This window comes from Staurois parvus, unplaced genomic scaffold (genome assembly GCF_062004578.1).
Source record: "Staurois parvus isolate SC_StPar_1 unplaced genomic scaffold, SC_StPar_1.0 ptg000010l, whole genome shotgun sequence".
NCBI lineage: Eukaryota > Metazoa > Chordata > Amphibia > Anura > Ranidae > Staurois > Staurois parvus.
This window is the reverse complement of record NW_028317806.1, coordinates 1,986,260-2,274,617: the sequence shown is the minus strand read 5'-3', so window position 1 is coordinate 2,274,617 and position 288,358 is coordinate 1,986,260. Positions and strand designations below refer to the sequence as shown.

General features: G+C 41.5%; 1 protein-coding gene across 1 annotated transcript; it reads left to right on the top strand.

Annotated features, from left to right (window-relative positions):
- The first annotated feature begins 66,659 nt into the window (after positions 1–66,659).
- VWF (von Willebrand factor) lies at positions 66,660–286,498 on the top strand. The gene is made up of 52 exons (XM_089669873.1): positions 66,660–66,774; positions 68,415–68,466; positions 70,289–70,456; positions 70,724–70,826; positions 73,828–74,036; positions 81,304–81,428; positions 91,771–91,987; positions 102,126–102,248; positions 104,156–104,267; positions 108,501–108,547; positions 113,240–113,376; positions 119,374–119,512; positions 121,330–121,430; positions 121,902–122,097; positions 123,337–123,552; positions 129,912–130,152; positions 132,474–132,562; positions 143,538–143,698; positions 150,561–150,664; positions 161,103–161,241; positions 161,948–162,082; positions 164,414–164,560; positions 168,343–168,483; positions 170,207–170,320; positions 170,414–170,570; positions 171,483–171,641; positions 178,497–178,632; positions 179,493–180,832; positions 181,863–181,982; positions 183,179–183,322; positions 187,830–187,973; positions 188,210–188,374; positions 189,221–189,264; positions 192,377–192,554; positions 202,745–202,965; positions 208,000–208,192; positions 210,476–210,820; positions 221,633–221,838; positions 226,963–227,065; positions 227,154–227,228; positions 237,906–238,010; positions 250,919–251,118; positions 255,508–255,657; positions 268,223–268,357; positions 270,049–270,232; positions 272,092–272,132; positions 277,321–277,437; positions 279,879–279,977; positions 281,734–281,862; positions 282,424–282,463; positions 282,640–282,737; positions 285,229–286,498. The coding sequence occupies exons 1-52, from the start codon at positions 66,763–66,765 to the stop codon at positions 285,430–285,432; spliced, it is 8,460 nt and encodes a 2,819-aa protein (XP_089525999.1). The 5' UTR covers positions 66,660–66,762; the 3' UTR covers positions 285,433–286,498.
- Positions 286,499–288,358: the final 1,860 nt, after the last annotated feature.

Genomic DNA, 288,358 nt, shown 5'->3' with positions numbered 1-288,358 from the left:
CTAGTGACGGTGTTAAAATCACCACAGAAGACAACTTGCTGGGCTATAAAAAGAAAAGGCTTGATCTTCATGAAGAGGCATTTCCTGTCCCACTTTGGGGACCATAGATGTTAATCAGGCACAGGGCCTGCCCCCCTATGGAGACATCTAAGACCATGCATCTCTCCATTTCTACCTCAGTAATCTGCCAACAGCTTACCTGTCAATTGTCCCCTTTTGCTGGAGCTCTGCTTTAAAGTGGAACTTCACTCTCTCAATCAACAGTGACTATTTGTACTCCTTATGCTGCTAGCCTTAGTAAATAGATAGGAAAGTATATTATATTTACTTGTTTTAAACTTTTTTTTTTTTTCAGTTATTTCCTGGTTTCCATGCCTAGGCATATGATGTCATACATCCCAGGAGCCTTCAGGAGGGGAGGAGGGGCTTTCACAGCTAAGGCAGATGGATTGCAGATTCCAGGGAGTGAACTCATCTGCCCGTGGCCAGAAATGCTAGAGGGGTGGTTCTCAAAGTGATTTCTCAGCAAAATAAAGCATGTAGCCATGGATGGATGTGGAAATTTGCTTTGAATATTAAAAATGAATTAAATAGCGCTTTTGGTTTGTGATGTTTAGATGCAGTGTAGTTCAACCCATAGATTATGAAATGTTCTTTCCTTCCAATAGCTCGATTCCCCCATCAACACAGTCAGTGCTGAAGTGGTCAAGATTTGATCCATCTATGTCTGGCTTAAATCTAGGTTTACACTGTATTCAAAACGCTCTGCAGTTGCGATCTGCAGCAGGTGTCAATTTTAACCACTTCAAGTCCGGATACTTTCACCCCCTTCGAGTCCAGGCCAATTTTCAGCTTTCGGTGCTATCATACTTTGAATAAAAATTTGCACGGTCATGCAACACTGTACCCTTATGAATCTTTTAGCATTTTTTGAGACATAAAACTTTATTTTGGTGGTATCTATTCACCACTGGGATTTTTTTTTTTTTTGCTATATAAATGAAAAAGTCCAAAACATTTTGAAAAAAAAGTGTTTTTCTCATAACATTTTGCAAATAAATAATCTTTCTTCATAAATATTGGCCAAAATGTATTCAGCTATCTTTTTAGTAAAAACAAAGTAACCCAAATTAGTTTATAACCAAAAATTATAAGTTTTTTAAAAACAATTTCACATTTTTATTTTATTTTTTTTAACTATTTATTTTTCTTTTTTACCATACTGTCACCCTAGCAGTACAGTGTCACCATATTGACACTGTACTACTTGTAGGGGGGTGATGAAGATTTTTTTTTTTTTACACTGATTGCTTTTACACCCATAAAGGCTGTAAAAGCAATCATTTCTCCTTCTCTCTGGCTGCATTCTTGCAGCCATTGAGAAATACCATGAGAGCTGTGATTGGTCACAGCTTGTTACATGGTACAAGTCTGTTGTGAATAGCCTTGTACCATGTGACCTCTGTGATCATTCACAGATTTCACACGTAGTAAGCAATGATGTCAGGAGTGACATCTTGCTTACTACTATTCATGTGATCACTGATTGGCCAATCAGTGATCACATCATCGGGACCTCACACAGAGGTCCCGTACAGCGATCGGTGTGCCGCGCGCTTCCAGGGAGCATGCACAGGCTGTAAATGTGGGCGCCGTTTATGAACAGCAACCCGCTCCTGCACTGCTCCCGTCTGGCCGTTTATGTACATGGGCCAGACGGGAAGTGGTTGTGTTATAAACCCAGGACCTTGCATTCACTATATCTGGTTTCCCACAATACACAAAACATGGAAATGCAATTTTAGTAAATATAAACTGCTAAATACCTTTTCTCATCAGCAGTTAGAGCAGGCAGGGAAGCAGGAGGACGTTTATAAATGGCCACCCGCTCCTGCACTGCTGCTGTCCGTCCGTTTAACTACATGGGCTGGACGCTAAGTGGTTAAGTTAACGACACCCCAAACACAAGTCGAAAATGCAGTGTGTTTGCCTGCACCAAATGGCAGGGTACAAAAGTATCCTGCCGTTTGGTTGCAGTGCATTTCCAAAAGCAGTGCATGTATTTCTTTTGGTGCAATGCAGTGCAATTTGAGCTCATTCCAAACTCCCAGCGTGTTTCTGTGCGATTTATAGTGTGAACCAGGGCTAAGCAGAGGTCTCCTTCAAATTATTACCTCTTCTGGTCAATTGTTCTTAGCCTGTATTGTAAGGCAAACTTTAATTTTCCTTAAGTGAGGCTTATAACCCCCGTAAGGTTTTTTTTGCCATCTGTGGTATCTCTGGTAAATTTTTCTTCACTTTCAGGCCCATAGCCCAAACAGGAAGCAGGAAGAAATGCCTCTAAAGGGACGGAATCCCTGGTTGTCACCAGGGTCACCTAAACTAGTGTCCCCAATGGACGATTTTCCTTCTATTACTGTTTTGGGGACAACCTAAAATTGGGATTTTCTTTCAGTGGCAACAGTAAACATAACAAATAGAGAGGGAAAGAGAGAGGGAAAATATCCCTAACAGGCATCACAGACAGGAATATTAACCCGACAGGTGTTCTGATCCCTCTCCAATCTTTAAAAAAAAATAAAAAAAATTTCCTTTAGTTTGCCTTTAGCTATACTTTAAACTATGCTAATGGAAAATTAATAGGAGCTCTGAAAAAAAGCCAGGAGGAGAGCTTGATCACTTTAATACACAGGTCTCAAACAGAAAGCCCGCCTGCCGAATCCAGCCTTCCAGGCCATTTCCAAGGCCCTTGCACCTCTCCTGCAGGTACCCCCTGCACTCCTCCTCTGGTCCTCCTCCAGACCCTGCACTTTCTGCTTTCCAGCTCTGGCCCCAAAGGGGTGCACAATGAAGTTAGGGAGGGTGTGGGATTCTTGACATCTGATGTAATGGGGGGTGGGGTGCTCTGGACATCTAGTCTTACAGATACAACCGGCCATTTGAGGGTAACCGCAATGCTGATACGGCATGCGATGAAATGAAGTTTGACACCCCTGCTTTAATACATCCTGTCAAAGTCACAAGACCAGCTGTTCTCCAATAAATCCGCTGCATTAAGTACCGCACAATACTGTAAACATTTTATGAATGGGCTTCAAAATAGTGAGTATTTAGGGAGAATGGTTAGCAAAATACATTCTCTGTTATAAATTGGCCTGAGTCTTCATTTATAAGGTTATATGATAGTTACAGGTGTGCTTTAGAAAAAAAAAAGAACAAACTTTGCACAAGATAACTGGATAATGCTTTTATTCACAATGATACCTGAACAAAAAGTGTCATACTATAAGCTGAATAGTTGCAATGGACAGTATTTGCCTTCCTAAAGTCAACCAAGTAATGGAGTTTTTACACCCTCTGTCAGTCTTCTATGGATCTATGTAAGTCAAGGATTGCATGTACATAGTCTTTTGATTACTGCATTCAATTATATTTCTATGTTCTATCTAACTTCCCCACAAAATGTATTGTTCTCATTGTTATCTTAGAACGCTACTTACACGGAACATTCTTCCAAAGGAATGCTGAGAGGCAGCTTTCTTTATAAACTACTATACTTTTAGGTCACTCAAAGTTTTCGGTCTGTCTATAAAGAACAACATTTCCTATAACAACTCCTTCACTAGCCAATGGCATGCTGGGGGAAAGGAATTGATCAGGTTGATCTGCATACTTGATATGATCTGTGGACTTGTTCCAGGCAGCAGTTCATAAAAGTATTGTGGTCACGTAGTTTGCATGGCGGTCAGGCACAGTATTTTCTGAAGCACACTCTTTATATTCTCTCAGTACAAAGAAATGGACAGTGGTTTACATATTTTCTTTATTATGATTCATATAATTAATTAATAAAATTATTTTAACGTTTTCTGTTCTCCTTTTGACCAGCAGGTGGAACTCTAGTCTCCCTTTAAAGTGTTCGAGTAATAAACTGCTTTTCTTATAATGAAAAAAAGCTTTTATTGTTTCTTGCAACATCATCACCAGGCATGCACAGTTATTTGCAGGGACAGCTGCTGAGAGCTCAGTTCCTACTGACAAAGACCTGTCTCCAGAACTATATCTCTCAGGAGCCCTTTATGTTTTCTTAGGGGTCTATTTATAAAACATTCATTAGATGAATATCACAAACATTTCTGTAGACTGGAGGAATTTTCCCTGTAGTTTGTGTAATAGATTAATTCCTATGATCATCATCTCCATCTAGTGGTCAAATGCAGTATAGATTTCTGAATTACTTTAAGCACTTGTCCCCTGAAGATTTACCCCCCCACCTTCCTGACCAGGCCATTTTGTATGTTACGGTGCTGCGTTACTTTAACTGGCAATTGCGTGGTCATATAATGGTGCACCCAAATGAAACTTACATCTTTTTTTCCCCACAAATTGAGCTTTCTTTCAGTGGTATTTGATCTCCTGGGCATTTTTATTTTTTGTGCTATAAAAAAAAAGCGACAATTTTGAGAAAAAAATAATATTTGTGACTTTTTGCTGTTAAACATGTCCAGTAAAAAAATTAAAAAAATCAAATTTCATCATAAATTTAGGCCAAAATGTATTCTGCCACATGCCTTTGCTAAAAAAATCCCAATACGTGTAAATTAATTGGTTTACGTGAAAGTTATAGTGTTTACAAATGGCGGTATGTATACTGAGATTTTTTTTAATTTTTACTAGTAATGGCAGCGATCAGCGACTTATAGCTGGACTGCGGCTGGCATTCTGACACTGGAGGGGAACTGACTTGGTGTCACTGACTTTCCCAGTGACACCAATACAGTGATCAGTGCTAATTAAAAGCACTGACACTGTACTAATGGCACTGGGCAGGAAGGGGTTAACATAAGGGGCGATCAAAGGGTTAACTGTGAGCTGTGAGTGTTTTACTAGGGGTTTGTGTCTGTGCACTTCACTGTAAGCACATTGCTTTGCATGGCTGTGCTGTGCACAGCCATCCAAAGCAGTGTGCACAAGCTGACAGAGAGAACTGTTTTGTTTACTAACAGTTCTCCTCCCCTGTCGAAGATCCTTAGCAATCACCGGGCACTGGCGAGTAACCACAGGCTGGGACCCGGTGATTGACAGCTGTGGCCGCGAATGGCAGAGCGGGTAGGGCGCACGCGCCCCCTACCATGAAATGAAAAATCACGTATATATACGTGATTTTGCGCACCCATGCCGCCCTGTAGCAGTATAGCTGCTATAGGGCAGACGGGAAGTGGTTAATGAGAAAATATACTGCATTTTGGCTAATAGATGGTGCTCACGATAAAAGGAATGAATCTATTACAAAAATACGGGCAAAATTCGTCCAGCCAGCAGGATTGTGTGTGACAATCTTTCAACAAACATTTTATAAATAAAAAGAGTGCTTGGGCAAAATTTTGCTATTCTGGGAAAGAGATCAATGTGTATATGTGGAGTGGGACAGAGAGGGAAGGGGGTACAGGTGCTGTTCTGTAGTCCAGCAGGAGAGGTTGACCATTTTGAGTGAGAATGCAGAGCAACAAGGACTCAAGCAGGAAGTCAGGACAACGCTGGATTTATGTCAGATCAGTATATTTCTGTACTTGTAGTGTTTTTAAAGATATAAAACATGGAAAAATGTACATTTATGGTAAAGATATTCTGAACTTCTTTTTGTCCTGGCATATATTTAACTCCTTGCTAGCAAGGTACTCCTGAAAATGTTCCCAGTACTGGAAACCGATACTTTGCGGTGAGATTTGCATCAATACAAATTGAACGCAAAGATTAGCATGCGATTTGAACAAGAATGAGATTCCTGTCCAAATCGTATGCGGTTTCCCCACTGCTCCTGTGTGAACCCAGGCTTGTCATAGCACTTGCTCACACAGGAGCGGTGCGGGAAACCTCCTTGCAGGCATCCTATGCTGAGTGGAGAGTGGGCATGTGGGGATGTATACTATGGAAGCAGATTCTCCATATTCTCAGTGGTAGGAGAGGAGAGAAAGTGGTGGGGATTTGAAAGATTTGAAATCCCAGCCAATTTTTCTTCTCTCCTTGCAGGGGTGACAGTTCAGGCTAGAGGGTTTTGATTGGTCAGCACTGTCACATGGACAGTGCTGACCAATCAGAAGCCGTCTAGCTCATACTGTCATCGCTGCAAGGAGAAGAAAGTTGCGGGGATTTCATATCTCCAGACCAGACCAGTGAAGAGGCTTTCTCTGTCAATCAACACAAGTGAATGAGAGCGGGGGGGGGGGGGGGGGGCAAGTCTCACTGTTTGTGTCAATGGACGCCGCAGTGGGACTCACAAGCACCTCTGCACAAGTGCCCCCATGGGAATCCGCTTCCTATTGGGGGAACTGGCAAGAGAGGAGGAGCCAGAAGTGCCGGTGTGGGACCCGAGAAAAGAAAGGAGGAACGGGCCGCTCTGTTCAATTCTCTTTCACAGAGCAGGTAAGTATAGACATGTTTGTGTGGGGTTTCTTTACTTCTTCTTTCCAACCACTTTAAGTTCTAAAGTTGGGAGGTATGTATTTTTGTTTTTGGGTTTAGATGTGTTTTAAAGGAGTCAATGTTTACAAATCCTGTTGAGTCTTTGAAAGAATGTTCATTCCATATCAGACGGTTCTGTCCAAAGCTTCATTTTGAGAAACTCCATCCTCCTAGCAGGCAGCAACTGCCATTCTGTCTCTTTAGATAACCCATAGTGCTCTGAGAGTCTTTATTATGTGTTAAATGTTTATTGGTAAAACGAGGATTATAAATACAGTAAAAAAGATATATAACAACAGCTACATATAAATGTAAACTACTAGCCGTCCACCAGTTGGACTGCACACTCACACAATGTTCACACAATGTTTTCCTATGGGGCTGTGTAAAGATTTCCCATTGTGACTAAACGTCCTTTTAATTTTTGCCAGATATACATATGCCAAGGTTTTGGAAATATTTCCGTTTGAAGAGCATATTTTGGCATCTGTCTGTTGTGCTGATTGCTGCGTTTCAAGGATTCTGACTTCATATCCTTCATAAACAAAGCAATATACACTTTTGTAGCTTTCATCACTATGATATTGTCCAGAGCTTGTTTTATGTCAATGCAAACCTGTGCTTTGCCTTCGTAGAGAAAAGCAAGGTTTGTTTTAATCCCTCACCTGCTGCACATACTTACCTTTTCTTTACTCCCCTGCTGTTCTGTTTATCCACAGGGATAAAGGAAAGGAAGCCATGTGTAAGCTTCAAGTTGCTTCACTTTGAACTTGCACAGCAATGAAGAATTCCTCACCACCCCTGTATGACAACATCACCAATCACCAAGCACCAGCACTGTCACGTGAAGAAGTGGAGTGAGCCATATGCTACTTCATACTATACAAGCATAGCACTCTCTTAGTTAGGCTGGTAAAGTAATAGGGAAATGTAGTTTTTGGCTGGGTGGTAGTCAGCCCAGTTTGACTTGTATTGGTGTGCATTTGGTTTCTCCTTAGGTTCAGTGGAGTGGTGGTCTGTCACTGTTGCCAGTAGGGATCGCTGTATTACTGGCTATAGTATGAGGGTTTCCTGCCAGGCTGAATATGTATATTCATATTTTCCCCAGTCATCCCAGTAGGAGGTTCATGCCGCTGGGGCGTGATGGGGGAGAGTATAAATATTTATCTCTCTTGCCTCAGGCTGAGGCCTGAGAATGTGCTGCTGGACTGTCTATGCTACTGGGCCCAGGAGCCTTACTGGGGCCTAGCACACACTGAGTGTACAACTCTACACATCTGTCCTAGGAGGTTCACGAGCTGGGAAAGCTGCCATCTCCGAAGGCCTTGCTATTGATCAATTTTTCTGTTTATTGGGGTCCTGGCTGTGGTAGAGCCAGGGGGCCAATACCTTCAGAGACACCTTTGAGGCTTCATCCTTGAGGATCCAGTCTATTATCACTTCAGCAGAAGGCATCAGGAAGCCAAGTCTGGGCAGGTATTCCCTGGCCTTATGAGTAAAAGACTGTTTGCTGATGTTTAGTGCTACAAAGATATAACACCCAGTGTAGCTTTACCTGGTGCAGCTCACACAGTGTCCCATAATCTGGCCTTCCTTCCAGTTTAAGGGGCCAAGGAGTGCTACTTACAGACAGGGAATTTTGTGATATCTTCTTTGAAACTTTATCGGAGTATCTCACGTCCTATATCCCTCACAATTTCAAGTTTATTCCGTGTTAAAATCTAAAAAGACATCTCCTAGACTGGTTACTTGGTCAGCGTGTATGGAGTCACTAATGTGTGTGTGCTGGCAGCCTCTGTACAATCAAGAGAACTCTGGTCATCATCATCATCTGTGTGACATTTTTATCACATTCTATTGCCATCAATCAGTGGCCCCTATGGGGGTACAGCAACACAAATATCAGGGTTTTCTCCACTCTGGCTTCTTACGGGAGTGACTGTGAGTGAAGCAAAAGTAAGTATGTTCTCCTGTGGAGTGGTGGTAATAAAGAAAACCTGTTGCTTCCATAACAGTGCACTCTATAATATATAAAAACAAATTACACAAAACTAAAATCCAGTCAGTGCAATCCAGTGATTGTTTAAAATGAATAATATTCAGACCTAGAAAAATTTCCCTGTTTATCAAATGACCCGTTCTTTTTTCTACAAATCTACATTGCCTCTATTCTTAAAAAAAAATTCTTGCAGAGGTAGGGAAATTCTTTTGATATGCTTTTGGGTTATCCTAATACAGGTATAAAAGCAATTTCTACACTATACAATTTCTTCAGACAGCCACTGGACTACTACTCTCCAATGGCTTGGTCTTAACAAATGGATCATGAATTTTCCCCAGCTTACAGTTGATACCCTTCTAAAATTACAGCGTTTTTCCTGGGGTACAATCAAAGCCACAATGTACCACGAAATTATGCTCTTTTTCATCATTCTTATACATTTCCGTATCACTCTTACCTTTTAGACCTAAGCTCTTGCTGCTTGAAATGTGGACTAGATGTGAACCTGTTCCACGCTTTTTGCGAGTGCCTCAGGATTCAATGTTTTTGGAACTAGTGCATTATGCTACCACATACTTAGCAAACTACCTACTGCTAACCCCTGAATGGGTGCTTTCCGGACTACTCCATATTCAAGGAGTTGCAAACAATTCCTCATTATCATATCACTCAGAAAATTGTTCTACATAAGTGGATCTACCCAGAACGCCCTACTATTTCTTTATTCCTAGATAAATTATCATATGTTTTTTGCATGGAATGGGTGGAGGCCTCTTTGCATAAGGAATTACGGGTTCAAAAAGTATTCAATTTGTGGGAATCGTTCATCCAAACCTTACCAGCAGAAACCTAACAATCAAGGGTGCATTGCTTTCAACACGCTCAATGGTACCATCTCAGACTCTTAACCAATGATCTCTAACTGATTCTGAACGTTCCACTTTAACCAAATTACAATTTTTAGTCTAATAATTTTAGTCTAATAATTGAGGCCTCCCCTCCATCTCTTTGCCTGCTCCTTGTTAGACCTTGTTAGACCGACTGCCATAAATTTAAGTGGAGTGCAGTGGTGAAGAGGATTTCTTTACCAATAAACACAGATAAAAAACTTACACAGAGTATGTGCAACAAGCACTGTTGATATAAAAGTATCAACAGCCAAATAGTCCCTGCCATAGACCGTTAGCTAAATTCAATCCCTCTCTGTGCTGGTGGGGTGGCTTCCTACAGGTCTAATGTGTATAATGGCATCTCCTTATCTGTGCCGACACGTATAATTTCACCATCAACATCATCTGAGTCGCCTCTGCTGGTGGAACGGCTTTCCAAAGGTCCAACATGCATAATTGCATCTCTTCAGCTATGCCTGATATGTTTTTTCTCAAAAACTGCTTCAGGGACTACATAATGCTTCAGCTTCACTTAGCACATTCCACCACAATGACTTTATCAGAGACACCTCTTATGCAGTTACAGTTAGAGAGATGAAACACATCAGACGGAATGTCATTACGTACTTTGGATTCACATTATTTGTTTTTTTTTCAACAAAATTTATTTTTAGAAACTTGTTGCTTCTATGTCACTGCTTGCTAGTTTCCAAGAATACTGACATTTAGACCCCGGTGCAACTTGAAATGCGATTTGCTTGCCATGCAACATGAAAATTGCATGCTAAGTCGCACCCTATTGTCTGCAATTACAGAGGTCATATTGGTGTGGTTCCGACTTGGTAGAGACAGGGCCAACCACAGCCCATCTGTACCATGTGATTAGCTTTGGCTAATCAGAGCTAATCACAACAAAAGACATTGAATGAATCAGTTTCATTCAGTAAAAATGTTTTTTATATCAATGAAATACAGTAGTATAAGCAATCATAATGTTAAAAAATCCTGGTCACTTCCCCAGAGTAGTATAGTGTTACTATGGAAACACTGTATTGCTCTGGTCACACTGTGTTAAACAAAATTCGTAACAAATAGAAAAAAAGTAATTAAAAAAAAAAACACGCCAGTTATATAACACTGTGTTGGACTGGTGACAATATGTTAAAAAAAGTTCTTGAAAAAAAATCTTTTTCATTTCTTCATTTTCCAAAAAATCGTGACCAAAAAAATTACAACTTCAAAAAACTCACCATGTTTCTTACTAAATACCTTGGACTGTCTGTTTTCCAAAACGGGGTAGTTTGGGGGTATTTGTACTATCCTGGTATTTACGGGCCTCAAGAAATGAGATTGGTCGTTGGTACATCAGGAATGATTGATTTTCAGATATGTACCATAGTTTGTGGACTCTATAACTTTCCTACAGACTAAATAATATACACTAATTTGGGTTTTTTTCACCAAAGAAATGTAGCAGAATACATTTTGACCTAAATTTATGAAGAAAGGTTATTTATTTGCAAAATTTTATAACAGAATGAAGAATGACACAGCATCACGGCGGTCACATGATCGGGAAAGGCCCCGATCAAAAGAGGAGATAGGGACCTTTCTGTGTGTACCAGACATGTGTGCTGGGAGCGCACAGGGTGCGCGCTCTCAGCACATATGTCTTTTTTTAATAGAATGCAAATGTGCGGCCGCTCGGCATCTAGGCCCAGATGCCGGGAGGCTGCACATTTGCGTCCGGCCGGCGCCAAGAGGTTAAACATACACTTAAGTTCTAAAATCTTGACTAACAGCATATAGGAGCTGAGGCAAGAATGCAGGCATCAGATGGACAACAAATGAGTGCAGCCAAGCAGGACCTACAACAGTGTGAACATCCAGCACAGCCAGGGATTGGCGAACAAGCCGGCGGGCATAGGGCTGCAATGAAAGAGAGTGCAGCTGTCAAGTCCAACCTGTGATGTCGGGGATGGGCGGGGACAATATGTGTTTCAGGGCCTCCGCCCCCTTTTAAAAACAACCCATTCATAGGGAAATAGCCGGCATATATTTCAGGTTTATTATACACAGCTCTGGGTGCACATGCAGTAGTTCCAATTGGTCCTGACCCTTGTCACAGTCTTCCCTGGCCAGCAGAGTATAAATGCCGGCTGTTTGTCTATGCAGTGCTTTCTTGACAAAGAAGGCGGAGCCCCTGAAATGCATATTGGCCCCGCCTATCCCTGACATCACAGGTTGGAGTTGACAGCTGCACGCTCGCTCTCATTGTGACTGCAAGCTCCGCTGACTTGCCCACCAATCCCTGGCTGTGCTAGATGTGCAAACTGTTCACAATGCTGCAGGTCCTACTCGGCTGGAAGTTAACAAAGAATAGATAGAGCAAAGCAAGACAAAGCCCCTGTACACCAGGACCGCGGGACAAAGGTGAAAATGCGGAAAAGTCCAGCCCAATCCGGGACTGTTGGGAGGTATGGTATAACTATATCATTTATCTAAATCAATATTTTAGCTTCAGTCACATGAATCTGCCTAAACATAACCAAGGTCTGCATTAGAGGGAGTACACAGGGATGTTGATGTCATCAGCCTGCTGCAGACAGGAGGAAACTTAACTTTAGTCTCCCCTCCTTCAACCATCACTCACTCAGACTGTACACTGTAACATGAAAGGTCATAGAGTCAGATGCAGCAGCTGGAGGCTGAGCTGTGTGGGACTTAGGCTAGGTTCACATCTGTGAGGGTGGTGCCGCTGCACCACCTGCACAGAGGAATGTGGACCCGCGGGTGGGTGCCATTAGTTCTAATGGCACGTCGCCCGCACTGGAAAACACAACCGTACTGGGGACCAAAGTTCCCATGCGGGCTGCTTTCTCCAAAGAAGTGCAGGGACTTCTTCCCTGCATGTCACGGGGCACATGAGTCCAACTGCATCATCCATTGGGCAGCAGTCTAGTACAGAAAGAAGATGGCCCTGGATGATGCCTGAACAGAGATAAATCCTTATTTCTGCAGAGCAAAAAAGATCAAAGCTCTGAGAGGAGGGGTACTGTGGTCTGTCTGCAAGATAATAAATACCTGTAAATATTACACATTATACACATTAATAAGCATTGACACATTTGATGCGAAAAAATAAATCTGACCCTAGGACCAATTAAAAATTAAACTGTCAGATCACATGGAGCTATTTCCTGGTCGTTGGTCTAGATTGCAGGTTGGTGGTTCATATCAAGTTTGGTCATGAAGATTAGACCTGCGCAGGTTTCCTGCACCTTCCAGCCTTGTCAAATGTCAAAAAACCAGCACCAAAATGTGATAAAGTCTGTTTAAATGTCACATTACATAATTGTTTTTGGGGCACAATTCTCAGCCAGAACGTTATGTAGTTAGGGTGTTTGTACTACTACAAACAAATCATTCACACTGCTCAGCTCACTTTATCTGGTTGTTAATTGCGATATAGGATCGCCAGAAACAATATGAAGGGGAGATGTAGGGCAGCCATGTATCCTGCAGATAGTCCTAATGAAGGAATTTGACACAGCCAAGTTTTCTCATGAACCCAGAGGTCACCAGCAGCCAATATAACTGCTCAACGTCTGCAATAATTGTCATTGCATTCAACCAGGGTATGGACAATTTTAAATGCTATATATATGTTACATTACCCCCTTAGGAGTTGCTGAGTTTTGGGTCCTATAGTCCTGCACAGCCAGGCAACACACATTTTCTTCACACTTGCACACTGGAGTCAGTAAACAGTCCTTGAGCTTGTTTTTTTTAGGTTTTGTTAAGGGGTTTTGAACTTGGATAGAGTTTGAGGAGTGTATGGGATGCCCAAGGAAACTTCAACTTGTGGACAACTCCTTAGCAACTACACTATATTGTCAAAAGTATTGGGACACCCCTCCAATTCATTGAATTCAGGTGTTCCAATCACCTCCATGGCCACAGGTGTATAAAATCAAGTACCTAAGTATGCAGACTACTTCTACAAACATTTGTGAAATAATGGGTCGCTCTTAGGCTGGCCATACATTATACAATTTTCTTGAGAATTTTGCTTTAGATTTACCAAAAACCATATAATATGAGGTCAAACCTAAACAACACTTTCAATTGTGTCCAATTAGGCAGGCCCTTGCACTACATAGTTGAAGGTAAATCTAAAGAAAATTGGACAGAAAATTGCAAGAAAATTGTGTAGTGTATGGCCAGCTTTAGGCTACGTTCACACTAGCGTTGTGTGCAGGCGGCAGAGAGGCGTTTGGGAAGTGTTTTAACCGCTTCCTAAATGCCTCCGACAATTCTGCACATTGCAGCACATGGTGCTGTTCTAACGGGAGCGTTAGCGTCACGTCGTGGCAAAACAGACACCTCTGGTCGAGTCAGGAGGCGTTGAAGCCTCCTATTCTAGTCTATGGTGCCGCTCTGCAAACGCCCGGCCGGCATGTGCGGCGCGGTTGCGGGGCGTTTGCGGAGCGGTAACACCATTTAAACTTCATTATAGGAGTTTGTGCTTGGCAAACGCCTAGCAACCGCCGCTAAACCGCGTGCGCAGCGTTTGCGGAGCATTTGGCAAACGTTAAAAAACGCTCCACAAATGCCAGATCAATGCTTGCCAAACGCTATAGGGGCATTTGGCAAGCGTTGGTGTGAACGAGCCCTTAGGAGCTCAGTGAATTCAAGTGTGGTACCATAATAGGTTGCCACCTGTGCAATAAGTTCATCCATGACATTTCCTTGCAACTAAATATTCCACGGTCAACTGTTAGTGGGATTATAACAAAGTGGAAGCAACTGGGAACAACAGCAACACAGCCATGAAGAGGTAGGTCATGTAAAATGACAGAGCGGGGTCAGTGCATGACAGTGCTCAAAAAGTCGGCAACTGTCTGCCGAGACATATAGCTAAAGACCTCAAACTTCATGTGGAGGACCCTTCAGATTAGCACAACAACAGTGCGTAGAGAGCTTCGTGGAATGGGTTTCCATGGCCGAGCAGCTGCATCCTAACCAAGTGTAATGCAGTGGTGTAAAGCACGCTGCCACTGTAGTGGAGACGCGTTTTCTGGAGTGACAAATCACTTTTCTTTGTCTGGCAATCCGACGGATGTGTCTGGGTTTGGCGGTTGCCAGGAGAACAATACTTGCCTGACTGCATTGTGCCAAGTGTAATGTTTGGTGAAGGGGGGATTATGGTGTGGGGCTGTTTTTGAGGGGTTGGCTTTGCCCCTTAGTTCCAGTGAAGGGAACTCTTAAGGCGTCAGCATACCAAGACATTTTGGACAATTTCATGCTCCCAACTTTGTGGGTAGAGTTTGGGGATGGCCCCTTCCTGTTCCAACATGACTGCACACCAGTGCACAAAACAAGGCCCATAAAGACATGGATGAGCGAGTTTGGGGTGGAGGAACTTGACTGGCCTGCACAGAGTCCTGACCTCAACCCGATAGAACACCTTTGGAATGAATTAGAGTGGCCTTCTCGTCCAACATCAGTGCCTGACCTCACAAATGCGCTTTTGGAAGAATGGTCAAACATTCCCATAGACACACCTCTAAACCTTGTGGACAGCCTTCCCAGAAGAGTTGAAGCTGTTATAGCTGCAAAGGGTGGGCCAACTCAATATTGAACCCTACGGACTAAGACTGGGATGACATTAAAGTTTATGTGTGTGTAAAGGCAGGCGCCCCAATACTTTTGGCAATATAGTGTGTGTGTATGTATATATATATATATATATATATATATATATATATATATATAAATATATACTGTATGATATAACTGGGTGTATGTATAGCACACCCTCCTGATGCGAACCTGAGCTAAGGGCAGGTGGATTTCAGGAAGTAAATGCTACATGAATCATCTGCCTTTACTCAAAATGCCTGTTGGTAGAAATGCTAGGGGGTGTTTTCTAAAGTGATTTCTCAACAAAATAAAGCCTTGAAGATGGATGGGTGAATTTTCCCTGAATATTAATCTAGCACCCTCCAAGGCAGGTGGGGGATCTCTAGCCCTAATATCTAGTCAGGAGGGCTGAGTAGCAGCCAGGGTGTGATAGCTAGCAGAGTCAAATTTGGGTCAGAGCTGAGAGGCTCTGAAGAACAGCTTTCTGGGATTTCCCCTTGCTCTAGAACTTTGTAGAAAGATCTAGAAGCAGTGGGCAGAGGTGAGGAGTGGCTGATCTGTACTCTTCGAGGATCCTGGCCAATCCCCAACAGTAGGCTTGGCAAGGGGCCAGGACAGCCTTTAAGAGTAACTGAGCCTGCTCAGCAGCAGGAGAGTTCGGGTAGAAGATGAGAAAGTGAGGCTGGAGAGCAGGAGCCTCGGGGGGGGGGGGGGTTGGGGGCAGATGGAGAGGGGTTCACCTCCAGGTAGGAAGCTTAGAAGGAGGAAAGGTTGGGACTTCACTGGCCCTCAGAGAGAGGACTGCCTGTGTGGCAGGGAAGGAGTGGCCCAGCTGGAAGGCCTGGTAGTAGCCACCAACCCACCAGCAACACAGGAGAAGGACTAAGCGAGTAGACCTGCACCCCCTGGTCCAGATAGGGGAAGGAGCACTCTGGTGGGAATCCAGATTAGTTTTCTACCTGTCTTCTTATAAAGTGACACACACTGGATCTCCTGCTCAAGGATTTACACAGATCAGTTGGATTACGAGATTCTAGGGTCTGTGGTGGTACACCTGGAGACGCTGGCTAGCGCTCCAAGAAGAGGATTTTTGTCTGTAAGAAAATGTGTGTACAATTCCAGGAAGTTGTCCTTATCCCATCAAAGTTCAATCCCCTAATAAAACTTCAAAACAAAACTCAAGGATTGGTTACTGCCTCCTGGATATATGTCTGAGTGAGGGAAATGTGTGTTGGCTGTGCAGGACTATAGCGGGACCCAAACTTCTGCAACTCCTAAGGGGGTAGTGCTACATCAAAATTAATTAAATAGTGTTTTCAGTTTGTGGTGCTCAGATAAAGTTTAGTTTTGCATTAAAGCAGTATTAAAGCCAAAACAAAAATGTATTATATTGCAGTTTACCAATTATTACATGTGGTGGCTGCATTTGTTTTCTTTTCTTTATTTTTTTCTGTACTAGTGAGACACTACTCTGAACGAATGAGCACAGAAGGCAAAGCAGACATAAGCATTGTCAGTCTGAGGGGAGGGGAGTGTTAAATGTATTAACAGATTTGAATACAATAAACAAATTGAACTCAAACTCCAATTCAAACTTTATAATCAGTTACAGCAAACAGTTTTTTTTTCCTTTTGGGATAAAGATTTTACATGAATAAATAAAAGCTGATAATTTTAATCACCCCTGCTAGTTTTAAATGGTTTGTCTCACCCATGTAAACTGATTCATTCTGCTGGAGAGCTTGTGCTTTTGAAAGACAATAGACTTGCTGGCTGGATAACCAGATGAAAATAGAAGAAAATGGATACAGCCATCACATCTTAGAACCAGTAAGCTGAAATATAATAAATGTTTGCTTTTAGGTTTAATACTGTTTTAAAGAGGAGATTCGGCCCCCTCTCAAAAATTTAAAGTCAGCAGCTACAAATACTGTAGCTGTTGACTTTTAATATTAGGACACTTACCTGTCCAGGGATCCAGTCCTGTCCTTACCCTGAGCTGATTCTACAATCGGCTGTCAGGTGCTGGCGCTGCCATCTTGACTAAGGGAAACCGGCAGTGAAGCCTTGCGGCTTCACAGCTGGTTTACTACTGCACATGTGCAATTTGTGCTACGCTTTGTGAATGGGAATGAAATGTCCCAGAGGGCTGCGGCGCGAAGGAAGGAAGCCCCCCCCACCCCAAAGGTGCCAAAAGTGGCAGCGGGGGGAGGCAGATAAGCGTAGCTTCGACTTTTGGAAGGAACTCCGTTTTAAGTATTCTGTGCGGCTTATCCTGTAATACATTTTATTTCAACATTTATTCAGAAAGATTACAGACTGTAGTGTCAGCCTCTGGATGAGAAATTTACAGTTCTGCCTCTGCAAATAAAATGTAAAATTTACATTAAAAAAAATATTTCCAGGGGAAACAGTAGTGTATGAGCTGACTACATATTATACTCTCCTCTCAAGGCAGGCCATTGATGCAATCAGTCATGCTAACCAAACCTGTTTCTAGGTCTAAAGTGCCTGTTTAGAAAATAACATCAACCATGCAGGACAAGTATATTCCAGTATTCCAGTATGGTGTTTGCATCCAAACTTTTCAACTATATGAAAGATTGTTTAGATATAAACAGAGCCAGAGCTGCCTATTCACATGTAGATGATACATCAGGGACAGAGCTGGTGAGATCACATCTATTTATAGGAAAACAATGTTATATTTGACAGAGTGGTGACTTGGAAGGCAGATTAAACCATCATGTAACTGGAGCCTCCCGCTGGATCCTTTCATACATTATCTGTTATTTTATATTTACACACTGGAGGGTTTGTACATAGGAGAAACAGAGAGATGGCTCGAAATACAGACAAGCCCATTATAATGGCACAAGCAACTGTAGTGATCAGAGACATTAGAGATATATTGCCTGATTTGCTTGTTGCTGATTTACCTATCTGCAGTACCTCTATATAAACATATTTGGCCAATTGTTTAGACTCCTGGATGTCTGGAATTTGTACATATGCTATATTGCCAAATCATTGGATTCAGGTGTTCCAATCACCTCCATGGCCACAGGTATATAAAATCAAGCACCTAGGCAGGCAGACTGCTTCTACAAACATTTGTGAAAGAATGGGTCGCTCTCTGGAGCTCAGTGAATTCATGCATAGTACTATGATAGGTTGTCACCTGTGCAATAAGTCCATCTGTGAAATTTCCTTGCTACTAAATATTCCACAGTCAACTGTTAGTGGTATTATAACAAAGTGGAAGCAACTGGAACAACAGCAACTCAGCCACCAAGTGGTAGGCCACATATATTGACAGAACGGGGTCAGCGTATGCTGGAGCTCAGAGTGCACAGAAGTTGCCAACTGTCTGCAGAGTCAGGAGCTAAAGACCTCAAAACTTCGGGTGGCCATCAGATTAGCACAACAACAGTGAGTAGAGAGCTTCATGGAATGGGTTTCCGAGCAGCTGCATCCAAGCCTTACATCACCAAGTGCAATGCAAAGTGTTGGATGCAGTGATGTAAAGCACACCGCCACTGGACTCTAGAGCAGTGGAAATGTGTTCTCTGGAGTAACAAATCACACTTCTCTGTCCAGCAATCCAGTCCACGTGTCTGGGTTTGGCAGTTGCCAGAAGAACGGTACTTGTCTGACTGCACTGTGCCAAGTGTAAAGTTTGGTGGAGGGGGGAATATGGTGTGGGGTTGTTTTTCAGGGGTTGGGATTGGCCCCTTAGTTCCAGCGAAGGGAACTCTTAAGGTGTCAGCATGCCAAGGCATTTTGGACAATTTCATGCTCCCAACTTTGTGGGAACAGTTTGAGGATGGCCCCTTCCTGTTCCAACATGACTGCACACCAGTGCACAAAGCAAGGTCCATAAAGTCATGGATAAGTGAGTTTGGGGTGGAGGAACTTGGCTGGGCTGTACAATCAACCCGATAGAACACCTTTGGGATGAATTAGAGTGGAGACTGCAAGCCAGGCCTTCTCGTCTGACATCAGTGCCTGACTTGACAAATGTGCTTCTGGAAGAATGGTCAAACATTCCCATAGACAAACTCCTAAACCTTGAAGACAGTCTGGCCAGAAGAGTTGAAGCTGTTATAGCTACAAAGGGTGGGCCAACTGAACCCTATGGACTAAGACTGGGATGCCATTAAAGTTCATGTGTGTGTAAAGGCAGGCGTCCCAATACTTTTGGCAATATAGTGTATTTATCTATATCTATTTGAGTACTGTCCGTGATACTTTTTTTGTTTGCACTAACATACAATTTTGAGGACAAGCTTTCGGGGTATGTCCCCTTCTTCAAAGTCCAAACAGTACTATTACAAATCACAAAGTTTAAGCAGAATCTATATCTATTTTAAACTGAATTCCAGGTATAGATATGTTTGCATAGTTACATTGGTCCAGCTTGGGCCAATGTAAGTATGCATATGCTATACCTGCGTGGTCCCTGTGGAAGTGCAGAACCAGTGTAGTAGTGTTGCTACTACAGTGGTCCTCACTGTGTTCCGGGGCCCTGCTGCATAGTAACCACAGGAGGATGCTTGTTTGGCACGGAGGCCATTTACAGAATGCTTTGTATTTTTCTTAATGAATACAAGGCATTCTGTAATCGGACGAAGAAGAGATTGGACAAAGGAAATGAGTGAGAAAATACAAGGGGTTCTCTGAATTCACCCATGCCAAGCAAGCGTCTCCCCCATCATGGTTACTATGCAGCACAGCAGTTGGTACGGGATCGGGAGGACACTAAGTATCACTGTAGTAGTGGTGAATACTACAGTGATTTTCCACTTTCATACCTCACAGAGTTGAGCCAAGTATAGAAGCTGGACCAATGTGAATATGCAAACATATCCATACCTGGAGTTCAGCTTTAATCACTTGCCTTCCCGGGCACTTTTACCCCCTTCATGCCCAGGCCAATTTTCAGCTTTCAGCGCTGTCACACTTTGAATGACAATTGCCTTTTGAATGACTTTTGGTGGTATTTAACCGCTTCCATATCGGGAACTTTTACCCCCTTCCTGCCCAGGCCATTTTTCAGGTTTCAGCGCTCTCACACTTTGAATGACAATTGCGCGGTCGTACAACACTGTACCCAAACTAAAATGTTATCATTTTCTTCACACAACTAGAGCTTTCTTTTGATGGTATTTATTCAACACTGGGGTTTTTATTTTTTGCTAAATTAACAAAAAAAGACCAAAAATTTTGAAAAAAAACCCCACGTGCTTCTTTGTTTCTGTTATAAAAGTTTGCAAATAAATAATTGTTCTTCATAAATTTAGGCCAAGATGTATTCTGCTACATTTATTTGGTGAAAATAACCCAAATTAGGATGTATTATTTACTTTGTAGGAAAGTTATAGAGTTCACAAACTATGGTATATATCTGAATATTGATCAATCCTGAAGTACTGACAGCCAATCTAATTTCTTGAGGTCCAAAAATGTCAGAACAGTACAGATATTCCCCAAATTACCACTTTTTACAAAGCAGACAGTCCGACGTATTTCATAGGAGGCATGGCGAGTTTTTTGAAGTTGTAATTTTTTTTCATAATTTTTCGGAAAAAAATTATTTTCACTATTTTTTTTTTACATACTGTCACCAGTGCAGTACAGCGTCATCATATAACTTGCATGGTGGTGATCAGGGACACTGACTAGTGACAGTATATAAAAAAAAAATTATAATTTTTTTATTAGTTTTAATTTTTTAGTACATTTTTTTTCTTTTTTTTAAGATTTTGTTTTCTTATTTCCCTATGACCAAAGTAGTACAATGTTACCATAGTAACATTGTACTACTTTGGGGAAGTGATCAGTATTTTTTTTTACACAATTTGCTTATAGCAAAGAATTACTTTGCTATAAGCAAGCATTTACCTGAATTACATCATTCAGGGTTTTTTTTTGTGCTTAGCTATGATTTGGCCACGGCTAATCACATGATACAGCTGGGCTGTGATTGGCCCAGCTTGTGCATGCCATCGCTGTGATCATTCACAGCTAGACACTAGTATACAATGGATGGCATGAAAGGAAGCCATCCATTGTATACAACTGTCATGTGACCTGCTGTGATTGGTCACAGCAGGTCACATGGTACCGGCAACGGGGCCTCAGATCTGTCATCGGCTGTGTCCGAGGTACACGGCCGGTGACAGATCGTGCCGCTGCATACTGCGCATGCCCGAAAGGACGCCATATGGCATCCACCCGGAGGGACGAGGGGTTTTGCAGGCCACCATCTTGCTATAGGCCAGGCGGGAACCGGTTAATCGCCACTGGGTGTTTTATTTTTTGCTCAATAAACAAAAAAAGAGCACTGATGGGTGACACTGATAGGCAGCACTGACTGGTGGCACTGACTGACAACACTGACAGGTGGCACTGACTGATGGCACTGACTGGCAGCACTGCTGGGCGGCACTGTTGGGTGGCACTGTTGGACACTGATGGGTGGCATTGCTGGGCACTGATGGGTGGCACTGATGAGTACTGGTGGGTGGCTCTGCTGGATACTGGTGGGAGGCACTGCTGGGTGGCATTGCTGGGCACTGATGGGCACTGGTGGGTGGCTCTGCTGGATACTGGTGGGAGGCACTGCTGGGCACTGGTGGGTGGTACTGCTGGGCATCACTGCTGGGCACTGATCAAAAGTGCCCTAATTATCAGTGCCGATCTGCTCTGTGACAGTTGCCGGGTTATCGGCAGTACCACTGTGACAACGTGAGGAAACAGCAGCCGATAACTGGCAACTTTATTTACTCGGTGATCTGCTGTGTCATTGGACACAGCTGATCACGTGGTAGAAGGCAATTATGATTTGCCTTTTACCTCATCGCGTGATCGCTGGGTGCGCGTTGCAGGGGGCACACGGGAGGGCCCGTTCTGGGAGGACATCATATGACACCCTCCCAGAACTGGACAACTGCACTGTAGCCATCATTCGGCTATAGCGTGGTTGCCAAGTGGTTAAAGCAAATCTAAACCCAAGAACAAAAATGTAATATATGACAGCTTACCAGTCCTTAGATGTGGTGGCTGCATTCGTTTTGTATTTTTTTCCCTATTTTCATCTGGTGATGCTGTCTGTAATAGACTTACTGCCCTATGGTGACAACAATCACAGGACTGTATCTACAGAGGAGCAGCGCTGTCACCTTAAAACAAAACTACAGAACCAGCTTTTCTCCATCGTGGAGCCACAAGAATTTTCAAGAACACTTTTTGATTATGCTCATTTAGAATAAGAAGCCTGGTCATTAGAAATACCAAAAGTGCAGTTTTTCTCAATGAATGGGGAAGTTAGGGACAATGGAGAATAATCGTCATTATCTGCTGTTACTAATTTATGCATTTGTTAAATTGCAGGAAACCACTGAGGTGTTAGAGAAAACTGAACAAAAAATGTAATATAACTATTTGAAGAATGCAATACGTATATAAACGTTGTGGATTTGAAATAGCTTACCGCAGTTATGGCTGAAGAAATCGTCCATAACCCCGGTATTCTTTTTTTCACCTGGCGGATGGCTTTCTATTGAAGCCACTGGATCGCTTTTCGTAGAGGCAGGAGGGGACACCCCCCCCCTCCCGCCGCTCGCCGGTGTTTGTAGGGCTTACCTGGTGTACTGGTGGGCCCAAGAAATGATCTGATGGTCTGTCCTGCTGATGGAGGCAATCAAACACTCTATGGATTTTGATCACCTCTATCATGATAGAGGACCAGAAGAGAAGTCATGACATAAGTACAAACAATTTTTTTTCTTTTTTAAAGCAAAAGTTCAAAAATGTTTTGGGACCTTTTGCTTTTAAGAGTAAAGAAGAGATCTGGGGTCTTTTTGACCCTGGATTGCTTCTTAAAGAGGACCTGTCATGCATATTTCTATTACAAGGGATGTTTACATTCCTTGCAATAGAATTAAAAGTGCTAAAAAAATAAGGGGACAGTGTATTTAAAAAAAAATTATTAAAAAAAAATGTAACAGCACTCCCATCCCTCTGTGCTTGTGAGCAGATGCGAATGCATAAATCAGGTACGCATATGTAAATGGTGTTCGCAGCACACGTGTGAGGTATCAATGCGAACATTAGAGCAAGAGCAATAATTCTAGTGCCAGATCTCTCTGTAACTCTAAACAGGTAACCTGTAAAAAATTTGAAAGCTTCCTCTATAGAGATTTTCAAATCCTATAGTTTGTCACCATACCAGAAGCATGCACAATTTTAAAGTGTCCTATGTTAGGTATTTATTTACTTGCTGTAACATCCTCTTTCATATTTAAAAAATAGGGTATATATTATGTTTTTTTTTCTTTTTAATTTACTAAAGTGTATTATTTAAAAAAATTTGCGTTTGAAAAACCGCTTTGCAAATACCATGCAACATAAAAAATTGCAATAATCTCCATTTCATTCTCTAGGGTCTTTGAAAAAAAAATAGATAATGTTTGGGGGTTATAACTAATTGTCTAGCAAAAAATACAGATTTAAACTTGTAAAGAAAACGTCCCAGAAGATGCTTGGCCTTAAAAACACCAACAAGGTACTAGTTTAGAAAGTCCTTGAAATGCCCTCTGGTGGTTGTCATGGGTACAGGTACATAAATGTATAGATTCTTTCTCTTTACATTTGGGAAACATTTATAGCAAGAGACTTATGCGGCCTGTACACAGGATAAGACAATGTTCGGAAAATTTCCGTACGAGGAAAGATCAGCTGATTATCTGACCATTAGTATAGTGCTTTTGACAGCCCGTTGGTGCAAGCTAGAAAAATGTGATTGTATGGAAACACAACATACGATTTTCGTTTAATGTTTAAAGTAATCATGCATAAATAATCAAATACAGAAAAATTTGCATAATCAGAAGCATAGAAGGACCCTACACTTCCTCTTCTACCACCCTAGAATGTAGCTACGTTTGCCTTTGTTGGCCGAGAATATTCTTACAAGTCAATACTATTCTGACTACATCATGATATGCACATTGATGGAACATTGGATGATTGGTCTTCCGGTTTTCTCATAGTGTGTACTAGGCTTCAACGAAAAGACTAAGAGAAATACAGTGGATATAAGAAGTCTACACACCCCTGTTAAAATGTCAGGTTTCTGTCATGTAAAAAAATGAGACAAAGATAAATATTTCAGAACTTTTTCCACCTTTAATGTAACCTATAAAATGTACTACTCAATTGAACAACAAACTGAAATAGTTTAGGGGGGAAGTAAAAATAAAAAACTAAAATAATATGGTTGCATAAGTGTGCACACCCTAAAACTATACTTTGTTGATGCACCTTTTGATTTATTCCAGCACTCAGTCTTTTTGGGTATGAGTCTATCAGCATGGCATATCTTGACTTGGCAATATTTGCCCACTCTGCCTTGTAAAAACACTTCAAATCTGTCAGATTGTGGGGGCATCTCCTGTGCAAAGCCCTCTTCAGATCACGCAACAGATTTTCCATCAGATATAGGTCTGGGCTCTGGCTGGGCCATTCCAAAACTTTAATCTTTTTCCGGTGAAGCCATTCCTTTGTTGATTTGGATGTATGCTTTGGGTCGTTGCCATGCTGGAAGATGATGTTCCTCTTCATGTTCAGCTTTCTAGTAGAAGCCTGAAGGTTTTGTGCCAATACTGACTGGTATTTGGAACTGTTCAGAATTCCCTCTACCTTGACTAAGGCCCCAGTTAGAGCTGAAGAAAACCAGCCCCAAAGCATGATGCTGCCACCACCATGCTTCACAGTGGGTATGGTGTTCTTTTGGTGATGTGCAGTGTTGTTTTTGCACCAAACATATCTTTTGAACTTATGGCCAAAAAGTCCAACCTTGGTTTCATCAGACCATAACACATTTTCCCACATGCTTTTGGGAGACTGCAGACTTGTTTTTGCAAAATTTACCTTGGATGTTTTTCTTCATAAGAAAAGTCTTCCATCTCACCACTCTACCCCATAGTCCAGACATACATTGGATATAAAACGTCTACACACCCCTGTTATAATGTCAGGTTTCTGCAATGTAAACAAATGAGACAAAGATAAATAATTTCAGAACTTTTTCCACCTGTAATGTGACCTATAAACTGTGCTGCTCAATTGAAAAATGAACTGAAATCTTTTAGGGGGGAGGGAAGAGTGAACATAAAAAACTAAAATAATGTGGTTGCATAAGTGTGCACATCCTCTTATAACTGGGGATGTAGCTGTGTTCAGAATTAAGCAATCACATTCAAAATCATGTTAAACAGGAGTCAGTACACACCTGCCATCATTTAAAGTGCCATCATTTATAGAGAAAAAAACAATATTTGTGACTTTTTGCTATTAAACATGTCCAGTAAAAAAATTTAAAAAATCAAATTTCATCATAAAATTAGGCCAAAATATATTCTGCCACATGCCTTTGCTAAAAAAAAATCCCAATACGTGTAAATTAATTGGTTTACGTGAAAGTTATAGCGTTTACAAATGGAGGTATATATACACTGGAATTATTATTTTTTTTACTAGTAATGGCAGCAAACAGCTACTTATAGCGGGACTGCGGGACTGCAACAGGCAATCTGACACTGGGAGGAAACAGACATCTTCAGTGACACCAATACAGTGATCAGTGCTAATAAAAAGCACTGACACTGTACTAATGACACTTGGCAGGAAGGGGTTAATATCTGGGGCGATCAAAGAGTTAACTGTGTGCTGTTTTACTGTGTGCAGTGTGTGTGCTTTACACTGTAAGCACACTGCTTTGTATGGCTCTGCTATGTCTCTCCCCCATTAGTGATACTCGGCGATCGAGGGGTAGGTTAAAAAACGTCTGTTTAGCCACGTTTGCATACCGCATTTATGTGCGTTTATGAGCGTTTGCGTTTAGAAGAGTTTTTTTAAAGATAACCTCAGGAGACCTTCCAAAATGCCCAGAATGCACTGAAAAATAGTACAAAATTAACTGTTTCAGACATTTTGAGAGAAATAGAGAGAGCAGAAGCAGAGAGAGCAGTATGTGTTGAGATTAGCTGTCTTCTTTTTTTTTGTGGTGTTTGGATGTGTTCCAGCTCATTCTGTGCAGAAATTATTGCAGCAGTGTCTAATATATTTTCTTTCATGCGAAACCTCAAAGTATGGCGTACCAGGTCCATTTGAGTATCGGTAAAACGGTTTGCATGCATTTTTCATGATGAAAAAAGCCTCTGGACAGCATCTGGAAATGGAAAAGTTAAAAAAAAAAATCCTCTGCATTGTGTAAAAAGAATGTTTGATCTTCTCTTCTCTGATCCTCCCCTTCTTCCAGTGTCTCCTAAATATCTCTTGATAGAACAGAGGCTAGGAACAAGCTGCACATGCTCAGTTTGGTGTGTATTGCCGGTTTTTTGTTTCTCGGGAGAATGCATGTGATCAGCACAGGGCCAATCAGCACTCTCCAGACAGAGGTCAGGTCTCCTACAAACTATGACCAGTGCTCACAAGACTGCTCTAACTTCCGATGTAAAAAAGGTATTTAACAGTTTATATTTACTAAAATAATTGCATTTCCATGTTGTGTGTACTGTGGGAGACCAGATATAGTGATGCAGGTCCTGGGTTTAGTAACACTTTAACCACTTCCTGTCCAGCCCATGTACATAAACAGCCGGACAGGAGCAATGCAGAGGCGGGTTGCCATTCCTAAACGGCGCCTGCATTTACAGCCTGTGCGCGCTCCCTGGGAGCTCGTGTCACCACGATCCAGTGCGGAACACCAATCACTGCATGGGACCTCTGTGCGAGATCCCGATCATGTGATCACTGATTGGCCAATCAGTGATCACATGAATAGTAGTGAGCAAGATGTCACTTCCTGACATCATTGCTTACTACTAGTGAAATCTGTGAATGATCACAGAGGTCACATGGTACAAAGCTATTCACAACAGCCTTGTACCATGTGACAAGCTGTGACCAATCACAGCTCTCACAGTATTTCTCAATGGCTGCAAGAATGCAGCTAGAGAGAAGGAGAAATGATTGCTTTTACAGCCTTTATGGGTGTAAAAGCAATCAGTGTAAAAAAAATCTTCATCACCCCCCACAAGTAGTAAAGTGTCACTATGGTGACACTGTACTGCTAGGGTGACAGTATGTAAAAAAAAACAAAAACATAAATAATAATATAAAAAAAATAAATAAAAATGTAAAACAATGTAGAAAAATTATAATTTTTGGTTATAAACTAATTTTGGTTATTTTGTTTTACTAAAAAGATAACTGAATACATTTTGGCCAAGATTTATGAAGAAAGACTCTTTATTTGCAAAATTTATTTTAAAACTTTTTGGACATTTTCGTTTATATAGAAAAAAAATAAAAATCCCACTGGTGAAAAAATACCACCAAAATAAAGTTTTATCTGTCTCAAAAAAATGCTAAAAAATGAATATGGGTACAGTGTTGCATGACCGCGCAATTGTCATTCAAAGTATGATGGCACTGAAAGCTGAAAATTGGCCTGGACTAGAAGGGGGTAAAAGTGTCCGGACTTGAAGTGGATAACAACAGATAGGTTTTTATATCAATACTGCCATTCTTTGGAATGATCAAGTGAGACTGAACAAAATAGAAAATCCAATTTGTCTACGACTGCATTAGTGTACGTCGGACTGCCAGGGATCACTGCTACATTATTGACAGATTCATGGCTGATATAATGTTACTTTAGGCAGAGTTAAAACAATACCATTTAATGCAGTAATGTTGTCATTCAAATATTAAATGCACGTCTAAATGCATATCACAACATCAGCTTCCTGCAGTCTCCTAAAAAAGTAGAGTTCATACTGAGAGAGAGAGAGAGATTGGCAACAGAGGATGAACATGTGCTGACAAGGAGCATATTGACATAGGTAGGAGCAGAGAGCTTACTTCATCTCTCTGTTAATGTTCTTTCATTATCTAATTGCAGGCTGGGGACAGGGAGATGACTTTGCTGCGCTCATCAACTGCATTACAGAAACACAACTGGATATTTAACAGTTTTCCAGCAGGAAAACGTTACTAAACCCACAACAGTAAAATCAGTCTGTATATGCAGTGAAGCATGCTTGTTATACTCACTGTGGAACTGAAGGGGTTAAGGCTGTTTGCTCCCATCTTCTCTGATGCTCCCCTTCTTTTACTGTCCCAAATCCATCTCCTGACAGCACAAAGGCACTCTGCACATGCTCAGTATAGTGTTTAATGCTACACACTTTATTTTTTGGGAGAGTGCATGTGATCAGCACAGGGCCAATCAGCGCTGTCCAGTCAGAGGGTCAGAGGTTATGAAGCCTCATAGGACAGTCAGAGAAGAATGGAAAGTCCTCCTACAAGCTTTAGCTAGTGACCTGCTGGACACGGATAGAAGTCATAAGACTGCTATATACTGCTGATGAAAAGGTATTTAGCAGTTCAAATTTACTAAAATAATTGCATTTCCATGTTCGGTGTACTATGGGAGACTAGTGAGTTCATGGGTTTAGGCTCCATTCACACTTTTGCGCCTTGTAATGCAACTTTACTGTCCAAAGTCACATGACAAGCCGCCCTACATGTTTCCCAATGGTTACCATTCATACTTTGGACTTTTATGCGACTTGTTATGCAGCCTCATAGAACAGTCAGAGCAGAATGAAAACTCCTCCTACAAGCTTTAACCAGTGCTCTGCTGGACAGTGATAGAAGTCACAAGACTGCTCTAACTGCTGATGAGAAAGGTATTTAGCAGTTTATATTTATTAAAATAATTGTATTTCCATGTTGTGTGTACTGTGGGAGACCAGTGAATTTGTGGGTTTAGGCTTCATTCACACTTATACGACTTGTCATGTGACTTTGGGGTCCAAAGTCACATGACAAGCTGGCCCCCCCCCCATGTTTCCCAATGGGTACCATTCATATCTGTGCAGCTTCAGATTGCAGCGACTTCAAAGTAGTTCCTGCACTACTTTGGTCCGACTTTTATGCGACTTCAGGGTCATAGACTTCAATGTAAACCCTCCAAAGTCACATGAAAGTCGCACCTGAATGTTGTACATGCAACTTGTGTGCGACTTTGTACAGCAGTCAAAGCCAAACTAGCACTCATCCAAAGTCACATCAAGTCACACTGTAAAGTCGCAATGAAAATTGCACAATTTCGAAGTTGCGCAAGTGTGGATGGAGCCTTAGTAACACTTTAAATTTAACAGATTGTTGTAGGGATCTGCTGCCCTCTACTGTTAGCTGTTAATATCACAGTGTTATGTACGTATGATTATGTATTGACACGTCCTGGCTGCAGGAGAGGCTTTGAAAACCTCAGAAGGAGGAAGTGAAGAGAGAGACAGAGAACTGAGCCACATGGCCTTTTACTGCAGCTTTTGTATTTTCACTCAGGCCAGAACAGACTATTATTCAAGTATACCTATGTTCCAATAGTTTAACTGCAGCTGTCCTTAGCGTCTTGAGTGTGTTTCTGAATCCTTGTGACAGTCTCAGACAGACGTATCTCTGTTCTACTGTTATTATCTCACATACACAGTGCCAGATACCTAGGTCTGTGCTACTGTATGTAGTGGGTCACATTCCTGTATATTAGTACTTGAAGAATTAGAACCCGTGTATTGCAATATAGTTTATAGTAGCTTGAATTATTCTAGTTAACCCTGTTCCTTCTGGCCTGGGATTCTATAGCTATTTTTAGCATAGGGCTCGATAACCAGCATAGGCTAGAGCCAGGTCAGGCATCCGATGGCCACTTCTGGTAGTTAGATGTTTAACTGCACATTGGATTAGAAACTACTAGGAAGGGACTGCAAGGCATAGTAGACAGGCTGACTCTGAGTTCCAATACCACACCACAGTTCCTGCCAGTGAGAAGCTCCATTCCAAGCTGATTGGACAACAGTTGGAGGATATCCCCCACACCTCATGATCTTGTCTTCAGGTCTCCGACACAAAGACAGATGCTGCATGATCCTCAGGGGTCTTTGCAACTGGACTTTGCTGCAACATTCATCTGAAAGTTCCCTTAGTAGCTTCCCTAGCGGTATGATTATGTCAATATTTCTGTGTTCAAAGCGGTACATTTTTTTGCATGGAAATATGTATTTTTTTATTGTAGGCCTGTAATTTTTAGGAATAACTCACTGAAATCTGTCCGAACAAGAGTCTAGTAAACATCCCGGGTATGTTAAAATTTGAAACACAAAATCATAAATTATAATTTAATAAGTAATCATACAAAATAATAATATAATAATAAATTGAATTCAATAATATAATCAAATCAAAAACACTGAAATTTGCAATATAGCGCCAAGTTCGCACATCACTGAGCAAAGTCGCTAAATCGTTTTCAGTGTCTGATGACGAATTTCCCCACAAATCATTATCACTCAATTCTGCAAGTGGTTCTGATTTACTATCGCTGTTCTCTAGCTGGTCTAAAACCACTTTTGACATAAAGGGACACTTTTTGGACACCATGGACGTTTCTCAGTTTCCAGGCAGAAAGAACAGTAAAAATGCAGGCAGGGAACAGGACAAAGCACTCGGGACAAAATGTATGTGAAATGGTTTGTTACAGTAATGTAATACTATGTGATTTTAATGAATTCAGTGAATGTCACTTTTACAATTTTCAAATTTCCCGCCAGTTCCGTCCTGACGTTGCAGGGAATGGAACCCGGAAGCCAGATGCCGGCATTGGCCAGAGGACATTGCAGGGGACACTGCAGGAAGGACATCGTGGGTACGCAGGACAAGATAAGTGAAGAAAAGATCCCGGAGCAACGCGGGTATTCCCGAGTGTAGCTCGGGGTTACCGCTTGTGGTGCTGAAATTTTAACCCGAGCTACACTCGGGAATACCTCCAGGGAGGTTAATACTATCTATACCAGGGGTGGGCAAACTTTTTGACTTGAGGGCCGCAATGGGTTCATATATTGGACCCGGGGGCCGGACCAAGAGTAGATGAATGATGTGTATGTGTCATCCATAGTAAGTATAGTAATATTCCCCCATAGTAAGCATAGTAATTAATCCCCCATAGTAATTAATCCCCCATATAGTAATTAATCCCCCATATAGTAATTCATCCCCCATAGTAATTCATCCCCCATATAGTAATTCATCCCCCATAGTAATTCATCCCCCATATAGTAATTCGTCCCCCATATAGTAATTCGTCCCCCATATAGTAATTCGTCCCCCATAGTAATTCATCCCCCATAGTAATTCATCCCCCATATAGTAATTCATCCCCCATAGTAATTCATCCCCCATATAGTAATTCATCCCCCACATAGTAATTCATCCCCCATATTAATTCATCCCCCATATAGTAATTCATCCCCCATATAGTAAGTCCCCCATATAGTAATTCATTCCCCATATAGTAAGTCCTCCATATAGTAATTCATTCCCCATATAGTAAGTCCCCCATATAGTAATTCATTCCCCATATAGTAAGTCCTCCATATAGTAATTCATTCCCCATATAGTAAGTCCTCCATATAGTAATTCATCCCCCATATAGTAAGTCCTCCATATAGTAATTCATTCCCCATATAGTAAGTCCCCCATATAGTAATTCATTCCCCATATAGTAAGTCCCCCATATAGTAATTCATCCCCCATATAGTAAGTCCCCCCCCTGTGTCAATTCACTTACCTTTGGTCCGCGCGTTCCTCTCGTATTCCCGCGCCGTTCTGGTCTTCAGGGAGGACTGTGAGAGGAGTTCGTCACGCTGCCCCGCCTACATCCTGACAGCTGCAGAGTCCTGACGTCCGAGAGGAGGGAGGGGGGCGGCCATCCGAGAGGGGGGGCGGCCATCCGAGAGGAGAGGAGGGGAGGGGAGAGGAGGGAGGGGAGAGGAGGAGAGGAGGGAGGGGAGCGGGCGCCCGGCACACAGGAGAGCCGCATCTAAATTTGTAAAGAGCCGCGGCTTGCCGACCACTGGCCTTGCGGGAGCCTAGCTCCGCGGGCCGGATTAAAAGGTCCGCCGGGCCGTATACGGCCCGCGGGCCGTAGTTTGCCCATTGCTGATCTATACCCAGGTATCTGTACACAATTGTGCCAGAACTCATATTGGCCCCTTTGCTGATAATACCTGTTTGTGCATTGGATGTACTGTATGTACTGTCATTAATCTCTTCTTATATAAACATTGTATTATTTCTATAGTGGTTAATGTTATATGCTGGTTGCAGTGGTTCCTCTACCCCCAATTACTTTTTTTTAGATTAGTGAGTGATTTCCGAGGAAGAGAATCCCTCATTCAGAGAGGCCTTGTCCTGGGTGAAGACACTGCTAGCTATATTATCATGAGCAATTCTTCCACTTAGCAAAGGTTCTGATTCTCTTATTTACATGCACTTTTATAGCCCCCCACCCCCAAAAAAAAGAGGACCACACTGCAAAATATTTGTGTATAATCCTTTACATTAGATTACCTGGCAGACAGCAGGTCAGTCATCCACACAGAGGTGTTTTTCCAGCATGATACAGTCTGGAGAAATTATTAGAAATGAACAGCGTGGGAATTTTCTGCCCCTAATGACAGGAACCCTTTTAATACATCCTCACATTGATCTGTGCTTAGATGTATATCAAAGAATTGTAGTAGCTGCACTGCTTAATCTGCTATTTGTGCAGTTATGTTTACTGAAGAGGAAATACCCATAGGAATTGTATCCTAGTTATTGTTTAATAAGTAATTTTTCATTGTTGTTTAGTCTGTATATATTCTAGGTAGTCTGACTCATTTGCATCACTTAAATGAAAACCAACAGTATATTGGGTTGTTCTTGTCTTTTGGCTTCTCTAATGTCTTCATACCTTATATATTATTATCTTATATATTATTAAAGCTACTGTATGTGTTATTCTAGCCTTTTGACCATTGGTCACTCAGCTCTTGGTCTTCTCGGTGTGAAGACCAGCGACTGTCAATCATCGCTCTCCACTCTTCTACTGTGTCCTAAACATAACTGTACAAATAGCAGATTTGTGCCTCTGTGAATGAGGGATTAGACCCCAGATGTCTCCTCTGGCCTCCAAAGCAGCCGATTAGACACAGATCAGTCTGATCATCTGCTCTACTGGCTGGCACCTGCCGGCCAAATCACTGGCCAAAAAAAAAGATACCAGTATGATGCCAGGCATCATTCTGATATAACCACTGCAAAGCAAGGATGTACAGGGACGTCCTTGGGTGGCAAACATCTCTCTTTTCCTAGGTTTTTCTTTCTTTATTTCCACCTTTTAGGAAAGCTCCTTAATTCCTATAAGGTGAAATCTCCCAACCAGGACACAAACAGCTATAAATACTTAAAGTGCTCCTAAACCCAGGTCCCTGCATTCACTATACAGTATCTGGTCTCCCACAGTACACAGAGCATGGAAATGCAATTATTTTAGTAAATATAAACTGCTGAATACCTTTTGTCATTAGCATTATATAGCAGTCTTGTGACTTCTATTAGTGTCCAGCAGAACACTGGTTAAAGCTTGTAGGAGGAGTTTTCACTGCTCTAATTGTCTTATGAGGCTGCATAGTCCCTGACCCTGTGCCTGGACAGAGCTGATTGGCTCCATGCTGATCACATGCATCCTTCCAAGGGAAAAAAAAAACACACCAAACCGAGCATGCGCAGAGTGACTCCTAGAGCAGCAGCAGATAGATGGGGACAGTAGAAGAAGAGGAGGATCAGATAAGACAGGATCAACAGCCTTTTTACACAATGCGGAGGATTAACCTTAGGTTCCACAATGAGTATAACATGCTTTACTACATATACAGACTGATTTTACTGTTGTGGGTTTAGTAACACTTTAACAGAAGTCCTAACACTACTTCGCTCCCTTGACCTCACTACTAGCGAAGAGGTCACTAAGGTTTTCTCCGAAGCCCGCCTCACCACCTGCCCCCTGGACCCTGTCCCCTCACAACTCCTGCGGTCCCCCTCCTCTTCCATCCTATGCTCCCTCACTCACATCTTCAATCTTTCCCTCTCCACCGGTACCTTCCTCTCCCCTCTAAAGCTCACGCACATCACTCCCATACTTAAGAAACCCTCCCTGGACCCCACCCACCTGAACAACTTAAGACCCATCTCCCTGCCTCCATTTACCTCTAAACTCCTAGAACGCTTAGTCTACAATCGCCTGAGCTCCCATCTCACCGACAACAACCTTCTCGACCCTTTACAGTCCGGCTTCCGCCCCCTACACTACACTGAAACTGCCCTACTCAAACTCACCAATGTCCTACTAACCGCCAAAACCAATGGCCAATATACTATACTCCTACTACTTGACCTCTCTGCGGCTTTTGACATGGTTGACCACCCCTCCTCCTCAAAAACTACACTCTCCTGGCCTCAGAGACTCCGCTCTCTCCTGCTTCTCCTCCTATCTATCGCAGCGCTCCTTCAGTGTTACCTATAATGCTGCCACCTCCCCTTCACTCCCTCTCTCTGTTGGGGTCCCTCAAGGTTCTGTCCTCGGACCCCTCCTCTTCTCCATCTACACCTCCTCCTTTGGCCAATTGATAAACTCCCATGGCTTCAACTACCATCTCTATGCCGACGACACACAAATCTATCTCTCTACCCCTCACCTCACCCCCTCAGTCTCCAATCACATCACCAGCCTACTAAGTGACATATCGGACTGGATGTCACTCCACTTCCTCAAACTCAACCTTTCCAAAACTGAGCTCCTAGTATTCCCCCCAGCCCGTACCCCCCCCTGACTTCTCCATCAAGATCAACAACACTATCATCAGTCCCTCCCCTCACACCAGGGTACTAGGTGTAATTCTAGACTCCAATCTGTCCTTTCAGTCCCAGGTCCAATCACTGACAAACTCATGTAGACTTCACCTTCGCAACATCTCCAAGATACGCCCGTTGCTAACCTCGGAAACCACTAAGCAACTCATTCACTCCCTTATCATATCACGACTTGTCTACTGTAACTCCCTCCTCACTGGCCAACCTCATCGCAGGCTATCCCCACTCCAGTCCATCATGAATGCTGCCGCCAGACTCATTCACCTTACTAACTGCTCTGTATCTGCCACCCTTCTCTGTCAACCCCTCCACTAGCTTCCAATTGCCCAACGGATAAAATTCAAAACACTAACACTGACGTATAAAGCCGTTCATAACACTGCCCCAAATTACATCACTGACCTTGTCTCTAAATACCACCCAAACCCTACTCTCCGCTCCTCGCAAGACCTCCTACTCTCTCACTCCCTTGTCTCCTCCTCCCATGCTCGTCTCCAGGATTTCTCAAGGTTTTCACCCATCCTCTGGAACTCCCTACCCCAATCTATCAGACTATCGCCTACTCTGCTCACTTTTAGGCGAACTCTGAAAACTCATCTCTTCAGGGAAGCCTACCCCGACCCCAGCTAGTACTGGAATCCTCTACTCTTCCTACCACTCCATCCCCCACAACTAATTACCTTTTGTACCACTATCTCATCCCTCCTAGATTGTAAGCTCCAAGGAGCAGGGCCCTCTAATCCCTCTTGTATTGAACTGTATTGTTACTGTACTGTCTCCCTCCATAATGTAAAGCACTGAGCAAAGTGTCGGCGCTATAGAAGTCCTGTATAATAATAATAACCAAAGCAATAAAATACATACAGTTGTGTCCACCCAACCACAAGTTAGCTTTGACTTAGCGACCCAAATTGGAACATTTTATAATTCATCTGTGGTTTATGGGCTCAGACCCCACCAAGAAAAATGTCTTTCATCTCTTCCCAGATTTGTAAAGCCTTCCTCTGGGTGCTCCATTTTTATTCTATAATCTATGAGCATACTGCTAGGCTAACTACCATCCACCCAACTTAGACCTAACTTGTGGTCATCTGTGTGACTATGGTGGGAAATCTATAAGCTTCCTCAGGGGAAGGAACTGATGTGAATGGTTTTCTATTCTATGTACAGGTGAAAATTTGAATATGCAAAAGTTCATTTATTTCAGTAATGCAACTTAAAAGGTGAAACTAATATATGAGATAGACTCATTACATGCAAAGCAAGATAGTTCAAGCCATGATTTGTCATAATTGTGATGATTATGGCTTACAGCTCATGAAAACCCCAAATCCACAATCTCAGAAAATTAGAATATTACATGCAATCAATAAAACAAGGATTGTACATAGAACAATATCAGACCTCTGAAAAGTATAAGTATGCATATGTACTCAGTACTTGGTTTGGGCCCCTTTTGCAGCAATTACTGCCTCAATGCAGCGTGGCATGGAAGCTAGCAGCCTGTGGCACTGCTGAGGTGTTATGGAAGACCAGGATGCTTCAATAGCGGCCTTCAGCTCTTCTGCATTGTTCGGTCTCATGTCTCTCATCTTTCTCTTGGCAATGCCCCATAGATTCTCTATGGGGTTCAGGTCAGGTGAGTTTGCTGGCCAATCAAGCACAGTAATCCCACGGTCACTGAACCAGGTTTTGGTGCTTTTGGCAGTGTGGGCAGGTGCCAAATCCTGCTGGAAAATGAAGTCAGCATCCCCATAAAGCTCATCTGTGGAAGGAAGCATGAAGTGCTCCAAAATCTCCTGGTAGACGGTTGTGTTGACCCTGGACTTAATGAAGCACAGTGGACCAACACCAGCAGATGACATGGCTCCCCAAATCAACACAGACTGTGGAAACTTCACACTGGACTTCAAGCATCTTGCAGTGTGCCTCTCCATTCTTCCTCCATACTCTGGGTCCTTGGTTTCCAAATGAGATGCAAAAGTTGCTCTTATCAGAAAAGAGGACTTTGGACCACTGAGCATCAGACCAGGTCTGTTTTTCTTTAGCCCAGGTGAGACGCTTCTGATGATGTTTGTTGTTCAGGAGCGGCTTGACAAGAGCAATACGACATTTGAAGCCCATGTCCAGGATCTATCTGTGTGTGGTGACTCTTGATGCACTGACTCCAGCCTCAGTCCACTCCTTGTGAAAGTCCCCAACACTTTTGAATGGCCTTTTCCTGACAATCGTCTCCAGGCTGCGGTCATCCCTGCTGCTTGTGCACCTTTTTCTTCCACACTTTTCCCTTCCACATAACTTTCTATTAATGTGCTTTGATACAGCACTCTGGGAACATCCAACTTCCTTTGCAATTACCTTTTGAGGCTTTCCCTCCTTATGGAGGGTGTCAATGATGGTTTTCTGCACAACTGTCAGGTCAGCAGTCTTTCCCATGATTGTGATTCCTACTGAACCGACTGAGAGACCATTTAAAGGCTCAGGAACCCTTTGCAGGTGTTATGGCATAATTAGCAGATTAGAGTGGGACACTTTGAGCTCAGAATATTGCACCTTTTCACAATATTCTAATTTTCTGAGATTGTGGATTTGGGGTTTTCATGAGCTGTTAGCCATAATCATCACAGTTATGACAAATCATGGCTTGAACTATCTTGCTTTGCATGTGATGAGTCTATCTCATATATTAGTTTCACCTTTTAAGTTGCATTACTGAAATAAATGAACTTTTGCACGATATTCTAATTTTTTGAGTTTCACCTGCAGACTTGCAAATTTTGTTGCAGCTTTAGAATTTATTATAGATCCACATAAAAATGTAGGGATTTAGGTTCTAAGTAAGAGACACTAATATTTTGATTATTATGACGTCACAGGAAACAGTGGATGTAGATCCAGGTGGAAAATTGATCACTCTAATTGGATGAACATATCAGGAAACAATCACACTATAATTAAAATGTTATTGTTTGAAAAATGAATAGCAGGAAATCATTGGTATGTTATTCTGAACGGTTTAAACGGCAGGTGATAAGAATTTGACAACTACTATAAATGTGTTGGTTAAAATAGAAGTGCTTGGACCCGGGTGACTCAACCATCATGTCTAAGTATGTCGGCTGTATTTACTATAACAAAAAAGTATTCTATTAGGCTATCTGACAACATCAAAGTGTACTGACATTCCAAATGAAATGTTTAAACACATGCAAAATCATTTTGTGGGATTTTTTAGACACATATTGAAAATATATGCATTTTGATGAATTTTTTATTCATAAGAAATGTGTGTGTTCACCTTGCTTTTCTCTGCTACACTTAGTCTGGCGCCCTCTGCTGTCCTCTTGACCTTATACAGTAGGTGTACCCAGCTGGCAGCACGCACACCTTTACCCTGGACTGGAATCTGTCTCACCCCTGTGCTGAGATTTACACCACTTAAGACTTACGTTTATAAGGGAGTTCTTACAGGCTACATGTGAATTGCCAATATGTTGTTTTTTTATAATAAAAGCACTATAAAAAAGCACTATAAAACAGGGAGGCACAGTGACTTAGTGGTTAGCACTTCTGCCTGCCAGCACTAGGGTCGTTGGTTTGAATCCCAGCCATGGCACCGCCTCCCTGGAGTTTGCAGGTTCTCCCTGTGCCTGTGTGGGTTTCCTCCGGGTACTGCAGTTTCCTCCCACACTCCAAAGACATGCAGGTAAGTTAATTGGTTCCTGTCTAAATTGGCCCTAGTATGTGTATGTGTGAATGTTAGGGACCTTAGATTGTGCACCCCTTGAGGGTTAGGGACTGATGTGAATGTACAATATATATGTAAAGTGCTGCATAAATTGACAGCGCTATATAAGTACCTGAAATAAATAAATAATAAATATTTACTGGACTCAAATATTGCCCTCTGCTATTTTTATTTGTAATCTTAGAGCTTCATCAGTCTCCTAGAAATGCTACACAGAGTGTTTGGAGATTAAGAAGAACTTACCCTGGAGTTTCAAATTGAGGACTTTTTTTTCCTACATAGATATGGGCATCAGTTTATTCTATATTTGTGCACCATACCTGCCATGTATTATCTCTTCAGGAGAGAATGATGTGTAAAAAACTGTATAAACAATTTATTAATATTTGATGCCACAAAACATGCCTAAGCATTACATATCTCTTTCCATCATATAGAATTTATATATACCTTCATTTATCACATTCAAAATAGACAAATGTAAGCTTTTCCAGCAGTATGACCTGCGGAATGTAAGTAGGATACAGGAAGGAAAATACCCTAAATGCTCTGTCCAGGTGCCTTTAAATGTATAAACATTTGTATAGAAGATTCCGACGCATTAAGATCCTGCAATTTAATACCCTGACATTAGATTACATGTTTATCCACCTGTAAAACATTTTTACATACTTTAATAGGATTGTAGGAAGTTCAGATTGCCTAGGTCAGTGATGACGATCCTTTTAACCACTACCCTACAGGGCACTTATACCCCCTTCCTGCCCAGGCCAATTTCCAGCTTTCAGCGCTGTCACACTTTGAATGACAATTGCACGGTCATGCAACACTGTACCCATATAAAATTTTTATCATTTTTTTGTGACAGATAGAGCTTTCTTTTGGTCATATTTAATCACCTCTGGGTTTTTTATTTTTTCTTAAACAAACCAAAAACCGCTGAAACTTTTGAAAGAAAAAGTTTTTTCTTAGTTTTTGTTGAACAATTTTGTAATTGTAATTGTAAGTGTATTGAACGGCCATGGGAAAGCTCGGAGGAGTCGCGGCTAATGAGTCATGGCTCATTATGTCATTTCCAGCAGACTGGGTACCTAAGAAGTCCCACAAACTGTATGTACATGTACATAAACAGTATACAATCTATATACCAACTGACAACTCATGGGGCCTCCGGGCAATAGGGGATCATGGGGCCCCTGTGTCCTTTCCCAAACTCAAAAAAACCTATGAAAAAGGTACCAGGGGCATCTCATGGGGCCCCCTACTAACCCCGGGCCCTCGGGCAGTGCCCGAGTTTCTAAATGGTCAGTCCGCCCCTGATACCAACAGATAACATAAGGCCCCTTTCACAGGGGCTGTTAGATTTCAGCTTTTAGCTAGGTTTAGAGGAACTTATTAACCACAGCTAAATGCAGACAATGCAGACAATGCATCCCTATGGCTCCATTCACATACTGTGTTTAGCAATGTTTTCACAACATACGGTTTAATATGTTTAGGAAATATAAAGTTGACAGTGTCCAGGAGTGATGTACCACAGCTATCTGTACATAAACACAGTTAATTGCAGTATAAAGAAAAAGTAAGTAAACAGTTGCTATAGAAAATGCAAGAATTTACTACCACAGCTAAATGCAGCCGCATGTAAACGCACGTAATCGTAATCACAGATAAATGCAATGTACAAATGTGAGTGTTCTCTGTGCCAGGAGTGCTGGAATTTCAAATAAAAAATCATTTACATTTACAAGCAGCCCATGTGAAAGAGGCCTAATTGAGAAGGTTTCCTATCCAATCACTTTCTGAGAATGCAGACTTTCCGGTAACTAGAAAGCTCTTACATTAGTGAGAACGTACCCAATTAATTTGCCAGTGACCAGTGATATAACTGAAAATCTAGGTGAACCATATATTGGAGGGCAATCATATCCACATAATGGAGGTCAGGGCAGCCTATCCCTTCACTAGAGACAAATTACATGACTGAGAATGCTGCTTATCCACTCATGAAAGACAGTGACATTGGCAAGAAGTCAAACTATTTTCTAGAGACCAATGCCATCATTGAGAATGTAGCCTATCCATTCACTAGGAAGCAATGGCATCAGTGAAAATCTAGCTTATCCTTTCACTTGAAACCAGTGGCATCCAGGGGCGGACTGATCATTCGAGCACTCGAGCACTGCCTGAGGGCCCGGGGTCAGTAGGGGACCCCATGAGATGCCCTTGGTACCTTTCATTGGCTTTTTCCTAGGCTTTTTTGGGTGTGGGCGAGGACACAGGGCCCCTTGATCCCCTATTGCCCGGGGGCCCCATGAATTGTCAGTCCGCTCCTGGTGGCATCACTGAGAATGTAGCCTATCCATTCACTAAAAGCTGGCAGTGTGGACTATCCATTCACTAGAGACAAGTTACATCAATGGGTAGGCAGTTTTCCACTAATTTAAGACAAATATTGACAAGAAGTCAAACTATTCAACAAGGACCAGTGTCATAACTGAAAATGCAGCCTATCCATCCAATAGAGACTGGGCACTAGAAATGCAGCATATCCATTTACTCAACACCAGTGACATCACTGAGAATGCAGCTTATTAATTATTTAGAGACTAGTAACATCACACTGAGAATACAGCCTATGCATTCACTAGAGACCAGTGACATCACACTGAAAAAGCAGCCTATCATTTTGTAATGCCCTCCAGGTTAGTTAGGTAGTTTCTTTTGTTAGATGGAGGCTAAGTAGCAGCCCGGGGATGAGTCAGCCTGGGAGTGAGGTCATCTCAGGACAGGCTAGGAGGCTGTAACATGTCAGGGCTTCTGGACCCCCCTCCCCCCCCCCACACACACACCTTTCCAGAAACCTGAGAGCTTTCTGGAGCAGGGGAGAGGAGGGAAGGAGGCCCAGATCTGCATGTTTGAGGGACCTTGGCCAATCCCTTGGCAGGAGGCTGGGCATGGTGACTAGGGCAACCCTCACATGTGGCAGAGCCTGGGGGAAGAAGGGCAGTGTTGGGTGGAGTATGGATTGAAGAAGGCTGGAGTGGAGCCTGGGAGGGGAGTCTACCTACAGGAAGGTCATTGGAGAGGAGGATCTCTACTGCCTCAATGTCTCCTGGGGAGGACAGCCTGTGCAGCTGGGAAGGAGGCAGCCCAGCGTAAGGCCTGAAGGCAGCCACCAACCCACTGAGCTAACATGAGGGGACAGTGTGAGTACTCCAACACATCCTGGGCCGGATAAGGGGAGAGGGCAGTCAGGTGTAACACCCAACTAGCTTCCCATCTGGGACTGTTCATTTGGCAGCTTTTGGGCCCCCTTGCTCAGGGATGCCCTCAGGCAGCTGGGTGGAGAAAAGGAATCATCCGGGGTCTGAGCAGGTACACCTAAAAGCCTTTAGTGCTCTTCAGGAAGAGACTGTTGCTGATCTGAATCTTTGTACATAGTTGCTAAGGAGTTGCCCTTGAGTTATACAGTTCCTTGGGCATCCTATATACCCCTAGACCTTATCCAAGTTTACCCCTAAATAATGTCACGAAGCCAAGTTCAAGGACTGTTTACTGACTCCAGTGTGCAAAGTATGGGAAATGCATGTTGCCTGGCTGTGCTGAGCTTAGAGGGACCCAAAACAAATCAAGCGGCCCTCACTAAAATGCTACTCATCCATTCAGTAGACACCAGTGACAGCACTGGAAATGCAGACTATCCATCTTATAGAGACCAGTGAAATCAATGAGAATGCATTCTACTTCTTCACTGGAGTCCATTGACATCACTGAAGATGCAGCCCATCCACTCAATAGAGATCGGTGACATCGACGAGTCTGCATCTGGTGAAAAATGACATCACCGAGAATATATGCAATACAACAATTCAAGAATGCCACAATCAACAGCAAAAGCATATCGCTCTACTTAAATGTAGAAAATAAAATCCCTGTTTATCTCACATACAGAGCACAGAAGCACTGAAAATTCAGGATAAAAGATAGCATCCTTGTACTGTATAGGAAGAGATGTGGAACAAGAAAGATAATAGAAGTGATATGTTTACCTTGAGTCACTGCCAAGTACACCCTTGTGATTTCATTCTGTCTCTGTTCTGTGCTTAATTGTCTATATTATCCCTGCTGAAAAGCTAATCAGACAAATATTAGCTGTGTACACTGAAATATATTTCAAGGTGTTAGGTAATTGCTTGTATGTCAGCAAGACGCTAATATTCTTCTACAGTTCAATTACATTTTTTATTATTCTTTTTCTTTGCAGCTATTTTCAATTTATTTATTTGTTTACTTCTTACATCCATATACACAAACTATGCTGATCACAATATCTTTACAAATGATTGTAATTCAATATTGCAATTATTATGTACTTGTATTGCAATATTAACCCAAAAGCAAACATTTATTATATTGCAGCTTAACAATAATTAGATACAGTGGCTACATTAGTCTTTTTTAGCTGTTCTAGTCTTTCTTAGCTGTTCTTTCCTTTGTTTTCACCTGGTGATACAGCCAGGAAGTCTGTTGTTTTTCAAAATAACAGGCTTTCCTGCAGATCTAGCAGTTTCAGGGTTGAGACAAACCATTTACTACTGAAAGGGATGCTGACAATATTCAGCTTTTATTTATTTAGAGTATGTAAAACGTATCCCAAAACTGCTGTAACTGCTTATAAAGTGTTAGCTGGAGTTCAGATTAAGTTTTCTAGTGTGTGTAAATTTGCTAATAAATCTATCACTTTCCTCCCCCAAGACTGACAATACTGCTATCCAAAGCTGCCCCTATGCTCCTGTACCCCTCTGCTGCATCTTCATCCAGAGTGGAGACACTCTAATACAGGAGGTGTGTTACTTGCCAGATCGCCAGGTATGGGTGGATGGACCCTTTAAAGCAGAATTCCAGCCTAACACTAACTAGTTTAAAAAATATTTCCTCCCCTATCCTGCCTACCCTGCATAAAACAAACTGTGTATAGTTACCTTTTTTAAGTCTGCTCCTGTCTGATCACATGATCCCCTGGGTCAGTAAGTGGTGGCTGCAGGGGAGAGGAGGGAGCGCTTGACAACAGCTGGGAATTCTGGAAGCCATGATGTCATTCACAGGTTCCCAAGTTTTCACTCATTGTTTGCACTCCCTCTTCTTACAGGCCCGGGAGCTGCAGATCATGTGACCGGGGCATACTGAAAAATAGGTAAGTATACATTTTTTACATAGGTTAGGCAACGGGGGGGGGGGGGGGGGGGGGATGGGGGGCATTTTTAATTAATGTAAGTTTTAAAATGAAATTCTTCCTTAAAGTGGTTGTAAACCCTCACATATACCCAGTGTAGTGTTTGGCCACAGGTAATAGACAGAGGTGAAACAAATTCTCATCCTCCTACATAAGTTGTACCTGTTTACCTGCAGTGTCTCTTCTCTACATCTGTTTAAAGTGCTGAGTTTATAAAACGTGTCTGAGGTGCCAGAAAGCAGGGGGCAGAAAGCTGAAATTGCATACCGCTTTCAAGGCACAAGGTTTTTTACCTTCATGCAGGGCTGCTTTTAGAAATCATGGGGCCCTGTACAGCCTACCTCATGGGGCCCCCAAACCCCACCCCTGACCCCACACCCTGAGGAGAGAAAGAGGTGGGGGAAGGAGATGAGAAAGGGGGGAGGTGAGAGAGGATGAGAGGAAGAGATGAGAGTAAGAGGGGGTTTAGAGAAAGAGGAGGAAGAGATGGGAGAGAGGAGGGGGAAAGGGGAAGTGAGAGAGGGAGGGGTGTGAGAGAAAGAGGGGGGGGTGAGAGAGAGGGGGCGGGGGAAGAGGGGGGAGGTAAAAGAAAGGGGTGAGAGAGAGAGGGGGTAAGAGAGAGAGAGGGGGGTTGAGGTGAGAAAGAGGGGGGGGGGGTGAACATAGAGGGGGGTGAGAGAAAGGGGGTGTGAGAGAGAGGGAGGTAAGAGAGAGAGAGAGCGAGGGTGAGAGAGTGAGAGAGAGAGAGGGGGGGGGGGTGAGAAAGAGAGAGGGAGGGTTAGAGAGAGAGAGGGGTGAAAGAGGGGGGTGAGAGAGAGAGGGTGAAAGGGAGGGTGAGAGAGAGGGGGGTGAGAGATAGAGCAGGTTAGAGAGAGAGAGGGGGTGAAAGAGGGGGGTGAGAGAAAGGGAGGGTTAGAGAGAGGGGGGGGGTTGAGGTGATAAAGAGGTGGTGAGAGAGAGAGAGGGGGGTTGAGGTGATAAAGAGGGGGTGAGCAAGGGGGGGTGAGAGAGAGAAGATGCGGTGAGAGAGAGAGAGGGGGTGAGGGTGATGAGAGTGAGGGGGGGGGGTGAGAGAGAGAGGGGGTTGAAAGAGGAGGGTGAGAGAGGGAGGGTGAGAGGGAGGATAAGAAAAAGAGGGAGGGTGAGAGGGATGATGAGAGAGAGAGCGGGGTGAGAGAGATGGGGTGAGAGGGGGAGAGAGAGAGGGAGGTGAGAGAGGGAGGTGAGAGAGGGAGGTGAGAGAGAGGGGGTGAGAGAGAGGGGGTGAGAGGGAGGTGAGAGAGGGGGTGAGAGAGAGGGGGTGAGAGGGGGGTGAGAGAGGGGGGTGAGAGAGAGAGAGAGAGGATGAGAGAGAGGGAGGATGAGAGAGAGATGGGGTGAGAGAGATGGGGTGAGAGAGGGAGGGAGGGTGAAAGAGAGAGAGGGGAGTGAGACTGGGGGGGGGGGGGGTGGAAGAGAGAGAGGGGAGTCAGAGGGGGTGGAAGAGAGAGAGGGGAGTCAGAGGGGGTGAAATAGGGGGTGAGAGAGGGAGTGTTAGAGAGAGAGGGGGGTGAAAGTGGGGGTAAGAGAGAGGGAGTGTGAGAGGGGGAGAGAGAAAGAGGGGGGTGAGAGAGAAAGGGAGGGTGAAAGAGAGAGGGGGGGGGAAAGAGAGAGGGGTGAAAGAGGGGGTGAGAGAGGGAGGGTTAGAGAGGGGGGTGAAAGAGGGGGCAAAAGAGAGGGAGGGTGAGACAGAGAGAGGGTTAGAGAGAGGGCGGTCAAGGAAGGGAGTGAGAGACGGGGTGAGGGAGGGAGGGTGAGAGAGAGTTGGATCAGTATGTCTGCTACTCACAATTCTGGCCCCAGGATGTTGTTTTGTAGGCTCAGGCAGTCAGGATCTAGAGCTGCTGCTGTGTTCTGTCTATTTAAATCTGCCGCCTCCATAGCCCCTATCACAGGAATGGGGGAAGATCACCCTCCATTCACACACAGGATCATCTCTGGATCTTCCCAGCTGGGGACGCAGTAGAATGAATGGGAGATCAGGACTGCAAAGCCTCGGCAGTGATCCTGGTGAGCGGAGGGGCGGGGCAGTGATCCCGGTGAACAGAGGGGCGGGGCAGTGATCCCAGTGAGCGGAGGGGCGGGGCAGTGATCCTGGTGAGCAGAGGGATGGGGCAGTGGTCCCGGTAACTGGTGAGCTGAGGGGCGGGGCAATGGTCCCAGTGAGCAGAGGGGCGGGGCAGTGATCCCGGTGAGCAGTGAACAGAGGCTGCTTTGCAGAAACATTTGATGGAGTATGAACAGTGCCCCGCAATGGGCAGAGTGACAGAGCCTCTCATGGGGCCCCCTGACAGTCCACCCCTGTATGGAACATGTACTGGCCGGGCCCCCTTTATTATTGATGGGGCCCGGGCCCCCTACAGAAGGCCCAGTGGTGTCTCCTTATCGGCAGCCCTGCCTTCCTGCATTCTATGCAGGATGGTAAAAAAACCTTCTGCGTGCAGCAGTGCCCCCAGCCCCCTCAATACTTATCTGGGCCCCATTGAGATCCAGCGATGTGCACGACAGCCTCGTCTGCCCAGGTCTTTGCCTCTTCATTGGCTGAGACAGCAAGCGGGAGCCATTGTCAATCACAGTCAGTCAGCCAATGAGAGAGTGGGGTGGGGCCAAAATGCGTGTGAATGGACAAGCTGCTTGCTATGGGGGCACCTGACAGAAAGGAGGAGCCAGGAGAGCCTGTGGGGGACCCGAGAAGAGGAGGATACAGGCTGCTCTGTGCACAACCACTACACAGAGTAGGTAAGTATAGACATGTTTGTTTTTTACAAAAAATAAAGAACCTTTAGTATCGCTTGAAGCTGTCAATCTCAAAATGTGTGCTGGAGCTCCTTTCCCTGTCACCTCTTTTCTCTTGGTGTCAGGAAAACTTGTCAGAAGTGACTCATGCTGATTGCAGGGGATCAAAGCAGCAGACAGAAATAACACTTGGTGACATGTAAAAGCTACAGAGGCATATGCTCTGTTCAGATTTCATGTCTGAGGTTTAGGAACACTTTATGATAAAAAAGCATCAGAGGTTGCAAGGCTCATTAAATCATTTCATGCTGGTTGCTGGTCATAGTTTAACCAAGCTAAACTGATTAACATTACTGAGATCCAGTAAATGCAAGAACACTAATAATAGGCTATTAACCATTAACCAGAAGCAGCTCTTGAAATGTTGTTGCAATGACAACTGAAATAACAGCAATGTTATTACAAAAACATACATTGTTATTATTGTTATACAGGATTTATATAGCACCAACAGTTTATGCAGTGCTTTACAACATAAATGTTTAAACATTTATAAGCAAAACTCGTAAAATAGTCCTAGTCCTAAATATATGGGTATCAGGGGACTTTAAAAAATTGCAGGTTTTTTTATGTATTATTTTTCATGTTCTAAATCAGTGGTCTCCAAACTGGGGCTGGATATGGCCCTTTGCCTGCCTTTATCTGGCTCTTGGGGCACTATTCGTCCCACTTATACGACACACTATTCTGTCAACTGATACCAACAGTGGGGTACCATTCTCCCAGTAACACCAATGATGGGGCACTATTCCTCCCAATGATACCAATGATGGGGCACTATTCCTCCCAATGATACCAATGATGGGGCACTATTCCTCCCACTGATACCAATGATGGGGCACTATTCCTCCCAATGATACCAATGATGGGGCACTATTCTTCCCAATCAGGGGCGGACTGACCATTTGGAAACTCGGGCACTGCCCGAGGGCCCGGGGTCAGTAGGGGGCCCCATGAGATGCCCCTGGTACCTTTTTCATATGCATTTTTGAGTTTGGGCAAGGACACAGGGGCCCCATGATCCCCTATTGCCTGGGGGCCCCATGAGTTGTCAGTCCGCCCCTGCTCCCAATGATGGGGCATTATTCCTCCCAATGATACCAATGATGGCGCACTATTCCTCCCACTGATACCAATGATGGGGCACTATTCCTCCCACTGATACCAATGATGGCGCACTATTCCTCCCAATGATACCAATGATGGGGCACAATTCCTCCCCCTATTGCCAAACGTGGCGATGCTTACGCCCACTGTTACCAGGAAAATTTCCACTATTGTTGGCCACAGTCCACCCCCCCCCCCTAAAGTTTGTAATACAATAAACTGGCCCTTTATTTAGAAAGTTTGGATACCCCTGTTCTAGTGTAAAATAATATTAAAAGAATCTCCAACCAAAGGTGGAACTGCTTGGCTGGACTTATACATGTATTAAATGTTTACTAATAAAATAAAGATTTTTTTAAACAAACACAGTTTACAACAAATTTGTAAATGTATAGCCTAAATAAATGGAATAATAATAATACATTAATTGAAAATACAGAATAGGGAATGTCCTATTTAATAACTGAACATTTTGTCCAAGCTGATAGTTCCAGTAAGCCACATGTAAGCAGGTGCAGTTAGCCTGCCTGCCAGTAGGTGGCTCTGTTGTCATTATGGAATGGTAAAAGGAAGATCATAAGCAGGTGTTAGCTTCCCCCTTATAGAAACCCCTTCTCTAGTGATGTCATGGGTTGAGTTAGTGCCCATATATTAGCAGCTATGAGTGAGGCCCAGATCAGTTCCCTATGGGAACAGTTCACCCCTGTGCAGCACCATGAAATTCAGCTAATATGGAGAGAGTGGAGGCAATAAGTGTAGCAGATGGACACTTTCTCAGAAGTGAGTGGAGTCACCTTGCACCTCTAACCTTCAGCTGTGCATCCTGTAACTTGGTGCACTGAGGCATTGTGGCCTGGGACTAAGGATCATTGTGGTGAGTGTATTATTGCAAAGGGCTTTTTATGGAAGATAGCTAACCTGATGAGTATTATTCTACACTGGTGTGAATACACTGTCCAGATGTCACTTGTAAATTGCTGGTGTTCTACACTAAAGACTCATGATTCTGTGAGAATGTGATGCTGTGTTGGAAAATAAATGTGAGAAAAGTAGCAGTAAAGTGTTAAAATGCATTTAGTAGACATTCATTAATTTATTTAACAATGAGCCTCTGGTCAGAGATGCCTGTGGCCGGGAATGGTGTCCAAAATGATGGATCCAAAGACAGGTATGTGGTGGCTCTATCCAAGAAGAAGCGAGGCAGGACCCAGAGACAGAATGGCACCAATTGCTGTCAAATCTAGGTCCCCTACACACATTTGTACCCAGCATCTGGGATGCAGAAACATCATGAGGACTGATTTATGTTCTAATACATTTCAAACCTTTTATTATCCAAGATGGGCTTCCCCAAGCTACATCTATGTGACAACAATGTACATGTGTACATTTCTATACATGCTATGTTTTTGTCATGAGCAATATTTTAAATATTTTCACTGTTGTGTAAACACATGTGTTCAACTTCCCATAATAAAATTAGTGTCTGTGCCACAGGATTTGTCCCGTTATTTGGATTGTGTTGACCTGGCGTCTCTCTCTGTGGTTCAGAGGGAGCGGCTGGAGGCACCGATTTCCTTGGAGGAGCTCCAGCAGGCGATTGGCGCTCTCCAATCTGTCAAAGCGCTGGGCCCAGATGGCTTTCCAATTGAATTCTATAAAACATATATTGAGCAAATACCTCCCCATTTTCAAACACTTTTTAATGCACTACTAGAGACAGGAACTCTGCCCTCTGACATGCTTTAGGCGGTGATAGTGATGATTTTGAAGCCTGGGAAAGACCCAACCCACTGCTCCTCCTATCAGCCGAACTCCCTGTTAAACACTGATGCAAAAGTACTCACTAAGGTGCTTGCTAGGAGACTGGGTTCTGTTATTTCGGAGGTGGTGCACCATGACCAGATGGGTTTTATGCTGGGGAAGGGTACTGATATTAACATACGGAGATTGTTCACTCATATTTCTGTGGCTCATGACAGGGATGACCCTGGTGTGGTGCTGTCCCTGGATGCCGAGAAGGCCTTCAATTTGGTAGAGTGGGAGTATCTATGGGAAACTGCCTCGTTTCGGGTTTGGTCCTCATTTCATTTCTTGGATTCTATGCCTGTACAGTGCGCCGCTTGCGAGAGTACGTACTTCTAACATCCTTTCCTCTCCTTTTGCTCTCCACAGGGGCACTCGGCAAGGCTTTCCGCTTTCCCTGGGCTTGATTGAACTGGCGATTAAGCCTTTGGCCTGCCTGATCCGCTCTTCCAATTCCCTACATGGATTACTGGTGGACGACTGGGAGGATAGGGTTTCCTTGTATGCGGACGATACTCTCTTATACTTGAGGGACTGTAATTTATCTCTTAAGGAGGTGCTGAGTCTTATCGATTGCTTCGGAATTTGCACTAATTGGGAAAGTCATCACTGTTTCCTCTTGCGCCAGGACCCTTGACTGACATTTCCTTCGCTCCTTTCAGATCGGTCTTTCAATTTAAATACTTGGGTGTAACGGTGCAACATGACTTGACAAAGTATTTAGCGGACAATGTTCATCCCCTCATGCAACAGCTGCAGACTAAATGTACTGCTTGGTCTTCTCTTCCTATTAGCACCATAGGCTGGGTCAGTCTTTTTAAAATGATATTTCTACCTCAGTTTATCTATTTTATTCGGCATACGCCAGTGCAGGTCCCGCAATCCTTTTTCCGTCATGTGGATGATGTTTTCTCTGGGTTTATTTGGGCTGGAAGGACCCCTAGACTTTGCCGATCTACTTTGCACCTACCTATTGATTGGAGTGGACTAGCACTTCCTAAACTGCTTTTATATTACTGGACATCTGTTCTGACTCTCCCGGCCTAGGGATAATGCTGCGGTGATACTGGAGGTGGCAATATTGGGCTCATATGCAGAACTTCGTAACCTAATTCATAGAGGTCCAAAGTCTAACTCGACCATCACTCTTCCTATGCGGACGACCCTGAGGGTGTGGAGTCAGGCTAGAGTTCAATTTAGTGTACATAGTTCATACTCCCCTCACACGCCGCTCTGGGGCAACCCTGCCCTCCCCCATCTGCATATGATACTGGATCCTGTGGTGTGGGCTCGACATGGTATTAAAACACTGCACCATATTATGCCTCGTGGCATCCTGCTTCTATTTGACGAACTTAAACGTAAGCATGGCCTGCCTAACCGGATGTTTTTCTGGTTTTTACAATTGCATCATGCGGTGGCTGCTCAATTTCCTTTTACACCTACAATCAGACTGACCCTCTAAGCATAATAGATTGTTCCTCTTCTGTGCTGTCTATTATGCTAGAAGAGAAATTTTGTTGAAATGGAAACAGTCTGCCCCGCCAACAGTCTCGGGCTGGAAATCGGCAATCAACAGTGCGCTTCCAGTGTATAAACTTACTTATATGAGTCATAATTGTCTGGCTAAATTTGATAGAATATGGGCTGGGTGGGTGGAGGCTCAGGGCCTTAAGGTCTAACGTTTGGGTTTTTATCTTGCAGGTATGTCCAGTTGTATTGTGTATCTGATTGGCTATTGTTTATGGTTATGGTTTGCTTTTCCTATTTGCCCCCTCCTTTCCCTCCCCCCTCTTCCCCCCTTTTCTCTCCCCTCCCCTTTTTTTCCCTTATTCTTTTCTTTTCCGCTCCAGCTCATCCCATTAGCTCTTTTTCCCACATGTTATTTGGTGGGAGATGACTATTTACAGTGTAATATATCTGTTTCTCCCGATCTGACTCAGGATGACCGGTTGACTCTGTGGGATCTTTAGCATTGGAATCTCATGTGTATTGTATATCTACTGACTACCGTAAGCTTGCTTGTTCTTATGTACCTTGATTTGTTATACTTTTGTACGATTTCAATAAACGCAACTGTTAAAAAAATAATAGAGTCTGTACCCATCTGTAGCGCATTTAAAAAATATATCCCATGTTCTTTTTTACTGTTCATTGGGAGGTCCAAGGATATGAATGGCAATGCTTTAAAATGCATGTAAAATTTTGAGGCGTTTGCTACAGGTATTAACAAGCCTTGGTCAATAGCTGTTAATTCTATCCACTCCAAATCCTGAATTCAAAAACACATGTCAACTCACAAAGGAAACATATGTTGAGCATGACAACACACCTGCCTATTGCAAAATAAATAAATCTTTACACACATAGATCTAAATGGGCCCTGTAGGACGTGAACACAAAAACCCTGTAGAAAGAACCAAAAAGTGAAATAGCTGTGGGCACTAGAAGCCATTTTTAGGCAGCTGGCCTACTCATTACAATTAAATCAGGCTAAATTGTTGCCTACATATAGCATTTCCTAGTTCTTCTTCCATGGTATGGATATCTACATAATGTAGAGCACCAAGTCACTAAGGCATCTTTGTGTGAGGCCAGCACACATTGAAATTACTTACCAAGTAACATTTTCACTGTATTGATTTACAGCTACAGTACATGAGCCTTGACCAGATCTTTGTAATAAGAAGAGAGGTCCCAGCACCCATCGGACCCACACATAGCAAGTAACTAAGTCCCACGGGGCCCTTGTGTAGCTGCACATTCTGCACAGATGGTATGTCCCCCAATCCTTGTTACATGTGTAGTGCCCCTCTAGTTAGCCAGGGTTAGCTAGCTAGGTTTTTCAGTTAGAGCCTGAATACCAGCTTGGTATGAATCAGCCTGGGATGAAGGCTCTGCAGGTCAGTTCCATGATAGGGAATCAAGGGATTCTAACCAATACCCAAGCAGGCTTGGCATGGGGTCAGAGTAGCCCTTAAGTATAAGAGAGCCTGACCAGGAAATGGTCAGTGTCGGGTGGAATATGATGTGAGAAGGCTGGAGCGTGGGATCCTGGGAGGGGGCTCAGGGAGAGGCCAACCTGCAGGCAGGATCTTGGAAGGAGGATCTCACAGCCTCAACCAACCCCTGAGAGGACAGCCTGGGAAGAAGGGAAGGAGCCAGGCCAGTGTAAGGCCTGAAGGCAGCTACCAACCCACATGTTTGCAGGAGAAAACTGAGTGAGTAATCCTGCACCCCCTGGGCCGGATAACAGGAGAGGGCAGTCAGTTGGCAAACCCCACTAGCTCCTCATCTGGGGCTGCTCTACTACAGTGGCAGCCTCTGGCTCCCCTTGCGCAGGAATTCCCTCAGGCAGCTGGGTAAAGAGGAGGATTCATCTGGAGTCTGAGGAGGTACACCAGAAGGGCTGGAGAGCTCTTCAAGGAGAGACTATCTGTCTATGGACTTGTACATAGTTGCTAAGGAGATTTGTCCTCAAGTTCACAGTTCCGTGGGCATCCCATACACCCGTCAACCCCGTCCAAATTCAATACTCCTTAATAAAACTACAAAAAACAAGCTCAGGGACTGTTTAATGTTCCCAATAAGCAACTGTGAAGAAAATGTGTATTGCCTGGCTGTGCAGGACTATAGGGGGACCCAAAAACTCAGCGACTCCTAAGGTGGTAGAGCTACGCATGCCATCCATCCAGTTAGTGTCTGGCGCCCATTCTTGTCAATGAAAGATGGTGTTACTATGTGGTGGGATACGAATCACAAAGCACATTTCCACTTTTTTTTCCTGGAAATCGCTTTCAATGTCTAGAGCTGTGTTGTCCAAACATTTAAATCTCTAAATCTCAAAATTCCCCAGTGACCTAAAAGCATTTATATTTTATATTTGTTCAGAGTACTCTATTAGCTGGAGAGCTGTTATCGCTAATTCTGCAATTTAGTTGCTATCAGATCCAGCTAAAAGCTTATCTTCATCACTTATGTAAGACACAACAGGGTGTTAATTACATTGCATTAGCTCAATTGACAAGACTCAGATAGATCCATATATTTATTATGTTTTATGGTAGTTTAGAAAAGGGTAATGGAACAAAGACTAGAAGACAACACAATGAAGAAGATGTAGTATGTTTGAATATTCCTGAAAGAAGAAGGCCTGGATTCTGTGAAGCAGAAAGCTTGAGGCCTTAATCCTTCCTCCTGGCAGCAGCGTTTTTGCAGAACGCCTGATGCTTGTAAAAGTAACGCTTTTAAAAGTGTATAGGCGCATTTACAAGCATCAAGCGCTTGGGTGTTAATTTATTTAATCGGCCAGAATAATAGTTTATTCTGGCCAATGAAATGAAATAATGCTCAAGCGCTAAATGTGCCTGGCGTTAACATGCATTTAGGAGCATTTAGACACATTTACACGGATCAAGCTTTTTTTCGGCCAAAACGCTCCAGCTCCTGGATGCACTGGCCCTGGGTTTTTTTTCCTGCCTGTAAACGCTTCTGCTACTAAAAGCTCCTAAAAGTCTATGGAGTTGATTTATGAAAGGTGAATATACTGTGGACTGAAAATTCACTGCAAGTGCAGTTGCAAGAGGGGAAGCTCTGAAATGAGGTGAAGCTCTGCTGATTTTTTTCATTCAATCATGTGCAAGCAAAAATCCTTTTTTTTTTTTTTTTTTTAATATTCCTTGCATGTTCCTCTCAGATCTAGAGCAACCACACTTTCAGTGCACTTGCAGTGCACAGCCTATTTTCCTGTAGTAAATCAACTCCATAGGATAACATGGAGGACCAATTACAAACAGTAAAAAAAGAAAATGCCTGACGCCCCTAAAAGTGGCTACAAAAATGCCCTGTGTGCATGAGACCTGATACAAAGCAATTCTTCTATCCTGAAAGAATGCTTTTGGTTAATGTGGATTAAACTGGAGCTACAGGAGTTATGAAATTTTATGGGTTTTTTTTAACAAATTATATGTAGTACCCTCCTAAGTAGATTGCTAGGATGTAGATAGCTTAGTTGAGTATAGTGTTGTCTCCTGCTTAACAGGAGACTGATAGGCAAAACAGCAACTTTTCTGCTTAACAGAAAGGCTACAATTGTTTAGTGAGGATATCCTGTGTAGCTCACAGTGCTGCTGCTGTGATTGGCTCCTCTGTATCCAGGTGACCTTGGAAGGTTTTGGGTGAACAAGAGTGACCTGTGCAGATCAGCAGCATGCATATGGATGCAGTTCCAGCCAGTTACAAGGAGTGGTGGTGCCCCTGAGAATGCTGGGTACTAGTATTCATATTCAGTGAGCACATGGGATGTGGGTTCTTCCTCTTACCCTGAAAGGGGAGTTCTAGCCAGGGATGCGGTCACCTCCCCTGACTTATGCTGCCAGGAGGCCTCGGGTGGGGAACCCGAGGGTCAGAATTCTGAAACCCAGGGTGCTTCCAAGAGGTGACTGACGGGGATGTCTACAGATCCTGTCTGATATCACGGAGGAAGGTGACCTTCCGATGTGGTAAGGGCCTTGTGAGTACAGACTGTTCTACAGGAATTCCGGGACTTGTGCTGTTTAACCCCCTTGGGACCTACATAGTCAGCTGCTGGGTGTAAGCTAGAGGGGACACTGGCTGGTGTCCAGAAGAGCAAATGTCAACTAAGTTCTGCATTTCTACAGAGGGACTTTGCTCCATTCTTTGTACAGTCTGCTAAACAGATTAACTCAAACAAATGGCAACCACCCCAACCTATAACTAGCCTTTGCAGTACAGAGCAACGTAAAACAAAAACAAACAAGAATTCCCAGCTCACTTACCAGCCAGCCTGCAGCAAAACCAAATTGACCCTGTCTAACTTATCAACAAAAAACAAGGGGTAGTTGCACACAATTGCAAATATATGTGTAAGCTACAGTGGCCACATCAAGGTATCTCAGTGAACTGCAGTCCTAACTCTATAATTTTGAGAGTCTCCCAAACTGGAGCACATACAGCAGTGGATAGAATAAGGGCAGGTGTAGCTGGAGGAAGCCCAGCCCTCCTTGAAGGTACAGGGACACATGGGACACCCAGCAAGAGTAATAAGGCAGCTGAAGGCATCCCCGTGCCATTTCACCAACTATACAAAAAAATGTCAACCACACCAACCTATAACTAGCCTTTGCAGCAAAGAGCACATGGAAGTTCCCCTTGGTAAGGTGGCAGGTTTGTTTGGCTCCATCCTGAGTGGTCTGTCTCTCATAGCAACCAGCATTACAGAGATTTGTGACCTGGCCACAGGGTATGGGAAGAGAAGGAGTTAATGGTGAGCACCCACGAGTTCCATGCTATGTACTTGGTGGAACCCCATTCTGCTACTGGAAATGAGGTAACAAAGGTATGCTATGGCCATTGATGAGCCTGCTCAGCACGAAAAGGTACCCCCACATGCAGGGCGACGATGACCCACCCACATAGTAACTAATCTGCCCTCTTCCTTTACACACATCCTTCAACTCACGCTTGACTGTCTCCTGTCCTTACAAGACATTTTCTTGCAGGGTTTTAACTGTTCCCTTTCCATGACCACACATCCTCGAACTAATGTTGGACTTTCCCCTCTCCTTCCTCAAATTTCCCCAAACCACTTCCTTTCCCAACCACACATTCCCCAACCCATGCTGATTTCTTCCCTCTAAATCCCCAATTTCCCCCCAGCCCATCTTAGCAGGTCTTTACTTTATCTCTTTCCTGACCACACATTCTGCAGCCCTTTCTGGACTATCACTTTTCCCCAATGTTTTAATGTAAATGGTTTTGAAAAAAATCTTACTTGGTATAAAGCCCTCAATTGCTTGTTTGCAGGTAAACATGAACCATAGTAAAAGCTTTTCAATCTGTTCCTTAGTACTATATACTTTCATGTCACAGGGGTCTGTATATGCCACCCATGAAATTCAGGCCAAGTAACCTCTATTTGTGGCCCTGGATGTCTCCTGAAAAGTGTGCAAGTTTAACAAAGTGTGTATGCCAATATAATGCAGTCCAAACTGCATTGAACATCATTACCTCCAAGTTAGTGAGGTACCCCTCAAACAGGAGATCTTCAACTTTCAACAAGTGCATCATTTTACCGGTGGTCTAGCATAATGGAAATGGGAATCTTCTTTCTGCTATGTTAGCTTTCAGATTATTTTATTTGACAAGAGAATTCCTTAAAATAGAAAACCTCTTTCATTTAGACATTTTAGTGCACTGTTAGCAAACATGTTAAGGGGCTAACAGATATGCAGTTGGCCTAGACATAGACGTTTCTTAGAGCAGTGAGTCACAGGAATTTCCTTCACTTTGTGGTTTACTTCCTAAGAAATAAACCCTTCCTAAAAAAAAAATTACAAAGCAAAGATGGCTTTTGGGAATGTGGACATGCACATAATGTGACTTTCATTTTATTTTTTTTGGAAACATTAAGAAACATCAAAAACCATTCATACACTTGGAACCTTAAATGTACCAAAACCATTTGTACACAAATAGGCAGCTTAAATGGTTGGTTGTGTTAATAAAAGGATCTTGGGTATGAAACATCTTTTAATGGTTGGATCTTCCAAACTTAGTCTTGATCTTTTGAGCTTTGTCTAAGACTAACCTAAAATCTAAACCCATACTGTATGCAAAATGTAATATATTGAAAATGAGAGAAGTTCATTCTCAGGGTTTTTATATACTTCAGGATATTTTCAGGTAATTTTTGGCACCTCAAACTATAAAATGTTTTAATTCAGTCATTCATTTATTTTCTGGTATTAATATACTATCAAATTATCTAATACAATTCTGCAATATTTTCCCTTAACCTGAAATCCAACAGTTAGTGGTTATCATTAGACTTCCTCTGTTGACAGAGATTGACAAGGATTACTAATGTCTCATTCAATAAGGTTTAAACCCCATTAATGTCCATTACTTTGCACAGGTATACAAAGTGATAATCTTGTGCTTCCAAATGCTTGAAACATATTGATTACGGTAAATAAATAATGCAAAAGCATACAATACAAAAAAAATGTTTAGTGTTACATTAATTTTTTACTACATTATTTTGTAAAGTTGCTTTAGGCCTATTGGGAATTATTTACTAAAGCTGGAGAGTGCAAAATTTGGTGCAACTCTGAATAGAAACCAATCAGCTTCCAGGTTTTAGTGTCAAAGCTTAGTTGAACAAGCTGAAGTTAGAAGCTGACTGACTACCATGCACAGCTGCACCAGATTCTGAGTGCACCCAATGGGGTAGGTTTACTAAAACTGGTGTAAATAGAGAAAATCAGTCACTCTAACAGGAACACCGACGGCAATAAAAAACCTGACAGGGGTTCTAACCTATGATTACTTTGTCCAAAACAAAAAAAAATGTGGCATATACATACACTTTAAGTCAAACTAACGCATGTGATTGACTCAACTACATACAAGGTGCTTCCAAGAATGCTCAGCATGCTTTGCAAAATATTGTGGAAGCACAGCGCATTAAATATTTGTTTTTGAGATAAAAATTGTATATAAATAATTACAAAAATATAAACAGATTATAAATATGTTAAAACGTTCAAACAGAAAATTTAAGATATAATTGCACAAAATCAATTATAATTTCTATTTAATTGTAATATGATTCTGCACTTGAAAGTGGCTTCTCTCTAGTTTATCACAAAAAAAAAAAAAAATCAAGTTTCTCAGCACTCACAGTCTATGTCCTCAAAAAGTTTAGGAGGACATGGTGGCTAAAAGAACTGGAAAGATCCGCATAAGAGAAAAAATAATGTAGTGAAATGTTCACAGTACTTATTCCTACACGTAGTGCTCCAGAAATAGTCTCTCATTGTGGCGGTTGCTCAGGGCATTGGGTTCCAATGGCCAGCAGTCAGACAAGAGGTTGTATATAATGCCAACCAATGAAGGAATGGGGTCGGAGAGTGGATGGATAAATACCTCAGTTTAGGCACATAGATTAGGGAAGAATCATCAGCGGAATGTAGAAATACAAAGTTGCCAAAGTGCAGGACTGAATGCAAATATAGTATTAAAACAAATAATGCACACTTACATTGAGGTAAGGAAGGTGCAGTTCAAACATGGAGGGGAGAACTGTGGGGGAGATTTACTAAAACTGGTGTACAGAGAAACTGATGCAGCTGTGCATAGTAACTAATCAGCTTCCAGGTTGTATTGTCAAAGCTTAACTGAACAAGCTGAAGTTAGAAGCTGATTGGTCACTATGCACTGCTGCACCAGATTCTGTGTTCAATAGTTTTAGTAAATCTCTCCCCATTGTGTCCGACTGGATGGGATACAGGAGCTGCTGAGGGAAGGCAGCTGTCACACACATGGAGCTGGACCTTCCATGTACATTTAATTATTTATTTATTACAAGTGCCTATATAGCGTTATCAATTTACGCAGCGCTTTACATATATCGCAGTAAATTCACTTCAGTCCCTAAATCTCAAGTAGCGTATAATCTAAAGTCTCTAACTAACATGCCCTCTTCTGCAGTCCAGTGCCTGCCCTGTACGTGGATGCCGCCACTGCTTGGTTCTCCCAGCAAGTCCGGCTCCATGTGTGTAACAGCTGCCTTCCCTCAGCAGCTCCTATGTTCCATCCAACCAGACACACAGTTCTCCCCTCCACCTCCAAACTGCACCTTCCTTACCTCAATGTAAGTGTGGATTATTTGTTTTAATAAATGTTACTATGTTTGCATTCATTCCTGCACTGTGGTTACTTTGTGTTTCTACATCTCTCTAGTTTATGACAGCAATACCATCACATTGCCCATGTAAGTAAAGGGAAGTCCATGACCCCCCTATACCCACCTTATCAGTGCTTACTGTTACATCATTACATAATTAGTCTGTTTGAAAAAAAGACACGTCCATCTAGTTCAACCATTAACGGGGGAAAAAAATATACAGTCCTATATACACAGTCCTATACTCACAGTTGATCCAGAGGAAGGCAAAAACCCCAATAAAGCGTGACCAATTTGCTCCAGCAGGGGAAAAAGTTCCTTCCTGATCCCCCAAGAGGCAAACGGATATTACCAGGATCAACTTCACCTATAAATATTAGTATCCAGTTGTATTATGTACATTTAGGAAAGCATCCAGGCCTTTTTAAAACAATCTACTAAGCTGGTGAAAACCATTTTCACCGCTCTTAATATGAAGAAGCCTTATTTGGAGATTAAATCTCTTGTCTTCCAGACGTAAAGAGTGCCCCCTTGTCCTTTGTGATGACCTAAGGATGAATAACTACACCGAGTTCACTATATGGACCACTGATGTATTTATACATGTTCCAAGATTGTAACTTCTAACGAGCAGGACCCTCTGCTTCCAATTTGTACCAAATTGTATTGTAACTGTTATGTCTACCTTCATTTTGTAAAACGCTGCACAAACTGTTGGTGCTATATAAATCCTGTATAATAATAATGTATAATAATGTTGATCATATCCCCCTTAATCTCCTCTTCTCAAAAGAGAATAAATTCAGTTCCTCTAATTTTTCCTCATAGCTGAGCTCCTCCATGCCTCGTATCAGTTTGGTTGCTGTTCTCTGTACTTTCTCCAGTTCCCCAATGTTCTTTTTGTGAATTGGTGGCCAAAACTGAGCTGCATATTCCAGATGAGGTGTTACTAATGATTTGTACAGGGGTAATATGATATCTCTCTCTCTGGAGTCTATATCTCTTTTAATACAAGAGAGGATTTTGCTCACTTTAGAAACCACAGCTTGGCATTGCATGCAATTATTAAGCTTGATATCTGCCAGAACTCCCAGATCCTTCTCCACCATTGATTCCCCCAGTTGTACCCCCCCTAGTATGTATGATGCATGTATATTCTTAGCCCCCAAGAACAGAATCTTACATTTATCAACATTAAACCTCATTTGCCACATAGTTGCCCAATTAAACAGTGTATTGAGGTCGTAAGTTGGAGACATCCTGTAAGGACGTACAGCTCTACAGCTGATGAGACACTTTCGTAAAAGTCCTTTATAATATACTGATAAAAGTCAAGGTCCTATTTTATATAAGTTTAAGTCCTATTTATGAACTGTTTTTCTGTACTCAAGATCCTATGTAAAAACATTAAAATTCTATGTATAAACTGTTTTCATATAGTTAATGCCCTATTTATAAGCGTTGGAGTGCTATTTTTAAGCAGTTTTTTCATAGTTGAAGTTCTAGGTATAAACATAGGGGTCAATTTTTAAACACCCCCCCTTTTTAAAAACTATTTCCTAGAACAGTGAGTTACAGGATTTTCCCTCATGTTGTGCTTTATTGCTTATAGAAAAAGAAATCATCCAAAAAAGTACAAAGCAAATATGGTTGCTGAGAAAGTGAACATGCACATTGTGTGTCTTTCATTTTATGTTTTTCAGAAACATCAAATAGCATCAAAAAAGAAATCCTATTTATAAACTTTGGGTGATAGCTGTAGCAACCAAATGGATCCCAGCATTAGTGCAGATTACAAAATGACAGTTAACTGTCACTACAAATGTCAGCTAAAGTGGTTGTAAACCTCAGACATGAAATATTACCAAACCACATGCCTCTATAGTGTGTGCTTGTCCTATTTATAAACTTTGGGTTCATATTTTTTTTTAAACAGAGAGGTCCTGCTTAAAAATGTGGAGGTCCTATTTATAAATGGATTTTCAAAGAAGAGTTCTTACTTATAAACATTGGAGGCCCAATATCTCAAGCTCTAAAAACTCAGCAGTTCAAATGGCTTGAAGGCCATCAGCTGAGTAAATTAAGCAATGACACAAGGAATATTACAAAGAGTACTTATTACTTGGCGCTGTCTTAGAACCTCCATCTGATGTCTGGATTATTGTTGCATGACTCTTTTCAGACTCAATGCAGTTGGAATAAAGGTTCACGAGAGGCCTAACAACATTTCTCGCAGTGTGTCCACTTCCCGGACTAATTGCGTTAGCACTGTATTTCTTAGGAGCACTTTCTTCCTAAGAAGAAATCAAATCAAATCTATTAGCATCATAAGAGCATGTTCAGTGATATTGAAGGAGACAGGCAGGGAGAGCCAGTAATAGATTGTGTTTTAGGTTGTGTCTGGCTAATGACTTTGGTTTAAATACATGAAAAATAAGCTTGGTAGATTGTCAGTTTAAAGCACCAGCTAAATAAAAATGATGATAGGTGTAAACGCTGGAAGAATGGAATGTGGAGGTGATAGCCCTAGCAACCAAATGGATCTCAGCATTAGTGCAGATTACAAAATGACAGTTAACTGTCACTACAAATGTCAGTTAGGCCTCGTTCACATCATATGTGCAGAAAAACTGATGGAAACTGATGCGCGGATTTCACTTGCAGAGGCATCAGTTTGCATCAATTTTTATGCGTGCTGCAATGAGTTTTATACACGTTGGAGGTTCCTGCGCAGAAAAAATCTGCACGTGATAGTAGTGTTGTGGTATGAACAGGGCACAAGGAGAACAATTGATTTTGTTATGTCCTTGCAGAATGCATGCAGAAAAACTGATGTTTCTGTACCATGGTGTGAACGAGCACTTAAAGTGTTGGAAAACAAACACATGAGACATGAAATAATATCAAACCATATGCCTCTATAGTGTGTGCTTGTCTCAATCCAGCCCATTGTGTCTTTTCTGTTCATTGACTCATTCCTCTGCTAAAACCAAGAGAAAAGAAAATAGGCTGCACACCAAAAAGGCTAACCTCAAAAAACATTTATTAATGAACCATACATTGCATCAGAGACCCGGTGTACATATCTAATCGCAAGGACCCTCCACCCCCGGCATGAAAGGACCTCCCGTGCCAGACACTGGTCGATGGTATGAGAGTGTCCCTTGGGTACATACCACAAAAACACCTCCCAGATAGAACTAGAAACCCCCTCCCACAGAACCATCCCCAACCCTCCCAAACCCCCACCCACCTAAACCCTCCACTACCTTAGACCCCCAAAGGACCTGACAGCACAGACCCCCCAAAGGCACTCTTGGGATACCCCAATGCTCCTCCTACAGTGACCTCCCCCCAAGGAAAAACACCCACCTGCCCCGCCAACCCCCCCCCCCCCTCGGATGGGAGAGTAGAGAGCTGAGGTGTGCCACTAACCCACAGATGCCCCCCCTACCCCTCTGACCCCACAAGATGGTAAATCCCACCCACCTACACACAAAAAAGCAGCTGGAAATACCCATGAAACTATATATCTGCTATGAATATAACACAAACTAAACACATGAAACCATAACAAGACCAGACAAAATATCTCGTATAGTGTGTAGGGCCATAGCCTCAAGTTTCAACCCTGCAAATGAATGCGTGGGAATATATGATCTGGTGAGTCCAGTGAAATGTAAGGGCAGTTGTGTCTAAGATGTAATCCAGTGGAAGTCCACTATGGCCATAAGCTCAAAGTCAGGGGTGATGCAGGTGTACTGCAGATGAACCGGTTAGTGGCCTGACAGAATGGTGACTAAATAATAAGGCTGAGCCTCCAGATGAAATCCAAACAACATGCAGGTAAAGTAGTCAAACCCAGTCATCGGGTGTACAACAATGGAAGTGAGTAACTGCCACAGTGACCTAAAGGAGTGTGACCTGTCCAGCCTGTGCAAACCTGCACTTGGGTGACAACACAGGGTTGCCAGTACTCACAATGTGGTGGGACCACCAAGGTTCTCTTCGTCAGGCTGTGGCCGATAGTCCCGATGTGTGGTGCTAATCTTATGGAGGCTCTTGCTGTAGTCACAAAATCAGTAGCCAACTATAAGTGATGTACCAAGTGCCATGGCCATTAGATGCAGTGCTGTGGGTTCCAATGAAGCACCATGCGGTGTGGGGATGGCGTTGCAGAGGAGGAAGGAAGGGGGGGCGTGTAGCCATGCTGATGCTTTTTGTCCCGCCTATTTCTGGGACTTCTTCAGAGCGATTGGTTAGACAGGTTGTCAATCACTGCTTATACAGGTGAAACTCGAAAAATTAGAATATCATGGAAAAGTTAATTTATTTCAGTAAAGCAACTTAAAAGGTGAAACTAATATATGAGATAGACTCATTATATGCAAAGCAAGATAATTCAAGCCGTGATTTGTCGTAATTGTGATGATTATGGCTTACAGTTCATGAAAACCCAAATCCACAATCTCAGAAAATTAGAATATTGTGAAAAGGTGCAATTTTCTAGGCTCAAAGTGTCCCACTCTAATCAGCTAATTAAGCCATAACACCTGCAAAGGGTTCCTGAGCCTTTAAATGGGCTCTCAGTCTGGTTCAGTGGGAATCACAATCATGGGAAAGACTGCTGACCTGACAGTTGTGCAGAAAACCATCATTGACACCCTCCATAAGGAGGGAAAGCCTCCATAAGGAGTGGACTGAGGCTGGAGTCAGTGCATCAAGAGCCACCACACACAGACGAATCCTGGACATGGGCTTCGTATTCCTCTTGTCAAGCCGCTCCTGAACAACAAACAACGTCAGAAGCGTCTTACCTGGGCTAAAGAAAATCAGACCTGGTCTGTTGCTCAGTGGTCCAAGGTCCTCTTTTCTGATGAGAGCAACTTTTGCATCTCATTTGGAAGCCAAGGACCCAGAGTATGGAGGAAGAATGGAGAGGCACACATTGCAAGATGCTTGAAGTCCAGTGTGAAGTTTCCACAGTCTGTGTTGATTTGGGGAGCCATGTCATCTGCTGGTATTGGTCCAGTGAGTTTTCCTGACACCAAGAGAAAAAAAGTTACTGGGGAGGGCACAGTCTGTGATTGAGAGCCTCAGCTCTGTTCCTGTGTGCTGTGTGAAGAGGGTGTGTCCCTTCCATCCAATCAACTCTCAGGGCTCCCCTCACTGATATAACTTCAGCTCTCAACCCCTGGTTTTCAGAGCTGAGAGATAACTTGTCCAAACTTGGACAAGTAAAACGTCTCTCTCTCTCTCCCTCTCTCTATATACAGTATATATATACACTCACTCACCGGCCACTTTATTAGGTACACCTTGCTAGTGCCGGGTTGGACCCCCTTTTGCTTTCAGAACTGCCTCTGTTCTTCATGGCATAGATTCAACAAGGTGTTGGAAACATTCCTCTGAGATTTGGGTCCATATTAACATGATAGCATCACACAGTTGCTGCAGATTTGTCGGCTGCACATCCATGGACCGTTGATACAAGGCAGGATGGATCCATGCTTTCATGTTGTTTGCACCAAATTCTGACCCTACCATCTGAATGTCACAGCTCAAATCAAGACTCATTAGACCAGGCAACGTTTTTTCAATCTTCTATTGTCCAATTTGGTGAGCCTGTGTGAATTGTAGCCTCCGTTTCCTGTTCTTAGCTGACAGGAGTGGCCACTGGTGTGGTCTTCTCCTGCTGTAGCCATCTGCTTCAAGGTTCATCGTGTTGCCTGCTCAGAGATGGTATTCTGCATATCTTGGTTGTAACGGGTTATTTGAGTTACTGTTACCTTTCTATCATCTCGAACGAGTCAGCCCATTCTCCTCTAACGTCTGGCATCAACAAGGGGTTTTTGTCCCCACAACTGCCGCTCACTAGATATCTTCTCTTTTTTTGGATCATTCTTTGTAAACCATCAAGATGGTTGTGCATGAAAATTCCAGTAGAATTCCAGCAGATCGGCAGTTTTTTAAATACTCAGACCTGCCTGTCTGGCACCAACAACCATGCCATGTTCAAAGTCACATAAATGCCATTTCTTTCCCATTCTGAGGCTCGGTTTGAACTTTAGCAAGTTGTCTTTGCCACATCTGGATGCCTAAATGCATTGAGTTGCTGCCATGTGATTGACTTATTAGCAATTTGTGTTACCAAGCAATTGAACAGGTGTACCTAATAAAGTCAGTGAGTGTGCACACAAGGGGCCTTTAAAAGATCATTTTATTAACAAACTAACCAAACATTTTAATCTGTTTATAGCAGAGTAAACCTGAACTTATGTGTTCTAATATGTATGAATGTATGAGCATGTAGTATTTAATGGAGTTCGATTGAAACTTATTCCAATGTGAAGCCAACCCTCTGTTGAGTATCATTGGAGAGTCATCTTCCACCATGACAATGCCCCTGCCCACTTCTCTCATCAATCAAGGGCAACATTATGAGAATTTTGGTGGAAAATCCAAATCAAATTCTTAGGACCTTCAGTTCTCTGGGATGGTATAAATGGCTGGTATGATCTCTTGCAGAGATGTCTTGGTATAGATGGCACTTATGTAGAAAAGCAATGGTTAATCTTAGAATTGTGTGCTTTTCATTTAATTTTTCCAAGTACATTTTGAATATCATATATATATATATATATATATATATATATATATATTCTTGTTAGCATGATTAAAAAATAACATTATTCAGTCAAAGCTCCATAATCCCATTTTTGTTTGCTCATCATCAGTTGTAGCAATGCATTCTTACATAGTTGGAAAAAATGAATTCCTAAATGAAATTTAAAGAGTGTTATGTAATATTAAAGAAACATTATTTTTAAGTTAAATTCTTTTTAACAAGACCAAAACAAAAAAATCTACTTTGTTAAAGTACCACAATCCCATTTTTGTTTGCTCATCAGCAGTCATAGCAAATAATGTAATTAAATGATTATATTTATTATTACAATTATTAATTATTAATATAAATCTCCTTAAATGTTATTACAATAATTGTTAGTAAGTTGTAAAAAAAATTATTCCTAAATGGCATTTAAAAAGTAATATATATTAAAGAAACATCTCTTTGAAATTAGATTCTTGTTAACAAGACCAAAAAAAACTTTTGTCAAAGTGCCACAACCCCTTTTTTTGTTTGCTCATCATCAATCATAGCAATGAATGCTCACATAAAATCTTTCAAAGTCCAATCACTCATGAACATTTTTTTTGGTCGTTTCCTTTCATTGTTCCCCTTTGGTAATTAAGCCAACTGATTTTCCCGATAGCTGTTTTACACCATTGTGTTTTGATTTGGACGGATGTAACACTCGCCAAGTTATCTTTCCTTTTAATGAACAAAAGTTCCTGCCTTCAGTATACATAAGATGTCAGAGCACTTAGTGACCACTCTGTAGCCCAGCAGTGAAAGCATAGTCTTCGGTCATATGGAAATTATGGGCTACTAGAGAGCATTTGGACTGTTATTTTGTTTGGAGTTTTCTCATGTACATCAAGGTAATTTAGAGAAGTACTTATTCATATTGTTAACTACTTGATATATTTTAGAACTTTTAAATATGTTTGCACATTCTTTCTTTCTTTTAAAAATGTACAAATTTGAAATAAGAAGTACAAAACTTTTTTTTAAATGAGATTTTGTTGCTTTTTATATTAGAGAATTATTAATTTGTTTATATTCCTGAAATAAATTTTTTACTACAGTTTATTTTATGCTTTATACCATGGCACCTACAAGGGTTCGTATTAATATTATTAATAATAATAATTTTTTAAATAATATTTTTTATTGTTATTATAACAATTATTTTCACTTTCTATGTGTGCATCATATATATATCTACATAGGCTTCAAATTTTACTTTTTTCTGTTTTTGATTTCTTATTGAAAATATATTATATTTGGATTTTTTCCAAGTTTTCCTCTCTATAAATATAATACAATGCATTTGACAAGTCCAGGAGCACTATGCAAATCCCAGTAATAACCAATAATCTTTCACTGTCTGAAACCCACAACAGCCAATCCTCTTTTACCACTTTGACTGCTCCATGTTGATGTCAGATGACCTAGCTGATGCCAGTGGTTATTGCACTGTGTATATCATCATTGCAGTTTGCATTACCTTACTAAAAAATATCCCTGCTATTCTAGTGGACATTTTTGCATCCTGGGCAAACAATTTGTAATAACACCTCCTTAAAGAAAAATCCAAGAATTCATGCCATGTTCCAATTATCCTAAATATTGCCATTTTATTACTCCCACACTCATGCCTGTGCTATCCTGCTAAATATATAAAAAAGGGTAAGAATCTGATATTCTTGAGCCTTCAAGCGCTGACTGGAAGAAGTCTCTCATAGTAACATGTGATTGCCCGGATGCAGAAAGTCAGTCCCCCTCAACACAGAGAAGCCCTCTGATAACTGGTGCAGTGTCCCATACAACCTTTCATGCAACTCTACGCCTACTAGTTATCTGAGGACTTCTCTGTGTTGAGGGGAACTGACTTCCTGCATCCTTGCAAGCACTAGTTACTATGAGAGATTCCTCCATTGATGCTGATGTCTGATGGGGTTATATCCTTCCATAGCGGGTCGATTGGAACTCCTTGATCTTTTTAGTTTTAGTGGGTTGGGGATTGTTTGGGTGGGCAGTGAGGATAGGGAAGTGTGTGTGTGTGTGTGTGTGTGGGGGGGGTATTGGAAGGAGAGGGGTCCTGATACCTTAGCCAGGTCTTTTGCAACTTTCAAATAATCAAGATCAAGGAAGTGAGCGCTGCAAACCATAAAATCTGACTTCTAATTTATTAAAACCAAACAATGCACAGACAGTTCATCTGGTGCTATGAAAGCCCCAGATAGCAATACAATCTGACATGGATTCAAATCCTTCCCTATTCTACCCAAAGCTAAGAAAAAACCTAGCTGAGTATATAATTTAATATGACAGTAGTAGCATCAATGGGTCTTAAAAGGGTATTCACAGAGATTCCATCTATATCAAATAAAACATCTATTTGTTCCTATTTCTAAATTTCACTTTAATAATATAAACCGCTCTCAAGCTTATTCTGTATATTAAGACCCATTTTATCAGATATTGTGCTAATTAATGTGTATTGTCTTCAATGCAGATGAGGGACCTGCAGGTCATTGTTACAGTGCTGGTCTGCTTGCTGATGCCAGGTAAGGCATATCCAGATGTAAATGATTTTATAATTGATATGAATTCACCAAACTATTTATTAAGAATACCTGTACACCTGTGACCAGCTTATTTATGAATGTGTCTAATCAGTCAATCATTTTGAAGCAGAACAATGCACAAAATCAAGCAGGTACAGATCCAGAGCTTCAGTAATGTTCACATTAAGAAACCAGAATGGGCAAATGGAAATGTTATTTCAGTGATTTTGCCCATGGCATGCTGTATGGACAGCTCAGTGTAGTATAGTGTGGCCTGTGTTAGTGTGTCAGGCAGCACAAATGTGCTATGAACACAGTTAGGAAACCAGAAAACAGCAGCTTACAGTATAAGGACAAATATGGCTCATTCACAGGGCAATCTAGGCAGGATTCTAAGACCATTTGTATGCCCAAGGAGATTATCAGCTATATATGTCATGCTACTGCACAAGTCAGGGGGATAGCTCAGTTAGTCAAAGCAGGTGGATCTGTCTGTCACTTCAATAGGGAGAATGACTTCAAAACTAGTGTCTGATAAGTTCATACAGTTGTGCTCAAAAGTTTACATACCCTGGCAGAAATTGTGAAATTTTGGCATTGATATTGAAAATATGACTGATCATGCCAAAAAATGCTATTTTATTGAAGAATGATGATTATATGAAGCCATTTATTATCAAATAGTTGTTTGGCTCCTTTTTAAATCAAAATGATAACAGAAATCACGGAAATGGCCATGATCAAAAGTTTACGTACCCTGGAATGTTTGGCCTTGGTACAGACAAACAAGGTGACACACACGGGTTAAAATGCCAATTAGAGGTTAATGTTCCACATCTGTGGCTTTTTAAATTGCAATTAGTGTCAGTGTCTAAATAGTCAATGAGTTTGTTAGCTCTTACGTGGAAGCACTGACTAGGCTAGATACTGAGCCATGGGGATCAGAAAAGAGCTGTCAAAAGTCCTGCGTAACAAAGTAATGGAACTTTATAAAGATGGAAAAGGACATATAAAGATGTCCAAAGCCTTGAATATGCCAATCAGTACTGTTAAATCACCTATTAAGAAGTGGAAAGTTCAGGGATCTCTTGATACCAAGCTAAGGTCAGGTAGACCAAAAAAGATTGCAGCCATGGTCTACCTGACCTTGGCTTGGTATCAAGAGATCCCCAAACTTTCCACTTCTTAATAGGTGATTTAACAGTACTGATTGGCATATTCAAGGCTTTCGACATCTTTTTATGTCCTTTTCCATCTTTATAAAGCTCCATTACCTTGTTACGCAGTTTTGACAGTTCTTTTCTGATCCCCATGGCTCAGTATCATGCCTAGTCAGTGCTTCCATGTAAGAACCCTTGTGTGTCACGTTGTGTGTCTGTACCAAGGCCAAACATTCTAGGGTATGTAAACTTTTGATCATGGCCATTTGGGTGATTTCTGTTGTCATTATGATTTAAAAAGGAGCCAAACAACTATTTGATAATAAATGGCTTCATATGATCATCATCCATCAATAAAAGAGCATTTTTTGGCATGATCAGTCCTATTTTCAATATCAATGCCAAAATTTCACAATTTCTGCCAGGGTATGTAAACTTTTGAGCACAACTGTACTAGTATAGATAATGCAAATGGGGCAGCTTCCCTGTGCCTATTGCAATCCTTGTCAATCGAAGGGATGGGGGTTGCCAAAGCTACTATGTTGCCTAAGAATCATAGTAAACTTTGTTGGGACTACTCATGCTCTAGTCTGCAAATAGGTTTAGTTATATTGTCCTATCATTGGATTTTCATATCTCTTTATTTAAATGTGCAATCCTAGGAACTCCACTGGATGTATTTGGAAAGCCAGATTGGTCATTACTCTCACGATGCAGTCTCTTTGGAGAAAACCACATTAGAACATTTGATGGAACTTTTTATGACCTTGTTGGAGACTGCAGCTACATGGTGGCCGGAGACTGCCATAAACATACCTTCTCCCTTCAAGGTATGTGTAAATCATTGACATGTTCTTTTGGCTCATCCACATAGCAATATTTGTCAATATAAATTTTTATTACTTATTTGATGTACAGTTGTTTTAATTGAAAGCACCTTGGTCATGTATTTGTGATAAAAAGTTCAAGTGAAAGAATGGCCCCAATGCTTAGCAGAGAGCTCCTCTAGACATTTCAAGAAATTCACATAGTGGTCCAGAATATTTCACACAGAATGGAATATTTTATAGCTAATGCTGTGTATTTTACAATTTCAGTGGACTACAGATATGGTAAAAAGAAGAGCATCTCAATGTATCTGGGAGAATACTATGACATTCATATGTTTTTTGATGGAACGGCAACTGCAGGAGAAAAGAGGTAAAAGGAACAGAATTAGTTTATGTACCCTGTGATTTCTGTTATGAGATGCTGTAACAGTTTTGTTTCAGTTGTGAAAGTGAAATGCACAGCATATTTGCACATTATAGCATACTTACCTATTAGTTCCTCCGTCACTTGCCACTCCAGGTTGAGGACACTGCTCCATCTTCTCTGCCTCTTCTGGGTTCTCATATCCCTCTCTTTTGGCCATTGATTGTACATGGGATTTTCAGTGTTTCTGCCACCTAGCTCCATTCTCTTACAGATGATTGAAATTAGTCAGGGATGTACCCTGCACTGTGCCCCAGGTAGTGTACACAAAGTAAAAAATTGCTAGAAGGAAGATAAAAAGGCATGGTTCTGTCATTTGTTATGGAAATTAGCCCATTGACGAGTGTGTGTTTTGATTAATATTTTTCAGTGCATTTTAACTGGGTATATGTTTCAAATACAGTGGTTTAAAATGGGATTACACTATGCTGGTTATTCTTATCTCTGAGCCATAGTACATCCCTGTTTGTGAGTATTAGAAGTGGAGCCATTATAAGAATGTATGATTAGAGCCTTTATTACTTATAAAGTTGGTGAGTGTGGTATCTTAATGGGATTGGAAGTCGCTAGAAGCACAGTAGTGGATATAGTTATTCTTGGTGAAGTGGACTATAAGACGATTGTTTGGGATCATCACTTGGACTTTATTTATTAACTTTTTGCATTATCAATTTACCCAGTGGTGGACTTTCTATATTTACACATTTAGCACTGGGTGGTTAGTGCTTGCGAAATAAGTCACCTCATTGTAAGATTTCCGCTCTATCCTTTTTCTGCGGACAGCCCAAAATTTGGGGTTTCTATTACCTTCACTTAAAATGATAATAGTAAACAGGACAAATAGAGAGGGTGAATCTCCTTAATGGGGCCACAGATAGCAATGAAAACTGAGAAGCGCTCTAATCCCTCGCCACTCTATTCAAAACTGAAGAAAACTTCTGTCTTGAAGTATACTTTAAAGGCATAACAGGGATACCATGCAACAGCATGTAAATGCATCTACAACCTAAAGTTCTGTGATACAGGGAGAGAACCAGTTTTAGGTGTAGGGCAATAAGGATTCTGGGTAGTCCCAACTATATACTGTACCCAGTGGTAAGAGATAAACTGACTTTGTATCAAAACAGGTGTTGCAAGAAAAAAAATGTTGGTGCTTCCACCTAAGGCTATATTTGTCAGGGACATACACAAAAATATCTGTGCTTATGTAGCGCCCTCCTAGGTAGCTAGGGGGAGCTAGAATCCAGTGGTTAGACATGGGCTGAGCAGCAGCCCAGGTGTAATAGCCAGACTGGGGTCAAATTATGGTCAAGGCTGAGAGGCTCTGCAGGCCAACCCCTCTATAATTTCCCCCTGCTCTGGAGCTTTGGAGGGAAGCTCTAGAGGCAGTGGGGGATCCGAGGAGTGGCTGGCTGCACTCTTGAAGGGCCTCAGCCAATCCCCAACAGAAGGCTTGGCAAGGGGCTGGGGATGTGTTGGAGCCTGCTCAATAGTAGGAGAGTTTGGGTGGAAGGTGGAGAAGCGAGGCTGTGATGCACGAGCCTGGGAGGGAACCCAAGCCAGAAGGAGCTCACCTCCAGGCAGAGGGACCTTGAGGGGAAAAAAGTTGTGGGTTTCATTGGTCCCCTGAGAGAGGACCACCTGGTGGCAGGGAAGGACCGGCCCAGCTGATAGGCCTAGTAGCAGCCACCTACCCAACAGCAGCACAGAAGGACTCATTGAGTACTCCTACACCCCCTGGGCCAGAAAGGGAGAATTTGGGTGGGAAACCTGACTAGCTCTACACCCAGGACTGTTACTAAGTGGCAGCTTGGACTCCCTTGCCCAGGTATTTTTCCAGACAAGCTGCATAAAAAAGAGGATTTATTTGGGGTCTGGGGTGGTACACCAGGAGAGGCTGTCTAGTTCTCCTAAAAGAGGATTTCTGTGTAAAGACTTGTAATATAGTTCAGAAAGTTTTGTCTTCTGTTACCATCACCCTTGTGGATCCCATACACCCTTTACCATGTCCAAGTTTTACATCCCCAATAAAACTTCAAAGCAAAGCTCAAGGACTGGTTTTCTGTCTCCTGAAGTAAGTCTGAATGGAAAATGTGCGGTGTCTGGCTGTGCAGCACTATAGGGGGACCCAATTCATCAGCAACTCCATGGGGGTAGTGCTACACTTACTAAAGTGAAACTGTTTGGTGGCATGAACTATACATTTTTGTTTAATGTCGGAGACAGTGGGGAAGAGTTAACGCATCTGTGTGATTTATATTTCGGTCTGTGACCCCATTGGGGAGATTTTCCCTCATTCTCTGTCTCCGTGACTAAAATATAAGAAATGAGGAGAGCAGTTTTCACTTGGACAGGAAGACATGAACAGTGTCAGACGTTCTAGCCCTTCCACAGTCTACTAACATGTGCTTTTGTTTTTGTCTGGGTCCCTGTTGGAGAAATTTCTCATTACATCCTGACCAGTTTTGGAAAGTCCTCCAAAAGGAATACAGATGGCAGTATAAATGTGGCAGAGGTTCTAACTCTTCCCTATTCTGTCCAAAACTAAATAGAACACTTCATCTGGAGGTGGGCTTTAGGAATTACTTGTTCTTGCTGCTATATGACTGTTAGGCCTCACATTTGAAAGAGTCTAAAAGACAGAATGGTTGTGTTGCCCTTTAAGGGGTCTTTCCTACACTAATCTGTCATCATGACTGTGTTTGAAGAGGATAAATGCTCCTCTGAGAAACACAGACATTTTCTGCCTCCAACATACTTTGGAAGCTGACTACATGGGAACAGTTTGTTGAACTTTAGCTTTGAGGGGCAGCCATCTTGGAAAGCAGCAGTGATAAACAAGTGCAGAGGGTTAGAAGGGATACAGAATAGAATGTTCTATGTTTTGGTACTTTGAATGACAGTTGTTTTCAATAATGGTTGGCTGCTTTCCCTTCAATCCTAACAGCATTTCCATGCCGTATGCCTCTAATGGAATATACTTGGAAAACGAGGCCGGATATCACAAACTGTCTAGTCACGAACATGGGATAATGGTGAAGATTGATGTGAGCGGAAATGTGCAAATTGTGTTTTCGAATGAACATTTTAATAGAACGTGCGGTCTTTGTGGTAACTTCAATCAGTTTGCAGAAGATGATTTTTTGACTCAAGAAGGTAACTGGGTCTTTTTTTTTTATCATGTGATGCATGGTGGCTGCTTAGTGAAATAACCTGATGTAATATGTACACCGTCATAGTGTCTGGCCCACTGTTTATTAAAATAATCTGTTCAGCATAAGGTAACTTTGTATGTGATAGAAGAGAGAATATACTTACCTTTCCAATCGCCACTGTTGTCCATATGCCACCTTTATGCTTCTCCCCAGTAGCTATACTATTCAGTTGGTAGTGGTGCCTCCTGCCAGCTAGTCTTGTCGTCAACTATGAGCAAGCAGATGTGTCCTGATGACTGGTGCTGATAACAGACAGGAACTACAGGCCAGACAGGGGACACAGGACATTACATAACAAGAGAGATATAGGGAAGGATGAGGATGTCTACTTTTAATGATTGAGTTTCAACAAATATTCTAAAAGGACAGAGTAAAGCAAAGAATGCATCTTGCCTGTTTTACTACTTTTCAGGATGTCCAGTTCCAGGATGTCAGATTTTCATGTTTCAGGATTGTGGAAATCTGCGATAAAACTTCACAACCCCAGACAGGGCAAGCATATAATGGATGTGCACAACCAGTAATACATACTATTCATATGTAAAAAGTATAATTTGCCTGGAGATACACTTGAAAGTGTATCAGTCCTAAAATGCAGCCATTGCATTTTAATTTTTTTGGGGGGGTTATGTGCCAATAGTATAATTTCAGCCTAAGGCTAAGTTTACACTGGCGCTGAAACCAGGTGTTTGAGGCGTGTTTTTAACGCTCCTCAGATGCCTATGAAAATGATACTATGCTGTTCACATTATCAAAACATTGAGGATTAGCGAATCTTTGCTTCGATTCAAAACTAAAGAATCATGTTGAGTCTGGAGGAGTTTGAAGCCTTTCAATGCCTCCCATTCAAGTCTATGGTAACGTGCTAACAGACATTTGCGAGACAGTTGTGATGTGGTTGCAGCGGGTTAACAACATTACAGTGTATTATAGGTGTTTGTGGTGCGATTTTAAAACTTTAACGAGCATCAAATGCACCAAAAACCCACATAGGGCATTTGAGGGGCGTTTTTAACATGTGTTAAATGTGAGTCAGATGCACCTATTAATGCTCATTAACACTGTATGTGGGTTTGTTAAGAGTTAGCATTTTTAGTCAGGTGTAAACAAGCCAGTGTGACAATGTTCACTCAGCTTTCTGTATCTGGACAACAGAATCAGGATAGAGCTACTGTTGGATTTTTTAGTAAGTAGTGCATAGTACAAATGTTCATTTCACTTATAAAGTCTTTTAAAACGTTTATTGGTAAAAAGCATCAGATACAGCCAATGTGTTATGGGGAAAGATACCCCCTTCTTCAGACCTTGAGCAACAGATTACAATGGAGATAAATTATACTAGAAGACCTGAATTAAGGCTGGATTGAGGTAATAGCAATGGAAATAACTGGGCCTGATGCTTTTTACCAATAAACATTTCAAAAGACTTTCTAAGTGAGAGGAACATTTGTACTACGCACCTCTTACTATACATCCAAGAGCTGATCATCTGTCAAGCAAATTATGTATCAAGGTCAGAGAGGTGGCAGCCTAGGACCAGGACAAGGTCCGTGCATACCAAACATTAACTGTGCATTACCCTCCTCCAAGTAGAACCTTCTCCACTGAACAACTATGTATTCACTAGACGCAATTCCCATCTTTAACAGTCCAGTGCTATCATAGACTTACACAGTAGGACTACGGAACCATGCCCTCCACCTTTTCATCATAACATGGAGGGGTGTGGTTCTGTAATTCTCAGTGAACATAGTAATTAATAAGAATCAGTTCAGGCAGAAAGTTATCAGCTCACTTTCTGGCAGGATCTACAGGTATTTTTTTATCTTGTCAAACAGACATAGCAAAACATTTTCACTTTAATATTCAACAGACTAGAAGTGACAAAATCTGAAATTCACTAATAGGGCTTTCACAGACTTTAACAAGTTAAAGTTAGCTATAGATGGGTCAGTTTTTTTGTTCAACCAGGGGGTTAAAGGAAAAAACTCACCCGATTCCTGCATCCATGTCAAATGTGTGGATGGGGGCAGGGGTGGACGGACAACTCATTGGGCCCCCCGGGCAATAGGGGATCATGGGGCCCCTGTGTCCTTGCCCAAACTGAAAAAAGCCTATGAAAAAGGTACCAGGGGCATCTCATGGGGCCCCCTACTGACCACGGGCCCTCGGGCAGTGCCCGAGTTTTCAAATGGTCAGTCCGCCCTTGGATGAGGGAATCCTCCCCGCTTTGGCATTGTATTCTGACATTGGGGGGGGGGACTTTCCTACTATCAGAATAAAATAATCAGTGCTGCAGGCTGTATATAGCCTGCAGCACTGATCGTGCGGAAATTTTTTCCTTAGGCCGGTTGATCAAAAATAGGTCAGCAGATCAACTTCTGTTCAAAATCAGTGCCCAGACATGGATCTAAATTTGCTCAGTCACTGCTGAACTGGACAAACTTCGATCCATGTATGACCAGCTAATAGCTTATATGCAATTTCAGTGATTGGATTTACACCTACTTTAAGTTTACTTGGAATACCTGCCTTATAAACTTCTAATGAAATCGATCATTGCCTGACTCTAAGGAAGCACATTAGTACCCAAACAATTAAGCTGAATCAAAAGATTCCACCTGAGATAGCCTTAGATAACCATTACTGTGGAGTCCATTCAATATCCAATCATGGAACCGTCTGTACTGTATACTTTTAATAGTACTGAGAAGGAGGATTCAGATTCACTGAATAATTTGTGTTTGCTTATATAACATGGTTTAAAAAATATAGTTGTGCTTTGACATTGCATGAATAAGCAAAAGTTTATTATTTTAAACCTGAGTTACCTTCCGCCCAGGAATAGGTCTACGGGGGTCCCATATGCATTGAGTAGATAATGAAGATTGGATGGCTGCCACAGGGTCATGGCTACTGTCCAATCAGAGTTATGAAAACATTGCACCAAAAGCTGCATCCATCAGTTTTTATAGACCTTTCCAGATACTGAACAGGAGTAATTCTTATTTTACTAAAAGCCCTTTGCTTTGCTTGAGTTAAAAAAAATAGGAAATAAATTCCCCTCACTTTACTAAAAATAATTAAAATAGAATAAAAGGACCTACTTATCCTCTTGAAGTGGACCTAGCAACAGATATATTTTTTCATGTTATATGCAAATTAGTAATGGGCAAATTTAACGAATATAGGAATTTATTACCTTTTAGAGTTTACAGTATTCCCTCTGGAAATACCTTCATCTCCTTTTCTCTCAAGAAGGATGTCACCATCTTTTTTTTCAAAACTTTTCAAAAACCCTTTGAGGTTGGGGAGACTGAACAAATAAAAAGAGCAATAAATGTAGTGAACCCAGGCAAAACAGCTAATCTTGACTTGGCAATATTTGCCCACTCTTCCTTGCAAAAACACTCTAAATCAGATTGCGAGGGCATCTCCTGTGCACAGCCCTCTTCAGATCACCCCACAGATCTTTAATCGGAAATGATTTAATGATTTATATTTGTCTCATTATTTGACATCACAGTAACCTGACATTTTAACAGGGGTGTGTAGACTTTTTATATCTTATATATATATATATATATATATATATATATATATATATACACTATGTTGCCAAAAGTATTGGCCCACTGATTAAAATCATTGGATTCAGGTGTTCCAATCACCTCCATGGCCACAAGTGTATAAAATCAAGCACCTAGGCATGCACATTATGTTATGGAAAGGCAGGCGGCCCAATACTTTCAGCACTATATTGCCAAAAGTATTGGGACGCCCACCTTTACATGTACAGGAACCCTAATGGCATCCCAGTCTTAGTCCATAGTTTTCAATATTAAGTTGGACCACCCTTTGCAACTATAACAGCTTTTTTGGGAAGTCTGTCCACAAGGTTTAGAAGTGTGTCTATGGGAATGTTTGACCATTCTTCCATTTGTGAGGTAAAGCACTGATGTTGGATGAGAATGCCTGGCTCACAGTCTCTGCTCTAATTCATCCGAAAGCTGTTCTGTCGGGTTGAGGTCAGGACTCCGTGCAGGCCAGTCAGGTTGCTCCATCCCAAACTCACTCTTCTATGTCTTTATTGAGCTTGCTTTGTGCACTGGTGCGCAGTCATGTTGGCACAGGAAGGGGCCATTCTCAAACTGTTCCCACAAGACTGGGAGCATGAAGTTGTCCAAAATGTCTTGGTGTGCTGACACCTTAAGAGTTCCCTTCACTGGAACTAAGGGGCCAAGCCCAACCCCTGAAAAACAACCCCACACCATAATCCCCCCTCCACCAAACTTTATACTTGGCAATGCAGTTAGACAAGTACTGTTCTCCTGGCAACCGCCAAACCCAGACATGTCCATCAGATTTCCGGACAGAGAAGCGTGATTCGTCACTCCAGAGAACACATCTCCACTGCTTTAGAGTCCAGTGTTGGCGTGCTTTACACCACTGCATCCGACGCTTTGCATTGCACTGATGTAAGGCTTGGATGCGGGTGCTCGGCCATGGAAACCCATTCCATGAAGCTCTCTACGCACTGTTGCTGTGCTAATATGAAGGCCACCTGCTGTTCGGCGGTCTTTAGCTATTGACTCTGCAGACAGTTGGCAACTTCTGCTCACTGTGCACTTCAGCATGCACTTCCTTACTGGGCATAAATCTAACAAACTTCTATTCTACACTTTTTGAGGCTAATTACCCAGCAATTCTTTCTAAACTTAAACTTCTCTCCTGGGCCTATTATGGCATTTCATGGCTAGAAGGCACTGCGGCTGTAGAAATAACCTACTTACGTAACTTACTATATTTATTTAGTATCAATCCAGACACCTAACTCCACCATGATCGAAATTCAAAGCCAGGTAATGCACTTCATATGGCACAATTGAAAACCCCAAATCTCATAGCATGTGCTATTCCAAACCTGATCCTGCAGAGACTTGAGCGACTGTCTCAATTAACAAAATACCAAGCTAGTTAGGAAACCCTACTGTGGGTTAATTTGAAAGCAGAGGATTGTGCCCCCCTGTCTATACACAACTTAATGTGGTTACACCCTCAAGATAGATCTTCTATCTCTAACCCTCTCTGCCAACCTTCTCTGCAGGTTTGGAATGACATCAAGTACTGGGAGATCTACAGATACTTCACCTACCAGTGTTATTAGTTCTTCATAACCCTGCTTTTGCACCTGGCTTTGAGTCACCGCATGTTTTCAAATACTGTATCACCATAAAACTGACCCATTTCCATATGCTTGCGTCTGCCAATGGCAGACCTGCATATATCCCATTCCCTTCCTCAATCTGAACTGTTTAGATTTCAAGTCAAGTATTATCTCTCTGCCACATTCAGAATGTGAGGAGGTAGATTGGCCCCTACCCTTTTGAAACCGAAATGTCTACATGACCCTCACTCTCTGAGATTGATTTCACTCTTATTCAATACACTAATTTCCAAATTCTCCCAAGATACTTTCTCCTATGTACGTAATTGGGAAGAGGATTTAGATGTACATTTGGACCAGAGGAATGGAACCAAATTTGGTACACAACCAAGTCCTGTTCTCGAGCTGCTGACTCCAGACCACCAAAAAATTCCTTCTGGGATGGTATATGGCGCCAGTTAGCCCACGAAACAAATAATCGCAAAAGCTTGGCTAACTGACCCCTTATCTATATGTGAAGGTAAATCTTGTATACAGTGGGTATTGAGTAAAGAAAAACTCACAGTCAAAATAAAGGGTAATAAAATTTTAAAATTCCATTAGGTTTGGGAACCCTGGGTCTCTCATTTCCTCTTAACAGATTTTGAGCGTTGTTTTCAAGAAATTTGATGTATGTAGAGATTCCTAGTGGGGACCACACTATATGTTGTAGACCCTCTGGCCACCCCCCCCCCCCTCACCTCTCCCTTCTTTTTCTTTTCCCCTCTTCCACCCTTCAAAATTTCTTAAGTTTTTCTGGCTTCACCTCCATTCTCCTTCTCTTCCTCTTGAAATATGATTATGTTTCTTGCTATTTTGGAACTAAACCCAAACCAAGGAATTATTTGTTGTTTTTACATATTTCTCCTACAAGGTTGAAAATCCTTTTTGCACTATTATACTTGTTTGATGTACACTTCAATGCCATGATGCACATTTGGATGTTTTATTTTATGATTCTTTTTAACTGCCTTATTGTATGTTCTACTTCTGTGCTTGAAATTAATAAAAAGATTGAACAAGAAAAAATTGATATCCAGTGTGTTTTCAAGGTTGTATAACCACCTCCCTTCATCAGGGCTTAAATTACTAAAGCAGTGACTGGAGTGAGCTGTAACTGTGGTGTGCCGGATTTGCTGGGCGCTGACATTTCAGCCTGGTGGAAACCAATATTCAGCCATTTTTATTGGCCAGGCAAAGATTACATCACATACGCAGATTCATTCACCTTGACAATGCTGAAATTGTACTCTGAGCTGCATGTAAGGAACTTTAAAGCAGAAGAGACTTAGTGGGGGAGATTTACTAAAATTGGAGAACTCAGAATCTGGTGCAGCTGTGCATGGTAGCCAGTTAGCTTCTAACCTCAGCTTGTTCAATTAAGCTTTGACAATAAAACCTGGAAGCTGATTGGTTTCTATGCAGAGCTGCACCAGACTCTAGGACTAAAAAAAATATCCATTCTGATTCTTCTAGCCACCATGGAAGAGGATCTTTACATAACAACTGAAACACAGGAGTTGATTTACTAAAGGCAAATATACTGTGCACTGCAAGTGCAATTGCTCTGAAATGAAGGGAAGCTCTGCTGATTTCTTTCATCCTATCATGTGAATGCAAAAATACTATTTTTTATTTTCCTTGCATGTGATTGGGTATTCTTTGCAAAGCAAAGTTTTCCCTCATTTACTAAGCACTGGAGCAAGTGCACAGTATATTTGCCTTTTGGTAAATCAACCCATTGCCTGTCATTCTTCTAAAGACACCTTGAAGCGATTCTAAAGGTTAATTTGTTGTTTTTTTTTTTTTATAAATAACACACATGCTATACTTACCTGCTGTGTGCAATGGTTTTGGCCTTTTCTTCCTCCGACTCTAACAAGATGGTTATTTCCGTGCCCTGTCGAAGCTGTACTGTTGTTGTTTTGAAACTATGGTACACTCCCCATCATCATTGTAAACTTTCATATTTTAATACTAACCTATTTTTTTTTCAACACAGGCATTATAGCAGAAAAGAGCTACGAATTTGCCAATTCTTGGGCACTACATGGGGGTGATAGGAGATGCAAAAGGATTTATCCAACCAGTAACACCTGCAACATTTCATCAGAAGCAGCAGAAAAGGTCTGTCTCATTATCTGCTTTATATTCAGTCTGTGTACTTGTATCTCTATGCTGGCCATACATGGAATGAAAATCAGCTTATGTTGAGCGAAATAAACTGACCCATGTATGGCCAGAATAACCCTTCTCCACTCTATCCAAAGTGAAATAAAAAATCTTGACTGGAGTTGAGATTTAAAAAGACCTTGTCACCAAACCCTTTATTTCAACAACAATCTTCCCATAAAATTATATGTGCATATAACATATTCTAGGCACATTTTTTACATGTATAAAACCTTCCTTTTGTAGATGTTATCTATGGGTATCAGTCAAATGAGCCAGTGCAACAATGTACAGGACTGTGTAGGAGTAGTTCCCATAAACGCCTCTAGGTATCTAACAGAACAGAGTATAAGAAGAAATGACTAGTAATAAACAGCACAGTTCAGTCTAGTGCAAACATAGATACTTTGATTCTCTTTGGGGTAACAGCTCTCTCAACAGGGGGTTGGCTGTAGCTAGTAGTCCAGGTGGTCAGCTTTTAGGGATCTCCAAACAGGCTCCATAGAAGGAGTGTGGAAGGAGTCTTTGGTCTGGGTATTTAGGTAGCAGCAGATGTGAAAATTAGGGGCCATGCCACTGTAAAGGAAGTATTCTGGGGCCAGCTAGCACAGTGGCCACCACAATGACTGGGCCTTGAGATGAAGCAGTATACTCTTGTGCTCTCATCCAGTAGCAAGCATGCTAGAAACAATGAAGGAGGACCCACCGCTTGGTGACAGCTAACATGTCCAGCCCCTGCAGTCCCATCAGGCAAAGCCTCTTTGAGCACCTGAGGGTGGAACCTGTGAAATTATGTGCATGTCCAGGGGCGCTCAAGGGATTGTGGAAGCCCACTGTATTGTGGTATATTTTAATGAAAAGGGCCTACACCCACTTCCGAACATGGTGGGTAAAGAGGAACTTCACTATTTAGACATCCCGAGACTGACGCTAGGCACTACTATTTTAAAGTGATGTCACCAGCTTCAGTTGTTAATCAAGTGACATGCTATAGTTTTCTCCTTCACTTCTTCTGCCTTCAGTAACATGAAAAGGTATGTAAATAGGTGAGGGCTGAGACACTAGATCAGCACATGCAGTAATTAGACATGCCCAGAAGAGGATGGGCTGTGAAGTGCACCAAGGGAACGTCTGTGCTAGGGAATTAAATCTTCCTAAAGACATAACATTTGTTGGCAAGTACAAAGGAACATTGCAAGTGAATAAAAATTGTTTAAGGAAAGAAAAGCTCTCAGATAAGCAATACAAAATATTTAATTTATCTGTGCTTTTACCTGCAACTATTGAAGTTGATGACAGGGTCTCTTTAATACTAAAAAGGCCAATACCATAATTACACTTTATAAAATAAGTGCACACCACCAGTGAAGTAATTATTGTATTAAAATATAAAGCTTTGTCAAAATGTAAGAATAAATCTTTCAGCTCTTTGTATGTAAATAGAAGTCTTTGTTTATGAGCATCACTTCTAGGAATGCATATCGATGTCCTCTAAACACTCGGCCTTTCTGAGGGTGTCCACATGCCAAGCATTTTACACAATAAGACTAGTTTTGCTGTTCCATCTTCCTACGCAAATGGAATATTTCTATCATAGTGTTAGCAATCTATTTTCAGATTGGAGCAAGTAGGATCCGCCAACGATGACCTTGACCTCAGCTGCCCAGTATAGCCTCTTCTTGTCTATTATAACTTGTATACCAGGACAATGTGGCATTCATGAGCTGACTTATAGATTCATTATTGGCGCATGCAGTGTATCAGTATTTGAGGAAAATTCATAGTGCGGCTTTAAATTGGGATTAAAGTCCTGTACACAAAAAAAAAATTCTATCAGGTAGGCTTTCATTGTACATGAGAGTCTTGACTGGGGTAGAAAAGATGCCTTGACCAAACTGCCTGATCCCAACTCCCCCAACCACTATAGTGAATGGACCAGACATGACACAGACTGGAGTTTAAATGGTCATAGCAACTTTTTATTAACCAAATATAAATAACATATAAACATATCAATATATGAACATAAAGTGTTCAAGGGGCCCAAAGGTCCTTGTGGGCATGTACTTCAATTACCTGCATACACCACCATTTTAGGCCTCCAGCTGCAGAAACATGGACTCAGAGACAAACCAATATCGCAGGTAACATCAGCCAGTATAATGGGAGCTGTACCCAAGATGTGTCCCTACAAATGTACCTTTTTGCCCCTAATCATATCACTTTTAAGGACCTTGTGCCTCGCCAGCTGCTATGACAGGACACTGATCCCATTTCCTGCAAAAAGAGACCTTACAAAAACAAACAACCCTACCTCTAAGGGAGTGGAGGTGGGAAGTTGTCCCATCTAGGTTCTCTTCTGTTTGAACACCTCTGCAACCTCCCACATTCCCAGCTACTAAGGCTCCACCTGCTCCAGCCCTGTCTACCAATCCAGTGAATACCACCTAAAACATATTTACATTTAATCCCCCAATGACTCCTCCTTTGCCCAGGCTAGGCTTTTTTTCTTTTTTACTCCGGGCCTGCCATAAAAGCTTCTGCCTTAACCTACCAACAATTTTCTTCTGCTAGTACACTGAACCACGCAATCAGTAGTTAGTGAACAATCTTTTTTTTTTTTTTAAATTCTCTCTATGAATCTTTTGGTATTAAAAGAGAGTACAAAACAAAGCCTATGGGCATACCCAGGCTTAGATAATTACATAGAAAAAACACATATGTTAGGGAAAAAAAGTGCAATTGGCACTAAAAACAAATACTTGGAGTTAGTGAACAATCTTGGCATGCCTTGGGTGCCAGGACAAATTAACAACTGTGCACATGCATGGAAGTCACATCATTTTGGGCCGTTTGATTAAGATGCCCAAAGAAACTGAATTTTAAGAAGAATCAGCCAAGATGTCAGTGAAAGAGTGACAAGGGAGATCTCGGACGCTACATTGCTGGAAGAGGGTGTTTTAGCAGTTAAGAGAGCATCTTAAGCCCATTTACTTGGCAATAAGGTCTCAGGCACATTCACCTGAGGGAGTAATTCTTTTCTCAGGATATACAGAATGATGGACTGGTCAATAATGCATAGAGAACAGGAACAAAGGTGGAGGGAGCACAGGATACCTGAGGGTGTCTATACAGAACACAGTGACTGGTCTTAAGCACATTTTTTACTTTTCAGGGTCCCTCTCTCATGGCTATGCTGGCTGGACAGTTAAAGCAGAGTCAAATGCATGGATTAAACTGTTTCCCAGAACAGTTATATTTAAGGCATCCCATTGGTCACAGCTTTCACAGTTGCCACTGTGGTTATGTCAGCTCTTAACCAAACTTTCAAGCCCTCAAATGGCTGGTGTTATAGCCAATCGCAAAATGACACTATCCTTGGCTGTGGAGAGTGTGAAGCGGTGCAGCGTGGTGTGGTGGTAGTAATCATACAGAGTCCCTTTGCAATAAACTTAAAACTTGTTTTGAGTAGAACGCCAAAGTTACAAACACTCTAGCGGGAGAGCACTCATAGTTCAGTGTAGTTCACAAAGTGGCTGAGGAGAGATGCTGACAGCGTCTGTCTCAAAGGTAGGAGAGTGCGGCCTGGCCGGTTTGGTGCAAAGCAAGGAGGCTTCCTTACAAGATAGTGAGTCCCTAACCTGTCCCTTCTCATCTGGAACCTCACCCTACCACTAAGTACTTTTCCTTGCAAGTGGGGTATCTCTCCCTATCTTAGCCAATCACAGAAAAGCACGCCAATTCCCAGGGGCAGGGAATTATATAAACACAAGATGGCCACCAAGAGTCACATGGCTGCAACATAGCAAACGCTGCTCCATTGACCCAGGAAATCATAGAGAAACTTTGTTTCCCTCGACTTCCTCTCCAGTCTGTGGTACCACTCAGTTCTGAGTGTCATCCATTTTGGAGAAAGCAAACTGCACCTGCCTACAAAAGTTTAGTTACAATTTAAATTTAAAATGTGGCTCCTTGACAACTGACATTCTAGTCTTAGTATTTGATGCAGCACAGGTTAGTAAGGTTTTTGTGTTGAATTTACACTCAGTCGGTCAGTCACCACCTCCATTGTGAGAGACAACTGTAATTTGCTTCCTCTATGGCCAGAGTAAAACATCCATGGCAGATGGTAAAGATAGATCCTACAGAAACATGCTCTCCAGGTGACAGTCCAGGAGGGACCACCATGTTCTAGGAGGTGCCTCCAGATATGTATTGACTCTCCCATCAGCAGACCTGAATCCTGCTGATTGGCTAGGGCATCAAATGTCCATAATACAGAATGTCACCCTTAGCACACCCTGCTAGAGCTAACTCAGACAGCAAGTGACTGACATGAGTCACTCCATACTTAGAGAACACCAGCACACACTTACTGACAAACTGTTTAAAGCTCTCTGCTTTCTACAGAATCGCCAAGATACAAAAAATAATTTGGAAAAATACTTTCCACATATTTGCACATTATGGCAAGAGCCCACCCACCACAACGTAGACTTCAATTCCTCTTTAATATTTTTACATATTTCTTTGAGACATGATGACTTAATTTGTGTGTTGTTTTTTACTTTTTATTCTTTTACAAAGTTTTACAAGTTATATAAAACACACGTAGTAAACAGCACAATGTTTTCCTATGCAACATCATAGTAAGTATTGCAGGATACCCAAAAGGATAACCTTATAAATAGTATCGGTTCAGTTATTATTTTGAAATATACCAGTAAAACAGAGTTGTTTAGTGTGGGGTTACAGCAAGGTTCACAGTCCACCTTGTTCACACCTCCCCCAGTCATGTGACAATGCCTAGCAATTGGTTGATTGACCTTGGCACCCCTACAAGAGAGGGTGTCACATGCTCCTTCATTCTTGAAAGTGCCAGGTATTCTCAACGGCTATGGAGGAGCAAGGAGCCTCGAGTGAGTGCAGGTAAGGTGAGTATATGGAGTTGTGGGAGGGAGGCTTTCTAGGGTTTCTCTTTAACACATACTTTAGGTGATATTAAACCTAAAATAAAAATATTATATTTTGCAGCTTTCTAATTCCTAGATGTAGTGGGTGTAGTACTTTTCTTTTTTTTCCTTTACAGTGCCTTGAAAAAGTATTCACACTCCTTGACATTTTCCACATTTTGTCATGTTACAACCAAAAATGTAAATGTATTTTATTGGGATTTTATGTGAAAGACCAGCAGGCAGATAATTGTGAAGTGGAAGGAAAATGATGAATGATTTTCAAATTTTTTTACAAATAAATATCTGAAAAGTGTGGCGTGCATTTATATTCAGCCCCCTTTACTCTGAAACCCCTAACTAAAATCTAGTGGAACCAATTGCCTTCAGAAGTCACCTAATTAGTAATTAGAGTCCACCTGTGTGTAATTTAATATCAGTATAAATACAGCTGTTCTGTGAAGTCCTCAGAGGTTTGTTAGAGAACATTATTAAACAACCAGCATCATGAAGGCCAAGGAACACAGCAGCCAGGTCAGGGATAAAGTTGTAGAGAAGTTTAAAGCAGGTTTAGGTTATAAAAAAATATCCCAAGCTTTGAACATCTCATGGTGCAATGTTCAATCCATCATCTGAAAATGGAAAGAGTATGGCACAATTGCAAACCTACTAAGACATGGCTGTCCACCTAAACTGACAGGCCGGGCAAGGAGAGCATTAATCGGAGAAGCAGCCAAGAGGCCCATGGGAACTCTGGAGGAGCTGCAGAGATCCACAGCTCAGGTGGGAGAATCTGTCCATAGGACTACTATTAGTCGTGCACTCCACAAATCTGGTCTTTATGGACTGCAAAAACGTGTAAGATAAGCAATACTACCACATAGCATATCACATAGTGCAGCACTACATTGGATGACGGTAATATGAATGAAAACACGCATGTAGCTATAATCAATTCACCAGTAAAGATACTTAAATCTGCATATAGAAAAATGTCCAAATAGCATATAAAGATACTAAATATCCCAAAAGGGACTGCACACAATATTAAAATGATAAGTAATGATAAATAGTTCAATGTTGGTGTAGATAAATAGTCCAGATAGGTGACTCTAATTAGTCCAGTATGAACATATAATCCGGTGACGTGCGGTGAATAGCAAAATTGCACACTCACCAGAAGCGCAATTTATATGCGCATTTATTACATATATCAGCCAGAGGTCCCCTCTGTAATGGAACAGGTTGCAGCCTGGTATGGAAAACCTCCTCTATGACTCCCTGGCTGAGCTTTATGTGAGGCCAGCATCTAACTCCCCCCAGAATCCCAAGTGACCATCCCAGGTCCAGAGGAGAAAGATCTGTTACCAGACCCCACCGCAGCTAACCTTTAAAGGGGACCTCTGATTGACATCAAGCCGCCCAGATCCATAGAGGAGGTTTTCCTTACCAGGCTGCATCCTGTTCCATTACAGAGGGGATCTCTGGCTGATATATGTAACAAATGCGCATATAAATTGTGCTTCTGGTGAGTGTGCAATTTTACTATTCACCGCACATCACTGGATTATATGTTCATACTGGGATAATTAGAGTCACCTATCTGGACTATTTATCTACATCAACATTGAACTATTTATCATTATTTATCATTTTAATATTGTGTGCAGTCCCTTTTGGGATATTTAGTATCTTTATATTCTATTTGGACATTTTTCTATATGCAGATTTAAGTATCTTTACTGGTGAATTGATTATAGCTACATGCGTGTTTTCATTCATATTACCGTCACCCAATGTAGCGCTGCACTACGTGATATGCTATGTGGTAGTATTGCTTATCTTACACGTTTTTGCAGTTTTATTGATTTTAGCACTGCATTCTAACCCTGTGCAGGTTATGCGTTTATATTGGTAATGTTATACGTTTATGCCATTTATAATTTTTAGAGCTGCACTACATTTTTAATATTCATGTGTTAGAATGGCCCAGTCAAAGTACGGACCTAAATTCAATTGAGAATCTGTGGCAAGACTTGAAAATCGCTCTCCATCCAATCTGACAGAGCTTGGGCTTTTTTGCAATAAGAATGGGCAAAAATGTCCCTCTCTAGATGCGCAAAGCTGGTAGAGACATCCCCAAAAAGACTTGCAGCTGTAATTACAGCGAAAGGTGGTTCTATAAAGTATTGACTCAGGGGGGCTGAATACAAATGCACGCCACACTTTTCACATATTTATTTGTAAAAAAGTTTGAAAACCATTTATCATTTTCCTTCCACTTCACAATTATGTGCCACTTTGTGTTGGTCAATCACATAAAATCCCAATAAAATACATTTACATTTTTGGTTGTAACATGACAAAATGTGGAAAATGTCAAGGAGTGTGAATACTTTTTCAAGGCACTGTAAAGGAAAAAAAAGAAAAGTACTACACCCACTACATCTAGGAATTAGAAAGCTAAAAAATATAATATTTTTATTTTAGGTTTAATATCACCTAAAGTATGTGTTAAAGAGAAACCCTAGAAAGCCTCCCTCCCACAACTCCATATACTCACCTTACCTGCACTCACTCGAGGCTCCTTGCTCCTCCATAGCCGTTGAGAATACCTGGCACTTTCAAGAATGAAGGAGCATGTGACACCCTCTCTTGTAGGGGTGCCAAGGTCAATCAACCAATTGCTAGGCATTGTCACATGACTGGGGGAGGTGTGAACAAGGTGGACTGTGAACCTTGCTGTAACCCCACACTAAACAACTCTGTTTTACTGGTATATTTCAAAATAATAACTGAACCGATACTATTTATAAGGTTATCCTTTTGGGTATCCTGCAATACTTACTATGATGTTGCATAGGAAAACATTGTGCTGTTTACTACGTGTGTTTTATATAACTTGTAAAACTTTGTAAAAGAATAAAAAGTAAAAAACACACAAATTAAGTCATCATGTCTCAAAGAAATATGTAAAAATATTAAAGAGGAATTGAAGTCTACGTTGTGGTGGGTGGGCTCTTGCCATTTTTGGTTGTAACATGACCAAATGTGGAAAATTTCAAGGGGTATGAATACTTTTTCAAGGCACTTTATTTTCTCTAGTTGATCCTGGTAGTAAGTTTATTCTTCAACTTACTTTAACAGACCAAGCTGTCCTGCAAAAGTGGCAGTTTAACACTGACAGTTGTACTTACAATGGTCAACTTTTATTAATTTATGTAAAACTTTAATCCTGAACAGAAAAAAAAAAACTTTTGCTGTAACTGCTTAAAAAGTGTTAGCTGGAGTTTGGCTTTAGCCGCTTGCTGGCAGCAGAGTGGCCTCCTTGCGTGTGCGCCTGCTGGGGCGTGCTGTGATTCATCATTGCACATGCTGATCACCGGGTCCCAGGCAATGATCACCGGGTCCTGGCTCTGAGCTTTACCGAACACAGCTCTGTGAATGTAAACAACACAGAGCTATGTTCAGCGACAGGGGATCTTGTTGTTTGTTCATTCCCTGCTAAGCAGGCAATGAAAACAACTAGATTCCCAGTAAAAGCAGCACACAGTTCACACATAAACACTTATTAGGCACACATTTAACCGCTTGATCGCCCTAGATGTTAACCCCTTCCTGCCCAGTGTCATTAGTACAGTGACAGTGCATATTATTAGCACTGATCACTGTAATAATGTCACTGGTGGTGACAGTGGCAGTTAGTCAGTTCCCCCCAGGGTCAGTTAGTGTCAGATTGCCTGCCGGTTATAAGTCGCTGATCACTCTTATTAAGAGATTTGATTTTTTTTATTTTGTGATATGTCTTAGAGCAGAAAGTAAAACTTTTTGTTTTTTCAAAATTGTCGGTCTTTTTTGGTTTATATAGTAAAATATAAAAAACCCAGAGGTGAATACCACCAAAAGAAAGCTCTATTTGTGTGAAAAAAAAATATAAATTTAGTTTAGGTACAGTGTTGGATTACCGCGCAATTGTCAGTTAAAGGAGCGCAGTGTCGCATAGCAAAAAATGGCCTGGTCAGGTAGGGGAAATACCTTCCAGGGGACAAGTGGTTAATTTGTAAGTCAAGTTCATCTAAATCTGTTTGTAAGTCTAACACTACGCTGTCTCCAGATGGACAATTCTGCTGTCCGAAAGGTGTCTACATTGCTTCTCCATCAAGAGTGGAGACACCCTAAGACAGAAAGTGTGTTACTGGCCAAATCACCAGGTTGAAATAAAGGTAAAAAAACAAAACCTAAAACAAAATCAGTAATGCAGTCACCACATTTGAGGATTCATAGACTGCAATATATTACTTGTTTTTAGGCTTAATGCCACATTAACCTACTAAAACTCTGCCTGGAACAAACATACATTGCAGAGCTTTCAGCACCGGAAGCTAACAGCCCCTTGCCAAAATCACACAGCGTCTAGATTATGGTGCTGACAATAAAGGCTCCGTGATGATTCCATTGCCCAACAACATTGTTTAGTAAGTTCATCCGCTAGGTACATTTTGGCATGCCTGATGTAAACATAGGGAAATGTAACTCAGTAAGATGAGTCAGAGGGGATGTTTCAATGTAGTGGTTACTCAGCTGCATAAAATATAATATTTACTGAATATTTTTAAGTCCAGGAATGCTTTAGGACTTAAACTGTTCTCTTACATAAAAAAACTTTCAAAGGATATATTGTAATTGATTTCTATGTGTCCAGGTTCTGTTGGAGCCTCAGCTGACTGTAGCTGGCTCTTTTGGCATGATCAAATGTACTGATGAGATTTTTCACATGGGCATTTGAACATCTACCAGTGTAGGTCCAGTTTAGGTCATTGCACATGGCTGGAGCTGCATATTTAGAAGGTATGACTTGCTTTCAGTTTATGATAATTTAATTTACAGTACCCAACACTCAGGTTGGAAGAGGGAGGGGCGGTACTGGAGCCACTTGGAGCCTGCTGAATGGAGAAGAATGCAGAGTCTCTTGCTTCTTTATCACTGTCCAGTTACAGTCTGGGACGGGGCAGTGACCTGGCTGTGTTGCTAAATATTGGCAAGGGAATAGTTAGGTCACAATGCTGGTGATGCAGCCTGGCAGAATTGGGCAAAACTCAGTATCGGGTGGACAGAAACACAAATCCTTCAGAAGGTTAAAAATTTGGAAAAATGTATAATTTTGCATTTGGTGGTTTACCTGGAGCTCAGCTTTACAGCGGCGCCCATATCTCAGCAAAGAGATAATATTTACAATAAAGTAGTACAGAAATCAAAATGTAAAGCAAAGTCCATTGAAGACAGAACATTACTAACCAAAATGTTGTTTCAAAATATCAAGTTGATGTAATTTTCTTTGTTTCCAGGACTTCATGCAGAGATGTCAGCTGTTAAAATCATCTGCAGTGTTCGGGAAATGCCATCATGTTGTTGACCCAGATCCCTTCATCGCCATCTGTGAGAAGGACATGTGTGAATGTGCAGAGGATGTGCGCTGCCCGTGCCAAGCCTTCTTGGAATATGCCCGATCCTGTGTCCAGCATGGCGTAATTATCCACGGCTGGCCAAAGGAAACCAGTTGTAGTAAGTTTAAAACTTATAAACAAAAATGCTGTAGGGCATCCCCAAACCTCATACACATGGGCATCAAAATGATGACCTGCATTTGTCACCCTACCCTCTCAATGCCTACCTTCCCATCCCCCAGCCCAAAACAATCAGTTGAGGAATTTAATAAAGAAAGTTGCTTAGCACAGTGACTGCTGTGTCGTGCTCTGTGCCACCATTAATCAGTCACCACCAGCTGTAGTAGCTTTGTTTTGCCTGCACTGCAGAATGAAGGGATGGATTTTAAGTGGGATGAGCTATGCGATTTTGGCCTTTATGATTTCACAGTAAGACTATGAATCAGAAAGTTTAAATTTTGCGTAAATACGCTTTGTTTAACCCCTTCAGGCGGGGTGGGGTTTATGGTCATGTGACTGCCATGATTGGCTGTCTAGGCAGTCACATGATCGGAAAGGTTCCGTTCGCAAGGAGAGATCAGGACCTTTCCATGGGACGCCGACACATGTGCTGGGAGCGTGCAGGGTGCACGCTCTCAGCACTTGCTTGTTTACAAATGGTACACAAATATGTGGCTGCTCAGCATCAAGGCCCAGTCAGCGAGAGGCTGCATATTTGCATATGCTTGGCGTGAAGAGGTTAAAAAAAGATCTTTTTCCTTGTATAGAGGTGGAGAGTAGTTTAGTTTATTTAACCATTAGCCGCCCGGCCAATGGCCGTTTGGCGGCTTCAGATGTGTCTCTCCATTCCGGGTGCATGCCATTTGGCGTGCTCCCGCACATGCGCCGTTTGCACGAATGCAGAGTGGCGCAGCAGTGCGATCTGTCACCGACCGTGCACCTCGGACACGGCCGATGACAGATCCGAGTACTGGCTCCCATTGCTGGTACCATGTGACCTGCTGTGACCAATCACAGCAGGTCACATGACAGTTGTATGCATGGATGGCTTCATTCATGCCATCCATTGTATACTAGTGCCTAGCTGTGAATGGTCACAGCTAATCACATGCACATGTCATGTGATTAGCTGTGACCAAATCACAGCTAAGCACAAGAAAAAAAAAAGAAAAAAAAAAAGCTGAATGAATTGATTTCATTCAGGTAAATGCTTGCTTATAGCAAAGTAATTCTTTGCTATAAGCAAATTGTGTGAAAAAAAAAAAAAAAAATTACTGATCACTTCCCCAAAGTAGTACAATGTTACTATGGTAACATTGTACTACTTTGGTCATAGTAAAATATGAAAAAAAAATCTTAAAAAACAAACAAAAAAAAAATTTAATAAAAAATTAAATATAATAATAAAAAAAAAAAAAAAAAAAAATATATATATATTTTTTTTTCATACTGTCACCAGTCAGTGTCCCTGTTCACCACCATGCCAGTTATATGATGACGCTGTACTGCACTGGTGACAGTATGTAAAAAAAAAAATAGTGAAAATAATTTTTTTAATTTTTTCATTTTCCGAAAAATTATGACAAAAAAATACAACTTCAAAAAACTCGCCATTCCTCTTATGAAGTACGTCGGGCTGTCTACTCTGCAAAAAGGGGTCATTTGGGGATATCTGTACTATTCTGACATTCTTGGACCTCAAGAAATTAGATTGGCTGTCAGTACTTCAGGATTGATCAATTTTCAGATCTATACCATAGTTTGTGAACTCTATGACTTTCCTACAAACTAAAAAATACATCCTAATTTGGGTTATTTTCACCAAAGACATGTAGCAGAATACATCTCGGCCTAAATTTATGCAGAACAATTATTTATTTGTAAACTTTTATAACAGAAACAAAGAAAAATGTGTTTTTCTTCAAAATTTTTGGTCTTTTTTGGTTAATTTAGCAAAAAATAAAAACCCCAGTGGTGATTAAATACCACCAAAAGAAAGCTCTAGTTGTGTGAAGAAAATGATAAAATTTTAGTTTGGGTACAGTGTTGTATGACCGCTCAATTGTCATTCAAAGTGTGAGAGCGCTGAAACCTGAAAAATGGCCTGGGCAGGAAGGTGTAAAATTGCACGGTATTGAAATGGTTAAAGTATAGCAGTAGCAAATGTGTCAAACACTCCTTGCTAGTATACACCAATCAGCCATAACTTTACAACCACCCACCTAATATTAAATAGGTCCCCCTTTTGCCACCAAAACAGTCCTGAACAGGGGCGGACTGACCATTTGGAAACTCGGGCACTGCCCGAGGGCCCGGGGTCAGTAGGGTGCCCCATGACATGCCCCTGGTACCTTTTTACATAGGCTTTTTTGAGTTTGGGCAAGGACACAGGGGCCCCATGGCCCCTATTGCCCGGGGGCCCCATGAGTTGTCAGTCTGCCCCTGGTCCTGAACCATTGAGGCCTGGTTGCCACTAGACCTCTGAAGCTATGCTGTGGTATTTGGCACTAAGCTGTTGGTAGAAGATCCTTTAAGTCCTCTAAGTTTCAAGATGGAGCCTCCATTGATTGGACTAGTTTTTTCAGAACATCTCACAGATGCTCGATGGATTGAGATCTGCATAATGTGGAGGCCAAGTCAACACCTCAAACACATTGTTTTGTGGTTTAAACCAGAATTGAACAATTTTTGCCGCGTGGAATGGCACATAATCCTGCTGAAAGAGGCCACTGCTGTCAGAGAATGCCATTTCATGGAGGGTTTGCTTGGTCACCAACAATGTAAAAGTACGTGGTAAGTGTCAAGTAACATCCGCATGAATGGCAGAACCCAAGGCTTCCCTGCAGAACATTGCCCAAAGCATCCTACTGCCTCTGTCAGAATTGCCTTCTTCTCATACTGCATCCTGGTGCCATCTCTTCCTTAGGTAAGCGATGCACATGCACACAGCCATCCACATGATATAAGCAAAAACGTGATTTATTAGACCAGGCCACCTTCTTCCATTGTTCCATGGTTCAGTTATGATGCTCATGTGCCAATTGTAGGTGCTTTGGCAGTGGACACGGGTCAACATGGGCACTCTGACTGGTCCGCAGCTACACAGCCCCATATACAACAAATTGGGTTGCCCATTTTTCTTCTTTCAACTCTACATCTTCAGGGACAACAAGTTTACTTGCTGCCCAATATATCCTAGCAACTTTCAAATGCCATTGAAACAAGATAATCATTGTTCTTGACTTAACATGTCAGTGGTTATAAAGTTGTTTACTGGTGTATAGTTTGTAGTCTATTTGTGGTTTGCAAAGGGAATGCTATATGTAATCCCTATAATAAATATCTAATTAATTTGTAGCACTAAAAGTGAGACTTGTTATTTCTCTTGAGTCTTACTAATTTAGCCAAGTCAATACCAAATAAAAATACTGAATAGGGTGTGTGCGCCTAACATACAGTACATAGCACTGAGCCCTAGCAGCTGTATGAATACCCTTAAAAGGGTATACATATAATAATAGCATATAAGTACAACACTAAAACACTAACTACTATAAAGTATATAAAATGAGCAATATATATATTGCCAAAAGTATTGGTACACCTGTCTTTACACGCACATGAACTTTAATGGCATCCCAGTCTTAGTCCGTAGGGTTCAATATTGAGTTGGCCTACCCTTTGCAGCTACAACAGCTTCAGCTCTTCTGGGAAGGCTCCCTCCACCAAACTTTACACTTGGCACAATGTGGTCAGGCAAGTACTGTTCTCTTGGCAACTGCCCCAGACACATCTATTGGATTTCTAGACAAAGAAGCATGATTTTTCACACCAGAGATCAGTGCTTTACACCACTGCATCTGATGCTTTGCATTGAAATTAGTGATGTAAGGTTTAGATGCAGCTGCTCAGCCATGGAAACCCATTCCATGAAGCTCTCTATGCACTGTCGTTGTGCTAATCTGAAGGCCACGCAAAGTTTGGAGGTCTTTACCTACTGACTCTACAGACAGTTGGCGACTTCTGCGCACTGTGCTTTTCAGCATGTGCTGACCCCGCTCTGTCATTTTATGTGGCCTACCACTTCATGGCTGAGTTGCTGTTGTTCCCAGTTGCTTCCACTTCATTATAATACCACTAACAGTTGACTGTGGAATATTTAGTAGCAAGGAAATTTCACGGATGGACTTATTACACAGGTGACAACCTATCATGGTACCACACTTGAATTCTGTGAGCTCCTGAAAGCAACCTATACTTTCACAAATGTTTGTATAATCATTCTGCATGCCTAGGTGCTTGATTTTATACACCTGTGGTCATGGATGTGATTGGAACACCTGTGTTGTTCTGAGGCTGTATTTTTGTTTTGTCAGCCCACTTTCCCAGGTTTTAGGTCTTTTGGTTATAGCACCCTCTAACCTTTTCCTATTGCTTCCTCTGATTCCCCCCCCACCTGTTTTAAAAGCCAACTTTTTGACAATCGTCTCTCCCAACAGAGCTGCACCCTTCCCATTGCAATTCATCCCTACTATAGAGCTGGTAAAAAAATGAGAAGTCAGCCCAGTTCTCCAGGAACCCAAAACCCTCTGAGAATAACACCTTGGAGGTCCTTCTCTTCAATATAGCCCCTAAGTTCCTGAAATGATTTTAAGTACACTCCATCTTCCTCTAACTTTGTCATTGGTCCCAATGTGCACCATGACAGCTGGGTACTCCCCAGCCCCCACCCAAAAATGTATCCATCCGATCCATGTTATGTCAAACCTGAGCGCCCAGTAAACAACATACTGTTCAGTGATTGCGGTCTTTGTGACAGATTGCCCTGACTGTCCTCCTAATAATTGAGCCTCCTACCACCAGCATCTGCCTAACCTTGCCTGTATCCTTGCTCCACTCCTTACTGGAGTAGTCATTCCCCAAGCAGCTAGGGGAGGGAGATCATTCCAGCCAGGCCACCCCTGTGCTGATATCCCCAACATCATGGACCTTGGCATATTTGTTGGGATGTTCCAACTCAGGACTATCCTCTTTAAGGCTCTTCCCTCTACCCCTCCTTCTAACCATCAACCAGCTACCTACCTCTGGCTCCACAGAAGCAACTTGCTCACATCTTGCACAAGAGTATTCGCCCTCGAACGGCTCTTCAAGGAACGTATACATGGAGCAAGATGTGCCCTGGGTCGTGTCACCAATCCTGTTGGAAATTTTACCCTTTTACCTAATAAGGATATTCCATTTTGTTTATTACAAAAAAAGTAAAATAACATTTACATGATGCTAGTGCTGCACCTAGCACTACAGGATAGATCGCTCATTAAGGTTAGGAATCCACACACTACACCGCAAACGCTGCTAGTGAGTACGTCATGTCAGTGTCATGCTGTCACCATGCCTTAGCCCTATCTGACATACGTCATCAAATGTGTCCTCAGGAGCAGTCAAGACACAGCCGTGTGCACATAATTAAATAGCCACATTAACCCTTGGAGAAACATGGCTTCCATATATTCCATTTTATTTTTCACAACCACCGTACTCCCTTAACCCCATGTAGCCTAGTAAAGACTATCTTGATGTTGATACACAAAAATGTTAACAACAACTAAATTCCATAGGTACCACAAAGTATATTCTTCTTCAAAATAATAACAGGCAATCACTATGGTTTTAGGAAAATTCATAGCATTGACAAAATTATGAAAAAAATAAAAACATGAACATTACCTGGCACCTATATAAAACACCAATTAAACAAAAAACACATATAGAAACTCCCACAACAAAACTAAAATCATGATGCAATTCAAATCCAGATTTATACTGAGGCCCTTGGGGTGCATTGTATCTAGAAGATATATCAATTTGTTTGCTTTTTTAGATATGTCCTTATATTAAAACCCACCCTTCCTGTCTAAATACTCTCCCTATTCCATAGAATTTCAGAGAACTAGGATCCTTATCATGCGAGACCTTAAAGTGTCTGGATACACTGTATTTTTTAAATCTTTATATACAGTATATTGTTTATGTATTCTGTTATCCTCACACATAATTTTACCATTGTCCACAAGGGCACTCCTTCACATACTGTATGCAGTGGTGTATTTAGGGTTTGTGCTGCCTTAGACAACACAAAAAACGACCACCTTTCACCTATACCATCTTATTACATCTTCCACAACAATAAAATTCCTTACCACAAATAACTCCCTCTCTGAACAGGTGGATTCAATACATTTTGTACCAGACATACAAAATAATTTAAATTTTAATGGCTTTGTCTCCCCTTATTGCTAGTGATTCATGTCTATCCTTATCTGTTATCATATCCCCTCTAATTGTATCTTTTAAAAACCCTTCTGTTCAAACCTGTCTACTATAAAATATGCCTGCTTTCTAAAGTCTTCCAGTGAATCATAATTTATCATCATATTTATTAACTGTCCCTTTGGAATATTGCCAAAACATTTTGGGTGATGGCAGCTTGACCTGGATATGTAACTCTTCCTATCTGCATTTTTAAAATATGTTTTAGTGCAGATTATTCTTTTAATAAATCCAAAAATTCTAAATTACTAAATTAAAAAATGAATAGTATTCTTGTCCAATTGTATCCGAGAAACCAATCAAATGCTTGTTATGATTAAGCTAAAGTAAAAGAAATCTATCAAATTACAGGGACCCGTCCAAAAATTGAAAATATCATCTATAAAACATTTCTAAAATATTAATTTAGGCCATCCTTCATAGACTCCTTCTCCCACTGCATCATAAAAATATTAGCTAAACTGTTGGTGAATTTAGCCTCCATGGCAACTCCCTGAGTCTATAAATATTAATTATTGCCATACCAAAAATATTTCCTTACCATGAAAAATTTTGGACTATGTAACCCATCTGTTTTGTTTTCCTGACTTCTCCACTAAAATCAATTTTGTTGCTTCAAAATCATTGTTCTTTTTATTGTTGGTACACAGTGACTTAATGTCTATAATCATAAATATGTAGTCCTCATCAAAAGAGATTCTTTTCAAAAAATAATGAGGTCCTTCAAAAAGGATTATATATTAGTATAAAGGGGTTGTAAACAGATAGCGTTATTGCAGACTTTTTATTGCATTATAATTTTAGTTTTTTTTTGGGGGGGGGGGTATGGGTTTATTTCAGATTTTTTATTGCATTATAGTTTATTAGATAGTTTGATTGTGGATGCTTAATTGCATGAAAATGGTATATTATTTATTTATTTATATATGCTTGTTATTTAACTGGTGTTTTATATTGGTGCCAGGTATATGCCATATAGTTTTGTTTTCGAATTTGAGTTATTTTATCAATCTTGTTTATGAATTTTCTTAATCCTATAGTGATTGCCTGCTATTGTTTAGAAGAAGAGTATACTTTGTGGTCACTATGGGTTCATTTGAACATATTGTTTAACAACACCATGATAATATTTACCAGGCTACATACTGTAGGTTTAAAGAATTACGGGGGCTGTGATGTTATAAACATTTCTGCACTATGAGGTTCTCCCTCTTTTTTATGGCTATTATTGATACTTAACCTAGGGAGAAGAAAGCACACTTCCAGTAAATTATATATCCCAGACACATTTGTTTAAAAATAAGCATTTTTGTGACTTCCTTATTGTAATAAAGGGTAACTTGTAACTTGTGAGTCTGTTTCTATTGGGGAGATACATAAATATTTCGAAGCATCATAATTGCACTTCTCTTTTGTGAGCATTTAAGATACAAGGAGAAGACTTCTTTATCACTCTTTTAGATGTGATACTCACATGATGGACATTTTATTGTTGAAAGGTATATATTTTATACCATTATGGAATATGCATTTGTTTATGGTAACTTATTTGCACATTTATGGGCATGCTTTTTAATGAATAAATTGAGTCAATACCAAGGTTTAAGTAAACCAATCACTCAAATATATTGACCCCAACCCACTAGAGATCAAATATGCACATAAAAATAAGTAATCCACCTAAAGTGACCCTCCTAGGTTAATAGAAAATAGACAGTGTAGGAGTGTAGGATCTCACTATGTGATGAAGCTCAAAATGCATTTCAAAATTTCAGTAAACCAAACCAGGAATGTAGGCAAAACCAAACCACTCCACTCCAGAGCAGTAATTCATATAGGCATACCCCTAAGGCTGCATGCACACCTGAACTTTGTTTTTTTTAGCATTTTTTCGTACATTTTGATGTTTGTTTTTATGTGCAGTTTTGTACAGCATTATTAAAGTATTTTTGGAGTTTGGCCTTTTTTTTAGTAGCCAATAGAGAAAAATATCATTTGTTTCATCATTTGTTGTTGGGTTTTTAAGATGTTTAGCTTTTCCATCAGCTTTTATTAAATGTTTAAAGTGATTCTAACGGTTATTTATTTATTTTTTTAAAAAACAAACATGTTATACTTACCTACTGTGTGCAGTGATTTCTTGGATCCTCTTCTTCTTGGGTCCTCTGCAGGCTGTCCTGGCCCCTTCTTCCTGTTGGGTGCCCCCACAGCAAGCAGCTTGCTAGGGGGCACCCACTGTTCTGTGTGTCCATTCACACACAGAGCCGCGGCTTGGCTGTGCCCCCTATCTCTCCTCATTGGCAGACTGGCTGTGATTGACAGCAGCGGGAGCCAATGGCTCCTGCTTGCTGTCTCAGCCAATGAGGAGGCAGAGACCTGGGACAGCTGAATCTTGGTGAGGCTCAGGTAAGTATTGAGGAGGCTGGGGGTACTGCTGCACACAGAATGCAGGAAGGTAAACAACCTTGAGCCTTTACAACCACTTTAAATTTTATTCATTTATGATTTATTTATTTTGTTTGGTTAAGGGGTTAGAGTTAAGGTTAGGTGTTAGGGTTAAGATTAGGGTGTTGGGGTTAGGGGTTAAGGTTTGGGGTTAGAGTTAGGAGTTAGAGGTCAGAGTTAGGGGTGGGGGGTTGGGTGTTAGGGTTAGAGTTAGGAATTAGGTGCTAAAGTTAGGGGTTAAAGTTAAAAAACAGATAAACTGCACATGGTCATAAACGTGCATATTTTAGACATATCATAACCAGTCCCATAATTGGGGGTAATTATATGAATATACACTCACAAGAAAAGCAGCTTCCATCTTTGATTTACAACAAGGCTGAGTACACCAGGTGCCGGACTATAGGCACTTTTCTTGTGAGTGTATATTCATATAATTACCTCCAATAAAGGTACCAAGCAATTTTACACTATGGGATGTCCACTTCTTTTTCTTCATATATGGTGACACATTCCTTTCCTGCTTGCAGAGCTGTGGAGACAGCGGGTGTTTTTGGAAATTGTTCCTTATATGTCATGGTCCGCCTTAAGGATAGATGATTACAGGCTAAAGGATCCGAGGACCATTGGCTTACTGGGATTGTAAGCGTTAATGACCACTCTAGAGATAGATGGTCATGGAATGAGTGTCAGTCCATGTGGGGCACTTTTGTTGAGCACAGTGGAGCACCAATCAAGATATTGAACACAAGTTGAACACAAGCACGAGCACTTTCTTTTACACTTTCTTTTTCACTAATTATGGGGCTGGTTTATGATATCACTAAAATATGCACATGTTTATGACCATGCGCGATTCATCTGTTTTTAAATTTTATTTTTTTGTGATAATTTTACACAATTAGAAGACTGCTGCAATCAGGTCTAGTTTGTGTTGTTGAGTGGAAAATATCCATAAGCGCAGGAGCACATTCTCTTTATTTAAATTTAGGGGTTAGGTGTAAGGGTTAGGATTAGGGTTAGGGGTTAAGTTTATGGTTAGGGGTTAGGTGAAAACTCTCACAACACGTAATTGTGACAATCAAATATGTGACAAATAAAAACAAATATAAAAATAAATATAAAAAGCTGGCAGGTTTCATCTGAGACTCTGCCTCTTTACTCAAGCCGCACAACATCCATCTCCTAACTTGTTTCAACCAATAAGGCAAAAAAATTGAAATAATTCCATGAAATAAAAGGCTTCCAAGTGTATTAGTCATGGTGCCTGTAGAATGGGTGAGAATAAGAAATGAATTAACAGATATACTGTACACACACTATTGGTTTCCACAGGACATATGCCCACTTTCAATTCAGTTTTCTAGATTTCACAATGCCGAGCCCTAGAAAACAGGTCACTATGGTAAAACCCTTACTGGTCCATCAGCTTCCTTTAGACTTTGTTTCCTAATTGTCCTACATCTATTCTTTTTTTACAGAGCCAGAGTGCCCACATGGGATGGAGTATAACGAATGCGTGTCCCCATGTGTTCAGACCTGCCAGAGTCTCAACATTAATGAAGTGTGCCAGGAGAGCTGTATTGATGGTTGCAGATGCCCAGGTGAGCTTCTATATCCAAAACACAATCCTAACTATGATGTTTACCAATAGATGGGTCAAGCAGGTAGGTATAAAGGGACTCTAATAAAAAAAACTACAAGTGATGCTGTAATAAATATATTTAAATAACATCTATGGGTAAATATAAAAAGTTGTATTAATCTACCGGCATATACTGTAATTAAGGCCCATCTCCAGCCAAAACCTTTTTGTCTAACATTAAACAATGAAGAAATGCTAGGAGCTCTTGTCTGTTTTTATTGATGTCTTTGAACCCATTATGGATTTTTTTTTAATTCCTGGTTGTACACTATGGATTTTGTTTAATTCCTGGTTGTACACTCTGGATTTTTTTAAATTCCTGGTTGTTGATGGGTATATGTAACAGGGACACAGAAGCAATAAAAGGACTTCTTTTAGTAGGAAGTGTTATGACTGCTGGTAGGTTTTTCATTTCTTTGTGGTTTCCTGCTGGGGAGGTTTCATTTTCTTCCATTGTTATGTAAGGGTCAAATATTTCCAAGATATGGATACACATCTGACTGTTACTATTAGTTCTGTAATGCCCTCCTAGTTAGGCTGGTAGGTAAATTTAGTTTTTAGGCTTCTGATGTAATCACAGGAGCAAGGATTGTTTAGTTTGGTCTGTTTGGAGCTTCACAGGCTGGGAGTTAATTGTGTTCCCTCTGTCTTTCTAGATTCTAGAGCTTAGAGAGTGAGAATTCAAATACCTGGCATGAATATTTAGTAGGTCCTAGCCAATCCCTGGGGAGGTGTGCCCAGATGGTGGCTGGGTTAATGTTAAATAGTCTGGAGCCCTGAAAAAATTTTCTTTTTTCCCCTGTGGGGATGGATCTATGTGCTGAGAAAAAGGAGGACTGCTTATCCTTGCACCCCCTTTTCCAAACTGGAGGCTGAACTACCTAGCTGGAGGCTGCACCTGTGGCTGACCATTGTCAGGATCTTGTGAGTGCAGCCCCTTTTTCTAGGCTAAGGCTGATTCATGGTCCACAGCCGTGAACCGTATTCTACTGAAGTTGGCCTTTATGCTTATTCTGTCTCATGGTCTCCAGCCATGGAGAGTGGACTATAAGTCTACCTATACTAGTACTACTGCAACTAAGCGAGAGTTGCCCTCTACTAGACATATGTCTTGTTTTGGTGTATCCCTCATCACCCTAGACCCTCTAATAAAAGCAAATAGACTAAAAAAAGACAACCCTTAGACCAGCCTTTTTTCAGCTAGGGTGCCCAGACACCTAGGGGTGCCTTCAGATTTTTTTCAGGGGGGCCTTGGCAAAATGCCTAAAAGTTGCCCAAAATTGTATACAAGTCAGTGGGTGGATGAAGCCTGCCTTTTAGTTACACAAAGCCTAAGTTTTTCATCATTACCACCTTCTAGCTTCTAGTGTCCTAACAACCAATGATGTGAGAAGGACGCTGGCTGTGTACACAGCATCCTTGTTTGCCCTTCTCCCTCTCTGGGGATCACATTAGCTATGTGAGAGAGAGAAACTGAGGGAGAAGAGAAACATTGGCATACTAGTCATTAGCAGTGTGAAAAGGTCTATTTGCTTTTGGAAGAATACATCACCTCTAATGTAGGGTGTCCTAGGTGTGTGGATGTTGCTGCATTATGTAAAGTTTATCGTTTTACATTTTAGAACGGGGTGCCTCAAGATTGTGCATAATTTTAAAGGGTGCCTTAACTGAAAAAAGGTTGAGAAATACTGCCCTAGACTGCTTATTTATCCATAGCGGATGGACTGCTGCAGTGTGCCTGGCTGTCTTGCACTGACTTAGGAAAGGACCTGTGAAATCTACTGTGGATTAATGCTACAGTTCTTTGTTGTAATCTTTTTGCTTGAAGTTTATTGGTCCTTTAACTGTCTTTATTTTCATACACAGACGGGAAAGTCCTTGATGGGTCTCAGTGTATTGATCTTTCTGAATGTTCCTGTGTTCATGCTGGCAAGCGATATCCAACCGGGGCCGAAATCACTCGGGATTGTAATACTTGGTGAGCTGAAGATTTTCTGTCTTCTGCAACTGAGCTCCTTTTTGGTTCAGTTTTATTAACCACTTGCCCTCCAAAGGATTTACCCGCCTTCCTGACCAGGCCATTTTTTGCGTTACAGTGATGCGTTACTTTAACTGACAATTACATGGTCATGTAAAGCTGCACCCAAATGCAATTTACGTCCTTTTTTTCCTCATGAATAAAACTTTCTTTCGGTGGTATTTGATGTGCTTTTTATTTTTTGCGCTATAAACAAAAAAGCCTGACAATTTTGAGAAAAAAACAATATTTTTGACTTTTTGCTATTAAACAAGTTCAGTAAAAAAATGCAAAAAATCAAACTTCATCATAAATTTAGGCCAACATGTATTCTGCTACACGTCTTTGCTAAAATAAATCCCAATACATGTAAATTAATTGGTTTACGTGAAAGTTATAGCGTTTACAAATGGTGGTATATAAACTGGATTTTTTTTTTTAGCTCGTAATGGCGGCGATCAGTGACTTATAGCGTGACTGCGGGACTGCAGCGGGCATTCTGACACTGGGGGGGGAACTGACTTGGTGTCACTGACATCCCCAGTGATACCAATACAGTGATCAGTGCTAATAAAAAGCACTGACACTGTACTAATGGCACTGGGCAGGAAGGAGTTAACATGTTGGGTGATCAAAGGGTTAACTGTGTGCTGTGTGCTGTTTCACAGTATGCTGTCTGTGTGCTTTCAACTGTAACCACACTGCTTTGTATGGCTCTGCTATGCAGAGCCATAGAAAGCAATGTGCTGGAACTGACAGGGGAGAGAGCTGTATTGTTTACCAGGACCCTGTGATTGACAGCCGGGGCTGCGAACAGTGGCGCAGGCAGGAAGTGCGCGACCCTACCTGCAAATGCTAAATCACGTATATATATGTGATTTTGCGCACCCCTGCCACTCTGTAGTAGTATTTCTGCTATAAGGCGGTGGGAAAGCGGTTAAAGGAACGTATCTATTGATACATCTAATTTAGCCATGTGTCCAAATGAGTGCGATTAATTGCTACTATATGCTACTTGTGTATCTCACATTATGAGGAACCATTGGGTCTGTACGTGTAGCAATTAATCTTTTCTAATAGCAATTAAAGCCCACCTCCAGATACTACTTATAGTAGTATTCATCCTCAGTCCAGTCCTACACTCCATGTCTTCCTCTGCCCTGCGGTTCCAGGTTTATTGACAGCCACCCAGCATTATTGAACCCACTTCTTGCGAGTTTAGGGTGGCACCGATATGGACTCCGTGGGGTACGTCATCATGCTGACCTGAGCTCACAGGGGAACATTCACGGCAGCATGAGGAAAAAGGGGAAGAGGACTCTGGAATGTCATGTGACTGGCTAAAAAAAGATTCCAAGAAAAAATATATGTATATAAATATACAGTTGCAAGAAAAAGTATGTGAACCCCTTGGGATTACGTGGAGTTTTGCATGAATTAGGCATAAAATGTGCTCTGAACGTCATCTAAGCCACAACAATAGAAAAACACAGTCTGCTGAACATAAAACTACACAAACATTAGATGTTGCCATGGTTTAATTGCACATAACATGTAAACATTCACAGTGCAGGGAGGAAAAAGTATGTGAACCTTTGGACTTAATAACTGGTTGACCCTCCTTTGGCAGCAATAACCTCAACCAAACGTATCCTGTAGTTGCAGATCAGACCTGCACAACGATCTGGAGTAATTTTGGACCACTCCTCTTCACAAAACTGTTTCAGTGTAGCAATATTCTTGGGATGTTTGGTGTGAATCGCTCTCTAAGGTCATGCCACAGCATTTCAATCGGGTTGAGGTCAGGACTCTGACTGGGCCACTCCAGAAGGTGTATTCTGTGCTGTTGCAGCCATTGTTTTGTTGAATTACTTGTATGCTTTGGGTCATTGCCCTGTTGCATCACCCATCCTCTGCGGAGCTTCAGTAGGCCGTACATTTTCCTGCAAAATGTCTTGATAAACTCTGGAATTCATTTTCCCATCAATGACAACAATCCGTCCAGGCCCTGAGGCAGCAAAGCAGCCCCAAACCATGATGCTCCCTCTGCCATGTTTTACAGTGGGGATGAGGTTTTGATGTTGGTGTGCTGTGCCTTTTTTTCTCCACACATAGTGTTGTGTGTTCTTCCCAAACAACTCAATCTTGGTTTCATCTGTCCACAGTATATTTTGTCAGTAATGCTGTGGAACATCCAGGTGTTCTTTTGCAAACTTCAAACGTGCTGCAATATTCTTTTTGGACAGCAATGGCTTCCTCCGTGGTGCCCTCCCATGTACTCCATTCTTGTTTAATGTTTTCCTTATTGTAGATGTGTCAACAAAAATGTTAGCATGTGCCAGAGATTTCTGTAGGTCTTTAGCTGACACTCTGGGATTCTTCTTTACCTCATGCAGCATTCTGCGCTGTGCTCTTGCAATCATTTTTACAGGACGACCACGCCTAGGGAGAGTAGCAACAGTGCTAAACTTTCTCCATTTGTAGACAATATGTCTTACCGTGGACACATGAACATCAAGGCTTTTGGAGATACTTTTCTAACCCTTTCCAGCTTCATGCAAGTCAACAATTCTTGATCGTAGGTCTTCTGAGAGCTCTTTTCTGCGAGGCATGGTTCATATCAGACAGTGCTTCTTGAAACCAGTAAACCCAAAACAGGTGTGTGTTTTTTAAGGGCAGGATAGCTGTCAGCAACACAACCAATATCATCACACTGATTGGAGTCAAGGTTGGCTCACTCCTGGCTCCAATTAGCTCTGGGAGAAGTCATTAAGCTAGGGCCTCACATACTTTTTCCTCCCTGCACTGTGAATGTTTACATGTTATGTGCAATTAAACCATGGCAACATCTAATATTTGTGTAGTATTATGTTCAGCAGACTGTGTTCTTCTACTGTTGTGACTTAGATGACGTTCAGAGCACATTTTATGCCCAATTCATGCAAAACTCCACGTAATCCCAAGGGGTTCACATACTTTTTCTTGCAACTGTATGCAGGAGTTCTCTAGGGAGAAGGGGTGCTTGGGTGTTAGAAATTTAGCAATGTAACTGAGCTATTAAATACACCCATCAACTACTGCACATACCCATGTCTTTACTCATTTACCAGGCTAAATATCAATGCCAATTAACAAATTCTTCTGTCAGGTTGCACAAATACCCTTAGGGACATCCATGAAGAAAAATATGTAATTTTGTAATTTGTTGAGCAACACATTATTTTTTTCACATGTCTGCCTATAGTAGTTTCGGGTAATGACTGCCAATACATGTCTATATAACACAAAACTAGCCACTTGCCATAATATTAGCAGCTAACATATTAAGCTGCCATTCAGAAATAAAAAAAAAAATGAGTATTTTTCATTATTTGTCTTAATACAGTATAGCAAAACCTAAACTAAAGCTAAGCTTCTGATTAAATTCACATGAGAAATAAATACAGTATATGGGAGCTGTTTCACCTGCCAAAGGATTTTTAATTCCTGACCTTAATTCCTGACCTAACCATCTAGTCCTGAGATTTGCGCAGCTCCACTATGAGCAGAGCCCTATCTGGCAGGTCAGGAGGTCAGATTTTTATGTGCGGCAGTTAAAGTCACAATAGAGTCACTTCTTAACACAAGGTAGACTGTAAAAGAACAGTCTACTCTATACACTTACCTTTCCAGGGGCCACTGCATGTATTTGACCCTTTGGGTGCAAAGAATACATGCTACCCCCGCTGTACACACATGCAGTGGGAGAGCAGGATCCTACATACACAAAAATGTGGACCCTTTGTGCTCCTGTTGTGAAAAATCTCTATTGTTTACAAAGCCCAATAGCTCAGGAAGAAATATACACACACACAATTGGAGTCAGTCCAGTCATCCATTCTTCACTGTATGGCTCTGGAGGTTCGATTAGAGAATGTCTGAAGGGAATTGTCTGAATTAATCGCTCTTTGAGCTTTATTAGTGCTTTTATTATTTTTTTTGTCATCTGTTAAATGTTTATTTCTATGATCACACTGAATACATATATAGTTTAATACTTTTAATTTGTGTGTTTTTTTTAATACTATCCAGCCAAAGTGTATTAGAAACGTTTTCCTTCCTCCCGTCATAATTTCTGCATATTCTGATACTGAAAATTTCTGACTTTGTGGTCTCCAATAAAGATTTTAGACTAATTTGCATATTTGTACTTAGCTCCTGCAGAAATGGACTCTGGGATTGCAGCGATAAAGATTGTCCAGGTCAGTTAAAGAGAACCAGTCATAGTTGGGCTCAAAAGAAATCTGAATATTCTGTCTAAAATTGTATGTAAGGCCAATGCTTCTTCTCTGTAACAGTAGGGAACGATTACAACCCCTGTCAGGTTATTTTATTGTCTGTGTCCCACTGGAGAGATTTCTGTCACTTCCTGTCCTGGAGACACAACTGAAAGTGAGACGGAATCTTCACAAAGTGAGGGGAAATCCCCTCTTGCAAAATTGTTACCAGAACATCTGTGCCCATTGCAAGATTTCCTCCTACATCTTGCTGTGGCAACAGCTTCCAAAATGTAGTATTACCCCTAACTTTCTGTTTCAGGGCCAGTTCACGCTACATGCGTTTCAGTTGCTTTTTTTCTACATCCAAAACAAACAGAAAGTAGGTTATATGGTTGTCAATGTCATAGTTCTCATCAGTGCTTGCAGTTCCAGTGTGTTCCAGTTGCAGAAAAAATGTAGAACATGCTGCATTTTTCCTGCACAGAACTGTACTGGAACGTGGTAAAATGCACCAAAATGCACTGGCACGCACCAAAACTCACTAAAATGGACTGGAACGCACATGTACCTAGTTAAATTGGAGAAATATAGAGGGGAAAAATGAACCGGAATGCATCAAAAATGCAGCGGAATGCATCAAAAATGCACTGGAATGCATAAAAAACGCGCATGCAGAAATGCATCTGGAACGCATTTGGACTGCGTTTCTATGGTGTGAACTGGCCCTCATTGAACAAACAGAGGGTGAATCTCCCCAGTAGGCACACAGACTATAAAAAGTTGACAGAGGGTCTAACCCTTTTCCAGATTCCATACCTGAAACTAAAGAAAACGTTATTATGATTGTTAAAGGATAGGTCTACCGTTAGAAGCATGTTACATATTATGCCCATATGTAACATGATAATATGCACCCATCTCCCTCCGCCAGTGCTCCCCGCTCTGTGACAAAGGGTGGAGTATCATCTCCCTGCAACCGCTGTCACTTTTTGAAAACAGTGTGGCTATGCAGGCCTTCACCCACACTGTTGTGTCATTCATTTACACAGTTGTGTTAATGAAAAAACTACAAGTACCATCTTCCACTACGGCAGATAGACTGCAAACATGCTGCTCTGCACACTCATAATTCATTCAGTCTTCCTTTAGCTTTGTAAATGAAAACCCATCTGGGGATATGGGCACAAAGTTAGGGGAAGACTATGCAGCAGTCTGACAGATCTACTGATTGCAGGTGCAATACTCTGCAGGCTCCAGTTAAAAAAAATTTAAAAACACACATTTTGTATCTGCAAAAACATTTTTTTTTTTTGAAAGGTGAACGTACCCTTTAAATGAGGTCAGAACTTTAGAAGTGACTTTCCTTTGGAGTGACTATGTTTTAATGTAATAAATGATTTGACAAACTAGTTTGGGTACTAAATTTTCCACTACTATACAGGGAAAGTTTCCGAAGTAAGAGCCAGACCCCCCCAGGCTGGTTTTAGCTTTTATGTATTGCAGAAAATTGCACACCTTAAATTACCTTAATTATTTTTAATTTTATTCAACTCATTGCTCACACAGCACAATTATAAGAAAGACAGGACTCAGCAGTACATTGCTAAAACACATTTTTACATGTCAGGGATATATTTTTTCTTGATAACTGATCTCTGGGAAGATAAAGATAGTATTAAAGTTTTCATTCCATTTAGATTGTAAGCTCCATGAGCACGGCCCTCCTATTCCTTCTGTATTCAACTGTATTGTAATTGTACTGTCTCTTTATATATTGTAAAGCGCTGCGAACATTTTTGGCACTATATAAATCATGTATAATAATAATAAAAAGAATTTTGGTCATTCCCTGAAAGGCAGATGTCTGTCTTGCCTTCAAACAATGAAAAATATGTCCACCTGTAACTAGCATCAGTTTTTTTTATTGCACCTTTAGTGCCACTTGCAGTTGAAATCTGGTATTGTTCCTCATAACTATGTAGATACAGTATAATGACAGTTTGTAAGAATAATATTATTTATTATTATTATACAGTATTTTTAAAGCACCAATGGTTCGCTCAGCGCTGTACATTACAAAGGGGGACAGAACATGTGACAGAACAATACCAATACAATGCAAAACATGAGGGGATCGAGGGCCCTGCTCTTTCGAGCTTACAATCTAGGAGGGAGGGGATAGTGGTACAGGAGGAGATAGCTGTGGGGGATGGAGTGGTAGGAAGAGTGGAGGAGGTCGGAAGGTTAGCAGGGGGTGGGGTAGGCTTCCCTGAAGAGATGGGTTTTCAGGGTGTGCCTAAAGGAGAGGAGAGTAGGTGATAATCTGATGGGTTGGGGCAGGGTGTTCCAGAGGATGGGTGACACCCTGGAGAAGTCCTGGAGGCGGGCATGGGAGGAGGAGACCAGGAAACTAGAGAGAAGGAGGTCTTATGAGGAGTGGAGTGTGCGTGCTGGGCGGTACTTGGATATTAGGTCAGTGATGTAATACAGTGGACAGCTTTGTACGTCAGTGTTAGGATTTTGAATTTGATCCATTGCGCAATCGGAAGCCAGTGGAGGGATTGGCAGAGGGGGGTGGCGGAGATGGAGTGAACAATATACTATAAATGTCAGAGTAGGTGGAAACTAGCAATTATTCAACTTCAGGAAATGACAGAAGAGATGTTGAATGCAATGGGTTAATTTATAAATGTTTCCACCTTTGATTCACACATTTTCTAATTGAATCTAATTAGATATATGTCAATCTTGGGTAAAAGTTGTATGAATCTTATGTAGAAAAATGTATAAATAGACTCCTAAGAACGTCTTTTGGAAGTGTGTGTGTGGACGGGAGGGGGGTTTGAAGTGTATTTAAACCTAAAAACAACAATGTTAAATATAAGGTAGCTGCATTGGCTTAGATTATAGTATTAGGCTGTTTTCTCTAATGGTGAATAATAACTCTCATAGTCAAATGTTCTTATAGCTATTTTTCTCTTAGGATTGAATGTTAGGGAATGTGGCTTTTGTCCATGGAAAGGCTACAAGTATCACATTCATATTACTATTTATTATAGATACTTATATAGCACCATCAATTTACGCAGCGCTTTACATATATATTGTACATTTACATCAGTCCCTAACCCTCAAGAGGCATACAATCTAAGGTCCCTAACTCACATTCATACATATGTTGGAGATACAACAGCACGTACTATATAGTATTGTATGTTAATATCACTTGACCAGTAGATGGCACTGTACACTAAGGTTACTAGTTGTGCATATGTGTAAAACTTGTTGGTTCTCTCTCTTCTCTCTCTTTATTCCTCTTCTCTTCCTCTCTTCAAAACCAAGAAGATGTCTGCTGAAATGTGTTCTGTATGTTTGCAACTTAAGCCACACAAGTAAAACAGAGTTCTGCCTCATCACTACCAGTGTCTTCTCTAACACATAACCAACAACATACACATACTAGGGCCAGTTTAGACAGGATCCAATTAACCTACGAGCATGTATTTAGAGTATGGAAGGAAACTCACGCAGGCACAGGGAGAACATGCAAACTCCAGGCAGGTGGTGCTGTTGTTGGGATTTGAACCAATGACCCTAGTCCTGCCAGGCAGAAGTGCTAACCAATTAGCCACTGTGCTGCCCAATATATTACAAACATTATGGGTACTATTTGTTACACAAATGATGAGAATTTTGCAAAGCAATTTTTTTTTTAATAAAGAGACCCCCAAGTGTTTGGAATAGGGTGTAGACCAGGGATATGGATGTCCTCATTTTAATTCACAATTCTTGGATTGAAAACAAGGCAAACACAACTGAGCTGGAAGCCAAGGAACCATTTCAGGAGTTCTTTTCTTGTCTGAAGGTCTACTACATTTCTACATGGCCTAGGTCAGGGTTGGGCAAATTGCGGCTCTCCAGCTGTTGTGGAACTACATTTTCCATGAGGCATTGCAAAGACTGGACGTTACAAGCAGGGACGGACTGACAATTCATGGGGCCCCCGGACAATAGGGGATCATGGGGCCCCTGTGTCCTTGCCCAAACTCAAAAAAGCCTATGAAAAAGGTACCAGGGGCATCTCATGGGGCCCCCTACTGACCCCGGGCCCTCGGGCAGTGCCCGAGCTTCCAAATGATCAGTCCGCCCCTGGTACAAGCAGGACTCTATAAGTCCCATGAGAAATTGCAAAACTGACAGTTGCAGCTATGACTTTGCAGAGGCATGATGGAGTCCTGCAACAACTGGAGAGCCGCAGATTGCCCACCCCTGGCCTAGGTCATAAAACCTATTTTAGAAAACATAACCAATCAGAGAACTGCTTGCATTTTCAAAGCCACACTAGAATTTTTGCCTTCCTCTGGATCAATTTAAGGTATAGGATTATAACTTTTTTTTTGTAATGGTTGAACTGGATGGACTTTTGTCTTTTTTCAGCCAGACTAACTATGTAACCATGATCTTATTGGCTGCAGTGGGTGGCCCAGTTTCTTTCTTTTTTTTCTCCTGGTGTCCTAATGAGTCTCACAAGGGATGAAATCTTGTAAAAAAAAAAAAGCCTACATTAATATCTACAGTATCTGAAACATTTTATTTTGTATAGTTTCTTTCATGCTATAAAATCATACTTTATACATTCATGCTAATAAAATGAAATTATTCCTTTCTGTTCAGGAGAATGTTTTGTCACAGGACAGGGTCACTTCAAAAGTTTCGACAACAAATATTTTACTTTCAGTGGGATCTGCCATTACCTACTGGCCAAAGACATTGCGGACAACACGTTTTCTGTTGCTATAGAGACTGTGCAGGTAAGACCGTTTACTACTTGTGAGAAGAGCTCAGCCAATCAAGCCCAAGCTCCAATAAAGTTTAATGGAACTGAATCTGTTCTCTTCCTACAAAGGGCTACAAACGTTTTTAAAATGGTCACAGCAGGGCAGAGGGTCAGGACATTAGTGTTTTATGGGTAGCGCTCTCTAGGTAGATAGGATTTTTGTGGTTAGTTAGAGGCTTGTTAGAAGCCTGGGATGCATCAGCCTGGGAGTAAGGCAGTGAGGTTACTTCAGGGCAGGCTGGGAGGATCTACAGGTCAGGGCTTCTGGAGCCCTCCCACCCTTCTAGAAACTGCTGAAACTTTCTGGAAGAGGGGAGGAGGCCTGAATTTGCATGTTTAGGAGAACCTGGCCAATCCCCAGGTGGGAGGCCTGGCATGGTGACTGGGACAGCCCTTAAATGTGAGACAGCCTGAACAGCAGTGGAGTTGCTGAAGTCAGGTGGAAGAAGGACTGAAGGAAGATGCTGGAGCATGGAAAGCAGCAGCTAACCCACTAAGATACAGCAAAAAGGCAGTGTGAGTACTTCTACACCCCCTGGGCCACAAAAGGGCCTTCAAGTGCAATACCCAACTAGTTCTCATTTGAGATTACTCAGCTGTAGATCTTGGAAATCCTTGCCCAGGGCAGTCTCAGGACATCTGGGGTCTGAAAAGGTTCACCATGGGGGACTCCTTACTAAGACTGTTGCTATTTTGTGTCCACATTTTTGTACATTTTGTTGCTAGGAAGTTGTCCTGAAAGTTCTATAGTTCCTCAGGCATCCCTTAAACCTCTAGACCCCATCCAAGTTGTTAACCCCTAATAAAATCAACAAAAACAAGATCAAGGGCTGTTTTGCTGACTCTGAGAGAAAGTGCAGAAAATGTAAGTTGCCTGGCTGTGCAGAGCTTGGGGGGTAGCGCTACATAAGGAATTGGTGGCACCCATTCACTTTCAATGTGCAACTACCAGTCCTTGATCCTGCCAGTTAGTAATCCTGCTGGACTGAAGTTCTTCCTTCTCTGTGGCTGTTCACTCCCACTTTGACTACACCATGTACTGGTCAGAATGGGGTACTGCAGTGCACACATGCATTGGTGTGCCTGTGCTTCCTTGGCATCAGATACAAATCCTGAACCAAAGTTCCTACAGGTCTCTGAATGCTGAGGTATCATGTATACATCCTCAGCTTTCACCTTGGCTTGGTGGTTCTAAAGCAATTCTTCTTGGTCTCTCAAATAGCTAAAGCTTAATTTCAACTATGAATGGAATATGAAAACTCAGAGTATCTAAGATTTGGAAACACCATTAAATGTTTGTATTTTCTCTCTAGCAAATTTCCTTCAGTCTTTGAGCAGACCCAATATTTACTCCATTCTTGGAGAAATTTCATTTTTTAGATTTGTGTCCCTATGCATTTTTAACTGTCTCCTTATCTTTTTGACAAATCCTTTTCTTTAACCACTTGCCTACAGGGCATTTATACCCCCTTCCTGCCCAGGCCAATTTTCAGCTTTCAGCGCTGTCAAAATTTGAATGACAATTGCGCTGTCATGAAACACTGTACCCATATGAAATTTTTATCATTTTTTTTCACACAAATAGAGCTTTTGGTGGTATTTAATCACCACTGGGTGGTTTATTTTTTGCGCTATGAACAAAAAAAGAGCAAAAAATTTGAAAAAAAAAGTTTTTCTTTGTTTCTATTATAATATTTTGCAAACAGGTAATTTTTCTCCTTCACTGATGTGTGTTGATGAGGCTACACTGATAGGCAGCACTGATGGGCACTGATTGACAGGCACTGATGAGGTGGCACTGATGGGTGGCACTGATAGGTGGCACTGATGAGCTGGCACTGATGATGGGCACTGACTGGCAGCACTGCTGGGTGGCACTGACTGATGGCACTGACTGGTGACACTGTTTGGCACTGACTGGTGGCACTGCTGGGTGGTACTGATGGATAGCACCATTGGGATGCACTGATGGGCACTGATGGGCACAGGTGGGTGGCACTGATGGCCACAGGTGGGCGGCACTGTTGGGTAGCACTGCTGGGCACCGATCATCAGGGCACTGATCATCAGTGCCCTGATGATCAGTGCCGATCCCTCCTCTGACAACTGTCGGTTCTCAGCAGTACTTTCCTCACGCTGACAGGTTTGATATAAAAATTCAGTTGGCACATTGATGGGTGGGAGCAAATTCAAAGCAGAATAAACTGCAGCTTTAGACTTGGCAACTGTCTTCAAAGCACTGTGACACCCAATTGTATACGCGATTGCCTGTTATATTGATATTGATGGTATAGGTAATTGTTATTCCCGGTACAGATCAATGTTACATCAGAGGATCCAAGCTTGGAGATAAAGTATAAACAGACCAGGATTTGATTTATGTCTGGGCACTATCAGCATCAACAAACATCCTTATTAAGGAGCACATATCATTCGTCATACTGGAAACAGTAATTTAGTAGGACAGGGCCAATAACAGTTCATTCACCGACTTGCCTCAGCAATGTCACCAGCCGCTACAGAATTGATATTTAAGCCACATTGGAGCTGATTTACTAAGGCTAGATTCACACCTACGCAGGTTGCGTTTGAGCCGTTTATGCATTGCGTTTTGTGTTGTTGCACTTGCATTTTTGACATGTTTATGTTTTGCTGAGTTTTTTTTTTTTTTTCTTTTTTGAATTTTTCTTGTTGCTATGCAGATTTAAAATGCAAAACACATCAAAAACTTGACAAAAACACAATACATGCTTTTCTGCAGCGTTTCCATTGAAGTCTATAGAACCAAAAACGCAACTTTTTGCATTCAGAAAAGTCCCTGACCCTTTCCAAAAAACGCATCGGGTGAAAACGTGCAGATGTCAACATGTCCCATAGGAAATCGTGTTAAATGGACTGTACTGTGTTTCTGAAAAATGCAAAACGCTGCAGAAAACGCTTAGGTGTGAACCTAGGGTAAAGGAGTACAGCATTCTTGATTTTCAAAATAAATGTTCACTTAGCTTAACCTCTTGCCGTCCACTTGCTGTTTATAAATGGCAGGGCGGTGGCAGTCCAGGGTCGGGTTGCCGTTCATAAATGGCACCTGCCTTTTCTAGCTGTGCGCGCTCCCGCGATCCGGTACCCGCTGTGTCCTCCGGACACAGTGAAACACCGATCGTCGGACGGGACCTCTGTACGATGGATGGAGAACCATGGTGACACTGTACTGCTAGGGTGACAGTATGTAAAAAAAAAAAATAATAATAATAATATAAAAAAAATAAAATAAAATGTAAAAAAAAATGTTTAAAAATTATAATTTTTGGTTATAAACTAATTTGGATTTTTTTTTTTTACTAAAAAAATAACGGAATAAATTTTGGCTAAGATTTATGATGAAATATTATTTATTTGCAAAATTTTATTTAAAAAAACACTTTTTTTCAAAATTTTTGGACTTTTTCATTTACATAGTAAAAAAATAAAAATCCCAGCGGTGAATAAATACCACCAAAATAAAGCTTTATCTGTCTCAAAAAAATGGTAAAAAATTCATATGGGTACAGTATTGCATGACCGCGCAATTGTCATTCAAAGTGTGATAGTGCTGACAGCTAATAATTGCCCTGGACAGGAAGGGGTAAAAGTGTCCGGACAGGAAGTGGTTAATGAATAATGATAATGCACATGATTGAGTATTCAAAGTGAACACATGGTGTTATTTACTACATATAGAGTGGAGAAAATCTGGTGCAGCTCTCCTTAGAAACCAATCGGCTTCCAGTTTTTTGGGGGGGTTTTATTTGTCAAAGCTTAATTGAACAAGCTGAAGTTATAAGCTGATTGGCTACAGCTGCACCAGATTCTGAGTGTGCCAGTTTTAGAAAATCTCCCCAATACTTTCATCTTATTGACTAAACTAAATGATCATATTCTACTTCTTTAGTATATCAACCCCATTTTTATTTTTCAAAAGTGTGTGGCAGATACGCTTTAACACTATATGCAAGAACCATATTAATATAGCAACTCTGTATTAATCAATCCATTAATAATTTTAATAGCTGCAATTATTTATTATTAATTATTTAAGAAGTTGCAATTATTATGAAAAACGAAGACATATGAGCATTATCACGATCTGATGCCACTTCTGTATTCTTGATGTGGCTTGAGCTAAAGCTACACAAGCCAAATGTACACTGCTCAAAAAAATTCAAGGAACACTTTTTTTTTTGGAGTATAGCATCAAGTCAATTACACTCCTGGGATATTGATCTGGTCAGTTAAGTAGCAGAGGGGGTTGTTCATCAGTTTCAGCTGCTTTGGTGTTAATGAAATTAACAACAGGTGCACTAGATGGGCAACAATGAGACGGCCTCCAAAACTGGAATGGATTTACAGCTGGAGGCCACTGACATTTTTTTCCCTACTCATCTTTTCTGACTATTTTTCACTAGTTTTACATTCTGCTAGGGTCAGTGTCACTGCTGGTAGCATGAGGCGATACCTGGATCCTACAGAGGTTGAACAGGTAATCCAACTCCTCCAGGATGGCACATCAATACATGCCATTGCCAGAAGGTTTGCTGTGTCTCCCAGCACAGTCTCAGGATCATGGAGGAGATTCCAGGAGACAGGCAGTTACTCTAGGAAAGCTGGACAAGGTCATAGAAAGTCCTTAACCCATCAGCCGGACCAGTATCTGCTCCTTTGTGCAAGGAGGAACAGGATGAGCACTGCCAGAGCCCTACAAAATGACCTCCAGCAGGCCACTGGTGTGAATATCTCTGCCCAAACAATCAGAAACAGACTTCATAAGGGTGGCCTGAGGTTCTGACATCCTCTAGTGGGCCCTGTGCTCACGAACACCATAATTGTCAGGTCCACCACTGGCACCTTGTGTTTTTTACAGAGGAGAGAAGGTTCACCCTGAGCACATGTGACAGATGTGAAAGGGTCTGAAGAAGCCATGGAGAACATTATGCTGCCTGTAACATCGTTCAGCATGACCATTTTGCTGGTGGGTCAGTGATAGTCTGGGGAGGCATATCCATGGAGGGACACACAGACCCTTACAGAGTAGACAATGGCACCCTGACTGCCATTAAATATCAGGATGAAATCCTTGGATCCATTGTCAGATCCTGTGCTGGTGCAGTGGGCCCTGGGTTCCTCCTGGTGCACGACAATGCCCGGCCTCATGTGGGGAGAGTATGCAGGCAGTTCCTGGAGGATGAAGGAATTGATACCATTGAATGGCCCCCACGCTCACCTGACCTAAATCCAATAGAACACCTCTGGGATATCATGTTTCGGTCCATCCAACATCGCCAGGTTGCACCTCAGACTGTCCGGGAGCTCAGTGATGTCCTGGTCCAGATCTAGGTGGAAATACCCCAGGACTCCATCCGTTGTCTCATTAGGAGCATGCCCCGATGTTGTCAGGTATGCATACAAGCACATAGGGGCCATACAAACTACTGAGGACCATTTTGAGTTGCTGCAATGACATCTCAGTAAAATGGACTAGCCTGCCGCATCATTTTTTCACTTTGATTTTCGGGGTGTCTTTGAATTCAGTCCTCTGTAGGTTGATCATTTTCATTTCCATCAAACGATGGGGCATCCTTGAGTTTCTAACACATTACCCAGACCATATCAGTATAGATATCCAGCATGATAATTTTCCTCATTGAGATCTGATGTGTTTTCAAAGTGTTCCTTTCATTTTTTTGAGCAGTGTATTTATAAATTTTAAATAGATGGAAACAGTGCCACCTACAGGCCAACTAATATTTACACGTCAATGATGTGAATGGAGGAGAGATTACAAGGGTGATAACTATATTTTAAATAATTGTAAGTGTGGGTTATGTGTGGTTTTTTGTTTGTTTTGGGAAATAGCATTCCTTCAAAAATTAATTTTTCACATTAATTTTGAGGGTGTAAATATTATTAAAAGAATGATACAATGTTTTATTTCTAGTGTGCTGATGACCCAGATGCTGTGTGCACCCGGTCTGCTTCTATCCGTCTCCTGGACATGCATAATATAACAGTGAAACTCAAACATGGAGGAGGAGTGTCCATAGATGGGCAAGATATTATGCTCCCGCTGCTGCAAGGTAAATACACCCTTCACTGTGTTATCTGTAGTTTGAAATATGTGTTTACTTTTGTTGTCCAACAAAAATACTTCTAGTATGATAATGATAAAACCCAAATGACATTTCAGTTTAAGTATTTTAAATATTTTCTATTTGCATCAAAAAAGGTGTGCAAAGTCTTATAGCGGGACCAAAGTCTCCAATTAAAAAACTGTGTGCAGGCTGGCTCTTTATTGCAGGATAGACATGCATTGCATCTTCAGCAATAACATACACCTACCTACCTGCTCATAGTCTCACTTAGAATGAACATGAGCCAAATAAACAGCTTGCTTGCTACTTCATTCTGACAGCTGTTAGAATAATCCAACAGTGTCTGCATCTGATTGGCTGCAACCTCTGTTCGGCCAAGAATTTTCCACAAATGAAAACTGATTGAAATGTTGACTTTTTTTGACAATTTTGGCCAATTCAGCAGAAATCAAGGCAACCTTTGATCCATACATAACTCATTTTCCTTATAAAGCAGCCACAAAAAGAAAATCCTCTCCTTTCCCATCATGCTGTATAGAAGGACCCTTGCTTTCTGTGGGGAAGCAGCAGTCTCTCTGCAGAAGTCTAACCCCTGCTGACTCAGACCTACAGCTTTCCAATTGGCAAAGTTCACGCTCCCTGCTAATTGGAGAGCTTTAGTTCTGACTCTGAAGAGGGCAAGTTGGACATGTGCAGAAAGACCTCTGCTTCTCCTCAGAGAGCAAAGGTCTTTTTCTACAGAATGCTGACAGGGGGGGCAGAAATTTCTACTTTGGCTGATTTAAAGGGATAGTTCACCTTCACCAAAGAACTGTCTATGCAGGTAAGGGGCGTCTGTGGATAAAAACATACTGTGTGTCTCACACTAAAATTGAATAATGTCCTTGCTATAGGTGTGGGCCATTTACGTACCTCATGAAGCCTGACTGGAATACTTCCAGGATGTTGCCAAGTGAGGCCCTCACGTGGTCTTTCTCTCCCCCGATGTAGTAGCTCTGAACTCAGCATTTGAGAGCTCACTCCTGTGATGGTGGAGGTGGCAGTAATGACAAGGCCTCACTTAGTATTCCAGTCAGGCTTCATGACGTACGTAAATAGCCTACACCTATAGCAAGGGTATTATTCAACTTTAGTCAGGGCTGCCTAGTTTGTTTTTATCTACAGACACCCCTTATCTATATAGGCAGTTATTTAGTAAAAGTGAACTAACCCTTTAAAATGAAAGCTCAGTTGGGCTAAATTGTGTGCCCCCTTGTAGTAGCAACTTTGGGAATACCAGGTAAAACCCCGGACATGAACTTGAGGAAAACAAACCTTTTATTTAACCAGCGCTGGTTGAGACTTAGCAAGGACTTGTGTCTGCAAAGCTAAGTGCCTTCAAAAGCCTCTTACATGGTGTATATACCAACAATTACATCACAATGCATATATTTCCTCTTTCACTTTCTGTACATTCAAAAGACTTATTAAACTGTGCAGTACATGGCCTTGAATACCAGCTACAGATAAGAATATCAGCTACAGATTGGAACACATTACTTCACAGGAAATAAGGGAGGGGGGAAGTGAGCTGATGACCTTGCGAACAGAGGCTGTTAGAAATGTTAACATTTAAAGGGGAACTCTGCAATATCTGGGTGCTGCCACACCTTCTGTGTGATAAATATGAACATTTACTATTATACTTGCCTCTATACCTCTAAGAGCCAATGCCTGCAGTTTTTAGTCCTGGAAATATATGTATTGCTCTGTATTGAAAAGTTACAGATAAGTACAGACTAGTCTCTCTTGACATTTAATAGGTTCCCTCCGCATCCAGACTACAGCACTGACATCAGTACAGCTCTCCTACCACGAGGACCTCCAGATTGATTGGGATGGCCATGGTAAACTTCTCCTCAAGGTGAATTGCATTCTTTGAACCTTTCCTAATTGATGTCCTTTACTGAAAACATGGGTACTTATTTATCACAGTGTTGGAATAAAAATCTTTTGTTATAGTACCTAGCAACAAATCAGATTCTCTCTTTCTTGTGGTAGCTCTTTATTTAAGGAATGTAGTGTAATGTAACCCAAGAAGGTAATGTGAGGTGGAGGTAAAGGAAGCAAATTGTCCCAATATTAAACATGTGCATAGCTCTATATTATTAAGTTGTATCTTTGTTATACACAAGCGGTTCTGGAGGTACAGTTATCTCAGAGGAATCAAAAGGAATGTTTTGCATGGCTTTGCCCACTATCCTGAAATAATTAATAATCCCCTAATTAGGAATCCTGTATATATGATTTATCCCCAATGTAGTATCTCTTTGGACATCATGACTAGAACCTACTGCCTGAGCTTTATTTTTGTTTTTCTTGTTTCCATTTTCAGTTGTCTCCAGTCTATACAGAATCCACCAGTGGTCTTTGTGGAAACTATAATGGAAATCAGCGTGATGATTTTCTTCCACCAAATGGACTTGTTGAGGCCAGCGTAGAGGACTTTGGAAATTCCTGGAAGCTCAGCGGTGACTGTGTAGATTTGGTGAAACAAGACACAGACCCTTGCATTTTGAACCCCAAAAGAGGTAATGGTAGAAAGGGTACAAAAATAACCTCTCATACTTTTATGTGCGCAGTATTGCAAAAAATGGCCTGGGCAGGAAGGGGGGTAAATCCTCTGGAGGGCAAGTGGTTAAAGAAATGTGTTTTTTTGTTTACAGTTTGTAAATATAAAAAAAAAGGAAGACTGGGTCTTGCAGATTAGTTCATTATTTATCAAATTTTACTATCTATGAGCTGGCCTGATCCAAACTGGACCATAATCCTGATCCAAACTGGACCATCACTCACAAACACATGCAGGCTCCACCTCCGGAACATCGCCAAGATACGCTCCTTCCTTACCCCAGACACCACTAAACTAATCGTACACTCCCTGATTATCTCACGCCTTGACTACTGCAACTCCCTCCTCACCGGCCTACCCCAGTGCAAACTCTCCCCGCTTCAGACCATCCTGAACTCAGCTGCCAGACTCATCCACCTCACCAGCCGCTCCACCTCTGCCACCCCCCTCTGCCTCTCCCTCCACTGGCTCCCCATTGCCCAACGCATTAAATTCAAATTGCTCACCCTGACCTATAAGGCCATTCACAAGACTGCCCCTAACTACCTCACCGACCTGATTCCCAGGTACCACCCTACCCGTACCCTTCGCTCTTCACAGGACCTCCTTCTATCTTGCTCCCTGGTCTCCTCCTCCCACGCACGACTGCAAGACTTCTCCAGGTCCTCCCCCATCCTCTGGAACTCACTACCCCAATCCACCAGACTGTCACCTTCCCTCCTCACCTTCAGGCGCTCCCTGAAAACCCACCTCTTCAGGGAAGCCTACCCCACCCTCACCTAACAGCCGCTGCCCTTCCCTCCTCCTACCACTCCACCCCCCACAGCCATTTCCTCCTGTACCTCTACCCCCTCCCTCCTAGATTGTAAGCTCGAAAGAGTAGGGCCCTATAACCCCTCGTGTGCTGTTTGATGTTACTGTACTGTTTCATGTATTGTCCCCCCCTCTATTGTACAGCGCTGAGCAAACCCTTTGGCGCTATATAAACTAGATAAATAAATAAATAAATAAATAAATAAAATAATCCAACTGTGTTGTTTGGCTCATCCCATATAAGGTTGATATAGGAAGAAAGTCTCCTATCTTCTACAAATGTATCTTGTAAATAGAATTTCAAAAACTGTCAAAAAATGTAATTTCTATATATTTGATAATGTGGTCATAATGATATAAAATATTTCTCTTATGCTCTCTGCAGCCAGATTTGCTGAAGAAGCTTGCTCCGTTCTGTTGGACTTCATCTTCCAGCCATGTCACAATGAGGTCAACCCCCTTCCATATCTGAAGAACTGCCGATACGATGTCTGTGCCTGCTCCAATGGAAAAGAATGCCTCTGCTCTGCCTTATCAAGCTATGCCTCTGCCTGTTCCAGGAAAGGTGTACTTATAGAATGGAGAACACCTGAATTTTGCTGTAAGTTTGCCTATAAGTGTTAGCATGTGATTTTTTAACCATTACTAAAAAAAAAATCACTAAGCTAGAAAAACAGAAATGTTGCATTTTCCAGCATACTACCAAAGGATGAACAGTTATCACTTTCAGCTGTAGTCATATTCCTGACTTTTTGGGATTAGTAGGGAGATAAATAATCCAGTGAGGGCATTATACAAAATCAGACCCTTGGGTCAAGTCTGGGTTTTTGATGTCCCTGCTCATTTAGACATGTTCTTCATTCATTATCCTCCAGGAAAACATGGCATACTTCCAAACAATGTAATGAGTGCAGCACTGTAAATAATTTGCCCCTTAAAATTATATTAAAATGCAATTTAAATCAAATATTTGTCATGCCCATTCAGGGATAAGTACCATGTTTTCAGTAAACCTCCCCCCCCCCAGCAGCAAATACTTACCTTTGCTTCACTCCTCTTCTGTTTCCTTAAATACCAAGAGCCAAAGGAAATACTCAATAATTCTGAATATGGAGGGGCATGTGGGTGATGCCATATACCAATGCTTTGCTGACTGTAAAGTCCTAGCTCTGACTCACGGAGGTGGAGAGACCACTGCTTCCACACAGAGAGCAAAAAACCTTCTCTGCAGCATGATGGCAGGCAAGAGGCTTTTCTACTCAGATTGTGACTGTTTTGTACATTGTTTAGTATTCCAGTATTCCAATAGGCTACTGCACCAAAATTGTCGATGCTTGCACCAGAATCATATACCATTCAATACATAAATCTGTTGAAGGTCAACACTGAGGTGAGATCGGAGTGTCCATACTAGACAGTCCTTCCTCAGTGTGCTCCTAACCTGGCCACTGTGGCCACCACACAGCTGAGGAGTTTTTTAGTTTGGTGGGTGCAGCGTGATGGGGAACTGAAGGACTTCCCTGTAGTGTGCCATTTCCAAAAAATATGTATTACTATATTTCAGTAATCGCATCACCAGTACCCTCTTCGACTACTTTGTTTACATTCAGCTTTGGGCCAGGGAATCTTCCAGCCGATAGCTGAATGAGCCAGGAGATTGAGCCCTGTCCAACCCAAGAAGCTTCCCAGCAAGGGCATGCCTCACTTCAAGCACAGATGTTTCTCTATATACCAGCATATAGCTGGTCTTAATTGCAACTAGTTTCCTCTTCTGTGAACTGGCGGTAATTTTTACAAAAATTTGTTGCAGCCATAGCAGTAATAATAAGAACTGCCTGAATTTGTTGCACCTTCAGTACTGTTACTAAAACTAATAAACATACTTGCCTGAAATAAGAGTAGGTAAGGAATTGAGGGTATTGAAAAAAAATGCCATAAATGCTTTATTGAATTCAACAGCCTCTGTTCTGATGCATTTAGCTGATTTCACTGAAAATGCAGTTATGGTTTAAAATGTTTCTAAAGCCCAATCTTGATCCAGTGATGTGCATGAGAGCAGCAGTTCTCCCGCCTCCTCTCCGTCCTCATTGGCTCAGACACAACAGCGGGAGCAGTTGACTTTCCCTGCTGTCAATAACAGCCAGTGAGGAGGGAGTAGGGGGCATGGCTGAGCTTGCTATGGGGGCACTTGGCAGGAGACCAGGGAAGAGGAGAATCTAGGCTGCTCTGTGCAATAAAACTACACAGATATAGTAAGTATTAAATGTTTTTTATAAAAAAAAAAAAAAAGCAGAACTTTACCCTCAGTAACAGTTTAATTAAGGTCCATCTATACTTTTCATCCTTTTAACTACAGTCATTAAAGGAGAAGTACAGCCAAATCTGTTTTGGCTGTACTTGTCCTGTGGATCACAGTTCGTTCTGCACTCCTGTGACCTGTTTTCAGCCAACAACCAGTCTAGGCTGGGGAAAGAGTCCGACTTTAAAGTCGGGATCCACCCCAGAGTCCGGAGCAGCCTGAGCCAGCCGCTCCCTCCCCTCCACAGCCCAGCACTCCAGTGAGCGTGGAGGGGCAGAGCTCTCTACTCACAGTGGCAGTGAGAACTCAGCGATCAGTGATCATGTGATGACTTCTCACACTTAGAGATGCAGCATCGTACCAATGTTGCATCAACCTATGTAAGTATGATTTGGGGGAAAAAAAAAACTTCTCTTTTAATTTTCCTTTTTTCTCTTCTTTGAATCTAGTCTTCGTTCAGTTTGCTAATAAAAAGTTTTTTTGCAATTCTGCCTTTGCTAAACAGATTTCCCCTCACTTCCTGTCCTGGTGACTACACTATGGGGCAGGGAATAAGTGAAAATCAGTAAAATGAGAACATAATGGCAATAAAAATGGAAACATGTTTTAACCTTTTCCTACTTTATTCATAAACAATCGGGCTGGAGGTACACTTTATAATGGTGTCCAACCATTGTCTAGCAATGGTAAGGAGTCTATTTTCCTGTGTTTATTTGGGCAATTATTGAGCCATGTAGGGGTTAACTACAGGATAATAACAAGTACTTCTAAGTGTAACTGGACACTGATCACTCCGATTTGTGTGAAGAGGGGATAAAAAGGAAATAAAGCTTTGCTGCATAAGTGCCCTAGCCGGTCCTGGAGCTCTGACGATGCCAGCGAGGATCTCACATTCTGTCACTATCAATGGTGGACATTAGAAGCAGGGCTCTGAGCTGTATAAAGAAAAGGCCCTTGTTTGAAGAGCCCCGAGAATGTCAGTCCTCTACAACAAGCAACACCGCTGTTCCCATTACAATTAGGCTGTCCTAATTCTCATTCCCTGAACCAATGTATCAGAGCCAATTGGCAAATGATTCAAAATATCAGCTGCCTGAGACGGAGCATGGCTGGGATGATGGTTAATCTGGAGTTCACAAATATTGGATGGAATAGAATTGATGGCTTCTGATTGCCTGTTTTGAGTCATTGTACTTTGTGCTTTCCCAATAGACCTGGTTTGTAAAGCTGAAATATCACTTTAGCATACCTTAAAGGAGATCTATGGTCACAGCATAACACAACAATTTCATTTTAAAACATCAGCATTGTAACAATAATACAATCAATAGTTATAGATTATAATCCAATACAATTTTACTATAATCTCCTTTCATGTTGTGAGCGCTGCCTGTCTGCTGATGATCTCTTTCCCCAACTTCCTGAATTCCCTGCTTACTTTGCAGCTTTTCCTCTGCTGTTTACTTTCAATTTCTAAGGACTACATGTCCCATGGTACCTTGCTGCCTTCAAGCAGTGATTGCTGTACTGATTCCACCTCCTGAAACTCCTCCTCTCAGCACCTCTGTAGTTCAGAAGGCAGGCTCTGTGAAATGTGTGACACAGCAGTGCCTACTCACAGTACAAAGTGACTATGTGTCACAGAATTCATGAAGCAAATATGTGGGATCTTCACACAGTAAGTTTACAAACTTTAGGATATTTCAGTTTAATAGGAGTAGGCTAGAAATAATTGAAATACTATGAGGAAGGAATATACCTGTAACACTCTTGCTGTAATGTCCGCAGCAGCATGTTAAAACACAACACAAATGGCAGTGTCCTGCATGTGCACTCACATTCTGCAGAGCAACCCCATGGACCTTGTATGCTGAATAGCAGGACTTTGCTGGGGAGCAGTGTACCAGAGGGCTACTTTTCCCAGAAGTGCTGGCGTGTGGGTGGGGGCATAAATATACAGAAGCCTGGGGTACTGGACAGGAAGGGAGAGGGGAGAGAACTGGGGAGAGGAAGCGGAGAGAGAGAGAGTGGTGCCGACTACTGGAGAACCAGACCAGGCTGCAGAATCAGAGAGAAGAGAAGCAAGGAGGAACTGCTGACTGCTGACCTTGCCACCTTGTTCTGTGAGACAATCCACCAGCAGGTGACCTGGAGCGCAGTCACCAGATGGAATGCTGCACAAGAGGCCAGAGAACCTGTGGGGGCCCCCATCTGCCAAGAGAGAGAGACAGCCAGGACCTGCTGGAAGCCACTGATCGGGTGAGAGAGTCCCATACACCAGTTAAGCAAGAGAACACTGACATTCTCCTCATACCTGCAACTTTGCTTGTACACTGTTGTGGACATTGCATTCAGTTAACCTCCCTGGCGGTATTCCCGAGTGTAGCTCGGGGTAAAGTTTCAGCACCACAAGCGGTAACCCCGAGATACACTTGGGAATACCTTGCAGCGTTGCTCCGGGATCCCTGTTTCACTTACCTTGTCCTGCGCTCCCGCGATGTCCCCCCTGCAGCGTCCCTGGCAATGTCCTCCGGCCGATGCTGGCATCTGTCTTCCGGGTTCCGTTCCCTGCGACGTCAGGACGTACGGGGACGGAACTGGTGGGAAATTTAAAAATGTCAAAAAGTGACATTCGCTAAATACACTAAAATCACATAGTAAAACATTACTGTATCAAACCATTTCACATACATTTTGTCCCGAGTGCTTTGTCCTGTGCCCTGCCTGCATTTTTACTGTTCTTTCTGTCTTGAAACTGAGAAATGTCCATGGCGTCCAAAAAGTGTCCCTTTAGGTTTTAGACCAGCTAGAGAACAGCGATAGTAAATTAGAACCACTTGCAGAATTGAATGATAATGATTCGTGGGAAATTCGTCATCAGACACTGAAAGCGATTTTGCGACTAAGCTTAGTGATGTGCGAACTTGGCGCTATATTTCAAATTTCAGTGTTTTTGGTTTGATTATATTATTGAATTAAATGTATTATTATATTATTATTTTTTATGATTATTTATTAAATTATCATTTATGATTTCGTGTTTAAAATTTTAACATACCCGGGATGTTTACTAGACTCTTGTTTGGACAGATTTCAGTTAGTTATTCCTAAAAATTACAGGCCTACAATAAAAAAAACAACATATTTCCATGCAAAAAAATGTACCGCTTTGAGCACAGAAATACTGACATAATCAGACCGCTAGGGAGGTTAATATGTGTTCAGGCCTAGTTCCCATAGCCGCTACTGTTGAACACATTTGCAGTGCAGTTAAATCATCAGAGCTGATCGCAGTGCATGCCTCCTGCAGGCCAGACCACATCAGTGCTCCCTGAACCATTGGCCTATCCTCTTAAAAAAAACCTCTGCCACCATTGCCATTGGTCACTGCATCCCAGAATGGAGTTGCCCTTTTGCAAACAAGCCCTCTTGCCAGTTTACCACTTTATTTGCTTAAAAGCTGCTCTTTTCCCAGCACAGGAGACACACGCAAGTTAAGTGTCACAAAAAGGTAAAGTCCTTGTTCTTTATTATACCTCCCCTTTGTATCCATTCTGTCAGGAACTATCAACTATGTCACCTCCACCCCTGCCTATTTGTGCACCAACTGGGCCCCAGTGAGAGCCTCTCACTGTACTTAAATGAACATTGACTACCCTGGTCAAAGAGCTCTTTTATCTCAGATCTAAACACTGCCTTCAGATCTTGAGGTCCCAAAGTAAGCTACTCCCATTGTTGTTAGTTCTTATTGCTCACTGGGGTTGCCATCACCTCAGGTCGGAAGCATTGGGTTAGTTTCTGAAAAGTAGGCATGCTAACATTGATTGAACTTCTGCTATATGTGTTACTTTTTTGCTTAGAATTGCTAAGAGTAATTTTTGCCATACAAAGTATCAATACCAGTTTGTACTGCTCAACCAAGTTTACATTGAAGTTTAATATAAATCTCTTATCCGTTTACTTTAATCTGTGTGTAAATTTACTTTCTGGCATTAATTTACTCTGGTTAAAGGAATCTCATGGTGTCTGTAGGGGTTAGGCTTTCAGAGAGGGGTCCAGAACAACAGGCAGCCCGAAAATAACTCAGCGACTCCTAAGTGGGTAGTGCTACATGATTTTACATTTTGACCATAAATACACTTTAAGGTGTCCTACATGCTGTTGCAGCTTCATGGATCAGGGCTGATGTGTCTGAAAGGTCCTCTGGGGCCTCTGATCTTGACCATACATGATAATTTTCATTTTGAGAACATTTGCTTGATTTTGATATCATTAATGTGGTGAAAGCGACTTTCATTTTCAACCAGTGACAAGTACATTTGAAAGAACAGAATGGAAAATTTTTCTCAGTTAAACAGTGTATGCGGTGTTCATTCGGGAAATTACATTCATTCTAAAGTCCAATGTTAAAAGCAAGTGACATTTTTGAACAACATGTGTCCAGTCATGGATATACAAAGTTTTTTGTATAAATGTCCATATGAATATTCTCATTTAAATATCTACTAGTTAGTGTATGGCCAGCTTTGGCAAGCAGTCATTTTTATTTTTTTTAATCTGCCCCAGCAACCTTGGAACTCATTGGTTGTTAGAGGCAACAGACGCAGGTTGCAGGTCTATTTTCAGAGACTGGATCTCAATGTGATGCCTTGTTTTCACAGCAATTGTGTGCCCTGTGGGAAAGATCTACCAGGAGTGTGGAAGTCCATGCAATAAGACCTGTCGGTCCCTGTCCCACCCTGATACTAACTGCAGAGAGTTCTGTATGGAAGGATGTTACTGTCCTGCCGGTCTTTACGCCAACGAGTTTGGAGAATGTGTACCTAAATCTGATTGTGAGTGCTACTATGATGGAGAGTTATTCCAGCCTGAAGACGTGTTCTCAAATCACCATTCCATGTGGTATGTAAAGGGCCCTTGTCCCCATCTGAGATATTTACACAACATAAATCCAAACCAATTTAAAAAATACGCCATTAGACTACAGTGTATCTGTATATTATTCCTGATAGTTTTCTGTTATATGCAGACTGTGGTAACACAGCACCACCCAGTGGCAGTGAAAGGACTTAAATATTAATAAAACATTTTTTTACTCTTTCTTTTCCTTTCTCTTTTCCTTTCTCCTTTCTCTTTTCCTTTCTCCTTTCCTTTCCTTTCTCCTTTCCTTTCTCCTTTCCTTTCCTTTCTCCTTTCCTTTCCTTTCTCCTTTCCTTTCCTTTCTCCTTTCCCCTTTCCTTTCCTCTTTCCTTTCCTTTCTCCTTTCCCCTTTCCTCTTTCCTTTCCTTTCTCCTTTCCTTTCCTTTTCCCTTTCCTCTTTCCTTTCCTTTCTCCTTTCCTTTCCTTTCTCCTTTCCTTTTCCTTTCCTTTCCTTTTTCCTTTCTCCTTTCCTTTCCTCTTTCCTTTCCTTTCCTTTCTCCTTTCCTTCCCTTTCTCCTTTCCTTCCCTTCCCTTTACCCTTTCCTTCCCTTTCTCCTTTCCTTCCCTTCCCTTTCTCCTTTCCTTCCCTTTCTCCTTTCCCCTTTCGTTTCTCCTTTCCTTTCTCCTTTCCTTTCTCCTTTCCTTTCTCCTTCTTTCTTTCTTTCATTTCTCCTTTCCTTTCTCCTTTCCTTTCTTTTCTCCTTTCCTTTCTCCTTTCCTCTTTCCTTTCCTTTCTCCTTTCCTTTCCTTTCTCCTTTCCTTTCCTTTCTCCTTTCCCCTTTCCTTTCCTTTCCTCTTTTGTTTCTCCTTTCCTTTCTCCTTTCCTTTCCTTTCCTTTCTCCTTTCCCCTTTCCTTTCCTTTCCCCTTTCCTTTCTCCTTTCCTCTTTCCTTTCCTTTCTCCTTTCCTTCCCTTTCTCCTTTCCTTCCCTTTCTCCTTTCCCCTTTCCTTTCTCCTTTCCTTTCTCCTTTCCTTTCCTTTCTCCTTTCCTGTCCTTTCTCCTTTCCTTTCTCCTTCTTTCTTTCTTTCATTTCTCCTTTCCTTTCTCCTTTCCTTTCTCCTTTCCTTTCTTTTCTCCTTTCCTTTCCTTTCCTTTCTCCTTTCCTTTCCGTTCTCCTTCCCCCTTTCTTTCCTTTCTCCTTTCCTTTCTCCTTTCCTCTTTCCTTTCCTTTCTCCTTTCCTTTCCTTTCTCCTTTCCCCTTTCCTTTCCCCTTTCCTTTCCTTTCCCCTTTCCTTTCCTTTCCCCTTTCCTTTCCTTTCCTTTCTCCTTTCCTCTTTCCTTTCCTTTCTCCTTTCCTTTCTCCTTTCCTTTCCTTTCTCCTTTCCCCTTTCCTTTCTCCTTTCCCCTTTCCTTTCCTTTCCTCTTTCGTTTCTTCTTTCCTTTCTCCTTTCCTTTCCTTTCTCCTTTCCTTTCCTTTCTCCTTTCCTTTCCCCTTTCCTTTCTCCTTTCCTTTCCTTTCCTTTCTCCTTTCCTTTCCTTTCTCCTTTCCTTTCCTTTCTCCTTTCCCCTTTCCTTTCTCCTTTCCTTTCTCCTTTCCTTTCTTTTCTCCTTTCCTCTTTCCTTTCCTTTCCTTTCTCCTTTCCTTTCCTTTCCTTTCTCCTTTCCTTTCCTTTCTCCTTTCCCCTTTCCTTTCCTCTTTCCTTTCCCCTTTCCTTTCTCCTTTCCTTTCCTTTCTCCTTTCTCCTTTCCCCTTTCCTTTCTCCTTTCCCCTTTCCTTTCCTTTCTCCTTTCCTTTCTTTTCTCCTTTCCTCTTTCCTTTCCTTTCCTTTCCTTTCTCCTTTCCTTTCTCATTTCCTTTCCTTTCTCCTGTCTCCTTTCCTTTCCTTTCTCCTTTCCTTTCTCTTTTTTTCTTTTTTTTCTTTTCTTTTCCTTTCTTTCTCTTTTCCTTTCTTTTTCCTTTCCCCTTTTCCTTTCCTTTCCTCTTTTTCCTTTCCTTTCCCATTCCCTTAGCTGCAAACAAACTAAAAACAATGTGTTAATTTTAATCATCAAATAGTGGACAAACAAAAATCCCACTGTCTTAATTTCTCATGTGCATGATTGGATAGTCAAATGAACACAGCTTCACCCTTTTTCACTAAGTAAAGTGATCATGCTCTTTAGAAACAAACCCAGTGCATTGAGTGTTTGCAATGCAGGATACAGAGAACAACACTCTGCACTAGTTCAAAACAGTTCAGTTTCAGTCCTCTGAACATTGAGAAATTCAGGACAATGACAGATGATTTCTGATTGATTCTTGCATGTTGCATCTAGCTCATATCTGGTGATGTAGTAACTTGAATGGCCATTGTCTCTTTCAGTTACTGTGAAGAAGGACTGATGCATTGCATTGCTACTGACATCCCTGGCTCATATTATGCAGATGCATATTTTAGTCAATCTGCAAGAGGTGAGTATTATGTAAAGTGTTAAAAATCCATGATAAGCGCTGTCACTCTGAAGAATCAAAAATCATTGGAACAATACAGTATATACCATCCTCTGATTCTGCAGATTACACAGCAATTTACATCAGCTCAATCTATGAATTGTTAATACTTTCCAGGAAACACTGCAACTGTGCCAAAGGTTATCTTTACAGTGGACTTCCCTACCGCTCAGCTAAATATATGTTTGAGGTGCCTACATGAAGTATATTAGTATACCAGTCACATGACTTTTTTTTTTTTTTTTTACTTCATTCATTTTTATTGATGTCCACTTGCCTTAGGGCCCCAAATGCACATTTGTAAAGAGCAGTAGTATAGGCTCAGTAAGTTCTTACCACATTCTAAATGGACCCTTCAGTGAGTGTATAAACTTGGCTGGACTGTCCCATTTTCCCATTTAAAAGTTCCATTCTTATCTGAAAATTAACCTTTATATTGCTTGTAGGGCATATGGCATCTCTGCATTAGATAACCTATTGCTTGACATGATCTTTTGACATAATTTTGATCTCTAAAAACTCCCAGTTCCAGATAATATTCTGGTCAGATGTTCCTAACTCCAGCATTGAGCTATCTTTAAGCTATCTTTCAGAGACACAAAGTGTGTAATATGATGTGTAATGTAATGTGATAACAAGCTGTAGTCCTACCCAGTACACAGCATTACTCCATGCACTTTTGTTAATAAATAATGCCAGATATATCGATGTTAGGATAGAAAGGTTTCCCCATGCAGCCAAGTTATGTGTTGTTGTTTGGGAGAAGCTTTATTTGTGTGGAAGAAGACCAACCCTGTGGGCAATGCCATGTTCTTTGTACCTGTGTTACTTTTGAGCTGCCTTAAGGGAAGTGGCCAGGTAATGGAAAAGTACATGTGATGTGCTAGGCAGAAATACAGGAGAACACTGGCAACAGAGTTGGGCAATACTGCACATGGTCAGTCTGGAGTGTATCACTCTCCCTTGAGATTGACTGTGATTACAACTGGGAGAAGAGGGTATTAAGAATACAGAGTTCAAGCACAAGGATAGGACTTCTCCTATCCTTTCGAGCAAGCCCGGAGTGGTGAAAAACCAACCAAAGGTTGGTTTTGGGTCAGGGACCTCACTGTATGCAGACACTGCCACCACCTCCTTTTTGATCAGAGAAAGAGGAAACTCGGCGTTCAGCTCTAACACTATAATGGTTGATATAATCGTCTGTATAAAATGGTCCACAGGCCAGTTATGCAGAGGTTCAAACAAACACAGTAGCGTTCTCTTTAAAGGCAGGGATTCATAAATTGCAATTAAAAGCTATAGAAACAATTCAACCCTTTCAGAAAGAAAGATTTATTACTAAGAGGTCAAACGGGTGCAATTACAATATTTACAGAAAAAGATGTAACTAAGATATATATATAAACATACAGAAAAAGATGTAACTAAGATATATATATATAAACATACAGAGACTAGCAGCACAGCAAAGAGATATCAGGAAGTGGTTAAAGGGTTAAGATACTTGCCATTAAGCCTTGGATGTAAGCAGATCAAGTTTCTGAGCAGAAGGGCTTTGATCTCCCTATGTTACGATGGAAAAAATGGGAGATGTCTTCAACTTAACTTTCTTAGGCCTGACAGCCTCTTTTGTGTTCCCCAGCCAGGGGTGGTTCTGAAGTCAAGGACCAATCCCCTGTTTCGGGAGGAATCATCAGGCAGGGCCCTAAACTGGAGCCAACATCTTTCATAACTCATATTCCGGTCCATAACCTTCCATCTACACCAGGGACCTCCCACCCGCGGGTAGATTATTATGCAGACAATTCTGAGGACCAGATATGAATTATGAAGTTGTATGCTAAACGGTTCACGAGATCTATTTCTCTGCTTTCTCGTGCGCCCGAGTGACCCATCAAACTGCTCACCTGCTCATCATCCATCTGATGATATGTCCGGCTTTTATATATGTCTCTCATATTCCAAGATATGAGACGTAGGGGAAAAATGGATCTTTTAAAAATGTTATCTGGTGTGTGCTTCTTGAGAATGCCTTTAACACCTGGGAAGGCTCCGTTATCTTTTTAAGAGGTGTGAAATTACACAGGTTCTTTGGTCAGTGAGACTCCAACTCTCTTGGGGGCTCCTATGACCCTCCAGTGACATTCGTAACTCACACACATACTGGCCACATGGGCCTCTCAGGAAGGGAGGGGGGAAGGATGAGGAGAGAAAATGGAGATGCCTAACAAAATGGTTGAACCGCGTCCATCTCTGATGCGCACATTTGCGACATAGACCCCCCCACCCCAACCAGTACAGCTCCCCCAAGTACAGATTTCCTCCCTTTCCACTACAGATCTTTCCTCAATACAGATCCCCCCATCCTTTTACAGCTCCCCTCAGTAGAGATCTCAGCCCACAGTATAGATTGATCCCCCCCAGTACATATCTCCCTCCAGTACAGATCCCCCTATATAGATTTCCTTCCAGTACAGATCCCCTACCCCCAGTACAGTAATTCCTTTGTAAAGCATAGCTCCCACTGGTATAGCTTATCACAGTATAGGCCTCCCTTCCACTAGTACAGCTCCCCCCAGTACAGATTTCCCCACACATCAATATATAGTTACCTCTCCGACCAGTATAGATCCCCTAGTACAGATCTCCACCCCACCCCTACCAGTACAGCTCTCCGGTAGAGATCCCACAGCCCTTGCCAGTACAGCTCCCCCTGAATGCAAATCTCCTCTGAACCACTACAGCTCCCCACAGTACAGTTTTCCTCCTCCAACACTAGTACGGCATCTTCCAGTACCAATCCCCCCCACCCCCTCATTATGCCCCCTTCTTCCCAATACAGATCTTACCCCAGTAAAGATCTCCAAGAAATCCATTCACCAGGCTAGGCATTTCAGAGTGAGGGGAAGACCTCCCTTGGCTTTGTCATGCAAATTAACCTGAAGATGAAATAAGTAGAGCCTCCTTCTGAACTGCTGATGCCTGTCTCTCAGTTCTGACAAGTGTCAGAAGCAGCAGCTGCGAGAGATTTTGCTGTGCAGTGACTACAAATGCTCAGGGGTGGGAGGAGATTGTTGGGGGGGTTGGAACCCCAATAACCCCAATCTATGACCCTGTATGTTAAGGCAGTGATTGAAACTCATAGCTTATGTGAGTGCCCAATATTAGTGATAGTGTCAATGGGCAAATGCAGTGTTCTTTCTGGTGCATCTTGATTGCATTCAACATCAGTTTAAGATGCTTTTGAGGTCATTCATAATTCATTTACAGGTGGTTTGACTTTCTCCCATGCCTCCTCTGGATCATCCAGATGGTCATTTGCAAACTTCAGACGGGCCTGGACATGTGATGACTTGAGCAGGGGAACCTTCCATGCAATGCATGATTTGAAACCATGACGGCGTAGTGTTTTACCGACAGTGACCTTTGAAACTGTGGTTCCAGCTCTCTTCATGTCATTGACCAGCTCCTCCCTTGTAGTTCTGGGCTGATTCCTCATCTTTCTTATCATCAGTGATACCCCATGAGGTGAGATCTTGCATGGAGCCCCAGTCTGAGGGAGACTGATAGTCATCTTTTAGCCTCTTCCATTTTCTAACAATTGCTCCAACAGTTGATGCATTTTCACCAAGCTGCTTGGCAATTGCCCCGTAGCCCTTTCCAACCTTGTGGAGGTCCACAATTTTGTCTCTGGTGTCTTTTGACAGCTTTTTGGTCTTGCCCATGGTAGTAGTTGGCGTCTGACTGACTGTGGGGTGGACAGGTGTCTTTAAAGAGCTCATGCAGGTGCTACTAAGTTAGATTAATGAGTGGAGTAGAGGTGCACTTTTTAAAGGCCCAGTAACAGGTCTTTGAGAGCCAGAATTCTTGCTGTTTCTTAGGTGTTCAAATACTTATGTTCAGCAGTGCAAGACAAATACATTTTTTAAAAATCATACAATGTGATTTCCTGAATTTTTTTTTAAATTCTGTCTCTCAGAGTGGGAATGCACCTTCAATGTGAATTTCAGACCCCTCCATGATTTCTAAGTGGGAGAACTTGCAAAATCGCAGGGTGTTCAAATACTTCTGTTCCTCACTGTATATTGTTCAACTTACTTTAACCATTTCAATACCGGGCAATTTTACACCTTCCTGCCCAGGCCAGTTTTCAGGTTTCAGCGCTCTCACACTTTGAATGACAATTGCGCGGTCATACAACACTGTACCCAAACTAAAATTTTATCATTTTCTTCACACAACTAGAGCTTTCTTTTGGTGGTATTTAATCACCGCTGGGGTTTTTATTTTTTGCTAAATTAACAAAAAAAGACCAAAAATTTGGAAAAAAACACACGTTTTTCTTTGTTTCTGTTATAAAAGTTTGCAAATAAATAATTGTTCTTCATAAATTTAGGCCAAGATGTATTCTGCTACATGTCTTTGGTGAAAATAACCCAAATTAGGATGTATTTTTTAGTTTGTAGGAAAGTTATAGAGTTCACAAACTATGGTATAGATCTGAATATTGATCAATCCTGAAGTACTGACAGCCAATCTAATTTTCTTGAGGTCCAAAAATGTCAGAACAGTACAGATATCCCCCAAATGACCCCTTTTTGCAAAGTAGACAGTCCAACGTACTTCATAAGAGGCATGGCGCGTTTTTTGAAGTTGTATTTTTTTTGTCATAATTTTTTGGAAAATTTACATACTGCCACCAGTGCAGCACAGCATCATCATATAACTGGCATGGTGGTGATCAGGGACACTGACTGGCGACAGTATGAATAAAAAAAAATATATATATATTTTTAATTTTTTTATTATTTTTTATTACATTTTTTTCTTTTTTTTAAGATTTTTTTTTCATATTTCACTATGACCAAAGTAGTACAATGTTACCATATTAACATTGTACTACTTTGGGGAAGTGATCAGTATTTTTTTTTTTTTTTTTTACACAATTTGCTTATAGCAAAGAATTACTTTGCTATAAGCAAGCATTTACCTGAATAACATCGATTCATTCAGGCTTTTTTTTTTTTTATGCTTAGCTGTGATTTGACCACAGCTAATCACATGACATGTGCATGTGATTTGGCCACAGCTAATCACATGACATGTGCATGTGATTAGCTGTGACCATTCACAGCTAGACACTAGTATACAATGGATGGCATGAATGAAGCCATCCATTGTATACAACTGTCATGTGACCTGCTGTGATTGGTCACAGCAGGTCACATGGTACCGGCAACGGGGGCCGATACTCAGATCCGAGGTACACAGCCGGTGACAGATTGCGCCGCTGTGCGGCTCTGCAGTAGCGCAATCTGTGCATGTGCGGGAGGATGCCATATGGCGTCCACCCGGAACGCTGATGACATTTGCCAGCCGCCATTCGGCCATAGGGCGGGCGGCAAATGGTTAAAGTGATATTAAACCCAGGACCCTGCATTCACTATATCTGGTCTCCCACGATACACAGAACACGGAAATGCAATTATTTTTGTAAATATAAACTGTTAAATACCTTTTCTCATCAGCAGTTAGAGCAGTCTTTTGACTTCTATCATTGTCCAGCAGAGCGCTGGTTAAAGCTTGTAGGAGGAGTTTTCATTCTCCTCTGACTGTCCTATGAGGCTGCATAACACCTGACCCTCTGTCTGGACAGTGCTGATTGGCCCTGTGCTGATCACATGCACTCTCCCAAAAAACCCCAATACACACCAAACTGAGCATTTGCAGCTTGCCCCCAAGGCTCTGTTCTATCAGCAGATGGATTGGGGACAGTAGTAGAAGGGGAGGATCAGAGAAGACAGGATCAAACATCCTTTTTACACAATATGGAGGATTAACTCCTTAGGTTCCACAGTGAGTATAACAAGCATGCTTTACTGCATATACAGATTGATTTTACAGTTGTGGGCTTATTAACAATTTAACAGCTCAAGTTGTCCTGCAGATGTAGCAGTTAGAGGGTTGAGACAAACCATTTAACACTGACAGGGTGCTTTCAATGATTAGCCTTTTTTTAATTTATGCAAAACCTTTTTGCCAAAAGGAACAAAACTGTTGTTGTAATTGCTTAAAGTGTATAAGCTGGAGTTAGGCTTCAATTTGTTATTGTATCTAAATCTAGTACATCTAAACCCCCCTCTACCAGAATGACAATGCTGCTGTGCAAAGGTGTCTCTGTTGCTCCTTCAACCACTCTAATACAGGAGGTGTGTTATTGGCCGGATTACCAGGTGAAAACCGAGGGAAAAAGCCTAAATTAAAAGAGACCTGTACTGAGGAAGACCTCCAGTCTGACCTCACTATCTGAAAATGCTACTTATCTGACCTATGACTTGGACTTTTTTGCATTCTCATTTTGAGGCAACAACCTTGAAACTACTGAAACAAGAGAAAGGCTGTTGCTGCCAAATCGACCAGCATGTTCAAAAGATCTGCAATGGCAGCCTCCTCTTTCATGACTAGTCTTCATTAATTTCTGTTCATAAATCCATATGGTCATCTGGAAATCTTCTATTACCATTTAGTTGCCGTCATCCTGGAATTGGGGGATCCAAACCATTCCTTGCCTTATTAGGTTTCTCCTTCATGTAAGCATGAAATAACAAGACAATAATAATATCTTGACATTTCGTTCATGTTATATGAGGCATAAAAATATGAGGACACATAGATTTATGGCTATACAAGATGGCTAGGTCAGTGACTGTAAAAATGGCCAAAGGGGACCCTGAATTGAAATCCATCCCTGACTATAATGATTTCATAAGTTTAACAAGCGCACTAGGAATTGTTCCTGAATTGTCATGGTACGCCGCTAAAGAGCAGAACATCCAGGGCGTATGGCTGCGTTCACCAGTTCATAATGTTCTAGAATTATATAGCTTCTTTTTATTACCGTGTGTGCTGACTGACAGAACATCCGCATGACACACAGTCCCTGTGGTAGAAAGGCTTTATTTCTATCCAAGAACGCGGAAATAAAACAACGGATTATATCACATGTTTCATGTTGAAGGTTAACAAGTGTGTGGTCTGAATAATGAAGCACTGCTGGAGTATTACTGTATATATATATCAAGGTTGATGGGAACCTCTCGCTAGAAAGGAAAGCTCTCATTTTAAAGCTGAACTCCAGGCAAACTGTTACATAGAAGACAAATATCTATTGTATTTCTCTCTAACAGTCCTGAGATTTAGGCCCCTTTCACACTGACGGTACGACTGGATCTGCCTGTCAGTTTTTCACGTGGCCCCAATCGGACCATCCATACCTCTCTGTGGAGCAGAGGGTGTCAGCGGACATGTATTTGCTGACACCTGCCAGCATCCGATCCGATCCTGCACAGTAAAAACAGGTGGATGGGGATCCATTCCCTATCCATCCAGCGGATCAGATCAGATGACAGTCGGGTGGAAACAGACAGGCGGTCCGTTTCCATCTGACCACCCCATAGAAAACAGCGGGCTGTGTCTTTGTCTGCTCTGCAGCAGTGGAGCGGACACAGGCATGTCATCCACCTGCTCAGCAGGGATCAGCAGAGAGATCCGCTGACAGGTCCGCCCCATCTGAAAGGGACCTTACACAGCTCTGCCACACAGCACAGTGCCGTCTAGCAGAGCAGGAGACCTGATTTTCTCTTCTTCATTTTAGGAGCACTTACAGGTCTTGTTTCTTCTCCAGCCTGTGACTGTACAGCACATTGATGAGGGCATCTCTCTGTCACTCTGCTCTCTTCTTCTGTCAGCATGCCTCTTGATAGCACATGAGCACTGCAGCTCTTTTTACTTCTTCTGCCTCTCCCAGGCTGGACTTTGCTTTACACTGACTGCAAGGTAAACACAGGTACAAACACTACTTCATTTTAAAAATTACACATAATAATGATGCACTAGTGAATACAGAGCTGCATTATTTTGTCTTTTTTTTTATCTGCCTGGAGATCAGCTTCAGAAGAAACCAGGCGTGGTTTCCCATATGGATGAAAAATATATTTGAATTGAAATATAGTTTAAAAATATTCTTCTAAAAAATATTGTCATATATTTGAAATACTACAATTTTGACAATATTCACAATATTCAATATATTAAAAAAAAAAAAAAATTATATATATATATATATATATATATATATATATTGCATGTTCACATGCGTTTTTATTGCAAAATATATGAAAAATATTTTAAAAATACATTTCAAATATACTGTATGTCTTTAAGAATACAAATCTACATTTTTGGAATGCATTTACAAATATATGTAAAAATATATTTTAAAATGACTTTTTTATATGTGAAAGAAATCTGAAGAATATATTTTAAAAATATATTCTTCAGATTTTTTTTACATATAAAAAAGTAATTTTAACATATTTTTACAGATATTTGTAAATGCATTCCAGAAATGTTGATTTGTATTTTTAAAGACATACAGTATATTTGAAATGTATTTTTAAAAATATTTTTCAGATATTTTGTAATAAAAACACATATCAACATGCAGTATATATATATATATATATATATATATATATATATATATATATATATATATATACACACACAGGTGAAACTCAAAAAATGAGAATATTGTGCAAAAGTTCATTTATTTCAGTACTGCAACTTAAAAGGTGAAACTAATATATGAGATAGACTCATTACATGCAAAGCAAGATAGTTCAAGCCGTGATTTGTCATAATTGTGATGATTATGGCTTACAGCTCATGAAAACCCCAAATCCACAATCTCAGAAAATTAGAATATTGTGAAAAGGTGCAATATTCTAGGCTCAAAGTGTCCCACTCTAATCAGCTAATTAAGCCATAACACCTGCAAAGGGTTCCTGAGCCTTTAAATGGTCTCTCAGTCTGGTTCAGTAGGATTTACAATCATAGGAAAGACTGCTGACCTGACAGTTGTGCAGAAAACCATCATTCACACCCTCCATAAGGAGGGAAAGCCTCAAAAGGTAATTGCAAAAGAAGTTGGATGTTCCCAAAGTGCTGTATCAAAGCACATTAATAGAAAGTTATGTGGAAGGGAAAAGTGTGGAAGAAAAAGGTGCACAAGCAGCAGGGATGACCGCAGCCTGGAGAGGATTGTCAGGAAAAGGCCATTCAAAAGTGTTGTGGACTTTCACAAGGAGTGGACTGAGGCTGGAGTCAGTGCATCAAGAGCCACCACACACAGTCGGATCCTGGACATGGGCTTCAAATGTCATATTCCTCTTGTCAAGCCGCTCCTGAACAACAAACAACGTCAGAAGCGTCTTACCTGGGCTAAATAAAAACAGGCCTGGTCTGTTGCTCAGTGGTCCAAAGTCCTCTTTTCTGATGAGAGCAACGTTTGCATCTTATTTGGAAACCAAGGACCCAGAGTATGGAGGAAGAATGGAGAGGCACACACTGCAAGATGCTTGAAGTCCAGTGTGAAGTTTCCACAGTCTGTGTTGATTTCGGGAGCCATGTCATCTGCTGGTGTTGGTCCACTGTGCTTCATTAAGTCCAGGGTCAACGCAGCCGTCTACCAGGGGATTTTGGAGCACTTCATGCTTCCTTCCACAGACAAGCTTTATGGGGATGCTGACTTCATTTTCCAGCAGGACTTGGCACCTGCCCACACTGCCAAAAGCACCAAAACCTGGTTCAATGACCGTGGGATTACTGTGCTTGATTGGCCAGCAAACTCGCCTGACCTGAACCCCATAGAGAATCTATGGGGCATTGCCAAGAGAAAGATGAGAGACATGAGACCGAACAATGCAGAAGAGCTGAAGGCTGCTATTGAAGCATCCTGGTCTTCCATAACACCTTAGCAGTGACACAGGCTGATAGCTTCCATGCCATGCTGCATTGAAGCAGTAATTGCTGCAAAAGGGGCCCAAACCAAGTACTGAGTACATATGCATGCTTATACTTTTCAGAGGTCCGATATTGTTCTGTGTACAATCCTTGTTTTATTGATTGCATGTAATATTCTAATTTTCTGAGATTGTGGATTTGGGGTTTTCATGAGCTGTAAGCCATAATCATTACAATTATGACAAATCACGGCTTGAACTATCTTGCTTTGCATGTAATGAGTCTATCTCATATATTAGTTTCACCTTTTAAGTTGCATTACTGAAATAAATGAACTTTTGCATGATATTCAAATTTTTCGAGTTTCACCTGTATATATATATATATATATATATATATATATATATATAAATATATTTTAAAATATATTGAACATGGCCAAAATTGTAGTATTTCGAATATATGGCAATATATTTGGGAAGAATATTTTTAAACTATATTTCAAATAGATTTTTCTTCCATGTGGGTTAGACCAATGGTTATCAATTTATGAGCTAAAGGGTGCCTCAGTTGCAGCCCCTGACATCACCAAAGGGTTGCAAATGTTCAATATATGTAATGCTTGAGAGAACTGTCAGAAACTGCAGACCTAATAGAGGAAATGGAAGTCAGAGAGTGTGGACATGCTACATTTTTGGCTGGAGATACTGTATGCTGCAGAAGACAATATGAAATTGGGAACATGTTACATGAGGGTAGTAGAGATCAAGGCTATTATCCTAATCGATGCTCCCACTACAAATTGCTAAAGTCCAAGGCCCACACATCATATACCAATGGGCCACATGCAGCCCTTGAGCCACAGGTTGGGCACCAGGGGTTTACACTGTTATTGTTGACCTCCTTTTGAAAATGTTAATTGCCTGGCTGTCATGTTAGCACTGACATGGTGATTACATGGCTTTGTTTTATGAAACAAAGCCATTTAATTGTTTTCAAACAACTTTTGCTTAAATAGTCTTCATGGTGAAGTTCGAGGCTTATTTCTATAACATTTTGGAAAGACTAAATTGTTTATTTCATATCTAATAATGGCCAATGTAACTATTTTAATTTCCTTTGTAAATGACAGTAAAAAGAAGTTTGGTGTGTCGACCACCAATGAGGAAAGTGGTATGCTCACCAGATGATCCAACCATAAAAGGAACCGAATGCACCAAAACATGCCAGAACTATGAGTTTGAATGCTTGACCCCCTACTGTATTTCTGGCTGCCTGTGCCCTGAAGGAATGGTAAGAACTGCCTGAAATGTTCTTGTCCTTTACATATTAGTAGAATTTCACTTAACAAAATGGCTACTACCCACTAAAGCAGTGTAAAAGAGAAACAAAGAGCATTAAAGCTAAAGTTCAGACAAAAAACATTTTTTCTTTACAACTGTAGTTATCTGTAATGAAGTATGTCCCATAATGTGCAGGCTGCTGGATTCAGTAGAAATCTTAACAGAAAGGCTGCCCTGTCCTCTTCCTGCTGCTGGAATTGTGGCGCTGTGGGGGTTACCAGTCTCCGGGGGTTCAGCTGCACTAAAGATGATCTGACTGGAACATGCCCCTCCTGCCCCCTCCTTCATTGAGAAAGGTTCTTTCACCGATTACACTCCCCCATCCACACATCATATCAGAAGCAGTGTAATCAATGAAAGAACCTTTCTCAATGGAGAAGAAGACAAAGGGGGCATGTCTCAGTTGGATCTTCTTTAGTGCAGCTGAGCCACAGAGACTGTTAACCCCCATAGTGCCAGAATATCAGCAGTAGGAAGAGGACAGAGCAGCCCTGCACTGAAGATTTCTACAGAATTCAGCAAGCTGCACACCACAGGACTTCATTACAGATTAGTAATGTAACTAAAGCTGTAGAGGAAAACATTTTTAATTTACATGATCCCTTCGCTTTCTGTATGTGGCTGATGTCACTGTAATTATTTTACTAAAAAAATTAAGTACCTTTTTTTCCTAATCAGTATACAGTTGTCACATGACCCAGCTCTTTCCCAGCCTGTCTGTAGGGAAACAGTGGCAGGAGGAGCTTCTGCTGCTGGTCACAAGTGCAAAATAAAAACATGTTGCCTTTGGAATCACAGAGTAAAAAAATAATTCATATCAATAAACGTTTTTTTTCCATAACTAATTTTATTAATATCAAATAGTAGCAGCAACAAATATAAGCCAAAGTCACATAAATGTAACCACAACAACATAAAGAAAATCATGAATTTTGATATACAATAGGATCAAACTGGACTTAATAAACAAGAAAATTACAAGATACCAGTGAGTTGTTTAAACATTTCTGCATGGGACTGACATAAATGTAAATATCAATCTTGATATAACCCCAGGACATATAAGAGCAATAAACGGTTTTAAATTGTCATACAAATATATATTTGAAACCAAATCTTTATTATTTTTGGCAACAACATGGTGTTGGCAGATTTCTCCAGCCAACACCAGACTCCAGCCTGTATCTTAGAATAACAGGGAGGTGAAGCCTCCATCAATCAAGGCGTATTATCCCACCCTATTGTGTTTATATGGTTAGTGAGCATGAAGGAGTAGGGAGGGAGTGGGCTGCCATTTACCACAGTGTATACGCAGACATGTTTGACTCTATAGTCACAAGGGCTGCTCAGATGTGATAGGGAGGAAAGGCTCAGGGTAGAAATAATACTAACAACCAAGCATATGCACTAGCTGCCAACAATGCTCTGCAAAATCCCCAAATGAAATGGGGACATGGACGGGGGGGGGGGGGGGTCAGAGAACAGCAGGATCAACCAGTTTTTTTGCAGAATAGAGAAAACCGATCCCATAGTGACTGAGTTAGCATGAACAACATGTAATACAGCATTTATGGATAATTTTTAATGATGTGGGTTTAATGACACTTTAACTGTACTTCAGTTTTAAAACTGACATTTCAGCAAGAGCTGTCATGGGGTTGTAGAGAATGTTGAGAGGAGTCAGAAGACTCTCTGTACTTCAGGAAACACAATGATAACTCCGTTTTATTGTTTGGTGTCTGTACATGTAAAAACTTGTTTTCCACATAAAACATACTGTTTGTTGCCTCCAACAGGACATTCCAGCAGTAGTTTTTACAAACATAATCACATGACCCAACAGCAGAACCTATATAAAAAATAGCCATATTAGAGTAAAATAATCTCTAAGTACAGAACTGCATGTAGGGACATTTAAAAAGCATCACAAGTCTTCCACCATTGGTCAGTGAGAGTGTCAGATTCCCTTTTGAATTCTCCAAAGCGCCATAAACTATATGGCCAACAGTTTGTGAACTCCTGACCATCACGCCTATTTAAGCTTGTTGAACATGCCATTCCAAAACCTTGAACAATAATATGGAGTTACATCCCTCTGCCCCTCTATGACTATAACAGCCTCCAATCTCCTGGGAAGGCTTATCAGAGAATTCGGAGTATGTCTGTGGAAATGTGTGCCCACTCATTTGTGAGGTCAGGTAGTGATGTTTGATTTGAAGACTTGGCTTGCAATCAAAATTCCATTTCATCCCAAAGGTGTTCAGTAGGGTTGAGGTCAGAGCTCTGATCAAGCTGCTCAAGTTCCTCCTCTAAACTTTTTTTTAAGAATCTGGCTTTATGTACAGGGTCACAGTGATTCTGGAACAGAAAAGGTCCTTCCCCAAACTGTTGGCACAAAGCTGGAAAGCTCAATGTTTTAAAATATCTTTGTATGCTCTAGTACAGGGGCGGACTGACCATTTGTAAACTTGGGCACTGCCCGAGGGTCCGGAGTCAGTAGGGGGCCCCATGAAATTCCCCTGGTACCTTTTTCATAGGCTTTTTTGAGTTTGGGCAAGGACACAGGGGCCCCATGATCCCCTATTGCTCAGGGACCCCATGAGTTGTCAGTCCACCCCTGCTCTAGTTTTACCAGTACCCTTCATTGGAAACACCTGAACTCAATATTTGGAAGGCGTCCTCATACATTTGGCTATATAGTGTAGAGAATTGACCCCAGAGAGGGAAACAAAGAAGAAGATCTAGGCAATGCCCCCAAAAGTCACCAGGGCAGAGAAAATGTGGTAATCTCCGTAATGGGCACACAGACAGTTTGCTAGCTGAGTAATTCATTAAAGTGATACTAAACACACACTGCTTAATGTACATTGTCCCTTCTCTTTCTGTATGTGGTTGATGGCACTGTAATTATTTTAATAAAAAAAAAAAAAAAATAAAGTACCTTTTCCTAATTGCTATACAGCTGTCACGTGACCCAGCTCTCTCCCAGCCTGTCTGCAGGGAAACATAAGCAGAAGGAGCTTCTAGTCGTCTGCTGCTGATCACAAGTGCAAAATAAAAAAATAAGCCTTTGGAATCACAGAGTAAAAAAAAAATTCATATCAATAAATGTTTTTTTTTTTCCATAAATGATTTTATTGGTATCAAATAGTAGCGGCAACAAATATAATCCAAAGTAACATAAATGTAACCACAACAGCATACAGAAAATCATGAATTTTGATATACAGTAGGATTAAACTGGACTTAATAAACAAGAAAATTACAAGATACCAGTCAGTTGTTTACATTTATGTCAGTCCCAATGCAGAAATGATTAAATATCAAACTTGATATAACACATGCTCAGAATAAACAAAAACCCAGACTTTGGGATACAGAGTAAAAATAAATAATTAATATCAATAAATTGTTTTAAATTATATATATAAATGATATTTGAAATCATATTTTTATTGTTTTTGGCAATAACATGGTGTGGGTGGATTTCTGCCAGTCACAGGCTGTGCAACGCCCCTTCAGTCTTTGGCTTAGAATAACAGGGAGGTAAAGCCTCCATCAATCAAGATGTAATATCTCAAGCCCCTTTTTGTTTGCTGGTTAGTGGGCATGAAGAAGGAGAGAGGAATTGTTCTGTCATTTACCACTGTGTATACGGCCACATGTGTGATTCTATAGTCACATGGACTGCTCAGATGTGATCAGGGAGGAAACGCTCAGTATAGAAACTCACTGAAAACTGAGCATGTGCATTAGCTGACAGCACTGCTATGCAAAATCCCCACCTGAATTGGGGACATGACCAGAAGGGGGAGACAGAGAACAGCAGGATCAAATGTTTTTTTTTTGCAGAATACAGAAAACAAATCCCATAATGAATGAGTATGAACAGCATGTAATACAGCATTTATTGATAGTTTTTATATGATGGGGGTTTATTGACATTACATTGGGTGTAATGATAGTACATTTGCTTCAGTTCATCTCAAGCTGCTACTGTATTTCCCTCTAGCTGTCTTTGTAAATCTCCCCCTCTGCCTCCATTTATCCTGTAGTTCTTCCAACCTGGAATTTTATATCAAACAGCCTTAGTCAAGCGAATTAGTGGGAATCTACAATAATTAAAGTTTTTCCTTCCAGTTGACAGATGGAATTAATCCAGAACGCTTACAGTTCAAGTGACAAGTGATTTATAGTCTTATAGAGGTTAAACTCAAAAGCACATCTGGTTTTGTGTGCGGTTCCCCCGTTTTACAGATGCGTAATGCGAAGCACGCCGAGGTCAGCAGACTTGTTATAGACGTATAATGACCGAGTTCACAGCCAGTCCCAAGGGCCTCTACGTTAAGGAAGATTTTCTCTCTTGTAGTGAAATATTATGGGCTGAAGTATGATGTGTGTTATAGGCATAGTCTCTAGTTGCCCGTAGCAAGCAATCAACCTCTCTACAGTCCATATTTAAAAAAGTATACAAGGGTCCTGATTGGACTCATAAATGAGTCGCAAGTCTGGGCCTTGTTTACTAACACGTTCTTACTAAAAATGGGAGATATTTTCTTACAGGAACCAATCAGATTTAAACTTTTGGAGCAGATCTATTACTGATTGGTGGCTGATGAGGACCAATTTGAGTTAATATATAATGAAGTATGAGGGTGCCCATAGAAGCCAGTCAAATTCCATCTATAATTTTTTTGACCAATTAAATGTTACTTTTTCTGAGCTGTCAAATAATAATGCATTCTATTCTGCCTAATAGGCAACTGGCATTCCTTGATTTATAAAGGAAGATAGATGATTTATTCAACACAATCTAAAGTGTTACTAAATCCAGGACCCTGCATTCACTATATCTGGTCTCCCACAGTACACAGAACATGGAAATGCAATTATTTTAGTAAATATAAACTGCTAAATACCTTTTCTCATCAGCAGTTAGAGCAAACTTATGTCATCAGTGTTTAGCAGAGCACTAGTTAAAGCTTGTAGGAGTTTTCTGTCTGCTCTAGGAGGATGCAGAACCCCTTACCTCTGTCTGGACAGCGCTGATTGGCCCTGTGCTGATCATATGCATTCTCCCAAGAAAAAACCTCTCTTGCAATACACACCAAACTGAGCATGTGCAGAGTGTCTCCACACAATATGTGTTATCAGGAGATAAGAGGGGGGAACTGGAAGAAGGGAATGATCAGGGAAGTCAGGATCAAACAGCATTTTTACGCAATGCAGATTTTTAACCCCTTAGGTTCCACAGTGAGTATATCAAGCATGCTTTACTGCATATACAGACTGATTATACGGATGTGGGTTTAGTAACACAATAATGCTAAGAAAATGAATTTACAGCAAAGTGCATCATGCAAGGAGATAAATATAAGCACACCACACTGCAACAAATGCAGTGGTAAATGTAGCCAAAAGTTTAAGAATGATTTTCAAACAGACCTGAACTATTAGGAACGTAAATATTTTTGGTAGGAATAAATTTCTTTTTTGTCACTAGGTGGCAGCCATGTAACAGAAACCATCATTGTATTGTCTGAAATGATAGCTATGCTTTCCTGAACTTCAAAATATTTTGAGAGAGAGAGAGAGAGAGAGAGAGAGAGAGAGAGAGAGAGAGAGAGAGAGAGAGAGAGAGAGAGAGAGAGAGAGAGAGAGAGAGAGAGAGAGAGAGAGAGAGAGAGAGAGAGAGAGAGAGAGAGAGAGAGAGAGAGAGAGAGAGAGAGAGAGAGAGAGAGAGAGAGACATAAAAGGCTCAGAAATCCATGGCTGTGTACACAGACAGCCGTGGCAGCTACATAAACACATACTTCATTACAACTTAGATTTAAAGTATTTTATTAGGGACTCTGCAAAGTTCGGTTTTATATTGCACAGTGTTTTCTTTACAGTAACAATGTATAAGGGAGCACTTGTATGACTTTTAACCTTTGGTGAGGATATCCAACTATTGCTGGTTTGGAGATCTCTAGAAAAGTGTTGGTGTTATGCAACAGCTTAAGCTAATAGGGAGTTTCAAGCCCCCACCCGCTTTGTGGCTATAACAGTCTCCACTATTCTGGGAAGACTATCCATAAAAGTATTGGAGTGTGTCTGTTGGAATGTGTGCCCATTCATTTGTGAGGTCACGATACTGATGTTAGATGAGAACATCTGGCTTGCAATTGGCATTCAAATTCATCCCAAAGGTGTTCAGTGGGGTTGAGGTTAGCGCCTGGTGCATGACACTCAAGTTCCTTCACATCTTAAACTATTTCTGGTTTTGGAGATCTCCTGAAAGATGTTATACAATACTCAGAGGTCTCCAAATTTTATAAACAGAGGGCCAGTTGACTGTCCTTCAGGCTTTAGGGAGGCCAGACTGTGGTCTGTGGGAGTAGAAAATGCCCCATTGTCAGTGGGAGTGAACAATGCTCCATTCTTGGTATCAATGGGAGGAATTGTGCCCCATCAGTGGTGTCAGTGGGAGGTATAGTGCCTCGTTAATGGTGTCAATGGGAGGAATAGTGCCCTATTGATGGCTTGACAGTCAGAATCTGGCACCACATAGTCCCGCTATGGCTTTCTGGACTGGCAGAACTGCCTCTATTGCTGAAATCCTCCCACTGTAAGCTGCAATGTCTGGGAGGTAAAATTTGTGAGCCACAAAAAGGATTTGGGAAGGTATAGAAAGTTTTTGGTTTAATTTATGAAGCCTGTGGATCACAGTAACTGGACTGGGGACTTGTTTAGACTGTCAAAAAGAAGTCTCTATTTGTCCTTGCTGAACACAGGTAGAGTGACAGTCCTGTTATTTGTTGAATTTCCAGGTCCGACATAATTCCAGGTGCATCTATCCATCCAGATGTCCATGTACTCACGCAGGAAAGGAATACGCTCCTGGAGAGTCAGTGGAAATTGACTGCAACACATGGTTCGTGTATCATTTATTTTGTTTTATTCACTTACACCCACTGGCCACTTTATTAGGTACACCTGTTCAAATGTTTGGTAACACAAATTGCTAATCACATGGCAGCAACTCAATGCATTTAGGCATCTAGATGTTGTGAAGATGACTTGCTGAAGTTCAGACCGAGCATCAGAATTTGGAAGAAAGGGGATTTAAGTGACTTTGAACATGGCATGGTTGTTGGTGCCAGACGGGCTAGTCTGAGTATTTCAAAAACTGCTGATCTCTTGAGATTCTCACGCACAACCATCTCTAGAGTTTACAGAGAATGGTCCAAAAAAGAGAAAATATCCAGTGAGCTGCAGCTGTGTGGACAAAATTGCCTTGCTGATGTCAAAGGTCAGAGGAGGATGGGCAGGTTGGTTCGAGATGATAGAAAGGCAACAGTAACTGAAATAACCACTCGTTACAACCAAGGTATGCAGAATACCATCTCTGAATGCACAACACATCAAACCTTGAAGCAGATGGGCTTCAGCAACAGAAGACCACACGGGTAGCAAGGTGTACCTAATAAAGTAGCTGCTGAGTGTATATTGCATTGACACACTGCACAGCACTTTACACAGAATTACATCAGTTAGTTACCTAGAAGAGTCTTAACATATTAAACCAATTAAAAATACACACAGCCTGAAGCCTGAAGAAGGGACCTAAGTTATCCTGAAAGCTTGCATCTTTAAAAACCCAACTTTAGGAAAAGTAGAAGTCTTGCTTGTGTAAGTTTATGGGACAGTAAAAACACTTGTTGGATTTTTTTGTCATGCGATCACTACTGGCTATAGTTGCCAGCAGTGATCATTGTGTTCTACTGGTGGGGAAGGCTCCCTGCCAGTAGAACAAAATAGCTCTGTGGGAGGAATTCCCCCATCAACACTGACTGTGTTGATGCTGAATTCAAGCAATCTTCTTTCCTTCTACCCATGGTGGAAGGAAAGAAAATTGCATAATCTATAGGCTGCTTTAGGTGACCTTATTATAAGGAGTGTCTGGTGCCTTTCTGCAAATAGAATTGGAATGCCTCAGGATTGCCGCACTGTGAAGAGATAACTGGCAAGATACAGAAGGAACAGTCTGACTGTCCGCCTGGCCCCCCGGCTAGGTGCCTCCTCCAAACAGTGCCTCCTGCCCTCCAAACCCTTCCAACAGCCTAATAGCTAATACCAGCCCTGTACCCCAAGCATCATACAGAGGCTAGATGCTGAGGTAAAAACCAAAGGAATAACATTATTGAACAGAAATACGGGTTTTCATACACTTCAAAAATAGGGGCAGTCACTACATGAGCAATAAAAACAAATATTATACATTGAGGTTAGCATCCCACAATGGTTAGGTAAGGAGGTAAAGATGACACCAGACTAATCACATCCTGTTGAAATCTCCAGGAGGATTAGCAAACAGACAGAAACAATAGGTAACAATGGGAATTCATACCAGGGAAATTGGTAACAATGGGGAAATTACACAATGGGAAAAAGACACTTCACACCTAGATAGAATAGGAAAACACAGGTACACATTATAACAGTAAACATCTCAATAAACAGATCACATATAACAGCAGGAGACCACAGCATAAGGTTGTTCTGAGCCGATTATAATCTTCTGCTTTAAGTCTCTGACTCTATGAGGGTTGATGCAGTCAATGCTGGTTTGCGCTGTTGATTCTATACCCTAACAAAACACAGAGGCCCAGATCTGTATTGGGGTCCTTCGGTTCTCAGGGTCTGTGTGTTTCGGGGAGATATGGACTTGAATCTGAAGTAGAACTACTCCAAAGGTCCCCCAGGCACACACCTCCCAAAGAATAGAGCCCCCTCAAACACCAGGGCCTATAGTCAGTAGGCAAGAGGCTGGCCTGCAGTGCCCTTCAAAATCCCCTGTCCTAGGTTGGGTTGTCACAAACAGAATGCCAAAATTGCAAGGAAACAGTATTTTTAGAACCAGGTAGAAGGTCAAGGCAGGCAGCAAACAGACATAGTCAGAAAGCAGGAGGGAAGTCAAGGCAGGTAGCAGACCAACAAAGCCAGGAACTAAAATGAAAGCAAGGGCAGATGGGCATAGTTAGGAGCCATGTGGGAGGACAGGGCAGGCAACAGACATATGTGGTCAGGACTCAGACTGGAAGTCAGAGCTTGCAGCAGACAGACATAGCTAGGAACCAGGTGAGGGTATCAAAGCAGGCAGCAGACACAAAGGGGTTTATTTACTAAAGCTGGAGAGTCCAAAATCAGACTCCCTTCTGCATAGAAACCAATCAGCTTCTAACCTCAGCTTGCTCAATGAAGCTTTGGCAATGAAACCTGGAAGCTGATTGGTTTCTATGCAGAAGGGAGTCTGATTTTGGACTCTCCAGCTTTAGTAAATAAACCCCAAATAGTCAGGGACCAATTGGAAAGCCAGGACAGGGGGCAGAAACAATCAGCCATAAACCCGGCAAGAGGTCTGGGGAAGGCAGTAAACGGACATAGTCAGGAATCAGATGGGAGATCAGAGAAGGCAGAAATGAGATGAATAAAGAAATACAATGGCTAGCATTACCATTCACTAATAAAACAGTTTATATTAAGCTCATCATAATCACAAATGTATATGTCTCAGTAAAACTGTAAAAGAACTGTAATTACCCTTTAATCCCTAACTCACTACAAAACGCAGGCCTACATTCAGGTAGATCATACTGCGTGGTAGAGATCTACTCTTTCACAATGTGGAAGTGTATGTGTACTCAGAAACATTGTTTTATTTAGGCTTTGTATTGGCCTATGCAATGGGGGGGGGAGCCTGACATCGACCAACACCCCACCCCACCACGAAGAAAACCTGACATTGATCAACAACATCCCAGCCCCCATCCCCAACCGAGAGAGCCTTCCACTACCACCGCCCTCCATACACTGGCCAACCCCCACCCCGGTGACAGAGAGAAGACACTCACTTTCACAGCTCCAAACATCCCTGAGAATGAGAATCGGGCTCTGCATACACCATCAAGCAGCCCGCAGACTCGCTCAGATCCCACCTGGTCCCCATGCTGCATGTGTCCCTTCTTCCATCCTTTCTGGATGGTGTTGCCCCCCTGAAAAATGCCACCCTAGGCAAATGCCTTGTTTGCCTTGTGGTAAATACGCCCCTGCTCTGAACTGCAACCGCATCTGTAGAAGCAGAAGTGTGCTCACAGAACTGGGTTATGGAGATTACGGGGGGCATAGTCACAGATGGGGTGCTGTTTTTGCGTGAGTGCTGTTTTTGATGGAGTGCTAAGAAGCAGTTGAACACAGCAGTCTATTCATGCCTTCCCTGCTTTTCACAGGTAAATGCTGCTATCTGCTCTCTCCACTCTAAACTGCAACAACGCATAGACTCCTGCTATCTCTGGGTAAATGCTGCTATCTGCTCTCTCCACTCTAAACTGCAACAACGCATAGACTCCTGCTATCTCTGGGTAAATGCTGCTATCTGCTCTCTCCACTCTAAACTGCAACAACGCATAGACTCCTGCTATCTCTGGGTAAATGCTGCTATCTGCTCTCTCCACTCTAAACTGCAACAATGCACGGACTCCTGTTAATTTCAGATCAAATAGTGTATATATATTTTTGTCTATGTTGCTTAGTTCTCACCTCTCGTTGCACTCTTTTTATGACTGTGGCCTGTGTCTGGTCTGTGTTTGAGAAACATCACCCCCTATTCATGTGATCCTTATCAGTTCCTAATTGGGGCAGAGAAGAGTGCTCATTTGACCATCTCCCTATAAATTTAGATCAGCTCATGGGGGGCGATCACAGATCGGGGGGCATAGTCACAGATGGGGTGCTGTTTTTGCATGAGTGCTAAGAAGCAGTTGAACACAGCAGTTGAACTAAAGCAGGATAACTCAAGCAGCAGCAAGATACAACAACAGCAAGAAACTCTACTGCACGCTGGATAGGCTGCAAGCAAACACCCTGGGAAACATCTCTTACAAGTCTGAGTCCCACTCCGTGCACCTTTTTAATATGTCCCCTCCACTCCTCCTTCTCATATTACTATCCCGCGTTCCCAAAATCTCACTTCTTTACCCCTCTGCTCCACCCCAAAACTTGTACATCTCACCCTCACTGCTACCATCTCCCTACTACTGCTCCCATCACCTCCTGCTGATACTTTACTCTCCTGCTGACCCAAATGCCAGGACTGGACGGCATGTACACTCGTGCACATCCCGCTCCCATGTTACTTTCTCACCCTTCTTCTCCTAACCTCTGGGGATATCTCCCCAAACCCTGGTCCTCCACTATTTCACCCCCACACCAGGCATCCTCTTTCTTCCGGGAATAGCCGCAATCCCCTCGATTTAATATCAGTCCCCATGCTTCCAAAAACCACCCTCCCTTTTTCATGTGCGCTATGGAATGCCCGCTCTGTCTGTAATAAGCTCACCTCTGTCCGTGACCTTTTTGTCTCCCGCTCCCTTAACCTACTAGCAATTACAGAAACCTGGCTTCAAGCAGCGGATTCTTCTTCTGGTCGGAAAAGAGGTGGAGTTGGTTTGCCTCTATCCCCACTCAGCACCTTTTAAGTCCTCCCTAACCCTCCCTCTCTATCCTTCTCTTCTTTCGAGACTCACTGCATTCGGCTGTTTTCTCCCATTTCTCTGAGGATTGCAGTGATTTATCGGCCTCCTGGACCGGTGTGCCGCTTTCTTGATGATTTCTCCGCCTGGCTACCCTACTTTCTCTCCTCTGAACTACCCACTATCATTCTCGGAGATTTTAACATCCCTATTAATGTCAACAACCCGGCTATATCCCAACTCTTCAACCTAACCTCATCTTTTGCATTAGCACAATGTATACAGTCTTCCACTCACTCTGATGGGAATAAATTAGACCTTGTTTTCTCTCCCGTCTTTGCACTCCCTACAACCTCACAAACACCCCCTTTCCTCTCTCTGATCACAATCTCATCACCTTCACAGTGTCCTCATCTTCAAACACCTATCCCTCCAAGCAGCAAACAATTACCCGCAGAAACCTTCACAACTTGAACCCTGCTCCTTCCCACTCTGCAACTGACCAACTCTACGACAGAATCTCTCCCCTGTCCTGCCCTGACCTGGCCATTGCTGTCTACAACAGTTTGCTTTCATCCTCATTAGACTCACTTGCTCCTCTAACAACACAAAGCATCAGGCCCTGACCATTACAACCGTGGCAGACTTACGACACCAGAAATCTTAAACGACATAGTCGTGCCCTGGAGCGATTGTGACGTAAAACCAAATCTTAATAGGCATTCACCTGATATAAATCTGCTTTCTTAACATACAATTCCTCCCTTCATGCTGCCAAATAAGCCTACTTTGTCACTCTTATTAACACCTTGTCACCCAGTACCTCACTCACTGCTCACGAGATTGCAAATCATTTCAAAAACAAGATTGACGCAATTCGTAGGGGCATCGCCACTGCACAGACATCCATCCCACTTAGCATACCTTATACTAAACCTCCCTCAACAGTTTCTTCTTTTGACCTTGCTACTACCGAACAGGTCACTAAGGTTTTCTCAGAAGCCCATCTCACTACCTGCCCCCTGGACAACTACTAAGGTCACCCTCTTCTTCCATCCTATGCTCCCTCACTCACATCTTCAATCTTTCCCTCTCTACTAGTGCCTTCCCCTCCCCTGTAAAGCATGCGCACATCCCTCCCATACTTAAAAAGCCCTCCCTGGACCCCACCAACCTGAACAACTTAAGTCCCATCTCCCTGCCTCCATTTACCTCTAAACTCCTAGAACGCTTAGTCTACAATCGCCTGAGCTCCCACCTCACTGACAACAACCTTCTTGACCCTTTACAGTCTGGCTTTTGCTCACTCCACTCAACTGAAACTGCCCTACTAAAACTCACTAATGATCTACTAACTGCTAAAACCAATGGCCACTACTCCATACTCTTACTACTTGACCTCTCTGCGGCTTTTGATACGGTTGACCATCCCCTCCTTCTCAAAAAACTCCACTCTCTTGGCCTCAGAGTCTCTGCTCTCTCCTGGTTCTCCTCCTACCTATCGCAGTGCTCCTTCGGCGTTGCCTATAACGCTGCCTCCTCCTCTTCACTCCCTCTTTCTGTAGGGGTCCCTCAAGGTTTTGTCCTTGGACCCCCATGGCTTTAAGTACCATCTTGATGCTGATGACACACAAATCTATCTTTCTACCCCTCACCTCACCCCTTCATTCTCCTCTCGCATTACTAACCTACTAAGTGACATATCAGCATGGATGTCACTCCACTTCATCAAACTCAATGTTTCCAAAACTGAGCTCTTAGTATTCCCTCCAGCCCATGCCCCCTCCCCTGACTTCTCCATCAAGATCAATAACACAATCATCAGTCCCTCCCCTCATGCCAGGGTACTAGGTGTAATCCTAGACTCCCATCTGTCCTTTAAGCCCCAAATCCACTCACTGTCCAAATCTTGTAGACTTCACCTCCACAACATCTCCAAGATACGCCCGTTCCTAACCTCGGAAACCACTAGGCAACTTATTCACTCCCTTGTTATATCTCGCCTTGACTATTGTAACTCCCGCCTCATTGGCCTACCTAATCACAGGCTATCCTCTCTTCAGTCTATCATGAATGCTGCTGCCAGACTCATCCACCTTACTAACTGTTCTGTATCTGCCACCCCTCTCTGCCAATCCCTCAACTGGCTTCCCATTGCCCAATGGATAAAATTCAAAACATTAACAATAATGTATAAAGCCATTTATAACTCTGCCCCAAATTACATCACCGATCTTGTCTCTAAATATCACCCAAACCATACTCTCCGCTCCTTGCAAGACCTCCTACTCTCTAGGACCCTTGTCTCCTCCTCCCATGCTAGTCTCCAGGACTTCTCCAGAGTTTCCCCCATCCTCTGGAACTCTCTACCCCAATTTATCAGACTATCTCCTACTCTGCTCACTTTTAGGCGATCTCTGAAAACCTATCTCTTCAGGGAAGCCTATCCTGCCCTCAGCTAATAATGGAATCTTCCACTCTTCCAACCAGTCCATTCCCCACAGTTACTACTTTTTGTACCACTAGCCCCTCCTTCCTAGATTGTAAGCTCCAAGGAGCAGGGCCCTCCTATCCGTCTTGTATTGAACTGTATTGTTGCTGTATTGTCTCCCATTATATTGTAAAGCGCTGAGCAAACTGTTGGCGCTATATAAATCCTGTATAATAATAATAATACACGCATACACATTCATATGCGTTGCAAACCAGGCTGTTACTAACAACAGCTGTCACAGTAAATGGGGAAAAAAGGGCAATATGATGACAAAAGGAACAAAATACCTCCAGTCAGGAAAGGGTTATAAGACATATTGATCAAATTGTATTTATTGTTGCATGGTATTTTCCTCAGTACAGAACGCCTTGCTTTTATGAATACTTGTGTACAGCTGACTCCCCAGTCACCATAATAAACAGTAAACACACTTCCGATAATATCCCATTTACCCTAAATCTGCTGTTAATTTGGAAACATATCAGGAACAAATAACCTCCAAATTGCAGAGAAAACATTGTTGCTCAACTATAGCCCTATTGTATTTCATGACCGGCCTTTTGGGTACGATAATGCGTTTTGTTAAATGCATCTCATAAATTCGCAGCATTATTAGGGCGCAACTGCTTATTTTTAAATAAATAGTTTTCTACAGAGGTAACTAAACATCTGTTGTTTTCTATAGTATTTTTTCTACATACATTCGACAGAGGGAAACATAGCATAAAAGGTCATTGAGAACATAATATTTTCAAGTGTTCATTACTGTAACCCCCCCCCCCCCTTCACCAAAAAAGGCTAGATTTAGTGCTGGTTCACATATATGCAGATTTTATGCGGTCTGAATCGCATCCAATCCACATGACATGTGAAGTAACATTGCTTCCTATGGTGCCTGTTCACATATGTCCGGTGCGCTGACAATGTGGGTTCAGTGTGGTTTGAAAAAGAGTCCCTGTATGATTTCCAAGCAGTGCGGTCTGGTTCAGGTGCAGATTACAGGCTATTGACTTCTATGGGAACAGTTTCTAAACCACATATGTGTGAACAGGATAATCCTGACAACTAATCCTGTCCTGAACCTGATGTAAACCTGACATGAACTGCTGAACAACTACTGTATAAATTAGCTGTGAAACCTGAGCTTCAATCCGCAGTGCACATGTGTGAATCAGCTCTTAAAGGGAAAGAAAAATGTGTTTCATTGGCACATAGTCTGGGAAATTACTGTAATGTTTGCTTAAAGAAGGATTTCATGCTTGGACCAATGTTAACTATGTATTTACCATATCTGGCTGATGCACCTGGAAGCTGGAAATCACCAAAGTAGACTCCATTACTCCAGTGATCGCCACGTGTTTCCGGGTCCTGTGCTGAAAGGCTGGCCCGATGCATTGTGAGCACAGGAGATTGGTTGTTCAACGCAGATGCAATTCAGAGAATGCAATTTTTGAATGAATGCAAAGTGTTCTCTGATTGGACAAGGTGGGGCGGTGATTTTATGCTCTCCATCTCATCCAATCAGAAAGTGCTTTGCATTCATTCAGAAAATGCTAAGTATTCCCTGAAGGGTGCCCATGTCAAGTCGCCAAACTCCTGTATACACAGTGCATCAAGACAGCGATTTATTTTTTCTGTCTGTTTATCTTGGTTATTATTCTATTCCCCTTTTTATTATTTTTCGCCCCCCCCCCTGATCTAAGCTTGTACTTTATTACTTTAGTCTCTTTTTTTATTGTCTTTACTAGAATCTTCTATCTTTCTGTGTATTCTTTGTAAACCCTTAATAAACTTAGTTTGAACATGAAAAAAAAAGAAAAAAGACAGCTGCACAATACGAGACCTGAAAGCAAGTGGAGATCACTGGAGTAGTGGTGTCTATATAAGTGATTTCCATCTTCGGGGGGCATTGACCAGGCATGGTATATACATAGTTACATTGGTCCAAGCTGTAAAAAATACTATGCCTGGAATTAATCTTTAAAGGGTCAGCCCATCCAAAAGTGATATTTTATTGAAACGTGGAACCTGGAGGGCTGGGTTAGCCCCTGGCTTCCTATATTGTTTTTGGAAAGTGCAATAATGACTTCTTCCTGTTATAATTCCCGACTTTTGATCCTGCCCTTTTGGAAGTTTCAGACATCTGTTCCCACTTGCATGTGTTCCATCTCCTCAATAATGTAAAATATCTAAAATAAATAAAAGCCAGCATGTATGGTGGGAGCCTCATAACAGCCATAGATTAATTTACTAAGGGCAAATAGACTGTTGACTTTGCAAGGGAATTATCTCCAGAGCTTAGTGAATGAGGCAATGCTCTGCTGACTTCTATTATCCAATCATGTGCAAGCAAACCTGCGGGTTTTTTTTAATTTTCCTTGTACTTGACTTGGTGTTGAGCACATTTACTAAGCTCTTGGGAAACTTTCCTTGCAAAGTGAACAGCCTAATTGCCTTTAGCAAATCAACTCCAGTGTGTGTGCATTCCCAGGAACTTTGAGGTCACACCAGCATAGGGATGTCCTATTTACACTTTTACACTGTGTTAACGTACATTAACCACTTCCCATCTGGCCCATGTATATAAACGGCCGGACGGGAGCAGTGCAGGGGCGGGTGGCCGTTCATAAACGGCGCCCACCATTTTAGCCTGTGCGCGCTTCCTGGGAGCAAGCCCGCTGTGTCCGGAGGAACATCGATTGCTGTAGGAGACCCCTGTGTGAGGTTTTGATCATGTGATCACTGATTGGCCAATCAGTGATCACATGAATAGTAGTAAGCAAGATGTCACTTCTGACATCATTGCTTACTACTTGTGAAATCTGTGAATGATCACAGAGATCATATGGTACAAGGCTATTCACAGCAGCCTTGTACCATGTGACAAGCTGTGACCAATCACAGCTCTCACAGTATTTCTCAATGGCTGCAAGAATGCAGCCCGAGAGAAAGAGAAATGATTGCTTTTACAGCCTATATAGGTGTAAAGCAATCAATGTAAAAAAAAAAGCTTCATCACCCTCCACAAGTAGTACAGTGTCACTAGGGAAAAAGAGTTCAGAGTTAGACTTTAAAGAAAATCTAAAGTGAGAGAAATATGTTGGATTCTGTTCTTGGCAGCAACTATCTTGCTCTGGGTTTCAATGCTTTCTGGATCACAGACATTGAACAAGAATACAATAAGTGAACTTAATGTGAAGAGCACTTGTTCTCCATTATTGGACAGCCTTGGTCCCAAAGCCATGGACGTTTAGGAGCAAGTACCTCTGTATTAGCACAGGTCAAAACAAGCCAAAAGTTTGTTTCCTCTTAATTTTTTTATATTCTGTATGTATTTTTTCTTTCAGTGTCTGCCAAGACAGGAAATGGCAGTGCACAAACAAAGTATGTGATGGCACATGTTCTGCAATAGGAGTATCCCATTACTTGACGTTTGATGGTATGAAGTATAATTTCCCAGGTGACTGTCAGTACGTCATGGTTCAGGTAAGTGTTAATCTGACATAGCATTGTCTGAAGTTGAGCAAAAGAGTGAAAAAACAAACAAAATCAAGTTAATAGCATCCTGGTTTATTTATGAATGTTTATTGCATGGTGGTTTGTGTTTGCCAGAGTGTATACGATTTGATGCTAGACTTTCATGCCATGCGACTTTGCCTGGGTAATCTTTCTGTAATGTCGGATCCAAATCACATTAATATAGATGAGGATCCAACTTGAAAGCAAATTTCATTAAAGTCTATGGACACAAGTTGGATAGAAGTCGCCTTGACATAGTACAGGAACCTTCAGGAGTGCTAATTAAAACAGCTCTCATTGACTAACATAGGATTTCATAGGTCATGTGACTTGGGGTCCCACAAGTCAGATCCCAGGTCATGGCAGAGTGAAACCTCTAGGTGAAAAACAGATTCTTTTTTTTTTTTAATTGACAATTGAAGTTGAAGTATTAAAATATGCTGGCCATCAAGCTTTGTGTATTGATACCCATATACAATGCACGGTTAATAGATTCGTAGGGGCATTACTGGCAGTACCAACATGATGGGGCTTTCCCCATAAATGTCCATGATGATGTGTCTACCATACAAACAAAAGAGATTAAACAATTCACAAGTGTATTTTTATATGTGGCTAACACTCTCATAACACACAGGAAATGCTCCAAAGTTGACATTCTGTTTTCCTCCAGGATTACTGCAATGGAGGAACTGGATCCTTCCGTATCCTTGTTGGCAATGTGGGTTGTGGTTTCACAGGAGAGAAATGTTCCAAGAAAATTACAATTTACTTTAGAAATGGTGAAATTGAGCTGGCAAATGAACAGGTATGTATTAGAGACAGACACATAAATAAGCAGATATCATATTATTATCTGGGGTTGTCATACTCTTTTGCCTTCTGTTCATCAAATTCAAAGGATCTTATCTTTGGATAAACTTGCATTCTTAAAGTGAATGTAAACCCAAAATCTGTTTTTGCAGTAAGTCTGGCATTATGTCACATTGTATACAGCTTTCTTAAAGATGAATTCCAGCCTTCTGCTCAGTCTTGTACAGTTGTACAGGTTCTTCTATACTGACATTTCATGCGATGATTTCACTGCACAGTGAGCTTGTCACAATGTGCTGTAGCTCCCTTGTCCTAAACAGGGGCTACTAGCCTACATTTTGTTTTTGGCTGGGTGGTAGTCAGCCGAGACTAATTGTGTAGTTCTTCATATGTTCTTCCTTATGAAATTTCATAAACAAGAGTTATGAATACTTATATTTCCTTCAGCCAATCCAGTAGGAGGTTTAGACCACTGGTGCATGCTGGGGTGGGTATAAATAGGTCATGTGTTCACTTTCTTTGCCCAGACTGAGGCCTGGGGAGGTGCTGCTGGATGGAGCTCTGCTGCTAGGCTCCATAGCCTGTTTGCGACCTTATATGTGCTATAGTGGTCCTAAAGCTATCCTACCTGGTGTAGAGGAAGCTGTGCCAAGGAGAAGATCCAGGGGAGGCCCCTTGCTAGAGAGAGCCAGGATGAAGGCTTCTCTCAGAAGGGCCTTGTGACTCATTTGAAGGACGCACTGAAATTTGGAAACATGCTTACAGTGTTGCCGAATCGGTTTAAATGTTCTGACACTGTTTAGTTGGTCTTTGATTTGAAGCAGGAGAGTCTGTAAGTTATCTGCTATGGTATCTGGGACTCCTAACCCTCACTTTCTTAACCCCCCTAACTATACTGCAATAAAACTCTAAAAAGACCAAAGTGACTGGCACCCAGTATTCTTTCTCAGTTCCCCATTTTAGCCTTGGACTCAGCCCTGCTGTGAAATGCTAGCCCGCCCTTGCCTCTAAAGGTATCACCCTGCCTTTGAGGTGTCGGGAAGGGGGGTACTATGATGCAACAAGGCAGATAGTGCCAGCCTCATTTCCTTGATGAAAGACATCCAGCATTTTCTAGCACTTTTCTTCCCAGCCTTACTGATTTCATTTCTTCAAATAAAGAGGCTGAGCATAACGTTTTGGTGTTACAAAGGGCTGACATTCCACAATCCCCTCTATGTTTCCATAGTTGGAGGGCAGAAAATGAGTGCTGGGATCTCGGAACTTTTGACAACTTGCAGTCATGGTTTGGTGCTTCCTAGCCTTAACTCCCATGGGTTCCTTTGGTCAGACATTTGCCAAAACTAAAGCAGTTATGACATGGAGCCCATGGGTTGGCACACCTCTAAAGCCATGGTTCCATCCCTCTGAGGTAATATGCTAGCCTTTCATTGAGGCCTGTTTCCAACATGGCATCATCTGCAAATCACCAAATTATCAATTTTCTACTCAAATGCCAAGTCAAAGCACATGCTAAGAATAAGGCTCCCTCTCGCTCAAAGTTTCACCTAGAGGTGGAGCTCTTCTTCATTCACACCATGTCAAACCAATGGACTTCCAGAATCCTGCAATTTAACTTATTCTTGCCTGTACCTCAGATGACTCTCTTGATCTATCGGAGTACTCAGCATTTCCCAGAATCCTCTCACACATACTCCATTGCAAAGGACAGGAGACATCCCCATACAGGATAGAGGAAGGAGCAGTCAACACAAGATGTTTCTTTCTTAAGGTTTACTAAATTAATGAATGCAGGATACAAGTCAGCCTCCCAGATGGGCAGCGACAGAGCTACAGTTTGTAGCAATATACAGAGGCAGGATTGTGGCTAGGCAAATCCGAAATAACATAGGATTACTGTGGCCAGATTTATGGTTTACTTACACTTTAAAAAGGATTTTGGTTGGTGGCTGATATATTTGCTAACATTTTCATGGATTCCAGTAAAGGGATCTTAACTCAACATATCAAAATGATTTTTTTTCTTTATGATGTTTTTAACCAATCCATGGCATCTGCATATGAATAAACTAATGTAAGCCAGGTAGCCAACTGCTATGCTTGAAACTTTGCAATGTTTCATTTAGGTGGATGAAGCTAGGATCTTGCACAGGGGAATGGGCATATCCTTTCCAGCTCTGGGAAGATTTATGTTTCCATTAACTAAAAAAAAAGCCTAATGTTACTTATTCCACTTTTATAAAGTATTGGCATTTTTCTCTTTATCTTGAAGACAGTTTGCGTGTGAACTACATATTATGCATTTTTATTGGTATTTACTCCTTAGGCCACCATTAGAAAGCCTCTGAGTGATGAGACCGGTTTTGATATGCTGCAGTCTGGAAACTTCTTTATCCTCATACTTGGAAGTGAAATGTCTGTAACTTGGGACAAGGGGATGAGAGTTTACGTCACTTTGAAGGAGACCTTAAGGGTAAAAAAAAATAAATTAAAATTTCTTTTATTTTTACCAGTTTTGGCATGCATATATCAAAATATAAAATGCGTTTTATTGGCTTGGTTTAGCTCAGCTTACAGATGATAATTTAAATGGGTCAGAATGTTCAACAAACGGGATGATGCTTTGGGGCTAAATACATTAGAAATAAAGAAAAGAAAAAGCTCTATATGTGGACTACAGAACACCTCCCCATATGTTATGGAAAGAGTAGAGGAAAATCTGTTCTGAAGTCCTGCTCTAGGGTGACAACAATTCACCTCTATAGATATAGTACAGCGGGTGAGCACTGTCACCTGAGGACAGGAAGTGTGTTACTGGCAGGATCACAGGCTGCATATAAAGGAAGAAAAAAACTGAAAAAAGGTAAACTAATGCAGGCAGTATATCTAAGATTTTGTAAGCTGCAATATAGTACATTTTTGTTCCTGAATTTAGATACACTTTAAAGCTCACCTTACACATTGGAAGATTAAGCTGCCAATGCCTCTGCTTCTTGGCTTGGATATCCAATCAACAAAAAGTTTGTCTACAATGACACCTAAATGTAGCAGACATTCAGCACCTGCTCTGATATGTAGGGGATGATACCAGGGACCATGGTCATCATATGACACTTCTTCCGTTTTTATCAGATTCAAGTCAGGATAGGCTCAGGAACCCAGAGCTTGTTGTATGCAAATGCTGACTTTCCGTCATTACCAATATAACGGGAATCTATTGTTTTAGGTCAATTCCAATTGGTTTCCAATTGGTTTACTTTTTTTAAGAATAAGATTATGTTTTATAGCAGTTTTTAAACAAATATTCTTTGTTTTACAAAGTATCTTTTTGTATATAAAAAGGGTTCTGAGAGCACTATAGGTCTTCTAAAAAGAACAGTGGAACTAATCTCCTTTTAGGTAAAATCCCTCTGATTGAAACCTCGATTGAGCAGTAGAGAGGGATGGGAGAGAATGGAGTGGAGCAGTCCTTCCTCTGTTAGTTCACTTACTGTGTGTGTAAATTTCAAATTGAGCTACTGAGCAATGTGAACAGGTTTTTCCAGTATAGGAGTTTGTGCACCTACAGGCTCCAGCTATAAATCTTCTGTTGATTTTGCATAATATTATTCAGTGGACATTTCTTTAATCCAGGAAAAAACTAGAAAACAAGAACTACTACCATGCAATGAGCAAACATAGAGTTTGGTATGTAGTGAATGATTCATTGTTCTAGCACACTTGAAAGACTTTATTCCCCTACAGGTGCATGTGTTTAAGTTCAAGTAACACATTAAATATAATACTCAAAATTAATAAACTCTACCTTATAGCTGAAAAGTTTGGCTGCATATGATCATTTAAAGTGTGATGGGTTTGTGATATAGGTGTCATGTCTTGGTCACAATTCATGTGTAGTGTCACAAACTGTTTTTATTGAAGTGTTAAAACTAATGTCAGCCAAAGTGTGACTGTGATTGACAGCAGAGCAACTCTTTCACTGTGCTTGACTTGACCTATGAAATACACACCACAATTATTCATTCCCACTAAGCTGTTATTTATTTCTCCAAGAATTGGCTGTTTCTGGCCTTGAGTTAATTCTGAGTTGAGTTGCCTCAGCATCAGCTAATAGCCCAGCTTCAGTCATTTTTCCTCCCCTTTCCCTTTAAAAATTGAAAGCAAACATATCTTAATTTCAAGTAAATTCCATGTGGTCATGTGGTGAGCGCTGTCCTTAATCCCCTTCCCTAGCACTGGAAGTGGATGGTCTTCACTGCTGCATAGAAAAGCATTCACGTACCATTCTATTCCTAGGGCTTCTCATTGCCTAATATGCAGCTCAGTGTACCGTCTGGACAGGCCTTAGGTGCCGAGATGAGTTAACCCCCCCTGCATATGCATAGAAATGATGTCATCCCAGGCTGGCCAGTCAGGATGGCCGAAGACGCTAAGCCCAGAAAAAGACCTGGTGAAGTTAGCAGCAGCAGGGACTAGGAAGACTGTAGACATTGCATCAATGGAGAGGTCCCTTTGAGAAGTGACTGCAATGAACTTCCCCTTTAACAATATTACATTTTTAAAATTAATTTGAATCAAGTAATTATGCATATGGATATTGCATGTTTATATTTTGCAGCCAGTAGATGAGAGATCTAGGCTGGCCCATTTATAATAAGGATCCACCCCCTTGTTTTCTCATAGCAGAAATGAAATGTATAAATCTGCCAGTCAAACTCTGGCCACCATTAAGGATGGTGGGCTCTTCTACTAGAAAGCCTGGCATTGTATGTAAACAGAATACACCATGTATTTTTAATATGTGTATACACAGTATACAGGGTGTCCCAAAAGTCTGAATCCATAGGCAACGAATTATTAGAAATCATAATTTCCATCTGTGTAAAGTACAGCTGGTCCAGGAACTGCATGGCGATGACACAGAAAGGCATATAGAACATGGAATATGGTAAGTGGTTCTTACAACAGCATAAACTAATGGTGTTATACAGTGATGTAGCCCATTTCATCTTAGTGGTAGCATCAGCTGGCACAATGAATGCTACTAGTCTGAAAACAAGCCAAACTGGATGGCTGAAGGCCATTTTCAAAGTGATCCATGAATTATGGTGGGGCAGGGATATTGGTGACATATTAATTGGGCCATATTTTTTTTATAGTAATGTAACAGGGGAAACGTACCTGTGTATGTTACAATCTATTCCTATTTGTCAATTAAATTACATTAGTTTGTTGGAATGACATAAAGGGGGGGATTTACTAAAAGTGGTGCACTCAGAATCTGGTGCAGCTGTGCATGGTATCCAATCAGCTTCTAACTTCAGCTTGTTCAATTAAGCTTTCACAATAAAACCTGGAAGTCGATTGGGTTCCCTGCAGAGCTGCACCAGATTTTGCACTCTTCAGTTTTAGTAAATGCCCCCCCAAAATGTAGTTTCAGTAAGAAACTATTGCTGTGAGAAAATTTTCAAATCAATCTTTTACAATCAGGTGGCTTGGGAGGTGAGGCCCAGATGAATGGCTGCATATGCCTCCAGATCTGACACATTTTTCTTTGCGGTCATCTGAAGTTAGTAGTTTGTTAAAATAATTGCTGCAGAACATTTACACTGGCCATACATTATACAATTTTCTTATTCAGTTTTCTTTAGATTCACCTTCAACTATATAGTGCAAGGGCCTGCCTGATTGCATACAAATTTGAAAGTGTTTCGGTTTGACCTCATATTAAGTGGCTTTGGTAAATCTAATGGAATATTGTACAAAAAAATTGTATAATGTATGGACAGCATTAGTGTTGCAAAATCCAAGGCTGTCAATTTGAGCATTTACTGTGGTAAAACTTTTAAATACTTTTTAAAAAAATCAGGTTATACATTTATAAACTTGAAAAAAATAACAAAAGCATTATATTACCGCAAAAAATTCCTGTTAAGTTTAGCAGTGGTTTATATATTGACTTGTACAATTTCCATTTTTATTCCATTACTTACGTTTGTTTATAGTTTTGGGAAGTACTGAAAATGTAAATCATTTGGTATAAATAAAATTAGTGGTCTATAAACCAGTGTGCTTTAAAAGTGTAAAAAAAGAATAAAACTCTATAAATCTCTCATAAACGTTGAAAAAAATAGAAATATAAGAACAAAATATCTTAGTTGTTTCAGAGAGCTATTTTCCTCTTATAATAAAATAACACTCAGTAAAATATTTTTTTCTGTTGGTTTAACCAATGTTGACTTTTTCTTTTCCCAGGAGAAAGTCTGTGGTTTGTGCGGAAACTTCGATGGAATTGAAAACAATGATTTAGTAAGCAGCCATAATCAGGTGGAAATTAACCCAAGCAACTTTGGAAACTCATGGAAAGTGAATCCTCTTTGTGCTGATGCTGCAATGGTGAGTCCAAAGATTCATCGTTAAGTTTGATATATTTATATAAAAATAATATATCATTTTTTGGGTGTTATTTAAGGGCTTGTGTTATAAAAACATGGTTCTGGAACTAAGAATATAATTCTTATATATATATGAAAAATTATTTATTTGTATTATATACATATATATATATATATATATACATGGTGGTATCAAGTTTTGAGACTGGTTTTGTAATATTGCACATGCGTTGGGTGAATTTAGGCAAGTCAAGCATTTGAGCAATAATGGATTCCATTGACCAGAAAATTTGCTTTTTCTGGCCATTGGAATGAATGAACACTCAATCGTTAAACACATCTAGCATTTAAGCATGTTTACACGCGTTCAGTGTTTTTTTTCTGCTCAAAAGCTCCTCTCCTGAATGCACTGGTGAAGGGTTTTGTTTTATACTGGTAAACACTTCTCTTCTAACATGCCTGTAAACCCCTATGTGTGCATGGACACATAGGCTAACATAAAGGTGAGTTTACAGGCAGAAAAAAAATGTTTTTTAAGCTCAGTGTGCATGAGCTCTATCTATTTGGCTCTCTGATGACAAGGCTTATTGAATCCCCAGGTATACACACATTCCTCAGTATAAGGGCTACCCTGACTACCCTTTGAATCTATTTTATAATACAGAAAATTGAGCAGGAAGACTGTGAACACCACACACTGTATTGAAATGCTCAAGATGCATTTGACTAACACTAGCACAAAATATAACTGAAATATACATTTTGGGTGGATTGACCTTGTAATATTATTGTTAAAGAGCATAGTGGGCTTATTGTTCACCTACCTGCTAGGTGCTGTGTTTAAAATGCATCTGAGACTATCTGTGTGGAGTTTGTATATTCTCCCTGTGTCTTCTCCTATAATTCAAAGCATATTGGTTGGGCAGTTGGCGACTTTTAAACTGCTTCTATGGCAGGAGGGACATTAGAATTTATGTATTTGTTGTGGTAGCGATATTAGACCATGAACACCTTGAGACTGGTGACTAAATCCCTGTATTCTGTAAATTTCTGTATGATATGCTAATGCTATAATTAATAATCACAATTTATGTGAAAGAAAAAAAAAGATATTCAACACATATCTGTAGAATATGCACATTTCCCTGTGTTTTATCCCTTTAAAAATATATCAAGTACAAAATACTTATTGATCTGCCAGAAATTCAGTGTGCTCTTATTTGGGCTGAAAACCCAACCAGCATTGTCAGCCATGCCTACTGAACTACAAAATTCTACCAGTACCTAACCCTTTATGTTCCATTCCACATGCATGCATTGATTTCCTTCCCAGAAAAAAATGCTGTTGTCTTCGCTCACAAAGAGCTTGCCCATACACTCTATGTAGGGAAAGGGCTCACAGGAAATGTAGTTCTGGGGTGTGTACCTAGAAAGTGAACTCTGAGCAGGCTTCTTTGCAAGAATTTTACAAACCCAATGATGATGTCTCAAGGAGTAATGAGAACAGGTAATGCCTGATCATATCCTCAAAGCTAAGAAGGATATTACAGGTAAAATTGAAGAACAGATGCAAAGGTACCCCTGAAAAAAAAAATCTACGAAAAGTTCCTCTAAATGAAATATAAGCTACTTTTTTGACTCCCATAAGTAGGTTCCTTGTGAAGATCATGGAGAATTGTGTGTGCTTTCTAAATGTCATAATACTGATTATTCTCCTTGTACAGTTCTCCGCTGCAGTGTCCATGCCACTTTGCCAAGACAATGTTTTGAAACAGGCAGCAGTAGAACACGCCTGCAGCATCCTCATGGGTGACATCTTTCAAGCATGTGAGAAACTGGTAAGTATATACACGCACACAAATGAATCAGCTTTGGAGTAATAATCAGTCCAGAAATAACACAATATTTTACATTGGTACTTCGTTCTGCAGGTAGATCCAACACCATATTACGAGATTTGCACGTATGACACTTGCACTTGTGAATCAATTGGGGATTGTGCATGCTTCTGCGATTCCATAGCAGCTTATGCACATGCATGTGCACAGAAAGGAGTGATTGTACAGTGGAGAGCATCACAACTGTGTCGTAAGTACAAAAAAATTCTTTTTTCTATCCTACTGAATGTACTGTTTCCAACTTCATGACCACAATGTACCGGCACAAAATGTGACAAGTAACCACAACTAACAAGTAACAGCTGGTACCAGCAGGCTTGATTGATAAAAATTTAAAGGGACATTCCAAATAAGACTGATATTTCTTTGATGGAATGAACATCATGAACTAAAACAGTCAATGTGACAGGAGCTCCAGAAGTAAAACCTCTTTAGCTGAGTTGAACCAAATCTGAACTTATCCTATGTAGCGGAAAGTAGCTTGTCTGTTTTAGGCCCCTTTCACACAATCCGTCCGAACAGGTCCACCTGTCTGTTCTTCAGGCAGACCTGATTGGACCCTCCATTCATCTCTATGGAGTGGTGGATGTAAACGGAAGGGGATGTACTCCCCTCTGTCTAAACCAGTGTTTCTCAACTCCAGTCCTCATGGACCCCCAACAGGTCATGTTTTCAGGATTTCCATTATTTTGCACAGGTGATTTGATCAGTTTCACTGCCTTAGTAATTACCACAGCTGTTTCATCTGAGGGAAATCCTGAAAACATGACCTGTTGGGGGTCCATGAGGACTGGAGTTGAGAAACACTGGTCTAAATGGATCAGATCAGAGGGCTGTCTTTCTCTTCTATCCCACCTGTCATTTCTTGTCCTAGTGTCACCAGGATAGGAAATGAGGGGAGATCTCCCCAATGTCTATATGTGTTGCATTGTGTTCACAGGAAGGGTCTAGCAAAAATTCTGGCACTATATAATGAAAAATTATCACAAATTTGGAATTTTCCTAAGTTAAATGCATGATCCCAAAGATAGATGTTTTATCTGCACAACACACAAGGATGGTTTACCAGGCTCGTAAGTGTTTTCTTTCCTCCCATGTGCAGCTCAGAGTTGTGAAGAGAAGAATGAAAAAGAACTGGAGTATGTATGTGAATGGAGATACAACAGTTGTGCACCAGCTTGCCCAGCAACCTGTCAACATCCTGAGCCCTCAAACTGCCCTCTGAAGTGTGTTGAAGGGTGCCAAGCACACTGTCCACCCGGTAAGTTTTTCATTTTTGCACTGTGCATTATTGTGTTGCATAGTGTAGGGAGATTTGCTTATGTATTCCAAATCTAAAATTATTTTATTTGTTATAAAAATGTATCTTTTATGTATTTTTTTCATTACTGTTGTAAAATCTTTATTACTAAATTAATATTTACTGATTGATTCCATGACAATTTGTAGAACACGAGGGCTTTCTAATAAAACATGACAACAGCTTCTCACTAAAAAATACATTTAGGTATGTTTCAGCTGGGAGACTTTTTCTAAGGCAATCATTATTTTCAGCTTTATAAACTGGAGAGATAGGATTGAGTCCCTCCTCAGCTTCACTAGGCTGTGCATGTGTTCTGAATAGCAAATCAAATTGTAACCTATTCACAGCATAATGTGAACAAAACCGAAAAGCTGATGGAAAATCACTAAAAGCAATGTGAAACAAGCCTTCATTTACGTATCTATAGGTATTGTGGAGAAAGGCATCTTCAAAATTCACAACAGAGACACTAAAATCACACATTGATATCACAACATCTTTGCCAGTCTTTTGATGTAAACAAACAGCAGATATTTCCTAGCTGTTAGAAACCATCTCTAGAGTCTCTGCTGTGATCTTTGAGAATTAATTACTTTGCAGTGCAAGCAGCTAGATAGGTCATGGAGGGTGTGTTTTAAAACTCTTTTACTGCTTGTTAAAAATATATTAAAACGTTAATATCCGTGTCATCCACTTTAAAGGACATTTACATCTCTGTCTGTCATAGAGTTCTCCTTTTAGTCCAGTACTAGAAAAGCTTGATCGCAAGGCTCAACACAACGCAATGCACTTTTTCTCTCCTCTCTCTTTTTTTCTTTCTCTCTCCCTTCTCTATTCTTTTCTATCTTCTCAACCCACTCTTTTTTTCTACCATCTATCTTCTTCATTCCTCTCTTTTCCTCTTCTTTTTCCTTTGCATTCTCACTGTCTGCTCCTTCTCCTTTCTCTATTCTACCCTGTCTATCACATTTCTATTTTCTCTTCTTCTCTCCTCTCCAAATCTATTTTGTCTCTCTCTCCCCTCTTCTGTTTTTTTTTTCCTATCTCTTCTCCCCACTCTGTCCTCCACTTTCTGCTCTCCCTGTCTCTCTACTTCTCCCACCCCTTGTCAAGGAGGTAGAGGACACCAGGTAAATGTAGACACTAAGGGGGCTGAGGTGTAGAATCTAAGGGCACCCTACAGGAGTGATGGGCTTTGCTGTGGACGGCTCCCAGGTTGCAGCCCTCATTTATTCAAAGTTTACAAAAAGAACATTGGAGAACTGGAGAAAGTACAGAGAAGGGCAGCCACACTGATAAGAGGCATGGAGGAGCTCAGCTATGAGGAAGGATTGAGGAACTGAATTTATTCTCTCTTGAGAAGAGGAGATTAAGGGGCGATATGATCGACATGTATAAATACATCAGTGCTTCATATAGGGAACTCGGTGTAAAGTTATTCACCCTGAGATCATCACAGAGGACAAGGGGGCACTCTTTACATCTGGAGGAAAAGAAATTTAATCTTCAAACATGAAAAGGTTTCTTCACAGTGAGAGCTGTGAAAATGTGGAATAGACTCCTTCAAGAGTTGGTTCTGGCCAGCTCAGTGGATTGCTTCAAAAAAGGCCTGGATTCTTTCTTGGATACACAGAATATAACTGGTTACTGACATTTATAGGGAAAATTGATCCACAGCATATCTGATTGCCTCTCGGGAGATCAGGAAGGAATTTTTTACCCTGCAGGAGCAAATTGAATCATGCTTTGTTGGTTTTTTTTTACCTTCCTATGGATCAACTGTGGGTTTAGGATTATAACTTTTTTTTTTTTGTAATGGTTGAATTGGATAGACTTTTGTCTTTTTTCAGCCAGACTAACTATGTAACTATGGAAACAACTGACAACAGGCAGAGACAGAGTGTAGTACAAAATTGGAAGACAAGTTTGTGGTCAAACAGGCAAAAGGTCAGGGCGGGTGGATAACAAGGCTAGTCAAGAAACAGGCAAAAGTTCAGGGCAGGCAGATAACAAGGATATTTGATTAATAGGCAGAAGATCTAAACCTCAGTATTGACACTTGAACAGAAATCATGAGTATTGGAGCCTGGGAACAGATACTCAGAGAGGTCTATGCTTGGGCAACTTTTAAGTGCACTGGGCAAGTCTGGCTTTCTGGGACATGACCACAGAAGAAGTGCCCAGCAGCATTTCTTAATAAGAACATCCAGGGGAAGTGTAAGAGACTGGAAAAGACCTATTGCAGTTTCCAGGGATTACAAAAGTTGTTTGCACAGATCAACATGAATTAAGTTTAGGTGCAAAAGAGCAGACTGATCCTGCAGAGACAAATCTGGAACGTGAACAGCCACAAACAGTGACACAGGTTGGTTCTTGAAGCGGTAGTAAAGACTGTAAATTGAAAAAAAAATCTGCATACTAGCACAATATAGTATCTAGGGGTGCACTGCCACCACTGACAGGGCTTACAACTTCACCTGGTCTTTCATCCGGGTTTGCATGCGCATGGGAGCCATGTTCGTGGCACAGCACTCGGAAAGGACAGCATACTCAGCATGCCGTCCATGCATATTTGAGCCAAAGACGTCACTGGCTGAAGAAATAGTGAATATCTTCTTAATGGTGCACATTTAGGAGATATTCCTTTTACCAACAGGTAAGCTTTATTATAAGCTTTCCTGTAGGTACAGCTAACCAAGCGGTGTCTACTGCTACAATGACTAGGATGTCTCTCCTCTCTTTTCTCTCCTCTATTTCTCTTTTCTGTCTTCTCTCTCTTTCTATCTTCTCCCCCCCTCTAATAACATCCCAGTACTTGTCTCACAATACATAACTGCCTTTTAATTCTTCAGCTTTAAAATGTACATATAAATGCAGAAAGCTGGCTATCTTTGAATGAAACTGTCCACCCAAAAAGATGATTTTTAAGCTTTGGTAGCTGCAGGTTCATTATACCACACCTACACGCGCAAGAACAAAATAAAAAGTTTGGTCAAGAAACCTTGCCAACAGTCTCCAAGAGATATTACAAGCAGGAGGGGCAGCCCTCTAAAATCCACCTTGTTATAAAAATGTCACTTTTTGGTGGACTGTCCCTTTAACACCATGATGAATAGCCCCCACCCCCCCTGTTGCCAGAATAAAGGTTGAATCCTAAATGACATGCTGGCTACTTCACTGCTTGTTCTCATATGGTTGAACATCTAAGATACGGATCTTGAACAGTGGAAACACTATGCAAATGTTCTGCTTGCAAGCAGCCCCATTATCAGCAACAGTTGAAGGAAACCGTATGAAATAATTTGTAACAGCCGAACAGATGGCTGTTTAAGAGAATGGATAAATATTGCTGGCTGCGACTTCTGAAAACACATTCCAACATCCATAAGTATTTGCGAATAACTTTTTATAGGGTGGGGAAGGAATGCTTTTACTGGTTATCTAACTCTTTTATTTCCCCCTTTTTAATATCATTTTTAAAAAATAAATAATAACTTGCATATTTCTCCAATTTTTACATTTTGCACAAGCATATTTAGAGCAGCTACATGTCAGTAGACTTTAGAAAATAATTACAAGCATGTACGAAAGCATTGGAAAGCATTGCAAGTGCTTATAGAGGCTCCCCAGCATACTGGAAGAATAGATTTATCCTCCTCCTGTATAGTGTCATATGTTCCACATAACACTGGAACAGGTTGATCTGTTGACATACAGCAGGCATATTCATAAAAGCTGAAGGAATTTATTGATTCAGGAAGGCAGCTAAAGTTAGTTATCCATTATATTTTTACTATGACAGTGTCTCTTCAAAGCAAACCTGTGCTTTGCTCATGCATTTTAATCAGTAGGTGTACTTTAATCTGCCCCTCCCTATGTATGTAGCACTACCCCCTTATGAGCTGCAGAAGTTTGGGTCCCCCTATAGCCCTACACAGCCAGGCAACACGCATTTCAACACCGACTTGCATCCAGAAGTCAGTAACCAGTCCTTGAGCTTGTTTTCTTTTGGATTTTATTAGGGGTATTTCAACTTGGATGGGGTAAATGGTGTATGAGATGCCCAATGGAACCGAGAAACTGAGGACAACTTCCTGGAACTATTTGCAAGTCTATACAGCAAAACAGTTTATTTTGGAGAGCTAGCCAGCATCTTTTGTAGTACCACCCCAGACCCCAGATAAATCCTCTTCTTTACCCAGCTGTCTGGAGAATCCCGGATCAGGGAATCCTGTGTCTGCCACAAATTTAGTGAAACAGTCCTGGGTAATGGACTAATCCAGCTTTGCACTAGAGTGCCTCCTTCCCCTTTCTGGCCCAGGAGGTGCAAGTTTACTCACTCAGTCTTCCTGTGCTTCTGGTGTTTTGGTGGCTGCTACCAGGTCTTTTACCTGGGCAGCTCCTTCCCTGCTACACAGGTGGTCCTCATTTTGGGGGCCCGCAAAGGTCTGAGCTTTCCTCTTTTCAAGCTCCACTTCCTGTAGATGAGCCCCTTTTCATCTGGGCCCCTCACAGGCTCCTGCCTACAGCCTCACATCCTCTCTATCTTCCACCTGAACTCTCCCACAGCTGAGCAGTCTCAGTTACTCTTAAAGGCTGTCCTGGTCCCTTGCTATGCCTTCTGTTGGGGATTGGCCAGAATCCTCCAAGAGTACAAACTAGCCACTCTTCTGATCCACTCACTGCTTCTAGACCTTTCTCCAAAGTTCTAGTGCGGGGGAAATTCCAGAGGGCTGGTCTGCAGAGCCTCTCAGCTCTGACCACAATTTTACCCCTGCTAGCTATCAAACCCAGGCTGCTACTCAGCCCTCCTTGCTAACAATTGGAGTATAGCCCCTCCTAGCTGACTAGGAGGGCACCACACATATACATTGGGGTTGATTTACTAAAACTGGAGAGTGCAATATCTGGTGCAGATGTGCATAGTAGCCAATCAGCTTCTAACTTCAGCTTGTTCAATTAGGCTTTGACCAAAAAAACTTGTAAGCTGATACTTTTCAGAGCACCAGATTTTGCACTCTCCAGTTTTACTAAATAAACTCTATTATTCTTTACCCACCTCATTTATTAAGTGAACGTGTTGCTTTACCCTGATGCGTTGAGTTACAGTTTAGGTTAGGGTTTGGGGGTTACTTGTTTGACTAAAATCAGCCATAGATGGATTGAAATTTGGCTGGTCAAGCAGGGACCAGCCGAATATCAATCTAACTATGGCTGTTCCCTCTCAACAGATTCAACTTTTTCCAAAAGGGAATGTTCGAAATGTTTTATTTGATCAGCAGCTATAGCACTGATCAGTGTATTCGGACGCTGTCAGAAAACAATAGAATTTTGTCTGAAATTTTTTGTTTAACCACTGCCCACTGGAGGTACATATATATGTGGCCTCTTGGTGGGTGGGCTTTAATGCCATGAGGCCTCATATATGCTGTTCTATGTAATCAGTTTTCAGTGCTGAGAGAGCATGCCCTGCGCACTCCCAGCACAGTTACCAGCGGGAACCGGAACGCCACTGATGCATACTTGTGATCAGGAGCTTTCTGATCATGTGACTGCCAATCATAGCAGTCACATGGTCTAAATGTCCACCTCCGCCTCCTGACATTTAGAACCTCTTAATGGGCCAGGAGGGGGTGAAGAAATTTAATTTTCTCCAATTTTCTAATAATTTGTGGGGTCAAATCAGTGTTTGTTTTTGACCACTGTGATGAAAACAACAAATTTTGAATATGATTTTTGTTTGGGTAAGTCCATTCTCTCTAAAACCAAATGTTAAAAGCAAACACAATTTTGAAGTACTTTTGAATGCCATTTTTCAAGTCATCAAATGTACTTAAAATTTTTGTATGAATGTTTGTTCAAATTTTCACTCGAAAATCTACTAGTGTATGTCCAACTTAGGTTTAAGTCTTAAGGAAAGGTCAAAGGGCATATTTATAGAGCAGTGAATCTGACATTCAGTAAACATTCTCTGGGGGCAGATTTTTCTGGTTCATGTGTTTTAAATGACAGTTATTGATTCACCATCAGAGAATTCTGGGTGACAGTCACATTCACTGTTTTATAAATAGACTAGTAAGTGTTTGAGGTTAATTTTAGGGGTTAGTTTAAGATTTAGCATTTTGGTGAGGGTAGGGTTACGTGATAGGATCAGCCTAAAGCTGGCTATGCACTGATTTTTTTTTTTTTTTTTTCACTTGGCCTGCTGGCTCACCAAACAATGGCTAATAGATTCCTCCATCTATGTTATACAGATTAGATGGCCTAATCTCCCACCTCAGCTAGTATATGCTGACTACATCTGATTGAATGCAGCTGCTGTTCGGTTGACAATTTTTCATCCAGCTTCTTTGATTTTCCTATCGATAATGTCAGGCGGGAGGATGGCAACCCATGTAACAAATTTTATCCAGTTCATCAGAAACCAGCTTTATGATTAGGTTAAAGTTAAAGGCAAAGGCCATGTGAAGAAATAATTAATTAGTAAAGAAACAATTCAAAGTAGCTTAGTGTTAATTTCATGGAAGAAGTTACATTCATTTTCCATCATATTTATTCCTTAAGAATTTTTCCACCAAGGTGATACTTTACTTTGTTCCATATTGGTTATGTCTAAAAGAAGCATAAGCAAGTTGTCTTTTGACCACCCCTCCCGTGGTACCACGGACATTGAGGAGAACAAAGCTGAATTGCTCTGTAGTAACAGTTATCATTGTAAGATTGTTAACTGGTTGCAGAGATAACATAACTTAGCTACTGTGTATTTCCAGAATGGACATTTATTCAGTGTTATTAATATTTTGTTCCCCTCAGGTAAAATTCTAAATGAAGTATCAGAGTCATGTATTGAACCCAAAGACTGTCCAGTGTGTGTGGTTGGCGGTCGCCACATCCCACATGGAAAGATCATTTTCCTGAACCAAGATGACCCCAAAAGCTGTCAGCAATGGTAATGTTTGGGACTTCTGTATGGGGCCCAGCCTTTATTTCTAATAGAATGATGGAGCAAATATGTCTGCTACTTCTCCTTATTTGCCCATGTTTTCAAAAGGCAAATTGAAATTCAATTATTGGAATGTTGCAGTTTTTGTCCACTTTGGGGAAATGTCCTCTCACTTTCCCTTGAACCAACTGTTTATCAACTGTCACCAACTGGTGAGAAAGTTAACCAAGGGAACAAAGCCACCAATAAAAGCTTGTATATTTTTAATAGAGTTTGAATGGAGTAACATCCTAACAGATTTAATTTCTATCCTTGATACTACTTGGGAATTTGTTTCTCAGATGCAGATGGCAACCCCCCCCCTGCCAAAAAAAAAAAAAATGAGCAGAAATTATATGAAATGTGTTTGAAAAAACAAACACTACTATGCATAGTGTTATTCGTATTTTGTTTTCCTTTACTTTGGTTTATTTGATCAATATTTGTGTACAGCCACTTTTATTTTTTTATCTAATTTTTTTTTCTGTTGTATTTTTTCTAAGAAAAAAAGTAAAATATTGATTTCATGAGGGTCCATTTTAGGCTCAAGAATAGATTCACTATAGTTGAAAAGAGCAGCCATTTAAAGCCCTCAAAGACTTCAAAGTATTTAATCAAAATAGCACAATTTTCACTGAAATTGCTGGGAAATGAGAACTCTATTTCCACCATCCCTATTACTCATCCTTAATAATGATGTAAAACCAGAACAAGATGGATTATAATTGGTTATCACAATTATTATTCTTTGCATGTTGCACTGTTTTGATGAATAAGAGCATGTATGATTACAACCTGTATGAATATTGTATTTTATATGTCTCCAGCCATTGTCAAGATCAGACTCTTCAGTGTATTCCTTGTGTGATAAACCATATACCAACGACACCCAGTCCTGCCTCGACTGAGGAGCCTACTACTCCTGAGGAAGAGGAGGAGGAGGAAGCTACAGTGCCACCAGGAACGTATACCTGTGAGAAAGCTATGGACTTGGTTTTCCTGGTAGATGGCTCATCAAAACTATCTGAAGCTGAATTTGAAATTGTGAAGGACTTCATTATCAGTATCCTGGAGAAAATCAGGATCTCTCAAAAACGTATCCGTGTGTCTGTAGTCCAGTATTATTCACTGTACACACCAAAATTATTTCATCTTAAAGATAAATTAAAACTTACTGACATGGTTGCCAAAGTCAAAAACATGAAGTACTATGGAAGTTCCACGGCATCAACTTTTGAGGCTCTTAAGTATGCCTCGCACTACGTGTTTCCTGAAGCTCCAAGGGACAACGCTCCAAAAATGATTATGCTACTGACAGCCAGCAAAAACCAAAAGAGCATAGGCAGCTTAATGAAGGCCGTACTAAAGCGTAAAATCACTGTAATTCCAGTTGCCATAGGCCCTGATGCCAACATAGAAGACGTCAAATTGATTCAAAGTAAATCAATTCACAACAAACCATTTATAGTTCCAAATGTCAAAGACTTGCCTAGCTACAAAGATGAGATAATTGATTATTTGTGTGGTTTAGTACCAGAACCAACAAAGAAAGCTCCAACACCCTCTACTCCCACCAAACAGACGAATATACCTTTGACTCCTGCACCGTTACCTCCTGGTAAAGAATTTTTCTTTCTAATTGAAACTTCTAACAACATCACAAAAGAAAACTTTACTCAGACAATAACGTTCCTTGAGAAGCTGATTTGGGAAATGGATATGAGTAAAGAAGTTATATATATTACTATTATACAGTATTCATACACAGTAACATTGGAATACAGGTTCACAGGAAGAGAAACAAAACAGGATATGATTGAGAAGATCAAACAGATTAGATACAGAGGTGGAAATGCTACCAACACAGGACATGCCTTGCAATATATAAGCCATGAGAGGTTCAGGAAAGGCTATGAAAGCTCCAGCCAAGTTCCTCGTCTTGTCTACATGATACAATCCAACCCTCCTACTGATACGATAACAAAACCTGAGAACATGACTGTTACTCCTATCGTGATTGGTCAGCCTATACCAGAACTAAACATCTTTGAACACTCCGTATACCTGGAAAGATATGACCAGCTTCGTAACATAACCAATCAGGTGGTTGACTCTGTTGCTGAACCTGTTCCACCAACACTACCCCCCAAACCCACTATAACGCCAGGTATAGTCCTTCATGTCATTTTCTAGTATTTTATTTGTAACACCTTGGTTAACATATGTGGAATTAAATGAAATGTACTTTTAAGTGTATATCAGTCCAAGAGCAAAATGTACACAGGTAAACCAACACATGTAGTAGGTAGTAGTAGATAGTCACATTCAAATTGACTTGTTTTGTAATGTTGAAGAGGTTTTTTTGTTCATCCAAGTAGCTTCCTTAGTTCTGAGTATCAGGAATATAGCCAATCATTTATAGCCACCCAATTAAGTCACTTTAATCCAACCACCATAGAATGTGTCAAGTTAGATCTTGATCATCCGAGAAGAGGATGGGCGGTAGGACAATTGTGAAATCACTCTGTTATGATGACATAACCCAAATCCATGGTATAATGAAGTCTGGGAGCTGGAGAAAGGTGCTCCTTATGAAACCAGCCATTTCCTTGCTAGCTGTGGTGTCAGGTGGCTGTGCACCAAGGGAAGGAGTCCTGTCTGACATCACAGTGTTACTGGGCCACCTAGGAACATGGGAAAACTACTACATGTACATTGACCCATCTGGAATTGCATTCTTTATTACACTGCACTGCTTATATCAAGTTGCTTCATGTGATTGATATGTGTTTTTATCTCAAATTAGCTGCAGATTGAAACCAGGGAATGGCTGTGGGACAACCCCATACACATTGTTGTGGAATGGCAAAAAAGATGACATTTTGCTTTTGGCAAGCAATACCACCTAGCGTTGCAGTAAAGAGGGATTTCAGTGTAAAATCCATCCTCAAACAGGCATGCAGGAGTCAGCATATCACCTCTCGATCACTTATTAACCTTGGCCCTGCTGAGAATGTCATCCACCACGGTTTGCGAGTTAGAAGCTAGGCTCGTGTAAAAGAGCTGTTCGTGCAGATGGACCTATAATAAAGTGCTACAATATATATCTTAATGGGAGGCCATAGTGCAGTCCATTATGCTCTTTGCTGTTTTTACATATGTGTTTAAATGTTTCCTTTTTTTTCTCTCTATTTTAGTGCCATGTATGAGACCCATGGATGTGATATTCTTAATGGACGGCAGTATTAACATCAAGCAATCAGAGTTTGAACTCATGAAAACTTTTGTCAAGAACTTTATTTACAAGGCACATATTGGTAAGGCTCCATGCACACTGGGCTTAAAAAAAGCCCTCCAGTTCCCTTGGCAGAAAAAATTGCTGATATAGAACGTTTTGTGCACTCTTTAGGTGAGTTTAGAAGTTTCCCATTTTTTCTGCCAGAAAGGTCTAGTCGAAAAAGGGAAACCAAAAGGGTTTTTTTTCCTGCCTCTAAATGTTGAACTTGGAATATGCCTCTAATTGTCCTGATGTGCATAGATACATAGGATAACACTGAGCTGCTACTACAGACAAAACACAAAACTCCAGTAGAAGCAACACCAGCAGGTAAAAATGGTTATCTATGCAAGTAAACAGGTGGATCCTTAAAAAAGTACCAAACTAATCAATATGTAATACAAAGAGGTTACAGCACAGTTAGCATACACTTATAGCCAGTCATAGAGCAACTTCAGGCATCCCTACCCTTTTTTAGTTGCCAACCTGGACCATGCAGTAGAAATGGGGATATAAGTGTTCAAGTCCTAAATAGCTTCATATATACAGCACAAGATACTAAGGAGGTGCTGCCACTTATTAAGTCTCAGCTATAGCTATTCTTGGTTCGCAAATATTGCAATACTATACATGTGCAAGTTGGTAACTGCATCAGAGTCATCATGCTCTGGCCAGTCTCTACTGTATCATGCAGATTTGCCTTCTCTTGCTTGCTAAAATAACTTCTCTTGAGTGTGTGGACATATCGTGCCAATATGGGGTAGATACAGGTGCAGATGAATAAAACTCTGCATTAAAAACAAGCCATTCACATCCACAATGGGAAAATACACAACGTTTAGGAGGGTGGACCAGCAAGTAAAAGTAGTTGTCTATGCAAGTAACCAAAAGGATCCCCCCACAAAATTCCAAACTAATGCAAAGGGGTAAATTCAAATTAAAGCATATATAAACCCTACAACAAAGATGTAGTATACTGCAGCTTACCAGTCCTTAGATGAAGTGGTTACATTAGCTTTATATTTTCAGGATTTTTTCCCTTTAGTGTTTATCATTATTTAATATTATATTAATTTGGTAATGCTGCAAATAGTACACCTCCTGTCCTAGAGTAGTTATTTAGGAACCAGATTTCAGGTCATATAAATATAAAATCTCTATTGCACATGGTTTTGTTTTTTTTTTGTTTTTCAGTTTTGAATTTCTTTATTATAATATTTATATTTTAATTGAAAGGACCTGAAGAAACACAGGTGGCTGTTCTTCAGTATGGATGGACACCTCAGCTGGAAATTGCATGGACAGACCCCCAGAACAAGGAAGGCTTGATAAAGCTGGTGGATGCTATGCAGCAAATGGAAAGCGGACCTAGCAAAATTGGTAAGTATTGGTAACAAGAATACCAGACATAACCCACCTGTACTGCATTTCATTTTCCAGACTGTGAGTAATCTGGACTGGGAAATTTGCTCTGTGGTACAACCATTTTCACTGAATGAGTATAGAATTGAGCTGTCCATAAAGTTAACATGAGATTTAAGGTCCTTTCACACGGTGCCAGGCCACTCAGATCTTTTCATGGATCCCCTGCTGAATTAGAGCCTTCACAGAACAGATATCAGTTTTGTGCCATTCATGCCCATTCAGTTTGTGCCTGTATTTTAACAGTGGACTGTGGCAGACCCATGATGACTCTATGGGTGACCAGATGAAAACGCATCTATCTGTTTACATCAAACTACTTCTGATATGTCACATGTAGGTTTGGAAAAACAAAGGATGCAGTCCTTTTCCATTTTTTTTTTACCGGACCTAGATGGGCTCAGAGGTAGAGGGATGTCAACAGGCAAGTCTATTTACATTTACCTGCCAACAGACCTGCATGCAGCTTCCAGTCAAGTCCACCTGAAAAACCAATAGGAAGCCTTGACCAGAAAGCCAACGTGAAGGGGGTCTAAGGCACAATCATTGTACTGTGCTGAACCAGGAAATTAAAATTATAAGCCAAGCTATCTTAACCTGATGTACACCAGAAAGTGACAAATACACAACACCTTTTTGCCATTAGACTAAGCAAATCTATTGTTCTGTTGTGTTTGTTTTTTATAGACCCTAAATTATTTTAACCATTTCCAGTCTTGGCATCCCTTAACATGTGACCACTGTGACTGGCTGTCACAGTGGACACGTGATCAGGAGCCGGTCCCACCGACTCCCAATCATTAATAGAGACCAGGAGGAGTCTATGACAGTTCCGTCACAGTTAAGTCACTATGCTGGTAGTGTGTTCTGCGCTCTCAGCACAGAAATCTCAGACATCCATGGATGCATATGTGCAGTGGGTGTTAAATGTTAATGTGGGTGCTAAAACCCAACCTCTTTGTCACCACAAATATGTGTTATGTAGGCAAGAGGTTAACTACAATGTTTTTTTTTTAAATAAATATGAAATACTGTATTGTATATAAACAATGATACTTTCTGCTTACAACTTGGTGTCAGAGTGGACTGGGACCCAAAAAGTGAAGATTCCTGATCACAGGGAACATCTAGAAGTGTTAATTTTTTATAAGCAGTACCCTGAAAAATTTACCGTTTGCCTTGAATTCCTCCTGAAAAAAGGCAGTGCACTTCCTGTGCCCAGGCACTCCTGTTCTGCAGTGCAAAATCATCTAAGGCACTGCTGTCTTCTGGCTCCAAGTCCCACCAGATTTGGAGCGGTGTTTGGTAATGTTAGCACTGTGCTGCTCAACGTACTCCTTTCTGGAGAGAATGTTATAACTGCAGGCCTGCATTGCAAGGATCTCCATGCTTCTCCTTCATCTATTCTGTGGCTCTGTGCCTCTTCCACCTCTCCTGATGCTTTTTGAATATTTCCCTACCAGTTCAAGAGAGGTGGAGGAATCACAGATCAACAGAATAGATGAAGAAGATGCAGACGTATAGGGATCATTGCACTGCAGGTACAGCTTCCATTCCAGCAAGGAGAATATTGAGCAGCACACTACTGATATTAAAATAAACAAACCACTAGGTGCTAAATCCCACAACCAAGATTTGGTAAATCAAGGCAAAAAGGAAGAGGGGGGGGGGCTGCTCCCACAGCTTCTCTGATGATCATTAGGAGCTCACTTCTGGTGCGCGATCTTCAGTGACACCGAGGAGGTCTTCCTGGTCTCTCAAATGATACCACATTGGGTTATTGATTTGTGGATACATTCCTTACCATCCACTGCCCTTCTACCATTCTTGAGTTCATCTGTTAAGTTCCCCATCCAGACTCCCCACAGCCATGTCATCATCTCAGTAAGCCGCTCCCATTATTCCTTTTCAGCGTGTGACTTGTGCCAGTCTTTCATATTGTGCCATATTACTACATGGGATTCCTAGAATATGGTTATTATTGTTTTATTGATCTATTAAAGCATTGGAATCGGACATATTTACTGTTGGTTGTGTATGTCATTGTATAATCACTCTGGCTTTCACCACGAGTGCTTTGTTTTTCTTGGTTTTAACACTACTGACATTACCAAATCTCACTCTAAATCCGGTTACTCTTGGAGTCAGCAGTGCCTTAGATTTCACACTGTAGAACAGGAGTGCCTAGGCACTGCCTCTACCAAGATGGCTACCTCCAAACAAAGATATGTCTCCTAGTCTTTTTCCTTTCCTTGTCTTTTTTGGACACAGCTGCCATAGTACAAGAGCACTTTAATCACATGTTCTATGCTCTTTGAAGGCTTTTCCTTATAGCTGTTGTGCTACAAAAAGATCTAATTGATTTAAAGAAAGGCCACTGTACCCCTGGAAGAAAGAACATAATCTAAAAATTTAAATGAACATAGTCTGCCAAAAGCCTTGCAAGGGGTGTTGTGCTTTTTAGTAATAAAGTGCCATATATCCATCTCTGCAATAAATGTTTACATTGTAAAATAGAGATTTTTATACAAATAACTAAAAAAAAAGGTTATAACACATCAGTTTATAAACTTTCAAAATTAAGCCCATTATAGTTTCCCTTTAACAGCCGTATAACTTGTTATTACAAAGTAATCTGTAGATCATAGTATCTATATAATGTTGGCAATTAGAAGCAAAGGACATACTTTAGCAACAAACGGAAATCAGCATTCCATTATCTATTGGCAAGTTTACTAACAGCAGCAGCAATACTCTTCTGAGATATTGGAAATATGTAGTGCTTAAAAAGTGCATTTTTTATGTATTAAGCTGGTTTCCCAAAGCCAAAGTAATATATATCCATTTAAAACATGTCATTAAAGACTCTCATTTAGTTTTATGGAGCACAAAGAGGACGCCAAGTGTAAAACATCTGTAAGCAAGATATAACGGGTTGCCAAATGACTGAAATGCAAGATAAAAGTGATTTACATGTTTTGTGCAGCATGTTTTTTCAGTGCAGATAAATATGCTACGTAAACTGGATGTTGAATGGGAATTTTTCATGACACCTTTTTGTAGAAAATAAAATAATTTAGAGTGGTAAAAAATTTGAGCTAAATTACAGGCAAACAGCAAAACATACAGATGATTGAGATAAGATGGTCTACTTTCAGTGATTATTACCTGCACCAGGTGCATTCTTTATCATGAATGTTCACACTACAGACCTTCGGCTGACAGGTTTCAGGCTTATGGCTTCCAGTTCTGCAAAATTAAATAAATCAATTAGCACTTTGAAGCTGGTAATGTGAAGCACAGGCTACCTGCATACAGAACCCCTCACCTGTCTATTATCCAGGAGAGCTACTGTACTTCCAAACACCCTCACTCTTGGCTTTTTGCTAATGTAACAAAATCTAAGGGCCCATTTACACTGTTGCATTTTAACGCATCCGTTCCAATACATGTAGCATGGATCTGCATAATAAACATAATGGTCTATTTATAAACCATCCATTTTAACGATTGTTACACACATTTGTTCAGGCTTTCAGGCTGCTTGAATTTGGCTGTCATTTTTGTATTAAATTAATTCCTACTAGCAGAAAAAGGGTGGTAAAGTTTAATGACATATGTCAATGAGAAAATATACTGCATTTTGGAAGAAAGGTGGTATGCAGGCATGGTGATTAGAGTGGTAGGGGAAAACAGTGGTAATTCCTCAGGGAGTGTGTGTGGGGGGGGGGGGGACATGCATGGTGAGAAAGGGACTGGTGGCCTGCAAGTCCAGTAGAAAGAATGCAGAGATGGACATGCAGATGCAATGGTAAATACTGGGGAGTTTTGAACTGGCCCAGTGATAAGTGTGGGATGCATGTCCTGCAGAGGCAATGGTGAGAGAAGGAAGATTAGGAGTCAGGCACAGTGGTAAGAGTGGCAGAAAGGGGCTGCACTGGCACAGTGGTTAGGGAGGGTTGTGCAGATGTGGTGATTAGATCAAGGGGAATGGACATGAAGGTGATGGGCACTGCTGTTGTTGGAAAAGTGATGAGAGTAGATGTGAGGTCATGAGAACATCATGTAGGCAGAGAGTGCTTATGTGGCACATGCAGTTGGCTTCAGAACCATTTTGGGCCACCATCATCACAACCCTAGTGCCATCTTCCTGTTGTACAACTTTAGCATTTTATTTTTTTTTACATTACAAGTAAATATCTTAATTAAAATACCTTGCCACTCTTTATCTCTATCCACCTAACCTATTCAACTTACTTTTTTTTTTTAACATACAATCCATAACAAGCTGAAACTAAGGGGGAAACTATAGTAAAACTGCATTTTATTCTCTGTATTTTTCTTTTAGATAATTATAGGGTATAAGACATAGTGAATGATCACAGTTATCAATACAGTAGATGTCACTGATATTTAAAAACATGTTTATCAAATCATTTTCTTTCTTTCTTTGTATATTCTATAGGAGATGCATTGCAATATGCTGTCCACAGTGTCATTTCAGAAGTGCATGGAGCAAGACCTCTTTCATCTAAGATCGCAATTATCCTTGTTGCAGACAAATCAGATGATCAAGTTAATGATGCAGCCAACTCGGCAACAACAAACAGTAATATTCTGACTTCTTTCTATTGCTCCTTAACTTTCCAATATTTGCATAAATAAAATGTTTGATCTAGCTGGTGTTAAATGCTTAATATACAGTATTAGCTTGCTGTTGCCAAATTGCAGTTATTCAAAACAACAATGATAAAATTGATCAAAATCATAAAGGTATTGTTTAGGGCTTGTTATGTAAAACCACAGGTCGGAAGTTATCTCTGACTTCTCTTTTTTTTTATCAAGGAATATCTGTTTTCCCAATTGGAGTTGGATCCCGCTATGACGAGGATGAATTATCCATCCTAGCTGGGCCGTCTGCTATCCACAAGATCACAAAGCTACAACTTTTTGAAGACCTGCCAACTATTCTCCTGCTGGGAAATGACTTTATAAACAAGCTGTGCTTTGGTAAGTCTGGTGATGTGTGTACAATGCCCAATAAAGGCTTGGTTTTGGACATTAAAGGTCATATTAGGCCTATTCTGCAGGTAACTGGTCTCTGTATAGTTCTACCTCGGTCTTCAATTCAAAGCCAAAATATGTCTGAATAACAGAGATGGAGTATTCAATGTTATAGTTCCTCCTTCTCAACTGCAGCAAACTTGCAGTTTTTAAATTGGCTAAATCTGTCTCTTTTATGTGCCCGCTCTACTGTCAAATTGGGACCAGCGGCCATGTCCATGCAACTGCTGTGTTCCACTGGGACTGCCTGGAAACAGATGCGCAGAACACCTTACCATCTTGTATGGACATGCACGGGTATACGGATCGGTACACCCATGTGAAGTTCTGGGTCTTGTTTTTTGCTAGCATCTTCTTGACCTTCATCTGTGCTGCAGAAAAGCTATGCAGCATTTGCTCACAGCTGACCTCCTTATTCACCTAGAAAGTGCTATCAGAAGTCCAAGCCTGTGTCTGATAAACAGATTCTCTTTTTTACCCTGATATGTTTAAACCAGCGTTTCTTCTAAATTTGTGTGTTTGTACACTATAACCTGCTTTTGATCTGGTTGTCTGCCTGTTGCCTGTGACACTTGTCTAGCACATGAGCACTTCCAACATCTTCCTGCCCACAGAATATTAAAACATAACCAAATGAGAGGCCAATATGCAGCAATAAGTGTAAAATATATGAATAGATGAACTGTTAAAAGTGAATTTCCCATCACAACAATGGTGAATATGGTGTTAGATTCAAATTATTCTCTTTACTCTTGTTACCTTCAGGTCTAATTATTATTCTTTTAATTACAGACTTCATCAAAGTGTGCATTGATGAGGATGGAAATCAGAGAAAGGTAATTTCAGATCATTATGTGGCTTTATTTGAAAACCTGTGCTGTTAGAAACGTGTGAGCTGCCACTACTTAAAGTATAATTACAGGCAAAACTTTTTTTATTCGTTTTGGAGAGGGATTAGAACGCTTATTCGTTTTTATTGCTGTCTGTGCCCCTGTTAAGGAGACGCACTCTCTCTATTTGTCCTTTTTACTATTATTGTTGAAATTGAAAGTAAAAGAACTCCAAGTTCTGGGTTGTCCACAGAAAAGTAATAGTGGGGAAATCTTCAAATGGGGACACTGGGGGTCTCCAAGGAATTCCCTTAATTTGCAAGGATTTCTTCTTACTTCCTGTTTGGCTATGGGACAGGAAGTGAAGGGAGATTTCTGCAAACTGATGGTTTATAACACTCCCTTGCTCTACTCAAAATGAAAAAAAAAAAGGTTTGCCTATAGTTCTTCTTTAAATCCTTCTGAAAATGCTTCTTTCTTGACTATCTCTAGCTTCAATACTGTCTGAGTGACTGACAGGGTATGAGTATATAATAAATAAGGTCAGAGTGTAGTCACATGTATGATTTGTATACTTGATTCTGGTCAACATGGAGGTCTTTTTTATCAGAATGACAGCCAGGCAGCTAGCATTTTTAGCAATATTCTAGCAAATATTTTTTCAGTAGCACAAAATATTGTTATTATATTGCGAAAATCTGCTAAAGACTTTATCTGAGTACTAGCAGTGTCATCTTGAATAATGTTTAGGAGCTTGGATATTATTTACCAGTCTGACAATGTTGATAGGTATAAAGATGTAACATTTTGTCATAGGGCCACCCAAAACTATTTCGGTGCCCTGCCTCTTTACCCTCTATTTCAGTGGTGTTCTGTTTTAGTGACAGAGAATCATATTTGCATACATAGAATTTTTTTTAGAGGTTCCCAAACTATTTTTACAATTATTTTCCAGAAGCATTTCCTGGGTGCTGTTTCTACCTTCATGTATAGTCGGGAAAAATGTAGTTGGGTGCCATAACATTTTACTATGGCTAGGGATATGTCCATAGATAGATAGATAGATAGATAGATGGATATCAATATAGATATCTAAAGCCCAACTCCGGGGTGGCCACAAAAATTAAAACTGCTCTCCCAGCATACAGGCGAAACTCTAAAAATTAGAATATCGTGCAAAAGTTCATTTATTTCAGTAATGCAACTTAAAAGGTGAAACTAATTTATGTGATAGACTCATTACATGCAAAGCAAGATAGTTCAAGCTGTGATTTCTCATAATTGTGATGATTATGGCTTACAGCTCATGAAAACCCCAAATCCACAATCTCAGAAAATTAGAATATTGTGAAAAGGTGCAATATTCTAGGCTCAAAGTGTCCCACTCTAATCAGCTAATTAGGCCATAACACCTGCAAAGGGTTCCTGAGCCTTTAAATGGTCTCTCAGTCTGGTTCAGTAGGAATCACAATCATGGGAAAGACTGCTGACCTGACAGTTGTGCAGAAAACCATCATTGACACCCTCCATAAGGAGGGAAAGCCCCAAAAGGTAAGTGCAAAAGAAGTTGGATGTACCCAAAGTGCTGTATCAAAGCACATTAATAGAAAGTTATGTGGAAGGGAAAAGTGTGGAAGAAAAAGGTGCACAAGCAGCAGGGATGACCGCAGCCTGGAGAGGATTGTCAGGAAAAGGCCATTCAAAAGTGTTGGGGACTTTCACAAGGAGTGGACTGAGGCTGGAGTCAGTGTATCAAGAGCCACCACATACAGACGGATCCTGGACATGGGCTTCAAATGTCGTATTCCTCTTGTCAAGCCACTCCTGAAAAACAAACAACATCAGAAGCATCTCACCGGGGCTAAAGAAAAACAGACCTGGTCTGTTGCTCAGTGGTCCAAAGTCCTCTTTTCTGATGAGAGCAACTTTTGCATCTCATTTGGAAACCAAGGACCCAGAGTATGGAGGAAGAATGGAGAGGCACACACTGCAAGATGCTTGAAGTTTCCACAGTCTGTGTTAATTTGGGGAGCCATGTTATCTGCTGGTGTTGGTCCACTGTGCTTTATTAAGTCCAGGGTCAACGCAGCCGTCTACCAGGAGATTTTGGAGCACTTCATGCTTCCTTCCTCAGACGAGCTTTATGGGGATGCTGACTTAATTTTCCAGCAGGACTTGGCACCTGCCCACACTGCCAAAAGCACCAAAACCTGGTTCAATGATTACTGTGCTTGATTGGCTAGCAAACTTGCCTGACCTGAACCCATAGAGAATCTATGTGGCATTGCCAAGAGAAAGATGAGAGACATGAGACCGAACAATGCAGAAGAGCTGAAGGCCGCTATTGAAGCATCCTGGTCTTCCATAACACCTCAGCAGTGCCACAGGCTGATAGCTTCCATGCCACGCCGCATTGAGGCAGTAATTGCTGCAAAAGGGGCCCAAACCAAGTACTGAGTACATATGCATGCTTATACTTTTCAGAGGTCCGATATTGTTCTATGTACAATCCTTGTTTTATTGATTGCATGTAATATTCTAATTTTCTGAGATTGTGGATTTGGGGTTTTCATGAGCTGTAAGCCATAATCATTACAATTATGACAAATCACGGCTTGAACTATCTTGCTTTGCATGTAATGAGTCTATCTCATATATTAGTTTCACCTTTAAAGTTGCATTACTGAAATAAATGAACTTTTGCACGATATTTTAATTTTTCGAGTTTCACTTGTATGTAGAATATAATGCTCATTGTGTTAGGGGACATTTCATCAGACCGGAATACCTATCTTACTCCACGCTCCTGTAGTCTTCCTCCCCACTGCTTTCAATAGTGACAGTCCACCAAATCAACTCTTTTCTGGTCATGTTACTTTCCCTCTTGCTGACATTATCACATACAATGCAGGACCTGTGACTGTTGCATGTGTATGATGACATTGTTCAATGTTCTTGGTTAAATATTTCTCTCCCTCAAAGCCCCCTAAGACAAAACAAGCATTATATCTTTTACATTTTTTTATTTTTTTGGCCAGGTCTGAGTTTAAAATGTTCATCTGCAGCTTTTGCTTTAAAAGTATGTTTGATGATAGTAAATATCTTCTTTCCCTTCTAGGCTGGAGAAAGTTGGACCCTTTCAGACAAGTGCCATACTGTCAGATGTCTGCCAGATGGCTCCACCAGTCTAGAAAGTCACCGAGTGAACTGCATGAAGATCCCAAAACCAATATGTGACAATAACTTGCCCGCTATTAAAGTTGAGGAGACGTGTGGCTGCCGCTGGGTGTGCCCATGTAAGTATTCATCTCTGTTTTTTATGTAAAGTAAAGGCACCAGCAGTGACTGCTGCACCAGCCTAGTAAGAGAAGCCACACCTGGTTGGATTTCATGCATGCTGTGCTTTCTGCCCAGACAACTCAGCAGTGCCTGAATGCTTGATATTAGCTATTGATCATACTAAGAAGCTAATCTGTCCTGACTAATTTAAGTCTTTTGTAAACACTGCACTAGGTTGGCTAAGTGGGATTTTGAAATTGCACATTTTTATTAGTCTCCAGCATGTATAATGCAGGACCAGAAGTCCTGCCTTGTAAGGGAGGATGCCAATGTGACCACCATACAACTTGGAGCATCAGGGAGTGGGAAAGAGCTCTGGCCACTGGACAAGAGAGTGATAAGTATAGTTGCTTTTTCTGTTTCCTGTAGATGAAAAACACATTTAATCTCTGCAGTGCTGGAGGGGACCCTCTGGAGGGGACCCTCTTCGCTTTTTTTTTGTTTTTAGTTTTAGGTAGAATAGGAGGGTGTTGAATCAGTACGATTAAGATGTCAAGAAGCTTTTGTTTATTTTAGGTTTTTGTTGAATTCAGAATTGCTTATTTCTCTTTACAAGACATTAGGCATGCATGAATGAGGTGAACTGTGGGTCAAATGCACTTTCAATAAATAGTGAATGATCTCAGAATTCTGTCTAAAGCTCTCAACATGTGTCCTTGACCCTTATATTGCTGTCTGAGTCTGCGCTGGGAAGAGTAACCCTCTCTAATTGTCATGCGTTCTATTACCACAGGTGCAAAACGTGCTAGGGAATCCAAAAATGTACTGTTGTCACCAGAAGTCTTTCAATGGAAAAAGTGGAGTTCCCTCACTTAGGAGAAATTTTCTCTTGATTTTCGTTGTGTCTGTGGAACAGGAAACAAAATTAATATTTCGTATTCGGCCACAAATAAATAAAAAACTGGAAGGGTTTTTGATAATTTCATACTGTACTCTATCCAAAAATTTACTGTACAGATATATTTAGGCTTGAGATATATTAATAAGTAAGGCTGATTTTTTTGATACAGAACTGTACCATTCGAGGTTAGGGTACCCCTAGACACAAAATGGCACCTTGAACATTCAACTAGTCATGGCATAACCATGGTCGCCTAGTGAAGTTAAATCAGGGAGATACTCCGAATAGGGTTTTTTTTGGCTAATACTGGTAATAGAAAATATCTTGGAGAGCTTGCTCTTAGGCAGGACTTTTATTTTTCAAAGAGTAAAATGTCTCACAGTTTCACTTTAAACATATTCAAGCACATGTACTATATGGCAGGCTTACTTTTTGTCTGAGCAAAAGTGCCTAAATATGCATGTTGAAGGTCATTAAGTTGCTGTACCCTTTGTATTTTGTGTTAATAGGGGGTGGAACACCATTAGTAAGAGTGTGGCTTTACCATGTAAAGGCTTATTAAAGTATTCCTTACTCAGGTGAAACTTCAGGAAAGATACTGATATTTTTCCATTGCAAAAGTCCTTGGCTTATACAGTATATTATATATTAATACCATGCCCCCCTCCCCCAATAGACCCAGTGCTAACCTGATTATCTAGACTCTCATTCAGCACCATTCTGAATAAAATACTGGCACCACCAAGGCCAAAAATCCCATATTGTGAAATATTGCAAGCTCCGTTTAGACAAAAGAGTTATTCAAAATTCTTGGCACCATTTGCAGTGCTACGCTCGATGTCATCAAGGATGTCAGTAACTCCTACATTCTTACATACATTCTGCTGATTCTACTGTTCTGTACTCATAATATATTGTGCCAGCAAGGCCAATGGATTCCAGTAATACTGCCTCTTTATTAAAGTGCACTGTCTATACATTTAATGGTTTTGTCCAGGCCGTCATGAAAAGACAATGAGTACCATTTATTCACTTGGGAAGGGTACTTATACTAAACTGTTGAAAAGAGAACGTAAAGAAAAACAATGGATATTTTTTAATGAACCCTTTGGAAGAAACATGGCTCATGACAAGCATAAACATGAGTAAGAACATATATGAATCACTCAAAGAGGGCCTTGCCCAATAAGGACTGTATATTATGCAGAAACAGGCAATGCCACAGTTTATTCAGTTATTAAAACAGCATATACAGTATATTGCAGTATAACAGCAAACAACAAAAAGAAAACTGTGTCGGCCACCGCAAACTCTCAACCATCATAACCTACCCTTAATGCCTTTCCAAGTTATACAGTCTGGACAAAAATCTCTAGAGGACACAAAACCTCCAATAAAGCAATAAACAAAGCAAAGAAAGCAACACTGGAAACTCAACAGAAGCCAGGAGGAAGTTCAAGATTTTCAATCTCACCTCCAGCACTTACTAGTTCCTCAATCCCAACCCTTTAGGGTCTTCAGCCTATATTTTTGTGCTTTAAGTAGACCTTCTTTGGAGGCATACGTACTATGGCAAAAAATGAACCACAAGACAGATATTTTGATGGCTAGGTCAAGAAGGCCACATAATCTTAATGGCCAAATGTCTGTGGACACCTGTCCATCATACCAAAACCATGAGCATTAACATGGAGTTGACCCCCCCCCCCCTTTCCACATTTCTTTGTGACTATAACAACCTCCACTCTTCCGGAAAGGCTTTCCACTAGATTTTGAAGTGAGTTTGTGTGAAGTTGTCTATTTAGCCTAAGGAACAATTGTGAAGTCAGTCCTCTAAGTATTGCGATATCCTCCCACACTTCAAAGACTGTCTAAATTGGCCCCAGTATCTATGTGAGATATCGGTCTCAGTTTATAAGCTCCTTGAAGACAGGGAGTGATGTAAATGTTCTGTGTTTAAAGCACTGTGAAAATTGATGGTGCTGTAAAAAATTCTATAATAAATGCATTTTAGCTGTGTACTAGCTCTGTACTTACAGTAGAACTAAGGCCTTCCATTAAAAAATATGTGCTTCAGCACCCAATTATGAGTGCATCTGTCAGGGATCCCCTCGTTCCGTGCCTCGATGGTCCCGGCGCAGGCGCACTGCTCCTCCCAGTACACGGGCACTAGTTCCGGGCCGGCCGCGGCGTTCGAGTTCGCGCATGCGCAGTAGAAGCCGCGGCCGCCCGCTGGGCACCAATGGCAGCGCAGGGCGGGATATTTAAATGTCCCTGAGCTGTCATTTCGTTGCCTTCTGGTCTTACCTGCTTCCTGCGTTCCTGTACCTGTGCCTAGTAAGTTATTGACCCGGATTGCTATTGACCTTGCTGATTTCTCCTGCCCAGACCCTTGCTTGCCTGACCTCTCTCCCTGGATGCCCCTCATTAGATCTGACCTCCTGTTGCTGACCTGGCGTGTGACCCGACGATTCTCTGCCTGCTCCCTTGTACCTTACCGTCCTCTACAGTACCGACTCGGCCTGTCTGACTACGCACTTGCTCAGCCATCCATCCATCCATCCCATCGGGGTCACCCGACCTCCTCACATTTGGCTCTCCCTGGTTGGAACCCCTGGCGGACACCCCTACCACTGACAGGTGTGCTCAGTAGAGGCGACCTGGTCTCGGGGTACTACAAGTCCATCCCCACCATCAGGGGCCCTGGTGAACAAGTACCCTGGGGCTTAGATTCCGCGCTCTGGGCACGCCTGACCGGTGGAGTGCTAGTGGTGCCGCTCGGCGGTCCCTCACAGTACCAGAAGGCCATGACTGAGCCTCGAGGAGGACTCTCCCCGTTGGACGAGGTTTGCAGGCACCTGGCTACCCTGACGCAAGCTGTAAACACATTACAGGACAGATGTCTGCAGATCGAGAATCGGTTTCAGGCCTGCACCATATCTGTTCCTGTTTCACAGGCCCCGGCTCCTGCACCACCAATCGCAGCAGCCCACGAGCCGGCTCCTGGGCCTCCCACATCACTCCCTATGGCGGAACCCCGAGTACCCTTACCCGAGCGCTTCCATGGGGATCGCACACGCTTTCGGTCATTTCGTGACTCTTGTCTGCTCTTTTTTGAACTACAGCCACGGACCTTTTTGACAGAGTCAGTGAAAGTGGGGTTTGTTGTCTCCCTGTTGCAGGGTGAACCCCAAGACTGGGCCCACCGACTAAGGGGAAACAATGACCCTCACCTGGTTTCGGTCGACAGCTTCTTTAACGCCATGGCCATCTTATATGATGACCCACAACGGGCGGCCTCGGCCGAGGCCACATTATACGCACTCCGACAAGGTCGGCGGGCGGCTGAGGAATACGCCTCTGACTTTAGGCGCTGGATGGGTGACACTCGTTGGAACGAGTTCGCCCTTTTACACCAGTTTCGTATGGGCCTATCTGAGGCTCTGAAAGACGAGCTCGCCCGGGTAGAGGTGCCCGAGATATTAGAGGACTTGATTGCACTCACTATTAAAATTGACCGTAGACTACGGGAGCGCAGATTGGAGAGGTCTGGTCAGGGTCGCGGAAATCCCTGGGGGTCATTTCAGGGATCCGGTCAACATACTAGGCCAAGCATCCAGAACCTGCCGCCTGAAGATGCTCCCGAACCCATGCAGCTAGGCCTGGCTCGGCCTAAACTATCGCCTGAGGAACGCCAGCGCAGACGCTCCCAGAATCTGTGCCTGTACTGCGGCGAAGCTGGTCACATGGTGCGTTCCTGCCCGCAGAAACTGAGTAAGTTCACTTCATCTTCTTTATCTGTTGGCGATATGGCTCCGTCCCAGTACTTAGTTGTTCCCCTCTCCTTTCAGCTTTCCGAAAGGACCGTGGAGGTGACGGCCATAGTTGATTCGGGGGCATGCAGCTGTTTTGTGGATATCAATTTTGCTCACCAACAGGGTATTCCCCTCCGCCCAAAGGAGAAGGGGTTTCATATCTTTTTGGCTGATGGTTCCCGGATAAAGTCAGGAGTAGTCAACCAGGAGACCCCTTCCATTATGACTTCCATTGCCGGTCAGCACCGGGAACTCCTCCGCCTGGATGCTATTGCATCACCCCTTTTCCCAGTCATTCTGGGGCTCCCTTGGTTGCGGGCCCATAACCCCCAAATTGACTGGGAGACTGGGGTTGTCTCGTTCCCTTCCCCATATTGTCGGGAACTGTGTCGAACTTCGGGCCCGGAGGTCCCCCAGGTTCTTCTGTGCTCTGAAGGGGATGACAGCCTGAAACAAGTGATTCCTGCAGCCTATCACAAGTTTCTTGATGTGTTCAGTGAACGGGGAGCAGATGCTCTACCCCCCCACCGCCCATATGACTGCCCGATTGATCTGTTGCCCGGTTCTGAAATCCCGTTAGGGCGAATTTTTCCCCTTTCTGAGCTAGAATTAGGGGCCCTGAAGGACTATATTGAGGATAGCCTCCGAAAGGGATTCATCCGTCCCTCCACTTCCCCAGCAGGTGCAGGGATCTTCTTTGTAGAAAAGAAGGACAAGACTTTGAGGCCATGCATTGACTATCGGGAGCTGAATAGGGTCACCATTAAAAATTGTTACCCATTACCGCTGGTACCTGAATTATTCCAGAGCTTAAAAGCTGCAGTAGTATTTACCAAGTTGGACTTAAGGGGAGCCTACAATTTGGTTCGCATAAGGGAGGGGGATGAGTGGAAGACGGCCTTCCGCACCCGTTTCGGCCATTTTGAATACCTGGTCATGCCTTTCGGGTTATGCAATGCGCCAGCCACCTTCCAGCACTTTGTAAACGACATCTTTAGGGACTTCCTGGACATCTTTGTCATCGTCTACTTAGACGACATTTTGATTTTCTCATCCTCCCTGGGGGAGCACAGGGTACATGTAACGAAGGTGTTGGGGCGGTTGCGGCAGCACGGGTTGTACGCTAAAGCAGAGAAATGCTGCTTTGAACAGGCTAGCGTTACATTCCTGGGTCTGATTATCTCCGCCACGGGGGTCGCAATGGACCCTCAGAAGGTCTCAGCGATCCTAGATTGGCCTGAACCCACGGACAGGAAAAGTGTCCAACGTTTTATTGGGTTCGCAAATTTCTACCGGAAGTTTATCAAGAACTTCTCGGGTCTGGTCTCCCCCATCACTCAATTAACTAAACTTGGGACGCGATTCAGATGGACGCCCGAGGCACAGGAAGCTTTTGAAGCACTAAAAAGGTTATTTACCTCAGCACCCATTCTGGGTCATCCCGACGCCTCCCTGCCCTACATCTTAGAAGTAGATGCATCTGAAAACGCGGTTGGCTCCATCCTTTCCCAGCGGAAGGGCGCCAAGGAATTACTTCACCCAGTAGCATTCTTTTCACGGAAACTTACCCCGGCGGAGAGGAACTACGACATTGGGGATCGCGAGCTACTGGCTATCAAAGCCGCTTTAGAGGAATGGAGGTACCTGCTGGAAGGTGCCTCCCATCCCATCCTGATTTTCACGGACCACAAGAACCTGGAATATCTGAGGACGGCCAAACGCCTACGCCCACGACAAGCAAGATGGGCATTGTTTTTCTCGAGGTTCCAGTTCCACATCACATACAGGCCCGGCTCGAAAAACACAAAGCCTGACGCATTGTCGCGCATGTATGAAGACACCAAGGAGATCCCAGTGCCCGACACTATTCTTCCTGCAGGAAATTTCTTGGCCCTTCAGACAAACCTTCGCTCCGAGATCCTGAGGGCGTCCACAGTGATGTCTACCTCCGATGGGGCCCCCCTCCAGAACAAGGAGGGACTCCTATGGAGGGAGGACCGGATTGTGGTGCCAGAGGATGCCCGAACCTTAGTCTTGGGACATTGCCATGACCACCCACTGGCAGGACATTTTGGACCGGTCAAGACCCTGGAACTCCTCCGACGTTCCTTCTGGTGGCCGGACATGGCCAAGGATTGTAAGAACTACGTGAGCTCCTGTGCCATCTGCCAGCGGAACAAGCCTTCAAGGAATAAGGCATGGGGCCTGCTACGTCCATTGCCCATCCCTGAACGGCCCTGGCAGAAAATCTCCATGGACTTCATAGTCGAGCTCCCACCTTCACTGGACCACACAGCAATTCTCGTGGTCGTGGACCGCTTATCGAAGATGGCCCATTTCATCCCTTTACGGAAGACTCCATCTGCAGCCGAGACGGCGCAAGTCTTTATTCGAGAGATCGTTAGACTGCATGGGGTTCCCGAAGACATCGTCTCGGACCGAGGGGTGCAGTTTACCTCGCGGTTTTGGAGGGCGTTGTGCAAAGCCCTGGATATCAAGCTGTCTCTTTCCTCGGCATTTCACCCTCAGACCAATGGCCAGACCGAAAGGACTAATCAGACCCTGGAGCAATACCTGCGATGCTACACATCATTCTCTCAGGACGACTGGGTGCCACTCCTCCCTTTGGCAGAATTCGCGTACAACAACGCTTGCCATTCAGCAACTGGGCAGTCCCCGTTCTTCGCCAACTATGGGTTTCATCCTGTCTTCCTCCCGGACTTGGTCCCGGAATGCCCGATTCCAGCGACACAGGATGCACTGACCTTCTTCACCTCCAACAATAAGAAACTACAGGAAGCCATCCGTCAAGCCCAAGAAGACTACAAGAGGGCTTTTAATAGAAAGCGAAGAGGGGACCTGGTGTTGCAGCCCGGAGAGAAGGTTTGGCTGGCTACGTCAAACTTGAGGATGCTCTGCCCGTCAAAAAAGTTGGGACCTAAATTCATGGGCCCCTTTTGCATCAAACGGATGGTCAATGAGGTGGCCTATGAACTTGTTCTCCCTGACACACTCAAGATCCACCCTGTCTTCCACGTGTCCCTGTTGAAACCGGTAGTCCCTGATGCCTTCCCGGAACGGGAATCCAGGCCCCCGGAGGCCGTAACGGTTGAAGAGGAAGAAGAATTCGAGGTGGAGGCAATCTTGAAGTGCCGTCGAAGGGGGGGCCAGACCCAATTTCTCATCAAGTGGAAGGGCTACGGCCCTGAGGACAATTCGTGGGAACCAGCCCATAATGTCCATGCACCTAGGCTTGTCCGGAGGTTTCTTTGTGATCACCCGTGGTGGAGTGATCGGGTGGGCATCCGGAGGTTGCCCGTAGGGGGGGGGCAATGTCAGGGATCCCCTCGTTCCGTGCCTCGATGGTCCCGGCGCAGGCGCACTGCTCCTCCCAGTACACGGGCACTAGTTCCGGGCCGGCCGCGGCGTTCGAGTTCGCGCATGCGCAGTAGAAGCCGCGGCCGCCCGCTGGGCACCAATGGCAGCGCAGGGCGGGATATTTAAATGTCCCTGAGCTGTCATTTCGTTGCCTTCTGGTCTTACCTGCTTCCTGCGTTCCTGTACCTGTGCCTAGTAAGTTATTGACCCGGATTGCTATTGACCTTGCTGATTTCTCCTGCCCAGACCCTTGCTTGCCTGACCTCTCTCCCTGGATGCCCCTCATTAGATCTGACCTCCTGTTGCTGACCTGGCGTGTGACCCGACGATTCTCTGCCTGCTCCCTTGTACCTTACCGTCCTCTACAGTACCGACTCGGCCTGTCTGACTACGCACTTGCTCAGCCATCCATCCATCCATCCCATCGGGGTCACCCGACCTCCTCACATTTGGCTCTCCCTGGTTGGAACCCCTGGCGGACACCCCTACCACTGACAGGTGTGCTCAGTAGAGGCGACCTGGTCTCGGGGTACTACAAGTCCATCCCCACCATCAGGGGCCCTGGTGAACAAGTACCCTGGGGCTTAGATTCCGCGCTCTGGGCACGCCTGACCGGTGGAGTGCTAGTGGTGCCGCTCGGCGGTCCCTCACAGCATCTGCAAGTCCACCGAATGCAGCTTCCTGTAATGGTTTGGCAACAATGCTGCAATGCTCCTGAATTCAGAGCAGAGCTGCCACTCACATTTAAGCTGCTCCTGCTTCCACTATAGTGGGTGAGAAGTTGTTGCAGGGGGCATGGCTTTCAGTATTGTCACTGCTGATTCACTGGCCTGTAGCTCATCAATCAGCACGTGGCCACACCTAGTCCTGCCCACAGCTTTCTGGATTGACAGCACTGCTTCTGCTGCTGAAACCTTCCCACTGTGACCTGCAGTGTCTAGAAGGGGGAGCATGTGAAACACAAATGATGGTGGATTAGGCTCAGTCAGGGAGCGTAAAGGAGTTTTTTTGTTTACTTCATGAGGCTTGTGCAACACAAAATACCTTAAAGTGGAACTTTGTTCAGAAAATTAAGTTCTGCTAAATCACTTCATGCTGTCCCCTTTTGCAGGAATAGCTTTGCAAAACATTAAAAATAAGTGTCTATGCTGTTTAAAATCCACTAACAAACTGTGTCACCCTGCTCTGCACATGCTCAGTTGCTCTCTATTTTTCGGCACTGTGCCATATTTGTAGAAGTCGATTTGCTGACAGCCTAAAGATCTACTGCTGCGCAGGGGCTCTGGGCTTCGGCAAAATGGCAGCCTACAGCAAGAAGAAACAGGAGCAATGCTGGAGGCAATTTACAGCACACACTAATTTTGGTAGCATAATTATTAATGTGGAATGTACACTCACCGGGCACTTTATTAGGTACACCTGTTCAATTGCTTGGTAACACAAATTGCTAATCAGCCAATCACATGGCAGTAACTCGATGCATTTAAGCATCTAGACGTGGTGAAGATGACTTGCTGAAGCTCAAACTGGACATTAGAATGGGGAAGAAAGGGGATTTAAGTGACTTTGAATATGGCATGGTTGTTGGTGCCAGACAGGCTGGTCGGAGTATTTAAAAAAACTGCTGATCTACTGGGATTTTCACGCACAACCATCTCTAGTATTAACACAGAATGGTCCGAAAAAGAGAAATTATCTAGTGAAAAGCTGCTGTGTGGATGAAAATGCCTTGTTTATGTCAGAGGTCAGAGAAGAATGGGCAGACTGGTTCGAGATGATAGAAAGGCAACAGTAACTCATGTCAATATGGACCAAAATCTCTAAGGAATGTTTCCAACACCTTGTTGAATCTATGCCATGAAGAATTAAGGCAGTTCTGAAAGCAAAAGAGGGTCCAACCCGGTACTAGCAAGGTGTGCCTAATAAAGTGGCCGATGAGTGTATGGTTCTTGCTAAAGAACACTATTTGTTATCATGTTGTTATTGGTAAAGTTCTGTTTTAATTTGGGACCTATTTAGACTCTCATACAGGAGCCTTTAGTTGTACTTTTACTTTTTGGTTGAGTTTTTGCTTTAACTTTGTTTTCATTTTTTTTTTTGTTTCCCTTTTTAGGTACCTGCAAGGGAAGTTCCAACAGACACATTGTAACCTTTGATGGTCTAAACTTTAAACTCATCAGTGATTGTTCCTACATGTTGTTTGATGACAAAACAAATAACGTGGAAGTCATTCTACAAAACGGTGAATGCAGTTCACTGAGCCATCAGACCTGCATGAATTCTATGCAAGTGAAACACAATCAGGATGAAGTAACACTGTACCACAACATGCAGGTACAGTAATAGTAAGATTTCCAGGACAGCATATTAAAATAAAACCAACAAAAAATGAACTGATAATAAAAGTAAAGATATAAAATAGGCACCAAGTGGTGCCAAAGCAAAGGTCATGGCCAAGCCTGACTTTTACCAAAATACATCAAGATTTGCATATATCTTTAAAATGCCTGTATCTTTGAAGCATTTTAATGAACTATTTTCATTAAAGCCAACCTATTCTTGTGCATTTTAAGCTGACATCCAAACAGATAAAAATGCAAAATGTGTACAGCTCTTTAATCGTTCATTCATCATTAAATGTATTTATTTTAAATGCAAGCAGTGTAAATTGCTAAACATGACTTGGCTCAGCTTCTTGCATTTCCTGTACAGTTTTGATCAAATTGGGGGAAGAAGAAGCAGATAGGAGTAGAGATGAGCTCATCAGTGTGCTGCTTCTCCTTTCACTGTCCATTCTGGGGCTGAACTGTGTGGCAGACTGGATAGATAGAACTGTAAATAGAAATTATTCCTTCCAGTCCCATTATCTGCCATCTCATTTGATGGACAGCTGCCTTTAGTTAAACATGTAACAAGAGTGGGCAATTAAAGAAAAGGAGAGAGGGAGGATTAGATAACTGTTCAATAAATGCCTAGCAAACATTGATGGCCCATTCACACTAAAGTAATCCATTGGGTGCATGCATTATGGCATGTGTTGACCTGCATTAAGCATGGGCTGCCAATACACCGCAATGGATGAAAAAACGTGCATGACCCTTTTTTCAATATGCAGCACGTGGTATGTGCCTTGTGGTGCGCTACTGGGCGTTAAGTGTTGCACTCTACTGGGGTGAACAATAAATGGCATCGCTATGCACTGCACATAAAGCCTGAGCTGAATGGGGGAATCTGCACTCATTATAACCACCTGAGCAGATCTACTGAGGAAATGTTACTAGTATCTTAGCACAGACTTCTGAGAAAACCATTAAGCCAATCATAAAAGCAGGAAATAACCTTCCCGGGTGCATTCTGTACACCCAGAATGTCATACTACATTACATTTCAACTTTGAGCACAGTAACCTTCAGTTGAATATACAGTATTCCCTGATAGCTACAAAGTATATAAATCCCCTTTGTTAGCACCAAATGCCTTTGCACATTACCTTGTTAAAGCAGCAGTTACATCATCACTGTGCTGTACATAGCTTGTGCAAAGAGCAGAGCTATGGGAGGGACCCAGCAGACCCCACCCACTACAGCCTGCGGAAAACTACAGGAGTGGGCGGAGGCAAGACCAGTCACCCTGCACAAGGAGAGAGAGCAGCAGTGACTGGTCTTTATTACAGGAAGCTCCTGCACAGAGGTAAGATGTCACAGTGGATTACTGCACAGATCTAGAAAAAATACGCAAAGCACACCAAGTTTCGGATTAAAAACTCCATGACTCTTGTAGTTAGACAATATTTCTTGGAGTTTAGCTTTACATTCTTTGAGTTTTCGAAAATTATAATAACTGCAGATTTAGATGTAAAGGTAATTTTAATAACATTAAATTCTAATATGGCTTGTGTAGCCCTTTAGTATGCTATATTAATTTTTTTTTTTTAAAACAAAAGTGGATTTTTCCTTCAAGTGAACTAAATTGGGGATTTAGTAATAACTCACAGACTGTAGTCAGAAATCTCCGGTTTGCAGGTTTTTATTGAGTCCGGGACATGTAATGTTATCTTGTTACATAATAAAGAATCTTAGAGGGGCTGTTGCTCAACACACAGCACCCAATATAACATCATACAGAACTTGCTGACTTCCCAGCGACCTCTGGCAGGGTGACTGCAGCAAGTGAGTAATCTCTGCTAAATGATGATGCACTGCAGAAAATATCCTAAACAGCCAGAAAATAATGTCTCACAAAGCGCTAAGGAAAATATTGCCTTACAACGACAACTTAGATTAAATGGATTATTGCCAGTTTCTACAAGTGCATATACATTCATGTTCATGTTTTTTTGTGTTATATTTTTATAAATGTGTAGGTGTGGTGTTGGTAGCCCTATTGATTTGAAGTGTATGTACAAACAACATTTCTTCTTTTTAGTATTTAAATACAGCGGGGAAAAGCTAAAATATCTACAGGTTTTTATTGCTATCTGTGTACTTGCTAGCAGGGGCGGACTGACCATTCAAGCACTCCGGCACTGCCAGAGGGCCCGGGGTCAGTAGGGGGCCCCATGAGATGGCCCTGGTACCTTTCATTGGCTTTTTCATAGGCTTTTCTTTTTTGGGTGTGGGCGAGGACACAGGGGCCCCATGATCTCCTATTGCCCGGGGGCCCCATGAGTTGTCAGTCCGCCCCTGCTTGCTAGGGTGACCTGTTGATCATTATCACCGAGATAGAAAGTAATAGGAAATCCAAAGTTTTACAGTTTAACCACTTCATGTCCGGACACTTTCCCCCCCCCCCCCTTCCTTTCCAGGCCAATTTTCAGCTTTCACCGCTATCACACTTTGAATGGCAATTGCGCGGTCATGCAACACTGTACCTGTATTAATTTTTTAGCATTTTTTGAGACAGATAAAACTTTATTTTGGTGGTATTTATTCATCACTGGGATTTTTATTTTTTGCTATATAAATGAAAAAGTCCAAACATTTGAAAAAAAAGTGTTTTTCTTATAACATTTTGCAAATAAATAATCTTTCTTCCTAAATCTTGGCCAAAATGTATACAGCTATCTTTTTAGTTGAAAAAAAAAACAAATTAGTTTATAACCAAAAATTATAATTTGTAAAACATTTTTTTGACATTCTTAGTGTGCTAGGTCAATTTGAATACATGGAAAACACTTTGCATGCATTTCTGATGATGAAAAAAGGCTCTGGATAGCATTTGGATATGGAACAGTTAAAAAACGCTTCTAAACGCAAACGCTTATAAATGCGGCTAGCCGCATTTACACACATTTACAAGCGTTTGGTGTTTGAAACGCTGATAAAATCTACTCCTGAATGCAAGTTTGATGCGTTAAAAAAAAAACGACTGTAAACTCAACTGCCTGTAAACGACTGTAAACGACATAGTGTACATGGACACACAGGAAAACATTAGGGAGAGTTCAGGGGCTGCTGAAAAAAATGCAGAAAAGCTCCTGAACATGAGTTTATCAGCTGCAGTGTACATGAGCCCTTTACCAGAACAGGAAAAGAGGGAAATTTCACAATGCAGACACCTGTTCCTATGATAACTGTCTAACAAAGGATTTCCTTTTCCTAAAATACAACTAAAGTCTGCTGTATGACAATCTCACACGCTCTCCCTCCCAGACACTGCAGTTCACATTTGGAGGGTTTCTGCAACAGACGCAATGCTGTCAATCCACAGGGCTAGTTGTGGCCAAGTGCTGACAGATAAGCTGCACACTTGTGAATCAGCAATGACAAAGCTAATACCCACACACTTGCAACATTTTTTATATCCCACTTTAGTAAAAGCAGACACAGCATATGACTATGTGAAAGTGGCAACCTTTCTTCAAATTCAGGAGCAGTGCAGTGTTGTTTCCTTAATTTTACAGGAATCTGCATTGGGTGGACATAACTGGCAGGACCAGTGGTAACTTTGCAGGAGGACTATGAGAAATCTGTGAGGCCTCTTTCATGCGGGAATGTGGGTACACTAAATTCAGGCAGGTGAGATGCATTTTTAACTAGATGTGCTTCTAATATAGTACAACACAATACAAGTACAGTAAGTGCCAACGGACCCACACTACAGTGCACCACAATGCACTAGCCATACGCTGTGGTGCGTTTCATCTAAAAAATGGTACAGATTGGATTTAGCTTTTATTTATGTGCATTATAAGCCTTATTGCAGCGCACATTAACACAGAAAAAAACACTACATTGCAGTGCGTTGCCCTAGAGGAAAGAGTGCAAGTCTTATTTTTTCAACATGAACGGACTGCCTTCAGGCTTAACACATTGCGTTGCATTGCATTAATACGTTTGTGTTCACACAACACATCGTTTGGATGGGGGCTTAAGCCTTGATGTTATACAAATGAGAAACGCGTCAGTGGATGTGGCCTTGGAGGAGCCAAGGCTGAGACCATTCTTACAATACATGCCTGATGAAGGGGTCCTGTGAGACTCCGAAACGTTGCCTTGTTGTAAATATGTGATCGTTTATTACATTTTTTGGACCCATATTGGTGATCCTCGGTGTGCTGGTGACATTCTCCCTTGCTGATTCTGTTCGGTTCCAGCACCCATTTATATACACAGCCATTTTTAACGCAGGAACACGTGCATTTGGATTGTACACTTGCATTCTTACAATACGTCACACAATGAGCTGGCAGGTGTGCGGCACCTTTGTATCGCAGTACTTGAGTACTTTCTGGATGAGCCTTTTGGGCGCCTGCAATCATTCCATTTGTGGATCCCTGGAGCAGTCACAAAGGGCACACTGAGCGGTGCTGCAAGCAATCGGGCTGTTATAAAATTGCTGCTTCATATAAACCCTCATAATTATTATTTCTGCTTAGCGGCTTTTTAACTTTATGCAATTGGGTGCATTTTTTAAATCACATCCTGAACTCAAGCACACTAGTACACACCATTGTCTTCGGTTCCAGTGAGTGCTTTAAAAAAAAGTATAGCAACATGCATTTGTTTGCACCAGAAAATACATACATGCATGTATAGTCGTACACGCAAGCATAAAAAAGAGGGGAAAATGTCTGCATACTAAACAGAGATTTTTGTATTGAAGGAAAAAAGCAGCAAAAATTGAACCGTAAACATATTGCAAATGTATTTAAATGCACATGCAGAACTGTACACTGAAAGTGGGTATTGTGGAGTAGATGAGCCTCAAATGTAGTTGCGATGTATTGACAGGTTTTACAATTCTTGCAACAAATGTAGATTTTTTAGAAGGAATCACTGTTTTAAATTAAATAATGTGACTTTTTTATTTGCAAAAGCCAGCCATTTTTGTAACCTGAAAAATAAAAATTAATCTATTTTTTTTCAGGTATCTGTCAATGGAAAATCAGTCACCGTGCCATATCACAGCAGTGTGTTCGAAATTGATGTGTATGGAGCTGTCATACATGAAGTCAAGATTCCCAAACTAGGATTTGTGTTTACATTTACACCGTCAATCAATGAGTTTATACTGCAACTTAATCCCCATGTGTTCTCTTCAAGTACATCAGGACTTTGTGGTAGGTACTGGATAGATGATGACACTGTAGATAGATAGATAAGATTTACTGTCAAAATAAATTTACAACAAAATTTCTGTCCTACTCTACCCATTACCCGTAAAAACGATACATCACACACTCATTCATAGTACATAAATCAAATCAATATCAAAAATACTAAAACATTCCATTTTAGAAATAGGAACATCTGTTATAATAACAGTAACCCTGAACCATCTGGCTCATTAATTGAATTTCATTTCCATATTTAATGCTTTTATAGCCCTTGGAGAAAAACTCTCTCTGAATCTTAGTCCTTACTTTATGTTTCTAAACCAGTGTTTCGCAACTTTTTTTCAGTTAAGACACCCTTTAAAATCATGGACAGTCCCAAGGGACCCTTTAAAATTATGGACAGTCTTGAGGCACCCTATTTTAAAATGGGGAGCCTCAAGACTGTCCATAATTTTAAAAGGGCACCCCATTCTAACGTGAAAAACTATTCTAATAGTTTTATATGACGATCAACATCCACACATGTAGGACACCTAACATTAGAGGTGATTTATTCTTCCAAAGCAAATACACTTTTTTTTAAACTAGGATGCTGTGCAGGCAGCTGACATCCCCCTATTAACTGACTATGTCATTGGTTGTCAGGATGCCGGGGGCTAGAAGGTCATAATGGTGCACAATGAAAACCTGTGGCTTTGTGTAACTAAAAGGCAGGCTTGATCCACCTGCTGGCTTGTATACAAGTTTTGGGCAATTTTTATACATTTTGCCAAGGCACCCCTGAAGAAACCTCAAGGCACCCCAGGGTGCCTGGGCAACCTGGTTGGGAGAGGCTGTTCTAAACCATCTACCAAGGAGAAGTAATTCAAATAAATGGAGACCAAGGTGGGACAAATCTCTCACTATTTCCTCTGCTCTACATAGACAGTGATACTCATAGAGAGAGAAGTTTACAGCCCTTAATTTCCTGCACAGTATTATTTTCTGCAGAGCAGTCTTATCCTTCACTCAACAATTAGGGTACCTAAGTAAGTAAAACCACTAACTATCTCTGTTAACGTGTCACTAACACTAAAGCAGCCCATAGATTATACGCTTTTCTTTCCTTCCACCACGAGTGGAAGGAAAGAAAATCATTTGAATCCCCCATCAACACAGTCAGTCAGTCAGTGTTGATGGGGGAATGGCTCCTGCAGTTCTATTGTGTGCTGTATATTTTTCAGGCTGGGCTGCAGACAGCATGGGAAGCCAGAGTGGTCAAAGTAGGTAAATATGAACCTGTGGGGTGGAGGGGTATGAGACATCACTAATTGTATTTGGGGGATAGGGAGAGGGGCTGTGGAGATTTTTGATTGAATCTGAACTTGTACTTTAAAGCCAGCCATAGATAGATCGAATCTGTTTCAGCAGGGACCGACCAAGATTTGATCCATCATTGGGCGGGCTGTCAGATTTTTTTTACATGTGATTACTGCCGGCAGCTACAGCCACTAGCAGTAATCATTGTGTTCTGCAATGGTTACTGCTAATGATGTCTCATACCCCTCCACCCTGCAGGTTCATATTTACCTACTCTGACTACTCTTGCTTCTCACGGTGTATGAATCCCAGCCGGTAAAAATCTACCTCCAGACTGCTTGCACCTGCACATTGACCTCCCAGAGATAGGACAGCAAGAATATTTTTTTTCTTGATAAAAGGAAGTCATTTATTGCTGTCTTTTTCTTTTAACCTTGGTGACCACTTAACTCATCATTTTTTGTTCTGGTGTTGCTGTAACAGGAACTAAACAGAAGCTTTCTCAATTAAGGCAATAAAACCTAGACACAGGCTTTGACCCTTCCCTTGTTGTCAATAGTATTGATAGCATGTTTTTGATATGTTCAAAAATCTATTTACTACAAAGGAATGCCCCTTTTTTGTTCCCATAGTCTTACAATCCACGTGGTAATGTTTGCATAGTAGGCCTCAACCTCAGCTCAACTCAGCTCTCTGACAAGTCAACAAGAGCACCATTTTTCCACCCAAGGCAGTCTTATTGGTCCATGATAAAGTAAGGCATGACACTTGGGTGGATGTGGCTTCAGCTCTGATTAGACTGGAGGCTTGAAATCATGGGGCTCAGAAAGGGCTTCTTTGTGTTGTAAAAGTACACATAGGTACCCCAAGATACTATCTGTACTGTAATGTCTACTTGTTTACAACCTGTGATAGGTTTACTGTAATGTTGCACTCTTCTGGTTAAAGCATTATAAAAAAAATTTCATTTTCTGATTCTTTGTGCAGGTGTATGTGACCACAATTCCGGCAACGATTTCACACTAAGGGATGGCTCGGTAACTAGAGACAGTAGCCTTTTCATACAACAGTGGACCTTGCCTGACCATATGGGTAGAGAATGTAAAACTCGAATGGAAGATGTCTGCATCCAACCTCCCAGCCCCCATTGTAACATCCTGCTCTCCCAAACATTTGAGGCATGCCACTCCAAGATCCAACCCAGCACCTACTTCTCCCTGTGCCAGGAAAGCAGCTGCCACGGCCAAGACTTCTGTGAGATCATTGCTGGATACAGCCACCTTTGCCGAATACACGGCGTGTGCACAGACTGGAGAACAACAGACCTCTGTCGTGAGTACCTATTGTCCTACTTTGCTGCAGAAAAACATGACATATCAGTGCTTACTGTAAAGAACTTGCAAATAACTGGTTTACTTTAATCCACCATCCCTGGCCACATGTTGTAACTTCTTTTCACTCCCCCACTGCTTCGTTCAGTGCTGGGAGCTGAAGGAAACACTTGGCATTTCCATGTATGGAGATGTAGGTAACTTGCGCCAATCAGCACTGTAAGACCCCATGTATACGGGACACTACTGAATGATGGAAACTGACTGCTGGAAAACATAGGTTAAAAAATGTCCGTTTAGCCATGTTTGCATAACACGTTTATATGCCTTTATGTGCGTTTGCGTTTAGAAGTGTTTTTTAATGATAAGCACAGGAGAACCTTCCAAATCCCCAGAATGCACTGAAAAGTGGTAAATTATTAACTGTTTCAGACTGTTTCAGAGAAATGCAGAGAGTAGAAGCAGAGACAGCAGTATGTGTTGAGATTAGTGTGAGTTGCTCAGTAGCATTTCTTTTGTTTCCAAGGGTGGGAAAGTTGTCTGGTGGAGTGAGTCATTAAGGCCACCTGGCAGGGGGTCTTCATGAGGAATTTGAGGTGTGAGTGGTCATTAACATATCTTTTGTTTCCAAGGGTGGGAAAGGTGTCTGGTGGAATGAGTCATTAAGGCCATCTGGCAGGGGGTCTTCATGAGGAATTTGAGGTGTGAATGGTCATTAACATATCTTTTGTTTCCAAGGGTGGGAGAGGTGTGAATAGGTCATTACAATGTGTGACAAGCTTGGTAGGAACATCCTGTGTTCAGTGTTTTGTCCATCTGAGTACCTTGAAAACGCTTAGCATGCATTTTTCATGTAGAAAAAAGGCTCTGGACAGCATTGGGAACTGGAAGAATTAAAAAAAAATTTCAGACGCAAACACTTATAAACACATTTCGTCGCGTTTAACCTTGTTTAAAAGCGTTTTGGATTTGAAACGCTGATAAAATCGACTGCTGAAGTTTTCTGTGTTAAAAAAAAACGACTGTAAACTCAAATGCCTGAAAACGACTGTAAACGAAGATGTGTACATGGACACATAGGAAAACATTAGGGAGAGTTCAGGGGCTGCTGAAAAAACGCCGAACAGCTCCTAAATGTGCGTTTATCAGCTGCAGTGTACATGAGCCATAACACAACAAGAGTATTGCCCTGTGTAAACTACAAATCTAGCTGTTGCCCCAACTCATCTCCTACCCACCAACTGTCAGTCCAGAAACAGTGTTACATGCGAATCTGACATTCTGCATCTCTGTTCATTATCATAAGTGACACCAAAATATTAAATCTGAAGTTTAGGTAAAGCAATTTTTACACAGTTACATTGGTCCAACTTAGACAAATGTAAGTTTGTATGTATCATCCCTATGGGATCCCGTAGCTAGCACCACTACTATGGTGGTCTACACTATGCATTCATTGAGCAGTTGCAAAGTGTTCCGTGAATGGTGCCTCTGCCAGCAAAGTGGCCTCTTGTGTTCAGTAAGCAGCAGGGCAGTCTCTCGGCACAGGATCTGAGAACTAGTGGAGAACGGTGCACTTGCGGTAACTTTTAAAAATTTCATACCTAAAATTCAGCTTTAAATTACAAAATATCTGAAACATAATCTCTTTACAAAAGGGAAAAAGGGTAGTGCTTAATCAGTATAGGAATTAGGCATAGGAGATAGAATTCAACTTCATCCCTCCAAGGTAAAATTCATTGCTGACAAATGCTATGCATATTAATTTACTTCAGGTACTTATATAGTGCCGTCAATTTATGCAGCACTTTACATATATATTGTACATTCACATCAGTCCCTAACCCTCAAGGGGTGTACAATCTAAGGTCCCTAACTTACATTCATACATACACATACTAGGGCCAATTTAGACAGGAGCCAATTCATCTACCAGCATGTCCAGGCAGGTGGTGCCATGGTTGGGGTTTGAACTAACAACCCTAGTACTGCCAGGCGGAAGTGCTAACCATTTAGCCACTTTACTCAGTTCTTTTGCAGTAATTGATTTTTGCAAGAACAAATGTGCTCCTAAATCCCTACACACAGTACTAGTCTGCATATCATTTATGTATTTATGTGGCCATCTAGGCTACTTACACTGCATGCCAAACTATCAGCATATTTAGAGGTATAGGGCACAGTTGACTTTTCTTTTACTAGTACAGTAACAGAATGGAGGAGCGCTGGGCATTTGGGTAGAAGGATTGGTGGGGATATGCTCAAGCTTAGTTGAATAGGGAATAGTTCTTGGGATTGGTTGGCAATTCCCTATTCATACAAGGGCCTTACAGACGGTCATTGTAGAAATTTTCAAAAATAAGGAAAAGCAGAAGCACCAACCCACTAGTAAGTGCCCAGAATGATATTTATTAGACATAGCAGTCAAAAAAGAAAATCAAAGTGCATTTTGAAAGCTAAAAATGCTCACCTTCTTCAGGGCTGAGAAGTGATAGTTGTAAAGTCTGGACTGCTTTGGCTGATATTAGTAATATAAATTTCTGTCCCTCATATAATCCAGCAGTTTAGTAGCGTTGGCATGCCTTTGTTGACTACTACATCTAATAAAGACCATTATGGATAATTACTAGTGGGTTGGCACTTCTGTCATTTATTTTCTTGTACAAGGTTGGCCCAGCTGTTCCTACCTCTCGAGTCTACCATTGGCCCTTTAATGTAATGACCACTCTCAGAGACCAAAAGGAAGGCAGGAAGGGACAGAACCAAGATTAATGTTTAAAGGAGAAGTCAAGATTTTCATATGACTTCAGCTGCCTGTATCTCTGGATCTACTGATCCTTTTGACAGGGTGCGAAACCCTGTGGCCCCTGTGGCATTCCATAAGTAACGATTGGTAATCCATCAATGAGATCTGGAACAGCTGCTGACTAGTCTTGTCATTGCCCCTTGTTCTGACATCACACCACCAACGCTGGATTCTTAGGCCCCATTCACACTTGAGTGATATGTAGCTTGAAGCTCCAAAACGTTTGAGGATAAAAAAAATCAATTATTCTCAATGGAGATGGTTCACATCTCCACTCCAAGTTGCCTGAAGCCAAATGCCTGAAGCTCAAACAAGTTCTGGAGCTTTCTTTGTTGCTCAAATCAAGCAGACATGTGTGTTTTTGAGTGTATTTAGTTGCATAGAAGATAATGGAAACGCACGATTTGTGCATTTTTTGCACATTTTTGCGAGTATTTGTGCATTTTGTCTCGCGTTTTTCTGCTCAAATGAAAAAAATTAAGAAAATTAGTAATATTATATGAATAAATAAATGTAAAAAAAAAATACATAAATAGATAAAAATAATCATAAATAAATAAAATTATATGTAATAATAAATAAATAATATTTAGCCCCTAACCTTAACCCCCTTTAAAAAAGTATTAAATAAATTATGAATAATAATACTACTACTATTATAATACATAAACACCCAAACCTGAACAAAAAAAATAATGATAATATTAATTATTCTTGTTTATTTATTTTGTGTTAGGGTGTTTATTTATTATTATTTTGTTATTAATATTATTATTATTATTATTATTTTAAGGGTTAGGGGGTTAAGGTTAGGGGTTATTTATTTATTTATTATCTTTTATTCATTTATTTTATTTATGATTATTTTTATTTATTTGTGTATTTATGTTACATTTATTTATTAATTTATTATTATTATTATTATTATCACCCTAACCCTAACAAAAAAAAGATAATAAATGAATAAAAGTAAAAAAGAAATAAAAGCTGATGGAAAAGATAAAAAAGCTGGAAAACCTAGCAACAAATGATGCAACAAATAATATTTTTCTCTATTGGCTAATAAAAAACTGCCAAAGCTTAAAAAGCTGTATGAAGACAAGCAAAAATGTGCAAAAATCACGTGAAAAAATGCACGAAAAATGCTGAGACTCTACGCTCAAGTGTGAATCCAGCCTTAAGGGCCCTGCTGATATACAGCCAATGGAAATTGCCCACATCACCAGGCAGTGATGTAGACACTCTAAGAAGGGCCCAGGTCAGGTAACCACATATTTAGGTAAGTAAAATTGATATCTAGTTTAATTTAGTTTAGTTGGGGGGGGAGGGGTTTGTGGGGAAAGGGATCCCTGGCCACAGCTGAATTTTAAACTTTAAACATTTTTTTCTAAATCCTAACAGAATTGTTGAATGCTAAAATACAGAATTAAAGAAACCTCCTCAAATATTCTTCAATACAGTAACAGTGTCTGCTGGATTTTCCATTGCCTCATACGACGCAGCTAATATCCAGCATTCTGTTCAGACACACTAAGTCTCGGCATGTTTTAAGGGGAGTCACCCATATTAAGTGGAGGTTTCCCTTTTTTACCCTTTAGAAGTGTGAGCTCTACATGACTGATAAGATAATAACACCTGATGCCATCTGTCTGCACTAGGTCAATAAAAGTCTTTCATTACAGGACACCCCTGAGTCAGATAGCATGGCTGTGTCACTGCTTGTATCGCAGCTTAATGTGAACCACCCCGGAGGAAAAAAATATCTATATATATCTTATAAGTATCTCAAAGTCCAAAATCTGATATGCTCTGCTTACATATAACACACAACAACTTTCAAAGGCTCTAAGGCCGGCCATACATGGGTCGAAATTCGACCGGTTTTTCGTCCGAAAATTGGATGTAAGAATAATCAGCTGATTTTCACTCTGTTCCTGGGTCAATGACACTGGGCGATTTTCGTGGTTCCTCCCCTTTTCGGTGATCGGTCATGTTGGAAAATTCGTGAAAAACTACCAATTTTCGACTCAATGATGGTCAAATTATATGTTCGTTTTTCCGAAAAGAATATGCGCATGAGCCATGACCTGGAAGGAACAGAAATTTTGCCTGTTATATGGGGTGAACTATATGACTTGGTCGGCCAATTTTCGAAATCATTGATGGCACCAGAGCAAACGATATTTTCGATTTTCAGACGACAAATCGTTCGGAATTCGAACCATGTATGGCCTGTATTAGCCTTTTAGAAAGTTATAGATAATACACAATTTTCAGGGAGGTGAATATCCTACAGTACAGCAAGACGTAGAGTAAAACTAAACCCACAAACAAAAATGTAATATATTCCAGTTTACCAATGAGTCAGTTTTTTGAGTGAAGAAAGTTCTCAGCAAGTACAGAAAACGCCTTTTCATCAAAAAAGAAAACTAATGCAGCCTCGACATGGGTTGCTAAAATGCAACAGATAACATTTTTGTTTAAGGGTTTAGATACACTTTAAAGCATAGATGCTTTAGGAAACTGCAAAATGTTAGATATCCCATATGTGTAGAATTTTGTGTCTCTAGGATCACAAGGCATAGAGCTGGTCCTTATCTTCCATACATCACTCCATTATGCAATCCCGGCACAATTGCAAAGATACTTTGACGTCATGCAGTTAAAGTAACTGTAAACATCTAAACATAGCATATCATATTATCAAAGAGAAACAGTCTTTTATATTTATATAAATTAAATTTATTTTTTTGTCCATAATGAACTACATACCAAATTAGCATTTTCTGCTTAAAGTTAAAATCAAACACACATGTATTTTTTTTTTTTTTATATTTTTTAAGTTAAAATGTGTACTTTTATTTTGCACATTTAAGGAATAAATATGTTCATGACAAGCATTGATCAAAACCTGTGTAATTGTAAAGAACTGCATGTGATTACAAAATATTGTAATAATCCTCCTCAAAGGAAAATGTCAATATCTGCAGATGAAGGATCATACTAATCAGTTATGAGAACGTATTTAAAACTAGACTCCAGGCTAAATAAATATTTTCTAATTACTGCGGATATGAATGTTCCTACTTAAAATGCTAAAAAATGATAATTTATTTTTGTGTTAAAATTAAAAAAATGTTATCGCTTTCTGCTCTGTGCAATGATACTGCATAGAGTATGGACCTTACCACCTCTTTGGCAGTTCTGCGCCGGTGCTATTTACTCCTCCCACCTCCAGGTGCCTTCTCAGCAAGCCAGGTGCTCCCAAGCCAGGATGTGTGCATCCATAGATACACACTGCTGGTAAGCTATTCACCCACTTCCATCTCAAAGGAGTTTGACCTACAGCAGCAATAGCCTATGGCTGCTGCTGTTCTCTGTGTCTCCTGTGATACCAGAAGGGAGCAGTGCTTGCAGCCAGGACAGCACTGGAATAGGGACAGGAGTCAGGTAAGTGTTGTAAAGGCTGAAGGTTTTTTTACCTTCATTCATTCTATGCATGAAGACAAAAAAAACTTTCTCTGTGCAGCAGCCCCCCCCCCCCCCCATACTCACCTAAGCCCCCTCGTGATCCATCGGTGTGCACTGGAGTCTTGCTATCCCAGGACTCCCTCTCATCATTGGCTGAGACAGAAGCAGGAGCCATTGGCTCCCACTGCTGTCAATCACAGCCAGTGAGCCAATGAGCCAATGAGAAGAGCAAGGGTGGTGGGGCTGAGCCGCGGCTCCGTGTGTGAATGGACACACAGAGCAGTGGGTGCCACCATAGCAAGCTGCCTGCTGTGGGGGCACCTGACAGGAGGGAGGGGCCAGGAGGGGAGGATTTGGGCTGCTCTGTGCAAAACTACATCTTTGTTATTAAAAAAAAAAAACAATAAGTCTTTAGAATCACTTTAATTCAGGGAATAAATTAGAATAAAAATCATTTTGACTTTAGAACCACTGTAAATCTTGGCATTTGGTGTCCTTTGTGCATTTCCTCCAGCTTTAGGGGGGAGTTTGTCAAAACTGGAGCAAAAAGAATCTGGAGCAGTTGTGCAAGGCTGCCAATCAGCTTTCATCTTCAGTCTGTTGCCATGCACAGCTGCTCCAGTTTCAATACATTTCCCTCTCTGTGCAGTAATGCATCATAAAACAGCTCCTGCACTTTGCTTCCTATACTGAAGACCAGTTACTGCTGCTTTCCTTGCTTGGTGGGTTGGCTGGTCTTGTATCCACCCTCTCCTGTAGTTTTCTGCAGGCTGCCTGTAGTGGGTGAGACCTGCTGGGCCCCTCCCTCAGCTCTTGTCTCTGCACAGGCTATATACAGCACAGTGAAGTTGTCACTGCTACTTTTAAAAGGTATTATCTGGTTTGTAAAAGCATTGATACACACAAAGAGCATTTGTATCCATTGTTTCAGTTTTGAACATTGTTACAGTATAGCAAGCCAGGTTAGATATTTTACAAATGTATCATTTACATGTATTTACGCAACTTACCTGTCAATCATTGCCATGTGATGGTTATATTCCACCATGTCACCCCTCTGTTGGAAGTGGTTTCCACCTCTAAGACCTCAAATCAGAGCAGCAATAGGCATTGCAAAGCCATGGGAAGTCTTAGGCTCCTTCTCAGCTGTGATGTGTTACAGTCAGGTCCATAAATATTGGGACATCGACACAATTCTAACATTTTTGGCTCTATACACCACCACAATGGATTTGAAATGAAACGAACAAGATGTGCTTTAACTGCAGACTGTCAGCTTTAATTTGAGGGTATTTACATCCAAATCAGGTGAACGGTGTAGGAATTACAACAGTTTGCATATGTGCCTCCCACTTGTTAAGGGACCAAAAGTAATGGGACAGAATAATAATCATAAATCAAACTTTCACTTTTTAATACTTGGTTGCACATCCTTTGCAGTCAATTACAGCCTGAAATCTGGAATGCATAGACATCACCAGACGCTGGGTTTCATCCCTGGTGATGCTCTGCCAGGCCTCTACTGCAACTGTCTTCAGTTCCTGCTTGTTCTTGGGGCATTTTCCCTTCAGTTTTGTCTTCAGCAAGTGAAATGCATGCTCAATCAGATTCAGGTCAGGTGATTGACTTGGCCATTGCATAACATTCTACTTCTTTCCCTTAAACTCTTTGGTTGCTTTTGCAGTATGCTTTGGGTCATTGTCCATCTGCACTGTGAAGCAGCGTCCAATGAGTTCTGAAGCATTTGGCTGAATATGAGCAGATAATATTGCCTGAAACAGTTCAGAATTCATCCTGCTGCTTTTGTCAGCAGTCACATCATCAATAAATACAAGAGAACCAGTTCCATTGGCAGCCATACATGCCCACATGACACTACCACCACCATGCTTCACTGATGAGGTGGTATGCTTAGGATCATGAGCAGTTCCTTTCCTTCTCCATACTCTTCTCTTCCCATCACTCTGGTACAAGTTGATCTTGGTCTCATCTGTCCACAGGATGTTGTTACAGAACTGTGAAGGCTTTTTTAGATGTCGTTTGGCAAACTCTAATCTGGCCTTCCTGTTTTTGAGGCTCACCAATGGTTTACATCTTGTGGTGAACCCTCTGTATTCACTCTGGTGAAGTCTTCTCTTGATTGTTGACTTTGACACACATACACCTACCTCATGGAGAGTGTTCTTGATCTGGCCAACTGTTGTGAAGGGTGTTTTCTTCACCAGGGAAAGAATTCTTCGGTCATCCACCACAGTTGTTTTCCGTGGTCTTCCGGGTCTTTTGGTGTTGCTGAGCTCACCGGTGCGTTCCTTCTTTTTAAGAATGTTCCAAACAGTTGTTTTGGCCACGCCTAATGTTTTTGCTATCTTTCTGATGGGTTTGTTTTGTTTTTTCAGCCTAATGATGGCTTGCTTCACTGATAGTGACAGCTCTTTGGATCTCATCTTGAGAGTTGACAGCAACAGATTCCAAATGCAAATAGCACACTTGAAATGAACTCTGGACCTTTTATCTGCTCATTGTAATTGGGATAATGAGGGAATAACACACACCTGGCCATGGAACAGCTGAGAAGCCAATTGTCCCATTACTTTTGGTCCCTTAACAAGTGGGAGGCACATATGCAAACTGTTGTATTTCCTACACCGTTCACCTGATTTGGCTGTAAATACCCTCAAATTAAAGCTGACACTCTGCAGTTAAAGCACATCTTGTTCGTTTCATTTCAAATCCATTGTGGTGGTGTATAGAGCCAAAAATGTTAGAATTGTGTCGATGTCCCAATATTTATGGACCTGACTTTATATGTCACAGTGAAGGGGAGACCTGAGAAGACTTCACTCTGCTGGGTGCCACTGCATGTGATGTCTGGTGAGTACATTTTACAGGGAGGAGGGAATTTGTGCTGTGGGCAATTTTAGCTTAGATTGCCCTTATTTAAGGAAGGAAGGCAGCAAATGTTGTACATGCTGGTTACAGTGCATTTCTGTCTGAAATTCTGTGGGAAAATGGGTCATTCCAGACATTGAAAAGAACAGCGTACCTTGATTAAAAAGTTGATTGGAGAGGGGAAAACATATAAAGAAGTGCAGAAAATGATTGGCTGCTTAGCTGAAATGATCGCAAATGCTTTAAAATGGCAACCAAAACCTGAAAGACGTGGAAGAAAGCGAAAAACTACCATTCGAATGGATAGAAGAATAGCCAAAATGGCAAGGACTCAGCCAACAATCAGCTCCAGGAAGATCAAAGAAGGTCTAAAGTTACCTGTGAGTACTGTTACAATTAGAAGACGCCTATGTGAAGCCAAGCTATCTGCAAGAAGCCACAGCAAAGTCCCACTGTTGAAAAAAAGACATGTGCTGAAGAGGTTACAATTTGCCAAAGAGCACATTGACTGGCCTAAAGAGAAATGGCGAAGCATTTTGTGGACTGATGAAAGTAAGATTGTTCTTTTTGGGTCTAGTGGCCGGAGACAGTTTGTCAGACGACCCCCAAACACTGAATTCAAGTTACAGTACACTGTGATGACAGTGAAGCATGGTTGCGTAAGCATCATGATATGGGGATGTTTCTCATACTACGGTGTTGGGCCTATTTATCGCATACCAGGGATCAGTTTGAATACATCAGAATACTTGAAGAGGTCATGCTGCCTTATGCTGAAGAGGAAATGCCCTTGAAATGGGTGTTCCAACAAGACAACGACCCCAAACACACCAGTAAACGTGCAACATCTTGGTTCCAGACCAACAAGATTGACGTTATGGCGTGGCCAGCCCAATTCTTAATCCAATAGAAAACTTGTGGGGTGACATCAAAAATGCAGTTTCTGAGGCAAAACCAAGAAATAGAGAAGAACTGTGGAATGTAGTCCAATCATCCTGGGCTGGAATATCTGTTCACAGGGGCCAGAAGTTGGTTGACTCCATGCAACACAGATGTACAGCAGTTCTCAGAAACAGTGCGACTACAACTAAATATTAATGAAGTGATTCAAAGGAAAGCAAAATCTTCAAACATTTTTCAGTTTATATAGTGAATGTTTGAGTTTGTAAAGAAGAATACAAACACTGCTATTTTTTTGAACAGTCTAATATTCACTTTTCTTCAATTTTTTTTAGAGGAACAACACAAATTTGATATATTTTTCTTCATGTTTTGATTTGGAATAGAATGTGTAGTGTTCCCAATGCATTTGTGTGTATGGAAATAAAAGCTATTAGAAGGATTTTGAGCTTTGTTCACTTTTTTCAACACACTATTATTTTGAACACAACTGTACTGCTGACTCTTGAACTCTGTGTAATTGTGTAATTTATATTGATCCCTGCACTCTTCAAATCTTGCTTACTTTTAATTTTTTTTTTAAAAAAAGCACACAGTGATCTTCTATGATTATTGTTCAAGTGGGGTTGTCTAACCTTGATGTACAGTATATATACTTTTCTGACCCATGGTGTAATGTATGTCTAGTATATCCACACACACAAAAAAAAAAAATATATATATATATTGCATTTTTTTATGTTTCAGCTATGAACTGTCCAAGTACCATGGTGTACAACCCCTGCCGGTCAGGATGTGAAAGGGACTGCACAAATATCCACAATGCAACAGACTGCTATGACCACCCAACAGAAGGCTGCTTTTGTCCAGATGGAAAAGTTACATTATACGGAAAATGTGTCTCTGAAAGTGCGTGCACCCAGTGTGTTGATATCTACGGAACTGAGTACCAGGTATGTATGCCCTGATACTCCAATCTAAACCAAAAAGATTATTGATTTTGAGAAACTGGACAGGTGTTCAGCTTATACAGTTGTGCTCGGAAGTTTGCATACCTTGGCAGAAATCGTGAAATGTTGGCATTGATATTGAAAATATGAATGATTGTGTCAAAATACTTAGTATAGTGATCATAGGAAGCCATTTATTATCACATAGTTGTTTGGCTCCTTTTAAATCATAATGATAATAGAAATTTCCCAAATGGCCCTGCTCAAAAGTTTACATACCCTGGAATGTTCAGCCTTGGTAGAGATACACAGTGACACACACAAGGTGGCAATTAAAGGTTAGTTTCTCACATATGTAACAAGAATACCATCCCCACTGTGAAGCATGTTGGTGGTTTACTGATGTTTTTTTGGGCAGGGGTGGGGTGTGAGCTCTTAAGGCATGGGGAATCTTGTGAAAATTGATGGCAAGATGAATGCAGCATGTTATCAGAAAATACTGGCAGACAATTTGCATTCTTCTGCACTAAAGCTGCCCATGGGACGCTCTTGGATATTCCAGCAAAATAATGACCCTAAGCACAAGGCCATGTTGACCCTCCAGTACTTACAGCAGAAAAAGGTGAAGGTTCTGGAGTGGCTATCACAGTCTCCCAACCTTAATATCATTGAGCCACTCTGGGGATATCTCAAACATGCGGTTCATGCAGATGACCAAAGACCTTGCATGACCTGGAGGCATTTTGCCAAGATGAATGGGCAGAAAGTGCTTAATGTAATTCTTCTTTAAGAAGCTCTGCAGGTCAATAAGTGTCTATACTTCTTATACAAGCTCATTTGAGGCAACTAGGAATCAAGGGAGAAATGAGATTCTGCCTTCTTAGCAAGAATAAAGGAAAATTGGAGAGCTTAGCAAAAAAAAAGTCCATCCATCCTCCCCCAACCACTGAGGCAGGAACTAAAGGGGTTAAATTACCAAATGAGCTATGTAACAATTATTTATCGATTACTTTCACAAAATTGAGTTTTCATTTAAAGCCTACTCTGGCCAGCCATTGGATATAAGCATTTTGGCTACACCTGTTGGTACTAAGGATTAAATGTTTACTTAGTCCAGAGGTTAAGGGATCAGCAGAAATACCTCTCTTAGGCTAGGATCACATAGCTGCGGGTGCTGGACAGTATGTAATTTCACATGCTGTCCTGCACCCACAACCAAAACCTGCTGCTTGTATGTAGACATGCAGGGGTGCCATTAATTGTTAATGGCACCCCCATGTATCAGAAAAGCAGCATGGGTGCATGAAACCATAAGGTGCAAAAGCACAGATATAATTACAAAATACAGCGCAGCTGATTTGTATCACAATAAAATTGTGATGTATATTATTTTTCAAAAACACAAACAAGCTAAACAAAAAAACATAAGAACCCTATACAGTAAACACCATTGACTCTAAATTAAACTTGCTTGCAGAAATTCTTTTCATATCCAATACTACTACTTGTATATAATGAAATGATCATGTGAAAACATAAACAAAGTCCCATAAAAGTCCTTTTGTATTTGTGCATTGTTCTCCTCAGTCACTCCAAAGTTTCATATACTGTATGTGGCTCCCCAAGTGATCCTCCACCTTCCACTCTATGCTCTCACCTTATTGTGTGACCTACATATACAATAGGTCAAAGTGCACCTGCCCCTTTAAAGGCTCAGAAAACACTCCAAACTCTTCTGATGGGATTATGCGCCTCCACTTCTCCTCCACTCCCTCTTATTTCCTCATAATGTTTTAATTCTGTCTCAAAAAAAGCCAGTGGGAGATTTTTTTAAAAGGTACTCCTTTATATTCCCCATTGGATGATCAGGAAGACAATTAAAACAATCATAGTGTTGAAACGTTCCTATTTTTATTACAATATTGAAATTACACGCACATATATTTTTTCACATTCAGATTAAATAACACATACACAGATTAAAAAACACATACACATGTACCTCAGTGGCCATGGTCTGAAAAAAACTCCTACTACCTTGTTAGGACATCCTGATTTCACTGGCTCCGCCCTAAATGTATATATGGATTTTTTTTTCTACATATATGATTTATTCAAATATGATTGGTTAAAGGGTTTTTTGTTTACTTACGAGGTGTAAAAGCACCATGCGGTTTCTGTGTGGCTGCATTTTAGGAAAGGTGCAGGGAATTTTCCCTGCATTTCCAGAAGGCACAACAGCCCATTCAAATACAAAGGCTGTTGTCAGAGGCATCCCTAGGGTTGGTGTCACCCAGTGCGATAACACTTGATGACACCCCTTCTGACGATCCCCGCAGGATGGATCAGATCTGTGGATTGAGCATAATGGATCGGAGTCCGATCCATTATGCTCCCCAATCCACAGATCTAATCCATCCTGTGGGGATCGTCGCCATGCAACCTATACGGGGTGACACTGGACCCACTCCACGAAAAGGCAAGTTGTAAAGCAAGACGACGATCCCCGCAGGATGGATCGGATCTTCGGATTGGGGAGCATGATGGATCGGACTCTGATCCATTATGCTCAATCCGCAGATCCGATCCATCCTGTGGGGATTGTCGGCTTGCTTTACAACGTACCTTTTTGTGGAGAGGGTCCGCTGTCACCCCGTTTGGTAGGTATCAGCCAGTGCAGCGTGCACCCCCCGCACCTGCGTAGGGACACCACTGGCTGTTGTGCCACGCAGGGAACACAACAGTGTGAACTTAGCCTTATGCCTCCCTTCTCTAACCGCCAGTGCTCTTCTCCATTCCTGCTATGTGGGTGGGCCCTCAACATCTTGGCACCTTTGGTCCTAGATTGGAAGTATTGATGTTATCAGGGGGGCACACAACTGTAATGAGGAGTGACTTTGTGGGACCAGTCATATGGCGGGGAGAAAGCCTGAGGAAGCAAGGAATAAAGTTTCTGCCTGTTTCTTATACCTTAGACTAAGCAAGCATTTACCCTTGCTAACCAGGGATGAATCCTAAAAAGATACTTATATTTAAAGCAGCACTAAAGTCAAAGACAAAAATGTAATATATTGCAGTTTACTAATCCTTAGATGTGGTGACTGCATTAGTTTTCCTTTTTTGGCTTTCTTTTATTTTACCTGGTGATCCTGCCAGTAACACAATTCCTGCCTTAGGGGGTCTGCATTCTGGATGAAGTAGTAAAGCAGGCATCTTTGGACAGCAGCATAGTTAATCTGGGGGGAGCTTGATTTTAGGCCCCTTTCACACAAAAGGTCTGATCAGGTCCACCTATCAGTTTTTCAAGTGGATCTGATTGAACTCTCTATTCGCCCCTATGGAGCACAGGGTGTAAACGGACTTGTCTGTTTACACCCGCCTAACTCCAATCCAATGCTGTCCACTAAGAAAAAAAAAGGGGATCAGTTGCTGGCTGTCTAGATGGATCGGATTGGAGGGCAGCCAGGTGTAAAGAGACAGCAGAGTCTGTTTATACACAACCACCCATAGAGCAGAGCAGGCTCTGTCCATGTCCGCTGTACATTAACTGAGTGGACACAAACCTGTCATCTCCATGCTTTGCTTTGATCAGCAGGGAATCAGTGGTCAGATCCTCTGCTGATCCAGTTAGTCTGCTTCACGTGAAAGCGGCCTTAGACTAGCAGATTTAGATGGACTTGACCTACAAATTTAAGCTAACACTTTCTAAGCAGTTACAGCAAACAGTTTTTTTTCCTTTTGGGTTAAAGATTTTTCATAAATAAATAAATGCTGATCATTGTAAGCACCCCTGTCAGTGATCAATGGTTTGGCTGGATCACCCGGTGAACATAAAGGGAAAAAGCCTAAACAAAGAAAACTTATATATATAAAAATACAGCGCTGTAAAATGATCAAATCATGCAAATCAACACAATAATAGTCCTGAAAAGGTGCTCAATAATTCCCAGTGCCAATGGAAAGAATGCAAACTAACCAGAAACGCATTTAAAATACGCATGTGTGTAAAAAAAACAAGTAAAACATATAATCAGGTGGCAAGTGAAAGTGACCCACTGACCCTCTTAAAATTATAGGTGGCCACCGGGCCTCCACATGGCACCGGCGGCGTAGTGTCAACGACGTCCACAGGCTCCTGCTGACGCGTTTCGTGCGCAAAGTCCTTGCTCTACCTCAGAAGAAGTGCGTGCGCACGAAACGCGTCAGAGGGGCCTGTGGACGTCTTTGACACTACGCCGCCGGTGCCATGTGGAGGCCCGGCGGCCACCTATAATTTTAAGAGGGTCAGTGGGTCACTTTCACTTGCCACCTGATTATATGTTTTACTTGGTTTTTTTAAATAAATTGAAGTAATATACTACACTATGAGTATCTCTCTGTGTTCTCTGTGAGGGGCCTTTCTCCCAACTTCACAGCCACAAAGGTGATTTCAATCCCAGCCCTGGTTCCATTGAAGAGGAATATCCTATCCTGGGAGCTTCCTAACCTGCAGGATTTCGTTTTCCTACAAGAGGGCGTCATCGTCATCCATTTCAGCACATATCCATTTTCTGACCAGAGGGAGAGAGGGGAATCTCCAGGATTTCTTACACACATGCGTATTTTAAATGCGTTTCTGGTTAGTTTGCATTCTTTCCATTGGCACTGGGAATTATTGAGCACCTTTTCAGGACTATTATTGTGTTGATTTGCATGATTTGATCATTTTACAGCGCTGCATTTTTATATATATATGTTTTACTGAGGATTTTTACATGCGTTTATCCTGGATGTTCAGCTGCTGTTTCTTTGAGAGCGCTCACTGTGTGTCCTTTACCTATACAAAGAAAACGTATGCAGCCACCACATCTAAGAATTGGTAAGCTGCAATATAATACATTATTACCACTTTAATGGCTGACCAGAAGTTCAACCTTAGCAGCATTTTTACATAAATACTGTAGTTTGTTCAACGGCTGGAGGACCTGTTTAAAACAACTGAATATTAAACAGAGTTCTTTTCTTTTAATTAGGGATTTGTTGACAGGCAATTTCTGTAAGAGTGTACATTAGGAGGCTACTTATGTATACATTAGCAATGATATTATCTCTCTTGCAGCTAATTAATTGTTATTATCTTCCATTTAGCATCTGGAACGCTGGATTCCCAGCTCTCAACCATGCACTATCTGCATTTGTCTGGATAACAGGATGATTAACTGCTCACCCAAGCCGTGCCCAACCGTCGAACGTAATCCAACCAATACATATCTGTTTCTCAGAACTCCTGGTTAAGTGATGAAGTGCTAACAGCCTATTAATGTCTCATTTCATTTCAGCAATCACTTGTGGCCCTTGTGAGATTCCAAAGCTGAAGAAGACTTCCGATCATTGCTGCCCGGAATATGAATGTGGTGGGTACTCTTATTAAACCCTTTCAATGCTGGATGTGCTTGGTGCTGTGTGTCAGATGGAATTTGTGTTGCATTCAGGTCTCCTCTGTGTTATCATGAAATCATGTAGAGACACTACCCGTAGCATGGGACTCATTCAGGGGTGTCACCATCTATGATGGGCCCCCTTAGCAAAATCTTTACAACTGAACCAAAGGCAAATAGATAAATATACAGATAAAATACACATAAGAGAGCTCTGGTACCCATCAAATGATTTTTATTTCTCTATACTCGTTTCTCTGCCACACTACACACGCCTATACTGTAAATAGGTAAGTAATACTAAAAGGTCTCCTTCCTGTCCCCAGCATGTGACTGGACAGTGAATAGAGAAGCAGCACAGTACGGAGTTAATCTCTCTATCACTCTTTTCTCTCCTCCTATCAGCATGTTCCTTGTTAGCACATGAACTGATGAACTCCTTGTGCTGCTTCTCCCTCTCGCAGACTGAGCACTGCTGTACAGTGGGCTGCAAGATTTTAATACAGAATCAAAATATGACACTTTAGTGTTTTATTAAAATAGATTTGATTATGTACTGTAGTATATCTAAAGGCAAAACTTTTTTTATTTTTGCTTGGAGTGGGGGAAGGTCAGTTTTTCATTTTGCATCTGTGTCCAATTAGGGAGATTTCCCTTCACTTCCTGTTATGTGGACTCAACGGGAAAGGAAGAGATATCATTCCAATGTGTGGGAAATCCTTTCTGAAGCTGCATTCACACTAGGAGTTTGCGTAACACGTGACAACACACAGAAAACAAGCGCTTTGTGCTTGCGTTGCTCTTGCAGTGCTATTGATAATTGCACCCCAAGCGCAGTTAGCAGACATGTAGTTTGCTACGCAGGAGATGCTCTACAAACATGCCAAAATGCGCACTGAAAAACTTGCTATGCTCCACACCTGAAAATGTTCCAAAGAATTGACTGTTTTATGCGTGACGAGCAGAAACGCACAAAAAATGAGAGCTGGAACACAACTTGGAGTACAATTTGGTGAAGCTACCCTGCTGCTTATTGTTATCTTTGCTGGAGGCTCTGACATGAGGAAGCAAAGCCCTGCCTCTACCAAGATGGCCATACAAAGACACAGTGAAGAGCAAGGCATAATAAGTGTTCGGGAAATATCAGCTGCAAGGAGACTAGCGCAGTGCAATGCATCTGCGATTTCCCTGGGTTAGCTGTTCTTTGCCATAGACTTCTATTATATCCTGCAGGTGTGGTGCACTTTCTGAAAGCACACCAAAACGCCTGCATTCAGGAGTTTTGGTGAGCTTTCAGAAAGTGAACCACACCTGCAGGATATAATTGAACTCTATGGCAAAGTGCTGCAAACCCACAGCTACAGGTACACTGCACTGTACCCTGGATGTGGGTAAACCGCAGCGCATCACTGTGAAAGCAGCCCTATAATATCATGCCCAGTGTATTGCTTCACACTGACCTAAAGTTATCTTCTTTCCTGCTGCTGGCACCACTCTGGAGACCGCTAGCCGGGATAAGAGGTGGAGTGCAGTTGGTATCACTCCGCATGGGACATGGGCCAGCACTACAGAGGAGGCATTGGCCTCCTCCAAGTAGCCCTTGCTCCCTACTACAGCTCCAACTTTACAAGTAGTCCCTCTGCATTGCACTCTGTTTGATGCTCTGGGATGGCAGGTCAGCAAGCCCAGACCACGATCTACCAGTCACCTGGCCATAACCTACTGGTAGATTGCAATCTACGGGTTGCTGAACCCTGATATAAGCTATGAAAAGCTGCCTGGGAAATGTTATTTATATGTCCAGAGTGGGAGGCTACTCCTTCCAGAGAAGATTCTCTCCATAAACGAGAATTCGGCCTGCAGAAATAATAAGTAGAAACACCAGTTTTGGGTGGATAACCGTATTATTTTCCTTATACAATACGTTCATATTGAATCATCCAAAAATTTCATATCTCCCTCCCAGGTTATAAAACACTTTGTTTTGTTCAGTCATTGCTGTGGGTTCGGAAATGTCTAGGCTTTGGCAGATGCAGAACGCTTCCACCGTAATATTTCAGTGGAAAATATTTTTGTCATTAGAACTGACTCAGTGTCTATCGTGTGCAGAGGATTCCAAGAATGACACGTCAATCGCTAAAGCACGCCAAACACTAATTCCACTCAGATAATAAAGTAAAATCTGTTGTCAATGTGTGTGGCTTTTGTTTGTTTGACATCCAGTTTGTTTCATAATTTTTTTTTAGAAATACCTTGAGGCCAGCGGAAAAATGAGAAACCTTCTGTACCTGTCTGCTAAAGCGCAGGGCCCCAAATGTCAGATAGTTGCGGTTTTGGGAGTATTAAAAGGCAAGGTTCTCACTGAAATCTAATCAGTGTTATTAATTGTATGTAGACCCCAAACAGTGATTGTGGGACCTTCTTCGGGGTCCTAATTCCACAATTTGCTGGCCCTTTGTCTAAACCATAAAGCGTAGGTGGTTACTCTATTACTAAACCCAGGACCCTGCATTCACTATATCCAGTCTCCCACAGTACACAGAACATGGAAGTGCAATTATTTTAGTAAATATAAACTGCTAAATACCTTTTCTCATCAGCAGTTAGAGCAGTCTTGTGACTTTAGTAAAGCACATGTTAAAGCTTGTAGGAGGAGTTTTATTTCTGCTCTAGGAGGATGCATAACCCTTGACCCTCTGTATGGACAGTGCTGATTGGCCCTGTGCTGATCACGTGCACTCCCCCAAGAAAAAAACAACCTCTCTAGCAATACACACTAAACTGAGTATGTGCATGTGGCTACGGGTTCAATGTCAGGTGGACATTTGAACAAAAGGAGGGGCAGAGAAAACAGGTTCAAATGGCCTTTTTACACAATGCAGAGGATTAACCCCTTAGGTTCCACAGTATAACAAGCATGCTTTACTGCATATACAGACTGATTTTACTGTTGTGGGTTTAGTAACACTTTAACAAATAGTTTTTTTTTCTTTTTATAGAAGGTATGACTTTTTTGAGTTTGTTTTTAGAGTAGGTTAGTTTATTTCATGCTGTGTTCTTTGTATTGCTTTCCTTTTTTTGTATTTGATCTTTTTTGTGTATTGATTCTTTGACTGCTTTACTTTGCTTTTTTTTATTTATTAACTGTAGAAGGTAAACATGCATTTTTAAAAATTTTTAGCAGTGGGCTTAGAGTGTTGACCTTTAAAAAAAAAAGAATGAAAACGTGAACTAACACCCTACATTCTCCCCACCCCCCGGTCCCCTCTGCACTGACCTCCATGGGTGATACAGGTTCACTTTAATGCAGCCCAGAACAATGATAATGAGGTTTGAAAACTGTGCTGATCTTCCTCTTCTTTCCGATGCGATGCCAATGAAACTGTATCACCCATTGAGGTAAGTACAGGGGTTAGTTGTTTTTTTTAAATTTTTCTTTGAAAAGGTAAAATAACACTTAAACGATTTACAACGTGTGCAGCTCCTTCATGTAGTAAAGATTGTTCCTGCAGTTTCCCAAATCCCTGAATAGCTGGCCGCTTTTCCAGTTTCCAAGGGTGCACCTTGGCTTGCGGGGACCTTTGGAGTCACCCTATTGTGCGTGCTCTCAGGAAAGGACTACATGCTGGTGTAAGCATACTGGGGCTAGGAATAATGGGACAAGTAGTCGTGAGGAGGGGGATCATATGTGACCTGTGATGAAGCAGTGGTGTGCGCTTACCTATAGAAAGTTCAGGAAAGTGGAGCAGAGAAGGCAGGATGCTGCCACCTTTAGCAACATAGCAGTATAAGTCTTTCTGAGCCTTTTTTTAAACTATGAAGTTATTTTCCAGTGCAACAATTATATATTCCAATATGTTTCTAAAAAAGAAACTTTGGTGCTACTTTAAATAACAACAAATTTCTAAACGTCACCTTAATTTTCCTTTTCTTATTGACTCCCATGCATTTTGCCAAAATTACAAAATTGTGCTCCAAATTAGGTTTCCCAGGGAATTGAAAACTCTCAATTTTAATCAGTATGAGGAACCTCTGATCAGTGTGAGGAAGATCAGGTCATTTGCTGCAGGAACCTCAGGTCAGTGTGACCGCCCCTACTGGCTCTTAAAGGATCACCTTTTCACAAAAAATCTAAATGCACATTTTTTTGCAGATAAAAAAAATGTGCATTTATTATTTTTCGTGTTAGGAGCCTGTAAAGCATTGCTCCAGCGATCAGCGGATCGCTGGTGCCATGCAGGTGTCATGCAGACTGTCAATACTTGCTGACTTTTTTGTGCTGAAGACCACACTGGACTGACTGGATCAATTGTAATTGTAGGGGGTTAGTTGGGTGGCGGGGTGGAGAGATGTCCCTCCAGTCGGTTGTACTCAATGGTGGATACTGGCGGTAAACCCTCTTAGGGTTCGGGCTGCTGCCTTTCCGGTACGGCCTTAAGGTTCCACATGTGGACTTGGAATAATAGACAAGAAGGAGCTCCCAAAGTCCAAAAGAATGCACTTTTGATGGAAGATTAAGAAGCATTTATTGAGTATATCGACAATTACATCAAACCAACGTGTTTCGAGAGAAAAGACTCTCTCGTCTTCAGGGCTGTTGCTGCAGGCTATTAAATGGGAAATATTCCCACACTGGTTATATATTTTCCAGGTTTCAAAAGAAAAAAAGAGTGATGGCTGTCATTGCAGGGGCAGAGATGTGGGTGACAGCCATCACTCTGTCAGTTTTTCCTCCGAAACCTGGACAATAAGTTCCTGGATCCAGAAATGCAGCCTGCTCCTATCTTTCTGTTTGGGCTGACAACACAGTGCCACAGTGCCTGAAATGAAATCCCAGCTATCATTGCTAGCCCTGCCTGCTAGACTACAGAACTCTGACCGCCCCCCCACCTCTCTGTGTCCTGCTCCACTTGAATACATTTATTTAATTCCCAGTAAAATAGTGCTGCTGCCTTGAATCCCAAGAACCTGTCCACACACTGTGTGTAGGGAAGGGGCTCTTAGCAGATGTAGTTCTGGATGCATGCTTACATCGTTAGAAATTGACCTCCCAGCAGTTACCCCTGCAAGAACTTCACAAGCCTGGCGATGACATTACAGGGAGCAATAAGTCGGTTTTTTTACTACAGGAACAAGATAAAAATCATGCTGGAATTTGCTCTAGTCTAAAGGGGGGGGGGGGGGTCTGGGGGTAATTTGGGTAATGCCTGGACATACACTTTGGGGTTGATTTACTAAAATTAGAGTGCAAAATCTGGTGCAGCCCTGAGTAGAAACCAATCAGTTTTTTTAAATCTTAATTAACCACTTGACCCCCAGAGGATTTACCCCCCTTAATGACCAGGTCTCTTTTTGCTACTCGGCGCTGCACTAATTCAGCTGGTAATTGCGCGGTCATGCAATGCTGCACCCAAATGAAATTTGCGTCCTTTTTTCACACAAATAAAGCTTTCTTTGATCACCTTTGCGCTTTTTATTTTTCACGCTTTAAACAAAAAAAGGCCAAAAATTTTGAAGAAAAACAATATTTTTTACTTTCAGCTATAAAAAATAAATAGTAAACTCAAAGTTGGTTATAAATTTAGGCCAAAATGTATTCTGCTCCATGTTTTTGGTAAAAATAATCCCAATAAGTGTATATTGATTGCTTTGTGTGAACGTTATAGCGTCTACAAACTATGGTATAGATACTGCAATGTACGCCATTTTTTTGCTATACAGCGCTGCACTAGTTTAACGGACAATTGCGCGGTCATGCAATACGGTACATAAATGAAATCCTTTTTTTTCCCACAAATTGAGCTTTCTTTCGGTGGTATTTCATCGCCTGTGCGGTTTTTATTTTTTGCGCTATAAAAAAAAAGGCTGACAATTTTGAGGGAAAAAAAACAATATTTTGGACTTTTTGCTATAAAACATGTCCAGTAAAAAAAAATGTAAAAATCAAATTTAGTCATAAATTTCTGCCAAAATGCATTCTGCGACATGTCTTTGCTAAAAAAAAAACCAATACGTGTAAATTAATTGGTTTACGTGAAAGTTATAGCGTTTACAAATGGTGGCAGAGATACTGGGATTTTTATTTTTTTTATATACTTTTTATATACTAATAATGGCGGTGATCAGTGACTTATGGCGGCGATCAGCAACTTATCGTGGGACTGCGGGACTGTGGCGGACATTCTGACATTGGGGGGTAGTGACTTGGGGTCACTGACATCCCCAGTGACACCAATACAGTGATCAGTGCAACAAAAAAAAAACTGTCACTGTACTAATGGCACTGGGGAGGAAGGGGTTACGTTTATTATTCAGGGAAAGGGTTAACTGTGTGAGGGGGAGTGTTTTACTAGGAGGCTGGGGTGTGTACTGCAGGGAACACCGCAGATCGGGAGAGAGAAACGTTTCTGTCCCGATCAGCATGTCCTGGAGCTGTCAGGGAACTGAGAGAAAGCACAGCTTCTGCAGCTGTACTCTCTGTCAGCGATTGCCACCGATCGCCGGGACATAGCCGGTAACGACCGTCTGTGACCCGGCAACTGACATCCGCGGCTGTGATTGGCGGGACAGGTAGGGCGGCGGCGCGCCTCGCGCGCGCCCCCTACCTGTTTACAAAACACACGTTTTAAAACGTGCTTTTGCCCAGCCGTGCCGCCGTGCCGCCGTATTTATACAGTGGCTGGGCGGCATGTGGTTAAACAAGTTAGAAACTGATTTGCTACCATGCACAGCTGCACCAGATTTTGCACTCTCCAGTTTTAGTAAATCAATCCCTTTCATATAGCCCATCCCCATCATTTAGGTGCATGACAGCAAATATCTGTTAGTTTTATTTACCTAACAAAACAACCTAGGCTAGGAAGCATCATCCAGGGGTCTCCTTTCATCATGACTCCAGGGGGCTATTATTCTCTTTAACCACTTCATGTCCGGACACTTTTATCCCCTTCCTGTCCAGGCCAATTTTCAGCTTTCAGTGCTGTCGCACTTTGAATGACAATTGCGTGGTCATGCAACACTGTACCCATATTAATTGTTTAGCATTTTTTTGAGACAGATAAAACTTTATTTTGGTGGTATGTATTCACCACTGGGATTTTTATTTTTTTGCTATATAAATGAAAAAGTCCAAAAATTTTGAAAAACAGTGTTTTTCTTATAAAATTTTGCAAATAAATAATCTTTTTTCATAAATCTTGGCCAAAATGTATTCAGCTATCTTTTTAGTAAAAAATAACCCAAATTAGTTTATAACTAAAAATTATAATTTTTCAAAAATTTTTTTTGGACATTCTTATTTTATTTCTTTATATTATTATTTATGTTTTTTGGTTTTATTTTAACATACTGTCACCCTAGCAGTACAGTGTCACAATAGTGACACTGTATTACTTGTGGGGGGTGATGAAGATTTTTTTTTTACACTGATTGCTTTTACACCCATAAAGGCTGTAAAAGCAATAATTTCTCCTTCTCTCTGGCTGCATTCTTGCAGCCATTGAGAAATACTGTGAGAGCTGTGATTGGTCACAGCTTGTCACATGGTACAAGACTGTTGTGAGTAGCCTTGTACCATGTGACCTCTGTGATCATTCACAGATTTTACACGTAGTAAGCAATGATGTCAGGAGTGATATCTTGCTTACACCTATTCATGTGATCACTGATTGTCAAATCAGTGATCACATGATCGGGACGTCACACAGAGGTCCCGTACAGTAATCGGTGTTCCGCTGTGTCTGGAGGACACAGCAGGCACCGGATCGCGGTGCCGTGCGCTCCCAGGGAGCGCGCACAATACATAATGGCGGACACGGTTTATGAACGCCAACCCACCCCTGCACTGCCACCACCTGCCCGTTTATATACAGCGGCCGGACGGGAAGTGGTTAAAGGGTTGGTTCACCTTTATCAAAAAATAGTCTATACAGGTAAGGAGCACCTGTAGATAAAAACAAACGATGCAGCCATAATTGAATAATGCACTTGCTATAGGTATAGGCCTTTTACATACCTCCTGAAGCCTGGCCAAAAACTTCCACAGATGGCATCAACCTGTCCTACCTTGTTGCTAGAATGTTGCTAAGAGATTCCTAGCCATTACTGCTAACTTCCGTCATCACAGGAGCAAGCTCTCAAACCCCTGCACGTGTGTGGTGTCCACTATCTCCTCCATCGCAGCATCAGTGGGTTGAGAGCTCATGTGAAAGGGTTTAAAGTGGCTGAGTGTTTTATCAATGTCCTAGCAACAAGACAGGATGGGAAGATGCCATCTCTGGGAGTTTCGAGAGGTATGTCAATGGCCTTCACCTATATCAATGGCATTACTTTAATCAAAGCTGCACAGTTTGATGTTATGTGCATGAGCCCCTTACCTGCATAGGCAGTTTTTGGTAAGGGTGAACTAACCGTTTAAAATTTACCCTCCCCCACTTTATCCAAAATAAACATTTATTTTATCCTTTGGTATTTATAAAAGTTAACTCCTTGGTACCGGCACTACACAAATAAGGAGCTGGGCCTTGACACCAAGAGGCCGCAAATTTTCGTACCCAATATAAACAAACATATGCCATTTACCGGTGCCTCACGGAAAGGTCCCAATCCCTACTTGTAATTGGGAGCTTTCCAATCAGGTGACTGCTGTCACAGCCAATCACAGTGGTTATATGACCCTTAATCCCGCCCTGCTTCCTGGCTTCACAAACCTCTTAAAGGGCCAGGAGGCTCCGGCACCAAGGGGTTAACATAAAATGAATATTGTTAAGATTTATTCAGAATTGTTTTATGCACCGAACAATTCACATTCATTTCTATAAAGTGCACTTTTTTAAACACCGAACCCTTGTATGCAAATTGTGTTATTTTTCTCATTATAAGCTGTCGGTTCAAGTATGCGAATCACTGAGTCACTTTGTACATTCCGTCAGTCTGGCAGGAATATATTATTCTATTTTCTCTCTTCACATGTTTTCTTTGACAATTCATAATCATTTCTACACCTCTGAATATCCTCCTGCTTTGTTACTAAAGACTTGGGCGAGACTTTAGAGAAGGACCTGAGGGTAAGGTGAGGATTTGTGTTGTATTTTATAAATTTTGAAAGGTTGCATCCTGTTCCTACAGGTTCATATTATTGGGCTACCTGATGTTTTTCCCATCTGGGCCGGTAAACAGACCTCTTCCCGCAGGGTTGCCATAACAATGAACAAAGTAATATTATTTGGTAATTTAGAAAATCACTCCTTACATACAAACATTTCAGAAGTCTTCCTTAATCCCTTTATTTGACAAATTTTACCTTCCTTCCTCTCAGATCTGTTGGAAAATGTTTGTCATGTAGACATGCAGAGTCCTAATCTATTGGCGAGGTGTGAAACTGAGGCCCTCCAGGCTCTACTTGTTGTGTTGGGGCTTTGTTGAGGACTGTCTTTGAGCCTAGCTGGATTATGCTTCTTTGATTCTTTGTATGTTTTACACCAGATTTACTTCGACACCTTCATATCCTTCCTAAGTGCCCATTCCACTTTGGTTTTTCAAGAGATTAACCCAAATGAGACAGTTGTGTAGAAACAAACAGCTAAGAGGGTACTCCACTAAAGACATCCCAGCACTACAGTGTCCTGTGGTGGTCCATGGGGGAAACAGGGATGAATGGTAACCTTACTTTAAAGCTGAACTCAAGCATTCACTTCAATCTTGCACAATTGTACAGGCTGCTCCCCCTGCTGAGAATGTTCCTTCTAATTTCTCTGCACACTGTGAACTGCAGTAAGCCAGATAGAGCCTCATTTTCTGGCTGGAGGACATCCACCATCATCTAACAGTTTCCTTCCTGGCATGACTGTCCCTGGCCCACCCCTTTTATTCACTGGATTTTTGTTCTTTCATTCACTGAGGCTCAGCATCAAATGTGAACATTACGTAGGGTGGTCTACATGTAAATGCAGCCTGTCTAGAAACACTCACTCTTCCACATCGACAGCCACCCATCAAGGCATTTGGATATTTCCATAACTCTTCCCAAGAGCCAACCCACTGCTTGCACCAGAGCTGAGGGCTCTTGTGAGGAGTACTGAGGAAAGGCACTGTGATGTTTTCAGAAAGCTATGTTCAGCACCCTTCCCACCCCTCCCACCAGCCATGATCTACCGCCATTGAATACAGAAACACAGAGACCCAGTGATGACATTAATGGGTCTAAAATAAGGTATGTATTGAAAATGGAAAGGTTATTTTTTAAAAATGGCATTAGCTTTTTAAATGAGGGGGAAAATTACACAGGGAAAGCAAAATATAAGCGGATCCAACTTCAAGCAATAGAAAATTACAGCTTGAGAATTACACAGAGGGAACGTCCCAGGATGTGTTGGTCTAGTTAGCACAGATAATTTTCTTTGAGATTCAGTAATGGAGGGGCTGAAAGCTGTACACTAAAAATACATAATTGCTTATAAATCCTCTTCACATATTTATACCTGTTTTTGGGGCACCAGCGGTGTGGATATAATCCCAGTCCTGCAGTAATTTGATTATGAAAAGTGTGCGCACATTTGTATTAAAAATAAAGTTATTCTTTGACAATCTTAATCAATGCTATGAGACCCAAATATGTCATTTTGTTAAAAATGCTGTTTTTTTTTCCTTTTACAGTTTGTGATAACAGTACCTGTAACTTACCTCCTATACCACACTGTGAAGATGGAATGGTACCCGTACTTACCAACGCTGGAGAATGCATGCCAATCTATAAATGTGGTACGCTTTATATATATAATTTATCTTTATATACCCTAGAAATATACCAAAACATTTTCTAGACAGAAACATTAGAATTAAATATTAACTTCTCTAGAGTAATGATGTCATAATCTCAGTGTCTTGTTATGATCACCATGAGGAATGTTGATGAACAGTTAAGAGACCACTGCACCCAAAAGTGATATTTTAGCTATAGGTGGAGCCTTGTGAGTTGGGTTGGTCCCTGGTTGCCTATATGCCTTGGATACTCCAACAGTGAGATCTCCTTTCCATAATTTCCTTCTGTGGTTCTGTCCATTTAGGAGCTTTGAGTGTTCCTGCCAACCTTTGCGTGTACCAACTCCTCCTTTTACATTCTGCATGCTTTAAAATAAATGAATCCAGCATAAAGAGTGGGAACCCTTTATAATGGGCACAGCATGTGTGCAGACCAAGGAACTTAGCCCACCATGGATCACTTTTCAGAGGAACAGCAGTTTGGCTGAATGTACGGATTAGCCTTTAGGGGCTCTGCTGGAAAGAAAGCAGTGAATCACTTTTCAGAGAGCGTTTGATAGACAGTGAAGAGGTGACATGTTGTCTCCTCACTGCCTGTTTTAGCCCTCAAAATGCTGACCCACCACACTGATACTGCTTGTATAGCACACAGTCGTTTGGCAGTTGCCCCCAGTCACTTGAACACGTGGTACCGCAGTTCCAGCAAGGTAAAATTTCACCAGCACACCGAGGATCATCAATATGGGTCCAAACGTTTTAATAAACGATCACATAGTTACAGCAAGGCAACATTTGGGAGTCTCACAGGACCCCTTCATCAGGCAGGTCACATGCCTGATGAAGGGATCCTGCGAGACTCTGAAACGTTGTCTTGCTGTAACTATATGATCGTTTATTAAAACTTTTGGACCCATATTGGTGATCCTCGGTGTGCTGGTGACATTCTCCCTTGCTGATTCTGTTCGGTTCCAGCCGACGGTCACTGCAGCACCCACTTATACACACAGCCAGGGGCGGACTGACCATTTGGAAACTCGGGCACTGTCTGAGGGCCCAGGGTCAGTAGGGGGCCCCATGAGATGCCCTTGGTACCTTTTTCATAGTAAAGAAAATGTATACGAGCGCACCTACAAAAGTAGAATAGCAGCTGTGCACCAGGTAACCATAAACCCCATAAAATAATATAAATCAGAAGCAGCGCTAAAAAGAGAAATACTATAAATGAAAAAAAAAATAAATAAATGAAACAGTTCATGTGGTGATATCAAGGTGACTTCAAGTGCTCTCATCTATTCATATCCTCCTGATAATAAGGTGCTGTGCGGTATAGTGCTGAAGAAATGCACACTCACCAGAACGCACAGTTTAATGGGCGTTTATAAATATAAATTTCCCTTGGGTTCATCAGCTGGTCAAGGTAAGGTCTGCAATGCGATAGCCTCCCTCCAGTGATCCTGGATATTACTGTTGGGACATCAGGGTGATCCCTTGGATGGTGGCCTGTGGACTGCTCCTTAATGATTGTATACGTTCCTTCCCCAGCAGTGAGATGAGTGACTGTGAATTGATACTCCACAGGGGAGTCAAAACAGAGACATCTCCATAGTGTAGTAGTTAAGTAATTTATTCCAGGTAAAACGAAGATAATAAAAACAGCAGTGTGCGAGAAAACTCATGGACTAACCATCCAATGTTAAAGATGGCCGCCGGAGCTCCACGATGCTCCGGCGGCGTGACGTCACGGCGTTCCTGGCTCCTCCTACGCGTTTTGTGCACACGCACGTCGTCTGGGGGGATTTGCCAATATACATACATTTTGTTTTCCCGATGGGATTAGTAGTTTACACAAGTAAGATCAGATAAGGTTTATGCTTCCAGCTTAGCTCACAGTAAGTGACAATGACACTGCATTTCTGGCCAGATCAGCAGGTATTTTCTGAAAATGTTCTTAGCTTTAGGTGGAAGGCAAGTCAAAACCTAACTAAAACTAGCCATAGATGAAATTTAGCCACTTCAGCAGGAAACAGATGAATTGGCAAATCCCCCCAGACGACGTGCGTGTGCACGAAACGCGTAGGAGGAGCCAGGAACGCCGTGACGTCACGTCGCCGGAGCATCGTGGAGCTCCGGCGGCCATCTTTAACATTGGACGGTTAGTCCATGAGTTTTCTCGCACACTGCTGTTTTTATTATCTTCGTTTTACCTGGAATAAATTACTTAACTACTACACTATGGAGATGTCTCTGTTTTGACTCCCCTGTGGAGTATCAATTCACAGTCACTCATCTCACTGCTGGGGAAGGAACGTATACAATCATTAAGGAGCAGTCCACAGGCCACCATCCAAGGGATCACCCTGATGTCCCAACAGTAATATCCAGGATCACTGGAGGGAGGCTATCGCATTGCAGACCTTACCTTGACCAGCTGATGAACCCAAGGGAAATTTATATTTATAAACGCCCATTAAACTGTGCGTTCTGGTGAGTGTGCATTTCTTCAGTATATTTCTTCACTATACCGCACAGCACCTTATTATCAGGAGGATATGAATAGATGAGAGCACTTGAAGTCACCTTGATATCACCTTTTTCATAGGCTTTTTTGAGTTTGGGCAAGTACACAGGGGTCCCATGATCCCCTATTGCCCGGGGGACCCCATGAGTTGTCAGTCCGCCCCTGCACACAGCCATTTTTAACGCAGGAACGTGTGCGTTTGGATTGTACACTTGCTTACTGCAGTTCCAGTCACAGGTACTGAATGCAAAATACTGTTTAATGTTTGCCTTGGCCGTGAAGCACAGCATCATGGCCATGGTATGTGTACAGTCCTGAGCAGCTGCATGTCCTAGTTTAGGTGGGCAGTCAGGGGGTGGTAAAATTGGGGCTGCTCAATTGCCTGTTTTTACCACCCTCCGGAAATCCTAAGAGATATAAGAAACCATTAGGTGGAACCTCAGCCTCCTCTCCCCTTCAGTGAACAAACTACAACATTGTCACAAGGTTAGAGAATGCAGTAGGGGTCAACAGACGTTTGTGAACAAAATCAGGAACTGCACAAGCACCATGATTTATATGCCTGTGCCATCTCAGAGCCAACATCAAAGTCCAAGTAGTAGATGATTACCATGGATGATGCCTGAGTAAAAATTATGCTGTCCTTCTGCCGAGAAAAGATGATGAAGGCATTGTTGGAGGGGCGCTGTGATATCTGTAAGAGGTAATATACAGTATATCTGGAATTGTTACACTTACACAATAATTATCATTCATGCACTTAAAATAAAAGCAATGATAGGTTCAATTTAAATGTTACCTAAACCAATTCTTAGATGAAGTGGCTATATTTGGATAAGCAGTTTCCTTTCTTCAAGCCCTATTTTATCCTTCCAATCCTATGAATAACACATTTCCTATCTTAGGATGGATATACTCCCTCCTCCACTGTATCTATAAGGGGGGTCATGGTTGGCACCCACTGTGAAACATGTCTGCCTTTGTTCATCTCCAATATATATATATATATATATATATATATATATACATACATTTTGTTTTCCCGATGGGATTAGTAGTTTACACAAGTAAGATCAGATAAGGTTTATGCTTCCAGCTTAGCTCACAGTAAGTGGCAATGACACTGCATTTCTGGCCAGATCAGCAGGTATTTTCTGAAAATGTTCTTAGTTTTAGGTGGAAGGCAAGTCAAAACCTAACTAAAACTAGCCATAGATGAAATTTAGCCACTTCAGCAGGAAACAGATGAATTTCGATCCATCTTTGGGCAGGTTGGTTATACAGAAGTTGATTTATTGACCGCCTTCAGTACAATCAGCCTGTTGCTCTATGTCGTACAATCTCTGCCGCAGGCTATAGCCAGTAGCAGTGATCATTGTATTTTGATGGCAGGTAAACCTCCCACTGTCAGAATACATTAGCACATCAGGAGGGATTCCCCCATCTACACTGACTGTCACATGATCTCTCCAGTGCCAGCTTCAGTTTGACATAGCCAACAATGGCTGCAGAGCCTGGGTGATGATGTCAGCCATAGGCTTACTATGGGGCATCTGTTATTGACTGTCCATCCTCTATACTGAGGCCAGTGCTGGAAGCCAATCATCAGAATAGGTAAGTATAGGCATCTTTGCTTTTACAGGGTAGATCAATTAGGCTTAGAATTGGGTGGGAGAAGATTTAAGCTTATTTATTTATTTCAGGTACTTATATAGCGCCGCAAATTTATGCAGCGCTTCACATATATATTGTACATTCACATCAGTCCCTAACCCTCAAGGGGTGTACAATCTAAGGTCCCTAACTCACATTCATACATACACATATTAGGGCCAATTTAGACAGGAGCCAATTCACCTACCAGCATGTCTTTGGAGTGTGGGAGGAAACCGGAGTACCTGGAGGAAACCCACACAGACACAGGGAGAACATGCAAACTCCAGGCAGGTGGTGCCATGGTTGTGATTCGAACCAATGACCCTAGTACTGCCAGGCGAAAGTGCTAACCACTTAGCCAGGGTGCTGCCCCGCTTAATTAGGTCTTGACTTTCCTTCCACTTTAAAAAAAAAAACTAATGCAGCCACCACATCCAAAGACTGCCATATCACATTTTTGTTTTTGGGTTTAATGATGTTTTATATTTATAAGTATTCCTGTATAGTGCTGGAAACCAATCATCAGAATAGGTAAGTATAGGCATCTTTCCTTTTACAGGGTAGATCAATTAGGCTTAGAATTGGGTGGGAGAAGATTTAAGCTTAGTTAGGCCTGGACTTGCCTTCCACTTTAAAAAAGAAAACTAATGCAGCCACCACATCCAAAGATTGGCATATCACATTTTTGTTTTTGGGTTTAATGATGTTTTATATTTATAAGTATTCCTGTATAGGTTTATATATGTGGATCATCACCACTCTAGAATATATTGTACCTCTGCGGGAATTATAAGTATACCTGACATCACCAAGAAGTTCTAAGTATTATAAGTATACCTGACATCACCAAGATGTTCTGTGATTATATAGGACTGCTGGACAAATGCTTGTACATGGTACAGAGTTCTTTAAAATGACATTATTTTACCTTTTTAATCTATCACTACACACACACACAATATATATATATTTTTGTGTGTGATTCTGCATTTATCCCCATTGATCTGGCTGGTATTATTTAGGTAAACCTAATACTTTAACTGCCATAAATAGGGATTTCTGGAAAAATCCATGTTCCGCTGCTTGTTACAGGGCTCCGTTTACTAAGAGGCATCTTTCAACAGTTGACCTTTTGGTTTGAATTCGCTTCATTTTATATGTTGCTGTGAAAAGCCTTCATTCCCTTTATCCCAGTGTATTATTCACCAAACCCCGGTTCCATACCACCAGCTTGGCTGAGGATTTGCTCCACACATTCCAATGCAGTGAGCTTCCACAGCGAGGCAATAACACCACGAGCAAGGCTTTTCACACGGGAAAGTTGGGAAAACTCCAGAGATCCTGGACCAGCGGACAAGCATATGTTACTGAGTGTACACTAGACTGGCTGTCAAATACTACAGCTGCTCCACCAGTCACACCTACTGAAAATGTATATCTATGTATAAAATCGGGAACATTTTCAGCTTTGAAAGTCTGTGAAGCCATGAAATTGGAGCAAAAGGGAAGCTCTTGCCTATAGGAGACCCCAACTGGGCCTTATCTCTGACACTAATCAAGGAATTTGGTTGCTGTGGGCAACAGTTCCAATGATGACCTGGCGTACCTCCTAGATTTCAGAGACAGAAAACGCGATACTCTGTAAAGGCAAACAGTGCTCAGCCTGTGGCCCTCCAGCTGCTGCAGAACTACAATTCCCATCATGCCTCTGCCTTTGGGAGTCATGATTGTAACTGTCAGCCTTGCAATGTCTCATGGGACTTGTAGTTCTGTAACACCTGGAGGGCCACAGGTTGAGCACACATGGGTTACAGTATGATTGTCCTGTAAGATCTACCAACAACCATGTCATTGTTTTTATCTGATTGGATATAAAGGGCAGCTTAGTGGTAAATTCTTCTGCCTTGCAGCACAGGGATCCTCGGTTGAGTCCCACCCAGGGCACTGCCTGGAGTTTAAATGTTCTCCCTGTGCTTGTGAGATTTACTGCTACACTGCAAAGACATACTGGAAGATTGAAGTGACACAAAACTCTGGATTAACTACTTCAAGTCCGGACACTTTCACCCCCTTCTTGTCCAGGCCAATTTTCAGCTTTCAGCACTATCACACTTTGAATGACAATTGCGCGGTCATGCAACACTGTACCCATATGACTTTTTTAGCATTTTTTTGAGACAGATAAAACTTCATTTTGGTGGTATTTATTCACCACTGGTATGTTTATTTTTTTTTGCTATATAAATGAAAAAGTCCAAATATTGTGAAAAAAAGTGTTTTTCTTATAAAATTTTTCAAATAAGTAATCTTTCTTCATAAATCTTGGCCAAAATGTATTCAGTTATCTTTTTAGTAAAAAAAAAACCCAAATTAGTTTATAACCAAAAATTATAATTTTTCAAAATTTTTTTCACATTTTTATTTTATTTTTTTATATTATTATTTATGGCTTTTTTTTTTACATACTGTGACCCTAGTAGTACACTGTACTACTTGTGGGGGGTTATGAAGATTTTTTGTGAATAGCCTTGTATCATGTGATCTCTGTGATCATTCACAGATTTCACGCGTAGTAAGCAATGATGTCATAAGTGACATCTTGCTTACTACTCTTCATGTGATCACTGATTGGCCAATCAGTGATCACATGATCGGGACCTCACACAGAGGTTCTGTACAATGATCGATGTTCCACTGTGTCCGGAAGACACAGCAGGCACCAGATCGCGGTGCTGTGCGCTCCCAGGGAGTGCGCACAAGCAGGGGGCGGGGAGGCTGTTTATAAATGGCCACCCGCCCCTGCATTGCTCCCGTCCAGCCGTTTATATACATGCGCCGGGCGGGAAGTGGTTAAAGTAGTTTTAACCAGGGCTTTTTTTCAGCAGGATCGTGGGGGAAAGAAGTTCCAGCACCTCCAGTACTCACTGTATGTAATGGTAAGGGGTGCTGGAGTATGCTGGAGGATCTATTGTTGCTGTCAGCTTTGGGATCTGTTGTCACTGAAGAGAATCACATTTTTTTGTGGTGGACTATTGTTGCTCGGGAGGTCTATTGTGGCTGGTGGGGGTCTATTGTTGATGGGGGTCAATCGTTGCTGGAAGGGTTTACGGTTGGGTCTACGGTTGATGGAGGGATCTATTGTTGCTAGCTGCTGAAGAGTCTATTGAATTTGGCTGCTGGGTGATCTGTTGTAGCTGCCGCGGGTCTATTGTTGCTGGGGTGTTATTTTATTTTGGGGACCCATTGTTGCTGGAGGAATTTTTTTGTTGTTGGGGGGGTCTATTGCTGCTGGCTGGCAGGAGGATCTATTTTTCTGCTTTTCTTTTTATCATTATCAAATTCTATACAAATTATTTAGCACCACAAAATGATACTTGGCTCTCTATTCTCTAAAAGGAGAGGTACTGGGAGGTGGGTAGGGGGCAAAGACAAGAAGTGACTCAGAAGGAGGGAGTTCCTGCACCTATTTTTTGAGAAAAAAAAGCCCTGGTTTTAACCCTCTACATATACCCAGTGAAGTGAGAAAAAGGCAGGAGAGAAGCGCCTCTAAGTGCAATATGTTTCTTTATTGAAGTATATATGTGTAGGAACACTCACATAGATAAGGTAATAGTAAGCATAAAAACCGTGGTTAAACAGTAGGGTGGTATCCGCTGTTCCCCTCCAGCTACCACGCTGCTCCAGCGGCAAGCTGAGCGCTCCACACCGCAGCAGATGACGGCTCTTCACCCTGGATACCACCCTACTGTTTAACCACAGTTTTTATGCTTACTATTACCTTATCTATGTGAGTGTTCCTACACATATATACTTCAATAAAGAAACATATTGCACTGAGAGGCGCTTCTCTCCTTCTCTCATCTACAGAGTCTGCTACAGCCTATTTGGAAGCTTTGCCCTCAGTGCTACACGGATCCCCACGCTCTACATAAAACAACCATAGCTACCACCATTACCCCATACCAAGATTACCAAGGACTTTCAGCAGTATTTGCGCTGATACACCCCCCTCATCTTTTCTGTACCCAGTGAAGTGACTGGCCTCAGGTCATAAACAGAGATGAAGCAAGTCCTCCTGCATGAGTTGTACCTGTTTATCTACAGCTGTCTGTCCCCTACATCCATTAAAAGTGCAGAATTTACACAAGATTTCTTGGCTGTGAAAACCAGGGGGCGGAGAGCTGAAGTTACGCTCAGTGAAGGGAGCTCTGAGAGCTGATTGGAGGGGAAGGGTCACCCCCCCCCCCCTCCACACAGCACACAGGAACAGAGCTGTGGCTATCAATCTGCTGGGGGTCTCTCCCCATGACCATTTTTCTCTTGGTGTCAGGTAAACCTGCCAGAAGTGACTCATGCTGATAGCAGAGATGAAGCAATAGACAGAAATTACACCTAGTGCACACATTCAATTCAAGTATGTATTCTTAACGTTTTTTTGCTGCTGTTAGAGGGTGGCTATGTTTGTTCTCCATGGTCCCACGGTATGTAGGAATGTAGACACTCTTACTTGCTCCTGAGACCAGGGACTATGGACTATGGGATCTGTAGTGTGCATAGAGCACTGCAACTAATGTGCACTGCTCTTTTCAAACAAATGGAAGTGAGAGGGAAAAAGAGAGACTTGGGAGCTCACGGAGGACAGTAAAAGGAGGCAGAAAGGCACAGTAAGAAACAATTTCATGAAAAATAAATAATAGGGCCATTAAAGTAGAATTTCAGGATAACCCTAAATAATATTAAACACCTATGTTTACTAACCTGTGTAAGAAAGACTGAAGTCACATGATCTGGCTCCCCTGTATCAGCCAGTGCTGCATCAGGGGAAAGGAGGGAGCACCAACAACCGATGGGCCATAGTAAGCCTATGGGTGATCTCCCCACTCAAGTATTACCAGCCTCTCCCCTGCAGCTGGCTGCTGGCTGACATAGAGGAGATCATGTGACCAGACCAGAATGAAAATAGGTAAGCATATGAATCTTTCTTACAAACATTAGCAAGCATAGGTGTGAGGAGGGAGCAGGGAGTATTTGTAAGGTTAGTTAAGGTTACTTGGAATTCTACTTTATGTAGTGGATGTGTATGGATTATAGAAAATACACTATAGTTCATCCTACACTGTCTGTATGAAGTCTGCATGTTCTCCTGTATATGGATTTTCTCCAGTACTCCAGTTCAGGGCCACCAATAAGGGGGTACAGCCTGGCCCCTTGTACTGGGCCTGGGCCCCATCAGTTCAGCAGGGGGATTCAGGCAACAGGGGGAATCAGATCAGGGACTGAAGGGGATGATTGGTGCACTTGGGGGGGGGGTTCAATCACTGGAATCAGTATTCATTTATGGCTCCCTGCTGCAGCTGAGGGAGAGGAGGAGAAGTCAGCTTTCAGCTGCACTGTAGAAAGGGGAGCCATAGAAGGGAATCGGTTCCAGTAATTGCCCCCCTGCCTCACCAGTCATGCCCTCCAATCAATGATCTGATTCCCCCGGCTTGGGCATCCTTACCCTTCCGCTGGCTTTCATCTGCTACAGGGGGGGAACTACAGGGGATCGGTTCCAGTAAGTGCACCCCCTGCTACACCGATTATCCTATCCTGTCCAGGATCCCCTTCCCTGGGCTTTCTTTGTGCCCTTTTCCCCTAAAGCGCTTTTGGCGTCCCTCCTCTCCCCCTCACCAGCTGCTGCGGAACACAGGGGATCATTTTCCTAGTGCAGTAAATATATTATATTTACCGACCCCTTACTTTCCTTTATGAACACGGTGAATTATCAGAATCAATTATTATTATACAGTATTTATATAGTGCCAACAGTTTGCTCAGCGCTGTATAATATAATAGGAGACAGTACACGAGACAGCACAGTAACAATACAATACAATACATGAGAGGTTCGAGGGCCCTGCTCCTTGGAGCTTACAATCTAGGAGGGAGGGGATAGTGGTACAGGAGGAAATAGCTGTGGGGGATGGAGTGGTAGGAAGAGTGGACGAGATCGGCAATTAAGTGAGGGCAGGCTTCCCTGAAGAGATGGGTTTTCAGAGTGCGCCTAAAGGTGAGGAGGGTAGGTGACAGTCTGATGGATTGGGGTAGTGAGTTCCAGAGGATGGGGGAAGCCCTGGAGAAATCACTCACTATGTTCATTCATAACTGAAGCATTGTAAACTGTGTTTACAATGCTTCAGTTTATGAATGTACAGGAGCCTCTGTACAGAGTGCTTCCTGTTCATTTACCTACAGTGCAGATGAGGCTGTAGAGAGAGGATCGGAGATCTATGCCCTCAATTCATTTCTCTTTCTCAAAAGTGAGACATCATGGGGCTGTTTAGACCAATAATATTTAACCAAAGCCCCCCCCAACAGGGCTGAGAAAAAAAAAAAATAATACAAAATGTAGAAAATAATAAAAAAAAAGTAAGGGCTCATTTACATGGGTTCTCTGACCCATACAGTGTAAATGAGTGGTTTGTTCATGCAGCTGGAGCTACTGGTTCCTTCATGGGGACATAGGGGCCGCAGGTCCTAATTGGACAGGTGTGTAGGTGCAGGTAAGACTGCCAGGTAGACTTTATGAGGCCCCGTGATCTCTAAAAGCAACACTGCTCCAGTTTTCCTCCAACACTCCAAAGATGTGCTGGTAGGTTAATTGACTCCTATCTAAGTTGGCCCTAAAGTGCTGAATAAATGATCAATAATCAATTTATTTAAATACCAATAATAATAATTCTACTAGTACTGGCACAAATGCAGAGTTAGAACCATGGTCAGGTCTATACTGTGTCTAAGGAGGAAAGGGCCAACACATTTTATAAAGTCTAGAAAGCTAAAATTCCCATTCAGTTAAAGCTAACATGTTTCAGGGATTCAAAGGGTCTCACTTCATCAGGGTTTGGCAAATGCTGAAGAAAACACTGTATACTGGGCTGATTTTTAAGTAGATCTGGGGAAGGAATTAAAAAAAAAATGAAAGGATCTGTTGCAGATGCTGATTATGGCAAGCTAACAAGGCTTCTGGAGTAGATCCTTTTGATTGTTTTTAGTCACTCCTCAGATCTGCTCCATAAATATCAATCCGGTACAGGTTTTTCTTTTTTGGCTTATGGTATTGTTATTTTGGGGACTGCGCACTCATGGGTTAAAACATGTTGACACATAGCAAAAATGTTAAACGTTATATTGTGTTTGTTTCTCAGTTTTGATCACCTCTAGTCTCGACACCTTTCTGTATTATGTTTATAATTTCTAAAGTAATTTTATACCTCTAGCATATTTTGTGCCCAAAACTCAGCTGGAATCACAAGAAAGTTGCAGAGAATTTTCTCTTCCAGAAGATGGTGCTGTTTCTTCTGTCTCAATGATTGTTTTCAAAACCATACCTTACTGTACTGTCTTAGGAGGCATCTGTCTAATATGTGTCTCATGTAGAGTAAGCAATGTAAAATTGTATATCATTAAACGTATGCAAACTATTCTGTAATATCTATATAGTACATGGCCCTAAATTATATTTTTGTGCTATTTTAGAGAACTTACAAGCGTATTTATGAGGGAAAAATTAAAATGTACAATGACCCACTAGAACAAATTTGATATCAATTCACAAACTTGTAGCCTTTTAGCATACATCTAAGTATATATTTTGATAAGACTATACACTGACTTCAAAGGGAACCTATATGCAGCCTATGGATATTAAAAACTATTCAGATTCTTATCAAGCAAGAAAAGAGATTTAAAACAAGCTCTCACTGACCTCTCTAGCTGCTCGTAATGTAAAATAATTCATTCTAAAATATTTTAACAAAGACTGCAAAGTCAAGTTTCAGTCAATTTCTAGAAACACCTACTGTTCACCTGGCAGCCTGCTAAGATTTTTTTGCAATAGAAAGTAATAGGAAAAAACTATTTTTTTCAAGTGCTTCATGCCAGTGCAATGTGAAGACAAATTTCTCCACAATGCTTAAAGTATAGCTACAGAGGTGAGTGGGGGCTTGTTTTAAAGAGCTTTTACCTTGTTCAAATATTTAAATACTTTAGTGTGGATAGTCTGGGCACAAGTTTCACATTAAAAGAGAAGTATGGCATTTTTGTTTTTTCCCCAATCATAAATCACATGATCGCTGAGTTCTCACAGCCGCTCTAAGCAGAGGGCAGTGAATGTCAGTCACTGCTGTCTGCTTAGCCCCCCCCCCCCAGCGCTCACTGGAGTGTAGGGCTGTGAAGGGGGAGGGATCGGCTGGCTCAGCCTCTCAGCACATCGCTGAGAGGCTGAGCCATGTGCTGCTCCAGACTATGGGGTGGATCCTGACTTTGATGTCGGGATCTTTCCCCAGTCTGGATTGTCCGAATGATGTCAGCCGACAGCAGGCTTCAGCCCGCTGTCAGCTGAAAACAGGACACAGAAGTGAAGGATGAACTGTACGCCTGTGATCGACAAGAGAAGTACAGCCAAAGGAGCTTTGGGTGTACTTCTCCTTTCCAGACATTTTTGGAAGGTCATTAGAACAGCGGACCAGACAAGAGATTTGCAAAAAGTAAATCTTAGATTTTGAGTGTATAAGGTAGCTCATATTCAAAGACATTTGCCATATCATCTATTTTTTGAGGAAGAAGTTACAAGTCGCTGAAATTGCTGTGAAATTGTAATTGTGACGTAGACTATGCAGTGTCCTAGATCCCCTCTGTTCAAAAAGTCTCCACAGTGGTTACCTTTAATTATAATGCCATTTTTTGTTAACAGAGTGCAAAATGGAGGCCTGTCCTGTACCCATGACCTGTCCTTCCAATAAGAAGCTGACAACGACTAGCACAAAGTGTTGTAATGAGTATAAATGCAGCTGTATGTGTTCCAATTCCACAAATACCTGTCCACCCGGATACATCTCCTCCATCCTGACCGATGAGTGTGGCTGCTCCTCTGTTACCTGTACTGCAGATCAGGTGAGAAGTACTTCCATTTATTTCAGCAAACAGATACCGATATTGTAAATGGTGATTTCTAATCCAAATATGGGAAAACATTTACAAACTAGACCGAATACTTAATAAGATGCATTTTTTATATTTACATGTTCTTTATTAAATTCCACATTAAAAATTTACAATATACATAATTTATTTAATACCAAATAACTACAGTAGATTTTCTCTAGGCCAGTACTATGCTGTACAATAGACCTGAAAAGCAGGAAGATCAGATTACCCAGACTGCAGGGTTGCAGAGTTACTGAGCAGGACCTCAGCCTCTCCCTGTAGAAGACAGTGGAACCTAGCTTTGACAGTTTTACACAAGGTCCTTCCGTACCTGAAAAGAGCCACCCTCACTCAGTGCTGAAAACAAAAGCTGTGCAAAGTCTTAGAGTTCATTTACTTCAAAAAGCAGCCAAAGCCTAAACAGAAAAACATGTCTCCTGCCAGTTTGGTGCGGAGAACAACCTTTGCTCTTTGTGTGGAAGCAGTAGTCTCTCTGCAGAGATTCAACATTTGCCCCAGCATAGTTTGGGCTAGAGCTTTTCAATCATCAGGAAACATGAGCTTTACTGAGAGCTATAGGTCTGAGAGCAGGGGGTGTGCAGCACTGAGAGAGACCACTGCTCCAACACAAAGAGCAAGTGTCTTTCTCTACAGCAGGAGTCTCCAAACATTTTCTAAACAAAGGACCAGTAAACTGTCCTGACTTTAGGGGGCTGGACTATGGCCATTAGGAGTAGAAAAGGTCCCAACGTAAGTGGAAACAACAATGCCCCATCTTTTTAGTCAGTGGGCTGAATTTTGCCCCCTTGTAGGTGTCATTGGACCCCATTGTTAGTGTCATTGGGAGAAATTGTGCCCCCTCATTGATGTCATTGAAAGGAATTGTGATACGTTGTTAATGTCATTGGAAGGAATTGTGCTCCTTCACTGATGTCATTGGAAGGAATCATGCTACATTGTTGATGTCATTGGGAGGAATTGTGCTCCTTTATTTGTGTCATTGGAAGAATTTGTGCTACATTGTTAATGTCATTGGGAGGAATTGTGCTCCTTCATTTGTGTCATTGGAAGGAATCGTGTTACATAGTTGATGTCATTGGGAGGAATTGTGCTCCTTCATTGATGTCATTGGAAGGAATCCTGCTACATAGTTGATGTCATTGGGAGGAATTGTGCTCCTTCATTGATGTCATTGGAAGGAATCGTGCTACATAGTTGATGTCATTGGGAGGAATTGTGCCCCATCATTGATGTCATTGGGAGGAATTGTGCTACATTGTCGATATCATTGGGAGGAATTGTGCCCCTTCATTGATGTTATTGGAAGGAATCATGCTACATTGTTGATGTCATTGGGAGGAATTGTGCCCCATCATTGATGTCATTGGAAGGAATTGTGCTACATAGTTGATGTCATTGGAAGGAATTGTGCCCCATCATTGATGTCATTGGGAGGAATTGTGCTCCTTCATTGATGTCATTGGAAGGAATCGTGCTACATAGTTGATGTCATTGGGAGGAATTGTGCCCCATCATTGATGTCATTGGGAGGAATTGTGCTACATTGTCGATATCATTGGGAGGAATTGTGCCCCTTCATTGATGTTATTGGAAGGAATCATGCTACATTGTTGATGTCATTGGGAGGAATTGTGCCCCATCATTGATGTCATTGGAAGGAATTGTGCTACATAGTTGATGTCATTGGAAGGAATTGTGCCCCATCATTGATGTCATTGGGAGGAATTGTGCTCCTTCATTGATGTCATTGGAAGGAATCATGCTACATAGTTGATGTCATTGGGAGGAATTGTGCCCCATCATTGATGTCATTGGGAGGAATTGTGCTACATTGTCGATGTTATTGGGAGGAATTGTGCCCCATCATTGATGTAAATGGAAGGAATCATGCTACATTGTTGATGTCATTGGGAGGAATTGTGCTACACTGTCGATGTCATTGGGAGGAATTGTGCTACATTGTCAATGTCATTGGGAGGAATTGTGCCCCTTCATTGATGTCATTGGAAGGAATCATGCTACATTGTTGATGTCATTGGGAGGAATTGTGCCCCTTCATTGATGTCATTTGGAAGAAATTGTGCTGCATTGTTGATATCATTGCGAGGAATTATGCCCATTCATTGGTGTCGGGGGGGGGGGTAATTATGCCCCATTGTTGGCATCAGTGGATGAAATAGTGCCCCGAGGGCCAGATAAAAGCAAGCAAAAGACCACATCTGGCCCCTGGGCCACAGTTTGGAGACCACTGCTCTACAGCATGCTGCTTGGGAACAAGCTTTTCTCTTGAGGCTGTAGCTGCTCTAAAAAATCTGTGACTGTAATGCTTTGCACAATGATTCAAGAGCTTAGCATGGGGGCGTGTTAAACCTCTACAGAGAAACCACTGCTTCCCACAGAGAAAGCAAGGATCCGTCTTCAGACCTTCACACCTGGATTTGATTTAGCCGTATTTAAACTAAAAGTTCATTTGGACTTTTAGTTTAAAAGTTTGGCCACATTTTGAGTATATTGGAGCAAAGGTAGAAACCTCTCTCTGTTTTCCATATTTGTTAGCTGTCGTTTGTCATATGTGTCATCATTTGGAGGATTTACCCTTTACCTTCTGTCCCGGTGGTTGGTGTTAGTTGGACAGGACAAAATCTACCTTTTTTAATGTTTCAAAAACAGGAGCAAAGATGAATTGTTCCCTCAATTTGGAGAATATTTTTCTCACTTCCTGTTTTGTCCTGGGACTGAAAGTAAGTCAAAATCTCTCGTTGAGACGCAGCAGTAAAAGATCTTCTAATGCAGGCCATAGACGGGGAGAAAAACGGCAGATTTTTCTTTTAAAAAACGAAAAATCGGTCGTTCAAGCGGCCGACGTTACCATCAATGGTAAAAAAAATCGGCCGATTTTCATCCCGTCTACAGCCGGCAAAAAGTGTCCCTGCAGAGAGCTCCGCTATTTCTTTGACAGTTCCTTGACATTTACAGCGGTTGCAACATTGTATCTATTTGTTTCCATTTAGGATACAGATGTTTTTATTCGGAAACAAATAGATACAATGTTGCAACCGCTGTAAATGTCAAGGAACTGTCAAAGAAATAGCGGAGCCCTCTGCAGGGACACTTTTTGCTGGACTTGAATTCCTCTTATTTTTCATCCTACTTCTTCTTCTTCTTCATCCTCATCCTCTTCTTCTTCTTCTTCTTCTTCTTCTTCTTCTTCTTCATCTTCATCCTCATCCTCTTCTTCTTCATCCTCATCCTCTTCTTCTTCATCATCCTCATCCTCTTCTTCTTCTTCATCATCCTCATCCTCTTCTTCTTCTTCATCCTCATCCTCTTCTTCTTCTTCATCCTCATCCTCTTCTTCTTCTTCTTCTTCTTCATCCTCCTCCTCATCCTCATCTTCTTCTCTTCTTCTTCATCCTCATCCTCTTCTTCTTCTTCATCCTCATCCTCTTCTTCTTCTTCCTCATCCTCTTCTTCTTCTTCGTCCTCATCCTCTTCTTCTTCTTCTTCTTCATCCTCATCCTCTTCTTCTTCATCCTCATCCTCTTCTTCTTATTATTCTTCATCCTCATCCTCATCTTCTTCTTCTTCATCCTCATCCTCTTCTTCTTCATCCTCATCCTCTGATTCTTCTTCATCCTCATCCTCATCTTCTTCTCTTCTTCTTCTTCTTCATCCTCATCCTCTTCTTCTTCTTCTTCTTCTTCTTCATCATCCTCATCCTCATCTTCTTCTTCTTCATCCTCATCCTCTTCTTCTTCTTCATCCTCATCCTCCTCCTCTTCTTCTTCTTCTTCTTCTTCATCATCCTCATCCTCTTCTTCTTCTTCATCCTCATCTTCTTCTTCTTCATCCTCATCCTCTTTTTCTTCTTCATCCTCATCCTCTTCTTCTTCTTCTTCTTCATCCTCTTCTTCTTCCTCTTCTTCATCCTCTTCTTCTTTTCCTTCTTTTTGTCTTCCTCTTGCAGGTCACTGCTCATGCGCAGATTTTTTATCGGTAAAAAATCGGCCGATTTGCCCATCATTGCTGCGAAAATCGGCCGATCGGCAAAATCGGACGATTTTTTTTCCAACTTTACCGAAAAAAAAATCTGCCAAAATACCGAAAAACGGCCGACCAAATAGCCCACTAACGATCCGAAAATCGGCCGATTTTATTTTCGGCCGAAAAATCGGCCGATTTTTGACCCATCTATGGCCTGCATAACTCTTCCCTATATTATCTACAGCTAGAAAAAAAAAAGGTTTTGGCTAAAGTTCTATGTTAAATAAGAGCAATTTGAAAACTGTAGACTTGTGTCACGTCTGAATACTGTCATTTGTTTGCAATGTGTAGGTCTGCGTCCATAAAAATATTGTATATCGCATTGGAAGCCTGTGGGAGGACGGATGCCAGACCTGCAAGTGTACTGACCTGATGGACTCGATCACAGGACTCCGCATAGTCGAGTGTGTTAAAAAGCAATGTAATACAAAGTGTGCTCTGGTAAGTATGGTAAAATGCAGTGTGATTATACATAGAGCTGCTGATATTTATTGTACAGCAGTAGGAAAGGACAGGAACTTATATGACACAAGATTTGATATTTGCCATCAATCTTATCACACCTCTGTCTCCTCCTGTCATTTCCCACATGGAAGAAAAATATATTTTAAATATATTTAAAAAATATTCTTCCCAAATATATGGACATATATTTGAAATACTACAATTTTGGCCTATTCAATATATTTCAAAATCTATTTCAATACATATATATATCTATATATATATATATATATACAGATATATATATATATATATATATATATATATACTGTATGTTGAAATGACTTTTTTATATATTACAAAATATATGAAAATATTTTTAATAATACATTTTCAAATGTACTTTATGTCTTTAAAAGTACATTTAATATACGTTTTGTTGAATGCATTTACAAGTATATGTAAAAATATATGTTAAAATGACTTTTTTATATGTTAAAAAAATCTGAAGAATAGACTTAAAAAAATATATATTTTGAAAAATTTTTTTCATATACTTTGTAATATATACAAATTGCATTTCAACATACAGTATATATATATACACATGTATGTATATGTATGTATGTATGTATATATATATATACATATATATTTATTTATTTTTTATTTTTTTTTAAATATATTGAATACAGCCAAATTTGTAGTATTTCAAATATATGTCAATATATTTGGGAAGAATATTTTTAAAATATATTTAAAATGTATTTTTCTTCCATGTGGGTTAGCTCCCAGTGTTAGACTGACAGCGTTGAACACCACTTCTGGTTCTGCATTTTCACCTTCACTTCAGTGAGTCCTAAATTACAGGATGCTAAAATAAAGATTCAGGTATTATACTGGACAAATAGATAGATATATATTTTAGTAATACAAGTGTGATTTATTTTTCCTGTCAAGTAATAAGGTTCTGTTCAGTCAGTCTTTTGATCCTGGAACATCTGCCAAAACACAGTCAAATGCTGGTCCTCCACTGCAATTATAGTGGTAGTAAAATCTTTATTCTTGAAATCCACTGACAGGCAGGGTTTTTATAGCAGAAGAGACCCTTGCAGTCCCTTTTGTCATAAATATCCCCCCTGCCTGTCAGCGGGTAATGTGATCTGAGCCGCACATGCACAGGTCAGATCACATTTACAGCTCTCTCTGTGTGCCGTGGCGATGTGACTTCCATGCACATGCGCAGGAGTTACATCACCGCAGCCCGGCTATTCAAGCAGCCGAAGATACGAAGCCCGAAAAGAAGATTGTGCGAAGATGAAAGTGCCTAAGGAGCCGTGACAGCACTGGTGGGCTCCATTTGCAGGTAAGTCTGTCATAATGTGCTAATATATGGTGCATACAAGTTCATTATGAATTGAACCTGCATCCGGACCAGATTTTTTAATTCATGAGATGTCTTTACTACCACTTTAAAGTACTTGTAAAGGCTCAATGTTTTTTACCATCATGCATTCTATGCATAAAGATAGAAAACCTTCTGTGTGCAGCAGTCCCCCCAGCCTCCCTAAAACTTACCTGAGTCCAATCCCAATTGTACACAAAAGCCGCAGCTCTCCCTGGTCTCTCCCTCCTCATTGGGTGAGACAGCAGCAGTAGCCATTTGCTCCCACTACTGCCAGTCACAGTCAATGAGCCAATGAGGAGAGAGTGGGGGTGGGGCTGAGCCACGCTCTGTATGTGAATGGGCACAAAGAGCAGGCCTGTTCAGGTGCCCCCATAGCAAGCTGTTTGCTATGGGAACACTAGGCAGGACATTACCCAGAAGCATCAGCAGGGGGACCCAAGAAGAGGAGGATCCAGGTTGCTCTGTGCAAAACCACTTCACAGAGCAGGTAAGCATAGACATGTTTGTTCTTTTTAAACAAAAAAACTACTGTTAATATCACTTTAAAGTGACTCAAATAAGACATAGTAACATGGTGTCACTATGGTAAAACACACTTAGGGCTCGTTCACACTTGACTGTTTTTCCAACTCTTGTCAAACGCCCCTATAGCATTTGCAAAGCGTTGGTCTGGCGTTTGCGGAGCGTTTTTTAACGCTCCACAAATGCTCCGCAAACGCCGCGTGCACGGTTTACTGGCGGTAGCTAGGCGTTCGCAAAGCTTTAAAAATGCCCCACAAACGCCTATAATGAAGTTTGAATGGTGTTACCGCTCCACAAATGCCCCGCAACCGCGTCGCAACCGCACCGCAAATGCCGGCTGGGCGTTTGCGGAGCGGCACCATAGACTTGAATAGGAGGCTTCAACTCCATCTGACTCGACCAGAGGCTTCCGTTTTGCCACGACGCAATGTGACGCTAACGCTTCCATGTGAACAGCACCATGTGCTGCAATGTGCAGAATTTTCCCAGGCGTTTGGGAAGCGGTAAAAACGCTTCCCAAACGCCTGTCTGCTGCTTGCAAACAAGGCTAGTGTGAATGTAGCCTTATGTTAACTTTTGCTCCCCCACCACTCCTTCTGTGGCAACAATTGCAAAATTCCCTGCTTCATGGTGTATGAGCTTACATAGGATTGATGTCACCCCCTTTCATGTGACAGTGTTTGGGCTTGTTCATTGGCTGCTCAGCAACAAAACGCTACAACTGTGAGTATAACTAGGTCAAGGTATAGACTTGAACATACTCATTACTCACGTGAACATACATATTACTGTGACCTGAATGGACAATGTGGTAGCGTTTATTTAAAGTGTTACTAAACCCACAACAGTAAAATCAATCTATATATACAGTAAAGCATGCTTGTTATACTCACTGTGGAACCTAAGGGATTAACCCTCTGCATTGTGTAAAAGGATGTTTGATTCTGTCTTCTCTGATCCTCCCCTTCTTTTACTGTCCCCAATCCATCTGTTGTTAGAACAGAGCTTTGGGGGCAAGCTGCACATGCTCAGTTTGGTGTGTATTACTAGAGAGTTTTTTTTTTCTTGGGAGAGTGCATGTGGTCAGCACAGTGCCAATCAGCGCTGTGCAGCCTCATAGGACAATCACAGGATTGGACACTGACAGAATTCACAAAACTGCTATATTCTGCTGATGAGAAAAGGTATTTAGCAGTTTATGTTTACTAAAATAATTGCATTTCCATGTTTTGTGTACTGTGGGAGACCAGATATAGTGGATGCAGGGCAATGGGTTTAGTAAAACTTTAACTTCTAATTGGGTAATGTATGCGACACTTTCCTTTCTCATAGGTTTTTTTTTTTGTTTTTTTTTTTTGTTTATTTTGGGTAAAGTATTCAAACCTTTGTCAGGTCTTTTTCTTGTTTATGTCCTACTGGGGAGATTTTTCTACACTTATTGTCCTGGCGATGCTACAGGACTCTCCTACTTTCAAAGTAAGAAAAACTCAAAGTGAAAATTTGTTTGCCGGTCTCATTTTTCTAAAAAAGTGGAGTAGTTCGATCAGGTGGCACGTTAATCTGGATCAGTTCTCAGTGGAGGGCACATTCGGTCAGGGGACCTTCTCTGAGTTCATTTCAAAATTTACTGCTGCCATCAAGCTCTTGAACTGAATTGCTGGTACAGCATATCCCTCTTCCACCATGGGATGAGACCTAGCTCTTCAGTCTGCAGACATCATGTGAAGACCTAGTCCTGGGCTTTCTTATTGGACAGTTTGACATCAATCACAAGTGATGTTTAGAAGCACTCTGTATGAAATATTTATTTGTAGAATGAGTATATTATACCAGCCTTTCTTAACCAGGCACCCTGGGGTGCCTTGAGGTTTCTTCAGGGGTGCCTTGGCAAGATTTCTAAAAATTTACCAAAACTTGTATACAAGCCAGCAGGTGGACCAAGCCTGCCTTTTAGTTACACAAAGCCACACGTTTTCATTGTGGACCATTGCGACCTTCTACCCGCCAGCATCCTGACAACCAATGACATCATCAGTTGATAAGGAGGATGTCAGCTGCCTGCACAGCATCCTAGTTTTACCCTCCCCTGCCCCTCTCCAACAGTGCTGGGGACACTATAGCTCAGTGATGGAGAAAAACTGAGGGAGAAGAGAAACATTGGAATACTAGTCAGTACCAGTGTGCAAAAGTGTACTTGCTTCGGAAGAATAAATCACCTCTAATGTTGGGTGTCCTACATGTGTGTGGATATTGCTGTGTTATATAAAACTATCAGAATAGCTTTTCACATTCTATTTTAGAATGGGGTGCCTGAAGATTGTCCATAGTTTTAAAGGGTGCCTTGGGACTGTCCATAATTTTAAAGGGTGCCTTGACCGGAAAAAGGTTGATAAACACTGTATTATACAATAAAAACATTCATATCAAATAGTAGTTTACATTTAAAGAAAAAAATAGGCGGGCTTTTAACAGATTTGCTTCTATTCTTGGACATGGCCTCCACTATCAGTCACTTGCCTGGAGATAGATTTGCAGTTTTTTCATCACGTACAACAAAGTCATTGATCACCACGTCAGCCTTGGAAATAAAGATGTTATTTTTTTTTTTTAAAGCAAATTTCCAAAATGTACTCAAAGAATATCTGACTATGGGATCTATCCATAACAATTTGCTGAGTTGCCCAATTTATGTATAAAAAAATAAATTATCAAGTTAACAAAATCTTAGTGTGCGACTTTCGAAAAATTCTGTTGCCTTGTAGACGGAAAAATGACTGGCTGTTTTTAAGGAGCAAACGAGGTGCCAGGTCCGGGCTTGCCGCGATATAGGCACAAGTCTGAACGTTTATAAACACAGATAGTTCCACTTGATTAATTCAGCAGCCTGTCTCCAGGAAAGCCACCACTTTGTCTACATGGTTGGAGCTCACAAGAGAAGCTTAATGTAGGTTTGATTTAAGTTTATAATCTATTCCAAGGCACTTCTCAGCTAAAAGTGTGTTGATTTTACTGAGAATGTTTGGGAATATCTGCGGGGGAACAATGAGTACGCTGTGTTTTATGACCGTTCTTTCTCAAGTGCTTCAAAGTTTTTCCTCCCTTCCAACACGTTGTAATTGGAAAATCAGCAGTGTAGAAGGACTGAGTGAGACACTTAGGCCGTGCGTGGCACATCTCCTTGGGTGGTCAAGGGTGCATGTTATTATGTGTGACGGTGCCTTGGGGTACACACAGCCCCTTGCTATGGTTTTGTGCTGGTTAATTTACTGTGCTGTCAGAAATAAACTACAGTTCGCTCTTTATGATTTTCATTAGAGGCATTTTTTCGACTCTGCTTACAGTTTCTTGCAGTATACATTTGACTGAAAAATATCTCCGTAAGAATGTATGAGAAATCATTTATTTGAAATAATATTTAGGAAAACAGGAACAATGGGTGCACAGGTGGATTGTCTGTGGCAACCAATCAGACCCATTCTCACCTGTAGTAGAAAGGCGATTAAGGGAATTGGAATGGCTGCTTTATTTTTTTATTTGCCATAGTTTTCATAAATGCAGTTTTAAATCTGCAAGCAGAATTCAAGTAGTTGTAAACCCTCACGTGTACCCAGGGCTGTATTCATCACAGGTATTTAGTAGGCATTTGACTAGGGCGGCATTTTTTAGGGGGGCAGCGGAAGGGATACACGCAGCATGGGGACCAGGTGGGATCTGTGAGAGACTGTGGGCTGCTTGACTGTGTATGCAGAGCTCACCTCTCATTCCTGGGGTTGTCCTGAGCTGTGCAGGTGATTGTTTGTCTCGTGCCGAGTGGGGGGGTGTCATGGTGATGGGTGTATGGGGGGTGGTGGAAGGCTGTCTTGGCTGGGAAAGGGGGTCGGTGTTGGTCATTGTCAGGCTAACTTCATGAGGGGGGGTGCGGGGTGATGTGGTATTGGTCAGTGTCAGGCTCTCTACGAGGGGGGGCTGCTGAGTTTTGTGTTGCTTAGGGCATCACAAAGCCTAAATACACCACTGCGTGTACCCATTAAAGTGACTGGCCTCAGGTGGTACACAGAGATGAAAAAAACTCCTCCTACATAAGTTGTACTTGTTTGTCTGCAATTTTCTCTTCTCTACATCTACATTCAAAGTCCAGAAATTATCAAGCTTGTCTGCGCTTTCAAAAAAGGGGCGGGTAACTGAAATTACACACTGCAGAGCTCAGTGAGGAGAGCTCTGATAGCTGATTAGAGGGAAGGGACACCCCCCCCCCTTTACACAGGAACAAAACTGAGGCTATTGATCACAGGCTGTGTGATGGAGCTCCCTCCCGTCACCTTTTTTTCTCTTGGTGGCAAGAAAATTTGTCAGAAGTGGTTCAGGCTGATAGCAGAGGAATGAAGCAGCAGACACTTAGTGCTCTTGAGACAAGCACACACTATAGTGGGATATGCTTTGTTCACATTTCATGCCTGAGGATTGTAATCATTAACATATCATTAAATGTATTTTTTTTTATGCAAAGTGTATTGATTTTTACTTGGTCTTGACATCTTGGAGCTCCTGTACAACAGGGCTCAGACTGAGAGGAAGCATCAGCACACAAAGCCAATCAACTAGTGTGCTGACAAGAAGCACGCTGACAGGTGGAAAGAGTAGAGTTAGAGGAGGTCTTCTGAGTGTTTCTCCTTCTTCAGTGTCCAGTCACAGTCTATGGGGCAGGTCCAGGACAGCCTGGGCTTCAAAGAAGTGGGTTGAATGATGCTGATTGTCATTTAACCTGGAAGACTGAGGACATCTACTGGCAGAAAAGAAGTACTGCACATCACAGATTGAATGTGAGTATTGCAGCAAGAGATCTTTTGTTTATTTTATCATTTCAATGGGCTATTTTTTTTTTGGGGGGGGGCTGAAGTTTTGCTGTAAAGTTCATGACTACCCAAAACGTTTTTGTTTTGAATAGAATGACAAGGGGTTATATTACCCGTCAAGCTTATATTACTGCCTGCGTCCCTTCTTGGGGGTGAGTCACCCTGTTTGTCACCTAGATAGAAATTGATGGGATAGCCAAAATCTCACAGTTTTCACTGAAATAAAAGGTGAAATCTTCCATTGGGAAAACGTGTTTGACAACTTTCTATGAGGGATTTCCCTCACTTTGGAGAGATTTCCTGTTATATAAAAAGAACTTTATATAAAAGTATAAAGGAAGAACTCTTATATAAAAGGATTTTACTTTTGTACTATATCAGTTGTATTTTTACACCCAGCACACAAGGGGGGGGGGGGGGTAGAAGGATTTACTAAAGCTGGAGAGTGCAAAATCTGGTGCAGCTATGCATACAAACCAATCAGCTTCCAGCTTTTAATGTCAAAGCTTAATTAAACAAGCCAAAGTTAGAAGCTGATTGGCTACCATGCACAGCTGCACCGGATTCTCAGTGTCTGAAGTATTATGTGAAATTGTGCTGAGTTCTTTAGTGCAGGATACTTAATTGACAGAAGGATTTTGATATTGATTAATACTTACACATAATAAAATATTCACTGTTGTGTCTTTATGTAAGTAAAGGGCTTCAGTGAGATTTGTTTAGAACATACAATATTAAAGAAGCGCATTTTACCCTGTGCTAATGATTCCATTGAGTATCACAGAGCATTTTACACTGTAAAACCACTAAGGACATGAAGAAAGGAGATACTGGAATTGTCAGATTCACCAATTAGATTGCATCTCTCTCTTCCTGAAATAAGAAAGTTAAAATATAACTGAAGGGAAACATTTTTTTAGGTTAGGATAGAGTGGTGAGGGGTTAGAACCTTTGTCAGGTTTTTATTGCTGTCTGTGTCCCTGTTAGGGTGATTCACCATCTTTGATTGTCCGGATCACCAATGTCACCGGGAATGAAAGTGCTGGGAAATCCAACATTTTGAGTTGCTACCAATAGAGGAATAGAGGGGGCATCGTCCAATGGAGACACTTGTTCTAAAAGGGGATTGCCCTTACATTGGAAGGCTAAATTTCCCATTGTGTTTGCAGGACAGGAAGTGATGGGATCATCCTAATTTGACACACATTACAATTTTTTCCCCCTACTCTTCTCCAAATTAAAGTGTTACTAAACCCACAACAGTAAAATCAGTCTGTATATGCAGTAAAACATGCTTGTTATACTCACTGTGGAACCTAAGGGGTTAATCCTCCACATTGTGTAAAAAGGATGTTTGATCCTGTCTTCTCCGATCCTCCCCTTCTTCTACTGTCCCCAATCCTTCTGCTTTACAGAGTTTGAAAACCATATAACCTACTATTAAAGCATTTTGGATGCAGAAAAAAATTCACAGAACTGCATGTGGTGTGACCCAGCCATAAAGTCTGTAATACCTGGTATATTAACTGCTTTCCCGTCACCCTATAGTAGAAATACCACTACTCGGCGGCAGGGGTGCACAAAATCATGTATATATACGTGATTTCGCGTTTCCAGGTAGGGGGCCCTGCGCGCGCCCTACCCGCATCTCCACTTGCGGCCTTGGCTGTCAATCACCAGGTCCTTCCCAGTGATTACTCACCAGCACCCGGTGATCGCCAAGCATTACCGACAGGGGCAGAAAACTGTATGTAAACAATACAGTTCTCTCCCCTGTCAGCTCCTGCACACTGCTTTGTATGGCTCTGCATAGCAGAGCCATACAAATCAGTGTGCTTACAGTGGTAAGCACATACACAGCCTTATAGTAAAACACACACAGCACACAGTTAACCCTTTGATCACTCCAGATTTTAACCCCTTTCTGCCCAGTGCCATTAGTACAGTGTCAGTGCTTTTTATTAGCAGTGATCACTGTATTGGTGTCACTGGGGATGTCACTGACACCAAGTCAGTTCCCCCCAGTGTCAGAATTCCCGCTATAAGTCACTGATAGCCACCATTACTAGTCAAAAAAAATATAAAATTCCACTATGTATACGGCCATTTGTAGACGATATAACTTTCACGTAAACCAATTTATTTACACGTATCGGGATTATTTTTAGCAAAGACATGTACAGAATACATTTTGCCCTAAATTTATGACGAAATTTGATTTCTAAACTGGACACGTTTAATAGCAAAAAGTCAAAAGTATTGTTTTTTTTTTCAAAATTGTCAGTCTTTTTTTTTTAAATAGCGCAAAAAATAGAAAATGCACAGGCCATCAAAATACCACTGAAAGAAAGCTCTATTTGTGGGAAAAAAGGATGTAAATTTCATTTGGGTGCAGCGTTGCATGACCGCACAATTGTCAATTAAAGTAATGCAGCGCCGTAGCGCAATAAATGGCCTGGTCAGGAAGGGGGGATCCACAGGAGGACACGTGGTTAAAGGAGATAGTATGAGTAGGATCTTTATAAGGTTATGAACGTTGTGCAGGGTCTTTGAATCAATGATATTTTTTCAGGGTATTGTAAAAATCTGGTAAATGGATGTAATTTTGGCAGTGTCATGTGGTTTGTGAAAGTTTTATTTTAAATCTTCGTGGCACAAAAGAAGAATGAGAGGTTAACCTTTATGTAAGATGGAATTGTGCAGCTGTTCTAATTCATGTGTACAGAGCACCTGAAAACTCTATGTGTAAAGGATGACTCAGGGCTTTCTCTATTATTATAACCTAACCTTCAGATTAATTCCACTCCAGCCGCCTGACAAGCACCTGGATCCCTGTGAAAACCTCACTTTTGTTTGTTTCATTAGGAGAACAATACCAGCATACAGGAGACCAAACAAGGCAATGTTGGATGTGCGCTAGCCACTAATCTTTCTCTTTTAATGGGAACACGCATTTTTTATGGAAAAAATAAATGGCAATTTAAAGCATTATTAAACCCCAAAAATCTAACATATTGCAGTTTAACCATCCTTAGATGTGGTGACTGCATTAGTTTTATTTTTAGGCCTTTCTTTCACTTTATTTGACTTGATGATCCATCCAATAACACAATTCCTGTCTTAGGTGTGTCTACCAGGGGTGGACTGACCATTTGGAAACTTGGACATTGCCCGAGGGCCCGGGGTCAGTAGGGGGCCCCATGAGATGCCCCTGGTACCTTTTTCATAGGCTTTTTTGAGTTTGGGCAAGGACACAGGGGCCCCATGATCCCCTATTGCCCGAGGGCCTCATGAGTTGTCAGTCCGCCCCTGGTGTCTACTATGGATGAAGTATTAACACAGACACCCTTGGACAGCAGAATTGTCAGTCTAAAGTGAGGGCAGTAATAGACTAGCACAGGGGTGTCCAACTTGTGGCCAGTGGGACACATGCTGCCAAATATGGCTATGAATGCCGCTCAATAAAAAAAGAAATCGTAAAATTACTTAAAATGTTGATTTTTGGGGATTTTTTTTTTTAATGTGTTTACACTTTGCAAATACATCAAGCCAAAGAAAAAATTGACATCTTTAAGTTTTATCTTCTCCCACTCTTCACAATCTTGCCTTATTCATGTCATCAGTGTTCGGCAGCACCTGTATTTGTGAGCAGCTATTTTCAAGGATGAAGCACACGAAAGGCAAACTTAGAACCAAAATATCTGATGAGCATCTTCAGAATTCATGGAGAATTGCTACTACATCCATCAACCCAGATATAGATGCGTCAAATATCACTCTAGTTTTAGGTTGCCCTCTTTTACTTTTATAATCAAAAAATATTTAAAAAAAAAATGAAGTTTTAGGCCTCATGCACATAGGGCAGTTTAAAAATGTTTTTCCTCTTGGCAGCAGCATTTTGGCAGAAAAAATGCTTGACTCCTGTCAAAGTGTCTAATGCTTTGACCAGTGTTTAGGCGCATTTACAAGCATTAGTAATTTATTCTGGCCATTGAAATGAATAAACGCTGAAGTGCTAAATGTGTCTAGTGTAACACGCGTCAAGCGTTTTCTCTGCCAAAACGCTGCTGTTCTTGGACACACTGGCCCTGAGTTTTTTTCCTGCTGGTAAAAGCTTATAAAAGTCTATGTGTGCATGGAGACATAGGATAACATGGAGGGCCATTTGGAAGCAGTAAAAAAAAAATCCCTGACACCCATAAAAGGGGTTGCAAAAGTGCCCTGTGTGCATGAGGTCTTATTACTCAGATAGGTGCCTTATCTATATCTGTGATCATTATCTTGTGATCTGCCCCACTTTTTTCTATCATTATTGTTAGCATATTTTATATGTAACCCAAGGCAATTCCATTGTGACCCAGGAAGGTCAAAAGGTTGGACACCCCTGGACTAGCAGATTTAGGTGGACTTAACTAGGAAATTGAAGCTGAACCCCTGCTAAAACTTTATAAGCAGTTAACAGTTTTTATTTTTGGAATAAAGGTTTTGTCTAAACAAATAAAATCTGATTATTGTAGCACCCCTGTCAGTGTTAAATGATTTATCCCAACACTCTAACTGCTACTTTTTCTGGACAGCTTGGTCTGTGAAAGTAAGTTGAAAAATAACAGATTCACTGGCTGTATCACCAGGTGAAAATAAAGTAAGAAAACCTAAAAAAACAAAGAAAACATATGAAGCCACCGCATCTAAAAAATGCTAAGCTGCAATTTAACACATTTTTTTTTGTGTTTAATACAGCTTTAACAAAAATGGTATCATGCTTCCAAAGTGTATTTGTGCTTAGGTTTTCCCAATCCATACTGCTGTTGTCTTCCCCGATATTGGTTCTTGCTGTGTCTGGATTGCTATTTTTACGTCACTGTTGACATACTCTAAAATTCAGGGCAAAGCTAAAAATTACGTGTTTTTTTTAAAGAAAAGCAACCCAACTGACATTTTTAAAGCTGAACTCCAGGCAGATGAAAAAAAAGCACAAATAAAAGCAGTTCTGAATTTACTGATACATCATTTTATTTATTAAATTTTTTTTTTTAATGCAAGCAGTGCAGTCCCTGTACAGCACAGCTCAGAAAGAGAGAGAAAGAAGCAGCACCAGTTACCCATCAGTTCATGTACTGATAAGGAGCATGCTAATAAGAAGAGAAAAGATGAGTTCAGCACCATGCTGTTTCTCCTTCACTGTCCAATTACAGGCCGTGGATGGGTCTATTACAGCTTGGGCACAGAGGAGGTGGGTTGAATGATGCTGGCCATGATTCAACCCAAAAGAAAGCAGTATTGCATGGGACAGCTCCAGACCCAAGGGGAGTTTTGCAGCAAAAAAGCTTCTTTTTTTATTTTACCGTTTAAGGCAAATGGTCAAAAATACATGGATTTATTCATGACAGAAATAGAAAGAGTGAAGAAATAACATTTTTATTATGAAAAATCAAAGTGCATTTTAACATATGTTTTGTATCCTGGATCATGTTATAACCTACACCAGCATACAATAACATACCATAATACTGGCTGACAAGCTACCTCAGCTACCTAAGGTGCTTTAAACGCTATTACAGCTTGATAAAATTGGGGCCTACAAAGTAGACAATAAGACACAGAATAAAAATTACTAAACTACACTAAAGCAGTGCATGTAATGGATATACTGTAATGCCATATAGTACTTGCCCCTTGAATTTGAAGAGGCTATTTTGTAAAAAAAATATATATAACTTGTCAAAAGCAGTAAATTAGAAATCAGATTTTTTTCTCACCCATTTTTCAATCTTTTTAGGGTTTCAGATATGTGACCCAGGAAAACGAGTGTTGTGGGAGATGTAAGCGGGCAGTGTGTGAACAAGAGATGCCTCACCTTGAAGGAAATAAAGGAGATTTTGATGAACCTGAGGGCAAAAGCCGTTTTTATAGTGTAAGTAAATTTATTTTTGATTTCTTAAAGTGGAACTTAACTGCAAGCTGAGTGCAAAGGACTAGTCACCAATATTGCCTGTAGGCTCCCTGCATCTGATCTTTCCCCATTACTGACTTACCATGCCTTGTCCTGCACTGTCTGTGTGGAGGTGGTCATCTTGGTAGAGGCTCGGGGTTTTACTTCTTTGTGTTAGAGCCTCCAGCAAGGAAAACATTGAGCAGCACAGTAGTCACATCACCAAATCTCAATCCAAATCCCATGAGACTAGCAGTCAGAGGGCACAGTGCCTTGGACCTCACACTCTCACACTGCAGATTTATATAGCTACACTCACCAGCCACTTTGTTAGGTACACCTCCCTAGTGCCAATAAAATATCCCCCACACCATTACACCACCACCAGCCTGATCCATTGATACAAGGCAAGATGGATCCATGCTTTCATGTTGTTTACACCAAATTCTGACCCTACCATCTGCATGTCGAGCAACCAGTCTGCCCATTCTCCTCTGACATCCATAAGGCATTTGTGTCCACACAACTGCCACTCACTGGATATTTTCTCTTTTTGGGACCATTCTCTGTAAACCTTAGAGATGGTTGTGCATGAAAATCCCAGAAAATCTCTGCAGTTTTTGTAATACTCAACAATCACGCCACGTTCAAAGTCACTTAAAGTGGAGTTCCACTCACCCTGTCAAAAAATAAAAGTCAGCAACTACAAAAACTGTAGCTGCTGACTTTTAAAAAACAGCCACTTACCTGTCCCTTGGCCCCGTGGTGTGTTCCCCGCAGCCTGTTTCACCGGCCGTCCTGTATTCCAGGAGGCCGGCATCTTCAGTGTGGGCACCCAGCTGTGATAGCTTGCAGCTTCACAGCCGGGTTTCCACTGCGCGTGCGCAAGCAGCGCTGTGCTTCATGATTGGTCCTGTCACATGTCCCAAAAGACTACAGGGAGAGAGGACACCTTCCGTTTCTGATCGCCTAGGCAATCGGACCGGAAGTGGGAGTGGGTACCTGTCAAATTGGGGTACCCGCTCCCCCCCCATGCCCCCCAAAGGTGCCAATCCTTAATGGGGAGCGGGGGAGCAGTCCTTAAAGCCGAAATTCCCCTTTGGGTGGAGCTCTGCTTTAAATTCCCTCCATCCCCCATTCTGATGCTCAGTTTGAACTTCAGTAAGTCGTCTTCACCATGTCTACAGGCCTAAATGCATTGAGTTGCTGTCATGTGATTGGCTGATTAGCAATTTGTGTTACTAAGCAATTCTACAGCACTGACATCTTCCACTGCCCACCCTCATAGTATTGGTGTTACCACTGCCTTAAGTGGAATTCTGAGTTTGTGGACATGCCAGAGAGTGCCTACCCTAGTGGTCCTGCCTCCCAGACTTGCGTGGGTTAGTTATATTGTAGTAGGCATTGTAATCTTTTATTATAGTAACTAGTAACCCTCTTGTATTGAACTATATCTTCTCCCTTTATATTGTAAAGAGCTGAGCAAACTGTTGGTGCTATATAAATCCTGTATAATAATAATAATAATAATAGTAACCTGAACTTTGTAACGCTACAACAGAAAATGTATTATGTACATTTAACAAACCGTGCATTAGGCTGTATTTTATAAGCTGAGCAATATATCATCATGTAAATGTCATCTCTACATTGGTCATTTTGGCTTGCTGCAGGTTGGTGCACGGTGGGCATCTCCATTTGATCCTTGTATCTTTAATGAATGCACGCAAGTGAACGGGGAAGTGTTTACTCTTCAGAAAAATGTGTCCTGCTCTGACATTGAGACCAAGAACTGTCCCACTGGTTTTGAACTGAAGTGTGTCCATGGAGCAGAGTGCTGTCCCACTTGCCATTGTGGTGAGATTCCCTGTTTTTTTTGTTAAAAGAGATCTCTGGGTTATACAATTTTGATTTTAAATGATACAAAAATGAAGGAACTATTATGTTATAATCAATATGTTGGTAAGCTGGTGTACACACCAAAGAAGCATGCAGGGGCGGACTGACAACTCATGGGGCCCCCGGGCAATAGGGGATCATGGGGCCCCTGTGTCCTTGCCCAAACTCAAAAAAGCCTATGAAAAAGGTACCAGGGGCATCTCATGGGGCCCCCTACTGACCCCGGGCCCTCAGGCAGTGCCCGAGTTTCCAAATGGTCAGTCCGCCCCTGGAAGCATGTTATTTGCAGTCATTTATCTGATGCTGACTGAACATCCTTAAGCACTCCCCTTTTTCCCCTGTCTTAGAGGGTGGTGTGTTCTAAACAGGGCAGACTGACAACTCATGGGGCCCCTGGGCAATAGGGGATCATGGGGCCCCTGTGTCCTCACCCACACTCAAACCACACCCAAAAAAGCCTATGAAAGGTACCAGGGGCATCTCATGGGGCCTCCTACTGACCCTGGGCCCTCGGGCAGTGCCCGAGTTCCCGAATGGTCAGTCCGCCCCTGGTTCTAAAGCAATCAAAGCCCCTATTGACCATTGTCTGGTCTGTGGGAATTCCCAGACCAGTAACTTGCACAAGAAAGAAACGTTTTGTTATTGGTTAGCACCCAGTTATCAGGTAGCGGGGGTAGGTAAGTCTCTATACTACAATGATTTGTGACATACCAGGCTCAGTCCGGTCACCCCTTGAAAAGTAGTTAATGTAAAAGCCAGTAGCTCAAAAGAAAAATATGACTTGGTAATGGTGACATAATCATCAAAAAAGTCCCATATCTGCACATCATTTGTTCATGCATTTGTATCTTTAATAAACAACTTGGCTTTTTATGTAGTGTTATTTCTATGTAAATGACCTATACATTCTCCCAATCCCTAAGAAATGATGTGCATTAGAGCTAATTGTTCCTTAAAGAGCAATATGAACTTCTTGTGCAGAGCAAGCTTATGAAGTATTGGCACTACCAAGGGCTGAGGAGCATAATGTTTTGTTGTTTCACCAGTGTCTTGCGAATGGAGAAGCTGATTTTATATGCAAGTGTAGGGGTGGCAGGCAATGATGGACTATTCCTCCATGCTTCCCATTGACTTGTTGGGTGCCAAATCTGGCTTATATAAGAGGACTGCCCCCAGGTGGGTTCTTCTGGGCTATGCTAGGCAACTGTAATGCTAGGCACTGCCTCTTACACATGGGGTACCTTTATCTGTGCCATTTCCATCAATACCCTGGGACAGGGACAAGGCTAAGGCCGCTGTGGGGGAATACTCAACCTTATGAAGGGCCTGTACTTTACAGATGAATGTACACCATGTACACTTGCACCAAAACTGTCCTCCAGTTAAATCTTCGGTCCCTGTGTTAAAGTGTTGCTAAACCCAGGACCCTGCATTCACTCTATCTGATCTCCCACAGTACACACAACATGGAGATGCAATTATTTTAGTAAATATAAACTGCTAAACTGGGAGATCACAGAACAAAACTGCAGTAGTATAAACTACTTTAATTAACAACATCAAATTTGGTTAGCATATTATATGGCTCTTTTATACCATGCCCATTATTACAAAACCATCTATACCTCTACCTATTCTTAGGACCTGTGATTTCTGCTCCCTACACCAGCTTGGCCACAAAGGGAGTGGATATGCAAGCTTCATTCATCTCATCTCAGGGGTGCACTTTGGTGTCTTCCCCTTGGGTTCTAGAGGACCTTGTTACTCTTGGGTTGTACTAAGTAAAATGCTTTGAAATTGTAATCTGTGTCTTTCAGATCGCATCCCGGGCTGTCTTCTCAATGGAACTATTATTGGGGTAAGAAAAGATTTATTTAATAAAGCAAAAGCCATCTGTTCACTGAATTAAAATGGCAGACAGTGGGCTGAGTGAATTCTGGAATATAAACTTCATACTTGTGCTGTTAGACAGTTGTACGTTGAAAACTGTGCACTTTTTGAAAGTGGATAGAGTAAAGGAGGGTTATGACCCCTGTCAATATTTTTTTCTTTTTGCCATCTATGCTTCACTGGGGAGATTTTCCTTCATCTCTGACCCATAGTTATAACCATAAGTGAAAGAAAATCCCTCCAAAATTAGCAAAATCCTTTGCTGATTAATGTGTGGCCTTCCCTGCTTGACAAAGTCAGATATTTGATCAACTTCTGTTGAAGGGAACATGTGGAAAATGTTGATCAGCAGCTGCAGCCACTGATCAGTGCATTCTGACAGAGGAGAGTCCTCCTGATATAATACAATGCCCAAATGGGGGATTCCTTCATCTACCTCATTTATGAGGATGGAGGAATCTGTCAGTTTGGGGGGTTTTTTTGTTCTTTTTTTTTGTTCAGCCTGCTGGCAGAACAAAAAAAAAAGCAAAAAAAATTCTACCCGTCTATAACCAGCTTTAGAGATGGTGTCCTGCAGATGCATAAGATTACAGGTTCGGCTAGAAGGAACATCAACTGGCAACACAGCTTACAAAGAACAACAGAAACATCTGTTGTGTCAGGGGAGCTTTTTCCTGGTATAGACCTGCTCGGGCGTGACAAACCGAGAAGTGGCCACACACAGTGGCTATGATTAAGATTCCTGCATGAGCACATAGCACTTAGATACATGTCAACACCTGGAGAGTAAGTTGTTTTTCACAGAATGGTAATGGGGTTTCTAAAATTATAATGGGGTTTGCTACATGGACAGTTTACCTAGAAATACGGGAGTTCCTTACCTGCTGGAACCTTGTTAAAATCACACCATGCAACTGCCTGGCCATGTTGTTTGGAAATTAATTTTTTTCAACTAAAAATAAGATGCGGCACTTAATAACACAGATCAAGGGAGTAATTAAGATTGGCAGCAGATGTTTGGTTGCTAGGGAAGGCAGCCTCATTCCCCGGAGAGAGGCTTTCTCAGGTGGCCATACCTGTACCAGTCATTATGCAGAATGAATTGTGTTCTGTACCTCTCATCTTGTGAACATTTCTCTGTTGCATAGGACACCCAGACAGCACAGGAGCTGTAAGGACTGGTTTACACTAGCTTGTATGGTTGGGTGCAGTTTACCGTGCAGGCAGCTGTCAGTATGAAGTCCGGTAGGGTGGTGTGATGTTTCAGTCCATTGTGCTGTTTACTTTTTTATTACTTTATCTGAAGCGTCAGTGAATTACACCACAGTGAAGTGACATGTGGCCCAGACCACTGCGCTTGGAAAAAATGTAGCATGTCTGTATTTTTATACACAGCACACTAGATTGGTGGTGCCGATGTGTCACAAAGATAATAGTTGTTTTCTATATGTTCTTCAGGTGTCTGACATTTTTCTAGTGTGAAAAAATGGCAGTCGTTGCACATAGTGTATAGAAAACCCTCAACGGACCTCCTACAAAAAGAAAAACTTATGCCGCTAGCAAATAATGTGTTCCCACATATACAACATAAACAAATCGAAAATGCAGCGTAACAATATAAATGCAAAATATATTGCTAACCAATAAATACGTGCACAAAACAAACGACCATACTTGTGAGAATCAATGTGTGCTATACCAGATGTCTAATCAATACATGCATATACGACTCCATAGACTGCACACAACCAGTGCTATACATGAATTGTGCACACAGATAACGAATAATTGTCCTTAATAGTGAACTGTCCCTTTAAATCTTGAATATCAGCACATGGACTTGTGGGGTATATATCCCATAAATCGTAATCCACATACAATTCATGTACAGGTGAAACTCGAAAAATTAGAATATCATGCAAAAGTTCATTTATTTCAGTAATGCAACTTAAAAGGTGAAACTAATATATGAGATAGACTCATTACATGCAAAGCAAGATAGTTCAAGCCGTGATTTGTCATAATTGTGATGATTATGGCTTACAGCTCATGAAAACCCCAAATCCACAATCTCTGAAAATTAGAATATTGTGAAAAGGTGCAATATTCTAGGCTCAAAGTGTCCCACTCTAATCAGCTAATTAAGCCATAACACCTGCAAAGGGTTCCTGAGCCTTTAAATGGGCTCTCAGTCTGGTTCAGTAGGAATCACAATCATGGGAAAGACTGCTGACCTGACAGTTGTGCAGAAACCATCATTGACACCCTCCATAAGGAGGGAAAGCCTCAGAAGGTAATTGCAAAAGAAGTTGGATGTTCCCAAAGTGCTGTATCAAAGCACATTAATAGAAAGTTATGTGGAAGGGAAAAGTGTGGAAGAAAAAGGTGCACAAGCAGCAGGGATGACCGCAGCCTGGAGAGGATTGTCAGGAAAAGGCCATTCAAAAGTGTTGGGGACTTTCACAAGGAGTGGACTGAGGCTGGAGACAGGGCATCAAGAGCCACCACACATACAGACGGATCCTGGACATGGTCTTCAAATGTCGTATTCCTCTTGTCAAGCCGCTCCTGAACAACAAACAACGTCAGAAGCGTCTTACCTGGGCTAAAGAAAAACAGACCTGGTCTGTTGCTTAGTGGTCCAAAATCCTCTTTTCTGATGAGAGCAACTTTTGCAGAAGAATGGAGAGGCACACACTGCAAGATGCTTGAAGTCCAGTGTGAAGTTTCCACAGTCTGTGTTGATTTGGGGAGCCATGTCATCTGCTGGTGTTGGCCCACTGTGCTTCATTAAGTCCAGGGTCAACGCAGCCATCTACCAGGAGATTTTGGAGCACTTCATGCTTCCTTCCGCAGACGAGCTTTATGGGGATGCTGACTTCATTTTCCAGCAGGACTTGGCACCTGCCCACACTGCCAAAAGCACCAAAACCTGGTTCAATGACCGTGGGATTACTGTGCTTGATTGGCCAGCAAACTCGCCTGACCTGAACCCCATAGAGAATCTATGGGCATTGCCAAGAGAAAGATGAGAGACATGAGACTGAACAATGCAGAAGAGCTGAAGGCCGCTATTGAAGCATCCTGGTCTTCCATAACACCTCAGCAGTGCCACAGGCTGATAGCTTCCATGCCATGCCGCATTGAGGCAGAAATTGCTGCAAAAGGGTCCCAAACCAAGTACTGAGTACATATGCATGCTTATACTTTTCAGAGGTCCGATATTGTTCTATGTACAATCCTTGTTTTATTAATTGCATGTAATATTCTAATTTTAATGTAATTATGACAAATCACGGCTTGAACTATCTTGCTTTGCATGTAATGAGTCCATCTCATATATTAGTTTCACCTTTTAAGTTGCATTACTGAAATAAATGAACTTTTGCACGATATTCTAATTTTTCGAGTTTCACCTGTATAGCACTGGGTATGTGCAGTCTATAGAGTCGTATATGCATGTATTGATTAGACGTCTGGTATAGCACACATTGATTCTCACAAGTATGGTCGTTTGTTTTGTGCACGTATTTCTTGTTTAGCACTATATTTTGCATTTATATTGTTGCGCTGCATTTTTTATTTGTTTATTTATGTTGCATATAGTGTGAACGAACCCTGAAGCCTTTTGGGGGAGACCTACTAAAACTGGTGCACACACAATCTGGTGCAGCTGTGCATAGTAACCAATCAGCTTCTTGCCTCAGCTTGTTGAATTAAATCGGAGCTCCACCCAAAAGTGTAAGTTCCGCTTTAAGGCATCTTTCCCCGCTCCTGATAAAGAAATGGCTTTTTTGGAACAGTGGGTACCTGATTCCCACTACCTAGGTAATCAGAAGCATACGTTTTGCAGTATTCTACATTCTTTGTAGCTACTGACTTTTAATTTTTACACAGGAGACTGCAGCTCATCCTTAAGCTCTGACAAAACCTAGAAGGTTACTATACCCAGCCGCATTGGATTCTGAGTGCACTAGCTTTAGTACATCTCCCCCATTGTATAGTATTGCAAAGCTGTAATGAGCTAATAAATTGCTACTTCCATATTTTACATCAAAATGAACCTCACTTACACTTCTATGTAATTAAACTAAAAAATAGAGCTTCCCTGTAAATAAATGAGATATGATACATTTGTTTTGCTCTTAAAGGGCTTGTTTACACTTGCTTCAAAATGTGGAATTGGACACACTTTTTTAAAGCACTCTGAATGGTTAGCTTACAGTCCTGTTCACACGTTGTATTTGCTTTGCTTCCAAATTTAAACCCTATGCTGCTTTCATGGTGTTTTAAAGCATCTTTAAAGCCTCCATAGAAGTCTATGAAAAAGCTCACTTACAGCACAGTATATGTTCTGGAAGTGTCTGGTGCAGGCATAATTTCTGGTGTGCAGCAAGGAACAGCAGAAAGGAGAGCGCTTGTTGTCTGCAACATGGGAATGCTATAGCGGAAGGTTAGCGGAAGGTGAGAGAGGACTGAGCAATAGAGGATCATCAGAGCTGGAGGCCTGGAGCAGGAAAAATTAACAATGTCATATGTGAGAGCAATATACCAGAAGGTGAGTGGGGACCTGAGAGGGAGAGGAGGATCAGCAGTGCTGGGAGTTACTACTGAGTAAGGGATCAGAAAAGCTTGAGGTTACTATTGAGCAGGGGATCAGCAGAGCTGGGGGTTACTATTGAGTGGGGGATCAGAAAAGCTGGGGGTTACTACTGAGCAGGTGATCAGCAGAGCTAGGGATATTACTGAGTGGGGCATCAGCAGAGTTGGGAGCACTACTGAGCAGGGGATCTGCTGAACTACAATACTGATAGGCTGGGGATCTGCTGAATGAGAGTACCAATGAGCTGGCGATCTGCAGAACAGGGGTACTAATGAGCTTGGGATCTGTTGAGTAGTGGTACTACTGAGTTGAGGTTCTACTAGGCCCCTTTAAAACAAATGGAAAATCAACACAGACACAGGTCATCTGCCTAGCTTCATTAAAGCTTGAAAAAAGAATAATCAAAGCATCAAAAATACATAAATAATGAATGTTGAAGCGGTAGGTGTTTTAATGTGTTAATTTGAAGCTTAGTGTAATGATACATGCATTATGTTCACACTTATTGCAATTGTGCCATCTATGGTTCAACATTTTATTCAATTTTTTCCAGCCTGAGAAGACATTGATGATAGATGAATGCTCCTCCTGTGAATGTAGCGTTTCCAGAGGACCAAATCCAAGTTATAAATTATCCTGCCAACGGACAACATGTGATCCTTGTCCACAGGTAAGGAATATGTAATCAATAATAAATAATGACATAATAGGGTGTGTCCCTAAAGTTTAAAAAAAATGTGGTCTTGCTGGTTAGAGAGCCCTTCCACTGCTAAGTCAGTGGCTGATAGTTTGAGCCTATGTTTGGCTTTGATTTGTTGTTCTAGGTACTGTACTTTCTATGTATAATTGCACCAGCCATGCACTATTAGTTTAATGCCTTCTCTAGTGTATTTATTGTATGTTTTAAGTTTTGTATTTTATTTTTCTACCTTATATTTTTGGCCTAAGGCCTCACCCCTGCCTTGGAAATTTTTTAAAAATTAATAAAAGAGATGGTTTAATTCTGTGCAGGGTCTTAAAGCTGTACCCCGGAATAAGCAAACATTGTCTAAATACAAGATCAATGATTAGGCCTTGTTCACACCATGCATGCTGAAAAACTCATGGAATCTGACACACAGATTTCACTTGCAGAGACATCAGTTTACATCAGTTTTCATGCACGCTGCATTGAGTTTTATACACGTTGCAGATTCCTGCACAGAAAAAATCTGCATGTGATGCTAGTGCTTTGGTGTGAATAGAGAACATAGAGAACAAATGATTTTGTTGTGTCCTTGCAGAACGCATGCAGAAAAACTAATATCTCTGCACCATGGTGTGAACGAGCCCTTAATCTTAGTTGAATTTTGGTGTGGTTTGCATATTTCTTCCAGTTCTGTGCAACAATTCAGCATAGAGCATTGCCTCTGTACGGGAATTTACTGAAATAAAGACCAGTTACTGTTGTTCTCACTCTTTGAGCAGACTGACTGGTCTTGTTCCAACCCCCCCATGGATTTTGGTCCCCAAGTTTAACTTAACAAAGTGTTCATCTATGTTTCCCACAGCCACCAGTCAGAACTGGATTTCCAGAATCTGTCATGCTCAGTCTTGAATTAAAGTAGTTCATATAAGGCAATACAGAGGAGAATATTTACTAAAACTTGAGCACTAAGAATCTGGTGCAGCTGTGCATGGTAACCAATCAGATTCTAACTTCAGCTTGTTGAATTAAACTTTGTACTTTTTGTACTCTGCAAGCAAATTAAAAATTTAAAAAATAATATGTGACAAAAAAATTGGGCTACCGTTTGGCTTCTGTTATTTAAAACAATGCAAAATTTGTACTCTTGTAAAAATGAAACATGTTACCACAGGTAGAGAAACAGATCTGTCTAAGGTGAACAATTTAGCCTTGACTGCTCCCTATCCCCTGACCCTTAAAGGAAACTTGTAGAGAGGAAGTATGGAGGCTTCCACTGGTGGCTTGTTTTTAATAATACTAGTTGGCTGGCTGTCATGGTGATCCAGTGGCTTCAGTGCTTCACTCTTACCTGGAACAAGTATGCAGATTTGGAGTTAAAACTTCACTCTAAATTTCCTTATCTTTTATAGTTGCCTGGGTCAGGATCTCAAAGTATTGAAACTTGACAGCTGGGCAAATAACATTAAGATGAAAATGGATCCCTCTTCCCCAGAACAATGCACCCCCTCCCCCTCCCCCTCAGCCCTGTTTTTAAATTGTGTTTTACAAATACCTTTCTGGAGTTGTCTTCTGCCCAATTATGTTCCTGTTCTGGAGTCAGCAGTGGGAGGTCCTAAATGCTGAAAAGAACAGCGCTCATTTAGTGAAATGAGGTTGCAAGATGACGTGACGCACCACCAAGGGGTGTATCCATGACTGTCTAGGCTCACAGGAAGGGAGCAGCTGAGCAGGACAATGGAAGATGTGGAGCATGGAAAGGGCAATTACTGCTTTGGCAACTTTTTCTAAGGGGAGTTGGGAGATGCGGTGGTATCTGCATAATGGCAACTGTAATATGGAGTCCAAGAAATCTTTAAAATTATAAACACATTATCTAATGTAAAGCCTTACAAAAATTGTCTGTGGCCAAAGTCATAGACTACATTTACCATCATAATAATGGCTTATTCTTAAGGTTTAACTCCTTTATGGAAGGGAAGGTGAAATCTGTTTAGATCCCTCCATCCTACAGCATGGGATTCAGAATTGCTGAACCCTCTATGCGCACACAGGGAACCATACCCTCTGTACCATATTGTGTTGCCCACACAAAGAAAAGCAGCAAATCCACTTAAAGTTCAACTCCATGGGGTTGCTTTGCTAAAACTGGAGATTGCAAAATCTAGTGCAGCTGTGCATGGTAGCCAACCAGCTTCTAACTTCAGCTTGTTCAAATAAGCTTTGCTAAAAAAAAAAAAAAAAAAAAACCAAGGAAGCTGATTGGTTTCTGTGCAGAGCCGCGCCAGATTTTGTACGCTCCAGTTTTAGTAAATCAACCTCCATCTTGGGAAGAACCCATCACTGGAGAAGCCCCTAACTAAAATCCTGTGAACATTATAATTGGTTAAACTTGTTGACTTAATTTTTTTTTTTTTTTTTTACAGAACACTGTTTTGCAAAAGGTTAAAGGCACCTGTTGTGGCAAATGCATCTTGATGTCCTGCACCATCATGATGAAGAACGGAAATCCAGTTAATATAGAGGTAATTATGCATCCCGTAAATAAAATTTGTTTGATTAGAAAAAAAGAATAGTCTAATTTTATTTTATTCTATACATCCACATATGTAAATTGAATGCAAATGCAAACGTGAATGCGTATGCATTTTACATATCATGCATGCGCTTGTTACTAGGGGCACTTCAGACAGATTTAAATGATCCAGATTATCGCATCTCTGTATTAATTGTCATCATAACTTTTTTCAGTTGCCATGGGATCCTTGGGAACACCCCTGTTTTACATGGGCTTCACCTTGTATAAGAGTAGTATGAAAAGCAAGCTTTTACAATGCATTTGTAGAGGTTTCAGCAAGGTTTTGTTGAAGCTTTTAAAGCGTCCTTCAGTTCCAGTTTGTATATGTTGAATACAGATCCGAATGAGAGTGTTGACTACTTGAAGCCTGCAGTGCTAGCAGTGATAATCAGCACTCCCATTACGATCTTTGTATAACATTTCTATACAGGAGCTGAAGGGTAGTTTAAATGCTTAGAGAAAGCTGCTTGAAGCTTGCCAAAAACTTTGTAATAGCTTTCTGGAAGTTTCATAAAAGCTTGCTGTTCACACTATTCTTTTTTTTTAAATTATATATTTTATTAATTTTCTTTAGAAAAAGAGACAGTACAAGTAACAATAATTCACATCAAATACATCAAGTACACTCCCTTTTCCCCCCATTTCCTCCCTCCCTATCCTCTTAAATGTCCATTCCTGTCTTAACTTCTCTTTCCCTTTCTGTATACCGACCTATTTCTATTAATCTGTTTAATCGTTTCACTTCTCCAACTCAATTATCAAATCACCCTTCATCTAAAATCATACCACCCTCTCCATGTTTCTCTAAACACTTCCACTTTATCCTTCTCAATACAACACAACTTCTCCATCCTATTGATATACTCAATTCTATTTATCCAGTCCTTCATTGTTGGGGGATCCTGGGATTGCCAATATTCGGGAATCAAACTCTTTGCCGCACTCAATAGATAATACAGTCTATTATTTTTATATTGTTTTGCGGGCTGTTCACACTATTCTTATACAAGCTGAAGCCTATGTGAAACAGGCCTTATAAACCTTTATAAAATAATACTGTAGTCACTGTTGTCATTAATTTAGCACACGTGTTGGATCATTTCTATGTCTATGGCCATCCTCCATCTGCAAGCATGTGGAAACTGTGCAGAAGACGTTTATAGCTTCATCCAAGGGGCATTGTACCATAACACTTAATGATGCTGGGATGAGGACAGGCGATTAGTGGGTATTAAAACAAAAGTACAGCTGTTACTAACGCATCCCCAACCCCACTCTGGAGTCCCACACCACAGCTGTCCTTTAAATAAAAGCAGCAGTTTTGACTGCATAAATGCTATAAACCACTTAACGCCTTTTGGTCTTACTCCAAACTATGAAAGTACCAAAACATATATATAGCAATGACTATAGCAATGACAGCAGGTGCACTGCTGGTGTAGAAAAGAAAATTATCCAGCTATCTCCGTGATGTAAACTAAAAGAAAAAAACATTTTCTTTTAAACGGCTACTTTTCAGTCCAACTTAGAACATCATTGTGATGTTATCAAGTGATACGTTTTAACTCCAAAATAATACAGTATATTGTTATAAACGGATGAGATGTTGGGACCCCTGAACAACATACGCACACCATGAGGAGATGTAATGAAAGGTGATCCCATCTTTTTATCTGTTTTGTTCATTGACACTTTCCTTCCAGCCCAGCAAGTCCATACAGGATGGCTGTAACACATACAACTGCAAAGCTAATGAACAAGGAGAGTTGACTCTGGAAACTGTGGTAACAACTTGCCCACCATTTGATCATCAGAAATGTTTGGCAGATGGGGTAAGTGTGGTATAAATTCATTAATAGCATACCTATGCTGAATTCACTTTCTGAAGACAGAGACAAACTGTGAATTGCAGTAGTTTCTTGCTTTTTTGACTGTTAGTATCACTGGGATATTAAATATCGCCCTGGGGCTTAGGGTTAAGGGTTAGTTTGAGCCAAACGATTATGTTTAGTATGAATAAGGTTCATGTCAAAGTACTATCCATTGTCCAATTTGTTTACAGTTTTGGATAGAAATGGGTTATAGAACCGTTGTCAGGTTTGTACCACTATATGTTTCCCAGCAGGGACGATTCCCCTTCTCTGTCTTGGTGGCGACTATCATTAGGACAGAAAGTGATGGGAAATATTTTACAGTTGTCATGTCAAAAGAAAGATGAGGGGAAATCTTCTAATGATGATACCTACCACAGAAGATCAACACTTTGTGGAGTGTTGATTTATGAACAGATTTCATGGTGATCCAATGTTTAGGTCTCACTTAATGTATATACTAACAAACATATACTACATATAATCATATACTTTCCAAATTAATTTGTTCTTCATTTTTAGGGTAAAATTGTACAACTTGGAGACTCCTGTTGTGAAACATGTAAGTATACATATCACCCCCATCATTACTCTTTTACTTCCATCATCTATGTTTTACAGAGACACATTTTGATTGGGCTTATTCAAATATTTTGAAACTTTTATATGTTTGACAGGTTCACTTTATGAAATTGCAGACCCAATCAAGTTAATTTTGGTGTTTATGTGATATCCTAGGTCAGGAACCGGAATGTAAGCAGATTGCGGGGGTCCTGAACTATATACGAGTTGATGACTGTGTGACGGAAAGACAACTAAATGTACACTACTGCGAGGTAAGATACAAAACAGACACGTATACAACTTAAGTGTACATACTGCAGCAGAAAAGACTGTTCATTCCAAGCATTGGGTTATTGGATCATTATCATATTTGGCTATTCAAGCTTATACTCAAGTCTGGAAGTGCCATTTAGTGCCCAAGCTGAGAGAACCGTTCTCACCACTCTCTGTCCCTATGAACTTTTACAACCTACTGTTTCTACAATGTGTCTAATAAGCACACTCTACACACAGTAAGAAACTGTAAAATGTGTACAGACATGACATGAGATTACACTGTTTGTTTTTGGCCAGATCCAGTGAAGATCTTATGTCCCTGGGGTCCACACCCAACCAAAGCACAACTGATCACTGGAGAGCTATTCCAATCACTACTGTCTTCTACCCCCTTCCTGATATACGTAGCATGGACTTTGTCTGCCAACGCTACTTGCCTTCTCCTTTTTCCTGTCTTCCAAAAAAGAGCAAAGCTTCTGCAGTCACTAGGTGATGATGGTGGTTGAAGGCAGTTGGACGTTCTATAAATACAGTAATGTCATTTACGCAGGGACAGTTTTTTTTTTTTTTTTACAAACCCTGACCATTTTGGTGCTGCAGTATGAACAACAGAGATATAAAGTACACATATATACAAATTTATATATGTGAAACAAGGTTGTATCACTGAAACCCTGAATTTGTACATTGCTGGATGAGGAGAGAACCCTGTCCACACCTTCCTTTGTAGCTGCAGGTGCTGTGATGTATCCTTACAAGGAATACAGAGAATCTGAAGTTAGGTTTTAGTCATTTCCCAATAGCTTAGAAATTCCTGCTGTATATTTACATTAGAGGGCTGAATGTCTCTGTGACGGAGGGTAGGCAGGACAGAACACACATAGTAGATGGCAAACGCAAAAAGCTTTATTGAGACAAACAGATGACAGTCACGCAATAGAGGGACTTGCGGGGAGGGTGAATTCGCCAGTACAGGGTAGCAAGGAGGGGCTAAAACACTTATAGTCCAACACCGAGAGCCAAGGGAGAGTCTCTGTAGCAATTGTAATCCAACGGGGGGGGGGGGGGTGGTAGGGGGTCAGTACAGAAACAGTTCAGGTAAAACAGGGAGAATGCATATACTTATGGATCCGACAGGGTGCCTGTGCTCCCAGGGACAGAAAGTGGAACACAGGTACCTGCTGGAGTCTGGATCATGCGGGTGGTGTTCCCTTCTGGGCTGAGTCCTCAGGCAGCTAGCAGGCAATCTCTCCCCTCAGCTGGGGGTCTCTGGCAGCTGGCAGGCAATCCCTCCCCTGGACTGGGGGTCTTGGGCAGCTATCAGGCAATCTCTCCCTTGCGGGGGGGTCTCTGGCAGCTGGTAGGCAATACCTCCCCTGGACTGGGGGTCTCGAGCAGCTAGCAGACAATCTCTCCCTTGCTGGGGGTCTCAGGCAGCTAGCAGGCAATCTCTCCCTTGCTGGGGGTCTCTGGCAGCTGGTAGGCAATCCCTCCCCTCCTGGGGGTCTCTGGCAGCTGTGGGTGCAGTTCCCCGTTCGGCTAGGGGGGTCTGCAGAGTCTGGCCCCCAAAGGTCCCACCGCAGCTGGGCTCCTTTGGTGGCTGGTGCAGTGGTGAACAACGAACCCGGAGCGCCCGGCATCAGCTTCTTAAGCTAGGGCAGTGGAGGCCATGCAGCCAGCTGGCCGGGAGGGCGGAAGCCACCGTGATGGACGTTGGCCATTTGGCAGGGGTCTCTATACTGTGACAGTCTCCATGACCTTAAAAAAAGGAGAAAGCAAATGTGACCTCAGTACCTTTGTTGTGAACTTTGAGGACTCCTCTCTCCACATTGTCTGCACCTTTAGGGGTCAGTGAATGGTTGTTTCAGAGCATTTATACTGCTTGTTAGGAATTTATAAATATGGTTTGATTGCCAGAAAAGTTTGGCAGTGGGACGAGTGCGGACTAAACTTGTCAATAGAATAGAGGTCAGTGAGGGTCTGTTTGGGTCTTTTTTACTGCTTGATAACTATATATACTGTAAATAATTCCCATAGTGTGGAAACAGGTGCACTTTAAACACAAATCTATAAACAGTGAAACTCTAGAATATTGCTTTGTTATCTCTCAGACAGCCTTTCCCAAAAATTCAGGAGCTGTAATGAGCAAATAGCAACTTCACCTAAGACATGGCATTTCCCCTTTCTGCCTCCTATTCCTCATTACCTTGATAAGCAGAATCACTGATCAGTGGTGAGCTGCAGTAGGTAGGGAAGAACCAAGTGCTGCTGACCTCTCATATCTGCATATTAGTGGGTCTAACTGAGGTCCATGTGCAGACACTTGAAGGTGTCAGCTATACCATCCCAGATATTTACAATTCCACTGACTAGAGATGCTAGTTGTACACAAATTCTGCCATTATATATGATATGTAAGTATCTATTTTGGAGATATATTGTCAAATATATTGTATATTATATTATAAATCTGTTATTTTATTTCAGGGCAAATGTACCAGTAAATCCATCTATGCCATAGAGACACATCGCATGGAAGATCAATGCATTTGCTGTTCTGCCACCCAAACCGAGCCAATTAAAGTGCCCTTGAGATGTGCTAATGGGACCACAGTAGAACATGAAATCTTACAAGCAACAAACTGTGAATGTCAGTCTCGCAAATGTACCACTCATAGCTCTGTTCCATGAGACACTTATTTCTTCCCAACTGTTAAGAAACTTCTTTTTGCCCCACAGCAGCCAATAAGAAATAAACTTAGTTTACTGCTTAGGATGCCTTGGGTAACTGTACATATTTGCTGTTTGCACTGTATGTCCATGCACTTGTCAATTGTGTACAAATGCTTCAATTATCATTTAAGTTTTCCAAGTTCCTATACAACCTCTAGTAAGACGTAAACATTAATTGCACAACACTCATTTTAAGGTGCAAGTTGTGGTGGGCTGCTGTGGAGAAATCTAGCACACTCCTAACCTAAACTCAAAAAGTGAAGATTTGCTATTTATAGGGCCCTTTTTATTAGTAACCCAACATTGGTACAGTACTGCTAAAAACTGAGACATTTGGTGGATTTATAGGCATCTAGTGGAAGACCAGGATTTATTATAAGCCACTTAAAAATACCATGTTCTAATCTTCCAAAATATTTTGCACTTTTTCCATTCTTTGATCTGGGTTTCATTTCCATCTGCCCACAATAAATCAATGTAAACACTTAAAGTTGGCCTGAACTAAAAAAAAAAAATGAAAAGATTTGGTATGTTACAAGAAACATTTTGAAATGTTAATTGTGCCTAAGCAGTGCCCTGAAAAACATACATATTGTCCTGAATTCCTCCTGAAAGTTTGCAGTGCACTTCCCGATATGGGAGGTGCCTAAGTATTCTTGTACCTACAGTCTCAGAGCTGTCTGCAGTGTGAGGTCTAAGGCATTTCTGCTTCTGACTACTAGTTTCATGAGCTTTGGAGTAGATTTTTTTAATTTCATTACTGTGCTGCTCACTGCTGTCCTTGCTGGAGGCTCTGACATAAGCAAGCAAAACCCTGTCTCTACCAAGATGGCCACCTCCACACAGAGACACAGAACAAGGCATGGTAAATCAGTATTGAGGGATTATCAGCTACAGGGAGACTCAGGCAATACTGGTGACAATCCCTTTCCCCTTTGCTTTTGTTTCTTTCCAGTTCTTTTTTATGTTTGAATAAAACTAATTTTGTCTTGTTGAAACATTAAATAAAAAGTAATCTACTACAGTCATGCGTGGATCTTTAGTTATCAATGTTAAGTACACTCCATCATGGAAGAAATTCTGCTAAACCTGGTTAAAAAAATACAATTGATCAGTTGTTCTTATACAGTAAAATATCCTATAGGCATTTTTGGAAGTATTTTTTATTATTGAAAAACAGAGAAATCAATAGGCAGCAAAGAGCAAGTCTTTAATACATACAAAGCATTATTGCTAGATCTAGATTTTGTTTGTGTGACTGTTAAAATATTTGGTTTTGGAAAATGTATTCCTTTTCATTGGTCTATAGTTAGAATTGTTTTCAGAATCATATGAGGATGAGGAATATGAAAGTCCATTGTATGTTGTAAGTACTCAGCTTTTAAGGTGGTAATATCAGTTGCCCATTGAGTTTTGTGGTCAGTATATACAGTCTGTTAAGATTAGGGAATTTGTTTTTTTTTTTTTTTTTTTTAAGTGCACTAAAACGGACTTGGAAAGATGCGTAAAGCATTGTAATTATCCACTGAAAATCTGTGAGAAATGCATTTTGATGTATCTATAAAAGATGTCTCAATCTCCTCACGTATCACAAATCTACTAAGCGACATATCAGCATGGATGTCACATCACTACCTTAAACTCAATCTTTCAAAAACTGAGCTTGTAATATTTCCTTCCCCCCAATCCCCCACTCACGACTTTACCATTAAGATCAACAACACAACCATAGGTCGTTCCCCTCATGCCAGGGTGCTAGGCGTAATCGTAGACTCTGACCTCTCCTTTGGGCCCCACATCCACTCACTGGCTAAATCCTGCCGCCTCAACCTCCGGAACATTTCCAAAATCCACCCCTTCCTGACCAATGACACCACAAAACAACTCATCCACACCTTGGTTATATCCCGCCTCGATTACTGCAACTCCCTCCTCACTGGTCTACCGTTACACAGGCTATCCCCCCTTCAGTCTATTATGAATGCTGCTGCTAGACTCATACACCTTACTAACCGATCAACGACTGCTGCCCCTCTCTGCCAATCCCTCCACTGACTTCCACTAACCCAACGTCTAAAATTCAAAATACTAGCCACAGCTTACAAAGTCATCCACAACACTGCCCCTAGCTACATCACCAACCTCATCCACAGATACGGCCTAAATCGCCCATTCCGCTCCTCCCATGATATCCTCCTCTCTAGCTCCCTCATTGCCTCCTCCCACGCTCGCCTCCAGGACTCTCCAGAGCCTCTCCCATCCTCTGGAACTCCCTACCACAGCATGTCCAGTCAGCCCCAACCCTGTCTGCCTTTAGGCGATCTTTGAAAACTCACTTCTTCAGGGAAGCCTACCCCACCTCCACCTAAGAACTGTTCTTGAATCACCTCCGCCAGATCATCCCCCGCAGTTATCACCTTTTGTATCACCTCCCCCTTCCTTTAGATTGTAATCTCCATGAGCAGGGCCCTCCTATTCCTTCTGTTCTGAAATGTATTGTAATTGTACTGTCTCCCTTATATTGTAAAGCGCTGCGCAAACTGTTGGCGCTATATAAATCCTGCATAATAATAATAATAATTATTATTATTATTAAAAAGAATACAATTCTTTATCTTTCAGTTGCCTCAGGGTAGATAGATACAGTCAGGTCCATAAATATTGGGACATTGACACAATTCTAACATTTTTGGCTCTATACACCACCACAATGGATTTGAAATGAAACGAACAAGATGTGCTTTAACTGCAGACTGTCAGCTTTAATTTGAGGGTATTTACAGCCAAATCAGGTGAACAGTGTAGGAATTACAACAGTTTGCATATGTGCCTCCCACTTGTTAAGGGACCAAAGTAATGGGACAGAATAATAATCATAAATCAA

Excerpts from the sequence above, each read along its gene's own strand:
- VWF (XM_089669873.1), top strand. Across the intron at positions 121,431-121,901 it reads ATGGTAAACTTCTCCTCAAG|TTGTCTCCAGTCTATACAGA; the intron begins GTGAATTGCATT and ends TTCCATTTTCAG. Across the intron at positions 277,438-279,878 it reads CATGTGATCCTTGTCCACAG|AACACTGTTTTGCAAAAGGT; the intron begins GTAAGGAATATG and ends TTTTTTTTACAG.